General features: G+C 39.2%; 2 protein-coding genes and 1 long non-coding RNA gene across 7 annotated transcripts; 1 reads left to right on the forward strand and 2 right to left on the reverse strand.

Moving 5' to 3' along the window:
• Positions 1-27545: 27545 nt before the first annotated feature.
• LOC134225428 (uncharacterized) lies at positions 27546-28419 on the reverse strand. The gene is made up of 3 exons (XR_009983240.1): positions 28277-28419; positions 28123-28204; positions 27546-28048 (listed from the first exon to the last, which is right to left on the reverse strand). It is a non-coding gene; the product is annotated as an uncharacterized LOC134225428 (long non-coding RNA).
• A 56195-nt stretch (positions 28420-84614) lies between these two features.
• Positions 84615-206892, forward strand: LOC134227309 (aryl hydrocarbon receptor). 4 transcript variants are annotated; one of them, XR_009983650.1, is made up of 11 exons: positions 84615-85057; positions 149088-149278; positions 161964-162088; positions 169882-169971; positions 171082-171291; positions 171350-171537; positions 184816-184922; positions 184997-185187; positions 185879-186085; positions 186701-187765; positions 206731-206876. XR_009983650.1 is itself a non-coding variant. In XM_062708691.1 (11 exons), exons 1-11 carry the CDS (start codon positions 85002-85004, stop codon positions 206875-206877), a joined length of 2364 nt encoding a protein of 787 aa, XP_062564675.1. In that variant the 5' UTR covers positions 84615-85001; the 3' UTR covers positions 206878-206892. The 4 variants fall into 4 exon arrangements, 3 of the variants coding, with proteins under 3 accessions (XP_062564675.1, XP_062564676.1, XP_062564677.1); XM_062708691.1 differs by having other exon boundaries at positions 186701-187552; positions 206731-206892; XM_062708692.1 differs by having other exon boundaries at positions 186701-187352.
• Positions 206893-214377: 7485 nt separating this feature from the next.
• LOC134227310 (armadillo-like helical domain-containing protein 3) lies at positions 214378-233946 on the reverse strand. Of its 2 annotated transcripts, none has more exons than XM_062708694.1 (9): positions 233232-233946; positions 223803-223882; positions 222837-222995; positions 222560-222775; positions 222213-222433; positions 221919-222151; positions 219434-219547; positions 219258-219371; positions 214378-214639 (listed from the first exon to the last, which is right to left on the reverse strand). In XM_062708694.1, the coding sequence occupies exons 1-9, from the start codon at positions 233862-233864 to the stop codon at positions 214382-214384; spliced, it is 2028 nt and encodes a 675-aa protein (XP_062564678.1). In that variant the 5' UTR covers positions 233865-233946; the 3' UTR covers positions 214378-214381. The 2 variants fall into 2 exon arrangements, with proteins under 2 accessions (XP_062564678.1, XP_062564679.1); XM_062708695.1 differs by lacking the exon at positions 214378-214639 and adding an exon at positions 218983-219160.
• Between the last annotated feature and the right edge of the window lie 54412 nt (positions 233947-288358).

The following is a 288358-nucleotide window of genomic DNA, read 5'->3' on the forward strand; positions in this document are numbered from 1 at the left end:
CCATTGAATCAGGAGATCAGGAGTTCGAATCTAGGTAGCAACAAAATTGATATTTGAGTTTTCACAAAAAAAAACATTGAATAAACTCCGAAATTTACTCTCCTCTCAAATAATATTTAATCAAATTGAATTCAGTGGCTGTATAAAACTTATTGAACAGATTCAAACAACCTGAATAAGCCATATTGTAGTAAATTCTATTACTAAATGGTTGAGTAAATATTGATAAAAATTGTGTAACATGCTGTAAAGTAGTTGTGCAGACACGTAAAAAACAGCTGAATAGATTCGCCAGATTTGCTGGTAAAAGCATTGAATAGAAGTTCTTGATCATTTGTAAAGCACACATATTCAGCTTGAAGCCGTATAGACGAGTTGAAATAACATTTATATTGACATTAAATGTTAGTTGGGATATGTTCCGATTTTGTCACGTTCTGATTTCGTCAACAAAGTTATTCCTTTTTTATCAACAAGAAAATTCAATCATTTTTTTTAGCTTAACTTGGGTTAGTTTTTGGCCAAATGTTGTATTTATAATATTCCAAGGACTGGCGGTAGTAAGGCCGTAACTAAAAAGAGAGGATTCTCTTCATCAAGATGCAGGTTTGTTTGCACTTTATTACTTCAGGACGAAGGTTTACATTGTTATTTGGCGTTCTGATATAACTGAAAAATCGTTAAAATACTTTTTCCGATGTTCTAGGCCATCCAAACTGTTCTGGAATACATATTCTGGAATGTACCAGGAAATATGTCTACAAACAAAATGTCCTAAGCTAAGATATATGTCCAAAAATATCTAAGCTATCATAAGATATAAATTGATCGTGTTTTGAATAAACGTTAACTATTTCAAGCTCTCCAAAACGCCCTAGAGTTCAGAACATTTAATATACCCGATCAACCAAGCCCTGAACGACGTATTCCTGCATCGTTTAACATCTTAGCAGGTGTATTAAACCGATAGGATTTCACTCGTTACTTTTACAGGCATGAATAGGCCTTTTAGTTTCTCCAAAACGCCCTTAAGTTCAAAACAGTTCAGTACATGTGATCTACCCGATTAACCAAGTCCTGAACGATGTATCCGTGCATCGTTGAACCTCCTAGCAGCTGAGTATTTCACTCATTATTTTTACAAGCTACTACAGACCTTTTCTATTCTTAAAAACGTCGTGGAGTTCAGAAAATGTGATCAAGTTCATCAACCAAGTCCTGCACGATGTACCTGTGTATCGCTAAGCATCCCAGCAGGTCCGTCGATCCGATAGAATGGTACTCATTCCATTAACAAGCTACTACAAGCCTGTTTGGTTCTCCAAAACGTCCTGGAGTTCCAAACATGCGATCTACCCGATCAACCAAGTCCTAAATGATATATCCGTGCATCACTAAACATTCCAGCATTTCCTTTCCATTCCAGCATTCCTGGATCTCAGACCATTTCAATACCAAAATTTTCAAAACGACTTTGATCTATCCAATGATCCAACTTATGAATTATGTTAGATATGATATCCCAGTGAGATCATTTAGCTTAAATGACTTCAATCATCACTTGTGTGGGGAATAAAGTGAGTCGGAAAAAAGAATTCGAATTTTTGGTTTCATTGGATTCACGATAAAAATAATAAAATAAACTAAACTAATTTAGAATGACAATAATAAAAAAATGATAACGTATATGAAATTCAATCGTAGTAGGCATTTGAAATGCCAGCATACTAAGAAGCTAATGAGAAGAAATTTGAAATTCAATCTCAGTAGGCTGACAAGGAATTCTAGATTGTTCGAATGAAAATAAACGATGATCATTCAGAGTTCATTTCTTGGAGCGTAAGCACACTTTCCAATTTTCGTAGTTGAAGACAAATTGTCCGCTGATTTCAGAGCGAAGATTTGTAAGGCTACGACAACTTGTACTAGCCATTGCAGACCTCTACGGTTGGCTAAAATGGGTGTCCTACGAAAGGCTGAAACACATAAGGCTGAATGCTCATAAGGCTGAACTCAAAAGGCTGAAATCCCGAAAGGCTGAAAGTCTCAAAAGGCTGAAAGTATCAGAAGGCTGAAATGTATCGAAAGACTGAAATTGATGGGATGAAATGAATCTCAATCATACGATATGTTATACCAACTAGGTTGAGTGATTGGAAAGTGAATAATTGATAAAGAATAGAGAATAATGAATAAAGAATAAAGAATAAAAAAAATTAAAAAAATAAAGAACAAAGAATAAAGAATAAAGAATAAAACATAAAGATTAAAGAATAATGAATAAAGAATAAAGAATAAAGAATAAAGAATAAAGAATAATGAATAAAGAATAAAAATTAAAGAATAAATGATAAAGAATAAAGAATAAAGAATAAAAAATAAAGAATAAAGTATAACAATAAAAAATAAAATTTGCACAGAAAGGAAGAAAGGAGGAAAGAAGGAGACGGAAGAAGAGAGAAAGAAGACGGAAGAAGAGAGAAAGAAGGCGGAAGAAGGTAGAAGGAAAAAGATGAAAGATTGAAGAAAGAACATAGAAGAAGGAAGAAGGAAAAAGTAAGATAAAGATGAAAGAAGGAATAATGATGAAGCAAGAAGAAACAAGGAAGGTGGAAAGATAAAGATAATGAGGTATCCAAAGTTAGTGTGTTATCCAAAGGTATCCAAAGTGTTATGCTGAATCAGAATCCGGTAAACGGTTGCGAAGCATATACGATTGTCTAAACAGACGATCTGAGAGACGAAGGTCTCGTCGATAATGAAATAAATGATTATGGTCATTCGTATCTGACACCTTAAAGAAGACAAAAGTCTATTTGGTCGGGGTTCAGTCAAACCACACCAAGCGCCAACGAAAAATTACCGATTTTTCTGCTCAAACTTTCGTTTAGCAGATTTAATTGATCGCAAATCGCATCGAATATCCCTCAACCCCATAACAGAGGATAACCATTTCATTCTCGCTCCACAAATCACGGTTTATAAGTTCTCTGCCGGTAATCTTCATACCTACATTTCGGGTCGATAAGTTGGACATTTCAGATAAAAGAATGAAGAAGGAAGAAAGAAGAAGGAACAAGAATGAAGAAAACAGAAAAAAAGATAAAAGAAAGACGAAGGCAAAAGGGAAAAAGGAAGGAAAATGAAGGAAGAAGAAAACAGGACAAAAGAAGAAAGTTAAAGAAACAAGGTACAAGAAAGAAGGAAGAAAAAAGAAAATGAAAGGATTGAAAAAAGGTAAAAAGGTCGAAAAAAGGAAGAAAGAAGAAGAAAGGAAGTAGAATGAAGAAATAATAGAGAAAAAGGAATAAGGAAAAAGGAAGAAGGTAGAGGAAAGAAGACATAAAGGATGAAAAATCAAAGATGAAAGAAGGAAGAAAGAAGAAGAAAAATTAAGGAAAAGGAAGAAGGAAGAAATAAGAAAGCAAAAGAAAAAAATGAAGAAGGGAGAAGAAGAGCAAAGAAAAATGAAGGATGAAGAAACCAGAAAAAAGAAGTAGGAAGAAAAAAGAAGCAACAAGGAAAGCAGAAGAAGGAAGAAGAGAATAGGAATAAGGAAGGAGACATTAAGAAGGAAGAATCATAAGGGATGAACTAAGAAGAAAGAAGATAGAGCGAGGAAGGAAGTAAAAACAGGAAGATGGAACTAGGAAGGATTGAAGAAGAAAGAAGAATAAAGGAAGAAAAAAATTGAATAAAAAAGAAAGAAAAAAGAGAGAGAAGGAAGTAGGGGAAAAGAAGAAAGAATAAAAAAGTAAAAAGAAGAAGAAGAAGAAGGGAGAAGAAAAAAGAATAAAAAAATAGAAAGCAATCTAGCAAGAATCAAAAACCAAATAAAAGAATCAAGAACAATTAAGTCTTGTTCCCTTCTATTTTAACTCAAAATTTTATGAGCTGTATAGACAAAAAAATAAGAAGTCCGTATAAAAATTGGAAGGCAATAAAAAGTCACAAGAAGATTGCGGATCATTTTAGTTTGGGCCCCTTTTAACGTCAAATGTGAATTCTTCCACTAATATTGGTTTTTCACGATTTTTCAGCCTTTCGAGTTTCAGCCTTTTGTTATTTCAGCCTTATGTGAGTTTCAGCCTTTCGTGTTCAGCCTTATGAGTTTTCAGCCTTATGTGATTCAGCCTTTCGTGGAAGACCCGCTAAAATATCCTGGAGGTCGTATTCAATGATGTTATCGATCATTTAGTAATCTGCCTTCGATCATTTAGAAGATTGTCAATAACTCATTCCAGAGGCTAAATTTCAAAATGTGTTGTATGGTGGACTTCTAGTGCAAAGGTTTATCTACAACTCTGCCTAACAGTTTGTTGTTTGAATTTCACTAATAACGGAGCTATATCACTAGTAGCAGTACCTTAGACTAAATGATTGCATATTTTGTTATCATTTAATCTAAGTTACTGCTAATACCACTGTAACTTCTTTAATAGTGGAATTCGAACATCGACATGTTAAGAAGAGTTGTAGAAAAACCGTCGCACTAAAAGTTCACCATACAATAGATTTTGAAATTAGGCCTCTGAAAAGAGTTATTGACAAACTACTAAATGATCGAATGCAGATTACTAAATGATCGATAACATCCTTGGTCGTATTGTTTTACGGAATCATTCAAGTCCGTTATACTCATCAACAAAGAATTCCGCAGCCAAATTGCTCGACACAAACACCTCCTTGGTTATAGTGCATCTAGTAGATATCTTGATCTTAACTCAAGATCATTTTGGAGGACCTTGGACATCTTCTTCTTCATTTTCTATGGCTCTACATTCCAACTGATACTTGGCCGGCTTTTCAACTTAGTATTATATTAGCATTTCCTCAGTTATTAATTGCAAGCTTTTTCTATGTCTGTCATAGCATGAGTATGTATCTTGTGAGGCAAGTACAAAGGAAACACTATGCCCAGGGAATCTAGAATGTTTCCCATACGAAAACATCCTAGACCAGACTGGATCTAACTCACCATATCCGAATTAGAAATTCTACGCCTATGCTCACAAGGCTAACTGGCGGCCCCTTGGGCATCCTATGCTCATGGAAATTTGATCCTATACATTTTAAACTGGATTTGGTACATACTGACGATGAGGACATTGCAAAAATCATGATTGATCTAGCAGATACTTTGAACTGAACTTCAAAATGTTTAGGAGTACAATGAACACCTCGTATTCCAGAAAATTGGGTTTACATTATTCCTATTGGATATATTGAGTATATGCCAAAGATGAGAACATTTCGTAAACCTTGATTGATTGACCTGGTAGATACCTTGAGCTGAACTCTAGAATGTTTTGGAGTACCTTGAACATATCTAATTCAAGAAAATTGAGTTTGCACGGTGCACACATGCTTTTTGAACCATGTTGAGTACCGATGTTGAACACATTGCAAAACGCTTTGGTTGTCCGGTAGATACTTTGGGTTGAACTTGGAAACGTTTTGGTTTTTGGGATGATCTGGTAGATACCGTGGGCTGAAATCAGGAACGTTTTGGAGAATCTTGAGCATATCGTATTCCAGAAAAATGGTCACTGTCTAAACGTTCAAGATGACTAAACTTGATTGAGTGTTAAGATCTATTAAACAATGTGGTATGTGATCCACCCAGTCAACCACAGATCGTATATGAAAGTATATATTTGATCGCATATATTGCAGTTTTCTATCACACTCGTATATGATTACTTAAAAAGATAGCCCAAATATGATTACTATCGTATGTAATATCTGCATACGGAATATTTACGATTGTGTTCAAAAAAGTCCTAAAACAATATAATCAATATCCAGTTAATCTGATTGAGTCGCAAAAATCGTATATCCACATAAGTATTGCCATGAAAATCGTATACGTTGTACGTAAATAGATTTTACTTTTTCCCACTGTATCTCAACGATAAAATAAATTTCATTTCCACTTACTTCACTCCATCCGATGGGATTCAATTTCATTCCATAAATGCTGTTGTTTTATTTAACTTCATGAATACTACCGATTTGTACTGCCAAACATTGACCAAAATAAGTAAACTTCAACCAAATGAAAATAACCAAGTGGTAAACATGACGAAACAAAATATCACTGATGTTGACATTTCATCATCGTTTATATGTGGGCAGAATCGTTTTGAATGCTGCGTAATCGTTTTATGTATGAACATTATCGGAACAATTACAAACAGTTTCCATATAAGACTCAAGCTACATTTGTACGTACAACAACATGATACTCGAATCGTATAAAAGTAATAGACATCGTATACTGTAATATCGTATACTAGAGCTTCATCTAGATTATGATTGTCAAAAAGTTGCAGCTGTTCAAGAGTCGCTGTATAGCACACCGGTAGAGCAGCCTTTAGATCCACAGGTGAGATGTTCGAGACGTGGTTGTCTACTTTTTTTCAATGTTTTCTAGATCGTAATAATGCTTACAAAAACTCTAGAAAGTCGTTGCTTAGTACGTATATGGCGTCCACATTAGTAGATATATAGCGTTTCAGTGCATTATATACATGTTATCTTTCGTGTATATGACAACTTATATCAAAAGCTATACGTATCAAAATGTTGACTGGGCAAATATTTCAAATTCATCTGCATGCTGTCAGAAGCAAAATCTTCCCAAGGTTTTGGATATCTAGGTCTCCAGTTTGACTAAACAAAATTGACCTTCCATATTTTTCCAGGGTAGCCGACATCTTTATGAACATTTTTGCTGAAGAAACTGGGAACCAAGCTCTCTTCTGTGATTTTTCACAGCTAATTTAAAACGCTGGGCATATCTGACCCATCCGTCTCGAAGATAAAGGGGATCGAATATTTTCGAATTTATTGTTTTGTTATCGACGGATGCCACCTTATCTTAGGGAACATCCATAAATTACGTCATGCTTTTAGTGGAAGAGAGAGGCTTTCTAAAAGTGTGACTACTCATATAATTTTTTTTTGGAAATTTCATACAAAAAGTGAGACAATGAAGGGAGGAGGAATTGAAAATGGTTATTTTTGCGTAACATAATTTATGGACGTTGATGCACTACTTCTTCTTCTTATTGGCATTACATCCCCTAGCTGGGACAGAGCCGCCTCGCAGCTTAGTGTTCATTGAGCACTTATTAAGTTATTAACTGCGAGGTATCTAAGCCAAGTTACCATTTTTGCATTCGTATATCATGAGGTTAACACGATGATACTTTTATGCCCAGGGAAGTTGAGACAATTTCCAATCCGAAAATTGCCTAGACCGGGACTGGGAATTAAACCCAGTCACCCTCAGCATGGTCTTGCTTTGTAGCCACGCGTCTTACCGCACGGCTAAGGAGGGCCCTCCTTACTTCTCAGAAACCTCAACCAGTCAACATTGATGGTAAATATACATTTCCTTTGTCTTTTCACTAACTTTTGCCATCCACTAGCATGATCACGTGGTTTATGGACAGTCCCTTAGCAGTTAAAAATGTTAGACCCTTAAAATCTAACATTTTCCCAGCAATATATCATTTTTACTAAAATTTTCGCTAAAAAAATCGTCAAAGAAAATTATTCCGATTTTGTCACTGTTCCAATTTTATCAACTGAAACTCACGGACCGTGTTGATAAAAACGGATCATATCTGTATACTGTCAATCAATGGATATTCTTGAAGTCTTTTGATATGCGGAAAATGAAACTAAGCATCTTAGAAGCTTTGGAGCACACGAATGCGACATGATCGTTGAAAGATAGTTTTGAATCTAATAGTACGCCTAAATCCTTAACGACGCATTCTTTTTTAAGATTCGTTGTTCCAATTTTGTAGCAGTAGTCAATGGAGGAGCGTTTGACTGAGCGCGAGAATGAGATAACTAGAAAAAGGAAAAAAAAAGTTAAGCATTCAATAATGTAGATTATGACGAGTTGATAATTGTTCGTGCTTCCCGTATCAAAGTTAAATATTTTGAAAAAAAACCTGACCTAAAAAAGGGACCTGAAATGACACATCCAATATGAACGATCTATCTTCAACCGTGTTTCCCATATGTTTCATCTATCTGCTTCTAAGCTACATCTAATTTATCAAATTAGGCTCAAACTAAACTTAAAGTGAAAGTGGGTTTAATTGAAAAACAAACTAATCTGGGGAATCATAATGCTTTTCAATATGACATAAAAGACAGCTATTCAATGAAACGGTATCTTTTAATTTTAATTCAAGTTATTTCGTAGAATGAGACAAGTCTTAATAATTATGTGTTCATAAAATTGAAATATATTAAGAATGATTAGACAGATAATACACATTTGTAATTAGCATGTCATACATATCAGAAAAATGGGGTCTCTACAATGAAGCTTATACAGATATTTTACGTTTTTATCAACACGGTCCGAGAGTTTCAGTTGATAAAATCAGAACAGTGACAAAATCGGAATAAGCCTTTCGCCATACTGATTTGAGAAAGTCAACTCCCAGTGTGCCGCTGTAAACACGCTCAAAGCAGGCGATTTATTTGTCTTATGATCACATAAATATTTTTGGGCTTATATCTCAGCTTAGGACATTTTTTTTGTAGACATATTTCTTGATGCATTCGAGGATATGTACTCCAAAATAGTTTGGACGGCCTAGAACATCCGAAAAAGTATTTCAACGATTTTTCAGTTATTTCGGAACGCTACATAACAATGTAGTCCTTCGTCCTGAAGTAATAAAGGGCACACAAACCCGCATCTTCATTCCGTGCCGATAGTTCGAACGAGCCAGACGTGTGTGCTGTGTCTCATCGCGGATTGTGTTCGGTAGTGAAAAGGCTATTGTGTGGTGCGCTCCTACCTACGGATCCAAGGCGATCGCTGTCGGCGAGTGAAGTAGCTGCTTCTGGCGACGCCAGTGAAGCAGGCTATTGTTACTGCTGCTACCTACAGCAGCAGGGGCAGATAAGTGGCAAAACTTTTTATTGTTCTCCCTTCTGTTTGATACAGAGTGGGACTGCTTAGAATTAATCGAATTAGCTTTTTTTAAGTTTTTTTTTCTAATTTGCTATTAGTTTTAAGTTAGTATAAGCAAAATTATCCTTCCACCTTGCGGGGTGAGAATGGAGGCGGAGACTGGAGAAGGCAATGTGCCTGCTAAAGATGGAGGGCGCACTCGATTGTACCATGCGGCTTCGCATGGGCCTTGGGTTGTTTACTTTCGGCAGAAAGTAAAAAGCCTAGATTTTCTCGGCATAAAACGAGATTTGACGCGTCGTTTTCCGAAGCTTGATTTTAGCCAGATCAACAGGAACAAACTACGCATCACCGCACCTACATACCAGGTGGCGAATGAAATTGCTGGCAACAGGGCGTACAATGTTGAATATATGGTTTATGTCCCCTCGCGGGAGGTCGAAATTGAAGGTGTGATCAACGCAGCGAGCCTGACTTGCAAGGATGTACTTGCGGGAAAAGGCCGCCTAAAGAATGCAATGGAGTCTACCGTGGATATTCTGGACTGCAAGGAATTGCATTCAGCAGCCACGGTAGATGGAAAGAAGGTATATTCCAAGTCAGGTTCGCTTCGGGTGACGTTCGCCGGTTCGATGCTTCCAAAATATGTTGATATTGAAAACATGCTATTTCCGGTGCGTCTTTTTGTGCCAAGGGTATTTAATTGTACCAATTGCAAACAACTTGGTCACACTGCCGAGTTTTGTGACAACAAACCACGTTGTGGCAAATGTTCTGAAAGGCATCGGGAGGAGTCCTGCCAGCAACAGGCAACAAAATGTGCTTATTGTGGTTTGAATCCTCCCCATGGTTTGCAGGAATGCCCGGTGTACAAAAAGCGCACCCAAAAAGTGAAGCGCTCGTTGGTACAGCGCTCCAAGCAGTCGTATGCGGAAATGGTTAAGTCGCAAGACACATCCGCCACAGCCACTGCATCGACTGCTATTCAGCCACAGTTCGTGTAAGTGATTATTATGATTCCATATCCATTGATGAATTGGACTCTGACGCAGCCGATATGGATGATCCTGCGGAGGTACACGTGCCCGAAAAGAGGAAGCAACCGTCTTCCCCGGGATCGCGCCGCAAGAGAACAAAAATCATCCATAAAAGCTTGGCAAAATCTGAAGGTAATGGGGTTTATTTAAAATCCCGAAGCAACCTGTCCCTACTGCTTCTTTTGATCCTAGTTGCAGTAAGGCATTCCCGCCATTGTTAAAAATCCGATGTTTCGAAGAAACATCCGGCTAGGAGAATCAACGAAAGAAAAAAAGTAATTCGCACTTCTAGTAAAAGTATTCCGTCCAAGCGAGGATTGATCTCCTCTAAGGACCTTGTGGACCGTTTTTTGAATTTATTCAATATTCCGAATTCATTGAGGCCTATCATTGACCTTTTTATACCAACAGTGGAAAGTTATCTGAAGCAATTGACTGTTTCATGGCCCCTTCTTGCAGGAATTGTATCTTTCGATGGATAATACGGCCAATACCCAAGATACAATAACTGTGCTGCAGTGGGACTGTCATAGTCTGAAAAATAAATTAGACGTGTTCAAGTTTTTGATTCGCAATTCCGATTGCGATATATTTGCACTCTGTGAAACATGGCTTTCTTCTGAAGATGAAATCAACTTCCACGATTTTAACATTATTCGCCAAGATCATCATTATGGTGGCGTTCTTTTGGGGATCAAAAAATGCTACTCCTTCTACAAAATTCCCATTCCGACTGTTCCCGGCTTAGAAATCATCGCATGCCAAGTAAATGTGAAGAATAAAGATCTTTGCATAGCTTCAGTGTACATTCCTCCAAATGCCTCTATTAATCGTCGACATTTTTGGAGCGCAGTCTCCCTCCTATCATCTCCAGTATTGATATTGGGTGATATGAACGCACATGGTATTGGATGGGGCGAAAGATATGACGATTATAGAGCGCCTATTTTCTATGATTTGTGTGACGATTTCAATTTGAATATTTTGAACACTGGTGAAGTAACTCGAATAGGACCAAATGGTCAACAAAGCCGTATTGATCTGTCTTTATGTTCAAATTCACTATCATTAGATTGCACGTGGAAGGTAATTCAAGATCCCCATGGTAGTGACCATATGCCGATAGTCACCACAATTAAGAGTGGCTATCAACAATCTGAGCCAGTTAATGTTCCTTTCGATCTCACGAAGAACATTGACTGGCAAAAATTTGCATCGGCGGTAAAAATTGGTATTGACTCAACTGATACTCTTCCACCTTTGGATGAATATCGATTTTCCTTATTGAGTTGATTCAAAAAAGCGCACTAGAAGCTCAGAAACGACACGTCCCAAGTACATCTGTCATCAGAAGACCACCCGACTAGAAGGTCATATCAAAATTATATCATACTATGTTATTATGTTATACTAAATTTGTATAACAAAATTTGTTAGAAACATGGTGCAGGATGGGCAATTCGGTGTTAAGCATTTTTCAAATCATATTATGATATAATCCTGTTACAACGTTTGAAAGATACTGGCTACTGAGAACAAAATTGTATCAAAATAAGTTATAAATATCACAATATGTTAAAATTGTGTTCAATTTTTGTTATGCTCTTCTAGTCGGGCAGCCACTCCTGGATGGGATGATGAATGTACTAAGTTGTATTCTGAGAAATCTGATGCCTTCAAGGCCTTCCGTAAACACGGAAGGTCCGAGCTTTTTGAAGAGTATTTGAGGCTCGAAAGAAAACTCAAAAATCTCTCTGGCGACGTTTTATCGAGGGATTATCACGAGAAACCTCAACGACAACACTTTGGAAAACGGCTCGCAACATGCGGAACCGCATTTCCACCAATGAGAGTGAATAATACTCCAATCGATGGATATTCAACTTCGCAAAAAGGGTCTGCCCAGATTCCGTATCAGCAGAACCGCTATTTCGAGAATCAGTCACTGATCCCGGTTCTTTGAGTGGACCATTCACAATGCTGGAACTTTCTATGCCTCTTCTTTCATCGAATAACTCTGCTCCGGGATGCGATAACATCAAATTCAATCTTCTTAAAAACCTCCCAGATATCGCAAAAAGACGATTACTTGACCTGTACAACTGTTTCATGGAGTACAACATTGTGCCACCTGAATGGCGACAGGTCAAAGTAATAGCTATTCAAAAGCCTGGAAAACCAGCGTCTAATCACAATTTATACCGACCGATTGCCATGCTATCATGCATGAGAAAGTTATAAGAGAAAATGATCCTTTCAAGAGTCGACCATTGGGTCGAACAAAATGCATTACTCTCAAATACTCAGTTTGGTTTTCGAAAAGGGAAAGGAACAAACGATTGTCTAGCGTTGCTCTCTTCAGATATTCAGCTGGCCTTTGCGCACAAGGAGCAATTGGCTTCAGTATTCTTGGATATTAAGGGCGCTTTTGATTCAGTTTCCATAGAAGTACTGTCAGACAATCTGCACAGTAGTGGATTACCCGTTAATTTAAACAATTTCTTGTATAATTTATTGCCAGAAAAACAGATGAACTTCACACTCGGCACTCTGACAACTTCCAGAAATAGCTACATGGGCCCAAGGATCCTGTTTAAGTCCCTTGCTTTATAATTTCTATGTTAAAGATATTGACAATTGTTTGGAAGGACAATGCACGCTCAGACAACTTGCAGATGATGCCGTGGTCTCTCTAAGAGGTCCATGTGCAGCTGTCTTGCAAGGACCATTACAAAGTACCCTAGATAATCTGACTGTTTGGGCCAGACATCTAGGGATCGAGTTTTCACCGCAAAAACTCAGTTGGTTGTGTTTAGTAGGAAGCGGTACCCAGCTCAACTGAAACTAAAACTGTTGAATGATGACATCAACCAATCTTTAGCTTCTAAATACCTTGGGGTCGTGTTTGATTCTAAATGTACTTGGAAACTCCATTTTAAGTATTTGATACAAAATGCCGGAAAAGGATCCATTTTCTACGTTCTATCTCCGGAACCCGGTGGGGTGCTCACCCGGAAGACCTCATCAAACTCTATAGAACGACTATTCTCTCAGTTTTAGAGTATGGCTCTTTCTGCTTCCTCTCAGCAGCTGATTGCCACCTGATCAAATTGGAACGAATTCAGTATCGTTGTTTGCGTATTGCCCTTGGCTGCATGCATTCGACGCATAACATGAGCCTGGAGGTGCTTGTTGGAGTCACTCCTTTAAAGCACCGTTACTGGGAGCTCTCACTTAGAATACTCGTCAAATGTGGAACAAGTAACACACTTGTCTTAGATAACTTCGATAAAATGCTTGAACTGACTTGTCGTTCAAGATTCCTTAGAGTCTATCTCAACTACATTTCTTCAGATCTTTGTCTTCCGTGTTATAATCCACCTCGAGTTCACTTCACCAACGACAGTTCTTCAATTGAATACGATCTGTCCATGAAATACGCTATTCAAGGAATACCAGATCATCTTCGACAAATATCTATTCCCTCCCTTTTTTCAGAAAAATATGAACATGTCAATTGCAACAACAGATATTTCACTGATGATTCTCGCATTAACGGATCCACTGGCTTCGGTGTTTTCAATGTAACTTCAACCACCTTCCGAAAACTTCAGGAACCGTGCTCGGTTTATGTTGCTGAGCTGGCAGCAATTAACTTCGCTTTGGGGATAATTTCCAATCAGCCCGTAGACCATTATTTCATCTTCTCGGATAGTCTTAGTTCTATCGAGGCACTCCGGTCGATGAAACCTGTTAAGCACGCATCTTACTTTCTTACAAACAGAAGAGCACGAGATGAATTAAGCATAACGCGTATGGGGCTGAAATAATGATAGATCGTTTGCTTAGTTATGCTGAACAATCATAATTTGAGTTTCGGCAATGTACGAAAACTATGACGCCAGATTTGGGCTTTTGGAAATGTATGTAGATTAACGTGTGGTGAATTTAAAATTCACCACGGGCTTCATTCTATAATCACCTTAAGGTGATTATACAACAAAGCCAAGAATTGGCCATCTTGGAAACCATGTGCTTCTCATAGTATTTTTATCAAGAGCACGAATTGAAAGAACCGTAACGTGCATATAGCTGTAACAATTGTAGATCATTTGCTTAATTCTACTGAACATTCAAATTCAATTTCAGCACTGATTGAAAATTATTTCGCCAGATTTGAGAATTAGGAAATGTTAGTAGGAAAACTACTCTTTTGGAAATGTGAGTAGAAAAACATGTGGTGAATTAAAAATTCACCACATGTTTTCCTACTCACGTGTCCAAATTCCCAAATCTGCCGAAATAATTTTCAATAAATATACAAATATAAATCAGCAATAATTTGGCTGTCCATTCTTGAAAGTTGCGCGGTCGTACAAATGCCAACCTTGTGATGATCAAAATTTAAATTTAAATCAAAATTCCATGTAAATTTGCGAAAAACCATTTCATTGAATAGATTGGGTTTTTATTTTAAAAGAATTCGGTTTCATCATAATATTTTTCTTCGTAAATAGAAGAAGAAAACGAATAGTAGAAATTAGCAATAATTGGACAATCTATTCTTGAGTGATGCATGGTCGTACAAATGCTAACTTTGTTTTATAGGGTAAAGTGCCCAATAGTGGACCCCCAACCAATAGTGGAACCTCCAGCCATTTTTGCATTGTTACAGCATAATGTAAACATTTTGCTATGAAATTCCATCGGGAGAACCTACCTTACAGTTCTATGATTTGATTACATGCATTGGAAATGCTATGGAAAGTAAAATTAGATGATTCTTTCACAATTCTATAAAAAATAAACACGAGAGTCTCGGGAAGAAGAACGTCCCGAAACGGAACATAAAAATTAAATGAAGTGTCGGCAATTTCCTATTATGGACACCCAGGTCTACTATAGGGCGGATTCAGTCAGACTTTAAAACGTTAATTTCAACGAATAACGTCGAGTATTGCATGCATATTTTTTTAATGAATGAATTAATGAACTTTTAATGCATGAATGAATAAAAAACACTTGCCACGGGCGCTACTGCGTCCACAAATAACCTAGCTATGTATATTTAATATAAACGCATACTCGCCGATGTGCCCAAGTACCGTAGATTCGGCATCGTAACAGGAGGTTTGTTGCAAGGGATGAATGGTGCGAACGTTTAGAGGTAATCATACCATCTACCAGAGCTGCGACAACACACACGAGCTGGGAACAGCTTTCATAGGGATGGGCGATATGCAAAGGCGCGTGATCGGGTGGTGGCCGATCAATGAAAGAATGTGCAGGTTGAGGATCAAAGGCCGGTTCTTCAACTTCAGCATAATCAACGTCCATAGCCCACACTCCGTAAGCACTGATGATGATAAGGACGCATTTTACGCAGCAGCGCAGTAATGAAAACAACAGATGTCGTTAGTGTGTGTACGACGATGAATTTGATGAGCGAATGTTTAATGTGTTATGTCTGTTTGTCTGTGCCGAAAGTCAGCTAGCCGAAATCAATTTGGTCAAAACAATTATTAGGTCGAAAATGGTTTGATCGAAAATGTCATTTGGCTGTGAGCGTCATACGGCCAAAAGCGACATATGGCCGAACAAGTTATTTACCATGATCATTTGGTCGAAACAATCGTTCGCCCGAAAATTCCGTTTGGTCGAAATGGTCGTTTGGCAGAAAGGGTAATTTGGTCGAAAATGTCTTTTGGCCGAACGGGGGATATAGTCAAAAATGTCAACCCTTTCGCTCAAATGAGATTTTCGATCAAATAGCCCATTCTTGTAAACGATCATTTCGGCCAAATGACTTTTTCGGAAAAAGGACCGGTTCGCCCAAACGACATTTTCGGCAGTATGCCATTCGGGAAATTCTACCAAAATTCCATTGATTCTTAAGAATTCCCACGGAAAACTCTGCGGATTTTAACAAGTTAGAATTGTCGTGGAAAATTATGGATCAACGGCGTGACAAATTTAAAACGTAGGCGTGCCGAGGCAAAAACTGTTCTGAATGTCTAATGTTTCAAAGGCATTAAATATCGTATTTCCTATACCATACCATACTACTTACATATATTATTATTTGTTTGTTTTTATGATGCATCAACAGGCTGTCTTGGCCCCAATGATGCTTATTATAAATAATTACAAAATGCGAAATTACATTATATGGTCAAGAACTGAACCTTCGGCGAATTAGTTGACGGGACAAGTTAAAATCAAAAAGAGATGCAACTCTGTTTAATAGACTTTGAAGACCACCGATAGTACCGAACATACCGTAGTTCGTTCGGTGCATAGGAACCCTGAACATCGAATTATTCCTAAGGAAGTCCAGTCATCCTTGTAGTAGATCTGCTATCAGTAATGCCCTCGTTGTGCTTCGGCGGACGGAAAGAGGTTCCAGATCAATCAAACGGAAACGGCTTTCATAGCTTGGAAGACAGAAGGGGGTTTGCCACGGTAATCTGCGCAATGCGAATCTCAGAAAACGACGCTGGACGGATTCAATTCTTTCGGCGCCTTTATTATAGTGTGGATACCAGACGACCGAGCAGTACTTCAGAACGGAACGAGTCAGGCAACAGTATAACGACTTTAGACAGTAGATGGATTCTTTGGCAATCCTGAAGATGAAACCCAAAACCTTTGATGCTTTGCTGACAACGTAAAAAACATGCTGCTTAAAGGTGAGTTTTGGATCTAGAATAACTCCCAGGTCCTTAACTTGATTGACTCGTTCAAGTTCTGTGTGATACAAGCTATACTTGTGAATTATTGTTTGAAACCATTGATTCCGATGCGATCCAGTTTAGCAATAGCTATGCGGGGATTCAATTTGTCAAAGGGTGCTGTTAGGTCGGTATAAATTAAAGTATTAAAGTACTAGCATACTCGACGAACTTCGTTTCATCTAAAATTGATTTATTCACGGATTCCCAAGGTGGGAGGGGTCTCGAATCATCTTAAGAACCTTCCCCGGTCCCCAAAAACCCCTGCATACAAATTTTCACTCCGATTGGTTCTGTAGTTTCCGAGTCCATAAGAGCACCTCCACGGGAGTCTTCATCGCTATTCTTATTATAGCGTTCCCTTCCGAGTGCTATTTTAGGATAGCGCCCCGTCTTCCCACCGGTGGTTTCTGTTTTAGGTATAGCGACTTTGTAAACATATTGAGTTCTCACCGCGCGTTGCTAAAAGTAGTCTTTTTTCTTCAATGGCTCTACATTCCAACTGGAACATGGCTAGCTGCTCAACTTAGTATTCTAATAGCATTTTCTCAGCTATTAATTGAAAACTTTTCTGTTGCCGCCATTTCATGAGTATGTATTTTGTGTCACAACTATGCCCAAGGAGCCCACTCGAAAACATCCTTGACCGAATCGGGAATAGAACTCGCCATCTCTGGAAGGCAATTCTACGCTTTTGCTCGCAGGGGTGGTTGGAGATCCGCCGTAGTAATTTTTTTCACCGTTATTCCTCCTGGACTTCCTTCCTCCTGGAATTCAAAAAATAAACTCCTGAAATTCCCACCAGTTTTCCTACAGGAAACTCTTGACAAAATCCTGCAGGAATGCTTCCACAGTTTTTTTTTCTCCGAAGGATGTCGCAGAGAAAAAAAATGTAAAAACATCCGTAAGAATCTAAACTAAAATGAAGAATCGATATTCGATTTTCTTTCAGGGAACGATGAAGGTAATCATTCTAAACGTGTCAGTTTTTCTTTAGACTCAAAAATCGAAAAGAACATTGTTTAATTTGAAATTGAAAAATGCTTCCTCGACATTTTCGGTCTTGTTTGACGTACGGATTCAAACGCACTAGCAAAACACCGCAGGGCACTTGACTCAACCTTTGACAGGTAATATATGGGGCTGACGTTTTGGGCTGATGGTTCATTCGTTCTGAAATGTTGCACAGCCCAAAATTTGCCTTAAAATGTCTTGAACACAAAAATATTATTTTTACTGATTTAGAATTTTACCAGAATTTTTATAACAACGGTACAAGTATTCTTGACCGATGCACTATCGTTTGCAACCATAAACGAGGTAGGGCTTTAGGACCCAATTCTCTTGAAAAAGTTAGGTTTCCAATTGAAACCACCAAAGATATTATTGGGCAATTCCAATAAAAAAATCCCGAAAGATTCTGGAATAAATCCAAAAACTATTCTGGAAGAACTGATTCTTAAAAGAACACAAAGATTTCTGGGGAACTCCCGGAGAAATCTGCAAGAATTTAACAAGAAATGTTTGAATGAACGACAGATAAGAGAAACTTGTGGGAGATTTCCTGGAGGAACATACTGAATAATTACTCATAGAACATTCTGAGAGATTCCTGGAAGACCTCCTCCTTGGAATAACCTGCAAAACAAAAACAGTAAATCCATGTATATTTCGGTCTCTAGCGGGCACCAGTGCGCATCGCTCCTCATTATAGCTGATCAATTAGAACTACAATTACTGCTTCGCGAAGTTGAACTGGGACACTAGATAAAAACAAATTTTCCTTGCTTTTTAATTTCATCGAAATTGTTCAGAAAAAGTTAAACAGATTTTCTGCAATTTTTTATCAATAACAAAGTGACGTTTCGCAAAATAGCAACCCCGTATGGAAATTTAGCAACCCAATATGGGGCGCTAAATTTGGAAACCCACAGCTAATTTTGAGTTGCGTTCTTATTTTACACTAGCAGACCCGACGAACTTCGTTTCGCCTAAAGTTCATTTATTCTCTGCTTAGTTCTCGAGATATACAGAAATTTCTGTTTCATTTGTATGGGAGCCCCCCTTTCCAAAGGAGGGAGGGGTCTCGAACCATCTTAAGAACCTTCCCCGGCCCCAAAAACCTCTGCATACAAATTTTCACGCCGATCGGTTCAGTAGTTTCGGAGTCTATAAGGTTCAGACAGACGGAAATTTTTATGTAGGGGAACTGTTCCGATTTCCATCTCACTGTACATATATTTATCTCATCGCTAAACAAAGAAATACGGTACCAATTACGTCGCTTCTTTTTGTCAACATACGTGCTTTCAGCTAAAAGATCATAAAAATTATAATCACACCAAATTTCTTTCCATTGCTTTGTTTTGATGGGATGAATATCGGAGCCATGAGATGAAGTCCAGGAGCAGTTCCCCTACATAGAAGAAGAAGATTTGGCAAACAATGTTGATCAATGGCAAATGTTATCATCAAGAAGGGCTCTCATGAAAAGGGGTCTCAAAATAGTCTTGTAAGCAAAGCCGATTCCTGATTGGGTTCTGGATTCTAGGTTGGAAAAGATTTTTCCTTCCTAGGTACAGTGCTTGTGCATTGTTACTTCAGATAGAAATTCAAACAATTTTAGGCGCAGAAGCCTTCAAATAACAACTGTGGAAGGCATAGTCAATTCTAGTGAGAACGTAGAGATTCAAAAAGGAGGCTCACATAAAGCTGGCTAATGAAATACATATCAAAACCGGAAAAAACTGTTTTAATAAGCGTGCGTGCCCAACATCAGGGAGAAACTGCATTTGAAATGCACAATCGCAAAACTGCACCAAATATTGAGAATTATATTTGTGTACCTATAGTTCTCATTTACATTATTTATGCCATCGCATTTCTTTCGCCTTCAAATACTTAAGCATGAAACCTGAGTAGGACTTTCAAGTCTTCGAAGCTGCTCAATTTATGCATCACACACAATATCTGGAAATAACTTTAGCTGATTCATTATGCAAGCAATTAAGCCCGAAAGAGAAAGAGGAGCGTAGTAGAAAGCCTCTATCAATTTCAACTGCTTTCTGTTCAAAATTGAGGCTTAGTCGAGTCGAGATCCGAGCATTACGTGGGCCGAGACAAGGTGCAAGAACGAGTGCATTTTGCACATAAATTTATTTAGTGTCCAATCCGAAAAAGAGAACGACTACATGCAATTATGATTCACTTGCTGATAAAAATTTAATAGGCAAAAGCCCAAATTACGTGCATCTGTTTGCAATATATAATGATAAACAATTACTCGAAATAAAACGAAAATGCAAACACGATCACGATCATCCATTATCTACAGCAGGTGCCTCTGAGTCACCTTTTCGTATATTTGCACATATGCATATAGGCAACATTTTCGCTTTACTCTTTATGGTTGCGCTTTCAGCATACCAGCCAGCATGGCCTCGTTAACTTTTGATAATGCAGCTCACCGTTTGAATGCATTTGAAAATTTGTGTCGCAGGTCCATCTCATTAGGTTGCTGCTCGGCTGTCGTTGAACCGCTCTGCGTCCCTGCTGTAGAGCGAAAGGTGTTGGGAATTAAAATGCAGTTAAAGGAGGAATCTTGTGTAGGCGCGATGAAGCCACCGGGAATTTGTCACACCGTGGGCGTTAAGTTTAATTTTCGAGCAGCTCCTGAATATAAAAATCTCAATTAGTTCTGACCTCTCTTTTTCAGGGGCATATACTGGGGTCGCTTTTTACGCGGTTGTTTTTTGTTGTTTCTGTGCTTCGGAATTAATAAAATACTTAGTTGACCCCACGAAAAAATCGAAGAAAATGCAGGTGGTATTTAAAAAGAAGTGAACCACGGTCACGGGTATCGATATCGTTTCTTAAAGCCCATGGGCTTTAATACGTATATGCAGTAGGGTGTCCCAAAATTGCCAAAAGTCTAGGAAGTTAGGGGCTCAACCTTCAAATGAAAGCTTACACGGTAACATAGTAATACTCATTTTAGGCGTAAAGTTTCTAATCACTATACGTCAAAAATAGCATACTCTTGAATTAATATCGGGAGGTAGTTTTTACGCTTTCTGGAGTATACAAACTAATTGAAAAATTGCGTTAAAAGTAGTCTTATGAGAAAAGAAAATTTCCAATTTTCTGTCATTACTGAAATAAATTTTTATGGTTTTGGCAAAGTCAAGTTTTTATCAATTTAACTGCTTGTTTGGATTTTTTACTGAATTTTGGTCCTAAACGGTGCATGAAAAGTTTTGCAAAACTGGTAAGTAAACTGGTGGTCATTTTTTTTGCAAGGTTTCATGTTGGAGAAAGGGATACTGAAATTCCAAGACTTCATTGTCTCATGGCCGGAGGCTATATCAGAAAATCATTTGGATCGTCATAATGTTTTAGGTACTCATGTTCATGTTTTAGGTACTCAAAATCTACACCTTGGTCTACTGCGGAAGCCATGACGAAAATCCATCGAGCCGTTTTCAATTTACGTGGGTACGAACACCATCCAATTAATTTTTATGTATATTGAATACTATCTGTATGTAGCCGCCCTTGTTGGAAGGTTTTTCACAATCGGAAAATGAATAAACCAATTTGTCAACAGGATAATTGTGTTTTGTTATTGATACTTCATCATTTGATTAAAAGAAGGCAGATTTCACTTTTGGAAACATTGACTGATTTTTAGGAAGGGGTCAAACCCACAATCGCCTTATTCAGGCCAAACGTCTATTTCTAAAGAAGGAAAAATGCATATTTTTGGTAAGGTGCACGGCTACAAAGCAACACCATGCTGAAGGTTGCTGGGTTCGATACCCGGTCCGGACCTGAACATTTTTGGGTCGGAAATTTTCTCGACTTCTATTCTGGATTTTCGGCTCTCAGTCACATTTTTTCCTCGTTTGTCGGGTGAAGATCACTGCGTCCAGATTTTAGGACTATTGTGATATACCCTTTTGCTGTGAAATACGCAAGTTATCTCAGTAACATGTTTGTCACTGAGATACCTTGGTATCGACTGAACTCAAGACCATCTATTATTGATGAGTAGAGATCCTGAGTTACAGTATGTGACTCCCCATTCTGGCGAGACTAGCTTTATGAAGCCAACCACGTCCTTGGGGGATAAGATCCATATGTCAGCAGGCCCTAAAAAGGGCTTGCTGAGAACTTTGAACCTACGTTGGGTGAGTGCACTGCAATAGCAGAGGATGTGTTCTGATGTTTCTCTCTCCTCGTCACAGAAGCGGCAATTTGAGGTTTGGATTGCTCCGATCTTTTGTAGATGGTATCTGCAGGGCAGTGTCCAGTTATTAGACCGGTGTAGATGTTGAGATCCCTTTTGTTGAGACCTAATAGTTGTTGGGTTTTCTTGGGGTTAATCGTTACGAGCCTTTTGGATTGGCTCGTATGGGGAAGTGCATTCCAGTTTGATGTGATTTGACTGACCATATATTTGTTCAGTTCCATTTTAACAGAGCAGTCTGAGATCCCGCAGAAGGGCTCAGGGCCAATGAACCTTTCATTAGATCCATTCCTGGCTAGCTCATCAGCAATCTCGTTTCCCTCTAGACCCGTATGTCCTGGGATCCAATATAGGTAGACTCGATTGCGTATGGATAAGTTTTTCAAAGCCAGAATGCATTCCCACACTAGCTTTGAGTTACAAGTGTAGTTATTAAGCGACTTAAGTGCCGCTTGGCTGTCAGAGAAAATACATATTTTTGCAAATCTATACTTTCTCCTCAGGCATAATAACACGCATTCTAATATTGCATATATTTCCGCCTGAAATACTGTGGGCCACTGTCCTTAGTGGACAGAAATTTTTGTTGTAGGGCCATAGATTCCGGATCCTGTCAGATTATTCATTTTCGAACCATCTGTGAAGAAATTTATAGAGCCTGTTGGAACGCTGGGTCCACCTCCTTCCCACTCCTGGCGGGAAGGAATGAACACATCGTAAGGTAAGTCATAATTGACTACCGTTTCCATCCAGTCACTACAAATTCCTATTGCGGGATTTATGGCAAATTCATTTAATATGCTGAGGTGACCCGTAAGGTCTCCCGACAGCAGTGTTTTTGTTCTCTTTAACCTTAGAGCACTTTTTTCCGCTTCCAGCTTTATGAATTGATCTAACCGGGGCAGGTGAAGCATTGCGTCTAGGGCCAAAGTGGGTGTACTACGAACTGCACCAGTGATGGCTATGCAAGCGGTGCGTTGGATTTTGTTGAGCTTAGCCCTTGCAGCAGCCTCATTAGTTTTAGGCCACGTTTAGGAAGCGTAAGTTGTCCTGGGACGGACAATGGTTTTATATATCCTCATGATCATACTTGGTTTTAGGCCCCATCTTTTACCAAGGGTTTTTGAACAAACCCAAAGTGTATTGAGACCTTTCTGCACAACTGATTGGAGATGAGAGTTCCAATTAAGCTTTGCGTCGAGTATGACACCTAGATATTTTACTTCACTTGAATAAACTAATTGCGTTTAATTCAAGAAAAGGGGTTTCAGTTGTACCTTTCTCCGTTTGGTGAAAGGGATAATGGAAGTTTTTGTAGGATTTATGCCTAGTTGATCCTTTTGACACCAGGAAAAAGTGTGATTTAGGGCAGATTGCATTCTTTCCACGATAACACTTTCGAATTTGCCTCGTACAATAATGACAACGTCATCAGTGTTGGCGCGCAGCAAGTTCTAGTTACCCTAGAAACAGTCAAATGACGTTAGAGAAGAAAGAAAGGAGAAGGATTGAAGTGAAAGCCTTTGAGCAAGTAGTCAAATAGTTTGATTGTAAAATTGTATTATATTGTATCAGAAATAAGAAGGTTAGAAACCAGGCAAATAAGCGAATAGAATCACTGATAATTGTAAGTCGTTACTTCAGAGTTAGTTCTATATATTGACTGTATAAACTTTGTTTCAGTTCAAGCCGATCAATAAATAAAGATTCAGATCTGCTGTGAGAACCAGTGAACATCTATGCATCTATGGTTGAACCATCACAACAATCAGCATATCCAACCACTTCGAAGCCTCTTCTCTCTAAGCTGTCTAGAAGCTCATCCACCACCAGTGACCACAACAAAGGAGAAAGCACTCCGCCTTGCGGACACCCCCTTGTTGCTTTAACAGTGATGTATGAACCGCTAAGCTCAGAGGAGATTTTCCGATTAGCTAGCATAGCATGTACCCAGGTAACAATGCATGGGTCGAATTTTCTCCTCAACATTGCTGACCCTATAGACGAATAAGAAGCGTTATCGAATGCGCCCTCAATATCAAGAAATGCTACAAGAGCAATTTCTTTTGCATTAAGTGTTTTTTCGATTTTTTGAACTACCGTATGTAGTGCCGAGATCGTAGATTTTCCACTTTGATAAGCGAATTGGTTTTTTGACAAAGGCATTGCTTTCATAAAATTGTGATTTATGTACTCGGATAGTACCTTTTCCATAATTTTGAGCATTACAGAGGATAAACTTATCGGCCTGAATGCTTTGGGGTTGGTTTTATCTCTCTTGCCTGCCTTCGGAATGAAGACAGCCCGGATTTGACGCCAATCGTTAGGTATGTGCCCCAAAATCAGACTCGCCTTAAAAATCTCAACCAAGGGTGGAACCAGTGTTTTCTCTTCTTTTGGATCAACGCTGGGAATATTCCATCCATGCCAGGAGACTTAAATGGCTCGAAAGATCTCACAGCCCTCTCAACCCTGGCCCGAGTGAAAGCTTCCTTTGCAACCTGTATTGCGTGTTTTTAGATCCAGAAACCCATGATTGGATCTCTTGTGGATCTGAGACAGCAATTCCAGTGCCTTGGTCGCCGATGCTCGACTCAGGGATTGAATCAGGGAAGTGGATCTTTAACAATTCGCTCAGTGTATCGCTAGGCTCTACAGTGAGCGAACCATCCGTCTTTCGGAGGCTACCCATACCATTGGAGTGGTCTTTTGAAAGAGTTTTTTGGAGTCTGGCCACTACGGGTGTATTCTCTATGCTTTCACACATTAGAATCCACGATTTCCGTTTGGCTGACCTTATTTCTTTGTTGTAGTTCGTCAGGGCCTTTCTGTATAGGCTCCAATCGCCGGTTCGCTTAGCACGGTTGAACTCCCTACGCGCAGTTTTCCTAAGCTTCTCAAGAGTTTTATTCCACCATGGAACGTCTCTACTCGAACTAGTTGATTTAGTTGGACAGCTCTCTTGGTAGGCGTTAAGGATTTTGTTTTTAATGGATTTGGACGCATCTTCCAATTGTGTTATGGACTTGATGTGACTTTCTATGATGTACTCTTCGGATCGTAGGATTCCCAATCAGTTTTCTTAGGATCTTTAAACGTTTTTTCCATCGTTAGACCCCCTTCCCATTCGAAGATGATGTGTTTATGGTCTGACATTGATATTTCTTCAGAAACATGCCAGTTTTTTATTTTATCAGAGATAGACCGACTACATAGAGTCAAGTCCAAAACTTCCTGACGAATGGAGTTTTCAAACGTGGGCTTGTCACCAACATTACAAATGTCAATGTTCTTGGAAGAGAGAAACTGTAACAGGTACTCACCTCTGGTGTTTATATTGGTACTTCCCCATACGGTGTGATGTGCATTTGCGTCGCACCCTATGACGAAGGGGATGTTGTGTCGGTGGCTGTAGGCTACGAGCGCAGCTATTTCTGGAGGAGGGATTTCGTCCACGTCACCTGGGAAGTATGCCGAGACCACCAATATCTCTCTACTCCCTCTGGCGGAAGGTACCTCCATCCTGACCGCTACGATGTCCCTTTTTATGAATTCTGAAATTGGAAAGTATTTACAGTTGTTATGTAATAAAATAGCCGCTCTAGGAGAAAGCTGGCTGTCATCATATACCAACTTACATGAGTGTTGTGGAATACCTTGTATTCTGGATTTATTGACCCATGGCTCTTGACCCATGGCTCTCAGTCACATGAAAATGTTGATAATTTCAAATCATTGCCAACGTTTCGATCCAGGGGATTGGCCTGTCATTTATTGGCGATACGTTAATAAATTGCAATGGTACATAAATGAACTACTGTGTGATTAATCAACCTGTCGATTGAAATGTTGGTCACACGATGGACTGTCGAAACGTTGGCAATGATTTGAAATCAACAACATTTTCATGTGATATTTTTTTCCTTTTTTTAATTACTTTATTTTCGTGATTTTTCATATTAATTTATAAGTTCATCACGTAATTTTCATGTGACTGAAAGCCGAAAATCCTAAATATTAGCAACTAATTCAGTTGAAATCCCCAAAAAAAATTTTTTCTTGGTTCAAAATTCAGTTTATTGTCAGGTTGATATTAGTATTTTTCAAAATTTCGTTTTGGAAGCAATTCAAAAATCAAATTCTAAGTGAAAAACAGCTAAAACAGCTATTAACAAAGCAAATGTAGTTAATAAAATATTTTAGTATTTTGACACGTGTAGTTTTCCGTATGCCTGGAAGAACAGGTTTCACGAGATCTTCAAATGACAGCCGTCTCCATCCGTCCATGACTTCCGTGAGCTTCTGCTGAAAAACCGTCCAAGCCGGTTCGACACGAGCACAGGAAGAGAATTTGTGTTGGAGAGTTTCCGTTGCTTGTATGTCGCAGTGTTGGCAGTTTTCGTCCTCTACTCGTTGCATTACGTGCAGCAATCTTCGGTGTTCGATTTTACCATTTACCAGCAAAACAAGTTGCGATCGCTGCGCAGACGACAGCTCCTTCATTGCAATATTACGCCACGCGCGTGGCCAGTCAACTTCTGGACTGTTTCGTTCCACCTTTGGTAACTCCGTTGGACAAAGTGTTGGTGGATTTGATCGGCGGAGGAGAAATGTTTGCAAGGATTGATTTTATGTCGGGATTATCTATGGTAATTACATGGCGGGGATTTGCGTGGAGTAGGAAGGATTTATAATAGGGAATGGAATCGATTTCCTTGATGTGCCTATTGGTGGCTAAACTGCGACTTTTCAGCGCCAGTGTTTGCAAATTCAAGCCGCCGTGCTCCTTCTTTCGAACCATCTGCATAATATGAACGCGAGCTGGTATTCCTCTCCATAGGAACGTCCCCACCGTTGCAGTGATCTTCGCCGTGTGGATACCAAACGGAGGCAGCACAGACGAAAGGTACCACAGTTTTGATGTGCCGAAAGTATTCAGCAATCAGCATGATCACCTTTTGGTGCAGAGTCAGCATGCGCTAGGACTGTAGCCACTTTTGCTGTGCAAACTTTCCAACCAATGCGATCCAATTAATCGTTGTCATTAGCCGTATAGAGTTCGTGAAGCTAACACCCAGTATTTTGACTACATTTGCTGTTTGCAGCCACTGGGTGTTAATTTGGTTTCCTGCGAAAACACCCACATCCGCCGCAATCAAGGGGTAAGACGCTGAGCACAATGTTCCAAGCACACATTTTCAGGCTTTGATTCAGAAGTGTGGCACTCGGTGTGGCACACTGGGGCACAATTTTGACATTTGAAGGATCCTAATAAAAATACTGGCAGCCTTGCCGAATTTTGTTTTGATTTGTTTTCAATTACGTAGGGCAATTTACCCAATAATTGACGGTAAATAAAATCTCTATAGGAGCTATATTTTATTACGGCAGTTTTATCATAAAGTTCTTTAGATAATAGTTATTAATAATTATACCGTCAACTGGGGGGAAGATGATCATTGAGGTGAAGATGATCATTTGATGTGTCAGTCAAAAGTGCCAAATTTTTTTACGAAACGGTACCCGCATAATTATAAACCATAAGTGGATTATTTATCAGAACGTTCATGACTATAAATAACATTACCCCTACTATTATGATTGCTTTTAATACGAAAGATACACTAACCTCACCATAAATGATATCCACAGTATGGTATGTTGTTATCGGAAAATCGACCATACGGGTAATGGGCGGTTAAGTATAATTACCATTTAAAAAAGGGCATTTTTCAGTACATTTTTTTCATAACACACAATGTGGTATGGTCCAGTTATAATCCGTGTTTTAGGTGAGAACAATATGGAATGTGGTATAAGAACAGTAGAATTATATGAGAAAAAACGGCACACCGTACCCCTTATCTTTTACTAGAAAGAAATAAGCTAGCGATTTCCCCCACAAATAAATGAAACAAATGTTTGTTACATTTTGATTTATTTGTACAATTTTTTTTTTTCGTTTTTCCGTTAAAACAAATATGGGAAATGGAAAGTTGAATCAGCTTATGTCCATATGTTTTTTCCTTGGGCATCCAGGAAGCCGCATCCTCGGCCGCATCTAGGAGAATCCGATATTGACCTGCAAAACACGCAGGAGGGAAACTGTTAGATTATAAACATGCAGATCATATATCTAATTAAAGCAATACTTACCAATATCACGTTCAAATTAAATTATGTTTGAGCTAATGGTGTTCTGCACTCACTTTTTCTGAGACTTTTTCCGCCTCCAAAGCTGTTGGAAACAGTAGAAAAATTCTGTTATTTAACAGTATTTGAATGGATTACACAAATTGCATTTACTTACCCATGATCTTCAGCACAAAAATAAATTAAACTTGTAGAAAACACACCAGAACCAGAACATTCTGGTTCCACCAAACCACCCATTTTTCTGCAACAAAATAAACAACAGTCACACGGAAAAATAATTCTGTGGTCTATTAAACATTATGGTAGAACTAATACTTTTATCGCGTTTTTATCATTGGAAGATATAATTCTACACTGCGAGGAAACTAAACTAGATTTAGAAGATACATAAATATTCCATGGCCATATCTCATATTGTAGACATACCATTTGTAAGTCGTTTACAGTATATTATCGATTCCTTTGAATAGAACGGAAGATTAGGCATCATACAGAAACAATGAACTATGACATCATTGCATATAGTACTGTGAAACATGTGAAACATGCTGTATAGTATTGACTCTTTATCAACATACAGTTGCATTGTACATCTATGATTACACAATTAGTAACAGTATTCCTTAATGCAGGTGATTAGTAACAAGAATACTGCAAATGGTTTTCAATTATGCGGGTAGTCAACAATATTCTCCGTTCAAGTAATGTTACCGCTAGGTAGAAATCCGAGTTTTTCGATTATAATCATGAAAATGTATTTTGTGGAAAAAAGAGAGAGATAGTCATAAATGATGCTATTTTCGTTTCAAATATTGACTTCGTAGACTTCTTTACGTAGTAAATTCAACATTCATTCAAATAACCTAGTGTATTTTGACTACTACGTCATAATAATTTTAGTAGAGCTGTCTTGATTGGAGATGGGCAAAACAGCTCATTGCAGTGAGCGGGTCTGATCCGTTCAACTCATTGAAAAGAGTCAGCTCCTTAGATCAGCTCTTCAGTTCTTTAATGCTACATATACTAAAACATAATTGTTAATAGTATTATTTTAATTTTAATTATTGTTCAAAAATTTTAATTTAAAAATTTATGTCATTCATTTATTTATTCATTCATTCATCATTCATCTATTTACCTCACTTTGATTTTTTTTAATGTTAATTATTATGTGAGGTAATAATTTCTATTGAAAAACCGACAATTTTAAGCTAATAACATTTATTACGCTTTTTCTGACCGTCTAGTTTTGAAGTCTAGGAGTTCATTTAGAATCATCACATTTATTTCTATACAAAAACTAACTCAACAATATTTTCTATTCATAATTCTATGTTACATTTTGTTGATAACGTTTCTCAAATCGTTTATTTTGAAGAATTCAGTCCCTAGTCTCTGATATGTATATGAAGCATATCACGTGTCATAAGTTTTCTCTTCATACTGGGTGCAGTAAACCAATGCCTTGTTTGCGCGCGCTTCTAGCCATGCGTAGTTGACATTTTCATACAAGCGAGCCCTTTCATCTATATTGGATCCGAAATGCGAGAGAACTAAAAACAAGAGAATAAAAAATACAGAGCACGGTGCTACAATCAAACAGGGTGCACATGTAGCAGTATGCTGGCGGGAAAACCCGTCGCAAGCAAAAGATCCGCTCCGTGCAAGACACAGCTCCCAGTTCGGTTCGTTTGAACCACATGGTTCACTCGCGACTGATCCGAATCGAGATCCGTGTCGCACGGATCTGAGCTGGTAGCGCAGCTCTCGCTTCCATGTCACAGCAATTTTGAGCTGGACGACGACATGAGCGGAACTGAGAGTTGTTCGGATCTTCGGATCTTTTGCTTGGTACGGTTCGTTCGCTACCGCAGTACTAGGTATATTTTGTGTGCCCGTTCGTAGCGCCGAGTATGTGGGTATGCAGGGCCGGATTTAGCCGGACGGGGGCCCCGGGGCCGACGGTATGTGGGGGCCCCAAAATGTTCAAAAAAGGTTGGTTTTGGTACATAAAATTTGTGGGGGCCCGGGGCCACGCCCAGGCCCCCCCGCCCCCCCATAAATACGGCCCTCGGTATGGGTTAAGAAATAGACGGCATGCTAGATTATTTTTGCTTGTGTGTTTCTTATTCCTCTCTGCAGCAGAAATGATTTCTATCGCTTGGCTTGATGGTGCTTGAGGTGCAAATAATAAATGTTCAGCACGTGCGCGGCACTGGACTGGAATGCTCATACAAGCTCGCCTGTGTTGTGTACCGCAAGCGTGGTATTTTCGTTTGTGTTGTACAAAATACAACAGCATGCGTACTCGAGTGCGTACGCTCAAGGGAGTTTCTCTAGGCGCGTGTTTGACAATGATTTCATCTATTTAAAGTGAGCTGCTGAGCTGGGCTTCTTTAAAAAAGATCCATGGTTCATCAGCTCAATGTAAGGAAGCGAATACTTCGAACAGCTCCTGAGCGGAGCGCCCATCTCTAGTCTTGATCAACTTCACCCCAAACCAGATTACTCAAAAAATTTATTTTAATAAATGCGAACGCATTTCAGAAAACTAAAGTTGTTGATTATCGCATCGTATAGCAGTACATGTTTTGAAAATATTTGTTTCGATTTAAAATGTAAACACACATTGTTATTGCATGTCTTGTCTTAAAAATGATCATCTTCCCCCCAGTTGACGGTATGTGATTATATTGAACTTTATTGAGCACGAAAAGCTCAATTCATCGGCAACATCGGCAAGAGGAAGAATATGAAAGCAAAAAGATATAGGAATCATACAGTTTTGATGAGAAATGAACGGTAAGATTCATACAAATAATATAATCCTGTATTATTTTTGTTTATAAAAAAGGGAAGAGTACCAAAAATTGTAATTTATTGTTAATTATGGAAAACCCCTATCATTAGCCTAACTTGGCACTTTTCAATTCTCGAATAATTCATGAAAGTATAGAAGTACGGAAAACAAAATTTTACGATTATAAAAACATAAAAAAAGATATTTCACGAGAGTAATCCTGCTTTTGACTTAATCTAATCTAATCTAATCTCATACTTGCGCAGCCAATACTTGAAAGCATCCTGGAAAATGACGGTTTCTAAATTCCGTCATTTTTCTTTTCATACGGCCAGGCCAACTACGCAGTATGTACCGCAGAGATGATTTCTAGATACTGAGCGACCTCAGAATTTATAAACCCTTAAAGTCGATCCATACCATGAAACCGAGGGGATAGGAAGAAAGCGTGGACCTCCCGTACCAAACGCTTCCAGTTAGTATAAATAGTAATCAAATATTATATTAATAATTTTTCCGTTGGGAGCGAAGCTATTTAAAAGTCATGAAATGCTCCATTCGGCAAGTGATGGTTGACGTCGTGTTCAAAATAACTACATTCACTATAAATAAGAAAAGAAGAAAATCATCATTAGTAGGCGGTAACGTCAGCTTCTTTCCTCGGTAACAGTGTGATGACAATTCTGAAAATAAAAGAAGCGCTACCACAACATTAGAAGATTGGACACTTTAATTATACTCATGTTATTTTTTAAATGCTTTTCCAGACTGCTATCAGAAATCAAGGGGGGTTAAATCCTTGATTCCAATCTAAGAAAAACATTACAGGGACATAAGTATGACTATTTGCGGTCGGGAAGCATCTAGGAAGTTGGAAGGAAGGATTAGTGTAGTATTTACTTAATGACTTACCGACAATTTCATAAGCACTACAGAATTGGAAATTGGGGAAGGTTTTCGTTGGGTCAGGATTTGCCTGTAGCTGGCAATGTGACCGTGGTAGATCTTACCCCGTAACACACCACGTAAAGGTGTCTACCCAGCATTACGGGAAGAGTAATCCTGCTTTTGACTTATGAACAAAAAGAAACAAGTAGTGAGTTGTAATTCACTTTACCATAACGAAACTTAAAACTAATTCATTTCAATTTCAATTAGATGTCTACTTTATCTCCATTTACCCTATGTCTAATCACCGCACCGAAACATCCAGAAGCTGAGATTTTTACGGCGGTAATAAATAAATGCTATTATTTTCTATAGGGTTTGTAGAGTGAAAGGATTAGTTCCGAATGGGAAGAGCTCCGAAAACTATCATTGATTAGATTTAGCTTCAGAATCAGAAATGAATTTGATACCTAATTTTCCAAGTAATTCTCTAAGTCGTCATGCCAATGTGTATGACAGATGTTGGTGATTGTCGGAATTGTTTTTTGGATTCCGATTAGGCAACTTATAGGTACACAAGGACATGTGAAACATTGAAATCCACTTCATGGAGCTATGCACAAAAATCCTCTTGCTGCAAAACTAATACTAATGTCTTCCCCCTGCGATACGACTATACGAGGCGAGAAGAACCGTTCCAAACTCAAAGCCTGTTGTGCGGGATTTCTTCCATGTTTTTCCGCGCGCATATTCATACAAAATACGCTCTAATTTAGAATCCATCCTGGGGAGAGGAACATCTCAATGCGACCGCGGCTGGCTGATGTTATCATCCGAAAATATGAAGAAAATCAGTCGGGAATTGAATTCACATCGAGAATCCTGATGTTTTTATCCTATCACGCACACGGAGAACCGAAACTATCCAAAATTAAGTCATTTTCACTCATCTTGACAGCTAAGTGCAACCACTCAAAATTGAGTTTTTCAGCAAGTACTCAATTTTGAGTTATTTGAAAACACGTTGATTTGGGTGATTTTTACTTATCCTCAAACAGTCGACTTTTGGTAAAAAGTACTAAATATCTGGTTTTCAGCATTGGTGAATTTCAGTCAAAATGTTTTAAGGAATTCGTTGTTCTTTTAATCAGATTCCAGATGCATCCTCACATTAATTTATTAAATAATTGGTATCGTACTTAATGCTATAATCTACACATAATGATAAATTTATGATGAATTACGTATTTTGGATTGTTTCTGCATACTAGAGCTGAGCTACCGTCTCGTCGTCTCGTCACCAATTTGGAATCTATAAAAGAAGAATGTGCAAATTAAACATAGAAAGAGATCATTATAATGAAAAATGTGATAATACTATTCAGCATGATGCCACTGCTTATGTACTTACTTGAAACAATTATATCAAATTTTCCTCTGGCACGTAACAAGCGGCACTATGCGAGGCACTACAGCAGTTCAAGTTGATGCTCGCGTATTCGGAAAATACTCCGGCTCCGTCTCACATTCACTATTTCGAAGCTTTGTTTTCGTTGAATAAATGCTCGCATTCCTCATTCTAATTCCAATTCGTCTTCTGCACTGTCTTTCAGAGTTTGGAAGGAACGAAAACATCAGAAGGTCGATTTCCTGACGATGACGTTATTTATTTCTAAAATTGCACAGAATATTTAAAGTTTATTTTCCGCAATCGATTGATTTAAACTTACCTGTGTTAATGCACTTAATTTTAGACCAAAATTAACAATTTTAAATTTATATTTAACAATATTTTGATATACAAAATATATCTGTTTGAAGCTGACCGTGGTTAAATATGGCGGCAAGTAAATTTTCAGCCAAAACCAAGTTAAGTTTCAACACTTCATTTTGGATACTTTCATATAAACAATATAACTCAGAGGTGAGTTTTTGAGGAAAACTTCAAAATAAAGTAAAAATAATCCATCTACCAAAACAAAAATATCCCGATCAACCTTTCGTCAAACTACTTCAAAGTAATTTATACAAAATTAAATAATTTTGTCGGTATTTCTTTACCCTTAAATATTTCCAAAAACGATATAAATCTTAATGAATCGTTATCTCAATTCATGTAAAGAATGTTATCAACGGAATGACATACTTTGACAAAGCATTTCAAAGATGAACACCGCTACATCTTTATCATTAAGTTAATCGCAATAACGATATGAATATTCATGAAACGTTAACTAATATCTGTTAAAGAACGATCTCAAAGCAATGATATATTTTGACAAAGAATTTCATAGATATACACCGTTGTGTGTGTATCTTCAATCTAACTCCCACTGTCTGGCAGTGGTATTATGGAAGAAAGCTGACTGTAATAAAGTCAGCTTTAGCCCGGGAGTTAGAAGGTGTTAGCTCTATCGCAGCTCCAGTGACCCATTTCAGACTGCCTGGTAACTCACGTCCAGTCCGAGGCCACTTTCACTTACAATAAGCCCCGCCTGTTTATGCTACCATTATCAATTGGATAATGGATCCATAAACAAACTTCCGGATTTTTTAATCCAGCGCGTATTTAGTTTTGGAATCATATAAAAACATATTGAAACAATCTCACCAAATTAATCCAATTCCGGTTCAATGAACTGAGGAAACGATGATCATTTCTAGTGTCCAAAAACAATTCACTTCACTCTTCCAGATCTATTCTGAGCAATGTTATGTTCATGTATTTCTTATATTATCACTCAGCCACACATATTGCACCAAGGACGTCCCCGTATACAAACTCCTCAAACGAATTCGTGCACTCAATTAAGAAACACACTTCATTAAAGATAACCAAACGCGTAAATTTTAAACTTCAGATCACATAAACTTTTTTCTTCTAGAGCATATATGCAAAATATAGACATCAGCCAAATCTATTTGTTGCGGGAACGAACAAAAACGTGACAGCAAATTCAAAAGCAACCATCCGCGCGCATCATTTCATAGATATACACCGTTGACCCTTTATCACTTTTTAGTTTATCGATTCATATCACTGAATATCGAAAAATCGATTGTCTTTTTGGCGTTTGTTTATTTCCCCGGAAATAAAGATTTTCGAAAACAAATGGATTATGGAATGAAACGACTTTCAAAGAAAAACTATGCCGTAATGGAAAACCATTTTACTTCGAAATTACCGAAATTGATGTATGATAATATTAGCATGGAGCTAAGTGAACGATGATTATAAGAAAGTGCTGTAGGGTTAAAAATAATTCCCCTACATAGTAAGTAATATTTCAAATAAATAATATGCTGTAGAATGTTAATGCAATTTAGCTACTCACAATCAGAATATAACGTGGTCTAGTGGTTAAGATCTCTGTGTGAAAATACAACATCTTCAACAATTCTTCAGGTTCGATTCTCGAATAAGCGAATAAATGAAAAAAATGAACATGTTCTCGAAGTACCTCTGAAGTTTTTTGTTTTTGTCGAAAATTTTGACAGGTCGATAAAGAAGAACGGTGAAAAATCATATCGTTTCACCGGCATCAATGAACGTGCTTACAGCGGCACACTAGGAGTTAACTTTCGGAAATCAGTATGGCGAAAAGCATCTAATGTTTAATATCACGAAAATAAGCACCTGAATCGAAAAAATATTTGGTAGACGTTGTAGCGGACACCTTCCTACATGACTGGTATCAAATAGTTTTTTGTGAAATGTTTCTTCTGTTGAGAAAACCCGCGTTAGATGTCTGTATCTGATTCATTGGTATCGATACTTTGGAAAAGATCGTTATAAATTTTCCGTGTTGTAACTTTTGAACAATTTAAAATTCTTCATGAAATGGCATCGATCGCTATCGATGGTTGATCAGAAAATCTTTAAAGATCTATATGAAGATTTTTGAAGAAACTTGAAGAAATGGTTGACCGGGATATCCAAAATGGGAGTGTTGGCAAAGTACTCAAATTTGGGCACTTTCACACTTGATTTTGGATAGTTTTGAATCTCAGTGCAGAAAATCTGTTGAGTGCTTGACAGCCGATCAGCTTGATGTTTCGTTTACAGTGTTGCCAAATTTTGCGAATTGTCAAAATGACAATCTGTCACATTTCAGGTAAGGCACAATTTATGGCACAATGTGACACAGATAATCACATAGTAAAAAACGAACACAAATTAAATTGTGCTGAGCGTCCCACCCTTTGGCCGTAATGGTTTTGCGCAAATTTAATTTCGCACCGGCGGCAAGCCCAAAGCGACGAAACACTTCCCATATTGCCTCGATTTGCCACGGTGACGTCACGATCACGCTGATGTCGTCGGTGTACACGGAGAAAAGTGAAAAAGCTTATTAGCTTAAATTTTAATATTTTTATAGCTTTTATCAATTTTAATCCTTACAACATATATGGAATAACTATTGCTTGCTTTTATGTTAAGCATTACTATGCTTATCTGAACTTTATTCCTTTCAATGTTTATTGCGTTAGAGCCGTTAAACTTGGGACATTACTTGTCACAAGCATATCAAATATTTTCTCGTTCCAAGTGGGTTAAACAGCCATCAGCGATTATTCACCATTCGATTTTACCCGAAAAACGACGAAAAAATTGGTACTTCTCAGGTAATTTATTAACGTGTAGCCATAATTGCGGTTTTTTCATACTATTTTTCGAAGCAGGTCACTTACGTATGCTTCACCGACAGTTTACCAATGAAAGCGACGGCTTGCAAGCGAAAAAGATGGCATACCGGATTCCCACGTCGGAATTATAATCAGAGGCAGGCAAGATTATTCTACATTAAAGAGTCGCCTAAAAACCATTGGAATCCATTCAAAACCAAAAAATCGGAAAACAATATCGATCTGTGCTGAAAAAAATGTCCAACCAACATGTTTTGCAATTTCCGGCAGCTTTAAATACATCACAGTCTTTTTTCACCACGTATGCCCTGTATGCAGACATAGTAATTAATGTTGTTATGAATTATGAATTATTCAGCTTGCCGTTCGCACTGTAACATATTTTGAATAATAAAATATTAGCTGAAGTCTGCTTCTAACACTTCTACTCCTTTATTTCAAAAATGTCAAATCCGTTCCGTTTTCTAAAAAACAAAAAAAAATCATTATTATTGAATAAATGATCATTAATATTCCATTAATTAAAAGTGATATAATCATTGTCAATGATTAAATTTAGATTAAGCACTCGTTGATTATTTCCATTTTAAGCCTGCAAATGAGTGGATAGACCGAATATGGTTTTAGATTAACTTTTAAGCCATTCAGCTTTTTTATTTTTATCCGTGTAGGCAACGAGAAGATCATCCCCACATACTTGCTCGAGCCTGCATACCAGAGGATGGAGATAGATGACGAAAAGGTGCATGGACAATGGGTCCCCTTGCCGCACCGAACGAGTAATTTCAAACGAACGAGAGAGGCGTCCATTCACAAGTAGCCGGGAAGTGGACCGTCTTGCGGTTGCGATGCGCGCGAGAAGAGCGATGAGTTCCTCGTTGAACCCGAGTGACCACATGGTTTCGAAGAGAAACGAGTGACGCACCCGATCGAAAGCATTCTCCAGATCGAAGCTGATTAGTTTACCGGCGCAATTCGGTCTTTCAGCGCGAGAGTGGCCTGGAAAATATTGCGCTCTGAGTTAGAACATTTTTGTCCGTCACTCAAAACACAGTGGGCCCGCATGACGCATTCCATCCTGTTCTTCAGGATGCGAGAGAGTAATTTGTAATCGCTGTTGAGCAGCGTTATGGGCCGGTACGCTCGTGCCGTGTTGTCTCCACCTTTCTTTTTAGCCAGCACGATGATGCCCTCCACGAAGGCATTGGACAGATTGCCGGTGAGTGCTTCATTGAGAAGCAGGTTCAACTCACGGTGGATTTTCGAAGGTAAAACTCTCGTGGAATCCCATCGCTACCGGGGTATCGACAAATCGACAAAATCTCTGCTGTCGTGATCTCCTCTGTGCATGCTTCATTCAGTGGATCGTCCGGTGGGATAACCCTCTCACAAACAAACCCGTCCTCGTTGTTGTTTGTTGCTTCTTCCGAATATAGATTCGAGAAAAAAGCAAACAAATTGGTTTCGATTGCTTCTGGATGATCTGCAATTTCGTTTTCAGCCGTTTGCAGCTGCGCGTCGTCTTTCCCCCAGCTGGAATATCGACATGGGTTCTCCCGCAAGGTGCGTCTCGTTGATACGCATGAACGCATGGGAAAAAAATCTCTGCAGAGCCAGCATTTCACCTTTTAGACGGTTTATGGTGGCCAACATTTCGGGATGTTGATAGTATCCGTCGTACGCTAGCCTCAGTTGCGCATAAAGACGCTGGTGTGCATCGTGAAATTCGTCGTAAACGGTTCGAGATTTCCACTTGGAAAACGATTTTATTTTTGGCTTAGCGTACGACAGCCACCATTCCATCCACGACCCGTAATTTCTGCGCTGCCGAGTCCAATATTGCCACTTATAATGGAACTCCCAACGTTTTCTTCTGTTAGAAGATGGGGCCGCAGGGCCCAAAAGCCGCTCCCAGGCTCATGTCCCAGTGGGAAGAGACAGAGTCTTACCGTCAACGCCTTGTGATCGGTAAAGCAACAGACGTGCGTGTATGCAGACTGTAGGTTATTTCGTAGGCTAGTGCTAACGTACATGCGCTCAAGTTGGGATTGTGCGTTCCGATTGACGTACATGAATCCGGGGTCACGCGGGCACAGCTTTTCCCACGCATCATGCAACTGCAGTTGTTGGATGGCTGTTTTGAGGGACGGGCTTGTGTTTGGGCTGGATGAGTCGCATGACCGCAGTACACAATTGAAGTCACCAGCTAGGATGACGTTTGCGGTGGAGTGGCGGAGGTAGTAGGCCAGCGTGCCGTTGAAAAAAGCTTCTCTTGCTGCTCACTGCGCAGTGCCGGAGGGAGCGTAGACATTGCAGATGGCTGTGTCTTGCACTCTCAGTGCGATCAGCCGGCTGTCCAAACTTTTCTCGACGTGGGTAACCTGGATGTGTTTCTTCACTGCAACAGCTGTGCCTCTTCTCGTGTGGTCTACATTCGCGAAAACGACATAGCCTGGCAAGGAAAGCTGTTCGTTCTCTACTTCCTGCAGACACACGATATCGAGACTTTGCGTTCAGTTTCGTTTGGTTCGTGATAGTTCCGATGTTTATCGAGGCGAGGTTGTAGGACGTGAGAGCCATTTATGGATTTTCGTTCTCGTCCCGTCGTCGTCGCATCGTTGTTTCTTACCCGGCGGGCGGCCTCGGCTTCGGCTACTTCTAGTCGATGTAGACGATTCGTCCGTATCGTTTCCGGCGGTTCGGCTTTGCGATCGCATCGCATTTGCAGGTGTTTTAAAAATGTTAACCAAGACGCTCTGTGGTTGTGTGCGTGACGATGAACTGCGTGCACTTTGTTTTTGCAACTGTTGACACCGTTCGTGTGATGCTCACGGTCGGTTGGCTTGTTGCTTGATTTAGTGAGCCACGCGGTTCGGTCTGATTCGTCGGCTGTGACAGCTCGGGGAAAGCATCTAGTGATGTTGGTGGTGGAGCTACAGAGCGCTGACCGACCGGTTTGACATTCGGTGGTTTCACACCGTTCGCCTTATTCGGTGATTGTCGTGGCGTAGTTTGCTTCGCTACGTTTGCGTAGCTCTTTTGGACCATCCTGACCCACGAATCGATGTTGCGTTTGATCAGCATCCGAGCCGACCAGATCCCGAGCGGAATTCCACCAAACTCGAATCCACCACACGTCAATTCGCGCAGCGAGATCACTTCCCCGAACGCACTGAGGAACTCGACGATCTTCGGAAACGTTTTCCGGCAAATCGTGCACCTTCACTTCAATACTTCCATCTTCCATGGTTATTGCAACTTGTGCTTCTTCCCCGCAATATCCACTTCATGTTTTTCGTGTTCGTCCACGATTTTTTGTGCGAGCGTCAGATATTGACCTTGACGAATGCACATTGTTCACTGCGGTGGCACTGGAGTCTCACAACATCTTCTTTCTTCAACCCAAGAACTGTGCGACAAAAGCCATGCACCTTTTCGAAAGACGGCTTCACCGGGAAGCGCGAGTAGTCTATACGAAAAGTTTTTTCGCGCCTCATCGCAGTACACTAAAAGCGCGCGATGCGGCACGAGCGGATGAAAAATAAAACACCGGATTCAATTCGCTTGACTTTCGGAGAGCGCAATCGAAAACACGTCTGCTCGTCTCATAAGCTGAGCGGTCAAAAATCATCAATTTCTCGACATCCTTGGGCTTAAAAGTATTATCTTGTTAGTCTCATGATATACGAATGAGAAAATGGTAAATTCGCTCTTAGTTAATAAATGTGGAAGTGCTTAATGAAGCTGCGAGGCGGCAATGCCCAGTGGGGGACGTAATGCCAATAATAAGAAGAAGCATGTTTTTAAAGAAGGGATCACAACCACCATTGCCTTATTCCGGGCGAACGCCTACTTTTAAAGAAGCAATCACATCCACCATCCAGAAGGAAACACATTAAGCATTGGTTTTTACTGGGCAAACCATGATTCCGATGAAGAGTAACAATTATCATTGCAATTAATTGCATATTATTCGGCAACTCGGCCGTACGAAAACCATTTTTTTGTTAAATATCTTGGCTGTGCATATGCACAGCATATGTTTCGAAATAGACAAATTGATATGAAATTTGCGAAAAAGAATCCACGTGTCTTGGAGGGACTCGAACCCTCAACCTCCTACTCTCTAGATAGGCGTGATAACCCCTACACAACAAGACCACTTAAAGGTCACGTTTGCGGAAAAGCCATCAGAATCCGAGTACTAACCTCCACCGCGGTTAGCTCTCTTTTTTGCAAATTGAATATCTTTCGGATGCTTGATTTGTCCAATCTCCACATGTGCTTTACTATTGTATATCCACAGCCAAGTGCCGGTCTTTCACCGTCATTAGTCGTCTGAGTACACGCGACCGCTTACGTAAAAGGCAATCAAACTCATCAAATGCTTTAGCCAAGCAAGCCTTTGGCACAGCAGAGTGCGATTGAATTCGCATTCTATACCGTCCCGCCCAGACAGTTACTGGGGGCATGGAGTGCGATCCTCTCGTTTAATAAACAATGTGCACTCGCTTGGCTGTGGATATACAATAGTAAAGCACATGTGGAGATTGGACAAATCAAGCATCCGAAAGATATTCAATTTGCAAAAAAGAGCTAACCGCGGTGGACGTTGGTACTCGGATTCTGATGGCTTTTCCGCAAACGTGACCTTTAAGTGGTCTTGTTGTGTAGGGGTTATCACGCCTAACTAGAGAGTAGGAGGTTGAGGTTTCGATTCCACCTAAGACACGTGGATTCTTTTTCGCAAATTTCATATCAATTTGTCTATTTCGAAACATATGCTGTGCATATGCACAGCCAAGATATTTAACAAAAAAATTATCATTGATTTATACCCAGCTAATGCATGCTTTCTATGAAAGGATTTTGTGTTTTAATTGTATTACCAACCGTAGTTATTTTTACCATTGCTGCTTTATTCCAGCATGACTCAGGCACATAACTATTACAGTTAACACAAAAATGTCTAACGTCTGTTAAGTCTGATGACCATCACTTTTGATGCTCTCCATAATTATCCCAAATGTCCTTCATGCGGAATGACCTTAGGTCAAATAGTGATATGCCAATGGCCCGCTTTCTTCAGGGATATGTCATTTTCACGGAAATGTCGCTTTCAGGGAAATGTCATTTTCTGGGAAATGTGGTTCGGGGGAGAATCATTTTCAGGAAATATCATTTTCGTTTAAGCCATTTTTAGGGAATCGTTATTCCCGGGAAAATGTTATTCTCGTGAATTTGCTATTTTTAAGGAATTTGGGAAAGAAAGTTACAACGGATTCAAGTCAGCTGTGTGGCCAATTGGTAACTCATGCGTACTTTGACTCTGATCACCTTCCTGTGACATTTGAAATCTCACAAGAAGCCATTTATAATCCAATCAGCTCTACTTTTAATTATCATAGGATTATATAAAACATATAGGGTTACCGGCGGTAATGTTGGCCCTGGATGTAACATTGGCTCATCACGCAAATTAATCAATATTTCAGCGATAATACGTCGATTTGTAGGGAGATATTAACCACTGCTTCTATAGAAAAGTGTATCAAACATATATCTGCTTCATAACTCTAGATTTATACTCTTCTTAAACTATTACAAGCAATTATCTTGCGTGAAAAATCACTTTGACTCGGTTTTTTAGCAGCCATGTTTCGTTGACTTATGCAGGGTGGCTGAGCTAGAGTTTTTTATTTGCCCAATAAAAGAGTTTTCTGAATGAACATACCTGCTTTCACACATCAGATGAATGGATAACAACCACGCTATGTCAGCTATCATTTTTATTTCACAATTTCCATTAGTATAGCGACATAATTAACCAAAACTTTTTGGACAACACTGGGGCACCCGTAGCCAAATGGTGGCATGCGCTTTCGATTTGTAGCACTACGTTAGTATAGGTGAATTTTAAAATCAAAACATTCTCACCAATAACCCGTACTGGAGAAAATAATCGAAAGCTGCAGATAAAATATCCGATGCTTGCGATTAGGTTGCTAAGAATTTTTGTTAAAACAGGTTAATCCACTCAGCGGTTAAGTTTCATTCGCAAATTGCATGACGCTAAACTCAACCCACACCAAGCCTCTAGTAATGCTTCATGTATGGTAGGATTCTGAAATTTATAAAGTCCTTAACGCTCAGACAAGTACCCTCCCACAACCTGAAACGTCATGTAGTTTGTAAATGGGCCCTCATGATGCTTTTCTCGAATCACGATATAATCGCTTTCATTCGCAGAACATACTAAAAATAATTGCCTACCTTACGGCTTCCAAACACGATTCAAGCAAAAGCGATTCAAGCATCAACCTTTCGTGGTTCGATACACCATTTTCTTCATAATTTCGCAAATAAATGATTCAATTAGTGCATGAATATTTAGTTTTATCATCTTTCGCACGAATCCTACAAACATTTTCTCATTTATAATGGAAAGATACAATGGATCGTATGCTTCTCATTAGATAAACTTTCAACGTCATTTCATGTGAATAAATTTAGGTCAAATTACTTGACAAATACCTTCATCATAATTTAGATCTATTATTGCTTGAAAAAGTATTTTGACCTGTAAAATGATTCTGAAAAAGTATTCTTTCAACTCAGGAAGTTGAAACACGTGAGAGTTTTGAGAGGATTCACAACAGCTGATCGATATAGAGAGGAGTGGAATCAAACGCACGTACCAATCATGAAACTTCAATGCAGGCAGAGTTAAAAACAAGCATCCAATAATTGTATTTATGAATAATTGTGTAATAATATCAAGTAGTTGGCACAGTTGACACTGTTTATGCACTGTACAAAGAAAGGAATTGCATAAGAATAAGTTTTACAATTGGCTTTCTTCAGTAGTGCGTTATGCATCATCCCCACCTAAAGCATTGTTTACGTTTTGGAAAAAAGTTTCTTTGAGAGTATCGCGAGAGCGAGAGCAACATAACTGCCATGGTTTCAACTGGCAGTAAATCTCAAAATTATGCGGCAGCCAATAATTAACGTATGCAATTTGTTTGAAGGCACAACATGAGGGCTAGAACATGTAGCCTTTTTGCAAGTGCAGTTTTTAATACAGTTTTCATTTTTTTAAACTGCTACACTTGCAAATATGGTAAATATTTGGGAAATAAATGAGTCATATAATAGTATTTTCGTTAGCATGTCCTTAGTAAGCGTGCTATTGGGGAACCTGAAACGCACTCTCACAGTCGGTGTGGTAGTATTTTACATGCAACCAATTGGAATTCACGCTCAATAAGATGATTTGATTTTCTCTATTTGTTTGCATGCTGCCTTTATTTAACGCAAGCAAAATGACTGGTACTATAAACAGCAACCCATCTTTATCTCTCGTATGTTCGAAATCAACAATCACTCGTCCCAAGTGGGCTGAAAAATTATCCACCTGATAGGGACAAGGATGCCGACCTTTTGTCCATTTCGCTCGAGACTTTCGCTGGTTTAAATGAGATATTGCGGACATTCATCGTCATTTTTTGCTATTTGGCGTCAAAACCAAATGTAAGTAAGCCGGCTGGTAGAATAATTCTGGTTGGAAATGCAATGTATGAAGATTTATAACGATAAATGTGCTTATCCGTCGCATAATGGGCCAAGGTTTGAGCCGTTACCCCTATCGATAGGAATTTTGATGTTGATATTCCTTTCGGTACCAAAAGTGATATTGATAATGCTCTCGTATCTTTGACAAATTTAATTGTCGAAGCCAGAGGCATTGCAATTCCTAAATGTGAAATTAAATTCAACTCCATTATTATTGACGACGATCTTCAGCTACTGATCCGTCTTAAAAATGTGAGGCGAAGGCAATACCAAAGAACTCGCGATCCCACTTTAAAAGTTATTTGGCGAGATTTGCAAAATGAAATTAAAAAACGTTTCGCTATTCTGAGAAATACCAACTTTGAGAATAATGTCTCGAAGTTGGATCCCAGTTCGAAACCCTTTTGGAAATTAACAAAAATTCTTAAAAAACCTCAAAAGCCAATTCCAGCGCTTAAAGGGGAAATAAAATTTTATTAACAAATGGCGAAAAGGCTCAAAATCTTGCTCAGCAGTTCGAGAGTGCCCATAATTTTAGTCTAGGTCTCACTAGTCCCATTGAGGATCAGGTTACACGGAGCTTCGAAGACATTCTTAATCAAGAGAATGTTTTTGACCCTTCGTTGGGAACTAATTTGGATGAAGTGAGATCTATTACTAGAAAATTCAAAAATATGAAAGCCCCGGGTGATGATGGTATTTTATCCTTTTTGGTTAATTTATTTAACAAATGTTTTCAATTGGCATACTTTCCAGATAAATGGAAAAACGCCAAAGTTGTTCCAATTTTAAGCCGGACAAAAATCCAGCTGAGGCTTCTAGTTATCACCCAATCAGTTTGCTTTCTTCAATAAGCAAACTGTTTGAAAAGATTATTTTAAATAGAATGATTGGGCCCTCCTTAGCTGTGCGGTAAGACGCGCGGCTACAAAGCAAGACCATGCCGAGGGTGGCTGGGTTCGATTCCCGGTACCGGCCTAGACAATTTTCGGATTGGAAATTGTCTCGACTTCCCTGGGCATAAAAGTATCATCGTGTTAGCCTCATGATATACGAATGCAAAAATGGTAACCTGGCTAAGAAACCTCGCAGCTAATAACTGTGGAAGTGCTTAATGAACACTAAGCTGCGAGGCGGCTCTGTCCCAGTGTGGGGATGTAATGCCAATAAGAAGAAGAAGAAATAGAATGATGGTTCATATTAATGACAATTCTATTTTTGCTGATGAGCAATTTGGTTTTCGCCATAGGCATTCAACCACTCATCAGTTATTAAGAGTTACGAATTCAATTCGGCTCAACAAATCTGAAGGATATTCGACTGGAGTTGCTCTTCTTGATATAGAGAAAGCAGTGTTTGGCATGAAGGTTTGATTGTAAAATTGATGAATTTTAATTTTCCTCTGTACATTATTAAACTGATCCAAAATTATTTATCAGATCGCTCACTGCTGGTAAACTATCAAAGTTCTAAATCTCATAGATTGCCTGTATACGCTGGTGTTACCCAAGGCAGCATACTGGGGCCCATATTGTATAACATTTTAACTTCTGACTTACCTCCAAGGTGTCAAAAATCTTTGTTTGCAGATGACACGGGCCTTTCAGCCAAAGGGCGAAGCCTTCGTGTCATTTGTAGTAGATTGCAAAAAAGCTTGGATATTTTCTCCACTTACTTGCGAAAATGGAAATTTTCCCCGAATGCTTCCAAAATTCAGCTTATAATTTTCCCACATAAGCCGAGAGCTTCTTATTTGAAACCTTCTAGCAGACATATTGTCACTATGAATGGGGTTCCAATTAATTAGTCTAGGGAAGCTAAGTATTTAGGACTTTTGCTAGATCAAAAATAACTTTTAAAAATCACATTGAAGACCTTCAATCAAAACTTTGTCTTAAGAACAAACTTTTGATTTATGAACAAATTTTTAGACCTGCCGTGTTGTATGCTGTGCCAATATGGACTAGTTGCTGCAATACCAGAAAGAAGGCACTTCAGAGGATTCAAGATACAATTTTGAAAATGATTCTGAAGTTGCCTCCGTGGTATAGTACTAATGAACTTCATAGAATTTCTAATGTTGAGACATTGCAACAAATGTCTAACAAAATAATTTCCAATTTTAGACAAAAATCGTTGCAATCTTCTATTGCAACGATTAACTCCTTGTACCCTTACCCTTAGTATAAAATAGGTTAAGTTTAGTTTAAGTTAAAGTGACCAGAGCTTTCTTTGGCCAATCCGGGACACCTTAACCTTACGCACTATAAATTTTGAAAGCGTAACCAATCGTTTCAGAACGGATTATTTTCTTTTCTCAACCAAAACATGCAAAAAACTGGAATATAAATGTATGTGTACTCTAGACAAACTGGTCATGTGAGCATAATAAGAATTTCTTTAGGAATCTCGACATAAGAAAATGTGTTGATTTTTATAAGTCTATTTTTTAAAATGCATTCAATAAGACAAACTTATAAAATGCTTAGAGTATTATATTTAAAACAAAATGTAATCTGGTCGCGAACCATGGGCATCAAGATAAAGAGGCACGTTTTTCAACACACATCCATCGACATTTCAAAATATCATCTTGTTGGATATCCGGGAAGAGTTGTTCTTTTCGAAAGTTTCACGGTTGAAACCATTTGGCAGAAGGTTATTATATCAGAAGTCGTTTTGCCGGAAAGATTAATTGGCCAAAAATGCCGTTTGAGAAAAGGGCCATTTCATCGCAATTTAAAGTTCGCCAAACATGACATTTGGCCGAAAAAGATATTTGACAGAAAGGCCCATTTGGTCAGAATTGTTGTTTCCCTTTTGGTCGTATATTCCTTTTGGCCATATTACATTTTCAGCCAAATCGTTTTGGCCTAATCTTCGTTTCGGCCAAATGGAATTCGGCTAGATGATGCTTAAGTTTCCTAATATTTCTGCGTATGAGAAATCAACTTAACATCTGTTCTGTGGGTATCTGTCAGGCTCTTAACCACAAATAAAACACGTTGCTATCTAATACATGCATTCATCTCTTAGGCTAGGTGTTCTGTGTTTTCTTAACACTATCATCCTTATTTGCTATGTTACGTTTTTAGTTATTATTAATACATTTCAGTTGCCTCTGGCAGTTAGGATTTTTCTTCTGGTTAAATTGAACCATGTAGGAATTACAATGTTTTGAACGTAAACTAAACGTAACCTAATTTATACAAAGGGTACAAGGAACTAATCGTTGCAATAGAGGATTGCAACGTTTTTTCTCTAAAATTGGAAATGATTTTGTTGGACATTTGTTGCAATGTCTCAATATTAGAAATTCTATGAAGTTCATTAGTACTATACCACGGATGCAACTTCATAATCATTTTCAAAATTTTATTTTGAATCATCTGAAGGGCCTGTTTTCTGGTATTGCAGCAACTAGTCCATATTGGCACCAGTGTTGGTAAAATCATTCATAAAATTCAATCATTGAGCGCTCCCGCGCGAACTAACTCGTTTGCGATTTTAAAGGAATGCATCACGTCTGAGTTTTTCATGCTAAAACGGATCATTTCACTCATTTCCCTAAAAATCATTTCGCTCCAAAAAGTGTTTAAAAACAATTTGGGTGCAATTTATTGTTTACACACGCAAGAGTTTCCATTGTTCTATGTAGTGAACGTTAATTTACTGTTAATTTACGAAAGAGAACAAAAGAAAACCTACAATGATTCAAATGGATGATTCAACTCAGCCATGATTTTTTAGGTGCTGAGTTGGGTGCGTTTCAACTCACGTGCGATTTGAATCGTTCGTGAGTTTTGAGATTTTGGGTTTTTCCCAACACTGATTGGCACAGCATACAACATGGCAGGTCTAAAAATTGGTTTTCATAAATCAAAAGTTTATTCTTGAGACAAAGTTTTGATTTTCGGTTTATAAGTGTCACACTTAATATATTTATTACATTTGGCTTGAAAGCCTTCAATGTAACTTTTAAAAGTAAATTTTTGATATAGCAGAAGTTCTAAAAGCTTCGCTTGACCAATTAATTGAAACCCCATTCATAGTGACAATATGCCTGCTAGAAGGTTTCAAATAAGAAGCTCATTCGGGGAAATTTTCCATATTAGCGAGTAAGTGGAGAAAATATCCAAACTTTTTTGCAATGTACTACAAATGACACGAAGACTTCGCCCTTTGGCTGAGAGGCCCGTGTCATCTGCAAACAAAGATTTGTGACACCCTGGTGGTAAAGCAGGTAAGTCAGAAGTAAAAATGTTATACAAAATGGGCCCCAGTATGCTGCCTTGGGGAACACCAGCTCATACAGGTAATCTATCAGATTTAGAATTCTAATAGTTTACCTGCAGTGAGCGATCTGATAAATAATTTTGGATCAGTTTAATAATGTACAGAGGAAAATTAAAATTCATCAATTTTACAATCAAACCTTCATGCCAAACAGTGCTTTCTCTATATCAAGAAGAGCAACTCCAGTCGAATGTCCTTCAGATTTGTTGAGCCGAATTAAATTCGTAACTTTTAATAACTGATGAGTGGTTGAATGCCCATGGCGAAAACCAAATTGCTTATCAGCAAAAATAGAATTGTCATTAATATGAACCATCATTCTGTTTAAAATAATCTTTTTAAGCAGCATTGAAGAAAGCAAACTGATTGGGCGATAACTTGTAGCCTCAGCTGGATTTTTGTCGGGCCAAAAATTGGAACAACTTTGGCGTTTTTCCATTTATCTGGGAAGTATGCCAATTGAAAACATTTGTTAAATAAATTAACCAAAAAGGACAAAGAGCTCTCAGGAAGTTTTTTGATAAGTATGTAGAAAATGCCATCATCACCCGGGCACTTGGGCACTATGGGCACTCTCGAACCGCTGAGCAAGTTTTTGAGCCTTTTCGCCATTTGTTAACAAAATTTTATTTCCCTCTATAAGCGCTGGAATAAGCTTTTGAGTTTTATTAAAAGAATTTTTGTTAATTTCCAAAAGGGTTTCGAACTGGGATCCAACTTCGAGACATTATTCTCAAAGTTGGTATTTCTCAGAATAGCGAAACGTATTTTAATTTAATTTTGCAAATCTCGCCAAATAACTTTCAACGAGGGATTGTGAGTTCGTTGGTATTGCCTTCGCCTCTCATTTTTAGGCGGATCAGTAGCTGAAGATCGTCGTCAATAATAATGGAGTTGAATTTAATTTCACATTTAGGAATTGCAATGCCTTTGGCTTCGACAATAAATTTATCAAAGATACTAGAGTATTAGCAATATCACTTTTGGTATCAAGAGGTGTTAGAAATAGTCATAGCTGTAAATAGTAGTTTTAAGTTCAATTGAATTTCATTGCCCATCTAACGCAACCCTACACTACCCATTTCAATGACTCGTCTAATACTTCGCCAACAGAAATAGAGACTAAGAAGAGAGTCAACATCAACATCAAAATTCTTATAGATAAGGTACCCCGGAGCAAGTGGGACCTAAAAAAACGCTAGTTCAGCAAATTTTTTAACACATACTTAGAAAACAGGCTATTTCAGAACATTAACCACTGATGCATCATTATATGCTTCCATTGTTGAAGTGTAGAGGTGTTGGAAGCCATTTGTTCAATTACAAAAAAAATGGTAGTGCGAGACTGTCGAACGAAACTAATTTGAGGAATGTAGATATACTGTTCATATTATTTCTGAGTATTAATATTTTCAGATCATGGATAGAGATTGATTGCATGTCGGACTTTAGTTTTGCAACAAGAAAAGGATTATAATGTTAGCAGATATGCAAACAAGACAACAGCCGATTTACTGTTTATTTCGCTGTTGTCTTGTTTTCATTAGCTTACTTTTGTACTAAATGTTTTAGGTGGCAAGGATAAGTAAATCTTTATTCACTTTTCGTATGAATAAATATTTCTCTTTTTAGAACACAAATTATTACATAAATCAATACTTCAGAAGAAAAGTTTTCATTCAGGCGATGCGCAGTTTTTTTTAAATTTGTAACAGAACCAAGTCGAGTCAAGTACGAGACACTGAAGGGGGCCTTACTGTTGAGGTCGAAATACGTATCTGTCAAGATACAATTAAGTGGTGGAATTCAATGGAATTGTACAAACTCGTCTTATGACAAGAGAACAAAATAGCCAATTTAGGTGTTAAGCACTTTATTTATCTAAAAATCTGATGCGAAGTTTGATTATAACAAAACACAAGGCAAATCCTGTTGACCTATTGTAAAATAAATAGATTATTGGCACTGTAAACGGAAGAATATTGCATAGTTAAAGCCATTGCTCTTCTTCATGCGGGAGATGATTTTCAGAATGTAAAATATACATTTGGTAAATAACTGTACAATACTTTTTAACAACGAAATCAAACTGCATCTGATTCAGACCCATATGATATATGAATGACGAAGTTATTTTTCACTAAACAACCATCTAACAACAGTTAAAATAGCTTTATCGAAAATATTGTTCAAATATGTCCCACTTGCCCCACGTATGATAAAACTAATGGGCAAATGAAAATGGCAGACTTCGGCTTCAATTAAATTTTTTAAATCGTTTTCGATGTCACACAATTATTTAATTGCTCACAATAATCACTTTCCACATCAATGATAAATTTAGAAACGACTATTTAGTTGGAAATCCATTGAATAAGAATACCGGAGAAAGGTTCTGGGCCAATAAACTGTGTGTTTGAACTTCGCAAGCTCGTCTGCCTATTCATTACCTCCAATGCCACAGTGTCCTGGAACCCAGTACAGACTTCCCAAGTAACAATTTTCATGCCTGTTAGATTTATTTAATTCTTATAGCGGATTTATGAAAGCAGTCACCATGGCTAGTTGCTCAGATTTATTGGCGATCTTATTGCTATCAATAAACCTCTAATAAATCTGTTCGAAAAGCTTCAAACGTCAAATGCCGACTGGTCTTGTTAGCAGCTCTACGGTTGTAACGAAGAGCATAATAAGTCCAATTTTCAAAGCTTGATCAAAGCCATAATTTTGGGTCGTAATGTGGTCAAATGAATAACCCCAATAAGAATATTTACATTGCAAATGTTTTATAACGGTGCTTAATAAGAGCAACATTTTTCTGATCGAAATCTATGATGGCCATATTGGAAATGGAGAGCCATCTTCAAGCCAGTGAAATTTATCATTGGAATTTATGATTAGACGGTATTTTCGCCGCAAAAGACACGTTTTTGGTAAAGGATATAAAAAAAAATATCTGGGTGTAATATTAATTAATTTAGTGAAAATTTACGTTATTGATGTTATAATAATTTTAAATTCATTGCCCAAAACTATATTATTCTGCGGGCGCGTAGTGCTTAATCTCATTTTTGCACTAGCTTTCACAATGAAATCGAGCGCGCACCTCATTTCCATGAAAGTACATTGGAAAAAAACTTTGAAAAAGTATTATTATTATTATTTATTTATTTATTATCAACAGGTGAAATAGACACCCCAATGACCGCTATCTTAAAATAAATACATTAACTACGTACACGTTAGCTTATAGTCAAGAGCGAAAAATATACTGAAAATTACACTTATTTGTTTCTCGCGACACATTAAAATCAAACACAGAATAACACGTATGCTGGGACGCGGGACATGCTTCGGACCGGCTCATGTAGTCCATAGTTAGTTCTGGCTGCAGGGAGATTGATGAACGAGTGCGAACGGAGATTACGGCGGCGAGTGTTGATGTCCAGCAAGCTGAGCAACGTAGGGCAGTCAATGTTTCCTTGTAGAAGATCACCGATGAAGCAGGCCTTAGCCACGTTACGCCTTGCATCAAGAGAGTCGAGGTTAATAAGCTGACAACGGCTACTGTAGCTTGGTAGGTTGAGCGGATCTCTCCACCTTAGATGTCGCAGAGCGAAGCGCACGAATTTTCTCTGGATAGCTTCGATGCGCTGAGCTTCGTTTTGGTAATACGGAGCCCAGACAACTGACGAGTACTCCAAGATTGGGCGAACGGTTGCACAAAACAGTGATTTCAGACAGTACACATCCCGGAATTTCTTGGCAAAGCGAAACAGGAAGCCTAGTTGTGAAGATGCCTTCGAAACGATATATGCTACATGATCCTTGAATGTCATTTTCGAGTCGATCAAAACTCCGAGATCCTTGACTGTCGATTCGCGTTGAAGCTGAATATCTCCCAAAGCGTAGTCGAATAGGAAGAGCGAATGTTTGCGGCCGAAGGATATGACAGAACATTTTGCGACATTTAGGCTTTGGTCCGATTCGTGAATCAAAATCGAATTAAACTTAAAAGTGACAGTTAAAAAATTTCCAAATAATCCTGTTCGCAGAGCAAGATTACTTTTGACAGATATTGAATCATTTTTGATAGAAGTTTTGTTGGTCTTGCTGGGTAGCACCAGCCATTCTTATGAGCGGGGGATTTCATAATTTCCGAACTGTCACTTTTAAGTTTAATTCGATTTTAATTCACGAATCGGACCAAAGCCTTAATGTCGTTCGGTTCATGCGGCACCATTCAGCAAACACTTCGAATTGTTGTTGCAGAAACATTGCATCTTGAGGATGCTTTATAGAGTAATATAGCTTCATGTCGTCGGCATACGATAGTTTAAGGCATTTGAGCACAAAATTAACGTCGTTCATATACAACAGGAATAAAAACGGACCCAAATGGCTGCCCTGTGGAACGCCAGAACAAACCGGAAAGGGCAGTGAAATGTCATCTCCGATTTTAACCGCCATACTCCGTCCAGTTAAATAGGATTGAAGCCAACCGAGCAAGGAGTTATTAATGCCTAATTTGTCAAATTTCGCAATGGCGATCTGATGATTCATCTTGTCGAATGCTGCGGAAAGGTCTGTATAAATGGCATCCACCTGATGGCCACTCTCCAGTTGTCGAATTACAAAGGAAGTGAAACACGTTAGGTTAGTAGTCGTCGATCTTTTAGGCATAAACCCGTGTTGGTCGTTCGATATGTAATGTGCATACTTTTGAACCAATTCTTTGAGAATAATCAGCTCAAACAGCTTAGAAATGGCGCTTAGCGCAGCTATTCCCCGGTAATTTGAAACAGTCCTCTTGCATCCTTTTGACGTAGGACTTACGTCTCTCTTTACTATACCGAGTGTCATTTCAAAATATTCAAATCGACCGCGTTACGCTGTGTTGAAAGATTTTAAACGTTAATAGCGTTCGTCTCAGTGGACGAATTTCTGCGGTAAGCCCCTCAATCGACAGATTTCAAGTATGCCTTCCATGTCCATGCTTGATAAGACCCGAAAAACTTGTTTCAATAGGCAAGAAACTGTTTTCAATGAAAAACATTGAGATCAAGGGAACCTATAAATATGGGTACTGCATAATTCTTGCATCATTCCATTACCACGTTCTGATTGGTGCAGACACCAGCGAATGAGCAGCCGCTGGGTCTGCCGAGAAGCCATAAAATAGCGCAAAGCGATTTTTTCCTTTCATTCTGACCGGGACAAGCGAAGCAACCGCATCATCGATTGAACAGCACTCACACCTTTTAGCAGGGAATGAAGTCATCGAAGCCACCATCATCAGCCGAAACCTAGCCAGTACAGCAGCAGTCCACCCTACAGACCCGACAAAGCAATGCTGAGCAGATACCGGCAGCAGCAGCAGAGTCGAGCCGAGACCGGCCGGCATCGGTGCTGAGCCGAGCCAGGCTGAAGAAAAGCCACATGATGCAGCAAGTATGTCCAAAAAACAAACGGTTCTTCAGAGAGCCAATAATAGAGATCAATATCAATGCTTTCAATACCCTTCGGGATATAAATTGTACTTGAATGCCAAATCCAATATTCTAGAGATAAAATTTTATGCGTGATTTTCATAACTAGCGTCAAAACTAACAGTGGATAATTTTTCTGATTTAATCGCGAAGTGGACGAAGGACTTCGCTTGACCATGCCTTTAAAGATTCATAAGATGTCCAAATCTCTCACATAATCTTATTTGGATAAAAAAAACACCGATAACAGCTCAAACATTAATAAACTATCAATCGATTTTTCATCAAATGTTGGATTTTTTGGCATTGATAAAAAAAAATGTAGATAAACATTGTTTGATACAGACCGCACACAAAGCGAACGTGACTGAATGATCGTCCCATGTTACCAATTCTAAATCTTATCACCCGAAATCCCATGTCCGGGTGTTTCCTTCCTTCTACTACTAACAATGTTGTCTCAGAAAAGAACACGTACTTCCCACCTGAACTGCAGCTCGCTTGCCCGGCTTATTGGCCTGTATCTAGCGAAAAGTCCCGTTAGGAAATAGACGCCAGCAGCGAGCAACAAGCGTAAAAAAGAAGAAGCCCTTCTTGAACGCGTTGATGATGACGCTTTGGCTGACAAAGAAGCGGGATACAAGACACTAGCTGATTGGCCCACCAATTGGGAAGCAGAGAAGATTCAAAATAAGGTATAAAAGGAAAGTGCATTCGCTCGCAGAGCATTCAGTCTTTTTTATACCATCACTAGAAATTCGCGGTTATTTGAAAAGATCGTTTTCTTACTTAGCAAACAGCCTTTTTCAAGGCTCTAAGAGTTAAAAATAATGTTCTCCTTCAGTCGCTATCGCACGGATTAGAAGGCTCTTCAGTGGAAGGGCTGAGATACAGTCTACATCCCCTGCTGAGCCAACTTGTGGTTTATTTCAAGCAGTCCTTCAGTGGGAAGGTTGCCACTGTCGAGGCTAATATTTCGTGACCGGACATATACTTCCTGAATTTTTTTTTTGATGATTCTTGTTCGAGGTAGATTTGATTTCTGTGTCGGTTTGATGAGAAGATTTTGTCAAGGAATGGTATGCAATGCCGATTATTTATCCAAAATAGTTGATGTGAGAAATTTGGACATATTATGTATCTTATGCAACGTACACACCAGTCAAGCAGTTCGACGAACATTGACTCCACCCCCAAGAAAACGCTTCGGTTGCTGCTTTGTTGGAACGTGTGTGAAGTTGTTCGAACAACCATTTGACAGTTGGCGGCTCGGTTGGAAAAAATTAAAACGGTTTGATTTTGGTTTGAGTTGTCGGGGTGGAGTCAAGGTTCGCCGAACATGTTTGAGTATTTGTAGTGAAGTTGCACAAACCCCATAAATTTTTGATGGTTGATGCTCAAGTTAGCGCTCCGGTCGTTCGTGTGTGATATTGTTGGTCGAATAAATTGATTGTTCTTGCCGCTGTTGGCAAAACTTGATGGATGTTGGAACAAACGAGAGGTGGAGTCAATGTTGGTCAAACTGCTTGACCGTGTGTACGTTCCATTAAAGGCATGGTCAAGTCAAGTCCTACGTCCACTTAGCGGTCATGTCACAGACATTACCCACTGTTCGTTTTTGAAAACTGGGATTAAATATGATTGTTTCCAGCAGTTCGGAAATAATCCGGTAGTCAATGAGAGGTTGAATACTGCAGCTAACGGTTTTGCAAGCGTATCAGCGCAGCGTTTCACAATAAGAGACGGAATACCATCCGGGCCGCATCCAATTGAAGTTTTCAATTCCTTACTAGCTGTTATTACATTATCGTCGGTAACGAAGAACGGCTGCTCAGCGGCTTCAAAACGGGGAATATTCCTGGTAGCGTTGGCTACAGCCTGAGGGTCGAGGTGCTCATTTGTAAAGACACTACTGAATTGGGAACGAAACAAATTGACCATGTCGTGGGTAGTTTCGGCTTCGCATAAACCATCTGTCGTCGAAGAGGGCAGTCCTGATTCCTTTCGTTGTTCGTTGACGTGCCGCCAAAAACATTTAGGGTTAGTCTTGAGTCGACTTTGTAGACGATTTTGAAAGACGTTATAAAGGTGGTCGTTGAGTTGCTGATAGTCAGAGTTTGCCTTCAAATAACTGGCTCTTGTAGAATCAGAACGATACTTGCTATGTTGTCTGAGAGCCGCGCGCTTCACTCTTTTGAGGTTTTTGAGGTGAGCATTAGACCAGGCTGGCTTAACCGGTTTGGATACGGATTTCAGCGGAACGAACTGATCAATAGCGTACAGTAATATACTTGACACAGTCGATGCAGCGAGATCGGCGTCGGAGTCTTGAAGAATAGCGTCCCATTCAACGTGTGCAAGAAAATCATTCATGCCGTTGAAATTGGCCTTATTAAAGTCGTACGAAACGCTTTCAGACGGCTCGTAGAAGCGACAGTACGGATTTATCTTAAGATGTGTCAGTATGGGAGGATGATGTCGACCGATTTTAACGAGCGGAGATGGAGCCTGTATAATCGAACAGCTCTCGCGCAGTTCGTCGCTAACGAAGCAAAGGTCAAGTATTCGATCGTTTTCATTTTCGACTGCATTCATTTGCTTCAATCCTGCTGTGCTGTACGCGTCGAGTAGCCCACGAGACGTCTGGCCAATCAAAGATCTTGAAGGGACCGGAAACAGAAACCCCAACGTGTGGCGCTGCCAAGTGATCGAGCTCAGGTTAAAATCACCCAGGATAATAAGGTTGTCTCTTGGTCCCAATTGTGAAACCACCCAGTTAAGTGAATCAAGGTGCCTTTCGACCAGGACTGCGTCGTTAATTCGGTCGGGGGGGATGTAAACAACACAGACATAGAGAGTGCCATCAACAGTAGATACGGCGATCCATAATTGCTCTACAAATGTATTGTTAGGAGGACTGATTAGTCGGGATTTGAAACTAGAGCGAACAGCTATCAAAACCCCTCCTCCAGTGCGTTTGTAGCTATTGAAAAGTGACCTGTCTTGTCGATAAACGGAGTATGAGTCGTCGAACAGTTGATTTGTAGAGGTCTTATCGTTGAGCCAGGTTTCGGTAAACGCGTACACGTCATAGCAGCCATCGCACAAGGCCAGATGGTAATCGGCAATAGAGCTATTGATTCCGCCGACGTTTTGGTAGTATACCAAAACATTCGAAGATACTGAGGCAGCAGTCCTTACATCGGAAACAAGCGGTTGAGGAGAACTCAACTCTCGTGAGGCGGAAGTGGAAGCACTGGAAATTGAGACACTCTCAGGTACGGAAAATACCGGTAACTGGTTGTACTTGCCGGATGTAGGATTTCGGAAGACCCCATCTTCCACCTCAGACAAAGGACCGGGACGGCTGCTGGTCGCTGGCAGCGAGGGCTCGACTAAGCTGAGATGAGTAGGGGCTTCCTTGGGGCGTGCGGCAAATATGCGTCCCGGTGTCCCGTTGGAAGAAATTGAAAAAGGCAGGCCTGAAGCAAATTGATTGTCTGTGAAGCAAGCTTCGGTGATTTCATCGGAAACGCTTATTCGTGTCGGTGTCCAGTTGTTGTTAGTTGCGGGTAGACTGGAATTAGCATTGGATTCAGAGTACGAAAAGCTCAGAATGACATGATACTTGCCTGCGGTAGGAGTTCGGAAGACCCCATCTTCCAGCTCAGACGCAGGACCGGGACGACTATTGGATGCTGGCAGCGGAGGCTCGACTGCGCTGAGCGGAATAGGGGCTTCCTTTGGGCTAGCCGCAGATGTGCGTCCTGGTTTCAGCTCGATTGGGAAACGAATACGTTGGCTTGAAGAATTTTGATGGCTAGTCGACGTTGAATGGAGATATTCAGTGGTGCTTGAGACGATAGGAGCTTTCTTGGGACTGCATACTGTACAAGTGCACGTCGTGGAAGCGGAAAGCAGCTGGTTTGATGATCGTAGATGACTAGAAGCGACAAATACATCAGGGACAGAAATGCACGGACGAACATTGTACTTGCCTGAATAAGGAATTCGGAAGACCCCGTCTCCCAACTCACACGCAGGACCGGAACGGCTGAAGATCGCAGGCAGGATAGGCTCGACTGCGGTAAGAGGAATAGGGGCTTCCTTAAAGCTTGCGGCAAGTTTGCGTCCCGGTGCAGGGCTGATGAGAGGTAGATGACTGCTTATTCCATAGCTATAATTTCTTCCGAGGAAACATCCAGCGGATCGACGGCTGTGGCTTCGGGTCTCGGGCGCCAAAAATTTACGCCCGATCTGTTGTCACTAAACTCCCTGTAGGTAATACCTTTCGGCCAAGTGGAGGTTGACAGTGCCTTAGATTTTAATTCCATACTCATCCCAACTTTGAATGACACGAATGATAAGGTGCTTATGTCTCGTCCCTTGGCGACAAGACGGGCAACTTGTATGTCCTCGCTTCCCAGGCGTTTTTTTTGCCAGGGCGCACACCTGTTCGGCGGTAACGTCTCTGGCGATTCGTGATAGATACAACCAGAACATAGGCTGGGCTGCTGGAACAGTGGCTATTGCGAACGATGGAGAGGGCGTACTACCAGTTCCGAGTAGCATTGTTGGTTGTTTGTTCGTAACTTTGTCTCCGGCCGTACTAAACAGTCTTCGGCCTTTGCTCAACATTGGATAGCCACCAGTACGTGTAGAAGGTTTCGGAGTGCACGAGCTAGAGTTGATGAGTTTGGCAAAATTGGTTCTTATTTCTATTTTTAACTCTTCCATGATTTCAGATTTCAGGTTTTGCATTATGTCGCTGTGAGAGTTTAGTGCATCTCCTTGTCCAACTTCATAAGCGCAGCGGACGGCGTTGCGGAGGCGCATCTCCTTCATCAAGGTTGAGCAGGAGGGACACAACCAAAACACTTGCTGATTTTTCATCACTTCCTCGAATGCATCCGCCTTAACTCCACAGCATCGGGGATGAAAAATAGCCTTGCAAAAACCTTGGCACTCAATTTGAATATCACCGATTTCACCGGCACATGAACAGCAGACGTAAGACATAATGCTTTCAAGACAACAGCGTATACAGAAACTGAGTTATTCGGCAATAAACAAATGCACACAAACACGGCAATTTATCACATGTACGGTTGCGAACAAAGTGCAGCTAGAGTACAAACAGCGATCAGTAAGTGGACCAATCCCACAGAATCGATTATTTATTCCGCAGGCAGATTTCTCAGCTTTTTCACTAGCTACACGAAATCCTCCGGCTTACTGGGATGCACAACACGGATTACTATCGAACGCTATCAAACAGAACGCGAATTGACGAAATTTGCACGGTTAAAAATCGATCAAAATAACAGATATCGAAAAGATAAACACAGACCGATACTGACCGAGACGGTTGTTTTTATATAAATTATTATTTATATTATTTTGTAATCATCCTCATCATGATTTTCATCAACACTTTACTATTTGTTTGCAAGATTTTGTTTCTCTTTTTTCAAAGCAAATTTTTGACAGCTGCCGCAGCCAAATTCCCTTTTTTGCGGGCGGCTTGAAACGGATTTTTATATACTGTTATAAGAGGTTTATAGTGGTAATGTAGAGAGGGCCACTTGGACATATCTTACTCTTATAGTGGTCATCAGAAGGTAATAATGTAGTAATGGGTTTTATTGTCAGTTCTTGTAATTCGATCTTGAAAACCATTTCTAGAGCGGAATAAAACTTGAAATGTTACTTGGGTTACGGAGTTCTCTTGGCACACCTTTCGCAATGAAAGAATGCAGTCCCAGACAAGTTTTGACCTACATTCAAACAAAGATGACTATAAGCAACAAGATACCCGACTCTTTTGATATTGCGGAGACACGATAAGTGCTTACTAGCGAGCAAAAATCGAACTAGTACACTGTAAAATTTTAAATTTTTGAACTGTCAAGCTTGATGCACTGTGAAATAGTCATTACAGCACACTATAATCTGTTTCTATTCAATTTTGAATAAAAAAAAACACCCAGTCCAGGGAAAAGATTTGTATAAACATGTTTGTAATTGAATTTGAGTAAACAAGTCTGTGACACTGGTACGGAAGACAAGATTTGGTAATGGTTTCCCAAACCCGTATGTTCTTCGATTCGATCTTAGATTAATAATACATAGATACACCACTCAAGGTGATCATCGGGCAACAAAATAGCAGCGCTGTTCACACAACTACCGGTCATTGGGTGAACTAGTTGCTCCCTGCTCATTTCACGCTAACAAGAAACAATTCGAGAGTACTTTTTCAATTGAGACTATTTGTTGAAAGGATGTATTATATTTTTCTAATGTCGAATTATTTTGAATTTAGTTTAGCACTAGTCTAAACCCCAAAACACGTAGTTTTACACTGTGTTATTTTACAGTTTTGCACTTGATTCACCAATACAACTATGTTGGAGTTGCCAAAACCATATGGGTGAAATAAACAAGTAGAAGGGAAAACAATCCACAAAAAAACAATCGTTCTATAGCTAGTACAAAATACCTAAGACATTTGTTTGGCAAATTTCAGAAATTTTAAAAGGAATTCTTTCTGGAATGGTTTCAAAGTTCTTCTGGAATTCGTTCGAAAATTCTTCCATTGATTGTTTTGAGAGTTCCTTAAGGAATTATGCAAAAACAGGAGAAAATTCGTTCGCAACGCTCATATTCCGCTCCAAGCCCGATTGTTGCGGTCTTGTTTTCAGAGCAGTTCGGTGTCGGAAGTCGGAGAAAATTACCGAGGAACCGGGAGGTAAGTCACATTTATTATTCAAGAATATAAACAGGAATAAGTATACATTCGAGTCATCAAGAGCAGAGCCCGAGGATTCAATGGTGAGAACGAAGTTAGGCGCGGCTTTTGCTGGTCGAAGATTGAGCGTAATTTTTACTTATGTAAGTTTTCTTACAGATAAATAGCACACATATTTCAACATTAGTAACCGGAGGAAACGGCCGTATCAGCGTATCAGCATGCTAAGATACGCGGTCCGACAAGTGGCCCTGAAGAGGCCACCTTTACAATATTGTTTCGAGAGTTACCTCAAGCTTCAAACAATGAAATAAAACTAAAAAAATAAGCCGATTAGTATTCTATTAACTTTAAAAAGAAAATATGGAAAACGGTAATAGTTTGGGAGGTTCTTTTTGGGGCAAAACAAAATATCATTTTCTGAATGAAAAAATCCCACTCTTTTTACCCCAGTGTGACCATTTGGATTTGACAGTTGTAAAATTTTATTTTGAAAGTTCACACTTTTAATTTTGGAGTGGCATGTCACTTTTGAAACATCGTTGACGCAAAAGTTGGTGCACTTTTATTTTAAACATACGCAACTCTCTACGAAAAAGAACCAACGCAACTTTTTATTTTAACCAATGGTTTTTTTAATTTCATTAATGATTTTTCTTTCTGTGTAGGTACATTTTGCTGATTGGAAGCCAAAATACATGTGATAGGTCGTTTGGCCCGAACTCACAATTGTAACCAACCAGGATGAATGAAGACTGCATTCCTTCTCGAATACAACCTGTTGTGAAGAAATCGGATAATGATAAGTACCCAAAAGTGTGTCTCAATATGTTTCCATATATGGAAATTTTGAACTATTGTACTTTTTACTACATGCGAGTTGTCATGTTGTGAAATCTGATGTGAGTCCTGGAGGTTTAAGTAAATTTTATTATATTTTGAGTTGCTTTAACTTCAATTAGGGTAAATGGGTTTGACCGTGCAAGTGTTAAATGTCAATTTGAATTGTCAAATCAAAATGCTCCCGACTGTTCTGTTTCTGAATGCGCACCCCACTGTGTTTAGTTCACCCAACGACCGATAGAGTGTTGTTTCCTGTGGATTACAAGCAGGGATGCCCCAGTGAGCAATCTATGTATTAATTATCTAAGATTCGATTCTTGCGATTTATTCAGCCTATTTTTGACGTTTAATTAGATTAATGTGTTTTGCATAAGTAATGCCTCTACTCACTATTATGGCAAAATCTCATTGCAATCTGTCAGACATGGCCGTTAATCATCCCTTCTTGTTCCTCCACAGTAAAATCTTATTAGGAGCTGTCAGACTGTGCGTGAAGCATTTAGTGCTGGACAGGGAGAAACTGTCCCATGAGCAGCTCGAAGTAGCTCGAAGTTGTTCCCGTCCTGCTCGTTCTTTTTTGTCAACAAATGGGCATGAGCAGGACAGGGAGAAACTTCGAGCTACTTCAAGCTCTCATTGGACAGCACTTTTACCTTCGTAGTCGTGAATTTCGGCTGGGCGACGCGACGTGTCGGAGGGTAAATTGCTGTGCTTTTGGAAGTGAAAATTATTGCCAGGCAGTAAGATCTATATGCAGTGCAGCGGAACGCCAACGGAAATGGCACGATTTGACAGATAGCCCATACATTTTCTGTGAAATCCTGCCGTTACCGTGGCCGTTCTGTTCTATTGCACTGGATGCTTCAGAATTGTTTGGAATGCATATTTCGATTAAATCAAAAATAAAAATAAGGACTCAATTTATATCATCATTGTAATTACTCAATTTACATTTATTGGTCTGTTAAATTCACCTCAATAAGCTAGTGAAATAATATTAATCTTCGTATATGTTCAATGAGCAAGGGAAATGTGGGTACCATGCGCAATGCAACTCATTAACCCAGAAATGATTTCAGGATAACTCTTGCTTCAGAATACGTTGTTTTGCCGTATCGTGTACAACACGGCAAACAATTTTCTCCAAACATAGTCAAAGGTGTGGTTTTTGTACAACAGATGGCGGTAATATCACCGCTTTCAGTGTCTCCCGGTGGATATATGGAAAGTATTAAACTCGGGCATCTTGTTCCTTTCAGTTATCTTTGATTCAAAGCTACTTAATGCTTTGAGTGCCGCTTGACTGTCTGTGAAAATACAAATATTTGCATATATTTCTTCTTATCTTTACACAGATCTAACACATTTCATTATAGCAAAAAAATCCGCACCGTTGGATAGTTTCCCATTGCCACTGAAATCGCTATCCCAGTGCCGAAGATTCCTGCCCCCGTTCTTGTTCCTATTTTGGAGCCATCTGTATAGAATGTTATGGAACCGCCCCGAATAGTGGGATCTCCGACACTGAACGAGCTCGAGATTCCCAAATTGGACGCATAGTTAAATCACTCGCAATCCATTTATCAAGCCAATACTTCCCCATGTGTATAGTACACGTTATCAAGGGTCATGGGTTCGAGTCCCATCGAAGGGAAAGTGGTTACCTCCAATACATTTTCCAAATCAATATCTTTCACATAACGTACATATTCACATATGAGTTTTCATAACATTGTAAATTAACGTCCAAGTCGGGTGGTTTAATCTCCGGAAATAGGCTATTAACTTTGATTGAGCTTAGCTTTATGAAGTATTTTGTAGAAAATATTGGAGGACGAGGAATTGACTGCTAGCTGGTTGGACGGCCTCATATGCCCTGCAGGGCACAAACTGCAGTGCGCCAATTACCGAGGGATAACCCTCCTTTAATTCGGCATACAAAATTATGTCACGTATTCGGTTCAACAGATTGAGACCGCTTGAAATGTCCTTCGTAGGCGAAAACCAAGCAGGTTTTCGTGAGGGCCGATCAACGACGGACTAAATTTTTACCCTGAGACAAATCCTTGATATATTCCGGGAATACAACTTGCATACACATCATCTGCTTATTGATTTCAAGGCGGCGTACGATTCAGTGAAACGGAATGAATTATGGCAAATTATGCTTGAACATGTTTTTCAGGCGAAACTGATATGGCTGATTCGTATAACGTTGGACGGATCGAAATCAAGTGTAAGGGTTGCGGATGAAGTATCGACGTCATTTGTTTCCTAGACGGATGAAATCAGGATGATGCACTCTCGAATCTACTGTTCAATATAGCGCTCTAGGGAGCAATGCGTTTTAAGAGGGAAACAGCGAAGATTGGACTCACGATCAATACCAGCAAAACGAAGTACATGGTCGCTGGTAATCAACGTGGGTTCATTAGTGGTGGTTGTAGCGAAATGGTGCTGGATGGTGAAAAATTTGAAGTGGTGGAAGAATTTGTGTATCTTGGAACATTAGTGACAAGCGATAATGATGTTACTCGCGAGGTGAATAGGCGTATTCCAGCTGCAAATAGGGCTTATTACGCACTTCGTAACCAGCTTAAGTCCAATAGTCTGCAAACGAAAACAAAATTCGCGCCGTATACTATTCTGATTATTCCGGTGGTTCTATACGGCCATGAAACATGGACGTTAAAGGAGGCTGATCGAAGAGCTTTCGGAGTGTTTGAGCGTAAGGTGATATGGACAATACTCGGCGGTAAACAGGATAACGGTATTTGGCGGCGTCGCATGAATCACGAGTTGTACCAGGTGTATAAAGGGCTGGATATTGTTAGGCTTATACAACACGGCAGACTAGGGTGGGCTGGACACGTGGTTCGTATGCCGGAAGAACGTCAAGTGAAGATAATATTTAGCAAAGAATCCGGAAGAGGCCGCAGGCTTCGTGGCAGGCCGCGTGCACGATGGCTTTTTGCAGTTGAAGAGGACCTGAGGGCGCTCAATGTTCAGGACGACTGGAAGCGATTGGCCCAGGATCGAGTCCAGTGGAGAAGGATACTCCATTCGGCGTAGGTTCATCGAAGAGCTGTAGCCCATCAAGTAAGTAATAATAATCACATTCATTTGAATACATCATTTTTACTTCAACAATATTATACATTGATACAACAATCATATGTGTGTCATTGAAATAATAACGGAGTGACGATTATTTCAACAATAATATTATTGAATTTACAATAATATTGCTAAACTCATGAAAAGTTTCCGATTGTAGAAACAACAATATTCTTGCGGTTGTTTCAAACGATAAATATTATTAGCCCTCAGTTAAGTTCTTCAAAACAGCCTAGAACTCAGATCATTTGACCTATCTAATGAACCAACTTATAAATAATGTATGATAGTTGGTCCTTTTCGTTTACATGACTTCAATCATTGCTTGCACAAGCTACTGCAGATTTCTTTCGTTGTCTAAAACATCATGGAGTTCGTAATCCAAGCACGAAAACGCAGTGGTTCTATGCCCAAAAAGTATGTGGCTACATTCGAATGGACATTGCTCGACACAAAAACATCCTTAGTAATTGTGCTACTGGTATATATCTTGATCTTAACTCAAGATCATGTTGAGGACCTTGGACATTTCATGTTCATAGAAATTAGGATCGTATGCTTTTTGAACTGGATTGGGTGCATACTGTTGATGAGGACATTGCAAAAGTCCTAATTGATGTGGTAGAACACGAGAACGTTTTGGAGTACCTTGAGCATCTAGTATTTGTATTCAAGAAAATTGGATTTACATGATATGTGTATGCATATTGAACTGGTTTGGGTATATGCCGATGATGAGGATATTGCATAAGCCTTGGTTATTCTGGTAGTTACCGTGGGCTAAACTCGAGAGCGTTGTGGAGAACCTTGAGTAACTCGCATTCCTGAAAATTGATCACTAGCTAAACGTTCAGCAAGACCAAACTCGATTGAATTTTAAGAATTTTCAAACAATGTGACATAGGATTTCAAAATTTTAGATTTATTCAAATGCTCTCAGTAGCGAAATCTTCGGATAGTTTCACATATCTGGGTATCTAGAGTATAGTCAAACCTGACCTCGGACATTTTTTCAGTGAAGCCGACATCCTGATGAACAATTTTGCTGAAGGAAATTCTATTCTGTGACTCATCCATCCCGAATGTGCTAATAGAAAAGTATTAAGGTAACCGTACCCTTAGTGGAGGTAGCACCAATAGTGGAGGTAGTGGGGTTTAAATCAGATTTATCATAATTATACACTTTACAATGGTTTCAGTTGATGCGTCGTGCTTAAATTATCCTGTTGAATGCAACTTGTCCTAAGATTTAGCTTGGAAAACTATTGAAAACAATAATTTTCCTTGATTTATTTATTTATTTATTTATGTTGTTTAACATCAACAGTCAACATGTGTCCCAATGATGTATAGTAAACTAAAACTAAAGTACAGTTTAGATGACAAAATACACACATACAATTAGAAATTGTCAAAATATAAAATATAAAAAAAACATGTGATCCAAACTTATTCAAGAGTTCCCTCGTCGATTACCGCGGCCAGCAAAAACTCTATAGAAGTTCCGTCGAAGTTTGTCACGGGTCAAATGGAAATCAAAAATTGATGCCACTCTGTTGAATACACGTTGTAAACCATGAATGGCACTCCATGATCCATAATTAGTACGGCGATGAGAGAGTCTTAGCATTGAATTATTACGCAACGGCCGGGGTTGCACGTTTATATTTATTTCCTGCAAGATTGTTTCACTATCCGTCCTTCCTTGCAGCATGTCGGCTACGGTCAATGCTCGGCAAACATCTCTGCGGATATGCAGGGGTTGTAGATCAATCAGCTGGCAACGGCTTTCGTAGTTCGGTAAACGATGGGGGTCCCTCCAAGGTACCCCTCTGAGAGCAAAACGAAGAAAGCGACGCTGGACTGATTCGATTCGCTCGGTACCGTTATTGTAGTTAGGACACCAAACAGCTGAACAGTACTCCAGTGTAGATCGTACGAGAGAACAATATAGCGATTTTAGGCAGTAGATATCCGTAAACTTCTTTGTTACTCTAAATACAAATCCGAGAGCTCTTGATGCTTTGTCAATTACATAAGTTAGATGGTATAGGTTAATTGCGAATCCAGTAGAACACCCAAATCTTTCACGCAGTGTACTCGCTCGATAATCGTATTATGGAGATTGTAGTCAAAAATAATCGGCTGTTTCTTTCGAGAGAAGGTAATTATCGAGCATTTGGCCGGATTGACCACCATTCGGTTGAGGGAACACCAGTTGGAAAAGGCATGAATCTGCTCCTGGAGAAGGGAGCAATCGTCAATGGAGCAAACACGTAAAAATATTTTAAGGTCATCCGCGAACGATAATCGTGGGGTTTTGATGATGTAGTGAACGTCATTAAAATACAGGAGAAATATCAACGGTCCCAAGTGACTGCCTTGAGGCAAGACCGGCAAAAGCCGGTCGATCGGAAGTCGCCTAGGTTAACCACCAGTTGACGATCCGAGAGGTATGAACGGAACCAATTGAGAAGGCTGCCATTAACTCCTAACTTATCGAGCTTTGCGATCGCAATGTCGTGGTTGAGTTTATCAAAGGCTGCCGAAAGATCCGTATATGTTACGTCCGTCTGAGCCCTTGTATTCATACTTTCAGTTACGTAAGATGTGAAACAATGCAGGTTAGTGGCCGTTGAGCGTCCTGCTGTGAAACCATGCTGATCGACACTTACAATTTGCTTACAATGTGCGTTAAGCGACTCCATGACAACCATCTCGAATAGCTTGGAAATAGCACATAGCGAAGTTATACCCCGGTAGTTATTGATGTCTCGTTTGCTTCCTTTCTTGTGTTCTTGTGCACGGGAAACATGTCAGCCAATTTCCAACAAGATGGAAAAATTCCACTACAAAGGCTCTAGAAGCAAAGCGATGTTTTTTTTTTATAAACGCAATTGGAACACCATCGAGTCCAGTTTTATACGATGTCTTGATCTTCGATGCGGCAGATGTTATTGACTCCACGCAAACGTCGATGATGCCGAGCGTCTGGTTGGCCAATAGAACATTACTGGTCGCGGCGGTGATAGACTCGGCTGAAAGTCTCTCGTCTTCGAACACGCTGGCAAATTTAGTACCAAATAGATTGCAAATCTCCTGAGGTGAGTTAGCACATTGCCCATTAAGTGTCATCGATGATGGCAAGCCTACTTCATTACGTTGCTCATTCACATAGTCATCCAAGCCGCTAAAAAGCTGAAAAATTCCTTTTCGCCTGGGCCGGATGGTATTCCTGCTGCTATACTTCGTCGCTGTGCTACTGCTGTTGCAGAACCGCTTGCCATTGTTTTTAACAAATCATTCGAAAGTGGGGTTTTCCCATGTGTTGGAAACATTCTTATATGTTTCCGGTACACAAAAGTGGAGATCGTCGTGATGTCAAAAAGTACCGTGGAATCACTAGTCTGTGTGCCGCTTCAAAGCTATTTGAAGTCATGGTTAGTGACTACGTTTTGCGCGCAACGAAGGCTTATATCTCTAACGAGCAACATGGATTCATGCCCGGCAGATCCGTTAGTACAAACTTGCTTGATTTCACGACTACTTGTATGACAGCAATGGAAGAAAAAGCGCAGGTGGACGTTATATATACGGATTTGAAAGCGGCTTTTGATAAAATTGACCACAAGATACTCCTTCGGAAATTGTCGCGATTGGGCGTTTCGGATAGACTCGTTGCATGGTTTACATCATACATGTCTGGCAGAATACTGCGAGTTAAGTACGGAGCTGGTATTTCTTCACCGTTCACCTGTTCTTCAGGTGTCCCACAAGGAAGCAATCTGGGACCGTTACTGTTTGTCATATTTTTCAACGACGTAGCAACTTCTCTTGGATTTAGATGCAAGCTGATTTATGCCGATGATCTGAAAATATACATGGTAGTGCGCTGTATTGAAGACTGCTCTCATCTACTAAGACTACAAACGCTGATTAATAGGTTTGCTCTCTGGTGTCAAGAAAATAAGCTTGTGATCAGCGTTCCAAAATGTGCTGTGATGACTTTCCATCGCTCTAAGGATCCGATAATATTTGATTACTACATCGATAACTGCTGCCTCAAGAGGTTGGACCACATAACAGATCTTGGCGTTGTATTGGATTTCAAAGCTCAGTTTCCACGCCCATTATGCGTCGATCATTTCCAAAGCCAATCGTCAACTTGGCTTTGTGACTAAAATTGCAAAGGAAGTCACTGATCCACATTGTCTAAAGGCACTGTATTGTAAGGGCACCTTGTAAGGCCAATTCTCGAAAGCTCATCCATTGTATGGGCGCCAAACGACGTAACATGGAATCTGAGAATCGAGCGTATCCAAAAACGATTCATCAGGCTCGCATTGAGACATCTTCCGTGGCGGGACCCCGCGAATCTTCCTGCCTATCCCGAACGATGCCAATTGCTTGGTCTTGATACCTTGGATCGGCGACGGAAATTTCAGCAGGCTACTTTTATTGTAAAGTTGCTGAATGGAGAAATCGATTGCTCCCATCTCCTCTCGTTGATTGGATTCCGCGTACCTGGAAGAATGCTGAGACAGCGGACATTGCTGCACACTGGATTTCATCGCACTCTATTTGGTTATAACCAGCCCATATGTACCATGATTCGTTTGTTTTCATCGATTGAAGCTGCATTCGATTTCGGAATTTCCACATCCCAGTTTGTGAATAGATTAAAAAGACAGAACCTAATTTAAGCTAATATACATGTTATTCATTAAGACTGTTGAATGTCAGATGAATTATAAATAAATAAATAAACAAATAAACATAGCTCCAGAACGATTTCGGATTGGTTTTTAGTCGTCGCTGTATGTCTTTTTAATAGCGTTGAAAAAGAAAACGGCTCAGCCGTTTGTACTCATAGTTGAGTCGAACATAGTGGCGTTTTAGTGGTAGAGTACGGAATTTTGTCAATCGTTTTAAAAAATAGATAAAATTTACTCCCTTGCACCTATAGTGGTGCAACTGTACCAATAGTGGCGAGTCTCAAAAGAAATCAATGGATAGCACCACTATGGGAACCAAAATTAATTTATACCGCCACTAAAGGAACAGTGTACCCATTAGTGGTGCAAGCAATATTTGGTCGTTGTTGATGTTAAATGACATCAATCTCAGCAAATTCATTAGTTTATCTATTGGCTAAGATATTAAAGCTGTAAATTTCCCATAATTATAAATTAAACAAAAAAAAATATTTTTTTGATTTACTAATACCTCCACTACCTCCACGGAATTGCAAACAAAAAAGATTGAAGTTAGACTGTAAAATACCTCTTAAACAGATTTTTCTACATGTCACAGTATTAGATTAATTTTCTGATTTCTGTTGTTGAATCGAATATTCTGCATAAATCGTCGTTTATTTTTATGGTAGTATTTTTAACAGTAGTAGTACAGTTGTGTAAAAGTGCAACACGAGTGGTTTGGCAATAAAATACATTAAATTTGGATCACTACAACCAATCAACAAAAATCATGTCAAGTATGAATTAATTTACCGTTTAAATGAACTTTATAGCTTTATAGCTTTAGTAGTACAAAGTCCGACACTATGTTGTACTGCATGAGCAAGTTGTTAAATTACTGTAAATTCTACAAATGATCCAATTCTTTTATTCGGTCCGAATCCGTCTTTTTGGCGCCTTCCAGTTAGATATCGTTCGGCAAGACTGCAGCCAGCGTCCGCTTAGACAATTATGTATAATTTCTCCTATTGTCAGCTGCGGAGCCAGAGAGGATCAGATGAAACAAAATTGCTGCGTTGATTGACAGTTAAATAAGCTGGCGGGTTGATCTTCTAAAGCTACATATTAAAGGAATTAAAATGATCAAAAGGGAAACATATCCGGCTCTCCCATACAAATTATCTGACTGAAATTTTCTTATCAAAATATATTCGCTTGCTCGAAAGATTGACTACCAATTTTGTTTTATTTCGTATAGGTCAATTAGAGAACAAGATGGATTTGATAGTTTTAATCTTGTTATTGGCAGTGAGTTTTGTGTCAATTAAATTCCCCCAAACTGTATCACAACATGATGCGATGATAATGAATAACTTAGAAGGCTCACTTGCCAATAATAAAATTAATCCTTTTGTCAATATTAACCGTAAAAAATTATCGACTGTTATCAGCTGTTAAAAGTTATGTAAAATTGCCGAACAGTATTGAATTTATTGTGAACTTATGTATCACAATCTAACATAATTTTCGTGTCCAAATAACATCCTGGCCATAAAATAACGATACCGCCATCGGGGGTGACAATGGGTCTGAGGGGTGAGAATGGGTCATCGCTTTCACCAGCAGTCTGGAGGTCGTAGAGCAAAATCGTTCAAAAAGGTCTCTTATATTTTTGTCTTCTTGCCCTCAGATGCATTTAATGCAATCTACAAGCATTTTGAGTGGTTGAAACAGTGACCCATTTTCACCCCCATTTGACCCATTGTCACCCCGGAAGTTTCAGCCGGGTGTAATAGCAGGGGTACGATTTTAAACAGATCAAGTCAAACTTAAATTTATTTGTTTCGCGGATGATATTCACGGTTAGAAAAAAGTACTTAATATTAGGTACTTTTCACTCAAATCGGGGATTCAGTGTGGGAACCCAAAATTAAGTAATTTTTTTTTGAAATAAAATAAAATTCACTTAATATTAAGTAAAATATACTTAATTTTAAATAGAAACTAACCAAAAGTTAGGTAAATTTCACTCAACTTTTGTAAACATGAGATTACTCAACGTTGGGTTCCCACACTTTAATGCCCTTGTTGAGTGGTTTTGCTCTTCATTTTATGACAACAAAGGGAAGAGGGAGGGAGATGCAATAGAAAAAAAGTACCTAAAATTAGGTATTTTTTTCTAACCGTGTTGACATTGTCGGTTGAACATTTGCAAAGGTGGCAGAACTGTACACCCGCCTGAAACGCCAAGCAACAAAAGTTGGACTGGTGGTGGATGCATCGAAGACAAAGTACATGCTTGTGGGTGGAACCGAGCGCGACAGGGCCCGCCTGGGAAGCAGTGTTACGATAGACGGGGATACCTTCGAGGTGGTCGAGGAATTCGTCTACGTTGGATCCATGCTAACGGTTGATAATAATGTTAGTCTTGAAATACGAAGGCGCATGATCTGTGTAAGTTGGGCCTTCTACGGGCTCCAGAAGAATACGCTCATAAGACCGGTTGTCCTCTTCCTCTACGAACATACAACATGAACCATGCTCGAGAAGGACTTGCAAGCACTCGGAGTATTCGAGTGTGCAAGACTAAGAAGACTGTGCTTGGCGGCGAAGGATGAACATCGAGCTCGCCCGGATACGACGAACCCGGTACAAGAATGCGTGGAGTGCAGCTAACGAGGCGAGCTGACCAGATACAGAACGACCTGGTAAGCACGGGGTGCAATAGAGGATGGAGAGATGCGGCCTCGAACCGTGTATTGTAGCGTCAAATAGTTGATTTAGTGTTATCTGTTTAGATGTAGGTTATATAAATGAGATCCAAAAACTAAATCCCAAATAGGAACCTTGGGGAACTCCAGCAGAAGCTTGGATAAAATCTGATGTTTTTCCTGCCACTTCGATCAGTCGGAGCTACGCGGGCGCGCACAGCAAATATACCTGTGTGGAGTGGAGCAGCTCCGGGCATGGGTATATCAACGCGATGAAATGCTTTGCTGAAATATGTGTAAAAAGCTTCTATAGTTAACGAATTCTGTTAGATTTGTGGCTGTTGAGCATATTTTGAACAAATATTGTTTCATTAACAATCACTTCGAACAATTTTGGTATACAAGATAAAAGGGTAAAACCGCGGTAGTTACGGACGTTGGATTTTGTATCCGATTTTAATATTGGGACTCGAAATGAGTTTCTCCATGTTTTAGGAAAACATCTAGATTCCAGCAACATGTTGAAAATCCAGAACAATGGGGCTGTGAGCAGAGCCGTAGCGTGGATGCCCAGCGCCCTTGACGACCCTTTCTTACTAAGGAAACCAAAACGTGTAATACACCCAGGTTTTTTTTACGCGGTTGGATTTAATTAATTTCTCGGTTAATCCGAACTTTCACAGCTTCTTAAATACCACCTGAATTTTCTTTGACTTTTTGTCTGTTTGTCTGGTTGAATCATTGTTTCATTGACGCTGAAGGTCTTAAACGACTAAAACCAAACCGTGTAAACAAACTGGGTGTATTGTACAATCAAAGAGTAAGATTTAAGTAAAGTAAGCAAGATTAAAAGGTTTAGTGGATTTATGATGCTTCAAATAACAGTCAATATTCGATGGTATGTAGACTACAGCCCCCACAAATATTTGAGATTTTGACTATATGCAAAATACGTAAGAGGTTCCTTATAGAGTGGTTGTCATTTTTATATTTTCGTATGGAATCTTTAAAAAAATGATCTAGGACGGGCTGAAGGATTATTCAAATTGAAGTGCTTTATTCATGAATCTTATCCGCTCACACTCATTGAAGAAAAAAGGCACAAAATTACCAACGGAACATGAAATTTCGATTTTAAATTATTTAAGCATAGAATTGTTATTTGTCATTGTTACATCAATTGCGTCGCAACAGGTGTTATATCAAGGCATCATTTTGTTCAAAGACCCATAATTGACATAGTTTTTCCTGTGATAATTGAGGTAAAATAAATTTCTATTTCAAAGAGAACGAGTTGGTGTGCTGAAATATTCGCTTCGTTTTTCAAGTTCATCTATTAACATACATCTTGACTCATAAGAGGGTAGGGGTAGATGTGTCCAGCCAAACTTTCTTGAGGCAAACATTTATCTGTCAAACTAGATGATGCGTTGTTTAGCGCATCTTTATGCGAATCCAGTGCACTCTTTCCGAAGTTGGGTAACTTGCCTGTAGGTGTGTCGAGAAAAATCTATCTTCGATAGTACAAGTCTACTAGCTTTCTACCGGATAGGGACCGTTCAAAAATGAAGTTTACAGTTTAAGGGGGCAGGGGGTTCAAGATTTTGTGACAGTGCATACACTCGGTTTGCAATAAACAGCGTGGCAGAGGGGTGAGGGTCATATTTGAATAATCTATCACAATATGAATCAAGAAATCACTTAGCTATGTTTTTGAAGATATTCAACCCCCCCCCCAATCATGTGATGTATCTTGGTCATTTGGTGGACCTCCTCTCCCCACCTATGACCACGAGGTTTTTCCTAGTGCAAATTAAAAAAAATCTAATGCTGAAAACATATGATTAACACGCTGATCTTCAAAATTAAGGCTAAAAACAGGAATACAAAATCAAACTAAACACACCATGGGAATCATAAATTTTCCTGAATTCGAAAATGTTGTAGTGTGTATTGGGTTTTAGGACATCTAAATCTTGTACACCCCTTCGATGCATCAGTATGCAAAAAAAAAACTCGCGGATATGTTTAAGAATTTCGAGAAAAAAATGTTTTTGATTTAGGAATTTTCCGAAATATCTCTAGATTCCTAAGAGTATTTGAGACCTTCTGTAGCTCTGGAGTAGACCTGTGCGCCGGTCATATCATCGGTGGCGGCGGCGAAACTTTTATATGCGGCGGCGACGGCGGCGACGTGAACTGTCTGTTGTCTGTTGATGTAATAAATAATAAATAAATAAATATGCTCAAATTAACACTATTTTCACAGACAAATAGACATAACACTTGTAAAATTTCCAACGATTCCAACGAGGATTTACTGGTCAATTCAAATAATAATTAGTTGGCCAATCAATCACTCGTGGCGCACGCATAGAATTTGCTCTAGTTTGACGTTTGCTCACTACCGTTATCTGATTCATGATTTGCCCAACTAGCTGAAATCAAACGGATGTCGTTAGTGTTTGAACGACGATGAAATTTATGAGTGAATGTTCAATGTACAACGTCTGTTTATCTGTGCTATTTTGTTATTCGTTGATTTTGATTAATCAAATTTTAACAATAAATCTTGCTTCACTTGTCGTGACCCCTGAACAGTGTTGTGGATGAGATTTCGGTGTCATAGAACTAGTTTGTTAATCACTTTTTTCAAAAGTTATTTTCAATTCAGGATTTTAATATATCTAAATTTCAGAAAAATTCTAACCACTTCTTTGAATTACATACTTATACAATTGGGCAATGTTTGAGTAACTGTATATTTATTAATTATTTCAGAGAATTCGCAGTGCTATTTCGTTTACCTATCTACTAATGACAGCCACAATGGAGAGTTTATACCGTACTTCGCGTTCTTGTATGCTGAAATCTCAATAGATGATCAACATTTTGACCTCTTCATGTTTTTGAAAAATATCAAAAATTCAACCGGTCAGCCCAAAATCAATATTCTTATGCTAAAATAAGTCTTCTGTCAAATTTTCAGCAAATTCGGATAAAATTTTGAGGTGGCTCAAGTCAATTTAGTGTTTTTGAGCTATTTTTAATTTAAAATTAAAAATCTAACGAGAGACATAAACGCCGAAAACTATCGCAACAACCTCTATACAGAACTTTTTTGAAGAAATCCTAACGTGCAAGTCTATGACAAATGTTAAGCTTCTGATTTTTAAGAATTTAACGGAAAATCGCACATTGAAAATTATATTACTCAAATGTCCAGGGAAAAATAGAAATAATAATATAATGAATTAGCAATGATTTGTCATAAATTTAAGAATTTTGTAGTATATCGACTTTTAGAGGAAACAGTGTTTTTATGGTGAAGACATTTCCTAAGTAGAAATTTCCGAAGGAATTTTCAAAGAAATTTCCGAAGTCATTGCTTAAGGAATCTCGGAAGGAATTCCTAAAGAAATTTTCGTAGGAATTTCTGAAACAATTTTTTCATATCCATTCCATAAAGATTTTTCGAGAGAAATTCGTGAAGGATTTGCTGAAAAAAAGGTAATGGGAATTACCATTTGGCAGAATAGTTGAAAAACGTTTCCTTATTAAGTGTGTGAAGTGAGTAGTGAGATGTAAAATGGGTTTGTAGTTGGTACCAAGAAGTGAGAAGTAATAAGTGAGATATCGGGTAGCAAGCAATACGAAGCAAGGAAGAAGGAGGAGAAATAATCAAGAAAGAAGAAGGAAAAGGAAGAAGGAAATAGGAAGATGAAGAAGGAAGAAAGAAGAAGGAAGAAGGAAGAAGGAAGAAGAAAGAAGGAAGAAGGGCGAAGGAAGAAGGAAGAAGGAAGAATGAAGAAGGAAGAAGGAAAAAGAAAAAAAGGAAGCAGGGAGGAGGGAAAAGGAAGAAGGGAAGAGGGAGAAATAAGAAGAGATGGGGGAGAAGGGAGAAAGAAGAATGAAGAAAGAAGAAGGAATAAGGAAGAAAGGCGAAGGAAGAATACAGAAGGACACTAGGTTAAGAAAGAAGAAGGAATAAGGAAGAAAGACGAAGGAAGAAAGCAGAAGAAAAATGGAGTAGTTCTCTGTTCTCAGTTCACTTTTCACTTTCCACTTCCTACTTCTCATTATTCACTATTCATAATTCATAATCTGAGGTTAATTTTTTTATAACTTTTCGGCCATATGGCATTCGGCTAAATGGCGATTTTTTGAATACCATAAGGAAACTTTTCTGAATTTTCAAAGGAATTTTTTTGTGATTTTCCAAGAGAAATTCTTTTAAAAAAAAACCACAGAGTTTCTTTTAGATTTCCAAATGAATTTTGAAACAAGTCCATCTGAAATTCCAAAAAAGGATTTCCACTTGAGAGAATTTGTCGAAGAAATTTCAAAGAAGCTTCCGGTAAAATCAGAAAAAAATATGAACTATTTTTTTCAATCGGAAATTATTTGTACATATTTCTAACGGAATTGCTTTGAGCTCTCAAATTGAATTCCCATGGATTTTTTTTCGGAGATGTAAGAACAATTTTTCGGATTTTATACTCGAGATTGTTTTGTTCGTAATAGGCATTTTTTTAGAGATTCAACGAGAGGTTCTTTCTTATTCAGGATTGTATAAAGCATGTAATTATAAAGTTCTTACAGGTAATTTCGTAACGGGATTTTTCCTGAAAATCCACAAGACATTCTTTTGAAGTTTTGCCTGATTGTTTTGTAAAATCTAAATTTTTACGAAATTGTACCAGCAGTACGCTGATGCAAAAGTGTCGGCGGCGTGATGCCAAAAACCATCGGCGGCGGTGGCGTGGCTTGGCGGAAATTTGTTTTTTATATCGTGTGTTACGTATTACATTCTAAAATTCTTTGTGGAAATTATGAATAAGGTCGTAATCGTTTAACTTTTTTGTTTGATAGAAATATTATTTATGTGTACTTTTTACACCGCTTTTTTTGCGTTTATTTGACAGGCTCAGACGTGTATAACACTTACGGAGCCGAGACTTCATGATATTTACAATCGATATCATCTTATTATTAACAGTTAGTAAGGGGAAAAGGGCATAGACCAAGATACTCGTGGCGACTCAAGGTTAGATTGCGTAATTTCAGGACGGACGAGTTTGGGATTTAGGTTTGAGGGATTACAGCTGCTCATCCGGGTATTTGACGTCATTAACGGTATGGCGTAGCGTCGTGCTCGACGCTGAGTGCCAACAAAAAATTACCCATTTTTCTTTTCAAATTTTCGTTTAGCAGATTCAATTGATCACAAATCGTATCGAATATCCCTCAATCTCATAAATGGGGATATCCTACAACAAATGTACGTATAAATTAATATGGGATGATGTCCGTTTTATTTTTGCGAACAAAATAACACATGTCAATCAAAAAGCCGCTTGGTGCGATTTGGCGATTTGGCTGAACCCCGACCATATCGTTAACCAATTTACCCACACAGATGATAATATTTTGTGATTTTTATGAATAGAGCATGCAAATAAATTTAAGCTTGTTTGTAAAATTCAATCAACTTTGAATATCGACTGTTAATTCGTTTGTTGTGATTAGCTGCAATTTTACACGTTGTTAAGTTTTAAAAACGTTGTGCTGTGCATTTCAGGAGCAAAGGGTTATTTGTTGCATTCGTCTAAAACCGTTTATGATGTAATTATTGTTAATACGATTTCTGAATTTCCTCTCAGCCTACTATCATACATTGTTATTTTTCCCAATGGACTTATTATCAATTTGCCCAAAACGGCCATGAGACGCAAAATTCTTTATAAATGATTACTGCATCTATTACATACATCTTTGAACGATGCGACGAGGCGTGTCCCGAATTTGTTTTTATTCTTCTTCATGCATAGCGAGAGCATTACAACAATCTGGACCCACTAAGTTCACCACCAATCACAGAAATAGAAGTAAGATGATACCAACACCAGCGAAGCCGACATCATTGCGGCAATGTTTACGTAGTGCGTGCATACATTTCTCAGATTTTCATTCATAAAATTTTGCCAGGGCAACGCCCACTTTTCCGTTCACTCTCAGAGCTCTCTCTCTTCTGGAGCGGGCAACTTTGTTCTCTTTCTATTTCCGTTTTGGTTCTCTCTTTCTAACTAGCATGTGTTTTCCCAATTATGTTAGAATGACCACTGAAATAGTAGCAATTATTAGAGCAAAAGAAAACACAAATAGTTTGTATAAGTTTGGACAATTTTATTATTATTATTATTACATTATTAGTTAGAATCTTTGCTCTAACAAATTTCATTTCCGGGAAGTAAGGGCGTAATGGGCATACTACTATATTCTACAAAAAATTGCTTTAGAGTTGTGATAAAGAGTATATGCTATGTAGGTAAAAATATTTATGAATATACTGGAAGAAAATTTACTGTCATCTATGAAAAAAGTAGAATCATGAAAAAATTCACTGTGAAATACAATTTACCAAATAATTTAACATAACTCACAATGATATTTTATTGATGATCATGAAAATAAAGTTACTTTTTTCCTTGAAATAACCTCTGAGAAAATACTAGTTTTGATGTTTATTTATTGTTATATTCTAACACCACGAAAAAATCATTTTCAAAAAACCTTTGTTCGTTATTTATAAAATCATTTTATCATATCTTCAACTGGAGCAATGTCACCTCGTAGTTTAGTGTTCTCCCTAGTTGAGGTGAATGTCCCGTTTTGGGCCGTAGAGCCCTAAGTCCGAAATAAGATGTTTATGACAGACATTCGAAATGGACAATAGTTGTCGATTTATCCCCCACAATTGAAACTTCCTGTAAAGCAAATTTATATCGTTTTGGACACTGCAACATATGATGACCCCAATTATATACAATATACATGTTGGACACCATCAACAAAAATTAATCAAAGTACAAAACAACATCTTTTTGTCAAGAAAATTATTTTGAGCTTTTCAGTGGAATGTCTTCACTTGTCATAAGACGAGTTTGTACAATCCCATTGAAATTCCACCACTTAATTGTATCTTGACAGATACGTATTTCGACCTCAACAGTAAGGCCGTCTTCAGTGTCTTGTACTTGACTCGACTTGACACTCGTCTTATGACAAGTGATCTTTTTGTCTTTCTGTCAACATCTTTTAATTGAAAAATTCCGATTTGAAATTTTTGTGTGCTTCTAGAGTTTTTCTGCGATATATACAGACCCCATTCGATTTTGGCAACACGTTCGGAACATTTATGTTGCCAGAATCGAATGGTTTTTGTTTTCTCATGATATTTCAACATTTCTCCACTTTTTGTGACGCTAGACACACTGTGACCCCTTTTTTACGCGAATTTTCTAAATCAAAATGTTTACACAAAAAAAAATTTACGTTTTTTTTTCGTCGGTTTCGGGGTCTAACCAATTTTATTTACGAAAATTTCGATATTTAAGCGATTATCTTGAAAAAACGCGATTTTTTTGCAATTTTTTTTACGTCGGTCTTACGAGGATTATGATATTTATGTACGTGGTTTATAAGTAATATCAAAAATAAAAAAATAAAAAATAAAAAAAATTGTTGCCAAAATCGAATGTTGCCAAAATTGAATGGGGTCTGTACTTAGATCGGTAACACATATTAAACACTTTAATCATTTCGCTGACCACAGCAATTTTTCATCGAGAATCAAACAGCAAAATATTCCGTTTCAAGAAATGCGGTAAATATTTTACCAAGATACCGTTTTTACTTCATCGAGAAAAAAAATCAGAAATCATCCTTGACCAGACCGAGAATTTAACTCGCCATCTCCGGATTGGCAATCCTACGCCTTTGCCAGCGAGGTTAACTGGTAATAAAACGATTTTTTTAAACTTTAAGTGATTTTTAGTAATTAGAGAAAAAACTATTATTTAGGCTAGATGTACCAGTTGTGGCTATAGCACCAGTTGTCGCACCAGTGCTTTATATGCCAAATGGCCAATCAAATCACCGCAAACCAAGTTCATATCGATAAAGCATATTCATATGATACGATAAAACCTTTGATCTCCTCCAAAACAAGCAAAGCATAATTGTAAAAAATGATTTTGCTTAATTTTTGACGTCCTTTGCACCAGTTGTCGCACTAGTGGTCCCTCATTTGGCCAGTCCCATAAGAAAACAATGGGATTTGCCAAATAAGGAACCAAAATTAAGAATAGTGCCACATCTGGTGCATGCGTTCCTATTATGGATTAATCAATTTAGATGATTATAACAAATTTTATTGTGGTTTTCACAGCTGTTCTAAGGAGCAGGAAGTAAAACCTTTCGCTTGATATATAAAGTCCACCCACACGCCTTTTACTTATTTAAAAAAAAAAAGTTGTTCTTATGTATGGCGACATTTGGTACACCCACCCTAACTATTATACGGGTTGAATGGGTGATTTATTTATAGCTTAGCTTCGACTGACTGTACATGTCAATGATTGCTACTCCGTGATTGATCACAACTGGTGTAAATTACAATACGATCCAAGTGAATAGAGGTTGGGATTCACAGTTTTGTTTATTAGGTAGAGTAGATAAATTGATGGGAGCCCTCCTTAGCCGTGTGGTAAGACGCGCGGCTACAAAGCAAGACCATGCTGAGGGTGGCTGGGTTCGATTCCCTGTGACGGTCTAGGCAATTTCCGGATTGGAAATTGTCTAGACTTCCCGGGGCATAAAAGTATCATCGTGTTAGCCTCATGATATACGAATGCAAAAATGGTAACCTGGCTTAGAAACCTCGCAGTTAATAACTGTGGAAGTGCTTAATGAACACTAAGCTGTGAGGCGGCTCTGTCCCAGTGTGGGGATGTCATGCCAATAAGAAGAAGAAGATAAATTGAGGCATAGATCGAGGATTCATCAAGGAAAGTGATGTAGTGATTGAACCCAAGATTGAACGTTAGATGGGTTAAAACAGAGCGATACGCTCTCTAATCTGCTATTCAACATAGCTCGAAGATCTGGTGTAAAAACAAAACGCAACAATCATCAAAAAGTTTTACATGCTCCTTGGTTTTGCGGATGACATCGACATCATTGGTGTAGAGCGCAAAGCAGTAGAAGAGGATTTCGTGTCTTTTAAACGGGAGACTGAAAGAATAGTGCTGATCATAAACTCTGGCAAAACTAAGTACCTGGTGTGTCCCGTAAAGCTGGTAGATCACTTTTACGTAGTGTTTTACGGTGTAAGATCTACCGAACCGAGCCCTAGCTTAATCCATTTTTCAAGCTAGGACAATAAGTTGTGGTACTTACTTGATACTTGATGGGCTACAGCTCTTCGATGAACCTACGCCGAATGGAGTATCCTTCTCCGCTGGACTCGATCCTGGACCAATCGCTTCCAGTCACCCTGAACATTGAGCACCTTCAGGTCCTCTTCAACTGTAAAAAGCCGTCGTGTACGCGACCTTCCACGAAGTCTGTGGCCTCTTCCGGGATCTCTACTAAATATTATCTTCGCTTGACGTTCTTCCGGCATACGAACAACGTAACCAGCCCACCGTAGTCTGCCGTGTTGAATAAGCTTAATAATATCCAGCCCTTTGTACACCTGGTACAACTCGTGATTCATGCGACGCCGCCAGATACCATTCTTCTGTTTACCGCCGAATATTGTCCGCAGCACCTTACGCTCAAACACTCCGAAAGCTCTCCGATCAGCCTTCTTTAACGTCCATATTTCATGGCCGTATAAAGCCACCGGACGAATCAGAATAGTATACAGCGCGAGTTTTGTTTTCGTTTGCAGACTACGGGACTTAAGCTGGTTACGAAGTCCGTAATAAGCGTATTTGCAGCTGCAATACGCTTTTTCGCCTCGCGGGTAACATCATTATAGCACGTTACAAATGTTCCAAGATACACAAATTCCTCTACCACTTCAAATTTTTCACCATCCAGCACCATTTCGCTACCACCACCACTAATGAACCCACGTTGGTTGCCAGCGACCATGTACTTCGTTTTGCTGGTATTGATCGTGAGTCCAATCCTCGCTGTCTTCCTCTTAAAAGGCACAAAAGCCTCTTCCACGCCACGGCGATCAATCCCGATAATATCGATATCGTCCGCAAATCCAAGGAGCATATGCGATCTTGTGATAATGGTACCGCTTCTTTGCACACCAGCTCTCCTAATCGCTCTCTCGAGAGCTATAGTGAACAGTAGATTCGAGAGTGCATCACCCTGCTTTAATCCATCTAAGGTAACAAATGACGTCGATATTTCATCCGCAACCCTTACACTAGATTTCGTACGCCGCCTTGAAATCAATAAACAGATGATGTGTCTGCAAGTTGTACGGAATTTATCAAGAATGTGTCTCAGGGTAAACATTTGATCCGTCGTTGATCGGCCCTCACGAAAACCTGCTTGGTATTCGCCGACGAAGGACTCTTCAAGCGGTCTCAATCTGTTGAACAGAATACGGGACATAATTTTGTACGCCGAATTGAGGAGGGTTATTCCTCGGTAATTGGCGCACTATAGTCTGTGCCCTTTCTTAAAAAGAGGGCAAATGAAGCCGTCCAACCAGCTAGCAGGCATTTCCTCGTCTTCCCATATTTTTGACATAATATGGTGCATAACTTCATAAAGCTGCTCACTGCCATGTTTGAGAAGTTCAGCCGGGAGCTGGTCCTTCCCCGCAGCCTTATTGTTTTTCAGCTCTTTAACAGCTTTTTTAACCTCATCTAGTGTAGGCGACTCCATAGCTTGTCCATCGTCGCTAATATTTATTCTGTTCACCGATGCACTGTCACTTCCACTATTCAACAAAGTCTCGAAGCCACTTCGGTTTTATCAGTCAGCAAATTCCCTTGTTGGTCGTTGCACATGACGGGAGACGGCGCTGTCTTTCTCCGCACGCCATTGACAGACTCATAGAACCTCCGCATATCGTTCTGCTCCATTTTTTCCTGCGCCTCGCTAATCACATGTTGATCACAAATATAGATGATCGTTAATTACTAAAAATAGATTATTCAAAAACTTCATATTCTTTCTTCTTTCTACTACCCACCGTTTTTTTTCAATTCCCGGGTAGAAGAAAATGGCTCATTAACAGTAAAACGTGATATTGATAACAAAACATGATTTTAACTTGTTTGAAATAAGAGTAAAAATAACAAGCGAAAATAACAAAAAAATGCACCGAAATATCATAAAAATATCAGGTTTTGCCATTAACAAGAACTTATCAATATCTTGAGCTATTGGTTTGTTCTTCTTAATAGCAAAACCCGATATTTTTATGATATTTCGGTGCCATTTTTTGTTATTTTCGCTCGGTTATTTTCCTCTTATTGCAAACAGGGTAGTGTCATATTTTGTTATCAATATCACGGTTTCTACCCGGGTTTACTCACTTTTGGTTTCTTCCATGCAAGGGCAGATGTGAGTGAATAGTAGTATCCGTGCATCTTTTTCTTCTTCTTATTGGCTATTACATTCATTAAGCACTTCCACAGTTATTAACTGCAAGGTTTCTTAGCCAAGCTACCATTTTTGCATATCATGAGGCTAACACGATGATACTTTTATGCCCAGGGAAGTCGAGACAATTTCCAATCCGAAAATTGTCTAGACCGGCACCGGGAATCGAACCCAGCCACCCTCAGCATGATCTTGCTTTGTAGCTGCGCGTCTTACCGCAGTATCACGAAATTTTGTGATTGATTATGACAAATAAAAGTATTTTTTCCCTAATCATGGTTATTCTTGGCACGGATTTCACTCCAGGCAAAGACTCAATGGTAGCGATATTATTTTGCCTAAACTTCACTGCTTACATCTAGCTTGTTGAATCCCATATTACTTCAATATTATCGTTTTAAAGGAGTGAACCACGTTGCAACTGCCAGACGGGAATACCTGCCGTTTCTATAATATTATCTACAAAAAAATCATGTTAGAAATCAAAATTAAGGCTTATTTCAATTTATAACAAGCTTATTGGTTGGAATAGATTGGCAGCATAAGACACCCTATTCGCAGAACGGAATCCAAGGATTGACCGCATAAGTATTGTGACCAAATACATGACCGGAACAAGGATTGGCTGTGTAAGCTGAAGGTTACGCTGGTATTCATAGGCAGCTTGCAGCTATAGATATGTCTGTTGTTGATCAGAAGAAGTCCTAGATGAGTACAAAATTTCGGATACTATCACAATATTAAAGAACCAACAGCGAAGAAGCATAAGGGATATACCTTCTGTTGGAACTAATAAAACCCTCGAAAATTGCTTTATTTTCGGAGTTATGCGAGAAACTGGCCAAATTAGGAAAATGGTACAAAACTGGTAAAGTTACTCTATTGGAGTAATAAGATAAAGAACAAGAATTGGAATTATTTCATCAAATAACGGTAGACTATAAATAAAACTTTTTGTTTCATTGGGCTGGCGGCTGGTAATTACACTTCAAAAACTATATTACGGGGGTTAAAAAGATACATCTAATTTGCTGTTCCCGATCTCCTAAAAAAACAAAACTGCTGTGGCAAAGTATTAAAAGTTGTCTAACATTAATAGCAAGTGCTCATCAGTCCCTTGCTCCCCCAAGCACTATATGGTTGTCCTCTTTTCGCCCACCGCTCTCTTTCGCTTCACTTTCTAGGGGTACACCCTTAGTGGTCAACGCTTTGCACTTCAACGGTGTTGTTTTATCTACCTTTATTTTAGTTCGCGTTAGGTGTTCGTCAGGTTCGTTACGGTACGATATTCCGCGCGCGACTCTCGCTAGTTCCTTCACCTGTTTATCGATTCAACTAAGATATGTAAGTGGATGCCGCACATCAAGGAATGAATGTTCACATGTATGTGGTGTAGTGTACTTTTCAACGAATCGATTTTTCTCATGTGCATTGTGTGATTTAAAATTTTAAATACATATCAGTTGGCGAATACACATATATAAATATATATGGTTAATTGGCAACATCAAAAGCTATGAAGATAATGATGAATCAGTGAATGGAGAATTTGTTTGGCTGGGTCAAAAGTGCATAAAATTGTGAAGCAAGGTTTGAGTGGATTATAGTTCTAGGCGGAAAATAGGAAAAGTCTATCAGATAAGCATGAGTCAACTTGGAACGGTCTATGCCACAAAGCGGAGGCGCCGCAATGGAAAAAGGTGAAAAATTGTTTTTAATTTACAAACTATTTGTTTTAGGTGTTAATAATTTCAGAATAAATATATATATACCTATATCTAATAGAAAAGGATCAAAGTAAAGTGAATATGAAATAGAGCTATAGACGATTGTTACATACTTACTGCAGTTCGTGCTCCGTCGCTCGTAAATGTAATGTTGTTTTTGTTTTATGTTACTATATTTTATGTATGCTTAATCAGGCTGTTCATAATTTATCAACAACCATCCTGATTATACCCTGGTCTGGTATTTTATAAATAACAGTCCGAAGATTACTGGTACATCACAAGCAATTTAATATTTTTTCTCAGCCTAGTGTGACTTAATGAAAGTTTAAGCTGATAATAATGGATAATATGTGGAACCTCGTTGCACTCAAATGAAGTTGCTACAATCAATACTGCGAAAAAATGCGACATAAAACTGCAGAACTAGATAGCAGAAATTGAACGTTATAAATTGTTATCGACAATCCTCTATTACACTGCGTTCAACATTCAAAGGTATATGTACTCTATTTTTGAGGATTACTTTTTTCTGTGTATTAGAACATTTATTTCAAGAGTTTTACTAACGTTTGTGAATCCTTATCTTATTCGTTCGTTATAGCAAACACTTCAATAGAATACGTGTTCTGTTTTGATTTTAAAAACCCAGATTAATCCACCTAGCGGTGATGGTGCCTTTCTCGTTCGTTCAAAAGGTTTGGAAAAATCTCAAATAACACCAATATGTGGATTGGTCTTATTTTTCATATTTGTTTATATGCATAAAAAAATTCTCGCCAAACGCAATTTGTTGCAAACAAATCGGTTGAGCATAAGAGCAAAAAATGGCATTTTATTTAGTAGTTTTAAAATTAGTATTTTCGCCATAACTTTTGACCCAATTGTACGATCCGGCCTAGTTTCTATAGGAAACAATGGGACAAGGTTCTGCGTCGAATGCAATCTGTTGCGAGTGACCTGAAAAGCACACATATTGCACATCAATCACAGTAACTTATATATGACCGGATTCAGTCACAATATGTTTACTGCAACCAGATTTGTTGAAATTGTGTTGCTTGGGGAATAGATGAAGTATAAGTGCTAAGAAAGTGAGCTAGACTTTTTGAACTCTTTTTCACAATAAATAGTAATTTGACCATAACATCTAAGCCCATAGTCCGATCTGGCTAATTTTCAATAAGAAAATATGAGACATTCTGCGTCGAATGCAAATGCGAGCAAATCGGTTGAGGAAAAGAGCCTGAAAAATGAGTGACATTTTTTAGCGATTTTTTCATAAAAAATGGTATAATTTTCGATCCCATAGTCTGATATGGCCAATTTTCAATAGGAAACAACGGGACAGGATTCTACGTCGAATGCAACTTGTTGTGAGCAAATCGATTGAGGATAAGTGCCCGGAAAATGAGTGACATTTTTTACGCGATTTTTTCGTATGAATTTGTATTTTGGCCATAACTTCTGATCCCATAGTCCGATCTGGCCAATTTCAAATAGGAAACAATGGGACAGGATTCTGCGTCGAATGCAACTTGTTGTGAGCAAATCGGTTGAGGATAAGTGCCCGAAAAATGAGTGACATTTTTTGAGTAGTTTTGCGCACACATACACACACACATACACACACACACACACACACACACAGACATCACCTCGATTCGTCAAACTGAGTCGATTGGTATATAACACTATGGGTCTCCGGGCCTTCTATAAAAAGTTTGTTTTTGGAGCGATCATATAGCCTTTACCGTATACTTAGTATACGAGAAAGGCAAAAATGGTATAATTTTCGATCCCATAGTCCGATATGGCCAATTTTCAATAGGAAACAACGGGACAGGATTCTACGTCGAATGCAACTTGTTGTGAGCAAATCGATTGAGGATAAGTGCCCGGAAAATGAGTGACATTTTTACGCGATTTTTTCGTATGAATTTGTATTTTGGCCATAACTTCTGATCCCATAGTCCGATCTGACCAATTTCAAATAGGACAGGATTCTGCGTCGAATGCAACTTGTTGCGAGCAAATCGGTTGAGGATAAGTGCTCGAAAAATGAGTGACATTTTTTACGCGATTTTTTCGTATGAATTTGTATTCCCAAGTAGCACACGCAACATCTTCCTAAAAGCATCTTGTTTCTATTCAGTTTCATTAAAGGCATTGGAAAAACATCAAAGCACGAAAAAGTTGCATCAAGATGTAAAAAAGGTTCGAATTGTAATCAATGTTTCATTAAAATTGCAATGCAGTACGTGTTTGACATTTGGAAACAAACAAATAAAGAATACTGCACTTCATGTTGCAAACACGAAACAAAATCATTAGGTTGCATATTTTTTACCATGTAACTTCAATGTGTCTTTCAAAATTTGATTGTTTGTTTAAATTAAGTTGCAGATATGTTGAATGTGTCTTCATGTTTAATTTAGCATCGTTCAACGTTCTGACAACTCTAATTTTTTTCCTTGATGGTGCAATCAAGTAACAGGAAACCCGAATACAAAACTTCATAATCGTATGGTTTTTATGGTGAGTCAACATGCAGTCCCTTCGAAGTGTTGAATGGTGCAGTGGTAGAGTGAAGGACTATCAATCACAAGATCCATAAATCGAATCCAGTTTTATATTTTTATTTCATTTTTTTCCGCTGTAGTATTTTGCAACATTATTGCAATTTTTCTGCAATCGAAGGATGTTTCAGTAGGCTCCACCTCTTGCGCTTTTTAGATTGCAAGAGAGTTATATTTGATGACACATACGCAAAGATTGTTTCTTTCCGAATAGTTGCAACACAGTGAAATGTTCAGTAGTGAAACAATTTGTGCTGCTTGGGTATTGGCCATAACTTCTGATCCCATAGTCCGATCTGACCAATTTCAAATAGGACAGGATTCTGCGTCGAATGCAACTTGTTGCGAGCAAATCGGTTGAGGATAAGTGCCCGAAAAATGAGTGACATTTTTTACGCGATTTTTTCGTATGAATTTGTATTTTGGCCATAACTTCTGATCCCATAGTCCGATCTGGCCAATTTTGGACTGGTTGTAAATGCATCGAAGACAATGTACATGCTTGTGGGTGGAACCGAGTGCAACAGGGCCCATCTGTTACAATAGACGGGGATACCTTTGAGGTGGTCGAGGAATTCATCTAACTTGGATCCTTGCTAACGGCTGATAACAATGCCTGCCGTGAAATACGAAGGCGCATCATCTGTGGAAGTCGGGCCTACTACGGGCTCCAGAAGAAACTGCGGTCAAAAAAGTTTCACCATCTCACCAAATGTGTCACGTACAAGACGCTGGTAAGACCGGTCGTTCTCTACGGACATGAAACATGGACAATGCTCGAGGAGGACTTGCAAGAACTCGTAGTATTCGAAAGAAGGGTGCTTAGGACGGTTGAGGATAAGTGCCCGAAAAATGAGTGACATTTTTTACGCGATTTTTTCGTATGAATTTGTATTTTGGCCATAACTTCTGATCCCATAGTCCGATCTGGCCAATTTCGAATAGGAAACAATGGGACAGGATTCTGCGTCGAATGCAACTTGTTGTGAGCAAATCGGTTGAGGATAAGTGCCCGAAAAATGATTGACATTTTTTGAGTAGTTTTGCGCACACACACACACACACACACACACACACACACACACACACACACACACACACACACACACACACACACACACACATACACACACACACACACACACACACACACACACACACACACACACACACACACACACACACACACACACACACACACATACACACAGACATCACCTTGATTCGTCGAACTGAGTCGATTGGTATATAACACTATGGGTCTCCGGGCCTTCTATAAAAAGTTTGTTTTTGGAGCGATCATATAGCCTTTACCGTATACTTAGTATACGAGAAAGGCAAAAAGTACTCGTTGATATAAAACAATAAAATCATTTAAATATTAATAAACATCGTTTTCCAGTCATATAACATGTTCAAATGTTCGAACAACTTCAGTATGAGAAGTGTTGAAAATCTTAATAATCCGATGGTGACATGAATCAAAACGGAAATTAGTAATGATCTATTAATTAATTACCAATAATATGTTAAACTCAAAGCACTTCAATAAATTAAAACAAAAAAACTATCTTTTTATCATGTTTATTTGGGATACAAAATCTTTTTAAATACGGAGCAGGCTCGCCAAATATCAATGTATATCGGTGTAAACCTTTTTTTCCTATCACCCAAACTACACATGAATGGTGAAGATCGGTGCAATACTAAAAGATCACAACTAAAAAATGGAGTGTACCTATTAATTTAGAACACAGCCCGGGTAGAAACCGTGATATTGATAACAAAACATGAAATTAACTTGTTTGAAATAAGAGTAAAAATAACTAGTGAAAATAACAAAAAAATGCACCGCAATATCATAAAAATATCGGGTTTTGCTATTAACAAGAACAAACTAATAACTCAAGATATTGATAAGTTCTGGTTAATGGCAAAAACTGATATTTTTTTGATATTTCGGTGCAATTTTTTGTTATTTTCGCTAGTTATTTTTACTCTTATTTCAAACAAGTTAATATCATGTTTTGTTATCAATATCAAGTTTTACTGTTAAGGAGCCATTATCGTCTACCCGGGAGTGTACTACACCAATGAAAATTTGCATTAAGTGCACCATACCAGCAAAACTATCGATTACTTCATTTGAGAGTTTAAGAATACAAAAAACAAGCAAAAAACTATATCGATGCAATAACAAAATGTGAAAGCATGATAAAAGTATTTTATGGAATAATACCATCTACTCTATTCTGGTGAGGCAAAAAAAATCGTGCTGAAATGCAAATAACCCAGATAAATACACGACAATTGTTGTAATTTTTAATGTTTTTGCCTCCTGACGTAAATGGTTTAAATGATCAGAACAGGTTCACAACAAAACAATAATTGATCAAAAACTAAGTATTCTAGCGTAAATTGTTTTAATGTTTCTCATTATCGTCGTCGGGGGTGAGAATGGCTCTGGGGGGTGAGAATGGGTCAGCGCCCTCACCGACAGTCTGGAGGTCGGATAACAAAATCGTTCAAAAAAGTCTCTTATAATTCAGTTTTCTTGTCCTCAGATAGAGGAAGTTGCTCGGTTGTGGTCACCCCTGTTCAACTTACAATAGTAATCATTTATAGTGAATTTGATGATTGGTTGCTCATGCACTTTTTCTAAAATTCCGGCCCCTAGCTTAGGCTAGTTCGTCAACTGGCTTGCTGAGATCCACTGCTACGTTGTCTCGATCCCTCGGCGGTTGAGCCATCCATAACTCGACTCCCCCGGCGTCGAGGGTGGTCCACCAGTTCCGCTGAATAAAACTTCCGCACTGATGGTGCCCCGACTACCGGCGGCTATCGCAGAGATTACGCCAACTTCGTCTTCGGGTTGCAGAGGTGGTCCGACAGTTCCGGTGGTGGATGACGTCCGCACTGGCGGTGCCCTACATACCCGAAGCACTTCCTTCTTATTTCTTCTTTCTTCAACAGGTTGGTACGAGTACTGAGGTCGGTCCGACGATTCCGGTTGGCAGAAGACTTCCGGTTCGCTGGCGCCCCAACGATTCGAGGCCAAACGCTGCTTTTTTCTCTGGATTTTCCTAAAGGTCGACGCATATTTGCTGGAGTCTTGTCTACGTTGAACGCCGGACAGAATGGCGATGACGCATGGCCACACCGCTGCAGATATTGGCGGAAACAACCGTGTCCGGATAGAAACCGAGTGAGGTGGAAGTTCACCTCTCCATGCTCCCTGTTCATCCACGTCGACACATTGGTGATGAGCCGGTGGGTCCACCTTCCATTATCTGCATTGTCCCACTCCTGCTGCCACTTCACCATAGAGTCCAGTCTCACCGTCTCCCTCACATTTCTGGTACCTCTCCGTTGGTAGCGCTCGATATCCTCTGCTAGGGTTATGCAGATTGAAATCATCTCATCGATAACACAAACTGCCTCTGACGAAATGGTTCGGTACGCACTCACTCCTAGATGTCTCAAAGCCCACACAGACGGTATGTAGTGTTCTTCGACGATAATCTGCATTCGCTGGATGATTCGGTAGTTACTGATCAGCATCACTTCTGTTTTGTGGTGAGCAAGCTGCAACCAAACGATCTATAAACTCCAGAAAATTTGGAGAACCTAGAACATCTGTAGCAATACTTACTGTAGCATGCCTGTTCACATTTCTGAAGTTGTTTAAAGCTTATTTCTCCAAAAAAACAGAATTAAAATCAATCGAAAAACTACGAAAATACTGAAGAAACATGAATGCAGTGGTGGTTGATAATCCTCGTAAGATAGGCTATTATTGGTTAACCAGCAATGTTTGAGATTCCTGTTGGCTTGAACATTTTTAGTTTTCAATACAAACTTGCGTCTTGGATTCTGAAGCCGCGTTCCATGTTTTTTTTTTCAAAAATTCTTTCACTAGGGGTCACTAGAGACCCCAAACTCCAGTTAATTTTTGGTTTCATCCTGAACCGTGAATTTTTTTCATAATTTGTTGCACAGTGCAATTCAACTGAATGTTATTTCGAAATCATTGATTTTATAGGGCTGGGCTGCTAAATGGAGTTATTTGAAATCATTTCTCAACGTTAGAATCAGGTAAATACAAAATTATAACAAGGGGAGTTATTTATTCCAGAAAAATAATGTAACAAAACGTGTTATAAATTTTGCTGATTAGTTGTTAAAATAACAAAAAATATATCAAAAATCCATTATTTACCTGATTTTAACGTTGAGAAATGATTACAAAGAATGTCATACAAAATTGTTTTGGGTGTGTGTACGTTGTTGGGGGCCTTCCTTAGCGGTGAGGTAAGATGCGCGTCTACAAAGCAAGACCATGCTGAGGGTGGCTATGTTCGATTCCCTGTGTCGGTTTAGACAATTTTCGGATTACAAATTGTCTCGACTTCCCTGGGCATAAAAGTATCATCGTGTTAGCCTCATGATATAGGAATACAGAAAAGGTCGAAGGTCAAAAGGTCGAAGGTCAGAAGGTCAAAAGGACAAAAGGTCGAAGGACAAAAGGTCGAAAGGACGAAAGGTCTTTCTTATCCTTTCTTCCTTATTTCTTCTTCCTTTTTCCTTCTATTCTCTTCTTCCTTTTTCCTACTTACTTCATATGTTTCCTTCCTTCTTTTTTACTTCTTTCTTCCTTCTTCCTTCCATATTTCATCTTCTTTATTTTTAACTTCTTTCTTTTTCCTTTTTTCTTCCTTCCTTCCTTCATCTTTCTTCCTTTTTTCTTCCTTATTTCTTCCTTCTTTTTCACTTCTTTCTTCCTACTTGCTTTCTTTCTTCTTTTTTCCTCCTTTCTTCCTTATTTCTTCTCTCTTTCTTCTTTCTCTCCTCCCCCTTTTTTTCTTCCTTTTTGTTTTCTGTTTTTTTTCCTTCTTTTCTTCTTTCCTTCTTCCTTTCTTCTTCTTTTCTTCCGTTTTTCTTCTTTCTTTCTTCTCTTTTCTTCGTTCTTCCTTCTTCTTTTCTTCCTTTTTTCTTCTTTCTTTCTTCCGTCTTTATTCCTTCTCTCCACCTTCTTTCTTCTTCCTTTTTTTCTTCTTTCTTCCTACTTTCTTTTTTCATTTTTCTCCTTTCTTCCTCCTTTCTTCTCTATTTATTCCTTCTTTCTTTCTTCTTCCTTCTTGTTTCCTGTTTTTCCTCCAACATTCTTTTTTTTCCTTCTTTTCTTCTTTCTTCCTTCTAACATCCTACTTGCTTCCTTCTTTCTTCCTTCTTTCACCCTTTTTTCTTTCTCTTCCTCATTTATCTCTTCCTTATTCCTTATTTCTTCCATCTTTCTTCTTTTTTTTCTTACTTGTTTTTTTTCTTTCTTCCTCATTGCTTCCATCTTCCTTCTCTTTTCCTGTTACTTCTTCCTCTTTCTTTCTTTTGTTTTGTTTCATTGTGTCTTCTCTCCCTCTTCTTCCTTCCTTCTTTCTTCCTTCTTCTATTTTCCTTTTTTCTTCCTTCTTTCTTCTTTTTTCCTTCTTTCATCTTCCTTCTTCTTCCTTTCTTTGTTCTTTGTTCCTCTTCTGTTCTTTTTCTTTCTTCCTTTCTCTTTCTTCTTTTTTCCTTTTCACTTCTTATTAACCTCTCACTTCTTACATCTCCGTTCCTCACTTCTTACATCTCCGTTCCTCACATCACATTTTTCACTTGCCACTTTGTACTTCTTATTTCTTCCTTTCCACTTCTCACTTCTCACTTTTCACTTTTACACTTCTCATGCTCTATCTATGCTCACTACTTTCATCTTGCATCTCACTCACAACTCCCATATCATTTCTTGTCTTTTTGTTCTTTCGACCTTTTGTCCTTCGATCTTTTGACCTTCGACGTTATAATACATATTCGACCATTTGACCCTTCGACCTTTTGTCCTTTCGACCGTTTGATCCTTCGACCTTTTGTCCTTTCGACCGTTTGACCCTTCGACCTTTTGTCCTTTCGTCCTTCGACCTTTTGACCTTCGACCTTTTTACCTTCGACCTTTTGACACAGATTCATGAACACTAAGCTGCGAGGTAGCAATGTCCCAGCGGGGAATGTATTGGCAATGAAGAAGAAAAAGAAATGGGCACGCATTTCTGCAATACCAGCATTTCTGCAATACCTGGCGTATGGCGAATCCCTAGTCCGTGGTAGAGCGTCCGTCCATTGCATCCCGCCTGATACTGTCCCACCAACTCTCTTGCAATTGGTGCCAATCGACGACATAAAATTTGGGAGAGTACCTTATAGAGGTGTTCAGCAATGTGATTGCGCGGTAGTTGCTACCTTACATTTTAATGCCCTTTTTGTAGGTGGGACACATGACACCTTCCATCTACTCCTGCGGCAGAGCTTCATCCAACCAAACCTTGGTAATTACCAAGTGCAATGCCAATAGAGGTAATAAACTATAGAGGACGATTGTCGCTGCGGTTCCCTTTGTTCTCGTCCCCAAACATGTTGGGTACACAACTGTCAAAACATACTGATTTTTCCTTCGTTGACATTTAGCGCCCTATTATCGCCAGCAAAAGATGTTTCGTCAGTGACGACAGCGACAACCTTCCTCTATTGCAATACCTCACCACCGTGTTTAAACAGCTCTCCTGTTAGTTGGTCAACATATCTCCTGCACACGTGCTCCCAGTCTCTTTACTATACCGCCATGGTTTTCTGCCACATCGCCGTTCAGGTGCTCTATATAGTGCTGCCGGCTGCCGCCGCGTTTTGAAAACAGTTGTCTTTTAGAGTAAAATGACAGCCTTTCGATACAACTTTGTTGTTTGAGAAAGACGAAACGTAGTTTTCGGAATGATTCTTTAGCTTTTACGTGTAAAATTAATGTAAAAACTTACATTTTTTGTTAGGATGAGGAAATGTTATCTGAAGACGCTTTTTTTCTTTTCAAATGTGATTTTTTTACCTTCCATAATGCACAAGAAAGGCGTCACCGTCGCTAAATAGATAAGAAAGTTATTAAGAGTTTTTTGTGGAATGTCTTCACTTGTGATTAGAGGAGTTAGTACCATACCTTTTTTTTAGTTCTTTATTAAGGTGTTTTTTTAATTCTAGATTAAGTTCAACACCAGTACTATACAATTCAATTACCCCATCTCAGATTGTAACTTCACATATATGCATTTCAACCTCAACAGTAAGATTCAAGTACGAGACAGTGAAGACGGCTTTACTGTTTAGGTCGAAATACGTATCTGTGGAGTTACAATCAAATGGTGGAATTAAATGGGATAGTACTAACACGTGTTATGACAAGTGATCGCGAAATAGATTAACTTGGATTTTTTCATTTATATTAAGAACTGGTTAGAAAAGTTAAATAAAATTGCCCATAAACTAAAATGTGGGATCATTAATGGATTGCATATTACGTCATATTTTATATGGTGCATACTCAGGTGCTTCATTCGATACATTTGTGGGAAAATGTTCTTATGCTGTGTCACATTGAAAATAGAAGGCATAAAAGCATCCCTGTCCTCGGGGACCATCCTTAGCTGTGTGGTAAAATGTGCGGCCACAAAGCAAGATCATGCTGAGGGTGGTACATATATTAGGGGTCCTATTCCTAGCAAAGCTTTAAAAAACCAACGGTAGCAATATTATTTTTTTCAAAAGTCAAACGTATTTTTTTTTTTGCGCTTAGAGAATTGCCGTCTGACGATAGAATTAACGACTTAGAGGGTTTTTGTATATATTAATTTATTTTGAATTTCGGAGGTTATATCTTTGCCAGATCACTAAGCTATGAAGAGGAAAACTCCAATTTTGGAAGATACCAATAAAAAAAGGTGGTGGGTATATGATACATAGCAAATAAAAACTTGGCGCGTGCTATGCTTTTTTTCTAAAGCTCTTTGGATGATTGACCTCATTACCGCACTATCACTACATACAACAGACGACTTGAATGACCTGCAATAAAACCGTCTCTACCACGTAATAGGAAAAAAAAGTTGTAAACCGTGTTGGCTACCCTCTCATGAGCTCGCACTAGACCCTCTATTAAGATCTTCTACATTTGTTAAGGGGTGCCGGCAAGAATAAATTAGAATATACTTTATGTGTGTGCTATGACCTATTACTTATTCATACATACCATATAGTTCCCCGTCAGTTGCAATTGCTCCCTCTGCCCTTCTGATCTTACACCATGCAGAGTTTTTGGTTCCGTCCGACTAGTGAAATTTAATTTGTTCATGCGCATTTAGCATTGGAGAAAAAGCATTACTACTGCGAGATGGAGATAGAAACTGCTCTGATCCACAGATAAACTGACCAAGTGACCACAAACTTCCTACTGGAAGTTGATCACAATATATTGCCTAGAAACTCTTGACATTTTTTTTATAATTACCATCCATCACGAGTAGGAATGTCATTCACCATAGGCGCAATCTCATTTTCCCCCAAGTTTCGGACAAACAGGGTGCATAATATTAGGTTTCGCGTGATGGGAGATATAATGGAAATGATACGTCTTGCTGCTACCGCTCTTGGGAGCTCCGGGTATTGATTTTTGAAAGAAGAAGTTTCAACGCATGAGCAATGCCTTCCAAATTTGTTTTCTTTTGTTTGTGAATATACTCGAGGAAGGGCGACAGCAGAAGAAGGCGTGTCTGGTCGCCAACCTGTGTGGTTTTCTTTATGAGCGAATGTAGGGTATTATCGTCGAATCAGTCGAACAGCTTATTATTCGCAGATGATGTCATTTTAAATGCTCCACTACTGGGTCGCGCGAGAATGGTTTTACTTTTCATGAGACAAAATGTTAAAATTTTATCAAACAATGTTGTGGCACAGACAATTGTGTCACGGTTTCCAATAAAGAAATTCACAGATAAAGAGAAAACTCAAACAGTGTTCAAAGTCCTTCAAAATTCAATGTATTATTGGCCAAATTGATGCATACCATACAAATATTTACACGATTTTTCTTTAAATGTACATATCGCTTAAACTAGACAAAACTTAATATTGTATTGCTATGAAACATTTCGCGCCCTTCCAAATGAACCGGTGCCAACGAAAATGGTACATGGCACATTGAGTAAGTTTTAGGGAAGACGCATTTTCACAAAAACTTTAAATAATAAATTCAAATTAACAATTTTCTGCCACCTAACTGTGCCAATATGTTATAAGTGATGTGCCTAAGGATATTAGTAAAAAATATGCGAAGTTTCTTCACAAATTTCAAGTTTATTGTAAGAAATGCACATGTACCACTCTTATATGCTTGAAACAAAATGTAACAGAAAAGAAAAATCGTTGCCAGTAAAAATGGTACATTCATCATTCTAAACAGTAGTGAATATTAATTGAATATTCATATACAAAATAAAAATAGTGTAAAAATTTGTTTCATAAATTCCCATATTGCCGAGTTTTTTTTTAAATTAGCTTATTTTAGTGGGTAGAACTGTCTTCTTCAATGGGTCTACATTCTGGTGGAGGAGTATTGATCGCTGCTAGCACGGATTATGAAGCCGAAGAAATTTAATCAGCTAAATGTAAAGAATTTGATCATATTTGGATCAAGTCTGTTATTGGGAACCAAGTACACATTTGTGCGACCGTGTACTTTCCTCGCGAACATGCAAAAAAGGAGTCATATGAATTTTTTTTCACTATTGGTGAAGAAATTATATCTAAATTTAATCCCGAAACAAACGTCCACATACAAACAAACATATATGATGATTTCAATCAGCGATTTTATTGTTGATGACGAAAATGAAATTTTTTTTATACCAATTGTAGGAGATAATGAAACACTTCAAACTCTCTTTGACAAAAGTTCAAACATTGGATTGCATCAAGTGAATCATGTCAGAAATCATAACAATTGTTACCTAGACTTACTTTTTACTAATATGACTGATGATTTCTGCGTGATTGAGTCATCTTCCCCTCTGTGGAAAAACGAAGTGTTTCATATTGCAATTGAATACCTAATTTTCATCCACGAGACATCTAGAACATTCGATGACAATTTATCCGAACCCTATCTCGATTTTGGAAATGCAAACTAGGTGCTTATAAAAAATAACTTGAACTCTATCGATTGGTAAAACCTTATTGGGAACCTGAATCCTGACCAATCCGTAAATGTATTCTATCAAACATTGAGCGATGTACTAATGATGGCAGTACCTATAAAGCAAAACAAAAAATATAAAAATAAGATTCCAGCATGGTATAATAGGAATATAATCAATCTCAAAAATAGGAAACAAAAAGCGCATAAAGCGTATAAGAATAATAGGAGCGATTCAAATTTAGCATATTATTTGTCATTATGTGATGAGTTGAATTTAGAAATAAAAAAGGCACATAATGACTACACTAATAAGATTGAACGCAATATTAAATCAGACCCAAAATCCTTTTTCAGCCATATCCGAGATAAACAAAAATCCAGTAGTTTTCCAACAAAAATGCAACATGCGTCCATTACCAGGGAGCTCCGAAAATGAGCTTCTTGGTGTGGGGGATAGTGGTGGGCCATTGAAAAAAAAAGCTTGACAATAAAATTGGGAATAATTCATTTGAAGTCAGTAGCTTATTTGCTGATTTTTTTTAGACATTGACACAACACAAGCAAGACCATGCTGAGGGTGGCGCTGGCGGGGTTCGATTCCCGGTGCCGGTCTAGAAATTGTCTCGACTACCCTGGGCATAAAAGTATCATCGTGTTAGCCTCATGATATACGAATGCAGAAATGGTATCCTGGCATAGAAACCTCGCACTTAATAACTGTGGAAGTGCTTAATGAACACTAAGCTGCGAGGCGGCAATGTCCCAGTGTGGGGATGTAATGCCAATGAATGAAGAAGAAGAAGATTGACACAACACATGATGACTGTGACCGTGATTACCCTTATTTCTCTTACCTTCCTGAGTTAGTAAATGATGTCGCAGTCGATAACATATCTCCAAACGAAATCCCACATGCCTTCAAATATTTAAACTCTTCGAAGGGTGCTGGCTCTGACCGCTTACCACCCATACTGTTTAAATCGCTTCCAAAAGAGTTTGTCAAACCTTTAGTCTGGTTATTTAATTCATCTCTGAAACACAATACGCTTCCTGCTATTTGAAACAAAATTTGAAACAATCGTTTCTGATACCAATTTTTAAAAGTGGCAAAAAATCAGACATTAAAAATTACCGTGGCATCGCTATATTGTCTTGCATTCCTAAGTTAATTGAATCCATTATTAATAATAAAATCTTCACACGAGTTAAATGTTTGATTACCGGTAACCAGCATGGTTTTGTTAAAGGAAGGTCAGCAATGACTAACCTGCTGCAATTTGTATCATTTTCGATAAACGCTTTAGATAGAGGAAATTATGTTGAAACTATATATACAGATTTCAGTAAGGCGTTTGGCAGAGTTGATATCCCTTTCCTACTTTTTAAATTATCCAAGCTAGGCCTTAATCCCAGGTTAATAAAATGGATTGAATCATATTTGACTGGCAGAACTCAAAGAGTAAGATGTGATGGATGTTTGTCAAAACAAGTTAAGGTTACATCTGGAGTACCACAAGGATCCCACCTTGGTCCATTGTTATTCATCTTATTCGTCAACGATGTAGATCATGTTTTGAATTACCTGAATGTTTCAATTTACGCAGATGACATGAAACTCTTTTTGGAAATACGTAAGCAATCTGATCTAGTAGTGTTTCAAAATGAAATCAACGATTTTTATAAATGGTGTAAGAAAAATCTGTTACAACTGAATGTAAAAAAGTGCCATTCAATCTCGTTTACAAGAAAGATCAATACGGCAAAAGAGCAAATATACATAGGCCAGAAAACAGTTGAAAGATGCAAACTAATTAGAGATTTAGGTATCATTCTGCACTCCAAATTATCGTTCATAGATCACTACAATCAACATGGGGGCCGTACACATATTACGTAAGCACTTTTGGGGGGAGCGGGGATCTGCTGTTTTCTTACGCGCCATATAAATAAAAAATCATTTGTATGGGAAAAATCTTACATGGGAGGAGGGAGGGTCGAAAAACCCAGAAAAATTGCTTCCGTAATAAGTGTACGACCCCATGCTTAGTTTTATCAAAAGATTCAGTTATAATTTTAATGATCCTTACACAATCAAAACTTTGTACGTTGCACATGTTAGGTCTCATTTAGAATACTGCAGTGTAGTCTGGGCTCCGTATCAAGAAACACATGTGAACCTCATAGAATCATTTCAAAAACAGTGTTTACTCTTTGCGCTTCGAAAACTAGGGTGGACGTCACTACCATTGCTTCTTTATGAATCACGATTAACCTTAATTAACCTAGAAGAACTCAAAACACGCGGGGAAATCTCAATGATAGCTTTCATATTATCGCACAAAGAGTGGATAGTAGTGAAATTTTCGCAATTATTAATTTTTACGCTCCTACCCGATCAGGAATACATAACAAAATTATAACTCAATTCTATCAATGGTTGTTATTTAAAACAACGTGTGTTATAATTAGATAATTCGATAAAAATGTGTCTTCGGCCAGTTTTATTTCATATCAAAACTATAACAACAATAGTTATGTATATTTACACAAAATAATTGCCTACGTTTTTTAATATTGGAAAAAAGCGGAGGTTATCACCTCCAGTATAACTTGAATCAATGTTCGATGTAAATAGCTAGTACAAAGTTAATTGCCTACATTATGAATGGAAATCCGGCGTTGTAGCGTACCACATTTTTATACGTGATGTAGGCAATTACCATGAAAGTAGATTTTTGTACCTCATAATCATATCAACGGTTGTTATAATGTTGAAATGAAGGTAACAACTTCTGATATAATTATGTTACGGCTAGAGGGAATTTTGATATAATTTTTGTTATTTTAACAACTAACCAGCCAATTTTATAACACATTTTGTTACATTATTTTTCTGAAATAAATAACTCCCCTTGTTATAATTTCGTTATGCATTCTTGATCGGGTATCCGTCCACTTAGAAATAGAAGTCTATTTTATATCAATAATCAAAGAACAAACTATGGCAGAAATGGCCCAATAAATAGAATGATGTCATGTTGTAATGCACATTGTGAAACAATTGATGTAACGATGAGTAAAACTGATCTAAAAAAAGTGTTCTTCTCTAGACAAGTTAGGTAATGACTGAAGTACACATAGACTAGATAATAAGTATTTATTGTACTAAGTATAATTGGTCTACATTTGATTGACGGCAAATAAATAAATAAATATTCCAACTGGAACTTGGCCTGCTGTTCAACTCAGTATTCTGTATTATAAAATGTAACGAGAAAAGCACATAAGAGAGGTCAAATTGCTATTTTGGTTAATAGGTTGAATTATTTCTATCAATTTACATTTACTTGCGTTTTTTTGAATGCATTGCAGTAGTTTTTAATATTTTTTAAATGCTTTTAATGAAGCAACATGATCTTAGTGATGATTTGCATGTTCGGTTCCAGGCCATCCAAAGATTTCAAGAAATGGAGTGCAGGCATTAAAGTCAATGCGCATAACGAAAAATCTCTGCTATTTTTAGAAAACATGCTTTTAGAGATCATTTGAATCAAATAGAATGCGATTTTAGGTTTAATGGTTATGCAATTTAGTTCTATGGATCACAACGAGCATGAACCACCTTTGGAAAGATCTAATAACCACTAAAGCGTATAGCCTCAGAAGTTGCTAGATATTCAATTTGGTTCTCTGGATTGCAAATAACACGGACGATGCTTTTTGAATACACGACTAAGACTAACAGCTCTCAAGGAGTTAGAGACCTATACATAAGGGAATGCTTGGATGATCTGGATTGAAACAACAATTTTTTTATTTTCGAAAAGAGATAACAGACCTTTAGTTCTCCAGGAGATTCTTTAATGACCTGTGAAGGAATAAGTATTAAAGGCGCGTCCAATTTAATTAATAGATCAAATAGGGCAAATATCATAATTTATAAAAAAGGGATATTAGCCCTTTGGTTTCGCACATATAGACCTTAAGGCCTATAATTCGGGAAATTATTGGGTTTGACACTTGAATATGGTCGGGGTTCAACCAAACCGCACCAAGCGGCTTTTTGACTGACTAGTGATATTTTGTTCGTAAAAGTGAATCGGAAATTAATTCATATCTATTCATGCGCACATTTGTTGTAGGATATCCTCAGTTATAGCTATAGGGCTAAGATATATCCGATACAATTTATAATTAATTGAATCTGCTACATGGAACTTGTACAATAAAAAGGTAAATTTTTAAACGGCGCTTGGTGCGATTTGGCAGAACCCCGGCCATATATAGAACAGTTATTGAAGGCGTATCCAATTTGATTCTACGGATTAAAATGGACATGTGTCATTTCTAAAAGAGAAAACAGACCTTTAGCTACGCATGTTGATCTTTAGGCCAATACTACAGGGAATTCTTGGATGACCTAGAAAGAAACAGCCATTGAAGACGTAAAAATCAGGGCGTAATCTGAAGTGATGTATAAAGAGGTGCCGAGAAAAGAGATTAGAGTGTATATACAGATAAATCCACGGATTCTCGAATTACGCGGTGTCCAGTCTTGGAAAAAGGCTTTTTATAATAGTTTTATGGACGTGGGATCGATCGTTTTGCGGAGTGCCATACTTAATTGATACTTGATAGGCTACAGCTCTTCGATGAACCTACGCCGAATGGAGTATCCTTCTCCATTGGACTCGACCCTGGGCCAATCGCTTCCAGTCGTCCTGAACATTGAGCGCCCTCAGGTCCTCTTCAACTGCAAAGAGCCATCGTGTACGCGGCCTTCCACGAAGCCTGCGACCTCTTCCGGGTTCTCTACTAAATATTATCTTCGCTTGACGTTCTTCTGGCATACGAACAACGTAACCAGCCCACCGTAGTCTGTCGTGTTGTATAAGCTTAATAATATCCAGCCCTTTATATACCTGGTACGATTCGTGATTCATGCGACGCCGCCAGATACCGTTCTCCTGTTTACCACTGAGTATTGTCCCCAGCACCTTACGCTCAAACACTCCGAAAGCTCTCCGATCAGCCTCCTTTAACGTCCATGTCTCATGGCCGTATAAAGCCACCGGAAGAATCAGAGTAGTATACAGCGCGAGTTTTGTTTTCGTTTGCAGATTACGGGACTTAAGCTGGTAACGAAGTCCGTATTAAGCCCTATTTGCAGCTGCAATACGACTTTTCACCTCGCGGGTAACATCATTATCGCACGTCACCAATGTTCCAAGATACACAAAATTATTCTACCACTTCAAACTTTTCACCATCCAGCACCATTTCGCTACCACCACCGCTAATGAACCCACGTTGATTGCCAGCGACCATATACTTCGTTTTGCTGGTATTGATCGTGAGTCCAATCCTCGCTGTCTCCCTCTTAAAAGGCACAAAAGCCTCTTCCACGGCACGGCGATCAATCCCGATAATATCGATATCGTCCGCAAATCCCAGGAGCATATGCGATTTTGTGATAATGGTACCGCTTCTTTGCACACCAGCTCTCCTAATCGCTCCCTCGAGCGCTATATTGAACAGTAGATTCGAGAGTGCATCACCCTGCTTTAATCCATCTAAGGTAACAAATGACGTCGATATTTCATCCGCAACCCTTACACTTGATTTCGATCCGTCCAACGTTATACGAATCAGCCGTATCAGTTTCGCCGGAAAACCATGTTCAAGCATAATTTGCCATAATTCATTCCGTTTCACTGAATCGTACGCCGCCTTGAAATCAATAAACAGATGATGTGTCTGCAAGTTGTACTCCCGGAATTTATCAAGGATTTGTCTCAGGGTAAACATTTGATCCGTCGTTGATCGGCCCTCACGAAAACCTGCTTGGTATTCGCCGACGAAGGACTCTTCAAGCGGTCTCAATCTGTTGAACAGAATACGGGACATAATTTTGTACGCCGAATTGAGGAGGGTTTTTCCTCGGTAATTGGCGCACTCCAGTCTATGCCCTTTGTTAAAGAGAGGGCAAATGATGCCGTCCAACCAGCTACCAGGCATTTCCTCGTCTTTCCATATTTTCGACCTAATATGGTGCAGAACTTCATAAAGCTGCTCACTGCCATGTTTGAGAAGTTCAGCCGGGAGCTGGTCCTTCCCCGCAGCCTTATTGTTTTTCAGCTCTTTAACAGCTTTTTTAACCTCATCTAGTGTAGGCGACTCCGCGGCTTGTCCATCGTCGCTAATATTTATTCTGCTCACCGATGCACCGTCACTTCCACTATTCAACAAAGTCTCGGAGTGTTGCTTCCACCTGGCAGCCACTTCGGTTTTATTTGTCAGCAAATTCCCTTGTTGGTCGTTGCACATGACGGGAGATGGCATTGTCTTTCTCCGCACGCCATTGACAGACTCATAGAACCTCCGCATATCGTTCTGCTCCATCATTTTTTCCTTCTTCTTCTTATTGGCATTACATCCCCACACTGGGACAGAGCCGCCTCGCAGCTTAGTGTTCATTAAGCACTTCCACAGTTATTAACTGCGAGGTTTCTAAGCCAGGTTACCATTTTTGCATTCGTATATCATGAGGCTAGCACGATGATACTTTTATGCCCAGGGAAGTCGAGACAATTTCCAATCCGAAAATTGCCTAGACCGGCACCGGGAATCGAACCCAGCCACCCTGAGCATGGTCTTGCTTTGTAGCCGCGCGTCTTACCGCACGGCTAAGGAGGGCCCCCATTTTTTCTTCATTTTTTCCTGCACCTCGCTAATCACTTGTTCTTCATATTCTTTCTTCTTCCTGCGGTGGGTTCGTTTTTCGGCTGCTCTTGCTTCCTTGTACCGATCTCTATTCGATTGGGTACCCGACACCAACATCCGGCTTCTGGCAACGTTCTTCTCGTCTGTCACTCTCTGACACTCCATATCGAACCAACCCGTCCTGGGTCGCCTCTGTGCAGTGCCTACCACTTCTCGTGCTGTTGTGCACCGCTCCATGGATCGACTCCAATATATCGTTGATGTTGTCGCTAACGTTGATTGCACTTATCCGTTCGTCGAGCTTCTGGCGGTACTCAGCCGATACTTTTTCCACCGACAATCGCTGGATATTGTAACGCATCGTTCGCTGTGATCTTTCGTTCGATACGGTTGATAACCGTGATCGAATTTTACTGACAACGAGGTAGTGATCAGAGTCAATGTTCGGACCTCTGAATGTCCGCACATCGATAACATCCGAGAAATGGCGCCCATCAACCAGAACATGGTCTATCTGATTGCAAGTTTCACCATTTGGGTGTCTCCAGGTGTGCTTTCGGATATTCTTTCGTGCGAAGTAGGTGCTACTGATGGCCATCCCTCTGGCAGCAGCGAAATTTACTAGCCGTAGGCCGTTGTCATTGGTAGCGGAATGAAGGCTCTTCCTACCAATTATGGGACGGAAAAAGTCCTCTCTACCGACCTGAGCGTTAGCGTCTCCGATAACAATTTTCACGTCATGCTTTGGGCACTCTCCATAGGCTTTATCAAGACATTCATAAAACGTGTCCTTCACGTCGTCGGATTTATCGTTTGTCGATGTAACGGTAGTCAATATTTGTTTTTGAAGTTCTTTGTAAATTAAGTTTCTAAATTTGTAAATATAAATATCTAAAACTGTAAATATATACTTCTTTGTTAAATGTTAATAATTATTCTAGACTTAATTCAAATTCGTAAATTTCGATACAACACAACATGGAATACCAAATAAAACGAACCGTGTAGCTGGTGCAGACTTGCATGCAATTTAAATAGAAAGTTGCGTGAAGAGGTTAGTTGCTACGCCTGAAACGCATAAGCGCCTTTGAAGCGGATCACCATTCGTGACACCGTTACATAAAATCCGAGCAATGAGAAAGGGTTCGACTTGCAATCGGGAATATGAGTAGCAGACCAAACCGCTTCGAATGGGAGGGAGATGTTTACAATCTATCTCTTACAATCAGGGTCAACGTAATCCGTCGCGCTTCAATTTCCGGTTACATTGCCAAAGAACGTTAATCTGAGGATTATTTGCAATCGACTCGTTCACTTTGATCCTGACCGTGGTGAAAGAAGGGCGCGATCCTTTAGTTTGTTCCGTGGTGTAATTGGTTCGTGAATTTAAACGTGAAGTGTTCGACAGGCTAATTAATCTTTTCTGTGTTCCCCGTATAGGCTAGCCTAGTTGTAAATTGTGCGGTAGAGTTTTTGTGAGCTGTGCGACTGTCTTGTGTGTTGAAGGTAACCAGACCCAGAATTGAGTGTCATTAGTGTAGTCTAATTGTGTCAATGGCCTATCTGTGCGGTCAACGACCTTCGCTGTCTTTATTTTTGAACAGCCTAGACGACAAAGCCACCGCCTGCACGCCATCACCATTGCTCGTCGCCATCGCCAACCCTTGCCACGCTCTGGACTCAAGGTTTCCCGCCTGACGAAGGCGGAAAAGAGTAGCAACCGTCTAACTGCACTCCAACCGGCGACCCCCAGTCAAACCCCGGCCGATTGAGTCGGCCCGTACCGTAAGTGTTTCCAAACCTTTGTTTCCGGACCCGTTCGCGGTTCCGAGTGTGCTGTAGTCAGCGAAAATAGGCGAACCGTCGTAAACTCCAGTCGGAGTCCATCGCAGTGGCTGGAATGGCCAATTTGAATTAGTCGTTGCAAGCAAGACGGAATTCACGTTCTCCGGATCTAGGCTATCGGACTTCTTGAATAGCTTCGTTCACTCCAACCTTCTGCAGTTCACGAGCCAGAAGGCTCACTCGTCTAGGTTCATTTAGGGTCCTGACATTCCAGGTACCAAGTTTCCAATCATAGTCCTTATTTCGTTGCCGGGTCGGTTGCCAAAAATAACGTTCTATTTTTCTTCTATCTCCATTTTTCGTGGTATTTGAGAGGCTTCAGTAAGCTACCTTACCGGGGTCGCGTTAACTACATCGCGCTGGTGGGGCTGCCACCTTAGGTATAGCTGACGCGATACAGAATTTCGTTGATCAGCCGCTGGTTACCATGCAGACGCTGTTTGAGCCGCACCTCCTGGTGAACAGACGCTTGAGGCGTACCTTCTCACTCTAGCTGATGTCAGAAGGACAACAGTGTCCAAGCTGCACTACCAGCTGAGTACACAACCCTTAGCTGGCGGTCTTTTGTCATCGGACGACCCGTGGAAGCGTGAGATAGGAACTTGTGGGGACCAGAGCTGTGTTGGGCGCTCCTGCCTTGATGTCAACCCACCATTTACCTAACGGTAGTGCAATTTACACCAGTTCTCATCAATCGCTAAGTAACAACAATTGACATGTATTACAGTCAGTTTAAATTCATATAAGCTACGGTACAAAAATTGGTTGGTATTGTTATCGTAACTGATTATTAAATTGACATGCAGATCCCTTTAAATAAGAACATTAATAGGAGGACGACGGATAGGGTAGATAACCATTTGGGCAGCACCCCTTATTCCCGCCAGCAACGTTCATTACTCGAGCGCATTACAACCACGGGTCTGATGTTTTGGTTGTGTTTTCGTAGTTTACATTTCGTCTCTTTTCTTCTGCTTGTCGTTTATGAAACTGTCACCGTGGAACGCACCCATCTCTTTCCATCCCACGATTATTCTTATGGCTGTCAGTGCGGAATTTTCAATGTTGACTACGAAATTCACTGTGGTGGTGGGATACAAGTGTCAGTCCCATGATTTCAACCGAATCACTTGTTTTTTAGTACATGATTAGTATCTGTTGATATCTAGTGATGTACAAACAATCAAGCCATTTGGTTGGAACGTGGTCGAGTTATTAACGTTGCGGACGGGAATGGGGGGTGCTGCTCAAATGGTCCCGCTCCCTATATTATTTTGCTACAACTTCACCTTTAACTTCCGCACTTATTCGAGTATTTACAATGCAGCGTGAAACTGAAATTAAGCTCCCGGGTGTGTCTCAGCTCAATAGCCTCCCGGAATAACTATTATTTGAAAATCAAAAAGAATGTTCACACAAGCCAATTTACCATATTGTATCTCAAGCATGTTTCACATTTTCCACTGCTCAAATTAATCAAAAAAGCTGAATGATGTAAGTAACATCTATTTTCCACACTACTGAACAGGTTTCAACCGATGAAACCGAACCTGGCTGATAAGAGAAGCTGAACCGAACTGGTTCATTGAATTATTTACACTTCTTTTGTTATGACCTCTTCTCAGGGTCTGTTCACAAACTACGTAACGCTTTTAGGGGGAGGGAGAGTTCCAACTTGCGTTATACTTTGTTACACTAAAAGGCGGGGGAGGGGATGGGTACTACCAAATGTTACGCATAACGCGAATAAAAATTTATTTGAATGTTTTTTTCAATCACTGCTTGAAGTAATTGCTGTTTATCGTTATTGTATGTTAGTCATTATCGAAATCAAGCATTCTGACATAGCGGGACTGATATGCGTAAAATACCAAGCGAATATTGTATTTCTCGACACCACAGCTCCACAAAACTATGTAAATGGTTATGATCGCAAATTCTATTTTCGTTTCTACTAGCTGCATTCTTGATATCCTTGATTTTTGATCGTGTGTCGTCCCTATTCTAACAGTGTTCAAAAAATACCAAAACCCAAATGCTTCAGAGCAGGAAAAAAAATCTGCCTTTAAAATTTTCCCAGTTACGCGTTACAAGGGGGAGGGAGGGGGTACCGAAAATGTTTCTTTTTGTTACGAGGGGGAGGGAGGGGGTCAAAAACTCGGATTTTAGCGTTACGTAATTTGTGAACAGACCCTCATGGAAACATATCTGATGGAGTACGATCGGCGAAGTGAAAATGCGCAAATTTATTGCCTATTGTTTACTTATTTTAATTTCATAATCTGGAGACGAATTAATGGATTGTAGTTATTTGGGTGCATCGCGGCAACCCCGGTCCCGTTACACCGTACGATAGGGAGTCGACGAGCTGGCTGGCATGTTCTCGATGGACAGCAATTTCTCAAATGCTTATCAGAGTAGGCATTGAGCGTATTGCACTGATTCCGATTAATGATATTTTCATTGGTTTTGCCGTTGGAGTTGTAAGGTACTGCGCAGTTTACTTCGAACGGAACGTTTGTGCAATTGCGTTGGTCGATCGAAGCTCAGTTTTACTCGTCCAGTGGATGGATAATGCACGGTGATCCAATATTGCGGGAATATTAAGCTTTGCAGAGTAAAATGCAGTATTGCGGTAACTCGTTATAAGACCTTATCTTGTATTGTAATGGGATGCGAGTAGATTCACATACAACAACAACAACAAAAAAATCAATCTATAATTCAGAACTAGTTACTTTCATGAAAACTCAATGGTTACTTCCGCACTCCTTCAATAAAAATTGGAATACAAACTCTTAAACATAAGGTGTCCCTATTGAGCCAGAGCATCTACACAAAGGGAGTATAACACTTGTAACACTATCAATTCAAGACAAACAAGGGCGTAACAGCAAACATATGTTTTGCTCAGAAACATACATACATGATACATACTAGGGATCCTACATTCAGAGATATGCGAAAGCGGCCATCTTGAGCCAATCGAGCATTGAGAACTGTCAAAATCTGAGCCAAATGAACATCGTTATTGTTGCGGATCGAAAGGTATTGCGATTTTGGTGAAATAGATTTTATGAAAAGTTTTATCGAATAAACAATTTGTTTTGCTTTCGTAAGTAAAAGTAGTCTAGTTGATGCCTTATATCGTGTTCATTCGTATTGCTCTTTAATTTTAGCAAAAATGCACTGCTAGAGGATAGACAAAATAATAGAAAAATGTCTTCGAATGTAAAGTCACACACTTAAATCGAGAACTTCAGCTCGGTAAAAAAATTTACCGGTTTCACCCGGTAAACATTAAATTTAACCGAGAGGTCGGTAAATATCGAAAAATAATACTGAGTTTTGTAATAAATTCTACCGACCACTCTGACATGCAATCAAATTTACAGGATGTCGGTATAATAGATTACCGGGTTGCTCTGTTCAACAAATTCTGACTGAAGTTGTCAGAAAAAATACCGAGACCTCAGTGAAAAAATATGCGTTACTGAGCTTACGGTAATACTTTTACCGAGTTAACAGTTCACCCTCGACTCTCATGACGCTTGATGTGGCGCCATATTGTGTATTCTTTTTTTTGTGGATTTCTAAACTACGCAGTAATTTTTGCTCGACTATTTGCGCGGGAGTGAAGGTTTTATCAAATAGTATTTTAAACAATAATGGTATTTATGTGAGTATAGAAGCGATCAAACTTACAAATAGAAAGTAAACTACTAGAATTTTCAGAAAGTTGCTGACTGCATCCGTCGGGGTTTCCGTTCGAGGATGGGGATACAGAAGAAGCCAGTGTTCGAGAGTATTCTTGTCCGACGCTGCACGTCGCCAATGTCTACAAATAATCTTCCTCCTGATAAATTCACCTTGATCGTCGGGCGCAGCACTACCCGTCGGATCTTAAATGTAGCCTTGTACCTCGGAAATCGAAAATGACGTCTAATCATAAATACATAGCGACCAAAATCCAACAGCAAAATCTCGTGAGGTGTGACGCTACCTTTGGGAACAATCTTCACCAGCCAGTCGGTTTTGTTCTGAAACGCTTCGGAAAAATAGTATTTTTCAAATAAATAAACATAATTCTACCAAACATTTTTTGCTTTCAATTTATTTCTTTAAATTCGTAGATACAATTCATTCGGTATTTTTATTACCGTAGTCTGTACTATATTTTACAGATCACTCGGTAATGTTTTACTGAGTGCTTAGTAAAAATTGACATTTCGTCAACGCACACTCAGAACCGAGACCTCGGTACTGAGTTGAACTATTTTACCGAGGCGAGTACCGAGAGCTCAGCTGTTGAGAAATCGGTAATCTGGTAACCGAGCCCGGTAAATAAAATTAAGTGTGCATGTGGACGCCTAAACTTTTTTCACTGCGGCAAGTGCTGGCAGCGTTTGTTTACGAAAGTAACAGCGTTGCTAAATCGTCTGGAAAAGTATTCGCATATCTCTTAATATAGGATCCCTAATACATACCAGTCGACACAGCTCGACGAATTGAGATGAGACGTGTGTATGTATTAGAGTGGGGCGCAGTTGTATGGAAAAACGCAAACTTCGTCCGATCAAGTGAGATCAAGGCTTTTCTGAATCGTTTTGGGACCCCAATCAACTGTGCAAAATATGAGCTCGATTGGTTGCAACCTCGCGTGCCGCATCGCGTTTCAAATTTACATGGAGATTAGTATGGGAAAACGTACTTTTTTACATTTTTGCTCTTAGCGGCTTCAATTTATCATCAATCACGTGACTCAATACGTTAACATCTAGTCTGGAAGATGCCGAAAGACTTTGCCGAAGAGAGTACGTAGCTGGAAGGTCTACAAAAAATGATATTACGTTTCGAAAATGTATCGTGTAAACCATTTGCAAGAAATCAATGTTTCTGCCAGCACTACCGGGCAACCTATGGTTCTCGAAGGGCAAAACCCATCTTCCTTCTCGTCTGATTTTTTTATTTGTGAAATGATTCCGGATAGCTCCCATTAGCTCTAAGGCCCTATAAGATCAATTATTTTGAAATAACACTCAGTTAAATGATTGGTCTACGTAGTACGGCAGTGCTGGCAGAATAAACGAATTTTTGCATATGATTTGAACACTCAATATTCTAAGCATTATAACTTTTTTCGTGGACGTTCCAGCAACGTGCTTTCTTCAGCAAAGTTTTTCGGCATCCTTTGGGTTATACTTTAACGCAATGTGCCACTTGGTTTACGATGAACTGATGCCTCTAGTAGTAGAAATGCAAAAATATTCGTTCTCCCATACTAATTTCCATACAAACTTCAAACGCGATGCGGAAAGCGAGGAAGCAACCAATCGGTCCCAAATTCTGCACAGTTGTTCACGACCCAGAATGGCTTCGAAAAACCATTGATTTGAAAAAATGACCATGACGCCCCACTCTAGTATGTATGTATGTTCAATATAAGAGACATACATAATTTTCGTAATGAGCACTATTTGATTTGTTTGTATTCGGAATGCGGTCTAATTTTGTTGTTGTTGAGAATTGGCGCGATCGGCAATTGCATATTTTCTTGGAAAACAAATTAAAATCAATTTTTGCCTTTTTCGTAAAAAAAAGTAGCATCGAAAGGCTATCATTTCACTCCAAAAATGAACTTTTTATAGAAGTCTCAGAGACCCATACGGATTTTTTTTTACAGATTTTTAACGTTTTTTACAGGTTTTTAACGTTTTTTACGTCGGTTTTGGCGTCTAGCCTGTTTTTTATGCGGTTTATGAGCAATTAAAAAAATATGTTGCCAAAATCAAATGGCTTTCTTGCAAAAATTGAATGGGATTTGTATTAGTTTTTGTTCCTTCAACATGTACAGTGAACTAATTTTATGAATTATTTGAACCACTTCCAACGTTAATTTATTGCCTCTAGCACTCTCTCTGAAGCGGAAAAATCTCGGAATTCGAAAGTCACTAATTTCACCCAATTATTTTGTCTTCAAAATCTATACAAATTAAGGCTGGCTGTCCGACGTGTGTGGAGTGGCGAATAACCGAAAGCGGCAATAGAAAAGGAGACTATTCCTTTGCGATCACGAGTTCGTTGAGGCAAAGCTAAACGCCGCGCCGGACGAATAAGGAGTAATAACAAAAAAATACAGAGGACTGTCGGTTGGTGTGCCTTGCACTTGCCTTCACATGGCAATGTTGAATGAAACGAAGCGTTGACCCTGCGTGTTCCGATTTTTTCGAGCTTCAGTCCAGCACAGGTACCGCAACAGCTATAATGATTTACCAACCTGCTTCTTATTAACATTATGTTCTTAGTTAATGCTACACAACCCACATCAACAGGACAGCTACCGAACTCTACAATTGTGGTTCTCGTATTTTAGAAGATTCGTCGTATGCATAGTATTACACCTATTCGAAATGAAAAGTAGAACTGAAAACATTTGACAGATTTGAACGACTAATTATAGGAAAGTGGTTGCAACAAAAGAAACAAGGGTAGATCCGAGGTTTCATTTATTACAATGTTTTGTTTTCACTTATCATGCTGGCGCTGTGTCTTATACCTACCATTACCAATCGAAATAGCAACTATTATTTTACAGGGTTACTATTCTGTTTTTGTTTATATCACATAAGGCATAACTTAAAAAAACTGAAAATACATTTTGCATAACGGCCACAATTTAATAATAAAGGGTTTTCTGGAATGAATATTTTTTTTATGAATTATCTCTATATATATATAAAAATTAGTTTACATCTCCATGAAAAACAGGGCTCAATTTAGGGAAATAATGTGATTATTGAGTTTATAATATTTTGTTCACAGTTGATTTGACAGATCTTATGGCCATTTCTGCTGGCGACGATTTTGACGTCAATTTGCTTTGCGATGATTTCAAATAGTTGCGGTTGATAAAGTAGGAAAATGATAACACCATTACTACATTTTCATGAATTCTGAAAGAAACCAAAGCTCGAAAATTCAATATCAAGATATCGATCTACAGTGCGACGCTGCAAAGATTGACAGGTCGAGAACAATCCGAGCATGATCGGACAGGCGGGTCTAGTTTATCATAAAAGACAATTTCCGGAAAGAGAGATTCTATTTACCAATAAATCACCTCCATATCTGCTTAACTGTACACCCAACCGGCGGTTGTTAGAGTTTCCAACAATTCTGTATAAGAATCTACCAAAACCTGTATAAGAACTGGGCATATGCGGAATTGCTAGATTCTTATACAAATATTGTATAAGAATCTAACAATGTTGTAAGCTTTTCTTACATTTTTTGTATAAGAAGCTAACAATTTCGCATGTGCCCAGTTCTTATACAGGTTTTGGTAGATTCTTATACAGAATTGTAGGAAAATCTAACAACCGCCGGTTGGGTGTACTAAGAAAACTGCTTGCGAATAGATATCATATGTTTTAGCCTTATTCCGGACGATGACTTCTCCCTGAAGAAGGAATTATATCTATTATTATCTTGGACAAGGAGGAATTACATTATGGGGTGTATTAGACTAGTTCGCGTACTGTCTGGATGAGATCCACTGTTAAGTTGTCTCGGTCATCGGCGGTCATGTAACAAACTGCCTGACTCGTATCATCCCGGCGTCGAGGGACGCTTTCCCTTGCATTGCGCCGACTTCGTCTTTGGGTCGCAGAGGTGGTCCACTAGTTCCGATGAAGGAAACTTTTGCACTGATAGTGCCACGGCTACCGGCGGCAATCATAGGGGACACTGTCACGCATTGCGCATGACTTAGTCTTCGGTATGCAGAGGTGGTCCGGTTCACCGGTTGGTACTATACTTCCGGTTCACAGAATTTTATTCATGGTCCTCAAAGCTTAAGAGTTTAATAGTGTAGTGCATGGTGTTTCACTGCGGGGTACCAAAATGTTTTGTTCGCTCAATATTGCGTAAAATATGCTTTTACAAAACTACTTAAAAACTAAATTCTAGATTGAGCTATTATTATATTATCAAGCCTATTGCATAGATCTGCTTAAGCGCTATGTAACGATATATAATTATGTTACTTTTAAGACAAAAACATGGCAAAGCTGCCCGTTTTCCTAAAAAACGTAAAAATGTCATTCCAGGAGGGGTCAGTTGGAACGCCTCCCACCCCTTGCTTCTTCTTCATCTTCTGATAAATAATTTTGGATCAGTTTAATAATGTACAGAGAAAAATTAAATTTCGTCAAGTTTACAATCAAACCTTTATGCCAAACACTGCCAAATCCTTTATCTATATCAAGAAGAGTATCTCCAGTCGAATATCCTTCAGATTTGTTGAGTCGAACAACTCTTAATAACTGAATGCCCATGGCGACAAACCAAATTGCTCATTAGCAAAACTATTGCAAAACTAATTGTCATTAATATGAACCATCATTCTATTTAAAATAATCTAAGCCTAAGCTGGATTTTTGTCCGGGTTCAAAATTGGAGTAACTTTGGCGTTTTTTCATTTATCTGTGAAGTATGCCAATTGAAAACATTTGTTAAATAAATTAACCAAAAAGAATAAAAACCCCTCAGAGTGTTTTTTAAAGAGTATGTAGAAAATACCATCATCACCCGGGGCTTTCATATTTTTAAATATTCATCCATATTAGTTCCCAACGAAGGGTCAAAAACATTCTCTTGATTCAGAATGTCTTTGAATGCCGCAATTCCATCTGCAAGTTCAATTTCAACTAGCTGCATCGTAAATTCTGAACGCACAGGATTACGGAGAAGTTCTGACAAAATAATGTATCCATTCTTGGTTTTCTAGCCTGTGCGTGCCTGAAATTGGACCCTGTCTGGAATACCATCCTTAACCCTATTTCATTGGAACTGATTTGCGGTTACAGCGATACCTTGCTTACTTTCCTCTTTCGACCTTTCGTTAGCAGTTGTTCATCACCGATCATGCCATAAGCAAATACATTATCATATCCAACTGTGGCCAAAAATCATCAAGATATCCAATGCAATGACTGCATTTAAACCGTGTTTTAATTGCCCTCTGTAGGCCTCTCAGGTCTAGGTCTTTCATAGAATTTATCGTTCACGTCATCTTTTATATTGTTTGTTGGCGTATGGATGCATTCTGTTTATAGTTGCAGAATTTGCTCATCATTTTCAACACGCAGATTCCTGATCACCATGAAGCCGTATCTATAGAGTAGATGTGGTACTTGAATTAAGTGTTTATGCTCTGAGTTCATATTCTCAGGTTTGGAGCCTGCGTAATGCCTGGATCGCAGCCTTACATATGTCGACATTTTACAGCTTTACGATCCCAACACGTCAGGATTCGTTCTAAGGCTTGAATTGACAGTTTGCAAATTATAAAACCACCCGGTTATAATAATGGCTGGCGCTACCCAGCAATACCAACAAAACATCTATCAAAAATTATTCGATATCTGTCTAAAGTAATCTTGCTCTGCGAGCAGGGTTATTTGAAAATTATTGAAGTGTCATTTTTAAGATTACTTTGATTTTAATCCGCGAATCGGACCAAAGCCTAAATTCTGACGTCCCATGATCATCCAATCGTCCAATCGGAAAATGGAAAATTTCCCCGAATGCTTCCAAAACTCAGCTTATTATTTTCCCACATAAGCCGAGAGCTTCTTATTTGAAACTTTCAAGCAGACACAGGGATTGAATCCTAAAGAGAAAGAGCAAGTCTCTCACTTATCATCTCTGTATACATTAGAGTGGGGCGTCATGGTCATTTTTTCAAATCAATGGTTTTTCGAAGCCATTCTGGGTCCTGAACAACTGTGCAGAATTTGGGACCGATTGGTTGCTTCCTCGCTTTCCACATCGCGTTTGAAGTTTGTATGGAAATTAGTATGGGAGAACGTATATTTTTGCATTTCTACTACTACAGGTTTCAGTTCATCGTAAACCAAGTGGCACATTGCGTTAAAGTATAACCCAAAGGATGCCGAAAAACTTTGCTGAAGAAGGCACGTTGCTGGAACGTCTACGAACAAAAGTTATAACGCTTCGAAGATTGAATGTTCAAACCATATGCAGAAAATCGTTTATTCTGCCAGCACTGCCGAACTACGTAGACCAATAATTTAACTGAGTGTTATTTCAAAATAATTGATCTTACAGCGCTTTAGAGCTAATGGGAGCTATCCGGAATCATCTCACAAAGAAAAAAATCCGACAAGAAGGAAGATGGGTTTTGCCCTTCGATAACCATAGGGCGTCCGGTAGTGCTGGCAGAAACATTGATTTCTTGCATATGGTTTGAACAATCAATTTTCGAAACGTAATAACATTTTTTGTAGACCTTCCAGCTATGTACCTTCTTCGGCAAAGTCTTTCGGCATCTTCCAGACTATATGCTAACGTATTGAGTCACGTGATTGATGATAAATTGAAGCCGCCAATAGCAAAAATGTAAAAAAGTACGTTTTCCCATATTAATCTCCATGTAAATTTAAAACGCGATGCGGCATGCGAGGTCGCAACCAATCGAGCCCATATTTTGCACAGTTGATTGGGGTCCCAAAACGATTCAGAAAAACCTTGATCTCACTTGATCGGACGAAGTTTGCGTTTTACCATACAACTGCGCCCCACTCTAGTATACATATACGATATGTAGCATACCGCGAGAAACTTTGTTCGCAAGCTATCATGATGGAGGACTGATTCGGGATGTTATACCTCATGATAAATTTCTTTTAGAAAGCTCCAAATGTGGGGAGCACTGGCTCTGATGATGCATTTCAACTTGTTCTACACAGCTGTGCAGTAACCAACACGAAAGGAGCGAAAACAAAGCGAAAATCACCATTTTACTGTGGGGGCTGCCTATCCGATTCTGTTTTTTCGCACCTGTATACAAGTTTGATAAATTTGTTATCATGGCTTGTTATGATTCGGAACAGTTTTTGCCTCTCTTTTATCGTTGTTCGTTATCTATTGAGAGCGATTTCTGCAAACCCTGAGCAGACATATTGTCACTATGAATGGGGTTCCAATTAATTGGTCTAGCGAAGCCAAATATTTAGGACTTTTGCTGGATCAAAAATTAACTTTTAAAATCACATTGAAGGCCTTCAAGCCAAATGTAACAAATATATTAAGTGTCTATATCCACTTATAAACAGAAAATCAAAACTTTGTCTTAAGAACAAACTTTTGATTTACAAACCATTTTTTAGACCTGCCATGTTGTATGCTGTGCCAATATGGACTAGTTGCTGCAATACCAGAAAGAAGGCACTTCAGAGGATTCAAAATAAAATTTTGAAAATGATTCTGAAGTTGCCTTCGTGGTATAGTACCAATGAACTTCATAGAATGTCTAATATTGATACATTGCAACAAATGTCCAACAAAATAATTTCCAATTTTAGACAAAAATCGTTGCAGTCTTCTTTTGTAACGATTAGCTCCTTGCACCTTTGGTATAAATTAGGTTATGTTTAGTTTAAGTTGAAAAGATTGTAATTTCTACATAGTTCAATTCAACCAGAGGAAATATCCTAACTGCCAGAGGCAATTGAAATGTATTAATAATATTTAAAAATGTAACATAGCAAATAAAGATGATAGTGTTAAGAGAACACGGAACACCTAGTCTAAGAGATGAATGCATGTAGTAGATAATTAACAAATAAAATTAGTTAAAAAAGAAATAGTCCAATCGGATTCGCTCTCGCTGCATACCGTTTTGACTCAAACACCAAACATGAATCATATTCCGAACACTCGGTTTGAAATGGTAGTTTTAGCTTTATTCGTGTAATTTTCTCCACAGGAGCTTAGAAGTTTGTAATCTTGATCCAGTATGGAAAACCGATGAAAGTTTTAGTTGAAGGGTGCTAAATTGCCAGTGTTCGGAATTTGGTAGAACGGTAAGTTGCGTTTATTCGCGTTTCTTGGTGACAGAGCCATCTTTGGTCTGCTTCTTCTTCTTATTGGTATTAAATCGCCACACTTGGGACAGAGCCGCCTCGCAGCTCAGTGTTCATTGAGCACTTCCACAGTTATTAACTGCGAGGTTCCTAAGCCAGGTTACCATTTTTGCATTCGTATATCATGAGGCTAACACGATTATAATGTTATGCCCAGAGAAGTCGAGACAATTTCTAATCCGAAAATTGCCTAGACCGGCACCGGGAATTGAGCCCAGCCATTGTCTTGCTTTGTAGCCGCGCGTCTTACCGCACGGCTAAGGAGGGCCCACTGGTCTGCTACCTTGCCCTTTTCGTTGCTGATCGGATGCATCATTGCTCGCATGTTAATCTGGTCACGATCATAACCATCAAAACTATTCTCTTTTGTTAAGAAACATATTTTGAGCTTTTTAGTGGAATGTCTTCACTTGTCATAGAACGATTTTGTACAATCGCATTAAACAAATGTTTGAGCTGGACGAGTTATCTTTAAGATTATTAAATAAGATCAATGTAATCGGTGTAAATCAACGATCCGATAATGTCCATTATAAATTTCCATAATGTACGTGCAAGAGATAGATATGATTAAACATCAGCAAGCCTTATGGTGACATTGCGATGTTGTTAGTGCAAATATAATATTGCCTCAATTTTCTGCCACTCATTCCATTGAGTATGCTGCAATCCGCGTAGAAATAGAACATGCTGCGAGGAAATGGGACAATGCTAAATAAGTACAAGTGGCACGGCAAATGCTGGGTAAAGCGTACCATTGGTACTTCGCGTACCTGAAGGAATAAAATAGACCCCATTTTGCGGTCCTTAGCCTCTTACCCAGCAACTCCTATCCCTACCTCCTCATGGCACTGGCCGGGATACGAGCAACTTTAGGGAAGATCGGGTAACCAACCCCGGTGGGAACTATGGTCGTATGCTGACAGGGAAGGGGGGATTTGCTCCTCTCCGGAGGTGCAAATCTGATCGAACGTCTGTCCTCCATGTTAGGAGCGGCTCATAACAGCGTCTGTTCCTCATGTTAGGGTCGGCTGATCATCGTCGATTGCCAGCGAGGGACTCTAAACTAAACTGTGCTCATCATGCTGCATCGTGTTAGTATCGAGAAGGCAGCCCCTTCAACGGGATGTAGGTAGCGCAATCTGGTAATGTAGCCTACCGAAGATTCTACAATTACCAAGAAAGGTAATAGTAGAGCAAACGGATTGATTCAACGGCAACAGACTCGGCAACGAATAAAGGACAACGATTGGAATGTCGGATCTTGGAACGTGAAAACTTTGAAGGAACCCGCACGTGTTGGGCTCCTGGCTAGAGAGCTCCAGAAGGTTGGCGTGAGTGTGGCAGCAATCCAGGAAATACGGTGGCCCAGAACTGGAGAACGTGAATTCCGCACTGTGGATCCCATAGCGAACACTTCATTCAAGTACCACATCTACTATAGCGGCGGTGACAGAGCAGAACGAGGAGTTGGCTTCATGGTGATCGGGAAGCAGATGAAGCGTGTTATCCGGTGGATGCCGATAAGCTACCGCATTTGCGTGTTGATAATGAAGGTGAAACTCTTCAACTATAGCCTGATCAGCATCTATGCCCCAACGAACGATAAGCCTGATGACGTAAAGGATAAGTTCTATGAGAGCCTTGATAAGGCCTACGGAGAGTGCCCAACACACGATGTGAAGATTGTCATCGGGGATGCAAATGCGCAGATCGGAAGAGAAAGTTTCTTTCGCCCTGTCATTGGTACGGAAAGCCTTCATTCCGCTACCAACGATAATGGTCTGCGACTTGTAACCTTTACTGCTGCTAGAGGGATGGCAATAAGCAGTACCTACTTCGCACGTAAGAATATCAACAAATACACCTGACCTGCAATGACCGAGAGAGGAATTTACTGACAGAAAAGACCATGGTGGCAGCCAGGTGGAAGGAGTACTTCAAAGATTTGTTGAACGGTGAAAATGAAGATGTATTAAGGAGCAGGATGGAGATAGTCGGCGACGGTCAAGCTGTGGAACCACCAACGCTGAACGAGGTTAAGAAGGCTCTAAACGAGCTGAAAAACAGTAAAGCTGCTGGGAAGGACGAGATCCTCATCCACGAGGCCTCATACGCCCAATCTATAAGAAAGGGCGCAGACTAGAGTGTGCCAATTACAGAGGGATCACTCTTCTGAACTCGGCGTACAGGCTGAACTGAACTCCTAGGCTTTGCTGACGACATTGACCTTATTGAAATAGATCGTAGAGCAGTAGTGGAGGCTTTTGTCCCACTGAAGAGGGAGACGGCGAGGATAGGCTTAACCATTAACTCTACCAGTAAAGGTGGTGGCAGGTAAAGATAGGGGAAGACCTAGTGGTGTTGGTGCAGAGGTAGTGCTTGATGGGGATGTGTTTGAAGAATTTGTTGACCTTGGAACGCTTGTGACATGTGACAATTACGTTTCCCGTGAAGTGAAAAAACGTGTTGCTGCTGCGAATAGGGCCTTTTACGGATTACGTAACCAGCTTAGGTCCCGCAACATGCAGACGGAAAAGAAATTTGCTCTATACAAAACTCTGATTCTACCAGTGACCCTTTGTGGACATGAAGCATGGACGTTAAAAGCGGCAGGACCGAAGAGCTTTCGGGGTTTTCGAGCGAAAAGTGCTGCGTACAATACTCGGATGGAAACTAGAAAATGGTGTGTGGCGCAGATGCATGAAGAAAATATTGTGAATCGTATAAAATACGGCAGACTTCAGTGGGCTGGTCACTTAGTGCGAATGTCGGAAGAAAGAATAGCGAAAACAATATTCAATAGAGAACCAGATAAGGGCCGGCGACTTTGTAGAAGGCAAGGAACACGCTGGCTGCACTCGGTGGAATCGGACCTGGGAACCCTGAACGTTCGGGGAAACTGGAAGAACATTGCCCAAGACCAACGATTATAGAACTATACAATATGCCAGTCATAGGTGTATCGACGCTGTAGCCAAGCTAAGGCTAAGTACAAGAAAAATGGAAAACATGAATGTTTTAATTTTTCGCATACATCATTTTGCAGATTACGAAATAAATGCACTAAATAACATAAATTGTCGAGATTTACTGTTATCTGAAAACCATTTTTTGTAAGAGCACAGTGCAGGGAGCTTGACTAAGGTCTGTCTCGTTTCCCGAATTAAACTTAAAGGTTGCAGTTAGGAAATTGAAAAATCACCCGGTAATAAGATTGGCTGGTACTACCCAGCAATATCAATATTACATCAATAATAAATAACTCGATATCCTTCAAAAGTAATCTTGCTTTGCAAGCATGTTTATTCGATATTTATTGAGCTGCCACTTTTAAGGTTAATTTGAGTTTAAGTCGGGAAATGAGACAGACCTTAAGTACTAAAGATCTTGGAGTTTTGTTGGATTATGAACTAACGTTCCGCCCTCATTACAAAGATGTGATAGCTTGTGCAAATAGACAGCTTGGTTTTATCCTGTGGCAAGATGGGTTTCGTGACCCGCTGTGTGTTGAAATCCCTCTATTGTGCTTTTGTACGCTCTATACTGGAGTCAGCAGTGCTTGTATGGTGTCGTTACAACAGAATTTGGATTAACCGTTTTGAAGCAATTCAACAGAAATTTGTCCGCAACGCTCCACTATGGGGAATTCTCATACAAATGGGCGGCCAAAAATATTTTTTTAATGAAAACTTTTTCTATGCAACATTTATTATGTGAAGGAATATTTAAGACCTTTTTTTAACCCTTTAAGGGCCATCGTTAACCCTTCAAAAAATGTCAACCACAATTTTTTTTTTGCATTTTTGTTTTGTTTGTTTCCAATGCAGCATGCATACAATAGCAAACAACCATATTTCTAGTAATGGTAAATTTCTAGTAATGTTGTTCATTTTCTAATCATTACGAGGTATAGAGAATAAAAACCACAATTTTCAAGAAAACTTTGATTGCAGTGTTCTCGTAAAAGCGCAAATATGCGCAAGCAAATCACTCACTAAAAGGTAGTACTAGGTTTATATTTCAATCCCCCATGTACAGATGCGGGGACATTTGGGGACATTAGGTTTGCGGGACCATTTTATCGCGAAGTATTATGATAATTAAAGTTTCTTTCTACAACTTGTTTTCTACAACTTTTTAATATTAATCTTCGCGTGCAAAACAAACCAAACTATCAAAAAGCTAAGGTTTTAAGCTTTGAAATGGTATATAAAACTTTATATTTGGATTTCATAACATACATTTCAAGGAACGGTTTTTTTTATTTTTATCAGCTTTTTTCACTTTGCCAGCCCATATCTTTTGACAGAATGAACATAGCGCTTCAATATTTCCCGATTCTCTTATCTTGGGTATATACTTTCATATGATATATAAATTAGACAAATTGGAGATAGTAAATTTTTCGATTAATGGCCACCCCTTTCCCCATAGTGCGCTCTTCGAGGCCTACCCTGGAGAGACGCTACGAACCTCCCACCGTACGAACACCGATGCACACTTTTGGGTATCGAAACAAGAAGATTGAATATGCAACGAATTGAATGTATATCTGCCATAGCGATCACTTAGACGTAGTTAGTTCCTTCTATTGAGTGCAAGAAACAGCCGCTATGGACAATTCGAGCCGATAGGATTCATGATGTCGACTTTTAATCAATTTTTTGATCGCTACGACTTCGATGTCAATGCAGCTGATTTTGGACGCTGATTAAGCAGCCAAATCCGTGAATAATATTTGTAAACAATGTTTAGTTTTAAGCGATTGGAGTGTTTTGTGTGTGTTTTATTTATTAACTAGCCTAATTTTTGCTATTTTAATGTGTTGTATCTGTAAAATACTGTATTTTTTTAAGATGCAGGATCTTTATGTCAATTTATGACTTTTCCCTAGCAGAGTACTTCATAGAAATAGATATAGTCAAATGAAAACATACACGTAAATACATAAATAAATAAATAAATGAATAAATTTAGAGAATTAAACTTAAAAGTGACATTTCGAAAATGAAAAAAAGCTTGGCCTTAAAAATGGCTGGAGCTATCCAGCAATTCCAATGAGACATCGATGAAAAATGATTCAATATCTGTTACAAGTAATCTTACTCTGCGAGCAGGGTTATTCGATAATTATTGAAATGTCACTTTTAATATTAAATTTCAGTTTAATTCTCCAAATGAGACAGACCCTAAGTATCAACTTGTCTTGTGAAATTATTGAGATTTTTGTAGGTGTAGGTGTAAGTGAAACTTAAATACTATATAGCAACACTTTCCCCTAACCTGCTTGTTTGCTCATTTCATTATAATCAAATTACAAAAAAGAGCTAAGTTGATTTTGAAAATTGCAATTCAATTGACTTACCCTGCATGAACGACTGTGCTCATTAGATCAGAATGAAGCTATTATTTATCTCTTAAAACTGAACGGAACAGAAAAGACATCCGGGGTTCATTCACTGGCACAAGAGTTTCACTTTCGTGAGCTATTGTTGTACGGTGTATCATGATTATAGTTCTAATGGAAAAAGGAAACGTATGAGTCACAGGCCAGTGATACCGCCGCTCGGATCAATGCATTAATCGTTGGCATATAATGGCATAAGCAAGCAGAAAAATAGAGGCTTTACCTGTGCACACGTGAGCACCCTTCTTTTGCAGTCATCAGCACACGTTTCACCTTTTCCGGATAATGCCTGCCCTGGTCCTATTAAAGGTTGGCTGGCACGCTATGCCCAATAAATAAATAAATTGGATTTATCTACACCACATCACTAATGCGTAGTAAAACGTAAAACAATGCTCGGTATCCCACCGCAGCACCAGCAACAAAATCACCCCTTCGAATGTAGGGTAGGAGTAACGTCTGATACGAATGGAAACATATCACAAAAACAGGACGCCAATAACAGCTGGGTGCAATTAGTTATAAAGTTCAGTTTCCCTAAATTTTCTGTGCTTTTTGCATCTCTCCAAAATTTTGTTGTGAAGGTGGGAAGGCGGACAGTGCGCCCACCGCTCAGATCCAAAGTTCCCTATTGGGAAGGACCCATCATAAATGTTATGATGGAGTACTGCATTGAGCATTGAGTGATTTATCGGTAAGATATTCACGTTTAAGTTTTCAAATTGATTTCCGTCTGTCATGCATTGTCCGATTGTACATTGGATCGAAAAAGGTAGTAATAAATAGGACTAGTTCAAAGGTAGAGAATACAAATCTGATGTTAATATTCTTAACTAAATATTCAATTACTTAGGTTGATATGCCAACCAAAATAGTGAATTGTCCTGTCCCGTCGAAAAAATATATTTGCTTAATAATTTTGCAGAGAACCCATATTTTGTAAGCCCATAACTATTTTAAACATTGAAAACAAAACAAAGTGCATCAATTTTTTCCTCCAAATTCACCCAATTGTGGACGAACATCCAGCCGGATCACGATACAGCACTTTGTTTTTGATTGTTTAAATAGTTAGAGGTGCAAATGAGGTTAGAGGTTCAAAATTACAAAAATGAGGGTTGGCCTTAAATAAGAGAAAGGATCGATTGAGCAACTACTTATTAATTCTTGTTGCTTTTACGCGGCTAGATTTCACCAATATATCGATCTTCCGCATCTTCCACAGCTTTCTAAATACCTCCTGGCTTTTCTTCGGTTTATTGTAGATTTTAAAAAAATTGATAAATCCATAGGCCAGAATTAACCAAAAACAAATTGCATAAGAAGCGACCCCAGTGTTCTTGATAAAGGAGACGAAGAATGAACCGAAATAACAGCAAACATGAAAAACCAAACAATGAAAATAAAAATATATGTTATTTCCAAGAATACTACATTGCCTCTATCAACACGGCTAGCAAATGAATGTTAATTCTTGTGGTGCATACAACTTTTATTTTTCAGTAAGGTGCTTGGAATATCATGCGTCTCCATATTGATAAAATTTATTAAAATCTTGTGGATATGAAGGACAGATTTGGTCTTTAGGAAAAACAGAGGAAAGAACGCTGTCTCAAAATTCGGAAAGTTGTGAAAACTTCTTATGTAATGTATATTATGAGATCGAAACGTTTTGCCAGAAAACATTTCACCCATCACATATCTGTATTTATTTGTCGCAAAGCATTTCGTACACCGTTACAACCATTTTTCCATCATCTTCTACCTTCTATATATATAAAAATGAGTTTGCATTTTCTTTGTGGCAATATAACTCACGAACGGAATTACTGATTTGCATCGCCTCTCACCAATCGATTCGTCTTGGGCTCTTCTGTGTTTATATATACAAAAAGTTAGTAAGTTTTAAGAGGAAAGTTGAAAAGCTGTGAAAATACGCAAAAAATGATCTAGAGTACGGCATCGCAATCAACGCAGAAAATTACAGTTCGCATGTAGAACGTAAAAAACCCGAGCAACACAGGGTACGTTTTGCTAGTAAAAATAAATATTAAAATAGAAAACAAAAATCATGAATTCCCGGATTTGTAAAAGAAAAATTTGGAATTTCATTTTTGTCTCTTCAAATTACTATTTTTAGCAAAAAAGGGAAGGGAGGGAAGGGGCATATATTTTTTTAAATATTTGTCGGGTCATTTAGCTGGGCGCCAGTGTAACAAAAGCCCCACGTTACAATTATTTTATACAAACATAAAGATTCAAACAATCAATATGTAACAAATAACAAATTAAAACAATGCACGTTCTATCTTGGTGCCCTGTGAGGGACGGCTAGGTGATGCCCATTACGGGATATGACAAGGTTTCATATGGGATTTCAGTCCATCAGTCAATTCCCGCAAATATATTTTCATTGCGTATTGCGCATCTTGTCTATAGCAAATACTTATCCTATTTGGTCTCAAATCATTATGAAAAAAATCTCAGAGGTGCCCAATCGAGTTGTACACAAAAATGACGTAGGACTACGTTGCTGTTTTTATTGAATGTTGTTTAAATTATAGCTCGTGCATATTTACTAAGTACCGTCAACTGGGGGGAAGATGATCATTTTTAAGACAAAACATGCAATAACAATGTGTGTTTACATTTCAAATCGAAACAAATATTTTCAAAACATGTACTGCTATACGTTGCAACAATCAACAGCTTTAGTTTTCTGAAATGCATTCGCATTTATTAAAATAAATTAAATTATCACACATTTTTTGAGTAATCTGGTTTAGGGTGAAGTTGATCAAGACAGCTCTACTAAAATAATTATGACCTAGTAGTCAAAATACACTAGGTTATTTGTATGGATGTGGAATTTACTACGTAAAGAAGTCTACGAAGTCAATATTTGAAACGAAAATAGCGTCATTTATGACTATCTCTCTCTTTCTTCCACAAAATACATTTTCATGATTATAATCGAAAAACTCGGATTTCTACCTAGCGGTAACATTACTTGAACGGAGAACTATCGTTTTCTACCGTTGACTACCGTTTCATTAAAAAATTTGGCACTTTTGACAGACACATCAAATGATCATTTTCACCTCAATGATCATCTTCCCCCCAGTTGACGGTACATTGATGTTTCAATATTTTTAAAAATTTCAGTTTGACCTGCAGGGTGACCACAGAAATTTGATTTTTAAATTCCTGGTTTTATCTCGCTTTTCCCGATAAGTTTTGTCAATTTTTCCTGGTTTTTATTTAACTTAAAAAACCAGGGTAATAGTTTTTGAACTTGATTTAGGTGTTTTATTTTCTGACCAAACCGGTGTTCGGTTTTATATTGAACAGTGGCGTTTCCCTAACCTCAATCTACCTGTGCCCTGGACTTAAATTTAAGGAATTTTCGTGCGAAAATGTATTGAATAACTTGATTTTGATTAGTTTAAACGACTTTGATAATTTTATTTTCTATTTGGGCTGTGGAAATATCAAAATTTTCATTTTTTGTGTCAGTGCACAGGTAAAAAGTGAGGTTATGCGACGCCACTGATATTGAAGCAACTGATAATTTATAACGAACCTTTGAAGTAGATGCATTAAATTGCCAACAACGTGATATGTGTAATACTTTAATCAACAGGCACCCTTAAATTGTGCGCTTCTTGACCATGTAGTGATAGTGTCAATCACCATTCAATCCACACTAATAATTAATACCATAAAAGTAATACCACATTAGCACCTAATTACAAAGGTTCTATTCTTTTCTTGGTTGCTAAATTCTCGTACATTTTTTTTCTTGGTTGCAAAAGCTTCTGGCAGAGCCAATGGCAATTGCATGCCAGTCTATTTTGGTTCTTGCCTCTTAAAGCATAATGATCACAGAGAGCAGTAAAAACGTATAGTATCTTATAGTACAGCCGAAATATTTCTAATGATCAGCTTTCTGTTTGGTCTTATTCAGACTAATTCAAAGAAAACATTCCTGAGTAACTGTTGAAGTTTTTCAAATAATCGTAAAATTATATGAGGAAAGGGTTGTTAATGTTTATCGTTATCTTTATTTTTTTCTTGGTTCAACGTCAACGGCGTTACGCTGAACTACTTGAGTTGTAACGTTAACGTTAACGGAATACGCTGGATCAACGTCAACGGTCATCGATAATCTGCTCGTTAGTTTTTTTTTTCTAATTAGGTCCTATTAAATAAACAATCAGAACGTTTCTAAGCCAATACGGTTTCCATTGGTCATATATTATTCCATTATCAATCATAGTTCACCACCAAAAAATCCAATGACAGTCTTATTATTATTATTTTCATTCAAGCCAGATCAAGTGTTGTCATGGAAGAACAATTTGCGATTGGAGCTAGTACGATAGGTGTAGGCTGCTGGTGTTAGATGCAAATGGATACCTAAATTTACAACTTAGAGAAATAAAAATAGAATACAGTTTTGCGAAATACATGAATACGAAATCAGTTTATTATATTCATAAAAATACTAAGCAAAAATGATCTTTCACTGGGCATATCATTATGTCAATTTGGTGGTTACATCTTTCATTAAATACAAAATTCAGCTTTCTTCTTCTTCTTATTTGCATTACATCCCTACACTGGGATGGGACAGAGCCGCCTATTCATTAAGTATTCATTAAGTACTTCCACAGTTATTAACTGCGAGGTTTCTAAGCCAGGTCACCATTTTTGCATTCGTATATCATGAGGCTAACACGATGATACTTTTATGCACAGGGAAGTCGAGACAAGTTCCAATCCGAATATTGCCTTGACCGACACCGGGAATCGAACCCAGCTACCCTCAGCATGGTCTTGCTTTGTCGCCGCGCGTCTTACCGCACGGCTAAGGTGGCCCAGCTTTATAATATTATTAACCCATAATATTATGTTATTTGAGGTTATGGCTTTCAGTCTTCTTATGCTTAAAAACGGGTTTAACGTTTTTATCCGACGTTTCGGTTACATATATTGTACCTTTATCAAGGAGTTAACTAAGTCCCGTTTTGTTGTTACATTGTCTTAGCATAGAACGTTTTGTCACAACTTTATGTTAAATCGCCCCCTCTATTTTTCGGTAGGGGCCGAAACCGAAACGTCGGATAAAAACGTAAAACCCGTTTTTGAGCATAAGAAGACTGAAAGCCATAACCTCAAATATCACCATCATAGTCAATCTCTCCTAGACATAATATTAAGTGTTAAATCTAATCTGATATGCCCATTTCTAAAATACATGATTATCGAAAAAGTCACAGTTTTCCTTAAGAGAATTGATTTCGACAACTCATTAACGTGATGAAAATCGCATCCTTTAACATTTAATTAGCGGAGAGCGTTAACTTTACCGTTGATTAACGTTGTATAAAGATTAACGGAAAAATCGTTAATCGTTGAAATAAACGTTAACGGATTAACGAAACGGCGTTATTCGTTACTTAACGTTAACAACCCTCGGAAAGATAAAATAATTGTATTATTCTCTCCTATAAATCAAGTCAAATCGATGTTTTTAACTTAGATAACTTAGCAATGAAGTAAGTAAAGCAGTGTATAACCTCATAAAAGTTATTGGTACCGTCATGCGGTATGCGTCATTTTGACTCTGGGGGCTACTTAGGATTTTTGATTTTTTTTAAATAAACGAAAAAAATACCAAATTTGAAACAGAAAGTTGCCATCCAACCATCAACAGGACACCCAATTTGCGATAATGACAATTTTATATTAATTTTCAATATAATTCTTGTTTTATAATGTCCAAAGTAGCCCCTGATCTGTCGAAAGAAGCCCCGCACGACGGTATTATTTTTCTAAAAAAACACAAAATTATAAAACAACTAATTGGAACCATGGGCGTAGCCAGGATTTCGAGCAAGGGGGGCCCTCCTTAGCCGTGCGGTAGGACGCGCGGCTACAAAGCAAGACCATGCTGAGGGCGGCTGGGTTCGATTCCCGGTGCCAGTCTAGGCAATTTTCGGATTGGAAATTGTCTCGACTTCCCTGGGCATAAAAATATCATCGTGTTAGCCTCATGATATACGAATGCAAAAATGGTAACCTGGCTTAGAAACCTCGCAGTTAATAACTGTGGAAGTGCTTAATGAAAACTAATCTGCGAGGCGGCTCTGTCCCAGTGTGGGGATGTAATGCCAATAAGAAGAAGAAGAAGAAGAAGGGGGCAACTTTTTGGGTCTTCTAATTCGTAGTTTTATAGTGGTTTTATGAAAACACATGAATATTAGTGCTTGGCACTATTTCCTTCTAAGTTTCAAAAACTTTGAAACGAAATCCACAGCCAACAGTAGAGACTGGATCACAATAGCACGTCGCGCTGGGCGTTGAAGTCAGCGTTTTGTACTAGAACGCAACGCTAATAAACGTGACGCATTCATGCCCACAATGCAACGTTCGCGTTGTACGTTTATTAAACAACAATAATGATATTTGAATTTCTAAACAAATCCGCTCTGAAATAATATTTATTATCAAATAGTCAGAAAAAAAATATACAAGCTTCCTCCAGGAATTCATTCGACAATTTCTCTAGTCATTCTATCCGAAGTTCTATCAGGAATTGTTTAGGAATGCCTCCAGCAACTTCTTCGGCAATGTCTTCTGGAATTTCACCATTAATTTCGCCGAGAATTAATCCAAAAATTTCACCATTATTTACTCCAAGAAATCTTCCACGAGCTCCTTTATAAGTTCTGCAGAGAATTCTTCCGATAATTCTTCGTGCTGTTCTTCAAAAAAAAAATCCTGAAAAATTGCACCGTCATGTTCCTAAGAATATTCCGTGGAAATTCCGCAGAACTGCCAGTAAACATTCCTGAGAATTTCGCAAAAAATCTTCGAATTTGTTGTGTAAATTCCATAAAATTTTCCCTGAAAGTTTCAAATAATTTCTTGTGAAAATTTCAAAGAATTTCTCCTGAAATTCCACCGAACATTTATACAGAAATTATACCGAAAATGAAATTTTCGGAGGAATTCCTAGATTAATTCTCAAAGTAATCCTAAAAGAATTCCGGTGAAAACATCAAGATTTCCACTGGGAGATCCTCCAGGAGTTTCTCCAAAAACTGCTCAGGGAATTCTTCCAGGAGTTCCACCGGCAGTTCCTCCAAGAGTTCCTCCAGGATTTCCTCCGAGAATCATTCTAGTAGTTCTATCGGCAGTTCCTACGAGGGTTCCTCTGAAAATTCTTCCGGGAAATTCTCCAGAATATCCTATGGGAATTCATTCAGGCTTTCTTTCTGGAATTCATCTAGTTTTCTTCAGGAATTTATATAGAAATTCACCCAGAAGCTCCTCCGAGAATTTCTCTGGGAGCTCCTCAGGGAATTCTCCGGGATGTCCTCTGACGATGACGATGGTCCAGCTATATACCCCTACAAAAGTTTCAGCTAGACGAGATTTGTCTGTAAGATGAATTTTCCACGATTTTTTTCGAGGATTCTTCTGATAGTTTCACTGGAATTTCCTCCGGGGGTTCCTTTGAAAATTCTCCGAGAGCTCCTTCGGGAATTCCACCAGTAGCTCTGCCAGGAACTCATTCAGGCTTTTTTCAGGAAATCATTTAGGCTTTCTTCAGAAATTTAAATGGAACTTCCTCCTGAAGTGCTTCCGATAGTCTCTGTGGGAGTTCCTCCGGGAGATCCTCTAGGAATTCTTCTGGGAGTTCCTGCTGAAATTCTTTCGAGAGTTCTTACGGGAGCTCCTCCGGCAGTTCCTTCGGGAACTCCTCCGGGAGATACACCTCAGAAGAGGAATTCCCAGAGTTATTTCCGGAGGAACATCCGGAGGAATTCCCGTAGAAATTATCAGAGGAATTCTAAGTCGCTAAGTTAACTAAGTCCCGTTTTATTAGGAAATGCTAATAGCCTATTCAGATTGGGCTATTTATGACTTTGTTAAGTGAGAGGGTATCCAATTATTACGAGGTGTTCAGACTGCAGCAAGATAATGTATCTTGACGTTTCCATGTTTCCTCATTTGCACGCTAATACAGGGTTGAATTCAAGGAGAGTTTTAAAATTTAATTTGCGAAATCAAGCATTTGTGTAGCGACAATTGAACATTTTTTTCTGAACAAAGTTTCTACGAAAAAAAAATAGAAAAAAAGGAAAAGGGATTTTCGAAGAATATTTGAAGCTCTCATTAAGGATAATGAGCGAAGCTACATTCATTAGTTGGGTGCGCCGTTATTCGGGGAATCAGACTATTCCTCAATTTATTTTTAAGTTTAAAAAGTATTTTGATTCTGTACTATGATCGAACGGAGATTTGATAGAAAAATTTAGATACTTTTGGGAATTCTCACAAATAAAAAAAAGGACGATTGGACCAATTTTCAAGAAATATTATCGAACTAAAATGTATTTCCACCAGTATCTCCATGTATGAAGGGCAACTCAGCAATTTATTTTTGAAAAATGGAAACTGAACCATTGCGTTCTACTCAACAATCAATGATACAGCTTCTAACAAAATCGAATCGTGTGAATGTGATATAATTTAAACTGGATTTTGGATGAATTAATGCATTACCAATCCATGTTTTATTTAAGGTTATTCTACTTTATATATACATCCCATTCAAATCGTACAGTTGTCCCACGTGAAAAATGTTGAAATCCAAAGTATATTAAGCCATTCAAGGAGCAGAATTGAAACAATTTATAAAATCATGTTTATTCATCAAATATATTCGTTTTACAACCATTCCTACGTTTTAAATTGTCTTCCGCATTGGCCCTTGAACTTTGAAAATTTATTCGATTTGTTCTATTAAATCTAGGTTTAAGTTAAATACTTCATGTTAATTCTAGAGAGCATCTGATTTTTAAACAATTCATGTTGAATAAGTGGAGAATAAATAATTATCATCATTATTTTTCATCATATAAAATGCTTTCCACAAAACCATCACAATCCGAGTTATTCTTCAGCGCTCAGAAGATTTCCATCTAACATGCATTCGACCCTGCTGCGACAGAAAGAGCATGACTGTCAACTACTAAATGAAAACAGAGAGAATTTTCTCTCTGGCAAAGAGTGCGTGACGCTTGTCAGTTTTGTTTTGTTGAATTTCTCCCTGCATTCCAGTTAGAACGAAAGCTCTCTCGTAATAATTGTTCGTAATAAATTCTTTTTAGTAGGTATCTTTTGACAGCGCAAAATGTATGGAATATTACGTAAATAATGACATCATAAAGCGTATTTACCCTGAAACGCCAATTATTATGTCATTAATGGCGTAATCTGAATAGGCTATAAGACAATGTAACAATAAAACCGGACTTAGTTAACTCCTTTATAAAGGTACAATATATGTAACCGAAACGTCGGATAAAAACGTAAAACCCGTTTTTGAGCATAAGAATACTGAAAGCCGTAACCTTACAATTATCTTTATTTGGGAAGTTTTCAGTCCAAGGGTGGCTCACCTCGATTCCAGGAATTCCCTGTGAAGTTCCTGGAGGGATTCCCGGAGGAACTCTTGGTAAAACTCCTGGAGGAGCTCCCGGAGGTACTCCCACAAGTACTTCCGGAGGAATTCCCACAAGAAAGTCCTGAAATAATTCTTGGAGATGTTCCAGAAGGAATTTCCGGAGAAATGTCAGAAGTAATTCCCGGATAAAATACCAGGAGGAATTAATGCTGAAATTCCCAGATGAAATCCTTAAAGTATTCCCAGATGAATTGCTGATGAAATTACTGGATGCATTCTCGGGCGTTTGTTCTGAAGAAATTCTTGGAAGAACTCAATGGAAGATATCCTGGAGGCACTCTCAAATTAATTTCCGAATGAAATTCCGGAGTATATTCCGAGTGAAGTCCGGAAAGAATTCTAGGACAATTCTACGAATAAATTCCCGGAGTAATTCCTGAGGGAATTCCAGGAGAAGTACCTGAATGAATTCCCGGCAAAATACCTGGAAGAATTTCCGGGTAAATACTTGGACGAGCTCCTGGAGAAATTCTCAAAGAAATTTGTAGAGGAATTCTTGAAGGATATTCTGAAGTATTTGCGAAAAGAATTGTAGAATGAAATCCTAGAGGATTTCGCTATTAAGTTTTTGGCGGTTTTATCCCGGAGGAATTAAAGGAAGAGCTCCTGGAGAAATGCCTGAAGAAGTTCCTTGAAGAATTTCCGAAGGAATTTCTTATAGATTTACAAGTGAAATTATGGAGCGAAATCGGAGAATTTCTGTCATAAATTTTTGAAGAAACTTCTGGTGGAATTTCGGGAGGAAATTCCGTATGTATTCTTGAAGGAACTCTCGAATACATTCCAGAAGAAATGCCGGAGATTTTGCTGGAAGAATAGCCGAAGAAATGTCTAGAAGTAAAACTTAGAAAGAAGTAAAAAATCTTCAAGGAATTTCTTCATGAATTCCCTAAAAAAATTTAGTGTGGGGTTTCTAGATAAAAAGGAATTACAATTACATGAGAAGGATTTTCGAACGATTTTCAAAAGGAATTTGTGGATAACTTCCCGGAGGAATTAAGAAGTTCCCAGGGGAGCTTCTAGAAGGATTTTAAGGAGAATTTATGACCCCGAAATGTTTCGAGTTGTTTTGAACTTTCATATGTATTATGGATCCTGGATACCCTAATAAGTTTTTGGGAATCTTTTGAATTTCAACCACCTATTTCTGAATATGATTGGATTGTAAAGTGCACATGTTGAGGGAATTCATTCCAGTCCCCGTTCGATCACGCCCCCCCTCCTGCCCCCTCTGGCTACGCCCTTGATTGGAACACAGCTTAACTAGAAAACCCAAATCTTTGTTTCCGATCAATATCATTGTTTTGTATAGATTTAAGCACATTTTGGTTTGATCAATGGACAATTTAATCCATACATTTTAAATTTCTAGAATTTTGTTTTCTTTTTTAGTTTTTTATCCAATAAAATAAAATCTTTAATTTACTATTAAAAAGTTTGAACGATTCCATTCAATATTAGAATATTTATGATGTCAGGTTAGTTGTGAGAAAAAACTAAAGATATTTTATACAATATTACAGACAAAAGTATCAAAAAATCCCATGTCATATAAGACGAGTTCGTACTATCTCATTTAATTCCACCACTTAATTGTAACTTTAACAGCTACGTATTTCGACCTCAACAATAAGGCCGTATTTCAGTGTCTTGTACTTGACTCGTCTTACGAAACACTGAAGACGGCCTACTGTTAAGGTCGAAATACGTATCTGTTAAAGTTACAATCAAGTGGTGGAACTCAATGGGATAGTACGAACTCGTCTAATGACAAGTGAAGACATTCCATTAAAAGCACAGAAAAAAAATCTTAATTAAAAATTACCATTTTTCATTGAATTGTAGTATTTTTCAATATACATAATTCTTAACAACTCTTAAACATGTGTTGAAATTCACAATATTCATTTTTTGAATGCTGTGCAATTGAAAACTATTTAAATAAAACATCAAACTAGCCTAGATATTAGCAAAAGAGAGCGTAATGAAAGAGAGTCTCTCATTTTGACTTACGACGTTTTCAAAAATCACGCGAGAATTTATTTTGGATAAAGCGCCTTTCAAATTACTAACAGTAACCAAACAATGCGACTCATCAGACTCATCACTTGAGTTACAGCAACCAAATGAAGTCTGAATCTCAAACAACGGCCACTCGATGAAATACCGTTAATGGCTAAACGCAACCGCGACGAACACATTTCTGCAGCAACCACAGCCGATGGCCGTCACTGTTGCTGACTATTTTCGGCTGCGATTGAATTTTCCGCTGCAATCACCACAATTGCCACTGATTCCGACTCCATTACTAATGAATGTTCTAAGTCACCATAGCAGTTATGTTCTGTAGCTTTGAACAAACCAATTGTTATGGCCAAAATACAATACATTCGAAGAACCCTTTCCTAATGGAAATTGGGCAGATCGGACTATGGGCTCAAAAGTTATTATCAAAATACTATTTTTATAATGCACACGAAAGCCACCTATATGAAATTTCTATATAGAAGAAGTATGAAGACAAAAATAACAAAAGCAAAAGGAATACTACTACTAGCCACGTTCTTCTTCATCGTAACTAGGGAGTGCGAGAAACTGCTAATGTAGTATCCATAAAAATAAAATAATCAAACCTGATTGTTTCATACAATGTTACTATACATCTATAAAATAGCTCAGGAGCACCCATAAAACAAAATTTTAAGATCAACATTTGCAAATTTATTGTATTTTTTAAAGTAATTGATATTTCTTCTTCTTCTTCTTCTTCAATGGCTCTACATTCCAACTGGAACTTGGCCGGCTTTTCAACTTAGTATTCTATTAGCATTTCCTCAGTTATTAATTGAAAGCTTTTCTATGCCCGCCATTGCATGAGTATGTATCTTGTGTGGCAAGTACAATGGATACACTATGGCCAGGAAGTCGAGAAAGTTTTCAACCCGAAAACATCCTAGACCAGACCGAGAATCGAACTCGCCATCTCCGGATTGGCAATCCTACGCCTTTGCTCTCAAGGCTACTGGAGACCCCTGGAGACTTGAGATTTATTCCAATGAAATCTGAGAGGATGCTGCCAACATTTGTTCGAGTTGGCGCGAAACGCTTTTTATTCTTTATTTGACCGATGTCTTAATGGAGGCGTCACATTAACCATGCATATTTGATAGGTCATAAATTTAATCATTATGAACTATAATGTTGAGGAAAGTGAAATTAACTACAAACTTCATAAAGAAATCTAGTGTTTTGAGCTCACTAGTTGATTAAACAGCATTGTTATTTTTTAAAACTGTTTGAAACTATTTGCCTATCAGTAATGCTCAAAAACTTGACAGTTGCCTAAAAACCTGTTTATGCGAAAATAATCGCACTGTTATGAGTTTTGAGAATCATAAAAATTTTAATCATAAAATCATTTTTGGAGTAAAAGAATCACCAATCGATGAAACTTCATTGTGCAAGAAAGGCAAAAAACATAATTTGCGTAGTTCCACGATGTATCCTTCGTCAGCCCGATAAATATCAGTAATATAAAATTGATTCACATCGACGCGTACCACTTTAAGCTCGTCATGTAGGTATGTACGATGGAGTATTGGGAAAAATGTTCATTCGCAAGGGATCGCTAGGTGATTTGATCAACCATCGGACAGAACAGAACGTACTGAGAATTTCTGATTGCGGCGCTAAATGTGTTGATTATCCAACGATTTGTGTACGGATGGCTAAACTGAAAATATATATTTGAGCCATAAATCAGAAATCAATTCGCTTTTTATAAAGATGTTTGCAGCGACGCTAACAATGTGCAGGTTTAAGATTTATGCTGAATATCGGAATTTATTGCATCGCAACGCCCAGTCCAAAAATATGAATGCTGGAAAACAGAGCCCGGGGCGAATTGCACTCGGATTATGCATCTATCGCATAGCGGGAGGCGCCACAAATTATCTTCTGAAAGGGCTTCTGGTGCTACGGTGCGGGCATCCGAAGAATACACATGTGTACACAAAGGGGGAAGAAATCCACACATTCGCCTTAAGTGATTCAGCCCATGAATAATCAAGCAGGTAATCATCACTATGTTGAGTATAATCGCGCATTAACGCTGAAAGCCTCACTCTGTGAACGATTTGTATTTTGAAAGTGGCTGAAAAAAGATACCTTATAGATCAACTGTATTTAAAATGACTTGTTCACTTTCGGTTCATTTTCATTAATAATGATTATACAGAAATGCACGTTCAGCAAAAAGGAAAAAAACAAGTATGAAAAGATGTACAATCTAGATTGTCGCCAATCAATTGATCAGTCTTTGACAGTGTAGGATAAAGATAGGAAACAATGCATAACAACATCAGCTAGACCTAACAGTCATTCCGAATGATATGTTAAGACAATGGCATTTGCATGAATATTGGCTGTAAGAATCAATTTATAATCCAATTAATAAATCATATCTGTCTTCTTTTAATATACAAAAACGATCGCATAGATAATCACATGCGATATCTTAATCTGAAGATTTGTTATAAGACGGCCAGCGTGGTGCTAAATATGCTAACTACGATTTTGTCAATGGTTCACTCTCGTACCACGTGGCAAGTGGTTCGTCTGCTTCCAATGATTCTCCGTAAGTGTTGCATCCTTAGGAGCAAACGAGCCCAATCCCTACAAGATACAATCATGTTCCATTAAAATACAGAAGCGATTGTAGCAGGAGGTTGCACTCTTCGCGCTCAGTTCGCTAATTCTCTGAATGCAATTCTGAACCTTTGATGAAAAGTGTCAACATGATAAAGGTCGAGGAATGTCGAGCAATTAATTAATTCGGAAAAATAAAACAGTCGTTCGACACTGTTCCGGACAACCGATATGTACAAACTTTTACCAATTACGATGTGCAGCAGCAGGATACGGCCAAAAGAGAACGAATTAAAATTAAGTGTGGAAAATAAATCTAAAACCAAACACCAGCAACAACAAGCTACCATGAGCTACCTGAACTGAAGTAAACGTTTGTTTGACTTTTCTATCAGTCGATCTTTTCACAGCTGCCGGAACGCTGCTACCGTGCGAAACCGAGCACAGCCTTACGTTTTGTGCAAATGCAAAAAGCATTTTTATTCGTGGATTTAACATAATTGTATTCAGCACCTACGAGATTTTATACCGTTCGATTTTTCAAACGTTTGTATGTGTAGTTTTGCCTTATGGATAGTGAACCTCATACCAAGTTGTACTATTTTGCTCCTAAGTTATTGAATATTTGTCATTATTTGTCAAATTATTCTGAAAACTAGTGAATTTTAATTTTGTGTTAGTTCTTCACTTATTTATTAGAATCAACGATAGCGGCAGTAATGAACATTTCAAATTTCCTCATACCAAGTATAGAGCAGTATACTAGGGTAGTTGATATTCCAGCGGCGAAACTAACCGGTTTAAAACCGTTAGTTGTAGCAGGTGACTTCAAGGCGTGTGCAGTGGACTGGGGATTCCGGTCCACCAACGCTAGAGGTCATATCCTGCTAGTGATACTGAACGTAGCCCTGCTGAACGAAGGCAGTACTGAACGTAGTACTGCTGAACGAATATTGTATCGATATGACCTTCTGCAGCGCGTTGGCGGAGGGGGTAGGCATACGCTGATGGTCAGACGCTATCGCAGATCTACATAGAACCTGTCTTAGAGCAAAAAGAAGGTTGCGGCGTGAAAGGGCCAATAGACGCCGGGTGTTCCAGACAGTGAGCAGAGCAAAAATGTTGTAAGAGAGCCTGCTTCAAACAGCTGTGCAGTGCAGGATGGGGAATGACACTCCATGAAGGGATGCATACAGGATAGTGATGACTCAGACAACAGCACGCCTCCTGAGAGATCCTTAGAGATGTTAGCCAGAATTGTCGAAGGGTTGTGTCCAAAACATGAATCATCGAACAGGTCCACTACACCGTACGAGTCAGTCGACGTATTTTTTTTTGTTCTTATTAACGAGACTTTCAGCCCAAGGTTGGCTCGCCTCGTACCGACGTAGTACTGCTAGTGACTGACGAAGCGCTTATCGTACCTGAAAGAAAATTTAAACTTATTTGGAAAATATTTGGCTTTGCAGTCTTGGAGGGAATTGAAAACTATGTTTTTAATCTTCTCCCGACGTTTCGGTCCATTTAGGGCCTTTTACAAAGAGGCGTGTTGTTAAAGTTTCTTCGTCAAATATGAAAAACGAAGAAATTTGAACAAATCGACCCCTTGAAAAAGCCCCTAAATGGACCGAAACGTCGGGAAAAGATTGGAAACATAGTTTTCAATTCCCTCCAAGACTGCGAAGCCAAATATTTCCCAAATAAGCTTAATAGTCCAGCGAAAAAGAAAAAAAATAGGCTCAATAAAGCACTAGGCCCGCCATTCTTGCTGATTCAGATATGTTCAGGAGCTGCCTCCAACGATGCCTGGACGATCCTTCCTACCGCTATCAAAAATAATGTAGACCGGATCGCAAAACGTGTGTTTACGTGTTCTTCTTCTTCTTCTTATTGGCATTACATCCCCACACTGGGACAGAGCCGCTTCGCAGCTTAGTATTCATTAAGCACTTCCACAGTTATTAACTGCGAGGTTTCTAAGCCAGGTGTCACCATTTTTGTATTCGTGTATCATGAGGCTAGCACGATGATACTTTTATGCCCAGGGAAGTCGAGACAATTTCCAATCCGAAAATTGCCTAGACCGGCACCGGGAATCGAACCCAGCCACCCTCAGCATGGTCATGCTTGGTAGCCGCGCGTCTTACCGCACGTGTTAATGAGCACAATTCAATAGTAATCTCAAATGGGCAATAAAAGCTTATTGAATTCCGCTAAACGTCTTCTTTCGCTAAAATGGTACATTCCACGAAATGTCCACGAAAGAAATGGACGAAAAAGTAATTTGTTATTTTATTCATTCAGTTTTACGTGATCCTGTAGGTACAGACCTTATTTTCAGGGCAAGGAAATTTATATAAAACTAGCGAAAGAAACCCAGCTTTGCCCAGGTGTTGCAAATGTCACAATGAACTATTTGCAGCACCGCACTCTAGATCGATTTCCGTGCGTTTGTTTTGTTTTGCTCAACAGCTGACACAAATTGTATCTTAATGATTTTTTTACATTTCCCCGTTAAATTCACCAACTTTTTGTATATACAAACCTTGCGGATCCCAAAACGAATCAATTAGGGAAAAAATCTTGCAAATCGGTCAACCCGTTCGCGAGTTAAATAGTCACGAAGGAAATCTCAACTCATTTTTATTATATAGATTGTTTATACAAAATGGAAAACTAAATAATTGGAATTACATAGATTTGTTCTATTTTTATCGAAAGCTTGTCCTAAGTGAGCTTTTGAATGCGTTGGTGGAGTTTCGTTGTTTTACCGACAACAGGAGTCGGTTCCAGGATATAGTTCCTACGATGAGGACACTTTTCCTCATAGATGACGTGTGTCGGGGAATCACAAAAGCACGCGTACGTTCCAGTTGTCCGCGTAGAAGGTGTGACTGGAGATAGTCAGGCAGATTACCAACAAAGCCTTGCCGTATAAAGCAGCAGATCCTTTCGTGGTAGTTCGTTCGTATATCATGACCAATTATTGTGCTGATTACTCTGGACGTTGATTATCTGCGATTGATGTTATGTATGAAGCGTACAGATGCTTTAAGGCAGCGGTCAAGTTGATCTTTCAGTATTGCAGGCAATCCAGGGTAATAAATCACGTCACAGTAGGTAAAATGTGACAGGATCACCGATTGAACGAGCTTCATTTGTGTTGGGAGTGATAGTACAGGTGCAAATCTCCGGAAGGTACGAAGCGTTCCAAAGACTGGCCGTTACGTCGTACACTAGTAGAACCCATTTGAGGTGTTTATCCATTCGTAGTCCAAGATTGATGACACTGTCCAAAGTAGCTCTCACAGATCCACAATGTTGAGTTGTTTTAAGGCCTTTTCGAACATAGAGACCAATTCCGCCACACGATCTACTACCGTGACCTCTCCTAGACACCAAGGAGGAGTTTTAATTCGTCGATGTGATGTTTCAATCCTCGGACATTGAGATGTCCTAGTCTGAGATTGGAGTGATAATTTGACATAATTGAGTATGGTATATAATCGTTAGCGTGCGATTAGAGTTGGAATGAAGACTGCAAAGAACTTTCCGCCGACACCGCATCGAGAAATATTGAAGATTCGTCATTACATCCATCGGGCTCAACGAGTGTGAGTAGCTCGTTAGAATCTTCGATTGCAACATACCTTTTTTTGACCGGGGATACTTACAGATAGCCTATCGGTCCGGATGAAGACCGACTGAATGGCCCCTCTCAGCTTCAGTCGCATTGCTAGACTACGAATACGGAAGGTTTTAATCGACAACATCTCGTTAACTGTAAAGCGATACTCAAGGGGCGCGGCTGAATTGAGATTACATAGCTTCGCTTCCTTATGTTTCTCGAAATATCGCCGCATCACCATCGACTTAAGCTCCTTATTGGCAAAAGTGACTAGGATAGTGGGTGTCAAGTGACGGTCAGACCATTTGGATGTTTTCACTGGAAGACGGAAGTATGATGTGACTTGCGACATCTTGTCAGAGATGCCTAGGAAATTCAAGAAATCCTCCACTATTATTTTCACATTTTCGCCCTGACGATAAGGAACCTTGTTAATGGCAATGCGACAACTATTCGCCGATTTGGAACAGGCATCGGCCAGCTTAGCACCACACTCAATAATCTCGAGCTTTTTCTCCACATTTTCAAAAAGTTTCCTGTTGTACTCTTCGTATCCTTGACACCAGTCCGAGGCTGAATTATATGTTGCAACCTATCGATCTGTTTCTTGGTCCTGTTTTGAAGAGACGCTATTTCTGCTTCCAGTCTGCTATTCTTTGATATTAGGTCGGCTACTTTTTCATTTGCTTTATGGCTCGTATCACCTACGACCGATTTTTCTTTTTTTTTTTTGGGAAAAAAGCTACCAATGATTGAACATTTTCCACATAGGTAGGAGTGGGTCTCCATTTCTAACAGCAGCGCATCGCTAATTCGTGCACACTGCACAAACGGTATGGGACCATTTGCAGCAGATATCACAACATATCCAACCGACATTACAGGAAATCTTCGTCGTTCTTCTCTTCTTTTTAATCTCAGCGGGTTCTTCTGGTTCTTCTCGTTGGCATCACCGCCTGGCAAAAAAGCACTTTTACATAAATGAGTCAATTTCACTAGTGAATGTCACTTATTACGCTCGTCGCAGACTTAGATAGGGCCAGTTCAGGAGCAATGGTTATTATTATTATTTATTCAGACTAAGGCCGAAGTGGCCTGTTCGGTATATCTCCAGTCTTCTCCATTCGGCTCGGTCCATGGCTACACGTCACCAACCACGCAGTCTACGGAGGGTCCGCAAGTCATCTTCCACCTGATCGATCCACCTTGCCCGCTGCGCACCTCGCCTTCTTGTACCCTTCGGATCGTTGTCGAGAACCATTTTCACCGGGTTATTGTCCGACATTCTGGCTACGTGCCCGGCCCACCGCAGTCTTCCGATTTTCGCGGTGTGAACGATGGATGGTTCTCCCAGCAGCTGATGCAACTCGTGGTTCATTCGCCTCCTCCACGTACCGTCCGGCATCTGCACCCCACCATAGATGGTACGCAGCACTTTCCTTTCGAAAACTCCGAGTGCACGTTGGTCCTCCATGAGCATCGTCCAGGTCTCGTGTCCGTAGAGGACTACCGGTCTAATGAGCGTTTTGTAGATTGTCAGTTTGGTACGGCGGCGAACTCTATTTGATCGGAGCGTTTTGCGGAGTCCAAAGTATGTACGATTTCCAGCCACTATACGTCTCCGAATTTCTGTGCTGGTATCATTTTCGGCAGTCACCAAAGAGCCCAAGTACACAAATTCTTCTACCACCTCGATTTCGTCACCACCGATGCCAACTCGCGGTGGGTGGCTCACATTGTCTTCTCTTGAACCTCTTCCTATCATGTACTTCGTCTTCGACGTGTTGATGACTAGTTCGATCCGCTTGGCTTCCCTCTTCAGTCTGATGTAGGCTTCCTCCATCTTCTCAAAGTTACGTGCCATAATATCTATGTCGTCGGCGAAGCCAAATAGCTGAACGGACTTATTGAAAATTGTACCACTCGTGTTAATCCTTGCTCTCCGTATTACCCCTTCCAAAGCGATGTTGAATAGCAGACACGAAAGACCATCACCTTGCCTTAACCCTCTACGGGTTTCGAAGGGACTCGAGAATGTCCCTGAAACTCGAACTACGCACATCACCCGACCCATCGTCGCTTTGATCAACCGTGTCAGTTTATCCGGAAATCCATTTTCGTGCATTAGCTGCCATAGCTGGTCCCGATCGATTGTATCATATGCGGCTTTGAAGTCGATGAATAGATGATGTGTGGGCACGTTGTATTCGCGGCACTTCTGCAGTACTTGGCGAATGGCGAACACCTGGTCCGGGGTGGAGCGTTCATAAAACCCGCCTGGTACTGCCCCAAGAACTCCCTTGCAATTGGTGCTAGTCGACGGCATAAAATTTGGGAGAGTACTTTGTAGGCGGCGTTCAGCAATGTGATTGCGCGGTAGTTGCTACAATCCAGCTTATCGCCCTTTTTGTAGATGGGACACACGGCACCTTCCATCCACTCCTGCGGCAAAACTTCCTCCTCCCAAATCTTGGTAGGAGTAATGGAGTGATGGTTATATAGAGGCATATTTTATGCAATCAAAGTTTTATTCGAAAAAATGTAGCCGATATGAAAAAAAAAATAATGAATTGCATGAATTGCATCTGCGGGATTTGGCTGATGGACCAAAATCTCATATGAAACCTCGTCATTTCCCGTAGTGGGCACCACCTAGCCGTCTCTCGGGGCACCAGGAGAGAACGTGCATTATTTTAATTTTTGTTAATTGTTACATGTTGCTTGAGTATCTTTATGTTTATATAAACAATAGCAACGTGGGGAGGAACAGTTGTTACACTGGCGCCCAACGTGGGGCATTGCGTCGCAGATATATTTTTATTGCGCATCGCGCTTTTTGTCTACAGCAATTAGTTTGCTGTATTCATAGCTGAGCCTTTGTGCAGGATTCTTATCCTATTTGGGCACCCCAAATCAATTAAGGTGACTCGGGGAGGCACTACACACCGTGTTATTTTTCCTATCTTTCGTCTCTTTCTAGCATTATCACCTCGCAACTTTGGAGCGGCGTATTTCGGTTTTCAGTTGTTTGATGTAACTGTAAATGTATCAGCATGTAGATTGCGAGTAAGCACGCGCCGGTGATACTTTTTCAAAATCAAGTTGTTGTAGAAATAAAGTTAAGCATTCAATGATGAAAATGATGACGATTTGATGATTGTTAGTGCTTCCCGTGTCACCTTAAAGCCATTTGGCATCAACGATTCGATGTCTGTGTCTGGAACAAACTTGGGACAAATCACAACTAAACATTTTATTGCCTCTTTTCAGGCTTCTCTTTGGAGTCCAGACACAGAACGAACAAAATAAAAAGACACAATATAGCACAAACGATATAGACTCGATCGTATAGTTTCGACTATTCGAACTTAATAAACCCAACCGTAACAATTGATCTGAACGAAACTCAATAGCGTTTAATAATAACATATATTTCGCCTTATGGATGCATAATTTTGTTAAACTAATCTTGTTTAATGCCTTAAAAATGAGTGAGATTTATATGGTAGTAAATTTCTAAATTTGCACATATACGCACACATACATGCATATAAGTAGTCTATTGGTGTCGCAAAACATGCTCACATTGCTTTAATATTTTACGTTTTTGCTTTTCTGAGAAGATTGGTTGGTACATGCTTCTATATGTTCCTCAATTAAAATCAATTGTTTCTTGAAACAAATCAGAAAAATATGCATATTTCCATATCATATCATTTGTCATACTTATATTTTCAATATTAAAGTGAAATTGTTCCAAATACCATACATTCTATTTAATAATTCAAGAGATTTATTGATAGATTAATACGTAACACGCCTGCGTAATGCATACAAAGCGAAATTATATAGGGGAACTGGGGGTAGGACGCCCACGTTAAGGAAAATGCCATTTTTATCAATGAAAACCACCATTTCAGCCAGTTTTCATCAGCGCATACTGAAGAACAGCATATCTGCGACTGACTACCGATAACAGATATCTAATTGTCCATTTTATTGCACAGAAATTTGATTTTTAAAAAGCACCCGAAAAAAATGATTTTGAAACCATGCGGGGTGAGATGCGCCAGTGGATGGGTTAAAACGCGCATGTGCTTATCGTACTGATTTTCATTTTAATTGCCTACATTAAGGCAATTAACCGAATGTTTCAGCTGTTTCGGTCATACAGAAATGAGCATGGGCGTAATGCCCCACACCGACCTCAGAAGTTTGAAGGCCCATAAAATCGTTTTAAAACCATTTTGACGACGATTTCGTGTGGAACATAAAGAACACGAGTAAGCAGCATGGCTCATGGCTCAATTATTAATTTATCAATGTATAACAGCGACAGAAAGACTAAATTCCACCGAGCTAGAATTGCATCAAAACACGCAAAAATCGTTTTTTCGAGTTTTCATGTATAACTAGAGAAAAATCATGAAATATATGTATCCAATGGCATTGCTTTATCGTATAGACTATTGAAAATAATCAAAATGGGGATATTTAACCTTATTCAGGGGTGGCGCGTTTTAACCCCTATGGGCGTGCTACCCCCACTTCCCCTACACTTCCGAAGAAAAGGTCAAAACGCGGAGACGAAATAAATTCGCGTGCCGCACCCAGTGCTTAGTAGTAGTGACTGTATCTTCCATCTTTTTAATATGGCATTCTTTTCTTTTTGTCCTTTCATCAAGTCCAAACAAAATTAAAAAAAAAAACTTTGATCTTGCCTAGATGTTATCATTTCCGTAGAACCGCAAAGGGAGAAAATCGCGAACAAGGACGGGTACACGCAGCTAATGTTGAGTAAGTTCGATTTCGGAGATCATTTTTAAATGGAAATTCAATGTGCATCGTGAAAGCTATAAGGACAAACTAATAGCTAAAAAAGTTTCTCTTATAATTTAAAGCCACAAAGATAAAGTAATGTCCTTATATTTTAACAAAGTTTTGTGAAAAAGGTACGATCAATGTGTACAGAAAAGGTGAGTCCTTGATAATCCCAAAGCGTTTAATCTCTCTCGGCAGGATTGCAATGCAAATAAATAACGTCAAAATTAATTAACGAGATCAATCTTCAGCACAGCATAACTGCGCCCGTTTTTCTGGGTCAATATTTGGCTTGCATTAATGCAACACGGTTTGTTGCTTCCGACCGAGGCCTCATTAATCGATTTCCGCTCGTTCCATTAGCGCGCTGCTCCTGCACCCAAATGATAACATTTCAGGTGTGTTTATGACGAAATTTACATTTTCCAAGGTCCCAATGCCGTTGCAGTTGCACAAATGTCCGTTATCCTGCGGAACCGTAACTAGTCGGCTGAGGACACGGAACTGAATAAGGTGAAAGGAAGGAAGATATGCTTTCGTAACACGTCGTACTGCACACCAAAGAAAGCTACGAAAAAGAACAGTTAACATTTTGCGTTTTAAAACAGTCCGTTTATGCCTACGATGCGATGCTCATTCTCAGGGGTTGGAGAACAGATGGAAGAGACGAAAATAATATAATTACTACATATACCAGCCATGGATGGGAGAGCTATCCTTCCGCGTGTCCGTCAGGCACAATATGCACGATGATGCCACAACATATGGTGTGGCGTATGTTATCATACTTAAAAGAATTTTTATTAAAGACAACCATGCATGAAAAACATAATGTAGCCGTTATATTTTGTGGTTCTTAATAAGGTATATTCAGCTCATGAACGGGCATATATACAAACAACTAGCGTATACTTTGACACTCGTTTGTGGTGTATCATCAGCCGACAGCCGCCAGGCCGAGTGGAACGGAACATTTCGATCCTTGTGCGCGAAAATGATCCACGCTCTTTATGCATCACATTGTTCAATCAAAAGCCAATAAATTAATTCAAATATAAAGGTCCTTCTGTGACTTACCAAGGGGGCGTGCTGAAAAAAAGCTTTATTGGAACTTGCTATGTCCAAATCAAAAATGTTGATCTCGTTCTACTCCGATTTCACGCGCGTGCCCAGAAACAAGGTGTAATTTAAAGTAGAAGCTAACTAACATCATAACGGACGGAATCAGCAGAAATCATTTAATTACATTTTTGTTGGTATTTGTTCGTACTGGAACTTTAATTACCTTATAAATTAATATTATTTTTAGTATTTGTTATGTGTCCGCTATTACATTAATATTGTTTATTACTATTTATTCATACTAAAGCCGCTGTGACCTAGTACAGAAAATATTTTTCATTCCGCTCGGTCTTTGGTATCACGTCGGCAGCCACGTTGTCTACAAAGGGTTTGCAAATCTTTCCCCTTCTGAACGACCCACCTTTCCTGTTGCGTACCTTGCTTTATTGTGTCCGTCACATCGTTATCAAGAACTATTAACATCGGGTTATTGGCCGACATTCTGGCTACATGCCCAGCCCACCGTGGTAGTGGTGTGAACGATTGATGATTCCATCAACAGCTGCTGCAATTCATGGTCCATTCGCTCAGCATCCATGACTGAATCAGACTCATTTACCAATACACGTTGTATAACAATAGACTACAGAAGAAAATGACACTAGATTTTCATTAAACAATTGTTAAAAGTTTTATGGGTTTCGATTATTCTAAATATTACTCGACGAATACAAGGAATATTATGCATTAGAGGAACTTATGGGCGCTTTCAGCGAAATAGATGCAAATTCTATCAGTAAGAATATTGATACAGCGTTGTTCTTTTCAAATAAAAAAAGAACAATGAAATAAAGCTTTTGAATAAAATAAAATTACTGTACTGTATAAGGGAAAATTTATAAAAATTAACAAATCCATTTGTATACTCTCGAGCTTGATTTCTCTGTAAATATCATATTCAAATATGTTCAATTATTCTTGTTAAAACGCGAGCTTCTCTTCTAACTTATTAGTTGTTTTTCAAATAATGATTCAGATGCGCTCGCTGTCTTGAAATAGTCGAAATATGAGATCCACTTGAAAGGTTATTCGTAAAATACCTAAACACATCTTTTTTAAATGAATTATGATACAGTGTTGACCCGATTTTGTCACTCCCCGATTTTGTCTACCCCCGATTTTATCACGTCCCGATTTTGTCACGTTTTTGACCCGATTTTGTCACCCCAAAAAATTTTGTCATTCTTTTTATTTTTGTAAATAATACCAAAAACAACATTGATTTTCATGAAATAACTTTCACCGCCTGTAGTTTATTACAAACGACTTCTGAGTACCTGTGAAATATTCTGTAAGCAATTTCGACAAGATACCGTTCAAGCATTTGGCCTTTCCAAGGCATAACATGATTCATATTTGTGGAATGAATTGAAAAAAATGATTTTTTTTTTCCAATTTTGTCACATACCCTGTTTTATCACCCCAAAATTCACCAGGAGGTTGATAAAATCGGGATATTACTGTATAACATTTGAATTATTAGAACATTTAAAAAATCTGAGTTCGTATTTTTGTCTGCCTGTGTGCCCTAAAGTGGAATACAGCAGTTCCATGGCGGAAGGACTTGTCAAAATTTCCCTGATTCCTAGATACTTAGAATCATACAATAGGCCCAGTGTCAAAAATCGTCAATGTACGAAAATATTTCCAAAAAGAAAAAATTAAGTATTTTTTTTAAATTTTCTTTCCAGTCTCAAAGCACCACCAAAGGAGGGCATGACAAAGAGTAACCCTTCCAAACGGCATCGGGAACGCCTCAACGCAGAGCTAGACCTGCTGGCATCGCTGCTTCCATTCGAGCAAAATATTCTAAGTAAACTCGACCGACTGAGTATTTTACGGCTGTCCGTTAGTTATTTAAGAACTAAAAGTTATTTTCAAGGTAAGTCACAGCAAAATTGTTTACTTCTATGTAATCCAATTATATGATATTATGTTTTCTTTGAATGTAAGCAATTCAGTGGTTTTAATATCCTTATCATCGATTTATTTTTGCCAGGTGCCCAAATGATTGGAAATTTTTTGTTTAAAGTTTCTGATCTCATGAATACGCATGTACATAATTGTATTATAAATAAAATAAATAAATCAATAAACACTACCTAGATAAACAACAAATAAATGAATAAATGATGTTTTCGACGAAATTGCACGCATCAATTACACTGACCCATAGAGGTATAGAGATTTTTTTCTAGGATTATAAATAATAATATTTAAGGTCTGAAAAACCTTTGACGAATTTCGCGCCAACTAGACCAGCGGTTGGCAGCACCATCTCAGAATCCACATTAATGTTAGATTATGCTAAATTGCTTCTTAAACAAATTTTTATACGCCCAAAATGCATCGTTGGTTGATGATAGGCTGCTGAACCTATAATTGGCACTGTAGGCATAAAACACGCTAATAAATTTTCACTCAGTATGGACATGGAAAAAGTTTTTGTTAGAAAAACTTTTTTTCCTTAAATATGTCACAGGAACATTATTCCCAGAAAAGTTATATAATTAAAATACCTGTCTGCAGAAAAAATTTCATCGATTTCTGAGATGAGGTTTTTTTGTAATATCGATTTTAATTTTTAAAACTTTTTTTTTCAGTGTAGAAATCGTTTTTTTTAATATTTTTCCAAAAAACTTCTGGTAATTTCACGACAGTCCGCCATACAACACTTTTTTGTAGGTCTTAGAGTCACATCGATTTAAAAAAATCTATGAAAAAATTAGGCCCTCATCAAATGTTACTCTTGACAATTTTTGAAAAACTAAGTATGCAGAGTGGCTTAGAAATACCATATCTTTATGTCCTCCAAGTTTCATTCGATTCTGAGATGGTGCTGCCAGCCCGATAAAAGGGTTGGCGCGAAATTCGTCCTTTACTGCTTAGCAAAGAGGTGCACCACACTTATATGAGAAAATTCAAAATCATTTTTTCGATGCTGATATGAGGGACACTGTGATCCTGGAAATGTTTCCGTTATCTTCCTCTCGCAAAGCCCGTTTTCACGAGAATTACCATATCTCTGAGTATTATATTGGAGAGAGCATAAAACATAATGCAAATTCAAGAATCAGAATTTCTGCTTCCGATTATATCAAAACTGGATTATTTTAAGCAAAGTTATGCTTTTTTAGAATTTCTTTATAATTTTGCCTATCTCAACCTTTTGTCTAACCCCCGTAAGGATATTTTTCCAACCCCTATCTATTTTTGTTTTAAAATTAGGAAAGTTAAAAATCGTTTATTATATTTATGGCTGCCATTCGCATGTTAAGCAAACTTTCGACACTCCACCCTTCTACCCTACTTTGCATATTGTAAAGATGGGCTCTGCCATACACCTATTTCTAACACATTCATTGTCGACTTGAACATTACAAATGATGTTCATTGACACTCAGCCCCGACAAAAAAAGCATACAATTTCAGAAGCTTTGCACCGCAGAAGAAGTCTGTGTAATTTTATACCCAGAAACAATCCTATCTGATGTTTGGAGGTTCTTTCTCATTTAAATTTTAGCATGTTTATTGAAAATTCATAAAAGTCGGGTAATACTTTAACAGATAAATCTGTAGAAAGAATTGCCTTTGAAATGGCAAACAAATCGACACAGAGGCATGCAATTATTGGCTTCCACATATTCGGTTTTCTGGGATACTCGTTTCACGAGAAAACTTGAAATCATTCGCACGGTATAGTAAAAATTACTTCCAGAACTCAGAACTTAGGTAGGGGACCAGACGGCTTTGGCAGGTTTTGTTCTATTATTGGCAGGGGGGTTTTTGTCGACCGAATTTTATGAAATTTGGCCACAATATTCTTTGATATGCAAAGAATGTTTGGGCCAAATTTGAGCATAATCAGTCATAAAAAACCCCCCTGCCAATAATAGAACAAAACCTGCCAAAGTCGTCATTACCCCTACTTGAAAATATGATTAATCATCTACTGGGAAAATCCATTGAAACATCTAAATCCTTTGTTTTTTCAGTTCAGTTCGCGTTACAATAAATTTTCAAAATCATCAGTTATGTACTTCAATTGAACACTTCGCACAAAACCGAATTATATACGCCACTGTCCGCAAAAGTTTCTCCCACTTCGAGAAACGGGTGTAGTCCAAGAACTCTTCGTAAATTCCATCGTACAGCGACGGGATTTTTTAAAAGTATTTTCTGTCGAACCCTGAGTATGGAATTGATACTTTGACTCACATACGTGTTGTGTCTCGATATGAGATACGTTCTGAAATAGACTGATGAATTACATACAGTGTGCTGAATTATCACTTTTGCTTCTTCATTACTATTTAGTGTGTAATGTATATGTCATTTGACAAGCTATTAATGTAGCGTCAGTATATAAATATACAAATGTATATGTATGCAAATTGGAGTTGAAATATAAACCAGCAGTAATGAACTGGTGTCATTCCTGTTCTGGACGTCAACCAACTTAGTTATTATTTCAAGGTGTTATCCCGAAAGTTCCCTCTGCAGTACTTATCAATACGGACCATTGACCCAAGATCCGTAACATCTGTAAAAATGGTCAACTTGAATATTCCATCGTACAGGGTGTCTGCAAATTAACAGTACCGTGCAAACTCAAACTTCGGACGCTTAAGCACTTCCTGATATAAAAACCATTTTGTCCACTGGGTGGTCCCCTGGAAGATCCGTTAAAATGGTCAATTCGTAAATTCCAAGCGACAGGATTTTTTTAAAACCATTTTCTGCCGAACCCTGAGTATGGAATTGATGCTTTGACTCACATACGGACCATTGACCCAAGATCCGGAACATCTGTAAAAATGGTCAATTTGAATATTCCATCGTACAGGGTGTCTGCAAATTATCAGTACCGTGCAAACTCAAACTTCGGACGCTCAAGCACTTCCTGATATAAAATCATCCTGTTTACTGACATTTTAAGTCACACCGTTTAAATCACCATTGTTATCACTAAGGGTCTGTCTCAATTGGATAATTAAACTGAAATTAAACTTAAAAGTGACATTTCAATAATTATCAAATAACCCTGCTCTCAGAGCAAAATTACTTTTGACAGCTATCGAATCATTTTGCATCGATGTCTTATTGGAATTGCTGGGTAGCACCAGCCATTCTTATGACTGGGTTATTTAAAAATTTTCGAACTGTCACTTTTAAGTTTAATTCTCCAAATGAGACAGAGCCTAAGTATAGTATTCATCTTTGAACTGCGCATTTAATATGTGTAAGATATTACGAAGAATGTTTGCAATTATGAAAATGTCCGGCTTCTGTTTGATTCAAACCTCGGACACCGGCGGGGTTGGATTCATATTTCGGACACAATCTAATCTAATCTAATCTAATCTCATACATGCGTAGCCAATACTTGAAAGCATCCTGGAAAATGACGGTTTCTGATTTCCGTCATTTTTCTTTTCATATGGCCAGGCCAACTACGCAGTATGTACCGCAGAGATGACTCCTAGATATTGAGCGACTTCAGGAATACCTAAAGTCACTCAATAGCTTGGAATCGAGGGGAAAGGAAGAAAGCGTGGACCTCCCGTACCAAACGCTTCCAATAATATAGATACCTAATATATGATAAAAATCTTGTACGTGTTTTTTGTATGATGTATATGAGCGTTTATGTGTGTATATGAGTGTGTATGTGTGTTTATATGTCTACACTGATAGACAAAAGTATTCGTCATGTTTTAATAGAACTACTATGAAAACATGACGAACACTCATGTCCATCAGTATATGTATGTATTTGTGTATTTGTATGTGTGTATAATGTGAATGTGTGTGTGCGTTTGTGTGAGTGCGTGCGTGTTAAATTTACGGATCATCAAAACCTTACCTCTCCTCAATAAATCTGACGCTGAACATGTTTGAGCATTTACATAGCCTTGATCGCAATATTAGCAAGGGCATTGCCCTTGATAACAATCGATCAGCCCTTGCAAGCACAAACATGCGCACGTCTTCCGGATCTGCAGCACTTTTTTATACACTACACATTTGTTTCGACCGCGGTCACTGCACTGGTTCTATTGTTCTACTTTTAGGCGAATCACCGCACAAAAGTAGAGCGCAAAAACCAACCGCACTGGAAGACGGTCGAAACGAGACCAATTGGATTCATATTTCGGACACAAAGATTCAAATTTCGGACACCTGATTACACAGTACCGGGAAGAATAATTGAAAATAATTCGCACTGCACAGCTCATACTGTCTTTTAATCATTTCGTCGCATTGTTCTAACATGTCTTATTAGAATGTAACTATACTAAAACAAGCTAAAACTATTAGTCCTATTAGTGAGTGTGTCCGAAATTTGATTTTCCACGGTACAACAAGACAGGTTTTGACGTAGAACTACGTCTGTCTTTTCTATATTGGGGTACACTTTACGATTGCAAAAATTGAAAATCGTCACGAAAATATGATAGACTTTGATCGTTAATATCTCAGCCGTTTCTCGATGGATTTTCAATTTTCTTGGACCATTCGATCAAGGAAGAGTCAACGCTTCATACCCGATGTACACTGAAGTCGTTTGTTACGCGGTTATTTTTACAGGAATGGTTTTTTATGCGATTTTTTTTCACGCGAATTTCTGGATTTCCTCGGTTCCTTCAGACATACTTACTTACAGACATACTGGGATTTACGCGGTTTTTTATGTTGTTTCAATTTACGCGGCCCATATCTTCCGCGAAAAAAACCGACTCTAGTGTGTTATAATATCTATGTAAGATAATATTTACTATTAAAAACTTGCTAACAGTTTAACATTTGGTTTCGGTGAATCAGTCAATCTCGTAAGTGCATCGCAAGCTTGTTCTTCCATAGCACTACGCTCCAACTAGAACTTGGCCTGTTTTTCAACTTAGTAATTTATTAGCATTTCTTTAGTTATTCATTGAATGATTTTTTATGTCCGCCATTGCAGGGCTTTTAGCTGGTGCAGTTAGTTTATGCTAACTTAAACGTGCGTTTTCCTTGGAAAGCTTGGGGGCGTTTGACGGTAGCTTCTTGCTTACGTCTGTTGATGCCAGTAGAGGGGCTCGGAATCTTCTTCGCTGCTGCAGTGAATGCGTTCTGGTAAACTTTATTTGGCTCGTTTCTGCCCCATCTTTCGCAATGGGTTTTTCTGTAATGAGCCACCAGGGGTTTAGACTGACTTGGCGACGGGTGGTAAGTCTCTATAGCGTCGGTGATGGTTGCAGCTGTACATTATCAGCCAGGCTTGTGCTTTTCAAATTGTGTAATCGATTATCATTTAAATCTAGACCAACATTTGAAAAGGGCGTGACAGCCAAAATTCATTCCTTCTGATTCTTTGTCCACATATATAGCTATATATGCAGACGAAGAAAAAGGAGGAATAAATTTTGGCTGTTACGCCCTTTGCAAATATTGGTTTAGAAATGTAAACCTAATTAATATCAATTCAATACGCGAGGAGAAGTGGATGAACGCTGTCATCAGAGGAAAAGTAGAATCATTGAAATTTAACACGGCAAGGTATAGCCAATGGAATTGAAAATAATTTTAAAAATTACAAACAGAGACTTTTTTGAAAATGATTTATTAGGCGGGATTAGAAATTTAATAAACATTAAAAGTAGTACCATCTCCGGAATCATTTCAAGAAAAAACTTCATTATCATTAACAATCAAATTAATATATGTACACCCAAAAAACAAATCTGACATTGTATAAAATCTGGGCATATACAATTCTGTAAGCTTTTTATACAAATATTGTATTAAAATAATACAAATCTTTGTATATGCCCAATTATTATACAGTTTCTGCAAGGTTCTTATGCAGAACTGCACTGTTCGAACGAATCATGTACATTTACATCAAATATCATGCACATAATTGGAGCATGATAAACAATAGAAATTTACATTTCATTTTATTTTTACATCTCTCAACATCCCAAATTTTTGAGTTGTTTTAAATTTACATGTTCTATTTTATCCTATATAAATAAAAAATGGTTAACATGAGAATCGAACTCAGGTCCCCAGAGTGATAGCCCGTTCTGATACCACTCTACCATCTTCACTTCTTGAATCCAATGTTGCCCTAAGAGTAACAGGTTCTGAGTTATGGCGATTCGAATATACCAGTATCGAACCCGTCGGGATCGGGTGCTGTCTAGGTAATGTAAATTTACATGTTCTGAGTAAACGCATACGCATCGTCAGGGGGAAAAATCTGACTGGATGAAGTGCAAGAATTCGAAGTTTTTCCAACAATTTTGGTAAACGCCTGATGAAGTACACCGATGAAATGCAGCATAATGGATGTTGCTTTGTAGTCGTGATGGAAAATCTTCACTTTAGTATATGACTGTCGTCGAAAACGAAGCTGCATTTGCAGCTGCCGCGATGGAATTGTTTGTTTTGTTTACATTCTTCCGAGATCGTTGCAAGCGTGGCCATCTTTTGTTTCAGTTGACATAATATCATGTAAACTTAATGGTTTATAAATGAATTTTCAGGGTGAATAAAGTATTGTTTTCAAAACAGTGCAGTAATAATGGTAAGGTGATGTATTTATACGGTTTAAATCATGCTCTATTTATGTGCATGATTTTCAACGCATAATTACATTAAGAAAACGATTACATGATCTGCATTTACATTAGTTTCATTGATTACATTACCAGTAGAAGTCAAATTTTTTTGCAGTGTGTATTAAAATCTGCCATCCGCTGGTTGGGTGTATGATGTAGAAAATCAAAATTCTAATCTCATGCTATAAATTATTTGTAAATAAATATTATTTTTAAATTTTGAAAATTATTTTGAGAGCTGCATCCAATACCTCGCTGTGAAATTATTTTCATGATTCTACTTTTTCTTTTGATGACAGAATTCATTCTTCTCCTAGCGTATGTCAACAATGAAGTTTAATCGGATGTTTGACATTGTTACCAATGCTTTTAATCGAGATACAATTATCGAACGATTCTTACTCTCTAGCGAGTTTTTATCAATTGGTAATTTGGATATGTGAACGCTTGAGAGTGTTGTTCATGCTCGATTATTTGAAATTTTTATTTTTATCTTCATTATCAAATTTTAGTCCAAAAATTATATACATCACCAGTTATGCTCACTCAATCTCAGGAGCATAGGATAAACAACGATTCAGGATAAACAAGATTCAGGCTGGGCTTAAAAAACGCTTGCTTTGGTCTCATTGCACAGAATAGCCGAAAACCTGTACATTACATACAGCTACGTAGTTCAACGTCACCTTTACGTACAACCCGATTGGGCTGAACCTTTGAGTTTTTAAATATTTTTTGGAATAAATTAAAGAACCAGCATACATTGCATGTTATAGTAGGACTACATAAACCAAGCTGAATTTGTTCACATTAAAATGACCCGTGTATCCTGAGTTGTACGCCTTCAATCGTGTTGGAAAAAAATCACGATGGCCGCACGTTTCTATACAGATACTTCTCACACATTTTTGACGATTGTGACATGATTTCAAATGTCTCGATAATATGTTCGGTGTTTTGATGGCTGTTGATGTCAAGATAGACCATACCGAATGATAAATTCAATCCAAATCGGGTGAGTAGGAAGGCAATTCCTTTTGTTCAGAAAACCGGAAAAAAGCATTCTCAAAGATTTTTTTTATATATGAAATGACGCTCAGTGTTCTCAGAATATACATCTGTTACAGCCTGCTGAGTTGTTATGCCCATATAGCTACCGATTCAGTCCATTATTGTCTGTTTTTGATTTGTAGAAGCAAACTATCAAAATCTGTACGGATAATTTGCAGACACCCTTTAAAGCGACGGGATTTTCTTAGAACCATTTTCTGCCGAACCCTGAGTATGGAATTGATGATTTGACTAACATACAGACCATTGTGTCCATTGGGAGGCCCCTGGAAGATCCGGAGCATCCGTAAAAATGCTCAATTCGTAAATTCCATCGTAAAGCGACGGGATTTTCTTAGAACCATTTTCTGCCGAACCCTGAGTATGGAATTGATGTTTTGACCCACATACGGACCATTGTGTCCACTGGGTGGTCCTCTGGAAGATCCGGAACATCCGTAAAAATAGTCAATTCGTAAATTCCATTGTACAGCGACGGGATTTTTTAAAACCATTTTCTGACGAACCCTGAGTATGGAATTGATGCTTTGAGCCACATATGAACCATTGTGTCCACTGGGTGGTCCCCTGGAAGATCCGGAACATCCGTAAAGATGGTCAATTCGAATATTCCATCGCAAAGCGACGGGATTTTATTAGAACCATTTTCAACCGATACCTTGAGTATGGAATTGATGATTTGACTCACATATGGACCATTGTGTTCACAGGGTGGTCCCTTGGAAGATCCGGAACATCCGTAAAAATGGTCAATTTGTAAATTCCATCGTACAGCGACGGGATTTTTTTAAACCATTTTCTGCCGAACCCTGAGTATGGAATTGATGATTTGACTAACATACAGACCATTGTGTCCATTGGGAGGTCCCCTGGAAGATCCGGAGCAGCTGTAAAATTGCTCAATTCGTAAATTCCATCGTAAAGCGACGGGATTTTTTAGAACCATTTTCTGCCGAACCCTGAGTATGGAATTGATGTTTTGACCCACATACGGACCATTGTGTCTACTGGGTGTCCCCCTGGAAGATCCGGAATATCCGTAAAAATGGTCAATTCGTAAATTCCATCGTTAAGCGACGGGATTTTTTTAGAACCATTTTCTGCCGAACCCTGAGTATGGAATTGATGGTTTGACCCACATACGGACCATTGTGTCCACTGAGTGGTCTCGTGGAAGATCCGGAACATCCATGAAAATGGTCAATTTGTAAATTCCATCGTACAGCGACGGAATTTGTTTAGAACCATTTTCTGCCGAAACCTGAGTATGGAATTGGTGCTTTGACCCACATACAACAAATGGTTTAAAAAACCTCCACGATTGAATTTACGAATAGACCATTTTTATGTATATTCTTGATCTTCTAGGGGACCACCCAGTGGACAAAATGGTCCGTATGTGGTTCAAAGCATCAATTCCATACTCAGGATTAGAACTGTGCGCCACCGCGCCAAGCCGCCGCCGTCGTCAGTTTAACCACGCCGCTGAATGTTTTTTTACCACGCCGATGGCCTTTTCCCTGTAAGTCAAGATTTATCAAGGTGCTGTCGGAAATAAATATTTTCAGCCACGTTCTCATCACAAATATATTCTTTACAATTATGCAGCATTTATTTTCATGTCCAATAAAGTCTAGACCCAACAACATTGAAAGCTGATGAAGGGCTTAGTTAATTTAAAACAGGCTTTTTCAGCTACAAAATAAACTTATGCAGCCTGAATTGTTTGTTGGAGAACCACTTATTGTACAACGTATGCTCGGTCAAACCAAACAATATTTGTTCAAAAAAATGCACCTGTCATATAGTAAATACAAATAATGGAATTGTTCTTCGGGAATTCAAGGAATTGCTCCTAGAACTTCTTCGGCAGTGCGTACTAAAATTTTCATATGAATTTCCGAAGAAACTCAGAGGATGTATCTGAAGAGTCCTCGTGATAATTTCTATAATAACTTATGAAGTGTTCTTGGAGGAGCTCCAGAGAGAATTTTGGGAGGAACTCTAAGAGTAATTATTTAAGTAGTTACAGGACCTCTCGGGGATTTCCTGAGTAAACATCCTGACGCACTCATATACGAACTTCCGGTGGAATTCCTGAAGAATTTTTGAAGGAATTACCAGAAAAATTCCTGGAGTCACTTCCTAAGAAATTCCTGGAAGAACTCCTGGAGGAGCTACCTAGAGGAATTCTTGGAGACACTGCCGGAGGAATTCTTGGAGGAACTTCCGGAGGAATTCCTGGAGGAGCTTCCGTAGGAATTGCTTGAGGAAATTCCGGAGGGATTCCTAGAGGAACTTCCGGATGAATTCCTGGAGAAACTGATTCCGAAGGAATTCCTAGACGAACTACCGGAGGAATTCCTGGAGAAACTTCCGGGGGAATTTCTGGGAGGAACTTCCGGAGGAATTACTGAAGGAACTTCTGGAGGAATTCTTGGAGGAACTTTTGGTGGAATTCCTGGAGGACTTCCGGTGGAATTCCAGAAGGAATTCCTGGATGAACTTCAGGAGGAATTATTGGATGAACTTCCGAAAAAATTCTTCGGGGAAGTTTCGGAGCAATTCCTGAAGCAGCTTTTAGAGGACTTCCTGGTTGAATTCACGGAAGGATTTGAGGACGAATTTTGGAAAAATTGGGCACGTGGCCTGAATGTTGGACTTATATTCGGTGAAAAACTGGAAATAGTTCCGACGGGAACAAGAAGGCAAGGTACGCATCGAACAAGGTAGATCGATTAGATGTAAAACGATTTGCAGACACTCCGTAGACAGCTCGAGCTGAATTAAAACGACTTTTTTTAATCTTTCGTTTATTTGGAAGGCTCATTTACCGTGAAACGTTACGGAGCCGAAATCAAGTTTAACAATACATTTCTTGATTCTTATGCATAGTGTTAGTTCTGGGGAACCGAGAGACTCGCGGTTTGGTCGAGGTTTTTTTTTTTTTTTTCCTGTTCGGGTGTGCCACTGCGACCAATTATTAGATCTATTGTAGCGTTACCCGTATCCTTAGTGTTTAAGTGCATGTCGAATTACTCCAGTGCTATTGAGAAGCAATGCAGTATCGGTTTCGATACAGTTGTTGTTTCGTTTTCTCAAGACCACCATGACAAGGTCCCGCGATTTAGACCCTTCATAGGGAGCAATCTCATTGAAGGCGCGCCCCTTATCAATAGGAAATCAATCCTTGCTTGAGAAAACAGAACAGTAATACTGTTTTTGGCCATGCATCGGAGCCCTAGCCACATCCTTGTCTTGCTTCTAGAATATCACCAGTGAAACTCTTAAAACCTGGGATTTAGCTCTGTCTACAAGACCATTTCAAGCAAGAGAATTTGTTCAGTAATAAGAACTTCCGTGTGTTCCTCTCACTACCATTTTTCACCAGTTCATGAAGAGTTAGTACGTATTTAAACCCCTAACTCGATTTTTCCAGCAATCAGTTCAGCCTAGGACCAGGAACCGAGGTTTTTAACTAATTGCTTGAAAAGTTGTTTCCGCTGCATACAGTTTAGCCTCAAACAAGAGGAATTCGAGTCTTTCAACTGTCTGCAAGGTAACATTAATTATGTTTTATTTCTGAGACTGCTGTTGGTAGCGGGGACTAAATACGATGAATCCTTAATTACCACAACTTATTGCTCTAGCTAGATAAATGGATTAGGCTAGGGCTCTGTTTGGTAGATCTTACACCGCAACACACTACGTCAAAGTGATCTACCGTGTTACGGGAATTGGTCGAGGTTAGGGAATACAATAATGCAGTAGGAAAGGAGAGGATTTTAGGGTACTTAAGTAATTGCGATGCTGATGCTCACAAAGTTGACATTCCTCGCGTTGTTTCACATCTGTAACGGGACACACAAACTTTTTTTAGGAGAGAACGATGAGAGGAAGACGTACTTAAGGGATTAACGACAGACATTGAAATGTACAACAAGGGAAGACATTCGTAATGGGGTACGACAGACAAGGGAACGGGCAGACCATGATTACAGTCTTACATCTGCATCTTTCAAAAATTGGTGAACCAGGGACATGTACTCGAGATCAAGGCCCGACAACACTTCCCTAATAGGCCGGACCCGGAGATGTTCAGTTAGCGCAGATCTGGGGCCTCGATGCTCCTCGCACACCCACACGTCATGATCGATGTCCTGATAATCCTCGCCGCAAACACAAAGATTTCCTGCCGAGAGCCCCACTCTGAAAAGATGTGCATTTAAAGTGTAGTGATTGGACATTAGACGACACAAGGTTCAAATGAAGTCTCGTTCCATATTCAATTTTTTGAACCATGAACGCTTCGACACCTGCGGGCGAATTGAATACAGCCATCTATCCAACTCCTCATTTGTCCATTTCTGTTGCCAGCCGTTCAAGGTTTCCTGACGAACTAATGTGAAAAATTCATCGAAGGTGATTTTCCGATCGTAAATATCACTTTAACCATGTAGTAATTTATTTTTATTTTGAGTTCTTAGATGCTACCTATCTTCAATTTTAAATTATAAGGACATATTTTTTTTCAGTTTCTAAAGCAAAGCAAATTTATTTTTGCTAGGGTAACCGTACCCTTAGTCGAGGTCAGTGTTGTCCTACAGTTTGTGCAAGAAATTCTATTTTGCAAAAAATAGGCTTAGGCTAATATATCAAAGGTGTAAATTTACCATTATTATCGATTTCTAACACATATTTTCTTTTGTGGATCTACTAATACCTTCACTATTGGAACCGTTACCCTAAACAAAATGGAACCCAAGAACAAGAGCTTAAACATGGAATTGTAGCGGTGTCAAAGATTGTCTATAACTTCTATATTTAAATTATCCTATGTTACTGTAACGAAATAACGATTAATAAAAAATCTTTTCTTTCTTTTTCCAGTCGTGATGCATAAATCTAAGGAAGAAAATGGCATAGGAAATTCAGTACACCCTCACGATTCATATCGAACGAGGGAAATAGGAAGCTTTGAAACTGGTCCGCTGGATGGAGAGATGTTTCTACAGGTAAATATTGTTTAGTAGATTTTATTAGTTGCCGGATTACTAAAGAAATGAAAAATCACAGTTGGAAATTTCGGGGATTGACAAATTGGTGCGGTAGTTTGGGCTTTCAATTAAAAAAAAAAACCAGGCGGGTATGATTGGAATTCCTGGATTTATACGTATTACAATATTCAGATTATTAATGGTATATTCGTAAAATTAGATGAGGATGGAAACCATGATATTGAGATGGAAATAGTGACTGATAGTTCCGAAGAAGAACGTGTTGTACATTTATTTGGATAAAAATACCCTTTTTGCCATTGCTTTTGGAAAATGAGCTCTTTAAACGGTAAATCGGATCCAAAATGGTCCAGTTTGATTTACTCCACATAATCGTAATTGACAAAAAAATCAATAAACCATTATCCAACAGGTTGCAATTGACGCGGAATGCGGTCAAGTTGTTTCCTATTGAAAGTTGGGCCGAACGGTCATTGATTTCCGGAGTCATTTATAAAAAAAGAACAAATTAAACCAGCTAGTAGTGGGCCTTTCTCGCATTTAGTCCAGACACCCAGCGTTTCACTTTGGTTCACCATTTGAAACATTTCAACTTAATGACCGATCGTTATCAAATTCAATAGCGATCAACCTTTCGAGTGCAGCTTGTTGTGAGAAAATCGCTGAAAGATTATTTTTTGTTGACAAACGCACACACGCACGGACGGGCAGGCATTTGCTCAGTTCATCGAGCACTATGGGTCTACGAGCCTTCTATAAAAAGCTTGATTTCGGAGTGAAATGTTCGGTACAACTTGCTTATAAGAGAAAGGCAAAAACATTGTTTTTTCCCATGGATCCTAAGGGAAAAAAATTCAAATCGAAAAAAAATCTCGCGCTTAGGATCACGCCCCACTGCATTGATCGATTTCTCTTCATCGTTGTTTTCTTTTTAATAATGTGGTGAATTGCAGTAGTTTGCAGAAGAAATTGGTGTGATAAATGTTGATTGCATCTTGCACCAGAATCAACAAACACGATTGCAGCTTTTGAAACAATTGAGTTATCAACAAAATTCAAAATCGATTATGAGAAATCAATCGATGCAGTTTACGTACCAATGATTTTAAGCGCGCTTATTTAATTTCTCCTGTTTAGGGTCATAGGGGCGTAACTGTATTGATCGATTTCTCTACATCGATTTTTTATTTCGTTAATAATTGAATTAAACGTTACAATCCTGACCCAACCTGCAACTATCCTTCATCGCCCGAACCATAAAATCGAACGGAACCGTCGATGAAGAGAAATCAATCAATGCAGTTACACCCCTATGACCCTAAGCGGGAGAATTTCAGAAATTACTACAATGCATTCAAATTAACGAGAATAATGTGAAATTATGAAAAAATGGATTTTTTGAGTGAAATTATTACTTCATTTAGTACAACGATAGAAGAAGATTCTGAAAATTTAAATAATTGGATTGGTAAGAATTTTATCAGTATTACATCATTGAAAGGATCCAAATTCATTTATTTCACAGTAATAGGCTCAAAACTAGATTCCGATAATGCTTAAGAATTTAACAAAAAAATCAGAAAATTCATCTAAAAAATGTCGCAGAACATTATGCGAAAATCAAGTTTTGTTGTTTTGTTGAAAATGCCAACAAAAAACTCGCAGGTTGAGAACCGCAGGTCCAGTGCATTGAAACCCCAAAAACGTGGTGTTATCGCTTCCGGTTAGCAAAATACCCGTATGATTAACTTTGCTGCCACCAATCATGTGTTAATTTTGATTTAATTCCTTCGGTAAATTCCGCCTTCAAATTAACAGTTTTGTGGGTTCAACTTCTATTGCAAATTACATTTGCCTTGTCACGATATTCTTTCACGTTTTCGCTATAGAGTCAATAGAGAAATCGAAACTTAAATACCTATCTTCACATCCCAAATAGCCTCACTCGGCCTTCGTATTATGAGATCACACAAAATTTAATGTTTTTTTAATGGATGAGACGCGTAACCGCATTCTGGGCTCTACATCCGCAGTAACAGAAGCATTTGAAACTCGTTTTCGTGTATGGCGAGAAGTTAAGATTTCATGTTAACAAATTTTCTACCAGCCGCACTCTCACGTCCTCCTCCACGGCGACGCGGCGCTGCTGTGGTTTCAGCAGTCATTTAGGTTTATTTTGCGCTGTCACTGGCTGACTCTGGGGCGCTGGGGCTGTCTGGCCGGTGGTGGTTTCGAGTTCATATTCAGTTCCTCTTTCCCCTTGAAAGCCGAACAGCCCATTTTTCAAATTAATATATCGTTACATGATGCACATAAATATATCGCTTCTTTATTTTCATTGAATTTATTTTGATTCCCGATACATTTGTAAACATATACGAAATTTTGAGAAGGAATTTCTGTTTTGCTCTCTTCGCTGATTAGCGGGCGTTCATCAGCGAACAAATATCTGCATTTGGGTGTAATTGCAGTACAACTCCTTAAATGCCTTTGAACAACATTATGCTGTAATGTTGTAGGCACATATAGCTATTGATCCATCATAAAAAATGTAAGGCGAAAACAATGTCAAAGTACTTGCGAGCCCGCTTTGAAAGTTATAGGGCGATATTTGAAGAAATAAATTTGAAAACGTCATACTGCCTGTAATCACACATCTTCTTCTTCTTCAATGGCTCTACATTTCAACTGGAACCTGACCTGCTTCCAACTGTATCCTATTAGCATTTCCCATTGGCGTAACTACAGGGGGCTAGGGGGGGCTTTAGCCCCACCTAGGATCTAGTTAGCCCCCCTAGAAAATTTGAAGCTTTGCATAAGTATTGCACATATCTAGCTCTCTTGTTGCATCTATTTGATGAAGTTTTTGCACTCCGAGCAATTGTTATATTTTGCCGTAGGAATGCTAAACACGATGAATATTGCATCAATGCCAGAGTTATAATTTTTTATTTCCTGAATTTTTATTGAATGAAATAAATTCAAGTTAAATACTGAAAAACCTGTATTGTCTTAATATTGAGTAAACTTGGAATTTTGGACAAATTGTTGTAGTTTCAAACGGCATAGGATGCTTACTATTGCCCAGATTACCGTACAATATTTACCAATTCCGGATTTTGCAATGGAGTTAATCAGCAATTGATCAATCCTCTAAGGTTTTAAAGTTGTTTAACGTTTTGTGAGTAATTGTTAACTAAATCGAGCGTATGATCTTTAGCTTTCTAACTAAAACTAATCCAAAAAGATGCATTGAATTTCCGATTATCACGCTAGGCTTCTTAAGATTGGATAAAGGCTCTATAAAACATTCAGATTTAGATAAATGGTAACTAAAATTTAAATAAGATAGAACTTGTTTTGCTTTTCTAAGCTTTTATTATCGCCGCAGCAATATAAACAGTGAAAAGGTCTTAGTAGGCCCTCGAAGTTAGGGGGGAAATTGTGCAAATTTTCTCAGAGTGTAAATTTGACAATATGTGTTAAATTTGTTCCTATATGTTAATTTATTTATTTGTTAACTAAATTGAAAAATAATAGACGGGAAAGTTGTATTAGGAGGTAGATTTTTTTTAAATCATCTACGACTTTATTCTAACATGAAGTGAGTTTTTTGTGGTCAGATCACCGCTCGTAGGATTTGTCGGGCCACTAAATTGTAAGCCGGCGAAAATAGTTTAACTAACTAATTTACTATTAGGTATAATGCAAATCAATAAAGCCTTCAATATGTACCATGTATGTGTTAAAGCACCAGTCTAGCGTACTGTAGGGTCATGGGTTCGAGTCCCATCGAAGGGAAAGTGGTTACCTCCAATACATTTTCCAAATCAATATCTTCAACATAACGTACATATTCACGGTAATTTACTGTTAAAGCGCAATTTCAACATTCGCTGGCAAAATTGAATTTTTCAATAGTTAAATGCATAGATCAATTGTTTACAATAGTTGTAAAGAATCTTAGAGAGTTTATTGATCGACTCATACCAAAATCTCCAGAATCCGATGTGAAACGCCTGAGTTATTGGCTCGTACTTCCTGACCTCTTTTCGTGACGGTCCCAAATCTTAAACTTTGGAATGACCCCCCTATCTCACCGAATGACGCAATTCTACGTCAAAAACAAGTCACAATAAAAAGATTTAGAAAAATCCCTTTATTTTCGATTTGCGATTCTTACAATACCAAATTTTTAACAATATATCGACACTGTTGTTTCATAAGGGCCAATGTCGCAAACGTAAACAATGCCTTTTGCTGCAAATTCCTCAACAACTAAGACCGCTCCCAGCTAACAACCACTTGGAACTGGTGGCGCTCCGCGCCTTCTATCGAACGGAAATGGAAAATACCGACAGAAGTCTCTAATATTCTTGAAATCAGCAGAAGAAGTCAATGTTTACGTTTGCGACTTTCGCCCTTTTGAAACAACAATGTCGATATCTGCTTTCACAAAGAATTAAACGTCGAATTGACAAAACTGACAGCACTTCTACGCAAACCAATAGAGATCAATAACAGCACTGCCCAAATCGTTAAAAGAAAAAGAGGGAAATGTTAGTGTGTAGTCATTGTTGCTACTAGAGACCGAGAATGCCTCTGCATACCCACAATACCACGAAAAGGAAGTTTTGTTTATACACTGATGAAAATATGATTTTAAATATATTTTCATGCAGATATAAACATGCAAAAGCATGCAAATGAACATCCAATCGATCTTACTGTTTTGCCTTTATCGTACAACTAAGTTGTACCAAAAGGCTATCATTTCACTCCAAAAACGATTTTTTTATAGAACCCTCGGAGACCCATAGTGTTAAATACCAATCGACTCAGCTCAACGGAATGACCACATGTCTGTCTGTCCGTGTGTATGTATGTGTGTATGTGTGTGCACAAAAGCTAGGTAAAACATACACAGTTCGAACGAATTATGTACATGTACATCAAATAGCATGCACATAATTGGAGCATGATAAACGATAAAAATTTACATTTCATTTTATTTTTACATAACTTATCATTCCAAATTTATGTGTTGTTTTAAATTTACCGTCGTTCGGGGTGACATTGGGCCTATGGGGTAAGACATAATTGTGCTCGTACCATAATGCTTGGAATTTGAATGTAAATCTATTGATCGAATGAACCCGTATTAAAATAGTGTCAGTAATGCCCCACGAATCTATTACATAACTAGTTTTTAGATCGATGGATACCTGGTTATCATGTTACGATAATCTGTTTTTGTTTTATCGAATTTTATGTATATTTATATAGCGGTTCTGGTTTTTCGTAGCAACGAGCAATGCACGCTGAAAAGGGGTGAGATTGGGCCAAGCCTTTGGTTGATTTGCCATACATAGTTGGTAAAAGCCGTAATGTAGGCAATTATTTTTAATGAACGATTGAATCGTTGCATCGTCACCGCTGAACTTTATTGTACTTGGCCCAATGTCACCCCCTGTGAAGGGTGAGAATGGGCCAATTTTAAACAACATATAACTTTGAAGAATTTCCCTCATTTATGATTTTATCCCCACACAGTGATAAATTTATTGTTCAAGCTTGTACCAAACTAATTAAAACTTGATTCCAATGTTAACTGGTAGAGCTTTGTAACATTTATTTGGAGCATACCACATTTTGGCCCAATGACACCCCCGTTGGCGGTACATAATCTATTTTATGCTATATGAATAAAAAAGCGTTCAACATGAGATGCGAGCTCAGGTCCGCAGATTGATAGCCCGTTCTGATACCACTCTACCGTTTTCACTTCTTGAAACCAATGTTGCCCAAAGAATAACAGGTTCTGAGTTATGGCGATTTAAACATACAGTATAGAACCCGTCGTGATCGGGTTATGGCTAGGTAATGTAAATTTATATGTTCTGAGTAAGAGCATCGTCAAAGGAAAATATCTGACTGCATGAAGTGCAAGAAGTTGAAGTTTTCCATCGATTTGAGAAAACGCCTGATAAAGTACACCAATGAAATGCAGCATCATGGATGCTGCTTTGTAGTCGTAATGGAAAATCTTCACTTTAGTATGACGGTGGTCGAAAACGAAGGCTTTCCGCTGCATTTGCAGCTGTCTTGATGGAACTGTTGGTTTGTTTACATTCTACCGAGACCGTCGCAAGCGTGGCCATCTTTTGTTTCGATTCACATAATTTCATGTAAACTTAACATTAACTTTCAGGGTGAATAAAGTATTGTTTTCAATAGAGTGTAGTTATTTTAGTAAGGTGATGTATTAATAAAGTTTAATTCATGCTCCGTTTATGTGCATGGTTTTCCACGCATAATTACATAAAAAAACGATTACATGATCTGTATTTACATTTTTTTTTTGATTACATTACCAGTAAAAGTCAAATTTATTTGCTGTGTAGACAACTTTTTATATAGTAATCCTTAACCGATTTTCTCGCAACGAAAGGTGGTAAAGCCTTGTAGATCACTATTGAATTTTGTGACGATCGGCCGTTGTGTTCGAAAGTTATTAAGAAAATGGTTCATCGAACCATATAAGGTTGGTGTCTTGGCTAAATGCGAGAAAGGCAGTATCACCTTTCGGTGAATTAAGTTGGGTATTTAATATCGAAATGCTTGTAGAATTCAGTCAAATTTAAATGAATATAGCATGCTAATTCGATTGTTGGAATTGGCTGAAATTTCACACTAGTTGAATTTCCAAAACTATTTGCTGTGTAGGGTAGATAAGCTTAAGCATAGATCGAGGATTCACCAAGGAAAGTGATGTTGTCCATGCTACATTTTTGAAAAAATAGGAACGAGTCTGGGATTGTACCCACGACCTCCTGCTTGTAAAGCAGAAGTGGTAGTCACTAGACTACTGATTTTCGTTCACCCGCTAAGATAAACAAACAACCAAGCGTTCACCCTTTATTTCTTATGGAATTGAGTAACTTGGCACCACCTTTCGGACGTTTTGTCCAGGCCCATATTTTAAAGGCGTTAGAAAGTCACAAAAACCTTGTTGTTTTGGGTAGGAGATCATTGTGATATGTAGCTAGTTTTGAAAATTTGGTACCTATCTGCACTTTGAAGTAGTTCGGTAATCTGGATTATATTGGAGAAAACATTGAAAAGGCTTAAGGGCCGTTCTATCTCCTACCACCTTTTTCGGTGGGAATTGAACTCACAGATCCAATATGCTACGTAACTGGTTTGCTGTATAAACTACGAAATTCTTCCATTGGCCTTCGCAGCCTTACGTGATGTGAAATTCTTTTAAATAAAGTAAAACAAACTTCGCCGCCCGACGGTCACTGAACCCGAAAATCGTTTCATAAAAAAGACTGGGTAAGGCTTGAGGCTTCACATTGCAATGCATTGTTGATATCATTTTTGAATTCCTTCGCGTTCGATTGCATTGAAATGTTTTAATAAACTTGAGTTACAGATAGTGTTGTTCGCATTTCATTTAAATTTACACTCAAGGACTCCAGTAAGCCTCCAGTGAGCAAAAGCGTAGAATTGTCAATCCGGAGATGGCAAGCTAGATTCTCGATCCTGTCTAGGATGTTTTCGGGTGGGAAACGTTTTCGACTTCCTTTCAATTAATAACTGTGGAAATGCTAGTTGAAAAGCAGACCATGTTCCGGTTAGAATGTAAAGCCATCAAAGAAAAATACCTTGCAAAAATCGAAACTGTTAAAAAAATCAGGCAGTTTTGCAACAATTGCTGTAGCTTATTCAGTTTACTGCATTGGTAGTGTTACTAAAAAATCTTAAATGTTCGATATTATTTCCAGGCTTTAAACGGTTTCATAATTATCCTGACCTGCGAAGGAGAGGTGTTCTTCGCCACCCACACTATTGAAAGCTATTTAGGTTTTCATCAGGTAAGTTCTTATGTAGTTATGATGATATTTGGTAACCGCCCTTCCGCAAATATTAACAATGAGATATCTTATAATTTAGTTCGAAGAATATTGTATAATTCAGTTTTCCAGTTATAAAGGCATTCATTTTTCTTATGTTTTTTAGGTTTTTGCTTTTATGTTAAACTCAGTTTGATATAAGAACGCCCTGTAATTGACGTATTATCATCATAAAACAAATTAAATATTAGGAAGAGTTATAAGACATTACAATTCTTCCTTTTACCACGTAGTAGGAAGTAAATGGAAGAATTATAAATTCTTATAACTGTGTAAAATTTCCCCTAAGACGCTCTAAAATAATTAATCATGGTCATGAAGTTTATTTGAAGGATTTAAGTACATTGCTTGTCTTGAACATAATTTGAGATCGATGCATAAATAATTATATGTAGCACGAAAAATTAATTGATAGGAAAGCAATCAAACGTTGCCTTTTATTTCCATGTAACAATATTTTCTACTACGAGTAACAATTCGTTTTTCACGTTTCGGTAAATCTAATATTCATGCTGATAAACTGCGCTATCAACACATATTTTTGTTCTGAAATCTGCATGATCCAGAAGGACTAACAAGCTCACGTGCTCGCATAAATAATATTTCCTCCTTGTACCACATACATACACGATAAAAGCTCGGCAGGGAGTGCTCGTCGTGGTCGAAAAACGCGATCCATAACATGGATTTGTGGCCATCCTCAGAGCAGAAACATTCAATTTGAACAGTCAATTTGTTCCGTACAATAACGATGCAGCGCGCGGTGGCGCGATGCGGGAGCTGATGCTGGTTTTGTCTTTATCGGCGATAACCGATGATCCCTCCTGCATTTTACTGAATTAGTGTTCTACTCGGATGCAGAGTCTATTGACTCCAAATTCTTTGAAAAGATGATTTATTTAAACAATTTAGAAATTATTTGAGGGCGCTGCGCTTAGCAATATATAAACGATAATGAAATTTGGAGACCAAACTTACATACAAATATGCAACAACTAAAGTGCTTGTAGTAGCTTGATGTGCTCTTTTTGCTATTTTATCTTCTTAAGTACTCTGTTTTATTCGTTACAGTCCGACATCGTGCATCAGTCAGTTTACGAACTAGTGCACTCCGAAGATCGGGAGGAGCTCCAGCGACAGTTACTATGGAACACGTTTCTGCCGGCCGACCTCTCCGGATTGCAGCTGACGGACGCACTAGTGCCTGAGAAATCCACACTACTGGAAAGAAGTTTCACTGTGAGGTTCAGGTGTTTACTAGACAATACGTCAGGGTTTTTGGTAAGATCCAGGTAAAATAAAATCGACAACACATCTGTGATTTTCTTCCATGTTGCAGAGGCTAGACATTCGAGGACGAGTGAAAATATTGCATGGCCAAAACCGCAAAGTTGAAGAGCCGCCTCTGGCGCTGTTCGCTTTTTGCACACCATTTGGACCACCTAGTCTATTAGAAATTCCACAGAAGGAAAATATGTTCAAATCGAAACATAAGCTAGATTTTACGTTAGTTTCAATGGATCAGAAGTAAGTAATACCACGTAGAAATCATACTTCTTAGCTTTACCAGGTCCTAAACATGTGGATAAGGAGTACTTGTCCCATCATTAAAAAGTGCTCCTATAGGTGCTAAAAGTGCTCCTATATATATTAATTTGTGTCGTTTTTTTAATTTTGCGTGATCATTGCTGAAAAAAAAACCAAAAAACGAAAACGATTTGCGCTCTATAGAGCTATATAGAACTATAGTTCTTTGTTTTTGATTGTTATTGATATGAATACATGTTGGAAATGTGGCCCTCCTTAGCCGTGCGGTAAGACGCGCGGCTACAAAGCAAGACCATGCTGAGGGTGGCAGGGTTCGATTCCCGGTGACGGTCTAGGCAATTTTCGAATTGGCAATTGTCTCGACTTCCCTGGGCATAAAAGTATCATCGTGTTAGCCTCGTGATATACGAATGCAAAAATGGTAACTTGGCTTAGAAACCTCGTAGTTAATAACTGTGGAAGTACTTAATGAACACTAAGCTGCGATGCGGCTCTGTCCCAGTGTGGGGATGTAATGCTAATAAGAAGAAGAAGACATGTTGGAAATTCAAGGAACAGTAACTCAATTAGGATATTAGGATAGAAAACTCGATTGTTTTTTAATGAAGGTAGTAAAACATTCATAGCGTTGAAACGTTGAAGACTATCTATGGTACTCTAAATTTCATTCAATAAATGACAGGCAGTTAGACATCTACTGAATAGAACTTAGAGTACCACGACAAGCCTTCAATTCACTATTAACGTTTTCCACTGAAATATCCACGTCGATTTTTTTCGAATGAAATGCAATAGAGTTACTGTTCCTTGAATTTCCAACATATATCTTAATAAGAATGAAAATAATCTCGGCGCATCGTTGGCTACAGCGTCGTTGTACCAATACAAGGAGCACAGTTCCATCTTAGTCAGTCTTTGTCGCTGCTTCTCAAATGACAAGAGCAATTGTTTATAACATAAAAAACGTTATAATTAGTGAGATGAGTTTGTTACTTCTTGATGTGAAAAGGCTAATAGGGACACGGCAGGTATTTTCGTCTGTTCGTCATAGTCTCGAAAACCAATAAAAGAGACGCTTTTTTGTAAAACTCGGTAAACGTAAAATTTGGTAAACGTACCAAATCGTAAGCTCAGGAGAAACGTTCTGCTATAGTGGAGTTCTAGCAAATGTACGTTGCTTTCGTTGGTTTTAGCCCCTATGACGATGGACGGAAATACCTGCCGTGTCCCTATCATCGTTCAAACTTAGACGTTCATGTTTATGATAGAACTAGATGGCGAAAGTACAGATTCGATAGTTCCGTTAGGATACGGTAGGCAAGAAGATTTTGTAATGGCAAAAAAAAGCAAACCAAAATTTTGTTCAATGTCTGTCCGATTCGATATCAGGACATTCTGATTATCAACCGAACGCACAACTGCACCAGAAAAGCGTGCCTTAGCCGCATGATGTTACGATTGAATAATATTTTACCAAGGCAATAATGATTACTTTATCTCAACATCTCAGGTCCCTAGCTCTCAGGTTTGAGCTAAATCGTTACAAACTTGGCACTCTATCAAGTGGATCTTATTGCTTGTTGCAAATTTTGAGTGCAGCATGTTTTACTACATTCAAATAATAAAAAATATTCTGTTTATTAAAGATTTCTTGTAAGCTATGGCTGAAATGCCATGGCGATGTAATTTTTAAAGTGCAGTATTTAAGCTTTTAAAACAGAAATCGGCAAAAATAATCCGCATGATCCTCAAGGATCTCAAACTTATTCTATTCAAAGATTGTGTATAGGTTGAATTGATGATTTATCTAAAAAATCGATTGAGAATTTTTGGTAAAACGAACACGTTCTGGTGTGGGTAATATGCACCATATGAAGTATATACATTTTTTCACCGAAATTTTATTTTGAAAAGTTTGTAATATTTACCTCCGACAACGAAATTTTCATTGTCAAAAAAATCACAAAATCCGATTGTTTTCCACAAAATTGACTTCAAGCCATCGTACTGCTTCTATTTAAGATTCACGTAAGTGGTTTAGGTCCCCAATATTACGACGTTTTCCTTGTGAAAATGAAGCGATTCCAGCCCCCCTAGATTTTATAGGCCTTCTATCAACGAAAAATGTTGATTTTTGGGTATTTCGGAAAAAACTTTTTGATATTTGAACACATCTAATTTATATGTACACAGAAAAAATAAGGTATATAAAAAATTTAAAGAACTCAACTTTGAGTACCAAGTTCAATAGTAAATATTTTTCACTCTCTCATTTTCATTCATTTATTTAGTTTACATCTAAACAGATAACACAGAATCAACAATTTGACGCTACAATACACGGTTCGAGGCCGCATCTCTCCATCCTCGAATGCGCCCCACGCTCGCCAAGTCGTTTTGCACCTGGTCTGCTCACCTCGCTCGCTGCGCTCTACGCCGTCTCGTACCTGCTGGATCAGAAGCGAACACCATCTTTGCAGGGTGGATGGGCAACATGCCCTGCCCATCATACCCTTCCGGCTTTAGCCACTTTCTGGATACTGGGTTCGCCGTAGAGCTGGGCGAGCTCGTGGATCATTCTTCGCCGCCACACACCGTCTTCTTGAACACCGCCAAAGATGGTCCTAAGCACCTGTCTCGAATACTCCGAGTGCTTGCAAGTCCTCCTCGAACAATGTCCATGTTTCGTGTTCGCAGAGGACTACCGGTCTTATCAGCGTCTTGTACATAGCACATTTGGTGCGGTGGCGAACCTTTTTTTACCGTAGTTTCTCCTGGAGCCTGTAGTAGGCCCGACTTCCACAGATGATGCGCCTTCGTATTTCACGACTAACATTGTTATCAGCCGTTAGCAAGGATCCAAGGTAGACGAATTTCTCGACCACCTCGAAGGTATCCCCGTCGTGAGACTGCTTCCCAGGCGAGCCTTGTCGCGCTTGGTTCCGCCCACAAGCATGTACTTTGTCTTCGATGCGATGATCTGGGATATCACTTTGTAGGCGGCGTTAATGATGCTCTTTTTCTACAATCTCAGCTAGAGCGGTTCACTGAATGCACAATAGGACAGCCCCATATAAAGGTGTGGCCAAAACTACCAAAAGGCCAATTTTCGATTTGGGCGAGTAAAATGTGATGAATAAACAGCTAATAACATATATTTCTATAATCAGGACGGTTCTCATTTTTAAGATTTTTTTAGGGAGGGGTGGGGGGCGTTCAACCTAGCCCCTCCTAGAAATTATATTTTTACGTTTTTTGGGAAAACAGACAGCTTTGCCATGTTTTCGTGTCAAAAGTAAGATTAAAGTAAGATTTCGAATGGTGTTGTACTAGTTCAATCGAGTATGTTCTGTCAAACGGAATGTAAACAGAGAGAATAAGAGATAGCTGTCTCCGTGTTTAGTATGCCGCCTGCAGGAGAGACAACCTTCAGCGCATGGCGAATGTGAGTAAACAGAGAGAATAAGAGTAATTTCATCTGCGTGTAGTATGTTGCCTGTTGGATAGGCATCCTTCATGGCATGAATTGACAGTTAATTTATAAACAAACACAATTTGCTCGATGACTTTAAAAAGCAATATTATTCATTGATCAGTTGCAACCGATTAAAACATTATGCCGATACGACATGTTTTGTAAATTGAGATATTGTCACGACACAAATTATAAGTTTTATGTTTATTCGAATTTATGCCACAGATCCAATTTTGAGCTAAATAATTTAAAGCTAAAGAAGGATTAGATAATAAATTACTTTGATGTTTCTATGTGTTTTAGTTAAATGCACTTGAGTCATCTCATGCGCGTTTTTTTTTATTTAACTAATTTATTTTTACATAGATTGTGGAATAAACACGTTTTTACGCACACACTTAATTTTATTTGACGAGCTCAGTTAACGAATTACCGATTTCTCAACAGCTGAGCTCTCGGTAGTCTCCTCAGTAAAAAGTTGAACAATTTACCGAGCTCTCGGATTGCAGTCTCGATGATGAATTATCAAAACATGCCAAGCACTCGGTAAAAAAAATACGGAATAATTAGTAAATAAAATACGGATCCCGGTTTTCAATATTACCGAATAAAATGTAATTTTTCTTTCCTTTTATTTATTATAAATGAAGTAAAAGAAAAATGAGAAACATTCTTAGCCATAATATATTCGTTTATTTATTACAAATGATAATTAATGACACAGCCTATATATGAACAAAACCCGGTGATAATTATTCTTTCAACGTGGTGCACAGCAATGAATTCGATCGGTATGAAAATTATGTTCGGATGCTCGGTAGTTTGGGTGGAGACTCGACAGGAACAACCCGGTGCGAAGCGGGTGGATCGATTAAGATGAAATGCGGAGCATCGATAGAATATGCGTCGTTGGTGATGTGTCGCCTTAGATCGAATAGAGTAATTTCTTCCTCAGACCTTGATACGTTTACGGGCCAAACCGGCCAAACTTCATAGATGTAGCCAACTTCCTAAAAATTAAAGAAGGATTTCTTAATTGTTCCGTTGCCTGCTATTGAGTTAGTTTGCTTTTACTTACCGAAATATCAACCAGGAACAATAATTTAACTTGCGCACAATCTACAAGTACGAAACTCAGCAAGAATGCATACTCCAATATGGCGCCACTTCGAGCGTCTTGCTAGTCTGCTGAAAGCTGAACTCGGTAAAAAAAATACCGTGAGCTCAGCAATAAACAATTTTGTTTACTGAATGATCGGTATTTTTGTTGACCATTGCCAACAGAGTTTGTTGAACAAAGAAGTTCAGTTATATTTTTTACCGATGCCCTGTAAATTGTTTGACATTGCTGAGAAGTCGGTAAAATTTAATACAGAAATCAGTAAATTCTTATAAATTAACTGACTTCTCGGTTCAAATTGTACTTTACCGGGTTAAATCGGTATAAAAAATTACCGAGTCAAAATACTCGATTTAAGTGTGCAGATTTTCCTCATGGATTTTTCACGCGGTTTATCGAAATCGTCAAGAAATACGTGAAAACTTCGGAAAACCGATTTTAGTTGAAGTCGTTTTTACGCGGATTTCGGGATAATTCGAGGGATAATTCAAGACAAAATTTTCAAAACGACTTATCTGCTTTTGTAAACAAAGATTCAAACGACGATTTGACGAATCTGAAAGCTTTCCCACGCAAACCAACACCATTAACAGCTAGCGGAAGCCTTCACCTACCTATTGATGGTGTTAGTTTGCGTGGGAGAGCTATCAGATTCGTCAAATCGTCGTTTGAATCTTTGTTTACAAAAGCATATAAGTCGTTTTGAAAATTTTGTCTTGAATTAGAAATTGCATATTGTCAGGGAACTGTAAAAATAGGTATACTTATGACATTGTTTTCCTCAAGAAACAATAATAAAACATTTATTCTCTTCTCGTAGAGAAATAATAACAAATTATAATTAAAAACTTTCAGCAAGAAATGACTCTCGAACAACATTCGAAAGCTAAAAAGGTGACGAGTGTTTTTCATTCGACTTGAGTCGTTTTTCAGTGTGCTATCGAGTATCCATAATGCCAAAACATCTCGTTATTCTTGTACCTCCTCGAGCATACTCGAACGATGAGTCGTTTTCGAGATCGAATCGAAACCCGTAATGCCAAACATGTTCGACTCGATAAAATTACGTTCGAATCGAGATGCACAATGCCACCCCTGGTCCGTTGACGATCGGCCTTCAACGAAACCGGCTTGATAACTTTCCACGAACCCATTCACTAATGGTGACAGACGACGGAAGATGATCTGGGATATCACTTTGTAGGCGGCGTTAATGATGCTCTTTTTCTACAATCTCATCTAGAGCGGTTCACTGAATGCACAATAGGACAGCCCCATATAAAGGTGTGGCCAAAACTACCAAAAGGCCAATTTTCGATTTGGGCGAGTAAAGTGTGATGAATAAACAGCTAATAACATATATTTCTATAATCAGGACGGTTCTCATTTTCTCAAAACGGACAGCTTTGCCATGTTTTCGTGTCAAAAGTAACATATTTATATATCGTTACAAAGCTCTTGAACAGATATATGCAATAGACTTAATAATGTAATAATAGCTCCGTCCAGAATTTAGTTTTTAGTAGTTTTGTAAAAGCATATTTTACGCAATATTTAACTAACAAAACAGTTTGGTACCCCGCAATACCCCGCAGTAAAACATCATGCACTACACTATTGAACTCTTAAGTTTTGAGGACCATGAATAAAATTCTGCCCAAATTCACCATTTTGTAAGATACATGAATTTTAAAAATTGCCCATTTTTTCCTTTATTGCCATGTGTAGGATATTCCATCGTTGTTCTTTTGAATTCGATTTCCATCTTTCACGCTCGACGTTGAAAAAGAGATTCACGCACCAAGTCGCTACTACATCAACCTCTACTCGTTCTACACAAATTACGAACATCTTCTTCTTCTTATTGGCATTACATCCCCACACTGGGACATATCCGCCTCGCAGCTTAGTGTTCATTAACCCTTTTGTTACCGACAAAAAAACACCCTTACGTTACCGACAGGGTACCCGGGTATCCACGGACTTAAAATGATCATAACATTGTCAGTTTTTCAGCGATTTCGACGATTTTGGTTGCTACGGATGCGAGAACTTACACGCTATTCGATACATGTTACAGAGAACCGATTCGGATTACCTGGTATCCGGAATTCCGGATTAACTGGGCCAAGTCCCAAAGTATGTGTGAATTGAAGATATATATTCAGCCAAATGAAGATTTCTTGCGTGATGACTAATAAACTTCGTTGGAAATTTAAAGAATATAACTTAACTACGTTACAGGACCATTTTATGAATTAATCCCGGAACGGTTATTCCGGAAACAGGTTCCCGTCGGGCCTAAAGTGGCCACAAACTTATTCTGAAGAAACCCTGGCAATATGGGTATCAAAATTCATGAAATTGTTTCGGAAGCATGATCTGATAAGTAATTGGACCATTAGATGGTTTGACAACGGACCGGTCATCCTGGAACAGGTTCCCATGGGGCCTAAAGTGGCCACAAACTCGTTTTGAAGAAAGCCTGGCAATATGGGTATCAAAATTCATGAAATTGTTTCGAAAGTATGATCCGATAAGTAATTAGACCATAGGATGGTTTGACAACGGACCGGTCATCCTGGAACAGGTTACCGTGGGGCCTAAAGTGGCCACAAACTCATTCTGAAGAAACCCTGGCAATATGGGTATCAAAATTCATGAAATTGTTTCGGAAGCATGATCTGATTAGTAATTGGACCATAGGATGGTTTTAAAACGGGCCGGTCATCCTGGAACAGGTTCTTGGGCCTAAAGTGGCCACAAACTCATTCTGAAGAAACCCTGGCAATATGGGTATCAAAATTCATGAAATTGTTTCGGAAGCATCATCTGATAAGTAATTGGACCATTGGATGGTTTGACAACGGACCGGTCATCCTGGAACAGGTTCCCGTGGTGCCTAAAGTGGCCACAAACTCATTTTGAAGAAGCCCAGGCAATGTGGGTATCAAAATTCATGAAATTGTCTCGGAAGCATGGTCTTTTGGGTTATTAGGCCATAAGATGGTTTGACAATGGACCGGTCATTCTCACACAGGTTTCCGAGGGGACCCTCATTTAGAAGAAACACTTGCTATCTTCTTTTCCCGTTATTTATTGTCAAAAAGACTTAAAAATTCTTGACAGGTACTCAGAAATGATTTAAAATGAACCACAGACGCTGTAAGTATCATTGGTGTTTGCTGAATAATTGACAAAATAAAAGAACGACTGAAATTGTCAAAAAAAATTTATGGATGCAAAATGGGTCAAAAACGTGACAAAAGCGGAATGTGATGAAATCGGGTCGAAAATGTGATAAAGTCGGAGGTAGATAAAATCGGGGAGTGACAAAATCGGGTCAACACTGTGTAACTTTTCACTTCTCTCTTCTCATTTCTCTCATTTCACTTTTCACTTTTTACTTTCAATTTCTCACTGCTCACTTCTCACTGTTCACTCCTCACTTCTCATTCGACCCAATAACCATTCGGCCTAACAGCCATTCAACCTGATGACCCAACATCAGTCCCATCTTCTTGGAAAAACATGTTTCCGAAAATGTTTCAAGAACTTTGATGCCAGGGTGCCTTCTAAATGAGTTTGTTGCCACTAAAGGCCTTTCGGGAACTTCTTCTAGCCTAGGGCTGAAAGTCTCCTTAATAAAGACAAAAAAAAAAACTTCTTCTAGCATGACTGTTCTGGTTGATATCCATCCTATGGTTTCAACTTTATGAATAACATGTTTCAGGAAAAATTGCAAGAGTTTTGATACCCATATTGCCAGGGTTTATTCTAAATGAGTTTTTGGCCCCTACTGGCCTTCCGGGAACTTGTTCCAGAATGACCGTTCCGGTTAATATCCATCCTATGGTCTCAACTACATGGAAACGTGTTTCCAGAACAATTCCAAGAATTTTGATACCCATATTGCCAGGGATTCTCCCAAATGAATTTATGGTCACTGAAGGCCCTCCGGGAACCTGTTCCAAAATGACCATTCCGGTTGATATCCATCCTATGGTCTCAACTACATGGAAAACATGTTTCCGGAACAATTCCAAGAATATTGATACCCATATTGCCAGGGATTCTACCAAATGAATTAATGATCACTTTAAGCCCTCCCCTCCGGGAACCTGTTCCAGAATGACCGATCCGGGTCATATCCAATCTATGGTTTCAAGTACATGGAAAACATGTTTCCGGAACAATTCCAAAATTTTAATACCCATGTTGCCAGGGCTAATTCTAAATGAGTGTTTGGCCCCTACGGACGCTCGGGGAACCTATTCCAGAATGATCGTTCCGGTTGATATCCATCCTATGGTCTTAACTACATGGAAAATATGTTTCCAGAACAATTCCAAGAATTTTGATACCCATATTGCCAGGGTTTATTCTAAATGAGTTTTTGGCCACTATGGACCCTCCGGGAACCTGTTCCAGAATGATCGTTCCGGTTCATATCCATCCTATGGTCTCAACTACATGGAAATTATGTTTCCGGAACAATTCCAAGAATTTTGATACCCACATTGCTAGAGTTTATTCTAAATGAGTTTTTGGCCACTACGGGCCTTTCGGGCCCTCCGGGAACCTGTTCCAGAATGACCATTCCGGTTCATATCCATCCTATGATCTCAACTACATGGAAAACATGTTTTCGGAACAATTCCAAGAATTTTGATACCCATATTGCTAGGGTTTATTCAAAATGAGTTTTTGGCCACTACGGGCCCTCCGGGAACCTGTTCCAGAATGACCGTTCCGGTTCATATCCATCCTATGGTTTCAACTAGAGTAGAGTGGGGCAAGAGTGCGCGTGGGGTAAGAGTACGTTTTCGATTTTTTTAAGTAATAAAAAAGATAAACTAGCAGCACTGCATCAGTTTGACAGGTATTCTGGCCAACTTTTATCATGTGTAATTATTAACGATTTGAATAAATAACAAGGGAGATATGGAGATAGATAACTTTTGGTCATTTTGCTAAAATAGTTGGATTTCCGCAACTAGTATTTCATTACCATATATACGTTCAACCAGGTGGACATTATACCATTTCGATAACCTATTGTATAGAGTACTTTATGGTACAGAACACCAATCCGATTGGTTTTCAAAGAAGTCAAAACCATTACTTGAATAATTTTTGGGACTGTGGGGTAAAAGTACGCAGGAACCGGTGGGCAAGAGTACGCATATGAATCTTCAAGTTATGATGTCAAACCCGTATCTCCGGCCGAAATAAGACTTCTTCCAAAGCGTAAAGATCCACAACTAAGAAAAAAGGGACAGAATTTGAAATTATCACAAGTTTTAGGATAAGTTGAAGTAATTTGGTGTTAGAAAGGACTTAGCGAACAAAGCACTGAAGCGAAATAATGAAATTGTATTAGGACTTGTTGTACACCTAAACATAGCACGAAAACACAATTTCATCTAAATGATAATTTCATTTAATCAAAAGAAACATTCATAAATTACGCAACGTTTAGCTGGGAGGGGTTGTGAGATGTGTGACTATCCATATAATTTTTAGAGGATTTATACAAATAGTGTAAGATAGGGGGAGGGGTGATGAAATAGCCAAATTTTACGTTACGTGATTGGTGGACTTTCTTTAAGGAAAATGCCTTTATATACGCAACGCGAAACCTGATATATATTTTTACCTCTGTAGTTTTTTGTATATATAAAAAACAATGGTTTTTCGTATGAAAGTGTACATTTTAGGACCCCTCGCCCTTTAAGAGTTACGTAATCTTTGAACATTCCCTAATATATGCTCATTAAACATCAATTGAATGTTATTAACTCTTATTTGTGTTAATATATACTTAAAGCACATGATTGGATAAATGCGTACTCTTACCCCACCGATGCGCACTTTTACCCCACCGGTGGGGTGCGTTTTTCACTTATCTTGCAATAAGGGTTCTACTAAAACGAATCTCAATAATTTCAATATTTTTTCCACTGGGTAACATAAAGGAAGAGTATATGAATCATCGACACTGATTTGATATGCAGAAGCTTGCTTTATAAGGGCCACATGATCGATTGAAAACTAAGTGCGTACTCTTGCCCCACTCTACTCTATATGAATAACATTTTCCCGAAACAATTTCAAGAATTTTGATACCCATATTGCCAGGAATGAATTTGCGGCCACTATAGGGCCCACGGGAACCTATTCCGGGATGTCCGTTCCGAGTCCATATGATCACGTGGTCCTAATACGTTGGGAAGTCATAATCCTCGAATTTTCTGCGAAACTGGTAGCTCAGGGTACAAGAAATCATCATTTGGATTCTATAAGATCAACTTCTACATTTTTGAGACATGGTCTAGCAAATCCGGAACTCCGGTAACCAGGTAATCCGGATCGGTCCTATGTGACATGGAACGGATAGAGGATGAATTTCTTAATCCATAGCAAACGGAATCGTCCAAATCGGTTGAAAACTGACGAAGTCATGGTTATATCAAAACGTGGGTACCCGGGTACCCTGTCGGTATGTTACGGGGTAAAAATATTCAGAAGCCCTTCCCCAAGCCCCCCCTTACTGGATTTTCATTTTCGTACCACCCAAACCTTAATTTTGCCGAGTTTGAAGATGTCACAGAGTTTCAATTTCCTGCGATGTTCAGAACCCCAAAAAAAATTTCACTTGAAAACGAAAAAGGTACCCGGGTACCCTGTCGGTAACAAAAGGGTTAATCACTTCCACAGTTATTAACTTCGAGGTTTCTAAGCCAAGTTACCATTTCTGCATTCGTATACCATGAGGCTAACACGATGATACTTGTATGCCCAGGGAAGTCGAGACAATTTCCAATCCGAAAATTACCTAGATCGGCAGCGGAAATCGAACCCAGCCACCCTCAGCATGGTCTTGCTTTGTAGCCGCGCGTCTTAACGCACGGCTAAAGAGGGCTCCATAAGGAATTCGTTATGTAATTACGGACATAACGAACTCCTTATTGCCATGTGTAGGATATTCAATCGTTATTCTTCTGTATTCGATTTCCATCTTCCACGTTCGACGTTGAAAAAGAGATTCACGCACCTAGTCGCTACTACATCAACCTCTACTCGTTAGACTTTTTTTTTGTATTGTAACAGTAATCGTTCTACCGAATTGTACCTGTGTTATCTATACGTAGATAGTAATGCTAGATATAAGTCAATATTGTATCATTTGGAGTATATGTAAATTCTGTTGATACACCCAAAAAACAAATCTGACAATTATTGTATAAAATCTGGGCATATACAATTCTGTAAGCTTTTTATACAAATATTGTATTAAAATAATACAAATCTGTATTATTTCAATACAATAATTGTATTAAAATCTTCCAAAATTGTATATGCCCAATTATTATACAGTTTCTGTAAGGTTCTTATGCAGAACTGTATTAAAATCTGCCATCTGCTGGTTGGGTGTACAAAAGATGAGGAAGTTTTACGTCCATTCGAAAAAGTACTTATTGATGCACTACTCGAACGGGCTTTTCCCTGCTCCCAATAAAGAAAGATAAAGAAAAGCCGATTATAGGACGGAAAAAAGCCTATCGACCTGAGAGTTATGCTTTAGGCACTATCCATAGGCTTTATCAAAACATTCATAAAACATGTCCTTCAAGTCATTTGATTAATCGTAAGTCGGTGCATAGATGTAGAACTCGCTTGCCATAGCCGCTGTTATAGATGTTGTATTTCAATGCAGTATTGGTCATGGGAGTGCTTAGGACCATCTTTGGCGGTGTGCAAGAAGACGGTGTGTGGCGGCGAAGAATGAACCACCAGCTCGCCCAGCTCAATGGCGAACCCGGTATCCAGGGTACGATGGGCAGGACATGTTGCAAGAATGCCGGACAACAACCCTGCAAATATAGTGTTCGCTTCCGATCCGCCAGGTTCTAGACGGCATGGAGGGCAGCGAGCGAGCTGGGCAGACCAGATGCAAAAGGACTTGGCGAGCGTGGGGCGTATTCGAGGATGGAGAGATGCGGCCTCGAACCGTGTATTGTGGCGTCAAATTGTTGATTCAGTGTTATATGTTTAGATGTAGACTAAATAAATGAAATGAATTGGTCATGGGGGCTCTGAATTCACGTTCTCTGGATTTGGACTCCAACCTTCAACAGAATAGAATTTAGGAAACAATTGTGTGTCTGCGAAGAAATTTCGTCGACAGCTGATCGCTTTTTTTCTATCAAAAGATTTGGGATGATAATACATCGTCCTCATGGCCATTCCTGGTTTATCATTTGTAGTATTTGTTCCATATTGTTAATAATATGTTTCTATCTTCTTCTTAAAAAACACTCCCGTTGGAACATTGCCGCCTTGTAGCGTATGTTTATTCAGTACTTCCACAGTTATTAACTGTGAGGTTTCTAAGCCAAGTTACCTTTAGAAACAAAGCAATTTGCACTTCAAATCTTCGTTTTTGATTGTTATTGATGTGGGTACATATGACTTCAAGGAGCAGTAATCTTATGTTTTTTAGATCACGTCATATTTTGTGGCTGACGTTTTTGGACCCTGTACTAATTCCCCTTAAGAATTCAGTGGTTTAAAAATTCAACCGAAGTATTAATCTTTCCATCTGTTAATCATGAGCTTTTCCATGTTTGGATTTTTACAATTTTCTTATTTATTTCAGAGGTAAAATGACATTAGGATACTCAGATTCCGAGCTCGCAAATATGGGCGGTTATGATTTAGTACATTTTGATGACCTAGCCTACGTGGCAAGTGCACATCAAGAACGTAAGTAATGAAACGTACATCTCATATTCTACCGAGTGAGATAACATTCCGTTTGTCTTCAATTTTCCACACAGTGCTTAAGACTGGTGCATCAGGCATGATAGCATATCGATACCAAAAAAAGAACGGAGAATGGCAGTGGCTGCAAACAAGTTCCAGATTAGTTTATAAGAATTCAAAGCCGGACTTTATCATATGCACTCATAGGCAGCTTATGGAAGAAGAAGGCAGAGACCTCCTCGGCAAACGGACAATGGATTTTAAAGTAAGTTTTCTGATGTGAAATGTGGTAATGTTAGCAAAATTGAAAACAAAAATAATTAACTTTACGCACAGACAATTTTGAAATAGAAGGAGATGCGTTTGAATGCACACACAATTTCGAGATAGCAAATTTTGAATTAGTGGATCTTGGATTGTCATCGCCTTATTTGCAAATATTGAGTCAGAACTTCATAAGTGTTCAAAATACAAGTTTGATGATAATTTTAGTAATAATATAGCACTCGAATGAAACAGAAACTGTTGCACTCTATTCTTAGAATATTGTTTAACAATTGTGCAAAAACCTGATAATTTAGACGAAAATTGACTGTGAAAAAAGTTAATAAATCGATTTATTTGAAATACGTTTTCATACTGTTTGTTTATCTCCTCCGAAACACCATTTCAAGTTTAATTTTAACTATCAATCATTTTTAGTAAATTTCAACCTTCTAATGAGCAAACTTTCTGCTTTTTCTAAATGAGACACCAAAGATCTTATGATGTGTGATGATGATGTGATTAACAGCATTTCTGTTCATTTGTATTACATTTCTAAAATATTTTTATAGTATTAAAAACATCGTATGAATTATGTTAGTAGCAGTATGAAAACGAGTTTCAAAAAATCACAAGTACGACAGATATTACTAATGCTTTACGAATTTTGAATGACATTTATTTTCTAATAGGTTAGCTATTTAGATACCGGACTAACATCAACGTACTTTACTGACGCAGATCAACTTATCGTAACACCCAGTGGATCCCCGAATGCTTCTACTACATCACCGGTTTCGTCTACGCAACGTTACAATCGTCGCTACAAAACTCAACTTCGAGACTTTTTGTCCACGTGCCGATCTAAACGAAAGCTGCAACAATCTCCGGGAGGGCAGGTAATGGTTTCAATAATTGCATAATTCCAGTTGGCATTAGCCACGATATCAAAAGCATCCACTCATTCAACGTATTGTATAGAATAGTAAGTAGGTAGATGACCTTAAACTCAATGATTTTGTCTCTTTCTGCAACGACTTCATCGTCTTCCTCGTGACAGACGCAAGTGCTCTATCTACTAACTTCTGGTTTTGCACATGCTTTGAGATAAATGTGGCATCTATTATTCTGGTGGGAATGTTAGTATTGCTCTTATTAACTTTGTTTACCTTTAAATTTCTAAATTGGCTAATACGGTTTCCTTATCTTTATGGATGAAGAGATGAAAGTGTATGACACGAATTCATAACTTTTTACGTACCTCGAATTACTCCAAAACTACTAAATCCTTCACTAGTCATATAGTAAAGTATAATCACCCATCGAAACTTTTTTCTTCTTGAAATATCAGACATTTCTTCCTGCAGAACTTTCGTTCCAAATTCTCATATTGCATATTACAATTTCATAAATCATTTACTTTGGCACAAGGCTGACTCCTTTGGTTGGCAGTATGTTCAATTTATTTCTTTCGTAGGATACTGAATTAAATTACGATAATTTTGTCCTTCCAGGTAACCTCTCCGGTGCAGATGGTTGAGTATGTGAACGATCCTGCTGTAGCTGTTGCAGCAGCTTATTCAAATCTGAATCCTATGTACACAACATCACCATATGTTTCGACCGAGAGTATGTACATGACTCCGCCGGCTCATTCGTCAAACTTCTATTCCGTATCAGACAACATATTCCACCAATACCGGCTCCAAGGCGTCAGTGGATACTTCCCTGAGTATGCATCAACACCAGCTCCTTATATTACAAACAATGGATTTGTTCCTTATGAAGGTTATGGCATAGCAAAAGACGAGCGATGGCACGACGCTGAAAAATGCATGCCAGAAAACGATAATATCAATCGTGATATGGACAATGATTACGAAAGTCATAACATCCACAAGAAACACAAGCAATCTCCTTCCCTCGAAGATGTATCATCTTCAGCGAAAGCAGTTCCATCGTCGGTTAACCTAACTAACACGTTGATCCCAAACTCTGGTCAAGATAGGCAGAATTCCTCAAACAATGTGATCAACAGTAATGTAATCAAGAATCCTAACACAACCAAAAGTCGCGATACGAACGACATGCCACACTCCGACATGAAAGAAGAGGCATTGTCGCCGCAGCATTTTGAACCACGACGGCAAACCGTTCTTATGTGGGGTACGTCACAAGCATCCAAAAACAAATACAATTGTCCAACCTACAACAACGATCACAATTGTTCCAATATTACTACTCCAACTACCCCTAGTTGTACCACGAATTGTTCGTCTTCACAATCTCCTGCTTCCAATGATCGAATTGTTGTTAATTCAAATGACGAAACCAATTTAAATCTCGAAAGGAATGAAACAGGAAAGGTAATCGTTGAGGGTGGATATTATTTAATTACAATGCACGATTGAAAACAGCATCAGCGCCACCTAAATTACAGCGGAGTGTTTAAGTAGCAATATGTACGTGCACAACCTAAGTAGCATTCCCTAAGCCAATTAAACAATTCAAAAGTGAATTATATTAGCTGCAACTCTACCATGCATAGACAGCACCTTTTTTGCGATTAGTAGAGTAAGGTGAGGCATAGCAAAATGTATACAGGTCTAAAACTTTGAAAGAGATTAATTATTTATTTAATGAAATTATGTCATTAGCAAACATATTTGCTACATTAACAAAATAATCCACCCTCTAATTCCGTGGTTTTCGGCTTTCCCAATGCAAACAAAATAAACATCGCTTGCCAACAAGAATATAATAAAGCAAGGTTTGCCTCATCTTGAAAGTGAATTTATCAGTGAGAAAACCAGTACTCGAATTTGCTAAAGGGTGTCCACAGTTAAATTGTATCACTGTCAAAGGTCGATAACATTTCGCATTATGGGGTAGTTTGATCGAAATGTTGGGTAAGATGGTTTCAGCGTTTGTTATTTACACTGCGTAAGTTCTATATTGAAAATGATTTAGGGGCAAGCCAGAGTTAACGCGACGTGCGATGCGACGCGACGGTGCAGTTCGACAGCTTGTTGATAATTCTTTTACGTGAGTCGCGTCGCGTCGCATCGCTCGTCGCGCTTACTCTGGCTTGTACATTACAGTCAAAGGATACACCACATGGGCAAAACATGTTTTGCACAATCACCTCAAGAATCCACATCTTATGGAAAAATGTATATTCTTCAGGCATCCAACGGTTCACACTGCATCACTTTTTGCTTTTTGAAACAGTTCTCGCTTAACTTTTCAAAAGGACATAAGTAACATAACAAAGTCTATGCTGTACATGAAATGACTACCAGTATTCCCAGAATGTACATCTATTATAGCCTTTTTTTTTTTTTTTTTTTTTCTTCCTAAACAATGGAGGGGGAATCTGCTCAACAGACATTCTGGGTTGACCAGGAAGTGCTGGGTTAGGGGCCACCTCCAATGAGGGAGGCAGGGCTGCATCCCCGACCAGCTAAACCGTTTCCATTGCCGCCAAGCCCATCGTCCCTTCGGTACAACCAGAAAGTAATGCTTCAAAGGGGGGCCAGTGCATGACGCACCCTCGAGGTTAGCTGCGTGTCCTTGCAGCATCGAACATCGTGACTCGCTTTTTTAGAAGAACACCATGGTATCGTGCCAGCGCATTGCCGGCTTTCCAGGTGGCCTTACCACGCCCTATGTCCTCGGAAGGTGGGCAGGGGCGACTTCGCGCCTGCTTCCCTCTGCACGACTGGTATCAAGAATGATGATGCCGCGTGCACCCCAAATTGACCTTTCTGCGATAGGGCCTATTCGCCAGCACACAGAGGGACTTGCCGACGCGAGGCCTACGCCTGCCCCAGCCTTGACGAGGACCCCTTTCCGTCCTCGGGCTCGGAACCCGCCCGGTTGACCGACGCCGCGAAAGCGACGATACCATGTTGTTCTTCGCGCGGCCACTTGTTCGATAAAAGGATCGAGTTCGACCACAGAGCATGACCACCGGTATGACCCATGAAGCCGACTCCGATCCCTTGGACCACCTCTTATTTGCGCCTGAACTAGCCATCCTTGAGTCCACGCGCCACCTTCTGTATAGCTCCGAGACGATTTGGGCGATAGCCGATAAAACGGCGTTCCAGCCAACTTCGTCTTTACACATCCTCCGAACTAGGTTGTCCGGGGTAGTGTCCAGACCACATGTGGCAAGCATGTGGTCACGCATTGCGCGAAAACGTGAGCACACGAACAACACGTGTTCCGCCGTTTCCTCTAAACCTGCGCACACCAAGCACTCGGGCGAAGCCGAGCAAGCCAGCTGCTTTACTTGCACTTTGATTTTGCAGCACGCTTAAACGCCGGGCACATCGAACCCCCATGGGGTGCTTGCTGTTCACAGCTTTGCTGGAACAAATCAAACAATTGGGAGGGTTCGTGCAGCATTGTGCCTTATGTACATCTATTATAGCCTGCTGAGTTGTTATGCCCATAGAGCTATTGATTCAGTCAAATATTGTCTGTTTCTGCTGTGTAGAAACATAGTATTAAAATCTGTATGGATTATTTGCACACGTCAAAGCCAAAACAGAATGTTCAGTGGCACCAAAAAAGCATTCTAGGAGGACATTAACCGCTAAAAGCTCGATCTTAATCGATTATCCAAATGACTAATTTCTGGGCAGAGATTAAGGTAGCTCCAGTACAATACCGCACTGGACAGCCATAGCTAAATATAGAGATGTAATGACATCGAGGCAAGCCGAATGCAAGCCATTGATGTGAAAGAGGAATTTAGTTACTTAGGCGATCTGTGCCTTCATCCTAGGCGATGGCTAGCTATCACTAGGTTGCCACGTTAGATTTTGGTCTACTTCTTTCCTGGCCATCATGATGGCATATTTGTAACAATTGTATTTTTTTTTGCGATTTTGAGTTGGGCTCATGAACCAGGGAATCAATATTCGAGCAATGCCTAACAATATACTCTTTGTCATCAACAGAGTTTGTTACTGACAAACGCACCTAGCGACAAACCTTTATCAGAAACCGAACACAATATGACAAGAATCATTTGCCTTGCATGCTCTGATATTTCCAAAAATACGATGCTAATTTTGTTATCATTGTTCGATTCTCGAATATTTCCATAAAAGCAGAAACTATGATAGCATAAAACCAAAATTTGGTCTAGAAATAATGCAAAATAACGGGATGAAAAGTTAGCAACAAGATTGTCTTCTTTTTTGTTGCTGACAAAAAATTTCGGATCTTTGTCATTATTATCTCCGACAAAAACAAAGCTTTGTCGTTGGTTCTCTTTTGTCGCTTGTTTCGCATGCGCATTCCAAAAAAAATGTTTCCCTGCTCATGAATCATCTCAAAATGATGAGTTTTTTCATCAGACTTAATGATATCAAAATTTTAGCGGTCTTGGTAGTCATATGGCTACTGCTTCTGCCTCATACGCAGGAGGTCGTGGGTTCAATCCCAGGTCCGTTCCATTCTCCTACTTTGTATCTTTCTATATATTTCTCATGTTCTAGCAATCGCTAGAACTGGAAATGGACTTCCAAATCGTTTCCATTACTATTCCTATACCTTCAACTTAAGTATTCTAACAGTAATCTGCTAGAATTGGAAATGAACTATAGAGCTCGTTTCTTACATCCAATTAGAAATTCCATCAGTTGCTTTCTCCTATCTATCACATTGGCAGCTCGTTAACCAAGACGGACCTCTGCCTCTCGAACCTAACCCAAAAATTCCAACAAATTCCGCATGAACTCGTGGCAAGTGCAGAGGTATATTCGGCTTGTAGTGGGCGATTGCATCATCATTTCCCCCCCTTCCCTACATTGACTTGCATTCTGACGTGGCAGGCGCCAGTATGACCTAACAAATGAGATCACCAGTACTTGTACATTGAAGATGTGTGCTAGTCCCAAGCAAACATCTGTTGGTTCCCTGTGCAAGAACAGCTGATCTGATCATAATGGAGTAGCAACTACGAGCAGTCAATCAAGCTCAAGCTCAAGCTCAAGCTCAGACTTAATGATATCAAAATTTTGTTTTGTAACATTGAGCATAGTTAAAAAGGGCAAATATGCGGTTACAGACAGTGTAGGCACTTGCCGTTGAGTGTTATTCACTGATACACACCATGGTTCCACTGCCATTCAACCAGTTTCAAATATGCTACAAGCTCTTTGCGCTTCTTACAATTGAAGGTGCTCACAGTATATGCTTCGGGTAATGCAAAAATCCCAGAAATGAGGTCTTAGTCATCCGAGAAATCTCTGGAGTAAAGCCTAAAGATCTTCTCGCGTAACCAAAGGCCTGTTATGCAAATTCAAATACGGTACATGCACTTTATGGTACTTAGCATAGAATGCGTTCACAGTATATGTTTCGAGTCATCCCAAAAATCTCTGGAGTAAGGCCTTAAGGTCTACACTCGTAACCATGGGTCTATGGACTTGTCTCAAAAGTGGTACTTGTTCTTTGGGCATCTTGAAATCAAATGTGATCACTACATATGTTCTGCGCTATCGAAGAAATCTCTCGGATAAGTCCTCTGGCGCCTTCATTGCATATGTTCATGGTCATCCAAGAAAACCCTGGAAAAGGCCTTCAGGTCTACACGCGTAACCAGAGATCTAGATAGATTGATGGATAGATTGTTTCAAAACTGGTACATGCCCTTTGTGGTACATAGAATAGAACGCCTTTATTGCATATGTTCTGGGTCATCCAAGAAAACCCTGGAAAAGGTCTTAAGATCTACACGCGTAACCAAAGATCTTTCGGATTTTTTCAAAAATGTTAACTGCCCTTTGTGGTACATAGAATAGATTGCGTCCATTGCAAAGGTTCATGGTCATCCAAGAAAACCCTGGAATAGGCCTTTAAATCTGCATGGGTACCCAGAGATCTTTTGGCTTGTTTCAAAAGTGATACATGCCCTTTGTGGTACATAGAATAGAATACGTCCATTGCATATGTTTATGGTCTTGCAGAAAATGCTAGAATAGGCCCCAGGACCTTCACACGTAACCAGATACCTTTCGGATTGTTTCAAAAGTGGCATATGCCCTTTGTGGTACATAGAATATACCGCTTCTATTGCATATGTTCATGGGTATCCAAGAGAACACTTGAACAATCCTCAAGAACTTCACGCGTAACCAGAGTTCTTTCGGCCTATTTGAATAGTTATACATGTCTTTTATGGTACGTAGAATAGAATGCACCCATTTCGAATGTTCATGGTCATCCAAGAAAACCCTGAAGTAAGGCATTAGGATCTACACCAGAGATATATCAGCCTGTTCTAAATTTGGTATATGCCTTTGGGGTCCATGAATAAAATGCGTTCATGGCATATGCTAATGGTCATCCTAGAAATTTATGGAATAAGACTTCTAGGCTTACACAAATATCTAGAGGGTCTTTAAGGTCACTCCTTACGGAATCCAAGTTTCAAAGTGCTCGCGTTTCCGGGGGGACACCACTCGTTACGGAAGCAACGCACAACTGTAATTTTTATTATTTCACGCATGCTGCGACGCATCAAAGCTAAATCAACAAAAATGACAGTTGGCGGCGTATCGATTGGTGTGCCCCCGAAAACGCGAGCTCCGTGAGGAGTGTCCTTAATCTAATTTTAATATGGTACATGATCTTTGTGATATTAGCCCGTTTTTTTCCTCACGTTCTCGGCGTGAAGTTGTATCCTTCCAATTTATTTACTTTTTGCATTTCCAAATAATAGAAAACTTCATATTAGAGATATGAATGAAGTTTGTATACTACCTGGAACCAACAACAACAAGACAACAATAACTACTTGGAATGCTAATATATGAAGATGAGGTTTCACATCTTGTTTATTCTTCAATAACTGTCCAGAGCTAATGACAACAACTTGAACTTCTTGAAATACAAACATATACCAATAGCCTTCCGTTCGTGGGTTGATCTGCAGATCATTCCTATATGGAGTTCATAGACTACCTAGTACCATGGCAAAAACAAAAACTACAGCAGACTTTCGATAACTGCAAGTCATTTAACTGCAATGCTTTTTAACTGCAATTCGATAGTTGCAACAGTTTTACAGTTATCGGACCGCTAAACTTCAAACCGATGTCAGACTGACAGCTGCATTGCGCTGCACATTTAGATGCACTTTTATTGCATGTGACGTCGATTGACAACCATTTGACGTCTAGAGTGCGTTGCAGTTATCGAACGGCATTCGGTAACTGAAAACTAAACATTTTGCAGTTATCGACCGGCTACTGTACTAGGAATGCGTACATTCACTCAGATGAGGTTGACCAGATTTTGTCTACCCCTGATTTTGCCTAACCCGATTTTATCACGTTTTCGACCGAATTTGCCGCAAACAATAAAGATTTTCATGAAATAACTTTCACTGTTTGTAGTTTATTATGAATCATTTATGAGTACCTGTTAATAAGTTTGTAAGTCTCTTCGACAAAAAAAATACGGATTCCATTCACGTATTTTGCCTTGCCTTCATTACGGAACCCACAAGAATGAAAATAACTACTTAAAATACAAACATATACCAAAAAGGTTGTTTATTATTTTACCAACTTGTTTATTTTTTTAAATTACTGCCTCCATTAAGGAGGTTGATCCATCGACCTTGTCTCCATTTCATAGACTACCTGGAGCTCAAGACAACAACAAGAACTACTTGGAATACAAACATATACCAAGATGGGGTAACAAAACTTGTTAATTCTTCGATAACTGCCTCCATTACGGAGATTGATCTACAGAACTTCGGTGGGGTTTGATCCCACGAAACCAGTACGCTAGACAGGTGTTTTCCCTACTAAGCTACGAAGGACCTCCGTCGTCCTCCGCAGCTTAGAGGGTACTGATGAAACAAAATTCACAGCACCGGGCATGTAGCCGAACTCTCGCAATACATTCTCAGAACTAACTCTCTCATATATGATATGAAAATGCTAATATCATCTTCCAAACTTGGACGTACATGTTCATGACAGAATTGGAGGCGAAAGTATAGTACGTCCAAGTTTGGAAGATGATATTAGCATTTCCATATCATTGTAAATCGTTTAACTTCACGTAGAAGTAACACACACGAAATCATTAATTTAGTCTCTCATATATGTTTTTGTACATTGCCAACCAAGTAGGATGAGTAATTAGTATTATCTGGCTCCTACACACTTGCTTCATCACCAACGGCACTCGATGAAGTAGGGTTGTGTGAGATTGTTCCAGTTGGTCGTCAGATCCAAACCCGACCACATAAGCGAAGAGAGATCGCCTTTCGAGTTCAGTACATTTAAAGTTAATTGCCTATGTTCCGGGTATTGAGCCACCCAGAGTGGAAATTAATTACTATGTCTGAAACTCGATTATGCATATGCGCAACATGTGATAGATTAAGTTCGGAAAAGGTATTGGAGGAAAACCGCTACCTTCCGTCCCTCCCAGTTGTTTTTCAAAAACTGCATCCGTTACGGAAGTTGATCCACCGACCTTGACTCTATGGAGTTCGAAGACTACCAGGAGCCCACGACAACAACAAGAACTACTTGGAATACAAACATATACCAAGAAGGGGTCACACAACTTGTTTATTCTTCAAACGCTGCCTCCGTTACCGAGGTCGATCCCCAGACCTTGACTCTATGGAGTTCGTAGACTACCTGGAGTCCACGACAACAACAAGAACTACTTGAAATACAAACGTATACCAAGAAGGGGTCACACAACTTGTTTATTCTTTGATAACTACCTCCATTACGGAGATTGATCCGAAGATCTTGACTGTATGGAGTTTGTAGACTACCTGGAACTCACGAGAACAACAAGAACTACATGAAATACAAACATATACCAAGAGGGGTCACGCAACTTGTTTATTCTTCGATAAATGCCTTCATTACGGAGATTGTTCCGAAGACCGTGACTGTATGGAGTTCGTAGACTACCTGGAACTCACGACAACAACAAGAACTACATGAAAAACAAACATATGCCAAGAAGGGGTCACAAAACATGTTTATTCTTCAATAACTGCCTCCATTACGGAGGTTGATCCATCGACCTTGAATCTATGAAGTTCGTAGACTACCTAGAGCCCACGACAACACCCAGAACTACTTGGAATACAAACATATGCCAAAAAGGGGTCACACAACTTGTTTATTCTTCGATAACTACCTCCATTACGGAGATTGATCCGAAGATCTTGACTGTATGGAGTTTGTAGACTACCTGGAACTCACGAGAACAACAAGAACTACATGAAATACAAACATATACCAAGAGGGGTCACGCAACTTGTTTATTCTTCGATAAATGCCTTCATTACGGAGATTGTTCCGAAGACCGTGACTGTATGGAGTTCGTAGACTACCTGGAACTCACGACAACAACAAGAACTACATGAAAAACAAACATATGCCAAGAAGGGGTCACAAAACATGTTTATTCTTCAATAACTGCCTCCATTACGGAGGTTGATCCACCGACCTTGAATCTATGAAGTTCGTAGACTACCTAGAGCCCACGACAACACCCAGAACTACTTGGAATACAAACATATGCCAAGAAGGGGTCACACAACTTGTTTATTCTTCGATAACTGCCTCCATTACGGAGATTGATTCGAAGACCTTGACTGTGTGGAGTTCGTATATTACCTGGAACTCACGACAACAACAGGAACTACTTGGAATACAAACATATACCAAGAAGGGGTCATGCAACTAATTTTTGTCTCTGATAACTGCCTCCATCACGGAGATTGATCCGAAGACCTTGACTGTATGGAGTTCGTAGACTACCTGGAACTCACGACAACAACAAAAACTACATGAAAATTAGATATATATCAAGAAGGGGTCACACAACTTGTTTATTCTTCATTAACTGCCTCCATTACGGAGGTTGATCCACCGACCTTGAATCTATGGAGTTCGTAGACTACCTGGAGCCAACGACAACAACAAGAACTACTTGGAATACAAACATATATCAAGAAGGGGTCACACAACTTGTTTATTCTTCAAAAACTGCCTTCGTTACCGAGGTCGATCCCCAGACCTTGACTCTATGGAGTCCGTAGACTACCTGGAGTCCACGACAACAACTAGAACTACTTGAAATACACACATATACCAAGAAGGGGTCACGCAACTTGTTTATTCTTCGATAACTGCCTCCATTACGGAAATTGATCCGAAGACCTTGATTGTATGGAGTTCGTAGACTACCTGGAATCAATGACAGCAACAAGAACTACTTGGAATGCAAACATGTTTTAAGAATCGGTCATTGGATGACCCGGAACATATACTGTGAAAGCATTATATGCTAAGCACCATAAAGAGCATGTACCGTTTTTGATTTTACACGATAGACCTTTGGTTACGTTAGCAGACCATAAGATCTTATTCCAGGGATTGTTTGGATGACTTAGACCTTACTCCAGGGGTTTTTGGAGACCCAGAATATATACTGTGAACACCGACTATTCTAAGAAGCGCAATGAGCATGTAATATATTTGAAACTCGTTGATAGTCCTTCGGTTACGTGTGTAGACTCTTAAGCCTTACTTCAAAGATTTGTTGTATAACCATGGACAAAAGCTGTAAACCTTGTCAATGGGCAAAAAGTATATGAGTTTCTGTTAAAACTGTCAAAATTATCTAAATCGGTTGAAAATTGTTAAAGTTATGAAAATATCAATTTATGGGAACACGGGTACCCTGTCGGCCATCCACGTGGTAAAAAAAAAAATCAAATGCCCCTCCCCACGTCCCTCCTCACGGTATCAACGTGATTTTCTCACAGATGCTACATTTTATGGAGTTCTCAGATGTCACTGAGTTTCAGCTTTCAGCTATAAAAATTCAATGAAATATCACCACTTGAATTTGAAAAAGGAACACGGGTACCCCGTCGGCCGCATAAGGGTTAAACAATCGAAGGAACATCTGAAACAGCTGAGCGATGCGGAGCGCGTCCAAGCCCTCATAGAGCTGAATATTAGCAAGAGGAATTCTTTTGTCTTGGACGCGTTCGCACACGCACTCGCGTGAAAATGTCATCGGCATAAGAGTGTTATCAGCAATAATTGATTAGCTATCCACTTAATTAAACAGTTATTATGTTTGTGAATTATTTTATCTATCAAGCAAATTAGTTCTAGTTCTAGAACCCTTCCCCATGCATTAGTTCACCTGATAGACCAGAAAATATTTCCCCGAGGAGTAAATTAATTCCATCATGGGAATGGTGATTCATAAAATTGAATTTTCGGCAAGATACTTTACTGTTTAATTAAGTTTACATTAAGTTTAGTTCCATTCTATCCACTTGTCGGTAACATTATTTTTTTCTTGAGAAACAAATTAGCACTAAAATGAGGAAAATGTTTGGTCGAAAATTTCCTCTGAGACGTCTTACTGGGATTTCCGAAGAAGTTTATCCTGGAACAGCAGTTCTCCCAAGGGTTCTTCCTGGGATACCTTGGTAGTTCGGTCCAAAATTCCATACATGATTTAACTTGATATTCTATCTAGACCTGTGTTATGAACGTAAATCCCTCTGATTCAGTTGCAACAGCGTCTTCTTGGACGACATGCTCCGTGTACGGCTGGCAAACTGCTTCGAATGGAATTATGCTACGGTATCATCAAAGGCCTGGTGCAGAGGTTTCTACTATATTCAGAGTCCCGCCAGTAAACCTTCCCAAAAAAAAAGAATTCTTTGGAAAATCTTCGAGAATACCTTTAGAAACTCCTTTGAAAAATCTATTCGGGATTCCTTTGGCTGTTCTTTCAAGAAGTTCTTCAGCAAAAACTCTTCACAAATCACTATTTATTGAAGAAACCATACGAAAAATCGTCCGGAAATTCGTTTTGAAATTCTTCCGGGAATTCTTTTTGGTTTTTATTCTAGAAATTCCTCCAGAAATCATTTAGAAAATTGCTAATCATTCTTATAGACACTCTCTTAGTGATTTCTTTGAAAAATTCCTTGAAAAACTGATCTCGAAATTCCTTCGGAAGTTCCTCCAGGAATCGCTTTGAAATTTTTTTTAACATATTCATAAAGAATTTCAGAGGGAATACTCAAAAGAATTTACAAAGTAACCCTTAATTGATTTCCCGAATAAATTCCTAGATATCCCCTTGTCATAAGACGAGTTTATACAATCCCATTGAATTCCACCATTTAAATGTATCTTGACAGATACGTATTTCGACCTCAACAGTAAGGCCGTCTTCAGTGTCTCGTACTTGACTCGACTCCTAGATATAACCAAGAATAGGTTCGGAAATTCTCCAGGAATTCTTTTGGAGAAGGCAAAAAGTTTTTTGCGGAATAACGATCCATTAACGTTCACTACATTTTCAATAGATTTGATTGGTATATTTATTCAAATATTTTTATGGATCTTTTCATCTTTTGAAAGAATTTCACTCATGATCACCGGGTATTGAAATTTGCTTGATTATGTCAGGAATTCCCTGATAATTCCAGGTTTTCCAGGTTTTTCCAGGTAGTAAGACACCCTGCCTTGATACTCACGCCCCAGACATTCCTCCAAGAACTCTCCCAGAAAATTGTTTTTTTTCTTCGGGAATTCTCTTGGAAATTCCTTGCAAAATTCGTCTGCAAATTCATCTGGGAACAAAAATTAAATTTCATTAAAACCAGTGCTGGAAATACTCGCTTCACGAGTAAGAAAAGAGTGTAATTCGCGTGAACCTACTGCACTGCCTGAATTTTTTCAAACGCTTGCTTTGTTCGCGAGTACGGGCAGAGCAAAGACAAAAAGCAGGACAGTATTTTTTCGCGAGGAAAAAATCAAGATCACGAGTATTTGTGGTTACTTCGAATAAAATGGATAAATTTTACTTAACATAAACGCAAAAACAAATGTGTTCTTGCTCGAACATCCGTGAGAATCATGTTTCGAGGTTGGTTTATGACATTTGGCAAATTAACCCAAATGACTCGCGAAGCTCTACGAACATTTTTCGGGGTTCGCTTTTCTGTTTTCTCTGCGAGTAATAGGTAGGCAAGAAAAGGCAAAACAAGTTTTCCCGAGTATTTTGCATGGCCTAATTCTTGTTTTCTGAACAAGGTTCACAGATTTCCACCACTGGTCAAAACTCTTTCGGAATTACCTACAAAAATTCCCCTTGAAATTCCTCTGAAAATTATTTAAGAGATTCTCCCGGATGATCCTGCAGCCATTCTCAAAATTTCTACGGTACTTCGCTTAAAATTTCTATAAAAAATCATCCGAGTATTTTCCGAGATTTTTTTCCATGAATTCGCAGCAATATCTTAAAACAACAACCCCGAAAATTCTTCGAGAATTCTCACACTTTTTATTCCAGAAATTCCTCCATGTATTCTCCCAAAAAATCCGTTAATAATTTCCCCGGAAATTACTTCAAGAACTTCTTCAGAAATCTCTTTTAAAGTTCCCCCGAAAAGTTATTCAAGAATTATCCGGGATTTCGTATCGGATTTCCCACAGAATTTTCTCAAATTATTCTGCAGAAAATTCCTTCAAGAACTGCTCTGGGAAGTTCCTTTTTCAGGAAGAATAGGAGTATCCGAAAAGATTTTCTGAAGAATTTCCTAAAGTAATTTTTGAAAAAATCGCGATGGATTTCTTGGTTTGAGTTTAAGTTTATAAAAATCTTGATGGATTTACCTATGGATTTCCTGGAGATACTCTTGAAAAAAAAATCCTAGAAGAATATCTGGAATAAATCTTATATATAAAAATTAAATGGTCTGTGTTCGTATCCGCATAACTCGAAAACGGCTGGATGTTTTTTTTTCATTTCTTCAGCAGAAATATTTGTTATAGTTTCCGACTGGTTTATATGATATTTTCTAATGCGAAAATTACGAGTGAAGTTGAGCAAATCGTGAAAAACTAAAATAGAAATTCGTATGGGAATTTTGCATGGGTATTTACGCCTACTATGCAGGACAACGTCTGCTGGGTCGACTAGTCTAGGATAAATATGAAAATAAGAAGTTTTTTTAATGAATTTCCTAAGGAATTTTCAGAGGAAAATATTTTTGAATGTCAAAATAAATTTCAAATAAAGTTTAAAAATAATTTCAAACTAAAATACGGAAAAACTCTAGTAGGATTCAGGGGGTGTTCTTGGAGTAATTCCTTAGTTTCCTGAAGAACAAACCCACATTTTCAGAAAAAAAGTATCTTTATGTTTGGCCGAGAATGTGTTGAAAAGTGGCTATGTTGCCAAAAATTATCCCACGTCGCACTTTTTGGCCAGAGATCCACGCTAGTTCAACTAGTTCAGTAGATCAACATCCAATGATTTAGATTTAAATACTTTATCGACAGACACCACCTCAATTCATCAAGCTGATGTGTTCGCCGTCACATCAAGCTGATGTGACGCTCAGTGTTCTCAGAATATACATCTGTTACAGCCTTTCAGTCCATTATTGTCTGTTTTTGCTTTGTAGAAGCAAACTATCAAAATCTGTACGGATAATTTGCAGACACCCTGTATGTACGAGAAAATTAAAATAAATTAGAAAATTAGAAATCAGTTTATTTCTTATCTTTATACTCATCTTAGTGTAATGTATTTATGTATAAAATTACGAATCATAATGAAGATTCCTCCTAATCAACGCGATGCGTTTGTTGCTATAGCTAACAGTTTGTCGCTTTGGTGAGGAAGCGTCAATGGAGCCAATAGAATCACAACGACAGTGACAGTTAGGGACAAGCTTAAAGCTTTTCATTTACATAAAATCTATAGATGGAATCCATAAAATACGTCACGTAAAAATGTTGTGATCCACCTCCAATCGTCACTTTTTGTAGTTACATGCATAATTATGCATGATGTGTAACATATTTTTATAACGTTACGAATATCACGTAATTTATTGATGTTCCGAAGCATTAACATACAATATTTCTTAAAAACAATAGCCTCACATTTGCAAGGACGATTATTTTGCGCAATGCTACATGTAGGCACCATTTCAAGAAAAATCTTAGTCATGCTGGTCCGTTGTGTACTATATCAAATTTAAATTTGCTTAGAATACAGAGCCTTCTATCGAAATTTTGGCTTCCGAGCGGTTTTATAAACATTACACCACTCCCAAATAAAAAGAAAGGCAAAACAATTTTTTTTTGTTCGGTATTTTTTTGCTTCGATAGTACGTACGCTTCGATAGTACGTACACTAAAATTACGGAGGTGTACGTACTATCGAGGTATGCCTGTACTTTACATTCCGATGTCGATCATGGAGATACAGAAGTCTCAGTCTCTTGTATAAATGTGTGTCTAATTCATTTTCCACTCCTCCTCATTAATTAACACTCAAACATGCGTGATGTTGTATTTTGTACAATAATAACGAAAAAATCTCTTACATGGTACACAGCATGACCGATCCTGCATGAGTGTTCCAGGATATAATCATGATGGTCATATGCAAGCACTCGGAGTATTCGAGAGACGGGTGCTTAGGACCACCTTTGGCGGTGTACAAAAAGACGGTGTGTGGTGGCGAAGAATGAACCACGAGCTAGCCCAGCTCTACGGCGAACCTAGTATCCAGAAGGGAGCTAAAGCCGGAAGGGTACGATGGGCAGGGCATGTTGCATGAATTCCGGACAACAACCCTGCAAAGATGGTGTTCGCTTCCGATCCGGCAGGCACGAGACGGCGTGGAGCACAGCGAACGAGGTGGGCAAACCAAGTGCAAAACGGCTTGGCGAGTGTGGGGCGCATTCGAGGATGGAGAGATGCGGCTTCGAACTGTGTATTTTGGCGTCAAATTGTTGATTCAGTGGTTTCTGTTTAGATGTAAACTAAATAAATGAATGAATGTGCTTATGCATATTGCATATTGGTGGTAGAATTTTGCGTAGAAATTAACGGTTGTGGGTTCAAACCAAGATTGGGCCATCGTTCTCACGATCAGTCTGTAGGTCGGCTATCTGAATTGCTCAAAAAGGTGTCTTATATTACATTTTCCTTGTGCCCAGATACATAAATTCCATTATTAAGACATTTTAAGTTTTTGAAAACATGGGCCAACCTGAACCTTATTTGGCCAAGTGTCACCCCCGATGACGGTACTTACATCATAATTTTCCTTTGTATTGTTCTCAATACTATGGCTTTTCAATTTTAACCAATTTTGTAATTTCCACCTTTTGTCCTTTCGACATTTTGTCCCGTCGACCTTTTGTCCATTCGACCATTTGTCCCTTCGACCTTTTGTCCTTCGGCCTTTTGTCATAGATTCGTAAATCCGACTTGAAATGTATACCAGATTATTTTTAAATTATTCCTAGAGAAAATTTCTGGAGGGGCTGGCGTATTTTGTGGAAAAATTCCTGTAGGAAATTCTAAAAGAGTTTTTCCGAGTCAATTCTTGAAAAAAAAACCTGTTTGAATTCATGAAGGATTTAAAAAAACTGAAGAAATTTTTTCGAAACGAATTCGTAAAGTAATTTCTGGAGGAATATTTTAAAGAATTTCCAATGGAATTTTTGAAGGAGTTTCCTGAATGCATTTTTAAGCAATTCCTAAAAGGAATATAGGAAGGAACTCAAAATAGAATCTGCGAAGAAATTCCTAGATTTCTACAGGATTTTCTTCGGAAATTGTTTTAGGAACTCCTTCTAAAATTCCTTTTGGAATTTCTCCTGGATTTCCTTCGAAAATAGCCCCAGGTAGTTGTTCTTTCAGAAAATGCACCAGTAATTTATTCTAAAATTCATCCAAAAAACCCTTTGAAGATTACTCCAGGAATTTCTTTGTCGATTCCCGGATTCTTCACTGAATCGTAGCCTGAAGGAAACTCACCGCCGAAAGATCGTGGTGTCTTCCATACGACATGCGTTGAACCGTTCCCCAATTCCTTGAGGATATGATTATCAGACGCTATATCGATACTATGTTTATCCCGTTTTCATTTTCGGCTGATGCAGATATGGTCGATTTTATTTTCGGAAAACCGATCACGGAAGACTGACGATCATTATCATGCTATTGACTATTGTTACTACCGAACTCTTTGAGCAACTTCTCAACTCTGCATATATCGATCGATTTTCTTTTCGCATTGAAGTCGCCCATACAGATCTTGATACAATTTTTCGGAATTTAATCTCCGATGGCATGGCAGTGTATGTTCCTTTTATCTTGTAGATTAGCAACATCGTTTCGCACAAAATAGTGGATTTGGATATGGTTTCGTATCAGTTTAATTAATTTGGCGATTATTTTCCTCTTTCGAATCTGACAACGATTGCGCAGTATGCCATCAAAAAACCATTCGGTGATTCTCAGGGGTGGTTTTCTAAACCCATGTTTGATCTGCAATTTGTATTCTAGATTCCAGATTTACGAAACAAATCTCTTCACTTTGCCCATCTGGCAGGCCTTAGAATGCTCGCATGGGACAACGTATTAGGGCCCGAGCAGCACATGTTAAGCAAAATGGGTAACAGTAACTTGATTGTGACTGAATCTGGTCACATATTAGTTGCAGCAACCTTGGTGGAATATACGTGCTGCTGAGGGGATAGAAGTGGGTCCCAAATCAAAATTTTGAAATCTGGTCTCCATTGCTTGCGCGTTACCACCTCGAAGAGCTGAGCGTTTGAGAAAAGCGCGCTATAAATGGAATATGATATTGTCGCGCTCTTCTCAAACGCTCAGACCTTCACTGTGGTATCGCGCAAGCAAAGATTGCGAAGCAATGCGCGCTCATAAGTTTTTGCACAGGGTGCGAGTCTGCGCTGGTAAATTTAATAAGCCGCCGAATAGATGAATAGCCGCCGTGTGTAAAGTGAATGGGCGCACGTCGACGCAATTCAACTGATGAGATGATCACGATCTGAGTGTTTATCTTGGGGTGCATAATACGAGTGTATTTCTAAAAAAAATTCAAGCATTTCCATGGTTACGCTAAAGTTTTTGAATTTAGCCTAATTTTTTTTGAAACTTTAAATGTGAAATAAATTCCATGCTATTTCGTTATAATCAATATATAAGTAATCATGCATTTCCAAAATGTATGGAAATCCAGGGAATGACATTCGAAAAAAAAAATAAGATACTTAAGCACCGATAAACAAAACTTTGGAATCGTAAAGTGTATTCATGAGTCATGGAAAAATATTAAATTCAAGAATAACATGGGTTTTCTGTTGTTGCTCACGTTAAGAAGCGGCTAAAAAGCCACTTCAAGATGTTATAAAACAAAATTGCCTAGATTTTGAAATTTATGGTTTTCTGAATAGGTGAGAGATATCTCAAAGAGACTCGAGAAGCAACCGATCTGAATTGTGCTGTAAGAGAAATGTTTTCTGATACGAAGTGGTTTCTGAATCTAAAACAGTTTTTGTTATCCAAAACATATAACATTCTGATTAAACACCAGACAAGCACAAAAGAGTTCTCTAATGATCCTTATGAGGATATATCATATTAACTCTTAAGTTATCTGCTCGGTACGTATTTCGGAAAATCACCAAATTGTCTCCAAATTATATCTTAAGCCGTAAGGTAGGCAATTATTCCATCGATCAATCAACATTGGCGTCAAAAGTAACAGCTTTTGGATTGGCAACTTGGTTGGATAACTTTAGGGTATTAGCCTCCATCCTACACTGCACATTGTCTTACATACGGTTGTGTCTTGTACACAAATATTTTGATTGTTTGATGATGAGATTGATTGTCTGGGCTACGTAACCAATGTGTTTATTCTTCCGAGAAAGTATCAGATTGGCAACGCACGTTTGCCATATGATCAGTTAAAATCAAGCTACTACTTTTTGGAATCGTTCAGAGTACGAGCATTATCACTTGATATTATGATAAAAGAAAATAAGATCTGTGAAGTTCGGCATCTAGATACTCGTTATCAAGTGATACAGCTTGGAGTCGAAATAGCCAATAAGGGTTTCTTCGTAGCATGTGGAAATGTGCATGCTGCTACGTTCATTGAGTATATAGACATAAATTACTTGGATGTTCGTAGAAATCTGAAGCCTCAAAAAGTGAAATGTCACTCCTTGTCGATGTTGTGATCCGTCCAAATACTGGCAGTAATTTACAAGTCTTTATTTTCAATTTTCTGTTTGATACATTCAACTACTTTGAATACTGTCATCGGAAATGTTGGTTATGAGTTTGCGATTTGGTATGTTGTACATTGGAGCCGGAAAGTTTAGAAGATTGATGAAACCTACGTCTTCCATTATCTAAAAAAAAGGTTGATAATCTGTAACGATCATGAAGGCAATTGCTTCATTTATCTCGCAAGTCTCGCAAGCACAGTAATTACATTAATCTTTTTTTTTAGAATATTACACTTGCCTAACTTTCGACTTGGATTTATTTCAACCTGCTGGTGCTGGGAGAAGAGTCTAGAATCTGTACTTGAGGCATCGAGACACTTTATCCTTTCGCGGGTGTTTATGAAAGTGGGCCTTCAAATTTGTGGTATTATCACGCCAACTTTATGGATGTGATATCTCATGAAATAATTGAACACTCCCGACATTTCATAACTCGAACAAGCACAAACTATCATTGAATTTTAAATGGTCGTCGCGAATTAAATTGATGCCGAAATAATAATTTTTATTAACGATCGTTGAACGATTAGGTGAATAGCAATAGTTTGTCAAATTTTATTATAGTTCCAGTTGAAAATCAAATTTTGAATTCCCGGTTTTATCCGGTTTTATTCGCGTTTCACTTGTGCACATTTTTCGCAACCAGATGCGCTATACAGCGCACCAGATGCGCAGTAATGAAACTTGCGACTAATATAGGAGCAAAATTGATTTTCGCGAGTATGAAAATTCGGTTTGAGCTGCACATATAATACTAAATCCATATGTCACTACCCCCCATGTTTACCGTCAACATCCCGATTTGTTTTTTCGTTGCACGGAACCACTCCCAGTTTGTCTGCGATGTCTGAGACTAAGAGTTTGGTGTCCGGTTGATACAGTTGTCCACTCTTTGTGTCGATGCTGCGATCAACGGCATTCGAATTCTCCTCGACCCATGGAGTGGCATTACGCATATCGTCTCGAAACAAACTAATAATGTAATCTTTCGTACGAAAAGCCTGTCGAGTCGAGATGTTTCCTGGATTTCGATAGACATAAGTTCCCCGAACAATTTTATTATGTTGGTGATAGTTTATTTGGACAAGCTAAAAAAAGTCTTAAGACATAAGTATCGAAATTAATTAAACAGTATACGTAACGTATAAAAAATCTAAAATAAAAAGTCTTACATATAAAACACTCTAGGGATCGTTTTCCGTTACAGATGATATGTGAAATAAGTTTCTAACAGAGATTGTAATGCCGTGCAATAAATTTCAAAGGAACCTAACAATAGCCCAATCCAAATGACAAAAGAGAAATAAAAATAGCCTTTTGTACAATCATCGTATGTGGTATTTAAACAGCTTTTTCTCCAATTCACAGGATCTTGGCAAAAACGACGACGTACTAGTCCTAACATCGAGCATCTCGAGTAACGAGCACATTGATGTTTCTCCACATGACGAGAAGTTGGCCAACAGTCCTCTGTTATCATTATCCGATGTAACGAATACATTATTGGAACAGTAGTAGCGTTGTTTATGAGTTTTAGTATTCCGATGATGACAAACCTTTTACATATTTGAAATTGGAAAATGTCTGTCAGTTTTATTTCACTGGTATTGAGCCTACGCTAAATGGAGTATCCTTCGGCACAGGACTCGATTGTGGGGGCTGGGCCAATTGCCGGTCCGCTTCTACTACAAAAAGCTATCGTGTACACGGCCTTCCACGAAGTTCTGTACGGAACATTATCTTTGCTTGACGCTCTTCCAACATACAAACAACGTGTTGAACCATCGTAGTCTGCCGTGTTGAATAAGCTTAACAATATCCAGTTTTCGTTCGCAGACCACGGAAATTAAGCTGGTTACGAAGCCCGTAATAAGCCCTATTCGCAACTGCACGTAACTAGAGATTCAATGAACACAAATTCTGCTATAACATCAAATGTTTTATTATCCAGCATTACTTCACCATCACTGATGGACTTATGTTGATTGTCAGTGTCCATATACTTCGTTTTGCTAGTATTGATCATGATTCCAAGCTATCTAATTTACCAAAATTCATTTCGTTTCACTGAATCGTACGATGCTTTGAAATCAATAAACAGATTACGTGTCTGCAAGTTGTACTCCCGGATTGTATCAAGGGTTTGTTACAGGGTAAACATTCAATCCGTCGTTGATCGGCCATCACGTAAGCCTGCCTGGTATTCGCTGACGAAGCTACAAGCGGTCTCAATCTGTTAAACAGAATACGGGACATAATGTAGTACGCCGGAATTTTTTCTTATATTTTCGAAACAACATGGTGCAGACCTTCATATAGCTGCTTACTGTTATGTTTGATAAGTTGAGCTGCTCCTTCCCCGCAGTCATATTGTTTTTCAGCTCTTCAATGCGTTTTCTAACCTCACATAGTGTAGCCGACTCCACTGATCGTCCATCATCGCTTATGTTCTGTTCACTGATGCACCGTCATACCCACCGTCATCTCGAATTATTCCTAGCAGCCACTTCGGTGCTATCTGTCAACAGTTTTATAAAACCTTCGCATATCTAACCCGCCCTGTCACCGTCTTGTACATGACACATTTGGTGCGGTGGTAAATCTTTTTTGACCACAGTTTCTTCTGGAGCCCTTAGTAGGCCCGACTTTCACAAATGATGCGCCTTCGTATTTCACGACTAACATAACTAACATTATCAGCCGTTAGCAAGGGTCCAAGGTAAACGAATTCCTCGACCACCTCGAAGGTATCCCCGCCTATCGTAACACTGCTTCCCAGGCGGACCCTGTCACGCTCGGTTCCACCCACAAGCATGTACTTTGTCTTTGACGCTTTCACCACTAGTCCAACTTTTGTTGCTTCACGTTTCAGGCGGGTGTACAGTTTTGCCCCCTTTGCAAATATTCGGCCGACAATGTCCATGTCATCCGCGGAACAAATAAACTGACTGGATCTATTGAAAATCGTAACCCGGCTCTCCGGATGACACCTTCTAGCGCAATGTTGAACAACAGGGACGAAAGTCCATCACCTTGTCTTAGTTCCCGGCGCGATTCGAACGAACTGGAGTGTTCGCCCGAAATCTTCACACAGTTTTGCACACCATCCACCGTTGCTTTGATCAGTCTGGTAAGCTTCCCAGGGAAGTTGTTCTAGTCCATAATTTTCCATAATTTCTATACTGTCGTATGCCGGCTTGAAATCAATGAACAGACGATGCGTTGGGACCTGGTATTCACGGCATTTTTTAAGGATTTGCCATCCAGTAAAGATCTGGTTGCGGGCCCTCCTTAGCCGTGCGGTAAAACGCGCGGCTACAACGCAAGACCATGCTGAGGGTGGCTGGGTTCGATTCCCGGTGCCGGTCTAGGCAATTTTCGGATTGGAAATTGTCTCGACTTCCCTGGGTATAAAAGTATCATCGTGTTAGCCTCATGATATACGAATGCAAAAATGGTAACTTGGCTTAGAAACCTCGCAGTTAATAACTGTGGAAGTGCTAAATGAACACTAAGCTGCGAGGCGTCTCTGTCCCAGTGTGGGGATGTAATGCCAATAAGAAGAAGAAGAAAGATCTGGTCCGTTGTCGAGCGGCCGTCAGCGAAGCCGGCTTGATAACCTCCCACGAACTCACTCACTAATTGTGACAGACGACGGACGATGATCTGGGATATCACTTTGTAGGCGGCATTAAGGATTAATTGGTCTTTGGCTGTTTGATCGCATCCTTAGCATCCCTCAAGGTGGAGGCCCTAGCAGCACACATATTCCACATCCCAAGTAACATTTCAAGTTTTATTCCGCTCTAGAAATGGTTTTCAAGATCGAATTACAAGAACTGACAATAAAACCCATTACTACATGATTACCTTCTGATGACCACTATAAGAGTAAGATATGTCCAAATGGCCCTCTCTAGATTACCACTATAAACCTCTTATAAGAGTATATAAAAAGGGAATTTGGCTGCGGCAGCTGTCAAAAATTTGCTTTGAAAAAAGAGAAACAAAATCTTGCAAACAAATAATAACAAACTAAAGTGTTGATGAAAATCATGATGAGGATGACTAAAAAATAATACTTCTCAAGTTTTTTTTCCAATGTACTTTGATGGAAATGAGGTGCGCACTCGATTTCATGGTGAAAGCTAGTGCAAAAATGAGATTAAGCACTACGCGCCCGCAAAATAATGTAGTTTTGGGCAATGAATTTAAAATTATTATAACATCAATAACGTAAATCTTTACTAAATTAATTAATATTACACCCAAATATGTTTGTTTTTTATATCCTTTACCAAAAATGTGTCTTTTGCGGCGAAAATACCGTCTAATCATAAATTCCAGTGATAAATTTCACTGACTTGAAGATGGCTCTCCATTTCCAATATGGCCAACATAGATTTAGATCAGAAAATGTTGCTCTTATTGAACACCGTTATAAACCCCTTGCAATGTAAATATTCTTATTGGGGTTATTCATTTGACCACATTACTACCCAAAATTATGGCTTCGATCAAGCTTTGAAAATTGGACTTATTATGCTCTTCGTTACAACCGTAGAGCTGCTAACAAGACCAGTCGGCATTTGGCGTTTGAAGCTTTTCGAACAGATTTATTAGAGGTTTATTGATAGCAATAAGATCGCCAATAAATCTGAGCAACTAGCCATGGTGACTGCTTTCATAAAACCGCTATAAGAATTAAATAAATCTAACAGGCATGAAAATTGTTACTTGGGATAGGTTACTGCAACGCATATGTGATTTAGTCAGAATCAAGTTGATGCAACCAGTTTGGTCAGACTTGTGCTGCTTGGGCTGGTTGGATTCCATCGTCCGCTAAACTGGAACATTAAGCTTTATTGGTATTTAGCTGTTTGATCGCATCCTTAACTTCCCTTAAGGTGGAAGCTGGTTGGCTTCCATCGTTCGCTGAACTGACGTAGTCATCTCCTTCGCTTCCTTGACTTCCACTGCCTGTACTCTCAGCGCCATTTTAATGTGCCTCGTAGTGCTGCTTCCACCTTTCGATCACCACACGTTCGTCCGTCAAGATGCTCCCATTCTTATCCCTACATTTCGGCTCGCGGCACGAAGCCTTTGCAGGATGTGTTGAACTTTTAATAGAACTTGCGTGTTTTTTTTAGAACGGCACAGCTGTTCCATCTCCTCACACTCTTCTTCTTTCAGGCGGCGTTCTTCTCCTGGAAAAGGCGGTCTGCTGTCTCCGCTTCCGTCAATAATGTTCCACGATCTGCCGGGTACCTTGCTGCAGGGCGACCGCTCGCGCTGCGTCCTTCTCCTCCAGAATCTGTCTGCACTCTTCATCGAAGCAATCGTTCAGTCGACTTCGTCCCACATACCTGAAGTTGTTCTCCGCTGCGTCATTAATGGCTGCTTTGACTGTATTCCAGCAGTCCTCAAGAGGTGCTCCATCGAGCTCCCTCTCTTCCGGCAACGCTTCCTCGAGATGCTGCGCGTATGCAGGTTGCTTCAGTCGCTCTAGGTTGTACCACGGCGGTCGTCGGTACCGTACATTATGTATATATGTCCTGATATGTCCTGACGTCGATAATGTCGGAAAAGTGCCGTCCATCAATCAGAACGTTTGTGTGAACGATTTGTGATTCTGTCTGCAGTCGTGATCTCCAGGTGTACCGATACGGGAGGCTGTGTTGGAAGTAGGTGCTGCGAATTGCCATATTCTTGGAGGCGGCGAAATCATTTAGTCGTAGGCCGTTTTCGTTCGTCAGCCGGTGAGCGCTGAGCTTCCCAATAGTCGGTCTAAACTCCTCCTCTTGGCCAACCTGAGCGTTCAAATCTCCTATGATGATTTTGACGTCATGGCTTGGGCAGCTGTCGTACTTACGTTCCAGCTGCGCGTAGAATGCGTCCTAATCATCACCAGTGCTTCCGGAGTGTGGGCTATGGACGTTGATTATGCTGAAGTTGAAGAACCGGCCTTTGAACCTTTGACCTGCACATTCTCTCATTGATCGGCCACCACCCGATCACGTTCCTTTAGATATCGCCCATCACTATGAAAGCTGTTCCCTCGTGTGTGTTGCCGCAGCTCGGATATAGGCTACGGGATTTTTCGGATAGCGATCGCATACACTCCAACTTTTTGCAATTCCCGAAAGTAAATAACAAGTGAATTCACGTGTTAGTCGATGACGGTGAAGCGTGATCTTAGGCAACATTGAAATATTATACCAGGGGGCCGCACACTAATTCCGTAAGCTATTTATCTGGGTTTTCCAATCCCCCTCCTCCCATGTAAGATTTCTCCCATATAAATATATTTTTTATTTATATGGAGCGTAAGAAAATGGCGCATTTTTACGTATGATCAAAATCCAGAAAATGTCTTAGTGTCATTTTTGGTGTTTCATTTTAAACCAAAATAATACTTACGGAAAGCAGTATATTCCTACTTCCGAATTATATAAAAAGATTTAAAATTTCTTGGCGCAAGTAAGACTCACACTTAGGGGGTCCCGTAGCGTAGTTGGTCACACGTTCGCATTATAAGCGAATGATCATGGGTTCGATTCTCAGCCCCTCCAACAAAACCCCTGTCAGTTGCCGGAAGCGGAAGCGCACGGTGGCGTTTTGGGAGACGCGCCTCACCGACACGGCTGCCTGATGACGACTGACAAAACTGTTCTTCTCGGAGGCATTCCTCCAACGTACCTCGATAAATGGCAACCGGACAAAGCAACGATCATTGGATACACCATACGGACAAATGGACACAATGGACTCATGATGAGATGAACTGGCAAACGACAACTATAACGAATTAGGGATTTCTAAAAATAGATTCGGTTTGGATTCTGTGCAGCAGAATACCACAGTAGATCACGGCACAGTAGCGGTTAAGAACACAGAGTGCCTACCAAATAAATATACAAAAAAAAAGATTCAGACTTGTGCATTTCGTTTATATGGATCTGTTTGAGAGCAGAAGTGCGCGAATAAGTTTACGTTCAGTTTTTGACAGTTCAATTCTTAATTGGGTGAATTTAATTTCACATGAAGGTAAAATTAGTGAGTGAGGTTTAAACTATAAATTGTGTTAAAAGTTCTGTGTGTTTTTCCTAGTACAGTAGACCGAGGTTTCGTCCGTCAACCGTTGACGGGCACACGGGTCGCCCACCGAAAGCCCGCCTCAAGCAGTTAGCCAAACGAAGGTGGGTAAAGTCGCATGGTTTATCGTAGCGAATATTGCACGTCGGCCGTTAATTGCCGACGGAAAGGTCTATTCCGTTACTTTTTCAGACCAGTGTTTTGGAGAATGTGAATCGTTGTTTCCGCGTGTCGTTAATTGCACACCACGAATTTTGAACCTAACCAGAGGATACATGACACATCACTCCCCGCTCGGTGAACCGGATAGGTACGCGAAGCCGGGTCGCTTGGGTTCATGTGTCCCTATTTGACGGAGCCGATCGTCCCGGGGAAATTCTCTCCGATCAAAATCGGAAGCTTCCATTCCAGCCGCCGTTCTCCCCGAGCAACACACATGTTGTACGTAGATCACAGTAGCTTATGTGTGACCCGATTTAGTCACAATTAGGTTGCTGTTACCAGTTTCATTAGACTTGTGCTGCTTGGGTCTCCGCACCATAAGATCAGCCACATCATATCGCAAACGGGTCATCTTCATCTTCATCACTGTACACCACGCCGGACACGCCGGAGACCACCATCATCTAAACAGCGATCGTCGCCATCGTCGAGACATCGAAGCCTCACTGGTCCCGCCGGTAACAAGTCATCAAACAATCCTGCGCAGGTACGTTAAGAGCTTTTTATTACATGGCCTGGCCATGTACGTTTTAGTCGCGTCCAGAACGAATAAATGCTCTGAAATGTTTTGATTTCAATCAAAGTTAATTGCCTATATTCGGGGATTAAGCCACCCGACTTGGACATTAATTTACTATGTTCTGAAAACTCATAGGTATGTGAATATGTACATTTTGTGGAAGTTATTGATTTGAAAAATGTATTGGAGGTAACCACTTTCCCTTAGATGGGACTTGAACCCACGACCCTCAGTACGCTAGACTGGTGCTTCAATCAACTAAGCTACGGAGGACCTCCGTCAGCCTTCGCAACCTAGCGGTTACTGAATGAGCTCGAGTTTGATTTGATTGATTTTTTTTAATTGTGTTACGTTTAACGCCAGTTGGAAAATAAAACATATTCACGTAATAAAACAACATTCCTTCTGCGTTCCCTATGTTTAGTTCGAATAGAGAGAGAGTCAGAAGCAATGCATGCGTTACGAAATTTACACTAATCTTTATGCATTTATAAGACTGCTTATATAATCAATTTTGTGTAAAAATAATAAAACTATTGAAAACAATCAAGTAACTATTGATTTACAATAAAAACCTTTTTTTGGGTTCCACTAATTTCAGCTATGGCAAAAAACTTTTTTCTAGTATTTTTTTAAGTTGATTCCTTCCTATTGAAACCGTTGAAAAAAGTCGTGGGAAAGACAGGGTTAAGCCACCGTTTTAGTAAAACCTCGAGCACATTCTCTGAACTGGGACGATAAGGGAGCTTAGAGGAAACGATCTCATAAAGAGATTCGGATGAAGCGTTGATTGACAAATATGCTGCAATATCTGCATCGAACCGCGGCAAATTGTAAATGCTGACGAGGATCTGTATATCGTTACTAAAGGTAATGTTACTTGTAAACCATTGCATCCGAATCGGGTGTAACGTAAATACAGTAGACATAAACTGTCTTCATCGGTTATTTGATGCGAACAATTATCTCCTTCACTGCCGTTATACGCATAATTGTCCCATGTATAAGGGAATCCCAGCAAACATGGGACAAATAAAAGAAATCCGAACTTGTCTTGTAATAGTCGCATTATCTTAATATATAACTGCCTAATATCTATAACTATGATAATATAAAATGACACTTATAAAGTCTAATCCATGACATTTTCGGATCTAAACAAAGAAAAACAACAGGTATTCATTATTCGTAAATTTCTTTCGATTTGTTGGCGTTATAGTTTTTTATCACGTTGTACACCGATTTTCGGGTATCGATGACCACATCTTTGACCAAATTTCGGAAAAACTGATCATGGGGTTTTTCGGTGTACCTCTCGAAGAACTCCAGAGAGTCCTGCAGCTTCAGAGTTAGATCGTAATTTTTCTGTATTTGAGCCAATATTTGCTCCTCCGTTGGAGTGGATAAAGACTCCGCCGATAGCCATTCTTTGATTTTTATCTGCGAATTATAGCAATCACGTTTGATGGAATTATGTTTCTGTTCGTATTGTGTTCAACTCTTCTTAGTTATCGATGCAATGTCGTAGCAGCAACAATGGTTGATGAAGTCCCTTGTCGGATTAGTAGACCGGATCATTTAACGCTTTTCTTTACAATGTCTTGAGAGTGAATGATTGAGCTTAAGCATGATGATGCGATTGTTCACAATTGAAATATTACGGAGAAACCATAATTCGAGGCTTAAAATTTCCATAGCATATGTAGAAGAGAAGGAATGTTAGAGTAACATCCTTTGTTTTTAAAGACCAAGATCAACTCTCTCCATAGCTGTTTCAAAAGAAATTCTGGTTAATGGAGTCCTATAAGGAGTACAGCCATGTGCGCGTTTGGCATGTCTCCTGCTCATTTGGAACGTGCATTTGTATTTTCTGACACTTGACGACACTGTTATTATAGCCACTGTAGTTAATGGGACTGGGAAAGTAGGTGCACTGGTCTGAATTCTCCTGGTCTTCCATACCGATGCAACGACACGATGGCGAAACATCACAGAGCTTTTCTCAAAGCTAAAAGAAGGCAGCAACGTGCTAGGACTGAGGAATCCAGAATCGATCGAATGCAGATCTTTAAGGTCAAAAACCTGAGCTATGAGAACAAACACGCCTACTTTGAGGAACCATGAGAGATGACAAATTGTAAAGAAAATGAATAAGATATGTAAAAGGTAGAACGAAGAAGGAAAAACTGAAAAAAGGAAGAAAAATGAAAGAAGAAGAAAACAGGACGAAAGAAGAAGGAACAAGGTACAAGAACAAGGAAGAACGGACGAAAGAGAGAAGAAGGAAAAATGACGAAAGAAGGAAGAACGAAGAACGAATAACGAATAAGGTTGAAGGAAGAAATTATAGAGAAAAAGGAACAAGAAGAAGATAAAAGGAAGGCAGAAAAAGGAAATAGGCACAAGGAGGAAAAAAGAAGGAAGAATTAAGAAGAAAGGAGGTAGAACGAAGAGGAAAGAAAGAAAAAGGAAGGTTTGAAGAAGAAAGAAGGAAAAATTAAGAAAAAAAAGAAGAAGAAAAAGAAAGAAGGAAGTGGGAAGAAAGAATAAATAATGAAAAATAAAAAATAAGGAAGTAATCTTGGCAAGCATTAAAAACCAAATGCGAAAATCCAATAAAGTCTTGTTTCTTCCTGTGCTAGCACCAAATTTATTATGCTGTACAGACTAAATAATAGAATTCCGTATCAAAATTAAAAGACAACAAGGAGTCGCAAGAAGGTTTCAGTTCATTTTAGTTTGTGCCCTTATTAACGTCAAAAGTGAATTCTTCTATTAAAATCGGTTTCTCACAATTTTTCAGTCTTTCGAGTTTCAGCCTTATGTAAGATGTTTACTTTTTCAGCCTTATGAGTTTTTAGCCTCATGTGATTCAGCCTTATGTGGTTTCCCAGTTTTCCCGAATAGCCTAAAGGTTTACACCGATTGTGCTGGTGGCTCATCAAGTAATCAGTTTGGTTTCCTAAAGGACCGATCCACCAGCAATGCAATTCTAGCTGTCATGGATATAGCTAAAGTCGCGCGTGAGCTGAATAGACACACCGTGTTATTTTCCTATCTTTTGTCTTGAGTAGGAACTGTTATGATAGTATAACAATTGAAGTTTATATATATAATAATCGATTATACTCTCCCTCTGGGAGTTTGTGAATGTAGAGATTTTGAATATAAATAACTAGAGCTCAGTCGAGTGTAGTGCATGAAGCAGACAAAACGTATTTGAAAGTTATTCCGAAATGCTTAAACTATTATTCTACTCAATCCTCAGTACAGTTAAAATACTTTAGTTTAAAGTAGTTTTTAAGTACAAAACAGTAGCGACGAGAATAAATTTCGTTAAACCGCGTATTATTTATTACTAAGAAGTGAATAACGATACGGTGATTTTCTACAAGTCTGCCACCACGTGATGTCAATTTTTCTACAAATTAGCACCACTTCGAAAAGAAATTTTTTTTTTCAATTTTATAAAAAAGGCATATGGTCTTATAGTTATAGTCTTATAGTTATAGTAACAAGAAGTCGAATGATATTTGATTCAAATGATCACAACAACATGTTCAATTCTAGAAGAAACAAATACCATTAAAAAAAGGATAATAAATCTTTCATTAACCATATAGACCCTAAGGTCTATACTCCACGGAATTCGTGGATATCTTGCAATAGATCACATGTTGATGGTATGTCCAATTTGGATCATGAATCGCTAGGAATATTGATATACAGGCTGGAAGATATTAGATTACGCGTGGAACTCTGAAAGCTCAAACTCTAGGAAATTCTTGGAAGACCTGAAACATGTGGCGTTACCATGTTTAATTAATTAATTTAATTTGGGTCCTTGGATTGCTATAATTATGTATCATACTTAAAAGAATTCAAAGATCAATGAAGTGAAAAACAAGTAATTTGAACAAAACATCTGTTCGCATCCTCTTTAAGGACACTCCTAACGGAATCCAAGTCTCAAAGTGCTCGCGTTTTCGGGGGCACACTACTCGATACGGAAGCGGCGCACAACTGTCATTTTTGTTGCTTCGCAACATGCGTGAAATAATAAAAATGACAGTTGTGCGTTGCTTCCGTATCGAGTGGTGTGCCCCCGAAAACACGAGCACTTTGAAACTTGGATTCCGTGAGGAGTGACCTTAATAAGTGACATTGGAAGAGGTTTGAGTGTACATGTTCTTATTAGCGGTACAACCGAAATTTTTCGAATGTATAAGGGTTTGAACGGATGTTTTCTAACCAATTAGGGGAGGAGGGTGAACTCCTAAAACCACCCCCAGGCTACGGCACTGGAATTATTTCAACACCGCGCTAAAAATCCACCGCCGCATCACACAATGGCGGAAACCCGGACAAAACCTAAAAAAAAATATTCGTTTCGTGAAACTCGTATTTTTTTATTTTCACGCATGTATCAAATGAACTGATTCCAAAATTTGATGATTGTAGTTTGTAAATTTAGTGGCCCTCTTTAGCCGTGTGGTAAGACGCGTAGCTACAAAGCAAGACCATGCTGAGGGTGGCTGGGTTCGATTCCCGGTGCCGGTCTAGGCAATTTTCGGATTAGAAATTGTCTCGACTTCCCTGGGCATAAAAGTATCATCGTGTTAGCCTCATGATATACGAATGCAAAAATGGCAACCTGGCTTAGAAACCTCGCAGTTAATAACTGTGGAAGTGCTTAATGAATACTAAGCTGCGAGGCGGCTCTGTCCCAGTGTGGGGATGTAATGCCAATAAGAAGAAGAAGAAGAAGCTTGTAAATTTAATCTTTGGTGGCTTGTTGAAGTTAATGCTGTAAAGCATCTCCCAAACAAATTTGTAGGGAAAAAGAAAATTTGACCAACGTTTTTTCGGGAACGATTCGGAACGACCTGGTATCATGTATTGAAACCTATTTTTGGTCTACTTTCCGGTGGTTAGTGTGGTAATTTGCTCCTAGCTGCTCCAAAGCTAGAAATTGACTGCTTCAATGTAGAGTGAGGAAGCCGTTAATGCTTCAAACCTTAAGGCTTGCGCCTCCAGAAGTACTTAAGTAGCATACTATATGTTGGATAACAATTCTAACCTCAAAATGAAATTTAGCTTCCCAAAATTACTCTTTGGTGGATGATTCGAGAACATATAAGGTTTTGCCCGGCATTTGTATGGGGGCCCGCCACTGTGCGTCGGCACAGTCGAAAAATTGCAGCGGCGCGCCAGTAAAAATAGTGGCGGCGGTGGCGCATAAAAATCGTCGGTGGCCGCACAGCTCTAGGATTGACACGAGTGGTACGATTTTCACGAAGTGTGATCCGCTGTTTGGTTCCACCGACTACATTAATATTATGACACGTGGCTTTGAGAAAATGGAAGAAACCTACAGAATGAAATAAGATGCTAAGCAGATTAGATTAGTCATCTACACGTCGAAGACGAAGTAGATGATAGGAAGAGGCTCAAGAGAACGTGAGCCACCCACCACGAGTTTGTATCTGTGGTGACAAAATCGAGGTGGTTGAAGAATTTATATAATTGGGCTCACTGATGACATTCGATAACGATACCAGCAGGGAAATTCGGATACGCATCATGGCAGGAAATCGTACGTACTTTAAACTCTGCAAGACACTTCGATTGAAGAGCCCGTACCAAACCGACTATCTTCAAAACGCGTATAAAGCCGGTAGTCCTCTACGGACACGGAACCTGGACGATGCTCGTAGAGGATCAACGCGCACTTGGAATTTTCGAAAGGAAAATGCTGCGTACCATGTATGGTGGGGTGCAGATGGCGGACGGTACGTGGTTGAGGCGGTGAATAAACCACAACTTGCAGTAGCTGTTGAGAGAAACATCCATCGTTCACACCGCGAAAAACGATTCGACAGGAACAAGAAGTTGAGGTGGAAGATGACTTGCGGACCCTCCGTAGACTGCGTTAATGGCGACATGCAGCCATGGACCGAGCTGAATGGAGACAACTTTAATGTACTGCAAAGGCCACACCGGCCTATGTCTAAATGGATAAAATTAGGCCTGGAAGATACTTAATAAAAAAACGTACCTGAAAATGCTTTATAATCGCCAATATGTTCACCATTGAGTTCAATAGCTTGAATACATCTTCTTTGTATTCGCATTCTTCAATCGTTGTGTAGCGCAGGACCATGGCATGGATCTGTAGTAAAAAAAACATAAATGAATGAATATCGTCGATGTGAATTTGGATTCTTTAATTACCTCACTGAATACCTTTTCCTCGCGGTTTAGTTCATAATACAGTTCATCGTAGCTGCTAGTAGTTGCTAGGAAAGTGTCTCCGTAGGTAATAAAAAGATTAAAAATATTGACAACCTAGAAATTGAAACCAAGATTAATCCACCTAGCAAGGATAGAGTCTTTCTCGTGCGATAGAAAAGGTTAAAAAGCATGTAATTGAAGTCTAAAATTTCAATAATGATATAAAAATCCTTATTTTGGCCATAACTTTCAAACTCATAGTCCGATCTGATATCCTTTTTCATAGGGAACCAATGAAACAGGATTCCTCACCGAATGCATTTTGCTGCGGGCAAATCGGTATCGTATTAAGTACCATTAAAAGATAATAGTCTACCCATGATAATAATTCGATGAGATTCAAAAGCAATACAAACGATAGAAAAAAACTTGAAGAAATAAATTATTGGCAGTGGCTGATTTTTTACCCACCGCTGCCACACCCAGGCGCTATACTGCACTGCTCATGTTTGCTTGATTTCCTATCTAAATCGGACTGTTATGCATTTATAGGCAGTATTATAGTATATGCGTAAAATTGCCAGAAATTTGTATGCCGAAAGACATCTAATGCGGGTTTTCTCAAAATTAGGAACTTTTCATTAAAAAACTCAAACAGCCTAATCGGGTTGTACGCAAAAGTGACGTAGGACTACGTAGCTATACGAAATGGATGGTATTTGTCATCATAGCTTGTGTCTCTCTATTAACATTGATATTTCACCCTTCCTAAAATCTCAGTATAAGCTCTTTTTTCTTCATCAAAGATTGGTGCCCCTGATAAGAGCCGTTTGTTCAAGTGGCTGCCACCGAAACAGTCCATTTTCGCAACTCTTTCTTTCCATAAAATGATGGTCCTGAGAAGAACCAATTTTCTTTTCCCAATGCGCCTTTCCAAAAACTAACTGCATCCAAACGCTTGTCGGCACCTTGCGTTGAAACTGTCCGACCGCCACTTGATGATTTTTCGCTAAGCCTCCACAATTTGGAATAAATTTTCAGCATTGTCACTGCTACGCACGCCTTCGTGCGGCTGTGTCCGCTCCCCTGCATCAAATTTTATCGAACCTTGCGAACATAGCTTGCGCGCGCCTGAAAGCATAGCTTTCTTATATCTAATGAAGTGGAAAGCACGTTCGGAGAATAACAAATTCTAAGAATTTTATTAAATTTTCTCGCAAGAATCTGAATTTGGTTATGAGCTGTTGGTTATCTAAAATGCGTATTGCTGTGAAGAATAACAACAGTAATTTGACTCAAGACAAAGTTTCTTCTTATTTCAAAACATTATCTCTTGGCATCTGTCTGTCCGAGCGGCGTTCGCCGATTGGTGGTTGCTGTAGATAGTTTGAGATGGCGTCTTCATCGATTTTATACAAAAACCACCATTTTATACAGACGTAGGACTACGTCTGTCTTTTCTATATTGGGGTACACTTTACGATTGCGAAAATCGGGGACCGTCACGAAAATATGATACACTTTAAACTTTAATATCTCCGCCGTTTCTCGATGGATTTTATTTTTTTTTTTTGACCGTTCGATCAAGGATGAGTCAACGCTTCTTTTTATTTATTTGAAAATACTGATTTTTAACTATTTATTATCGATAATTGATAAAAAAATCAAATAAAATTGATGATTGGCTGGTTTACCTATTTCAAAACTTTTTATCGAATTTTTATGCGAAAATCGGGGACCGCCACGAAAATATGATACACTTTAAACTTTAATATCTCCGTCGTTTCTCGATCGATTTTCATTTTTTTTTTTGACCATTCGATCATATTTATTTGAAAATACTGATCGATAATTGATAAAAAATCAAATAAAATTAATGATTGGTTGGTTTACCTATTTCTAAACGTTTTTATCAATTATCGATAATAAATAGTTGAAAATCAGTATTTTATAAATAAACAAAAAGAAGCGTTGACTTATCCTTGATCGAATGGTCCAAAAAAATTGAAAATCCATCGAGAAACGGCTGAGATACTAAAGTTTAAAGTGTATCATATTTTCGTGACGGTCCCCGATTTTCGCAATCGTAAAGTGTACCCCAATATAGAAAAGACAAACGTAGTCCTACGTCAAAATATTTGATACCGCTTACCAAATATTTTTTCGCTTACCAAATAATTTTGAGAAATCGAACCTTAGATGCCTTTCGCCATACTGAGTTCAGAAAGTCAACTCATAGTGTGCCGCTGTAAGCACGCCCAAAGTCGGCGATTCATTGTCGGCTCGGGATGGTACTGCCAAGCCAACTGTGGTAAAGACAAGATTGCTTTTAAAATTGAGTAAAATTCAAATATTTAATACATCTTCAAGTGTTCATAAAACGCGGAGGATTTAGTAGATTTAGTAGAAGAACTTGAGCTTAGGGTGGCAATCTTGCCCCACTTTCCCGAAAATGACATGTGAAAGATATAATGTACAAACCAACCTGAATAGCTAGATGAAATATGTTGCACTTCTTAACTAACGTTTGTTCCTGATAAACAATAAACTTCAGCAGGCTTATTAGTGCCGTCCACAGTTCTTTCCAAGGGTATATTAGCCGTACTCGGCAACGCTTTTGATACACTATGGTACGATGTATGATTCCAGTGCAGAGCAAGTACAGCTCCATTGGGAACTTTTTCATAAAATGTGAAACAATAAACTCTACAAGCAAATCTGAAATGGAATAACAAGCTTTTAGATGTCTCAAGTTCTAATTTAGATGATTTACTCCAACCCAATAAAGTAGCAGCTAGTGGTTGGGGTCGAGAAGACCGGTCCGTAGTCGCTTTCCTATGGCGCATATGCGCTCTGTGGAGGAATATTTTGAATGTCAGATTCGAGTCATGCATCATCGAATTGGCATACTGATCCTCGGATATGCAGGTTAGGATAATGAAACACAGTTTCAGATTTACGGCACTCGATTCGTTTTTGTGATCCATCATAACAACAGAGCTAGAAATAAAGATGGTGTAATGATAACGGTACTCAGGATATTAAGTTAAATGCAGACATATAACCATTTTCTTGTTGTTTGGACGGATCTTCCATCTCTATGTGCATTGTGCAATGAATGCTTACCAGTACTGAAACACGGCGACCAGCAAATTCGTTGGATATTGCGACACCTCAATGATAGGAGCCGACGACATGTCGCTGATTGAATGATGGCTATTCAGAGTATTAGATGGCGAAGGAGGCGAACTTGATTCAGCCTGAGTGGTAGCCAATGTAGTGATAAAGTTCCTGTTTAGGTGCACTGCTTCGTACAGTGCCAACAGCAAGGCATTGTTTTGTCTGAAAAAAAAGTTAACTCATTATGAATTCGAGTTTGCGTTCGGAAAAAATGTATTATTACCTAATTTGGTACATTTTTTCGTCAATTTCGTCGGAAAGAAACATGTTGCCGACCATCGATGATAGTGAACTGATCCACGAGTTGTTTTGCACTGATAGCACATTTGTAGTCTGTTGTTTGATAAATTCGAACAGAGTTGCAGATATCACGTGGCCGAAGCTGACAGAAGGAATAAAACATATTGCATTTGAGTTTTTGGAATTTTAGCTAGGGAGTACACCTGATTCTGTTTTTACACGGATTTTTTTTACACGGCCGTGTAGGTAGCAGTTCGCACAAATTCGTAGGTGGTACAAGCCAAGACTATTGTATGAGAGTAGTATCACTTTAATCCGTTACCACAGATATTGATTTGGGACTATTCACTAACTCTTAGGGCCGATTTCTTCACTTCCGCTTAACTCTTAAGCGGTGCTTACCCATACGCTTAAACCTGGTTTAAGCCCTAAGCGGAGGTGAAGAAATCGACCCTTAGATGGAAGTAATGCAGTCTCCAATAGTCGAGATCTGTCCTGGCCACGTCCTTGCCAATGCTGAGGAAGGGGAAGGATGGTTTGTTGAAGACCTACTTAAGAAAGATGCAGAGAACTCTACGACCTCTCATAGGTGCCACGGGAGGTTTTGGGACTGTGTGGAAGGTTATAACAGTAGGAATCGTTTTGGTATAACGTGAAACACAGAAAGAACTTAGATAGAAATACAAAGTAGGGACAAAAGGGATGAGCCTGGAATTGAATCCACGACCTCCTGCTTATAAGGCAGAAGCGATAGCCACTAGACAGACCACCGAGCTCGTCCTGCTCCGTTTTGCATGATTTGTCGAGAAATCATAAAACTTATTTACACGGATTTTCAAATTTTGAAGTGAAAACTTTTTTTACACGGAACGCATCCCCCGTGTAAAAAAGAATCGGGTGTATATAAAACTTGCAATTGGAAGCTTGAACACTTGCAATATGAACTTACCCATGAAGCGCGAGTTCGTCGTCAAGCAAAGACAGCTTTACCACGTAAGGGTTTGTAGCATCATGTTTTCGATAGTTTACCTGAAAATAAATAACACTAAATTATGACGAGAAAGATGTTTTATTGCTATTTAATTAAATAGTTTTCTTTTTATTTTGCAATGCACAAATCTGATATGGGCATATTTACAAATTACAAACCGGTTTTGAGGGTAGGATCGGATCTGGCATAGCGTTACGAGGGGATGGGTGTGGGTTAAAAATCAATTTTGGCGTCATGTAATTTGCAAATGAACTCTATGAGTTTTGCTGATTTCATTTTCATTTATTTAGCTTACATCAACAGATAACACATAATCAAGAATTTAACGCCACAATACACGGTTTGAAGCCGCATCTCTCCATCCTCGAACGCGCCCCACGCTAGCCAAGTCGTACTGTGCCTGGTCAGCCCACCTCGCTAGCAGCGCTTCACACCTTCTTGTACCTTCCGGATCAGAAACGAACACCATCTTTGCAGGATTGCTGTCCAGCATTATTGCAATTCGATTCTCGGTGCGGTCTAGATACACAACACGCAACATACATTCTTATTCAACTGCTGGCAACGAAAAGCTTTCAATTAATAACTGAAGAAATGTTTATAGAATACTGAGTTGAAAACCAGGCCAAGTTTCAATTGGAATGTAGAGAAGAAGTGAACCATTTTGGACCGCAGATTCTTCTGCAGCCCGTAGTAGACACTGCTACCCAGGCGGGCTCTGTCGCGGTCGCTTCCGCCCACTATCATATACTTTGTCTTTGATGCATTCACCAGTCCAACTTTTGTTGCTTCACGTTTCAGGCTGGTATAGAGTTCTACCACCTTTGCGAATGTTCGACCATCAATGTCCATTAGAGTGGGGCGTCATGGTCATTTTTTCAAATCAATGGTTTTTCGAAGCCATTCTAGGTCCTGAACAACTGTGCAGAATTTGGGATCGATTGGTTGCTTCCTCGCTTTCCGCATCGCGTTTGGAGTTTGTATGGAAATTAGTATGGGAGAACGTATATTTTTGCATTTCTACTAAGGTACAGTGGGGTAAGTGGGTAAATGGGGTAAGTGAAAAAAACGCAAGTATTTCACTGATGAAGCACAGAATTATTCAATTTCATGTCACAATCATACAAGGCCGTTCAAATCAATGCGTTGAATAAGAGAAACATGAAATCATGAACCATTTCAACATGCGGGAGGGAAGGTTTATTAACCTTTCAGGTTTGTCTTTTGTACAAGTTGTTTTGCGTGTCAATAAATACAAATATTTTTTTATGTTGGTTTCCATAACACATTCAATTAGTGCATTGATAAGTTGGTTTTCTTTGTAGTTTTGAATTCCAGCCACAAAAACATTGATATGAAAATCAATAATTTTGAAAAAAAATATTTTATTGCTTTGCCTGTTTTTTACCATGGGTGGGGCAAGTGAAAATTTTCCAACACTGAATGCATTTCTCTATTTTTCCAAACACAAATAATTTCTATTAAGCGTATATAAACGAATGATACCAGTTCGAACTCATTCGATGGCTTTTGGTTATTACAGTGATATGTGATAATACTAAATCAGGAACCCAAAGTGCCAAGCGTGTCAGTGTTTTAAATAATCCATGTTTGATAAATAATTCGTGAAAAAAATGTTATTTATATAGCTTAAATACAATAATCACTACTATTGCAAATATATCAACAATTATGATTTATTTAGTTGAAATTTATAAAATTTATTTATTTGTTAATGTAGACTCTTCTACTGAAATCATAAGTGGATTGCTAATGAAACACAATATGATTCCAGGTTTGATGAATAATTCAAAGATAATTTCTCTGCATTATCGCCAAGGTTCATTATCTTAATATAAAACTGAAATAGAAAGTAGTGTTAGACACAAATGGGAATGAGATATTAGATCTCAGAAAATTCAAGTAAAGAAAACGTAAAAACATAAAAATCATTTAATGGAGGCACTCTAGTCTAGTGCCCTTTGACTTTCATGAAGTGTAAAAAAGCATCACAACAGATCACAGTTATGTTCTGTTCAGTATAATTATCATTTGCATGAAATATAAGAACAAAAAATGTTTTCTTATATTGAAAAATCCTCTTTTAAAATCATTTTTCACTTACCCCACATGTGGGGCAAGTGAAAAATTGAAACCGATTTTTTGTTTTCCAAATATTTTGTATCCTAAAAGTATTTTTCAAAGATCTTGTTCGCAGGCATATAAAGATTGGATAGATGATTCGTTATGTCATAAATATGATCAATTTTAATATTATATTCAACTTTTATGACTTGATGAATTTGAAATATACGATTTCCTTTACCCACTTGCCCCACTGTACCTTACTAGAGGTTTCAGTTCATCGTAAACCAAGTGGCACATTACGTTAAAGTATATCCCAAAGGATGCCGAAAAACTTTGCTGAAGAAGACACGTTGTTGGAACGTTCACGAAAAAAGTTATAACGCTTCGAAAATTGAGTGTTCAAACCATATGCAAAAAATCATTTATTCTGACAGCACTGCCGAACTACGTGGAGCAATGGGAGCAATCACGGGACTGACACTTGTATACCTCCACCACAGTTTGTTTCGTAGTCAACATTGAAAATTTCGCACTGACAGCCATAAGGATAATCACGGGAAGAAAAGAGATAGGTGCGATCCACACTGACAGTTCCATAAACGAAAAGCAGAAGAAAAGAGACTGCATATATACTACGAAAACACAACCAAAACATCAGACCCAGGGATGCCAGGGGATATTTTCAAATGTATTCACAGTCGAGTAAAAATGTCTTCAAATGTCTTCAATATCAAAATTACGATCAATGAGAAATTTCAAAATCCAACAGGTTTGTAATTTCAAGCATCTCCTTGGTTTTTGTAGCATTGACACTCAAATTGTTAGAATTCAAGAGAATATTCCTCACTTGTCATTATTCCACTAAAAAGCTCAAAATAATTTTCTTAACAGAATATTCGTGAAGATGAATAAGGGCAGTGAATTTCCCTTGGATTTTCTAATGAATCTAACGGATTTTTCTAACTGAATTTTCATGTGGAATTCCTCTGAGTTTCTTTTTTAAGAATTCCCTGAAGGTATTCGGAAGAATTTCCACAAGATTTTCTGAAGAAATTTCTGCCTGATGGATTTTTCGGAAGAATTCTTAAAGAAACTCCTAAAAGGTATGGAGGAATTGCTGTTAGAACATTTAAAGGATTTTCTGAAGGTACTTCCAGATAAATTTCTAAAGGAACTTCCGGGTGATATGCTAGTTCCATTGGCATGGAACTTGCGGAGGAATTGCAGAAGAATTTTCAGGAGGAATTCAGGAGAGATTTTCTGGAGGAATTACTGAAGGATTTTCTGGAGGAATTACTGAAGGATTTTCTTGAAGAATTCCTGAAGGATTTTCCTGAGCAATTACTGAAAGGATAACCAGTGGAGCTCCTGAAGAAATTTCTGAAGAAACTTCCGGAGGCACTGAGGTATTGCTGCATGAATTTCCGAAAGAATTGCTGAAGGAAATAACAGAGAAATTTCGGAGTATATTTCAGAGTTTCAGAGGTACTATTGGAGAATCTTTCGGCAACATACTTGGAGAATCATCAAGAGGAATTCCTGGAGAAATTTCCAAAGGGATTTTTGGAAGAATTTCCGAACGAATGCCGGCAGGAGTTTCGAGAGGCATTCCAGGAAGATTCGGTGGAGGAAGTCGTGAAAGAAACAATTTGTGGAGGAACGACTGGAGAAACGACTAGAGGTATTTCCGACGGAATTCTTCGAGGATCCTACGGAGAAATTACTGGACGAACTTATGGAGAAGCTCCTAGAAATACTTCTAAACGAATTTCTGGAGAAATTTTCTGAAAAATATCTGAAGGAATTTGCGGACGAATTCCTGGAGGAGTTTCAGAAATAATTCCAGATAGGGATTCACTGGAGAAATTCTTAAAAGGATTCCCAGATAAAAATCTGGAACAGTGTCCAATGATATTTCTAGAAAATATACCAAAGGAATTCAAGGAAGAATTCAACGAGAGAGTGTAACGAGTGTTCCCTAAACTTTCTATTGAGTCTTTAAAAACACTGTGGCGGATTTGTTTATGAAATTTCTCTGATTTTATTCTCAAACTATTCACCGTGGCAATTGTGAAAAATAGCCATCCAACACCAGAACAATTTCAATTTCTTGTCGACGTTCGTAAGAATTTTCGATCATGGATACTAAAGATAATTTACTGAGAAAATTTAAAACAATTTCCTGTTGAAATTTAGAACTTTCTATGAAAATGTGGTATATGGAAAATCCGAAGAGACATCCCTTAAATTTCAAATATTCGTTGTGGTAGTTCAGATGATTTCCCCGCAAGAACTTAAACACAATCTTGTGGAAATTGACATGAATCTCCCGTTTAAATTTTGGAGGAATTCCTTTATTTGCCCATACGAAAAGATCAGATGAATTATGAAGAAATAAAAAAATGGTTCTAGTCCAACAGTTAAATATAGATTTAATCAAGTCATTGTAGAATTCTGTCTTTTTTGCCGTTTAGATTAAATAAGATCGGTTGGTTCAGAACGCAATGGTTCAGATGCAATGATCGAAGTCCTTTTTAACAGACACGTCGAAAACGCCACCGCTTCCAGGGAAAATTTAAGCGAATGTTGCAATCGTAAATTTTTGAACCAGCACACAAAAAGTACTCATAAAAAAGTACGTTTGACGTCTAAAATGTGTTGTAGTTATCAACCTTATCAACCGGCCAGTGTAAATGTGTTTTGGCGTTAAAGATTTTATGCCCGGGACATTAGCTTATTACGTATAACTTTTGTAATATTTACATACTCTGCATATAGAAGTCGCAGAATTTTTAAGTTAGTATTCAAATTATATTTTCTATTCACTGGCTTATTTTTTTTCTCCATTATTTAAGTGATTTTATAATTTTAAAATTAAGTGCATCACTAGCTTATTGATTGTCTTCAAGTACCTTTAAATAAGAAGATAAGTCTTCAAATATTATAAAAAGTCTTCAAAATGTCTTCATGAAATAAATGTCTTCACAGAGATTCAAATGTCTTCAAATTGAAGACATGTCTTCAAATCTGGCATCCCTGATCAGACCCCCGGGAGCAATAATTTAACTGAGTGTTATTTCAAAATTATTGGTTTTTTAGGACTTTGGGGCTAATGGGAGATATTCATAAATTCATAAAGTAAATTCACAAAGTAAAATTTTCGACTGTCCTGTCCACATTTTTTTGACGAATTAATTTGAATATTGCAATCAACAGACCAATATGAAAGCTTTTGATTGCAGTACTCAAATTAATTCGTGAAAAAAATGTTACTTAGGTCTTTTTGAAAAGTTAAGCGAGAAATCAATGAGCTGATGGTGCTTTGGGTCCTGGTATTCACGGCAATTTTGAAGGATTTACCGTACAGTAAAGATCTGGTCCGTTGTCGAGGCTTGACAACTTCCCACGAACTCATTCACTATGGGTGACAGACGACGGAAGATGATCTGGGTTATAACTAGGGTTTCTTACCCCATTCCCGGCCTAACATGCGTACGACTGCATTATTTAATTGATATTTATGACAGGAAGCAACTTTTTCTGAAATTTGTAGGCTGTATAATACTGCATTGGAGTTCACTTCTGCTTAAAAAATAGCTATTCGTGCTAAATATCGTTCAAAGAAGCTTTTATTTGATTTAAATGAACGAGGTGCAGCACTCATTTCAGTCATAGCGATTCCCAATCCGGCATACAAAAAAACCAGTTCCCGGCCTAAGCAAAATTTCACTCAATCTCTCAACATTTTACTCTCATTCTCTCTCGGGACGGTAGAAAATGCGATGTAAACAAAAATATGCACGTTCCACGACAACAAGATGCCAGATGGTATTATTCATAATCATTTTTATTTGGTTGAGAAGATAAATTTCTTCCAAATACTTTAAAACAATATTTATTTCACCTTTTAAAATCGAGAGAACTATAAATAACATGATAACGTCAACATAGGGAGCGGGACCATTTGGGCAGCACCCCCTATTCCCGTCCGCAACGTTAATAACTCGACCGTGTTTCAACCAAATGGCTTGATTTTTTGTACATCACTAGATATCGACAGAAACTAACCATGTACTAAAAAAACAATAATTCGTTTGTAATGCGCTCGAGTAATGACCGTTGTAGACGGGAATAGGGGGTACTGCCCAAATGGTTCTCTACCCTATTAGACAATTTTGCTATTAACGATGAAGGATAATTTTTATAATCCTGGCCTTTTGGCAGCACGGAGCGGCTAGAAGTTCTTGGGCCGAGGTGAATTTTTGTTCGGTTTGTGAATACATTTTAAAATGTATTCTAGTATGTTTAAATAAGTTCTGGTGAAACGAACAAATAAGAATAATTGAAGTGCGGGTGTTTAGAATTATGGTGTGGTGATTAACAGCTTCATGCAATGTTTGTATCGAGCACTGTGACGATTTTCAGGTAGGTGTTTATTCGATAATACCGTTTTGTAAAAGTGGAAAGAATCACTTCGGCTTAGTGGTGTGGCATCGGAGAGTGAAATTTTGAATTCTTCATTTTCATTTTCTACAATTGAATCAATTAGGAGTAGAACAAGTGATAGAAAAATATTGAGTATTGTGAAAAATAAATGGGAGACTTTTTAAAAATTATTAACCTACGACTTCCAAAACAGTTTAAATCATTAGTTTTCTGTGCAGTGAGCCGGGAACCGGGTCCATAGGCCCAAGTAGTGATTTACCCTATGTAGGCGACATTAAGGATGGTGATCGCTCGAATATTCTCACACTCCATCTAGTAGATGGGGCATATGACCGCTTCCTTGCGCTCCTCCGGTAGCTATTCAGTTTCCCAGATTCTTACCAGCTGCTTTATTGCTTTATCTTCAGCTGTTGGTTGGCATCTTTAACTTCCCTCAAGGTGAGGCTGGGTAGCTTCCATCGTCCGCTGAACTGATGTAGTCATCTCCTCCGTTGCCTTGACTTTCATTGCCTGTACTCTCAGCGCCATTTAAATGTTGCTTGTAGTGCTGCTTCCTCCTTTCGATCACCACACGTTCGTCCGCCACGATGGTCCCATCCTCAGCCCTGCAGGACTCGGCTCGCTGCACGAAGCCTTTGCGGGATGCGTTGAGCTTCTAATAAAACTTACGTATTTCTTGAGAACGGCACAGCTGCTTCATCTCTTTGCACTCCGCTTTTTCCAGGAGGCGTTTCTTTTGCTGAAAAAAAGCGGGTATGCTTTCTCAGCTTCCGGTTATAGCACTCCACGTTCTGCAGGCTTCCTTGCTGCAGCGCAACCGCCTACGCTGCGTTCTTCTCCTCCAGCATATCTGCACTCTTCGTCGAACCAATTGTTCCGTCGACTTCATTCTGTCCTACATACTCGACGTTGTTCTCCGCTGTGTCTTTAATGGCTGCCCTAACTGTATTTCAGCAGTCCTCAAGAGGGGCATCATCGAGCTCACCCTCTTCCAGCAACTCTGCCTCGAGATGCTGCGTGTATGCAGTATCAGGTTGCTTTAGTCGCTCTAGGTCATACCACGGCAGCCGTCGGCACCGAACATTGTTGATGACGGAATTCGATACGGAAGGCTGTGTTGGAAGGTCAATTGACCTTACCGAAAAATTGTATCTCGTTTTATTGTCTCAGTCGATTCTTTGGCATATTTAAGGCCAACTTTCCCAAAGAACCCATATTTTTTCACGCCTCTATTTTGAAAATCGAAAACAAAACTCGTGAAAAAGTGCTGCACGTGTAAACCAGCCTGAGAAATTTACCCGATGTTCGTTCAAAATCGGACCAATCTTTAAAAAACAACACTTTTTCGATTTTTGTTTTTAATTTTAAAAATACTTAGAGGCGTCAAAAAACATGGGTTCCTTGGAAAGTTGACCTTAAATAAGCCAAAAATCGATTGAGCGAAGAGAATTTTTTGACGGGAAAGGTCAATAGCACGCATACAAAAGCTTTCAATTAATAACTAAGTAGAGTAGAGTGGGACAAGAGTACGCACTTAGTTTTCAATCGATCATGTGGCCCTTATGAAGCAAGCTTCTGCATAACAAATCAATGTCGATGATTCATATACTCTTCATATATGTTCCCCATCGGAAAAAATATTGAAATTATTGAGATTCGTTTTAGTAGAACCCTTATTGCAAGACAAGTAAAAAACGCACTCTTACCCCACCAGTGGGGACCTTAAATCTAGCCTTTAATCCGACCAAATTTTTCCTCGATTTGAAACTGCCTTAACCTCGATTTGGTTCAGTCAATTAATAATTTTTTTTTCATGTCGTCGTTTTTCTACAGTGGATGATTTCGAAATATTCGGAATAATTCAGAAAGACTTTAAATGATTCGGAAAAAATCAGAAAATTAAATGAACTTAATCTGAAAATTAGAATGTCTGTCCCTGCGCTTCATTTTTTGACTTTGAGGCGTGACCTGATTTTCAGGAAATACTTGCCTACCTGATGAAAGGCCAAATTTTGATGCCTCCGGAATAAGCAAAAACATTAATTGACTGTATAAAAAATCTCCAGAGAAGAGCACCTGTCATCATTAACTGTTAAAAACCTTTAAAAAAATTTTTTTAAAGCAACACTAATAACATAACATCTCAAACTTTTTTTTTAGATTTAGTCCACTTTCTTTGTTGAGAGATGAGCCAGTCGAGGGCTGTAAATCTCTCTAAAACGCAAAAAAAACACTTTCTATGTATGCTTAATGAAAAAACGGGACAAATTGAGGATTTCTTAGATTACGACGGGACAGCACAAAAAGGTCTAAAAACGGGACTGTCCCGTTAAATACGGTACGTATGGTCAGCCTATTCCAACTTTAATCGCATTTTTCTCAGTTGCATATTTTTCGACATGGGACAGATATGCTTGACACGGCAGGTATGTATATGAACATATAAATATAATGCTTACACTTTGCAGTTGAGAAACGGCTTAGTAAAGCGCTAGGTATTTATGATAAGTTATCATTATAAATACTAACATATTTAAATTCCTAGTTCCCATAAAACATCTGATGTCTGAAAATCTTAGGAGCTCTGTGGATATTATGAATATTATTCCGAGATTTTGACCTCGTAGACAAATATACTTATATGGTATCGGATTATTTAGGCAGAACCAGGTACTAGGAACCAGATAATTCGATTGTAAGGAGCCCGAGTAATAAACGTTGCGGAAGAGAATAGGGGGTGCTGCCCGAATGTCTTTCTTCCTACCTTTAATTTTTTTTTTTAAAACGCATGATTCCCGGTGGGCGGAATAAAAGCTTGTCATTCCAATGCAAGATACATCAACATAAACTTACCAGGAGTGCCAAAAGGATCACTATATCATGTCCATGTTCTAGGCGTGCTGTAGAATCGCTCAGGACTTTCTTTAGCGAATCGAATAAATTATTCGACATGATGTATTCCAGCAGCAGATTGTCATCTAAATTATCCGTTCCGGAGCCGACGATAAACAGCAATTTGAAACAGTAGAACCTCAATGTGTCCGAACTATCGCAGATGATCAGTTCCTTGATTTTCTCCACCAACTTTTTGATATTCTCTTCCACGTCGCCAAGTCGAAACTCGGCGAACATGTTTTCGGCGGAGCCATCCTCCGAGTTGCAAAACTTTTTAAACATCGTATAAGTCAGGATACTCAGCGTAATCAGAGCATTGTGGGTTCTTTTCATGTCGTGGGCGTCCATTATGTCCACACATTTCTCCAATAGAAGCAGCAGGTTGGATTTGGCCGCACAAAGCTTCGCCAAATCCAACTTTTGCAGTTCGGCTTCGAATGCCTCCGTGTTGGGCTGCAGGAGGAAAAACTCGTCCCAGAAGTTTTGCTTATTTTGGTCCGCGTTTGCTCCGTGCAGCAGAAGTTCGTAAATGTAAACCACTTTTTCTTTCGGTCGCTTGGAACCAGAACCGGACCGTTTTCGGGTAGCCATCGTCGACTAATTTCGGATTATAAACAGATTCCAGCTGTTCGCTGCGGAAAATTCACACGACGACCCGACGACACAAAACAAACTGTCAAATATTGTTGTTTTCGATGACGGGCAGATGACGGACAATGACTGTCTGTGCACTCTTGTGAAAAATTAACCAATAACGTTTGAAATTTATACGCAAAAAAATGCTTTTTTTATTTCCGCTATTTTGAGTTTAGAGGTTTTACGGTCTCAGCAAGTATATAAAGAAAATCTATGTTTTTGCGTGAATGTATTTTTGTTGTCGCAACTGTGATCACGGCACACAAAAAAAGAAATAAAAATACTTTTTAAAGAATATTATTTTAAGTACAAACTATAGTTAGTGGAATCTACATACGAATTTTGTAAATATATGAATATTTTTTTGGGGCCCTCCTTAGCCGTGCGGTAAGACGCGCAGCTACAAAGCAAAACCATGCTGAGGGTGGCTGGGTTCGATTCCCGGTGCCGGTCTTCGCAATTTTCGGATTGGAAATTGTCTCGACTTCCCTGGGCATAAAAGTATCATCGTGCTAGCCTCATGATATACGAATGCAAAAATGGTAACCTGGCTTAGAAACCTCGCAGTTAACAACTGTGGAAGTGCTTAATGAACAAGCTGCGAGGCGGCTCTGTCCCAGTGTGGGGATGTAATGCCAATAAGAAGAAGAAGAAGAAGAAGAATATTTTTATTGTATACTCATATTGACTTCTCCAAAGCCAGAATCACCAACACTAATGTCACTGTGTAGGATGTATAAAATAAAAGTGGGTGGTAATCCAGTTGCAGCAAAACTATCACAAACACTTTGAGAGGAATACTGCGGAATAACGCACACTTTTATTCATTTGGAGATCCTCATACTTTGAAGTCTTAATTGAATCATTTATACTCAAAAGTGTTTTGTTTGTAAATTATTTTTGCAGTGCAAGCTATTTCCTGCTATTTTATGAAACCGTGTAGGTACGTGGTGGCGCCACCTTGAAAGGAATAGCTGAACCTATCGAATAGAACGAACTAAACGAACATAATAAACTTTCAAGTTTAGTTTTCTTTGGAATCATGTTACGAAAAGCTCCTGCGAAGCTATAGCAGTGTTGAAGAGTGGTTTTGGGCGACTCAGACCGATGTGCCTCAGTAAAGGTGTGGGCCAAAGTCCTCTATGTCTGTAGTAGTCGAAGAAATAACGTAAACATTGCCACCCACAGTGGGTGGGCCGAATGAAACGTCACGTCTGTTATAAAAATTGTACTGAGTATGCCAGACGTGACGTCACATTCGGCCACCTTCGGCCATCTTCGGTAACCCAGCTGAGAGTTTCTCTCTCAAAAGAGCGAATTTTCGTTAAACAAATACTACTTTGGGGTTTGGCCCACACCTGTAGTAAAGCACATCGGACTCAGACAGAACAGAATAAATCAATACCAAATTTTCAAAACGACTTATTTGCTTTCGTAAACAAAAATTCAAACGTCGATTTGACGGTTCTGAGTTACGGGATTTTTCGTTTGAGTTCACTTTTTAAAAAGCAAATTTAATTAACTACACATTTATTACCACACTCGCTGTTGTTACAAGAAAGAGGTAGAGCCTCGTGTGCTCTACCGTTTTATAGAATTATACTGCTGATGCAGTGAAATATTATTCCTATCTCCTATCGGTGCCTTACGTGGCGTGATGCGCCACGGTTCGCGCCAAGCTACCTGTTCACTACTATTAATAACCCTACTGTTTTCCTAACGCTGATATTACTCCCACGCAAATCAACATGTAGGTGAAGGCTTCTGCTACTAGTTTTGGTTTGTATGGGAATGGGAGTGCTATCAGATTTGTCAAATCTACGTTGCTTTTGAGACTTCTCAAGCTCGGACCTCAAATCGACGTTTGAATCTTTGTTTACAAAAACAGATAAGTCGTTTTGAAAATTTGGTATTGAAATAGTACAAAACTGAGTTCAACCTGACGGAGATGCATTAACTACGTAATGAAAAAAATGCCCTTCACACTTTTTATATTAATAATTGTATGGATCGTCACGTTTCAGGTCACAAAATGTGCTAGCGGCCGTCCAGAAACTACGTGATCATTTTTGCAGATTTTAGACCCCACTATCTCTATGCGGTTTCTCGTGGTCTTTTGCTGGACTCCCTTCCCCTACTGCCATGATTTCATAGTTGACGTATCAACCATTCGAAATTTCATCGAATTTAGCTTATTACGCCTTCACAAGGTTATTTCAACCGCTGTAACATCCATACTAGGTTGGTTAAAAAAAACGATTTTGCTCCACAGCGCTCATCTGATTCGTCATCATGTTCTGAGTGTCCTCTGAAAATTTGAGCTCATTTGGATTGAAACTGATTTAGCACAAGCCGTTTCAAGTTTACATGCAAATTAGTATGGGGAAATTATTTTTTTCATTATACCGATAATGACGCTTCCACATTAGGCGCAGGTTAAAAGAAAACCTATATAGCTAAAAGGAATACTCAAGAGCTTTCACCCAACGAAAACCGCATGTTGATTAATCGCTCCAATAATATCATCATCATAATCAGGTGAGCGCTGTGGAGCAAAATCGATTTTTTAAACCACCCCAATCCATACGTTGCTTGTTCCAAGCCTCATTTATGTGCTTACGGGTTGACATGTTTTAAATTTGCGATATTTGTCCCTACATTTTTCGAAACACATGCAGAAGTGCAATGGTTGTTACGTCAACTATGAAATCATGGACAGCCTATGACCACGTTGTTTTCTCCGCTGTGAAAATCAAAACTTTTAAAAATCAATCGAACGTATTTGAAAATATGGCATAAAAACATAGGCGTAACAAGAGTCTCGGTCTAGGGGGGGCCATTGCACCAGCTGGTGGGATGTAATTTTCAAAGGCGATTTAAAGCACTGTGCGCATGGATTGCAATAGAAATTGTTTGCCTAAGTTTATCGCTCATTCGTCCTAGAACTAACATAAAAAATCGCGAATAATACAATTGATTTCCAATGATGCTGTGATTGCTTCAAAACGCTATGTTTGTGTCAACTTGTCTTCTCCATGTTACTAAATGTGGATAAGTGTGTAATCTAAGATTCAAGATTGTTCAATGGTTGTTGTTGTTACGTCTAAAGAGGCTGCACTCATAACAAAGAGACGAAGTGTCAAAATTGGAACAGCGCATTTGCTGTCAAATCAGTTGTTCCAATCGAGCACAAGGTTGTTAAAGGTAGGAGTATTGCGTCTCTTTGTTTTTCCAGGCTCGTTAGTTACGTCAACTATGAAATCATGGACAGCCTACACTCAGCGAACTGGACTAGCGAAATTCATAACTGGCGCCTTATGAAGCTTCGACTGAATATTCCACCAACAGTGCTTTTTATACGCAGTTATCTTCCCAAGTCTTCGAGCGTCGATGGGCGTGTGGTCTACATACCGGCCTCCCGATCCCGACGTCCATGGTTCGAACCCAGTCTGCTGCACTTTGCATTTTTTTGCCTTTCTCGTATACTAAGTATACGTAAAGGCTATATGATCGCTCCAAAAACAAACTTTTTATAGAAGGCCCGGAGACCCATAGTGCTATATACCGATCGACTCAGCTCGACGAATTGAGGTGATGTCTGTGTGTGTATGTGTGTGTGTCTGTGCGCACCCACCCAAAAAAAAAATGTCACTCATTTTTCAGGTACTTATCCTTAACCGATTTACTTGCAACAAGTTGCATTCGACGCAGGATACTCTACCATTCATTTTTCATTTATTTAGTTAACATCTAAACAGATAACACTGAATCAACAATTTGACGCCACAATACACGGTTCGAGGCCGCATCTCTCCATCCTCGGATAAGCCCCACGCTCGCCAAGTCGTTCTGCACCTGGTCTGCCCATCTCGCTCGCTGCGCTCCACGCCGTTTCGTACCTGCCGGATCGGAAGCGAACACCATCTTTGCAGGGTTGCTGTCCGGCATTCTTGCAACATGTCCTGCCCATCGTACCCTTCCGGCTTTAGCTACCTTCTGGATACTGGGTTCGCCGTAGAGTTGGGCGAGCTCATGGTTCATTCTTCGCCGCCATTCACCGTCTTCTTGCACACCGCCAAAGATGGTCCTAAGCACCCGTCTCTCGAATACTCCGAGTGCTTGCAAGTCCTCCTCGAGCATTGTCCATGTTTCATGTCCGTAGAGGACAACCGGTCTTATAAGCGTCTTGTACATGACACATTTGGTGCGGTGGCGAATCTTTTTCGACCGCAGTTTCTTCTGGAGCCCGTAGTAGGCCCGACTTCCATAGATGATGCGCCTTCGTATTTCACGACTAACGTTGTTGTCAGCCGTTAGCAAGGATCCGAGGTAGACGAATTCCTCGACCACCTCGAAGGTATCCTCGTCTATCGTAACACTGCTTCCCAGGCGGGCCCTGTCGCGCTCGGTTCCGCCCACAAGCATGTACTTTGTCTTTGACGCATTCACCACCAGTCTAACTTTTGTTGCTTCACGTTTCAAGCTGGTGTACAGTGCTGCCACCTTTGCAAATGTTCGGCCGACAATGTCCATGTCATCCGCGAACCAAATAAATTGACTGGATCTGTTGAAAATCGTACCCCGGCTGTTACACCCGGCTCTCCGCATGACACCTTCTAGCGCAATGTTGAACAACAGGCACGAAAGTCCGTCACCTTGTCTTAGTCCCCGGCGCGATTCGAACGAACTGGAGTGTTCGCCCGAAATCTTCACACAGTTTTGCACACCATCCACCGTTGCTTTCATCAGTCTGGTAAGCTTCCCAAGGAAGCTGTTCTCGTCCATAATTTTCCATAGCTCTACGCGGTCTATACTGTCGTATGCCGCCTTGAAATCAACGAACAGATGGTGCGTTGGGACCTGGTATTCACGGCATTTTTGAAGGATTTGCCGTACAGTAAAGATCTGGTCCGTTGTCGAGCGGCCGTCAACGAAGCCGGCTTGATAACTTCCCACGAACTCGTTCACTAATGGTGACAGACGACGGAAGATGATCTGGGATATCACTTTGTAGGCGGCATTAAGGATGGTGATCGCTCGAAAGTTCTCACACTCCAGTTTGCGGCCTTTCTTGTAGATGGGCCATATAACCCCTTCCTTCCACTCCTCCGGTAGCTGTTCGGTTTCCCAGATTCTGACTATCAGTTTGTGCAGGCAGGTGGCCAGCTTTTCCGGGCCCATCTTGATGAGCTTAGCTCCGATACCATCCTTACCAGCTGCTTTATTGGTCTTTAGCTGTTGAATGGCATCCTTAACTTCCCTCAAGGTGGGTGCTGGTTGGCTTCCATCGTCCGCTGAACTGACGTAGTCATCTCCTCCGCTGCCTTGACTTTCACTGCCTGTACTCTCAGCGCCATTCAGATGTTCCTCGTAGTGCTGCTTCCACTTTTCGATCACCACACGTTCGTCCGTCAAGATGCTCCCATCCTTATCCCGGCACATTTCGGCTCGCGGCACGAAGCCTTCGCGGGATGCGTTGAGCTGCTGATAGAACTTGCGTGTATCTTGAGAACGGCACAGCTGTTCCATCTCCTCGCACTCCGCTTCTTCCAGGCGGCGTTTCTTCTCCTGAAAAAGGCGGGTCTGCTGTCTCCGCTTCCGTCTATAACGTTCCACGTTCTGCCGGGTACCTTGCTGCAGCGCGACCGCCCGCGCTGCGTCCTTCTCCTCCAGAATCTGTCTGCACTCTTCGTCGAACCAATCGTTCCGTCGACTTCGACCCATATACCCGACGTTGTTCTCCGCTGCGTCGTTAATGGCTGCTTTGACTGTATTCTAGCAGTCCTCAAGAGGGGCCCTATCGAGCTCACCCTCTTCCGGCAACGCTGCCTCGAGATGCTGCGCGTATGCAGTGGCGACATCAGGTTGCTTCAGTCGCTCTAGGTCGTACCGCGGCGGTCGTCGGTACCGAACATTGTTGATGACGGATAGTTTTGGGCGCAGTTTAACCATCACCAGATAGTGGCCAGAGTCGATGTTAGCGCCACGATATGTCCTGACGTCGATAATGTCGGAGAAGTGCCGTCCATCAATCAGAACGTGGTCGATTTGTGATTCTGTCTGCAGTGGTGATCTCCAGGTGTACCGATACGGGAGGCTGTGTTGGAAGTAGGTGCTACGAATGGCCATATTCTTGGAGGCGGCGAAATCAATTAGTCGTAGGCCGTTTTCGTTCGTCAGCCGGTGAGCGCTGAACTTTCCAATAGTCGGTCTAAACTCCTCCTCTTGGCCAACCTGAGCGTTCAAATCTCCTATGATGATTTTGACGTCGTGGCTTGGGCAGCTGTCGTACTCACGTTCCAGCTGCGCGTAGAATGCGTCCTTATCATAATCAGTGCTTCCGGAGTGTGGGCTATGGACGTTGATTATGCTGAAGTTGAAGAACCGGCCTTTGATCCTCAACTTGCACATTCTTTCATTGATCGGCCACCACCCGACCACGCGCCTTTGCATATCGCCCATCACTATGAAAGCTGTTCTCAGCTCGTGTGTATTATAAACTTGTAATTCCTCTACCAAATGTACTGAGACTTGGGGTGTTCGCGGGAGAGATAAATAAAACACTTGTGTACTGTTCGAGTGTCGAGTTGAGAAGACCTCAATTCGGTTTTATTTAGTTAAACGAAGCAGACAGCAGTGTTGCCTGCAGCGCTGACTGTCTGCTGAGTTACACATTTAATTCCGATAACTCGGAATGTATATAGAATATACATTAGTTCTTCCCCTTTCGGAAAGCTCAAACTTTGTATGAACAAACGTTCAACATATCTAATAATTATTCATGTAACTTAACTCGAAAGGCTTGGTAGAGCCAGAAAGCACCACCAGAACTACACTATAACAAAAAATATTATAATTTTTTCCCGAACGCCTTGGTAGGCCAGAAAGCGCTACCAGATCAGATATTAATCTTCCGTTGTCGTTCCGATCCGGTAACAGCCCGACATTTAAATCGTCCATGGTTGGTATCTCGTTCTTAGCGACAATCTCGGATCCAGCGATAGCTCGTAGCGTCCATCCAGTTTTGGGGTCTTCATCAGCCAGCACCAGCCGACTACTCTTGGCTTCATTGACAGTCAGTAGCAGCCGACAAGTCCTGGCCCGAACCACAGTCATCGATGGTCTTAGCAGATCCGATAATCTTTGTACATCCTCAACGATCTCATATTGATTCGGACAGGCAGTAGATGTCGCATTATTTTCAACCATGTTCTGTGAATAATGTCGAGAAATTCGTTTTATAAATGATGATTTAACATGTCGTTTGGTTGCTTGAAGTATACAATGCTTAAGCCGCTTAAAGTTAATCAAACAGACTAACACAAACTTCACGTTAATATATGCTTTTTCTGAAGGAAAATTGTCCTCCAATGTCAAGTTCTCAGGAAACAAATGCATCAGGTCTTCAAAGCTAATCTTGCATCTTTTGCATAGAAGACCATTGTCAAACGCTGTAACGCCTGGCAATCCAAAACATGCAATAAATTTGATAAACTTTATCAAAATCACTAACCAGTTGTAAATTTTCAACCACCACTTTACCTCCACCCTTTTGGAGAAATTATTCACTGCCAAAACATTTGAAGCAGGTTTACGAATCAAAATTTTTATAATAATTTGATGTTTTGAATTGATTGCCACACTTGCATAGACGTCATAAACAGCAATAAAATTTGTGTTCATTTCAACAAAGTGCACCGTGGTTTTAACTGTTCGTTTTATTCCAAAGACACCAACTTGGTTGCCATATAAAAGTTTTAAAAAATCTTGAATTGTCTGAAATATGCTCACTTTGTCATGGAACAAAAAACACACGTCAAAAAATCTTAAAATTTGTCCATTTACCAAAATTCTTGCATTATCAGTTCTACCAAGCCCAACAGAATAAATCATTTCTTGCATAATATTATTATTTTTGTTTCCCTTGGCATTGACCAAAGATTTGTTAAATAAGTTATTTATTTCACTATTCAAACACTCATCATATCCTGTGGGAACTGATATATTGAAAGCTATCTGCGAATAAAAACCATTTGCAAAATCCATTTCCAACGAAAGTCTGCACAGAATTTTGGAATCAAACAAAGACAAATTAAAAATGTTCTCCCTCGAACTGTAGGGAATGTCACAATCTTTATAAGTAATTGGAAAATTATTTCCTTCTTCACTATCAGCATTACACACAGCTTTACTCAAATAATTGACAAATACATCACCAGGTTCAATCTTATCTGCAATTAGTGCTTTAATTTGTTTTCCAAAAATATTGCTTAATGGTAAAAAATCACCAAAACAAATTCTACAGTTGGTGAGAAAATTATCCAACCACGTTCTACTCAGCAAATAAATAAACTGGTAGTCACAATCAAACACTAACAGTTGATTAGAACTTTTACACAAAGGTAGTTTGAACTGCAAGATATACACATTTTTGCTCATCACTGTTACCGAAGATCTACAGTCAACCTCCATCTGCACCAAATTATTTTCAATAGAAACATCTGGCAAACAGGAATTACTAGAATTATTGATGGAAGAAATATGCATACATTCCAATTCGAAATAATGTGCGTCATTGTTATATGGGTCACAATCCATTTCCCTCAAACTTTCCCGTTGCTCGGACAAGCTATCCGGAATCGGACTAGGTTTTTGGATGTAAACATGGTTAACTTCATCGTTCCTATCTTGCTTGAGTTTGTAGCATCTTCTCCGTACGTGTCCTCGTTGTCCACAGTAATTACAGATACGCTGATCCACAGTCCGTTGGTTTCCATCTAATTTGCTTCGTCGATGAGATGTACTTGCAGATGAACAGCGGTTCCTAAACTTCTGAGAATGGAATCCAAGTTGCGAGTTATGCTTATTATCCTCATTATTCGAATCACAAAATGGATACTTGGTACTTATTGAAGCCACAAAGTCATCATTATTGTTAGTCAAACATTTTGTATGAAAAGTCGCCATTTCCCACGAAGCGATAATCCTTTCAGCCTGTTTCAATGTTAAGTTATTTTCAGTAAAAAGGCGATGTTGAAGTAAGCCATCTTGCAAACCAACAAGGATGCGATCCAATATAAGGCTATTCTTTTGATCCCCAAACTCACATTGTTCTGAAAGATGTTTTAGTGAAAGTATAAAATCACTGGCAGATTCGCCAGGTTTCTGCGTCATTCTACTGAAATTGTATCTGTGGAGTAAAACTGAATCATCATTGTCAAGTCTCTCCTTAAGCTTTTGAATTAACACTTCATAGGTCACTTCTTCCAACAATTCATCTGTGGGAAACAGCTTACCTGCCATATCGAGCAAAAAATCACCTCCCAAAAATAACATCTGGTATTTTTTCTCATTTTCTTCAACTTTATTCACTCGGAAATGGCACGATAAACGTTTAATCCAAGAAGCGAATGATTGACCCTTACGGTAGGGCTCGATATTGGGAGCTACCACGTAGGACATATTCATCAAAATTTTAGAAAAAAGACAAAAACACAATATAATGTCACTCAAAGCCGTTTTCAACAAAAAAAGCAAACAATGAAATGGTTCAACACATTCAATACATTCTCTGACAAACATTCAAAGTAAGTTAGATATTGTTTTCTTATTGTGTTCTATATCTTTTGTTCAAACAATCAAAACTCGCCATGAATAAAAAGGTTAAACGCACCAAAACACTATGATTTAGTTTTATTTTCTGTTCAATTGTGCAACTTGTCTTTAGCAAGCGAAAAATGAAATCACCAAAAATATTTACCAAATTTCCACTATCAACATGCCACTTCACTTGCACAAACTAATTACTTTTTTCTTAAACTGTGAACATGCGCTTACTCTTTGGCAATAGCGAAAAGTAAAATCACCAATAATCTAAATTGCGAATAATAAAAATTCGATCATCAAAACTTCGCGGAATTACTTTTCTCAATTAATTTCAATTACTATACTCTTGGCACAAACCAAAAAAAAATTTCACTCACCCTTTTGATCCGCTACTCTTACCTGATGCCACGAACAAACATCGAACCTTCCGGGCGGAGCGAAACAAAAACTGCAGCAACAATGGTTTGGCTGCTGTTCACCTTCTGTCGCTGTCCGTAGTGCGTCCGATGAAGGGAGCGCACCCGTAATAGAATTAAAATTTGCCGCACAATTCTTCCACCGTGCAGAATGATGAAAAAACCTCTTTCCTCCGGAACGCGAGACTGCCCAACCGATGTTGGTAGCGAATGGTGTCTCAGACGGTAAATCGAGTAAAATCACTTTGTCTAACGCTACCGCACCGTAACCAATATTTTCCTCGTCGCCACTATTATAAACTTGTAATTCCTCTACCAAATGTACTGAGACTTGGGGTGTTCGCGGGAGAGATAAATAAAACACTTGTGTACTGTTCGAGTGTCGAGTTGAGAAGACCTCAATTCGGTTTTATTTAGTTAAACGAAGCAGACAGCAGTGTTGCCTGCAGCGCTGACTGTCTGCTGAGTTACACATTTAATTCCGATAACTCGGAATGTATATAGAATATACATTAGTGTGTGTTGCCGCAGCTCTGATAGATGGTATGATTACCTCGAAACGTTCGCACCATTGATCCCTTCCAACAAACCTCCTGCAGCGCTACGATGCCGAATCCACGGTCCTTGAGTACATCGGCGAGTATGCGTGTGCTCCCGATGAAGTTGAGAGATTTGCAGTTCCACGAACCGAGTACTCTACCATTGTTTCCTATTGAAAATTGGTCAGACCGGACTATGGGCTCGGAAGTTATGGCCAAAATACCACATATTTTATAGAAAAAATGAGTATTTGAAAATAAGGCATAAAAAGAGCATAGTCCCATCCCGATTTCATCAACACCTGTTGTTGGCACCTTCCCTATTTTGGCAACAATCTCAAAATTTTTTTTATAGATTTTTAGAGATAAAATCTAAGGATAAATTAAACCACAAGCGAACAATATTATGCCTAACGTACATTATGCCTATCGTCCGTTATGCCTAACCTCCATTATGCCTAACGTACTTATGCCCAACGTCCTTATGCCTAACGTCCTTATGCCTAACGTCGCGGACCCGTGTCACACATAATGGCTTTTTGTCAGTGAATGTCATTGAGGTTCATATGGGTATTATCTGGGACCTCTGGGTCTCAGATCATAATCTCGAGAAATCGAGTGTTCGCATTAACTATTGTGCCCTAATACCGGTTCTAAGCTTCGAAGCAGAGTACACGAGCTTTGTTCACCAGTGACAGGCGTACGGGGTCCTTATAATACACAAGAATATAACCCAAGTATCACAAAAAGAAGATGTTTTTAGGTGATAGTAAAATAAGTTTTTAGGGGAACAATAATTAGATACTTCTCATGCGGAACTGCGGAATAGCAAATCTGCAATTGTGGGGCGCAAAATGTTGGCTCTGGGGGAGTAGAGAAAAAAAGAATTGCATTTGAAAAGAGCTTCTTGGTTGTAGACTAAGCTAAGGGGGTTATAAGTGTGACATCATGGTCAATTTTTCAAATAAATGGTTTTTCGAAACCTTAGAATCTTAGCCGGATATGGAAGTCTTACGGATTTTTACTCCTGGAGGTTCTTGAAAACACATTAATAAAGATTCAAAAAAATCCTGGAGGTTCCATTTCATCGTGAACCAAGTGATACACTGCGTTAAAGGCCTCAACGGATCCGGGCAGCAAGGACTATATCCAAGGGCATTACTACCCCTCCATACACGCTGTTAGGGGGCCTGCAGGACGTGGTGAGGTTTGGCAGTGGGCTCTGTTAAATCTCTACAAAAAGCAACATGTGTCCGCAAGCAGGCCCTATCAAAGCGATCGTGTGCCGCTCAAAGCGCACAGGAGCCCAGGGAGTGCCAACTGGTATGGGGAGTGTCCTTATTTCGGTTGGGTAGTGCGTGTGCTGCTTGAGCAGAGAGCGAGTGGTCTGCTTGTGTTGAGACAAGAGTGTCATAGTAAAAAAAATACCGCTATTGACACATCTAAGCATGCCAGTGGAATGTTAGGGTGAGCACCCAAATAAGACTAACATGGGTGACATTTCGAGAAGCTGCTTCGGCGGCAGGGTGGTAATGGGTTGAATCCACACACCCACAGTGATGTACAAGTGGTGCACGGGGAGTGCCCCTACTTCGTAAGGGTAGCACGTGGTCTGCTACGGCAGAAGAGTGAGTGATCGGCCTGTGCTAAGGAAAGTGTGTCGTAGCGGGTGACCGCTATGGTCATCTCGAAGGATGACGGAAGCTTGTATATAGACTACACATGCTGATGTAGGAGTGCCTTAGCGTAGTATCTGTTGGCCCAGGCAGTTACCGCTAGACTACTCGATGCATGGCACTGGTGTTTGGTGGAGTGTAAGAGTGAGCATCCAAGCAAGTCTCAAATGGTGTGAGTGCCTGTGTGAATGTTTAAATTAAGTACAGCTCTTCCAGGAATAATGCTGCAAAGCTGTCCCGGGGAGAAATTTAGAAATTAGTGAGTGGGAGTTCCTCACTTCAGTACACTACCACGTGGTAGCTTGGCAACTACTAACAAGGAACAAGAAGGCGAGGTGCACAGCGAGGAAGGTGGATCGATCAGGTGGAGAACGATTTGCAGACCCTCCACAGTCTGCGTGGTTGGCGACGTGCAGCCATGGACGGAGCTGAATAGAGAAGACTTGTATGCACTGCACAGCCCACTTCGGCCTTATTCTGATAATAAATAAATAAAATTCTGTAAGTAAAGATTCGGACAAAAAGGAAAAAAAGGTATTGCCCGCTATTAATTAAACTATAATAGGTAGCCTAGTAGTGCTGGCAGATACATTGATTTCTTTGGCTTGAACAATTAACTTTCGAAGCGTTATAACTTTTTTTAGACGTTCCCGCAACGTACCTTCTTTGGCATAGCTTTTCGGCATCTTTGAGGCTTTACATATTTACGAATTGAGTCTCGTGATTGGCGATAAATTGAAACTGCTAGGAGCACAAACGCAAAAATAAACGTATTCCATACAAATTTCCAAATAAATTGATCTTGAAAACTATCTCTAGAGTGGAATAAAAATGAAACAAAAAAAATTGAAATGTTACTTGGTCTGGCTCCTCTCTGGCACCACGTAGCTCGAAACACTCCTCGTCTTCCCGGATGACCATCCCGACCGGCATCATGCTCGCTATCACACATGCTGCATCGTGTGATATTGTATCACTCTGAGGCAATTCAAGCGGTACGTGCTCTCCAGCTTCCGCAGGTAACTGGTTACCTCCAAAGCTCTCGAACTAATACGTCTACTTCATGAATTTCCACAGAAACTCTTTTAGGAATTCCATCGAAAATTTCTCTACACGGAAATCCACACGAAATTCATTCACGAATTTATATAAATTTTTTTTCTAAGTTTCAAATCAGGAATTTCTTTGCGAATTTCTTCAAGTAATACTGTCATCAACATTTTTAATTAACTCCTTTGGATATTCCCACAAAAACTCCGTCGTGAATTTTTCATGAAAGAGGAACTCCCGGAGCAGTTCCTTGAATAATTCTCTAGATAAATTTCCAGGAGAGAATGTAGAGACATTTCTGGAAGAGTTCTTGTAGGAACTTTCGCGGATATTCTTGTATGTAATTTTGAGTGAATTCTTAAGAAAAAGTTGAAGAATTTTCGGAATATTTTCTTTATGATATTTTGGAGGAGTTTTTAAGAGATTTTCCTAGAAAAATCCTGATATGTTTTCGGGGCGAATTATTGGAGAAATTCTAGTGAAGTTTTCGTAGGAAATAACTGGAAGATTCTTGAAGGTTGTGAAGGAGTTCTCAGGAAAATTCTCGGAAGAATTCCTAAACAAATTTTCGAAGAATTATTAAATAAGAACAATTTATTAATTTGTGTACGGCTCTCTGGGAGAATTCCTGGAAGAATTTAGGGGTAGGAATATCTAGAAGAATTACCACAGGAATTTATTTATTTATTTGACTTACTTCAGTAAACGTTCGACAGCACATGCTCCATTGTATCCATAGTTTGTACGGTGAGTAGACTCGGCAAGAAGTGTGTAATGCTGTTGTTGTCTTCGAGGCACGTTGATGTGTACTTTAGCTAGGAGAAAGCTACAGTCTACATCTCCAGCGAGAATTCTGAACACGAAGAGTCTTTGAAGAATTTTTCTTCTGGCAGCTAGCGATTCCAGATTTATAAGCATACACCGTTCTTCGTAGGAGGGCAAACCAGCCGTGTCGTTCCAAGGTAGTACCCGGAGAGCATACCTGATGAAGTTTCGTTGAATCGCTTCTATTCTGTTAGTCAGTGTTGCATGAAAGGGTGCCCAACCAACGACTGCATATTCTAGAAGACTGCGGACGAGAGCACAATACAACGCTTTTAGCGCATATATGCCCTGGAATGCATTCGTGTTTCTTTTCAAAAATCCCAGCATGGCAAACGATTTGCCTGTGATCATGTTGATGTGGTCGTTAAATCTGACTTTAGAGTCAATAATGACTCCCAAGTCTTTAATCGATGAAACTCGTAGTAAACGGCTGTTTCGAAATGCGCTTAGATAATTTTGTGAATTTCAGAAGGAATTCAGAAGAAATATCTGAAGAGCCCTCGTGGTTAATTATGTAGAGTTTGCAAAGTAATTTATAAAGTGTTCTTGGAGGAGTTTTTTGAGGAACTCAAGAAAAATTACAGAAGAAATTTTATGAGTAGTTATTCAAGAAGTTACAGCAATTTTCGGGGATGTTATGAGCAAACATCCCAAAGCATTCATATTGCAATTTCTGGAGGAGTTCCTGGAGGACCTTCCGGAGGAATTCCTGGAGGAACTTCTGGAGAAATTCCTGGAGGAACTTCCGGAGGAATTTTGGAGGAATTCTTGGAGGAACTTCCGGAGGAATTTGTGAAGGAATTCTTGGAGGAATTACTGGAGGAACTCCTGGAGGAACTTCCGGAGGAACTCCTGGAAGAACTTCCGAAGGAACTCCTGGAGGAACTTCCGGAGGAATTCCTGGAGGAATTTCCGGAGGAATTCCTGGAGGAATTTCCGGAGGAATTCCTGGGGGAATTTCTGGAGGAATTCCAGGAGGAACTTCAGGAGGAATTCCTGGAGGAACTTCAGGGGTAATTCTTGGAGGAACTTCCGGAGGAATTCCTGGAGGAACTTCCGTAGGAATTGCTGGAGGAACTTCCGTAGGAATTGCTGGAGGAACTTCCTGAGGCATTCCTGGAGGAACTTCCGGAGGCATTCCTGGAGGAACTTCCGGAGGCATTCCTGGAGGAACTTCCGGAGGCATTCCTGGAGGAATCTCCGGAGGCATTCCTGGAGGAACTTCCGGAGGAATTCCTGGTGAAACTTCAGGAGGAATTCCAGGAGGTACTTCCGGAGGAATTCCTGGAGGAAATTCCGGAGGAATTCTTGGAGGAGCTTCCGGAGGTATTCCTGGGGGAACTTCCGGAGGAATTCTTGCGGGAACTTCCGGAGAAATTCCTGGAGGAACTTCTGGAGGAATTCCTGGAGGAACTTTCGCAGGAACTCCTGGAGCAACTTCCACAGGAATTCCTGGAGCAACTTCCAGAGGAATTCTTAGAGGAAGTTCTGGAGGAACTTTCGGAGGAATTTTTGGGGAAACTTCCGGATGAATTCCTAGAGGAAGTTTTGAAGGAATTCCTGGGTGAATATCCGGAGGAATTCCAGGTGGCACTTTCGGAGCAATTTTTTGAGCAGTTTTAAGAGCGCTTCCTGGTGGAATTAACGAAGTAATTTGTGGAAGAATTTCGGAAAATTTCTATTGCTTGATATAAGCTCACGCCGACCCACGCCGCCGCCGCCGACAATTTTTCAATCGGCACACAGGTCTAACCAAGACTGACAAACGTTACGTTAATCGATGACTCGAATCTGTTTCTTCTGAACGTGCTAGCGGAACCATCATTGGCTAGCACTGCGTCGGGCCTCGCTAGCACCTCTAATAACGCTTGACCTCTTCGATTGGTGCAGCGGTCGCTCCATTACCTTTTTGGCCTCCGCAACCGGGACCGCCTCTTGGGCGTACAGAGGTCTGTCTTGTACGAAGCGTACTAGAAAATGACGTACCAGTTTGGGCACCGTTTCATGAAGTGCAGTCAGCCCGCATTGAACGTGTTCAACGCAGTTTTGTTCGGTTCGCCCTCAGGATATTGCCCTGGAACAATCCTTTGCAATTACCACAGTACGATCATCGTTGCCAGCTAATACGTTTGGAATCTCCGCCAGAGACGTGGATATTTGCAGAGGATGTTCGTCTTTGATCTGCTAAATCACCGGTTCGACTGCGATGAGCTGCTGCAGTGTGTCGCCTTATATGTTCCGATAATTAATAAATAAACTATCAATAACTCGGCCCAAACGATTGATTTGACAACATCATGCTGGAAGGTCAAAATCTATATACATAAAAATGAATTTCTGTCTGTCTGACCCTTATAGACTCGGAAACTACTGAACCGAACGGCGTGAAAATTTGTATTCAGAGTTTTTTGGGGCCGGGGAAGGTTCTTAAGATGGTTCGAGACCCCTCCCTTTTTTGGAAAGGGGGGCTCCCATACAAATGAATAAGAAATTTCATCATAACTCGAGAACTACTCCGACAATAAATCAATTTTAAGCGAAACGAAGTTCGTCGGGTCTGCTAGTAATAGATAAAACAATAATTTCTCTTGGAAATCAGTTTTCCAGATTCTTCTTGATCTGCTCGGATCTTAACATGAACATGCCAGTTACTTAGATTACATCACTTATAAGGGTGTACTCTTCCCCTACTAACAATACTCCTTCCCATAACAATCGTAGAGATGCAGTCGATTTGTTGGTTTATAGAGACCGGTTGTCACGTTAACATTAGATCCCTTTCCACAATGACCGTAAGGATATGGCCGAGGACGTTATTCCCCCAGTAAAAGTTGAGCTTTCGAAACACGTACATTGAAAATGGAGTGCTAATCCCAAGTCCCATCTGTTGGTGCCCCATCAAACTTCGCTAGTTCTGGTCAATCACGGAGTAGCAAATACGAACATTAATCGAAGCATTTTATGGCAGAATTTAAGGAAGATTAATTTATGGAACAATAAAACTTCAAAGGGCGCCTCGTGCTATACCTATGTATAGCTGAAATAAGACGTATATTCAGCGAAACTTTCTTTTTAGTTTGATAATGGGATCAACATTGACATTCGGGTGATAATTTCAAACTACTTGATTTACCACATAAAATTGACGTTTGAAATTACTTTATAGTTGTTTATTAATCGGTTCTTAATAAAGGTGGAACATCAATATACATAATATACACAGCGTTGTTTAAATTCGTAATGTCACAGTTATCGGAGTATACATAATTTATCTAACAATGTTCACTCTTCTTTTCAGTTGCATTTTTCGAGCGGCTGGTGCTGGCGTCGGTGGCCTCTGGGCAGCCAAGCTGGAGACAGCCTCTATCCGACTGATTAACTGCTCGATGGTTACCACGTGCTTCATGGCGATGACGCGAAGTTTTAAACTTTTTGGCTTTCTCTTCCTTCGCTGGTGTACGGCAGTAAGGGCAGAGCGGATCAATAGCGGCAGCTGATCGACGGTACGCACCACTAGTTGATGGTCGTCCTGGTTGATGAGTTCGTCACCCTCGGTGTCGCCAATGCGGTCGTCGGCATTCGCCACGTCACACGCGCAATTGTTATTCATATCCACGTCACGACAATGGTGCTGTTGCTGCTGCTGGCGCTGGTCGATGCCAGTGCCGGAAAAGTTTGAACCATTATCATTTGATAGATTCATTTTGGTTTTTGGCAACGTTGATGGATATTATAAAATCTTCCCTTTGGCGACTTGCTGCAACTTGGCCAAAATGGAAAATGGCGGAGGGTTTGGACCAGCGAATGTGCAACGAATCAAAGGACCTTTCCGTTGCAAGTCTTCGATCGGTACTGCTGTTTCGCTTATTTGTTGTGTATTAACGCCCATATTCCTGGATGGGGTTCGGGATATGCTGTTGTTGTTATTTTCAAGCGAGAGATGCAGCAAAGAGATTATATACAATTTGTTTATTTATTATATACACTTGCTGCTTAAATAACAATATTTACATTTGTACATTTAAAAACACTCCCAAAGGCGGAGAAGAAAATTGAGCTCTTCGGATTCGTGCAGAAGCGAATCCCGGACATTGCTGCATCGTACGGGCGTCGCCGCATTTTCTAATTGGTGCAAAGATGGAGAAAAGCTCCCGCTAGAGAAGTTGCAAAAGATAAACAGAAACTATTAAAAAAATGAAAATAAATACAGTAAATAATAATCAACAAAAGGAAAAACAAAATACACTCGCATCTTGCAGCTTGGGTCGGAAAGAGATGCTTTTGCTGCGGCTATGTACTGTGTCCTGCATACGTCAAGAAGAGAGGTGTACTTGCATCTGGCAGTCTGGGTCTTTGCGAAAGGCGAAGGAGAAAAGCTTAACCATGTGCCCAAACAGAAATGGAACCATGATACAGTCAGTGCTTTGTTGGTGCAATAAGGGAACGCCTTTTTTACCCCATCTCACACAGAGTGCACCACGATTGATGAACCGCCAGCCTGCCTGTATGGTCATAAAAGCTTGATGCTCAACGGCGTTACTCTCGCTCTCGCCATTCCGAGATGCATCTGTTGTGTGTTGGTTAAAATGCGACTATCGTTGGTTGCATATATTTTTCGTTCCACGACGGTACAAACAGCAGCAGCAAAATGCGCGCGACACAACAAAGCACACCATGCTCCACGCTTCATGCTCACTAATACACAATACAACACGCCAGCGCATCTCCGTGGGGGATGCAAATAGCGCGGACCATCATGAACCGACAAAGTGGGTGGACAAGGTGGAAAGTTTCGGTTCGTTCACTTCGTGTCTCGTTCGAGCATCGTAGTCAGCGTCGTATCTTCTTTTCGTTCTACAGCTTGGCTTGCTTTGTGGGAAAAAGCTTTCTTGTGGCGCAGAGATGCGACGGCGTCTAGGCAGCCATGCTCTTCCTCAACTGTTATGTTGTTTACGTAGGTCCGGGCTTTGTTTTTGCTTATGTTTTATGCTGCCGGCGCGTGATGCTGCAACATTTTTTGCTCCCCTTAGTTATACATGGAATGAAGCACACCTTAGTACATAAACGGGGGTTGCTTTGGAGTATTCGATTGGCAGTGTGCATGAGTAGGTGAGAAAGAAGAATCCGAGCATTTGATATCACGAACATGTTAAGCAGTTCAGTTATCCGGCAGACTCCATGCGAGGAGGTTACCATTTTTCGGAGTTTTACAGATGGACGGTCACTGCTGTTCAAAATGATGACGAAATAAGATTAGAATATGATCCCATATTTTACGTTTATCAATGTTCCAATCATAAACCAACGTTGGCAGAGATTATGTGTGTGGAATAAAAATTCGTTACCAGTTGAAACCTGAGGTCTTGTGTAATTCTTACATTGAGAGTGAAAGTGATTTGCAGGTTATCATATTCTGCACTGATTCAATAGACGCAATTTTCAATAATAACTTTGCTCAATGTGAGTTACATTTTAAATTGATTTTTATTGCTTTGGAAGACAAGTGTGAAAAAATTTGATTATTTTTCAAAGGATAGTATAATTATTTGCAATTCTGAACAAGTGATGAACTTTGTACTTACTCTAATAAAGCTACAAAAAAAAGGCAATTCTGAACGGCATAACCAAAATACATAATTTTGGAAACTCAGCAGTTGAAACATTGTTTTTAACTTGTTCCAACAAAAATGATCTATTTTTTCGACACAATAATAAGCTTGTGTCATATTTCTAAAAGTAAATAACCGTTCGTTCTTCAGATTGAACAAGGTACAGTGGATTTTTTTTAACACCGAACTGTTATCAATTGACTGCACGGTAAAAAATATACACCCATGGGTCAACTATCTCAGTGTTTACTCGGTTGACGCCACCATGACCCTATTTTATGATAGGTAAACGGTTTGAAGAACTGGATAAACATGTGCCTCGTCGCCGGTATTCTTGTAGCGGAAAGCTGTGCTGGACAGCTTAACTACGCAGTTCACGAAACTGACTGAATAAAACTCGCAACCGTTACTTTCTAGATAAATCCATCGAAAACTCTGACTATGAATTCTTCCAACTTGAAAAGATTGGATCCTGATTTAAAAACCCAGATCAATCCACCTAGCGGTGATGATGCCTTTCTTCTTCATGATAAACTGTATCGAGAAAAGTTTATTAGGGAGTACAATTAATGGCTTAGCGCTGAAAAATGTTTATACGGTACATTTTGCTGGGCGTCCAAGTTTGTGATTATAATACATATACTTCCAGAAAATTTGGAATAATTCTGGCTTAATTTTTCAAAAAGACCAAAGTAATTTTTTTTTTCCATGAATTAATTTGAGCACTTCAATCAAAAGCTTTCATATTGGTCTACATGTTCAAAATCGGGTCATCACTATGTCTTGCACATATTTATTTATGGAATGATCCGATGACAATTCTCGCGCTTAGTTTCATAGGGGCGTAACTGTATTGATCGATTTCTCTTAATCAATTTTATATTTTGTTAATAACTCAATTGTTTCAAAAGATACAACCTTGATTATTGATTCTGGTGCAAGATACAATCATCCTTTATCACACCAAACCATTAAATCATTGACAAACTAGCGCAATCCGGTACAATAATAAAAAGAAAATATCGACGAAAATAAATCGATCTGTACAGGAACGCCCCTATGAAACTAAGGGCAAGAATTATATTATAAAATATTGAAAATAAAATTTTATAAAAGTTAAATTGTAAAATAGATTCAGTTAGAAACCTAAATGCGTTTAATTTTGATAGATTAGAAGCCAAAAATAGTGAAAATGTTAAATAACATCTTCTCTTCTTATTCTTCTGCTTCTTTTACTTTTTGTTCCTTTTCTTTTTCTATGGCTCTATATTCCAACTGGAATTCGACCTGCAAATTCTCAAATCTCATCGGCGATTCAAATCATGAGTGAGTCAAATTCCATCAGAATCATGGTCCAGAGAATCGCTCAGGATTCGAAGGAAACAAAAAGTTGTCGAATTCTACGGGGCACCCCCCAGGATCATCGTACAACGTTCTGGGAAATTGTTCTCTAGCATACCAATTGCCGTTTTTGCAATTCTGAGCTCAATCGAGCAATCAGAAGCAATTTCCAGATCAAATGAGTGACGGAGGTGTATTTTCCTGAAATCCCCATACAAACTTCAAATCAAATGCGCCAGCTTATGCAACAAGCGATCGAGCTGAAATTTTGAGAGATTGATTTTCTCACCCAAAGACACAATCCTGGGGGTGCCCCGTGGAATTCGTTTGCTTTAATGTTTTTCTTATTGGAAAAGGGGAAATAAAAATGAGAGTATTTAGGGTAAATCACTACTTGGGCCTATGGACCCGGTTCCCGGCTCACTGCACAGAAAACTAATGATTTAAACTGTTTGGAAGTCGTAGGTTTATGGTTGATAATTTTTAAAAAGTCTCCCATTTATTTTTCACAATACTCAATATTTTTCTATCACTTGTTTTACTCCTAATTGATTCTATTGTAGAAAATAAAAATGTAGAATTCAAAATTTCACTCTCCGATGCCACACCACTGAGCCGGAGTGATTCTTTCCACTTTTACAAAACGGTATTATAGAATAAACACCTACCTGAAAATCGTCACAGTGCTCGATACAACCATCGCATGAAGCTGTTAATCACCACACCATAATTCTAAACACCCGCACTTCAATTATTCTTATTTGTTCGTTTCACTAGAACTTATTTAAACATACTAGAATACATTTTAAAATGTATTCACAAACCGAACAAAAATTCACCTCGGCCCAAGAACTTCTAGCCGCACCGTGCTGCCAAAATGCCAGGATTATAAAAATGATCCTTCATCGTTAATAGGAAAATTGTCTAATATGTTGACGTTATCATGTTATTTATAGTTCTCTCGATTTTAAAAGGTGAAATAAATATTGTTTTAAAGTATTTGGAAGAAATTTGGATGAGTTTATATATCTTCTCAACCAAATAAAAATGATTATGAATAATACCATCTGGCATCTTGTTGTCGTGGAACGTGCATATTTTTGTTTACATCGCATTTTCTACCGTCCCGAGAGAGAATGAGAGTAAAATGTTGAGAGATTGAGTGAAATTTTGCTTAGGCCGGGAACTGGTTTTTTGTATGCCGGATTGGGAATCGCTATGACTGAAATGAGTGCTGCACCTCGTTAATTTAAATCAAATAAAAGCTTCTTTTAACGATATTTAGCACGAATAGCTATTTTTTAAGCAGAAGTGAACCCCAATGCAGTATTATACAGCCTACAAATTTCAGAAAAAGTTGCTTCATGTCATAAATATCAATTGAATAATGCAGTCGTACGCATGTTAGGCCGGGAATGGGGTAAGAAACCCTATGTTAAGTTTTTAGTTTTATTAAAATCATGGGATTAGATACATTAATGAGATGTGATTGCTCGGGAGCTCTGGAGCTACGAAGCTGCAACCTGTCATTTAATCGATGGGAGATCATGCATCAATCGCTCTGTGCTAAGCTGTCTTTTAACAGGTCGCAGGGCTTAACAGAAGTAATGCAAACGGTTATAGACTAGTAATTTAGCAATGGGTGAACTTGTCTCGGTAACGGTAATGCAGGTAACCTCGATTGTATTCCGGTGGTACGAAGTTGCACTGCTACCGGGACCGGGATATGAAAAATTTTTCTATTCACGACAGTATGCCGGCCGTTTCCATGAACAGAAGTGACTGTCCAGAAAAGCTATCATATTGGCTGATTTGAATACAATGGATCGAGCTTTGCGGTGTTCGTCCATTTCACAAGGCATGATAACTCGATGAACAGCTTCCTGGTGCTAGCCGGAAGGTTAGATTACAATTTTGCGTGGCAATCTGAAAGTATTTTAAAAAAAATTAGTTTATGTTTGCATTGCATAAACGAATACGATTTCAACAAAATGTTTTTACTAATCAATAAGCTAATTTTGTATGTTATGTACTTACCATTCCACCGGCACCGTTAGCTCACAATACGTCATATGAATGATGGAACCGATTAGCTTTCCAAGCGTAATCAAATTTTGCCGCTGTTCAATGTCTTGGCCTGTTGGGATGAAGCCGGAAATGGCAGCTACTTCTTATTTCTGTGGCATCTTCTAATTCAGAGCGCTTATCTCCCAAAGCAAGCCAGTTTTCCGTCACCGCAAACCTAGTTGTACATACTTTGCCTTTCTGGAAAAACATTCTCGGCAACATTTCAACGAAATTATGGATATCAACGCCGACTCAACTGGTGTAACCAAGTAAAATAAAAAAAATCACAGAACACAAAATGCTAACAAACATATTTTTGCGTTATTCCGGATTAGTATAAATGATAATGTTGAATAGTATACCTCTTATACTAAGCAATGTATAACAGTCAAAAATAACTTAAAAGGTTAATTTCGAAGCCTTTGCGGAATTATTTTATTTCTGAGTGTGGTACATGTACTGTCATAAAATCTTGGACCCCCTTCCCCCTAAAACCTGTGACATCATTTTTGAACGACCCCTTACCACAGAGGTGCAGAGAACTCTTCGACTTCTACGACGGTGCCACGGAAGGTTAGTATGGAAGGTAGGGGAAGGTGGGTAGGCTTGATCCCGGGGAAACTTGATCACCCCCTGTTTTATCGAGAACTAAAGTAGTTTTGTTCTAGCGTATTTTTTAGTATACATAGATCCTCTAGACAAATGACCTTTATGTGGTGAGTTATTTTTTGGATTGACAACCTTATTTATTCTGCAGGGCGGTTTGTTTGTTTTGACCTTCCTAAAGATTTTTTTATTGACCACGCAAAATTTGAACAACTTTTCATAACAATGACCAAAGTCTTTCGTTTTTTCACAGCAACAAGCCATAAATCAAGACAAAATTTTCAAAACGACTTATCTGCTTTTGTAAACAAAGATTCAAACGACGATTTGACGAATCTGACAGCTCTCCCACGCAAACTAACACCATCAATAGGTAGGTGAAGGTTTCCGCTACCTGTTGATGGTGTTAGTTTGCGTGGGAGAGCTATCAGATTCGTCAAATCGTCGTTTGATTCTTTGTTTTCAAAAGCAGATAAGTCGTTTTGAAAATGTTGTCTTGAAATATGCTTTTTGATTTGAACTGATTAGTTTCGGTAAAACGTGAAACACAGAAAAAAGCTAAGACATACAGCATAGGAAAGAGACGAGCATGCTATCGAACACACACCCTCCTGCTTATAGGCAGAAGCGGAAGCCACTAGATCACCGAGCTTGTTTCCGAAATCGATGAATATTCTACATATACTGTCTACACTTCGGCCGAAAGCGTAACCGTTACTGCCCTTGTTGATATGAAATCCATATCAATATGAGATAGTTATGCTTGCAACATAATTAATTCTAGAAATAATCTGGAATTGGAAAGATCTTTGCGGACACAATACTCAGATTATTTGAGAAATTTTCTACGATTCTCTGGAAAAATATTGTTTTCCTGGGTTCGATCATTTAGTAGATTGTCAATAAATCATTCTAGATGCTGAGTCCAAAATGTTTAGGCTGTGAACCATTCAACCGATTCGTTTAACTTTTAGTTAAAATTTGACAGTTCGATGGTTATTTTGCCGTGGTTAAAAATAACCCTGCTCCGGAGCATGGTTAGATTTGACATTTCGGTAGTTAAACTTTGTTCGCGAGAAAATTGGCGCCAAATCCATTTCGTTCCGAATAACTATCAAATTGTCAAAACTCAAATGGGTCGGCTTCGGAGTAAAATTTTAACCACGATGGGAAAATAACCATCGAAGTGTCAAATTTTAACTAAAAGTTAAACGAATCGGAATGGTTCACAGCCTTAGTATCCAGCATTTTGCGCTTGGTAATGGCGGCCAAGTGAGTGCCTTTTTGACGTTCAAGAGGTAGAAAATATTTACATATTTTGATCGTAGTAGGTCCTGAACTCTTGAAAAATATTGGCACTCATGAGCTCTGCCACATAAAGCAACAATTTTGTTTATCGAAAGTCAAAATATGTTTCCTGTAGATTTCTTTATTTTTTATTCGCTACGATAATGTTATGCTAACAAATTCTTATCTTTGTATTTCAGCTGAAGAATTTGAGAACCAGAAGCACAATTGAAAATCCTGCTACACACAATATCTAATTATCATGAAAGCTGGAATTAAACATAAATTGGCTGATTCGCTCTTAGGACGATGGTTGGTTAGTTAGCGGACGAAATTTAAGAAATGATATGCTTCATTACGACTAAGGAAATCCGCACTTCAGAATTATTCGCCAAGCTCCGTAGTAGGAACGTTTGTCGGAGTCCATCATAAGTCCGCTAGTATTTGCTTTGTTCAACTCCGTTAAAAGCGAACCAAATCTGTCGAATTCATTCCGGCAAGTTTGCTTAGGAATTCTGGTGGCTGGGCCATTTGTTGGTCTACCCAGTCCGTCTGAGTATTCGTCAAGTTAAATGATCGCGCTATAGAGGACAGCGGTTTATACTCAATCCAGTTGAAACCCGGAATTGGGGGCTAGCGAAGTTGGATTTTTCTCACAATCCGTACGTCAAACCTAACTTCGGAAGTGGTGCGCTGTTTTCATATCGCGAAGTGCTATTCAGCGCACCACTTCCGAAGTTAGGTTTGACGTACGGATTGTGAGAAAAATCCAACTTCGCTGGCCTCCAATTCCGGTTTTCAACTGGATTAAGAATATTATAAAGCTATCTCAGCCGTAGCCTAATGACAAAAGGATTTCAATTTTGCGAACTGGGCTTTGACTAATTACCATTTATACATGCGTAATTCAATTTTGTTAGTATAATAAACATATGAAAACTGTAATATAACATATATCTTGGAGAGAGGGCAAGAATATTCAGAAAGCAAAACATTATGCGTATGGGCAAAACATTATGCGACGCAAAGCTAAAGTTCGACCAACCAAACAGACAAAATTCAGGATTTCTCAGGTGTTTATAGGGAGTATGAAAAGAGGAAAATTTAATAAATTCTTCCCTGTACTAATATCAGAGATACGGATAATAACCAAAATTCTGAATAACTCCTTTTTGATAACACGCATTCCAGAGATTCGCACAAAGTAAATTATGTGTATATATAGCAGGATTGACTTTCTAATGTTCTCGTTCTCATGATGTTCATATTCTTCAGCTAAAAATTGAAAATGTTTATTTAAAATTATATGGAAAATGAAGCGAATGTTGGGAACATTTTAATCAACAAAAGACTCTTTCGACTTTTCAGGAACAAAATTGTTGATTAAAGACAGAGCAGATGAGTGCCAATATTTTTCATATAATCGAAGCCTACTTTGATTAAAATATGTAAATATTTTCTACCTCTTGAATGTCAAATGGCACTCACTTGGCAGCCATTATCGAACGCAAAATACTGGATAGTAAGCTTTATAGTGCGAAGGTTTTTCTACGAATCTGCCTAATAGTTCGTTGATTGAATTCTACTTATGAAGGACATAAAGCACCAGTTGCAGTAGCTAAAATCGAATGATTGATATTTTGTTATCATCTAGAATAAGTTACTGCAATTAGCACATTACCTCTGTTTTTAGTAAAATTTAAACAACGATTTGTTAGTCAGAGTTGTAGAAAAATCTCCAGATAAAAGTACTACACACCCATATTGTTGCCAGCTAATGTTCAGTTCTACCAATAATCATGGGTAGGACAATGATTTGACTGTCCTACCCAGCGAAATTCGTGCGTAGGACATGTCCTACTTGTCCCACCCACTCCCGGCGTCACTAAACCTCTTATCAGAGTATTTGGAAAACCTTTTTTGAACCACCCGCAGAAAGGGAATTTGGCTGCGGCAGCTGTCAAAAAATTTGCTTTAATAAGAGAAAAAAATATTGAATGATAAGGATAAGGACATGACGCGGTTGTCAACGAAATAATATTTATTCAGGTTTGATTTCGTTGAAATAAACTGCGCGTTCAATTTTATGATGAAAGCTAGGTAACAAATAAGACTGTATACCACGGGCCGGCAAAATAATGTAGTTTAGCGCTTTAAATTGAAAATAATTAAAACGTTAACTATTAGCATTTCCTCAGTTATTAATTGAAAGATTTTCTATGCCCGCCATTGCATGAGTATGTATCTTGAGTGGCAAGTACAAGGATACACTATGCCCAGGGTGTCGAGAAAGTTTCCAACCCGAGAACATCCTAGACCGGACCGAGAATCGAACTCGCCCTCTCTGAATTGTCAATCCTACGTCTTTGCTTGCAAGGCTACTGGAGACCCCAGTAGAAACAGTAGTGGTTTGGACACATATAGAGCGAAAATTATATCCATGGCCTCTAAGGACCTGTATGGATACCATGGGTTGCTATTGACTTTGAATCGAGTCCAGTTGTCTTGGTACACCAATTTATCTAAACTCCAAAATGATTTGGAGAACTTAGAACATCCGGTTTGGACATATCCAAATCGTAAATCATACACATGGCCTGTGTGGACACTTTGGTTGTTATTGGCTTTGTATCGAGCACAGTTGACCTGGTAGACCAATTTGTCCGAACACCGGAATGATTTTTAGAACTTGAACATCTGGTTTGGACATATCTAGATCGTAAATTATGCACATGGCCTCTAAGGGCATGTATGAACCCCATGGGTTACTATTGTATCGAGCACAGTTGTCTTGGCAGACCAATTACTCTGAACTCCAGAATGATTTGGAGAACTTAAAACGTACCGTTTGAATATATCTAAATCTAAAATCATACACATAACCTCTAAGGGACTGTATTGACACTATGGTTTGCTATTGGCTTTGTATCGAGCCCAGTTGACTTGGTAAACCAATTTGTCTGAACTCCAGAATGATTTAAAGAACGTAGAACATCCGGTTTGAACATATCTAGATCATAAATTATGCACATGACCTCTAAAGGTCTATTGAAACGAACTTTCGTTTGTTCGACGTATTGTTCTCGCACAAATGAAGTATGAAGCGTTCTAAGCGTAACGGAGTGGAAATGTCCCGAGCGGAATATTAAGACGCTTCTACCACGATATATGAAGTGTTCTAAGCCGACGGCGCGGCACTGGTTTTTCGGGGTTTTTTGTTCAAACACTCAATTACGATTGGAATAAGACCTTTTTATTTATGTAACACTATTTCTTACAATTATACTTTTCTTCTACTATGTAACACTTGTTTCTTATAATTACACTTTTTCCCTAGGAATTAAACTCAAATATTATCCATTTCAACGGATTTCGCACTATTTTCCGTATGAAGTTTTCACAAGTTTCTAACACTTTTTTTCGATACTTATCAAGAGACTCTAACACTGATTTTCAATTTTACCGCGACGGACTATTTAACTGTTCACTTTTATCTTTTTCAAGAAGTTAATTAATTTAAACTTAGATCTCGATTCGTGCACTAGTCACGAGTGTCGAGGTGTCTAAGGGACAACCCTGATTCAATTGGAGTGTTCGGTAGGCCGGCTAGGGAAACCTAGAAAGCGCCGAATTCCAATAAAGGTGCTGCTGAATATTTGGGACTGACCCTGACTCAATTGGAGTATTCGGTAGGCCGGCTAGGGAAACCTAGAAAGCGCCGAATTCCAATAAAGGTGCTGCTGAATATTTGGGACTGACCCCGAGCTTGGAAAAGCGCACGGTATATATAGTCAATCCGAGTTCTGAATTTCATAATGATTTCATGAATTGCATCAGACTGGACTTTGGACCCCACGAAAGATCCGAGAATCCTTAAATAACGTAATCATTTTCTTCATCCCACATTTATCTGTTCAGACTATGTGGTTTTAATTTCAACTTCGTAAATATCCTCAATTTTTTTTTAGCATCCATTGATTACTCAACTTTGCATTCTTTATGGATGCTCCCTAAAGTTCTTTTTCACGAAATGCTTAATCAACTTATTTGAAAAATCCATAAATTCCGAAACATCTTCCTTTTTATTTCAAATTTTTTCAACAGTTATTTAATTTCTTGTCATAGATTACCCAATTCAGCCTTAATATTGGACTTCCATACTTTACGAAACTTTGCCCCCTTTTTTGGATGTTCCCTTTGAAATTCTCTTGGAAAAATTCTGTTCTCTTTCCACTCTCTAAAACTCTCTTATTTCGAGCACACATTCAAGTGGCTACTTCAATTTACTAATATATCTTTTGTATAAAATGAGTATCTCTAAGTCCTGCCCCTTTCTTTACACCTAAACTTGACCATTGCTATCTCACAGAGTAATGTTCAACAAGTCCCAAATGTTTCATAATGCATGATACTACTAAACCAACGGAGTTGTGAAAACCTTCACTTAAACATCTGTATTCGAACCCAGCATGGGTTCTTTGTAAACAGCGCACCATACCGCCGAGCTATTAACAGCTACCGCTTGTATTACTCTTTGATTTTAAGTATACTCTTAAAAATCAATCAATCAATATTTTCTCTTTCTTTCAACTGGGCTTTAAATTAAATTCCCTTTCCCAAAGAATCATTACCCCTTCGGGTCGGCTCTTCCTTTTCCGAAGCACTCAGACCCTAATATCAATATTTCCTTTCAAGTTTATATTGGTAAGATCAAAATCATGTTCTCTCTGTTTTTCATACGGGGCAACAAACCCCTTTATATCAATATACGTGTATGTAGATTCAATGAAGACTCTTATTGTCTCTATCATTTTGGCTAAGTTATTATTCCGCGCTCCTCACCCAAACAAATTCTTTCCTTAGTGTCCTATACATTGCGCCAATGCATCATCATCAATGACGATCGCGGCTATGTACCGCTATATCGTACACTGTCCAATATGTGAGCACGTTTGAACATGTCAATCCACCGCGCTCCAGTTAAGTAAATCTGACTAAGCTGTTTTCGACGGTTTCGCCAAACCGTGATAAGGGTATGCGATATTTCACATAACTTTTAAATTGATGAAAAGTAAATTAACCCAAAAATTCCTACATGCAACATTTTAAATTTATGTTGATTGCCTAAATTATTTTGCGTTGAGTAATTGAATATATTCCGCCTTATTTTTACAATATCTCACTGCCATCAGTATTTAAAATTGTTTTAGGAAGGTGTCGGCACATAAGGCTGTGCACTATATTGGTTGTTATTGGTTTGATATCGAGCCCAGTTGTCTTGGTAGACCAATTCTTTTGAACTCTAGAATGATTTGGAGAACTTAGAACATCCTGTTTGGACATATCCAATTCTTAAATCATGCACATGACATTGACTTTGTATTAGGCCCAGTTGACTTGGTAGACCAATTGGTTCGAGCTACAGTATGATTTGGAGAACTTAGAACATCTGATGTGGAAATATCTAGATCGTAAATTATGCGCATGGCCTCTAAGGGCCTGTAAGGGCGCCATGGGTTGCTATAAGATTCGTATCAAGTGTAATTACCCTGGTAGACCAAGGCTCTGAAATCCAGAATTGTTTGGAGAGCCTTGAACATCTGTAGTAATATTGTCTGCGTTAATCATTCGTCATCTCTGAAATAGAATTCGGTACATTTCTGAGGGGCCCTCCTTAGTCGTGTGGTAAGACGCGCGGCTACAAAGCAAGACCATGCCGAGGGTGGCTGGGTTCGATTCCCGGTGCCGGTCTAGGCAATTTTCGGATTGGAAATTGTCTCGACCTCCCTGGGCATAAAAGTATCTTCGTGCTAGCGGCTAGCATTCAATGCATTCAATGCAAAAATGGTAACCTGGCTTAGAAACCTCGCAGTTAATAACTGTGGAAGTGCTTAATAAACACTAAGCTGCGAGGCGGCTCTGTCCCAGTGTGGGGACGTAATGCCAATAAGAAGAAGAAGAAGAAGACATTTCTGAGAAAAAACAGCTATAAAGTCGTTCATGCGCGATATTCGTGTGCAATTTTCGTCTATATAAAACTGACGATCCTTCCTTCGGCGATTACAGGATGTAGGTGTGGCCGATTAACAATCTGGATCAGTTTCGAAGCAGTCGATTATTTTGGGTACATAAACGTGTGAATTTGGCTGAGAAATGCCTGAAATTGCTAAGTCAAATCCGGGTCAATATGACCCGAACACCGTAAGTGGGAGTTTCGTTTAGCCCTTCTGGAACGTCGTACAAAGTAGGTTAACGTTCATGAACATAGTTTTCCCCGAAATAGGAGAAGCCAAGAAGCTTCAGACCTTCACATTGTTGCGTTAAAACGTTATTACAATTTGAAAGTGCGGTTCGGGTCATATTCAAGGAATGTAAAATAACAACATTGCCAATGACAACGACAATGTCCTCTCTTGTAAATGTTGGGACGAACTCAACTCGCAATAAGCGTTTGTCCCAAACTGCAACAGAATAGGACAATGATCGCCTGCCGCGCATTTTGAGAACTAGTCGGTTTTCGATGCTGTTTTTGGTTAAATAAGTATCAGTTATCAATGTTTAGACATAAATTCAACCATCTGTTCACAAGATTTTCGTTTTACTTCTGAAATATACAGGTTATCGCATTTTGAAAAGTTCACAACAATTTCCTCTCCATGTTTGTTGCAAATAAAACGGAACGCAACATTGTCTTTATCCTCTGCAGATGAGGACAAAGAGTTATCGCTATTCTCTTTTGTCGCTTGTTTTTTGCATTTTTCAGCGACAATTACATTCCTTGGTCAGCAACAGCGGTTTAACAAGTTCGCTTTTATCTGTACCATCCTAATATTTCTCGCAAAACTCACGAACATTACTACGGGCCTCAGTTTGACCATCTAAAAACTATCTCGATAGAAAACGGAGCATCTGAACATAGCCGCCATACCAACAACAGAGCAATCAATTCATTAGCTTCGCCGGAGTGATACACACTCTGTCGTCCGCCTAAACATCAAATGAAAACATCTTACCACCGTGTTCATCATGCCTTCTCTAGTAATAAGAAAAATCACTTTAACCTTCCGGGACTCGCATCGTTGTAAAAAGTCCCCAGGCCATCTGCGAGTTGTGGCGCCTGCCTAGGATGTGGAGGGGTTTGACAGTGGCCCCTGTTAAATCTCTATAAAAAGCTGCATGTATCCGCAAGTAGGCTCCGCCAAAGCGACCGTGTGGCGCTCAAAGCGCACATGCCCAAGTCCTGGTGTTAGGTGGGAAGCTAAGCAGCCCTGACGCGACGGCCCTCCGACGAGACAGGAGGTTTGCACAGGCCCAATAAGCCGCCTTTTAAAACAACCATTACGAACGACATAGAAGCTATACGACTCGATACAATCGGCAACGACCTAGGCGACGAAGAAAGGATCACGATTGGAAGCTTGGAACATGGAATTGCAAGTCGCTAGACTTTGCAGGTTGTGACAGGATAATCTACGATGAAATACATCCCCGCAACTTCGACGTTGTAGCGCTGCAGGAAATCTGCTGGACAGGACAGTAAGTGTGGAAAAGAGGGCGGCTACCTTCTACCAAAGCTGTGGCACCACCAATGAGCTGAAAACCGGCTTCATAGTGCTGGGAAAGATGCGCCAACGCGTGGTAGGGTGGCAGCCAATCAACGCAAGGATGTGCAAGCTGAGGATAAAAGGCCGATTCTACAACTTTAGCATCATCAACGTGCACAGCCCACACGAAGGGAGACCCGACGACGAGAAAGAAGCGTTCTATTTTCAGCTGGAGCAGACATACGATGGATGCCCACTGCAGGATGTCAAAATCGTCATCGGTGACATGAACGCTCAGGTAGGAAGGGAGGAAATGTATAGACCGGTCATCGGACCGGATAGTCTGCATACCGTATCGAACGACAACGGCCAACGATGCATAAACCTTGCAGCCTCCCGCGGAATGGTAGTCCGAAGCACTTTTTACCCCCGCAAGTATGAATCCGACCACTACCTCGTTGCAGTATGTCTGGGCTCAAAACTCTCGACGGTGTACAACACGCGTCGGAGTCGTCCGTCGCGGCTAAACATTGGTCGGCTACAAGATGGTAGACTAGCCCAAGACTACGCGCAGCAGCTGGAAGTGGCACTCTTAACGAAAGAGCAGCTAGGCGCAGCATCTCTTGAAGATGGCTGGAGAGATATTCGATACGTCATTGGAAGCACTCCAACCGCTGCACTGTGCACGGTGGCTCCGGATCAGAGAAACGACTGGTATGACGGCGAATGTGAGCAGTTAGTTGAGAAGAAGAATGCAGCATGGGCGAGATTGCTGCAACACCGCACGAAAGCGAACGAGGCACGATACAAACGGGAGCGGAACAGACAAAACTCGATTTTTCAGAGGAAAAAGCGCCAGCAGGAAGATCGAGACCGTGAAGAGGCGGAGGAACTGTACCGCGCTAATAACGCACGAAAGTTCTATGAGAAGTTCAACCTTCACGTAAGGGCCACGTGTCACAGCCCGATATGTGTAAGGACATAAACGGGAACCTTCTTACAAACGAGCGTGAGGTGATCCAAAGGTGGCAGCAGCACTACCAACGGTGGCGGTATGGTAATGAACCTAGGAGCACGCGCGCAGGACATGCGACTTCCGGCTCCAAATCTCCAGGAAATCCAGGAGGGGATCGGTCGGCTGAAAAACAACAAAGCCCCTGGAGTTGACCAACTACCAGGAAAGCTGTTTAAACACGGTGGTGTGGCACTGGCTAGAGCGCTGCACTGGGTGATTACCAAGGTTTTGGAGGATGAGGTTCTGCCACAGGAGTGGATAGAACGTGTCGTTTGTCTCATCTACAAAAAGGGAGATAAGCTGGATTGTAGCAACTACCGCACAATCACATTGCTGAACGCCGCCTACAAGGTACTCTCCTAAATTTTATGCCGCCGACTAACACCAATTGCAAGAGAGTTCGTAGGGCAGTACCAGGCGGGATTTATGGGTGAACGCCTACCACAGACCAGGTGTTCGCCGTACGTCAGGAACTGCAGAAATACCGCGAATACAACGTGCCCACACATCATCTATTTGTCGACTTCAAAGCCGCATATGATACAATTGATCGGGACCAGCTATGGCAGCTGATGCACGGAAACGGATTTCCGGATAATATGATACGGTTGATCAAGGCGACGATGGATCGGGTGATTTACGTAGTTCGAGTTTCAAGGGCAATCTCGAGTCTCTTCGAAACGCGCCGAGGGTTACGGTAAGGTGATGGTCTTTCGTGTCTGCTATTCAACATCGCTTAGGAGGGAGTAATACGAAGGGCAGGGATTGACACGAGTGGTTCGATTTTTACGAAGCCCTTCCAGATATTTGGTTTCACCGACGACATTGATATCATGGCACGTAACTTTGAGAGGATGGAGGAAGCCTACATCAGACTGAAAAGCGAAGCTAAACGGATTGGACTAGTCATCAACACGTCGAAGACGAAGTACATGATAGGAAAAGGCTCAAGAGAGGTCAATGTGAGCCACCCACCACGAGTTTCTATCGGTGGTGACGAAATTAAGGTGGTTGACGAATTCGTGTACTTGGGCTCACTGGTGACCGCCGATAACGATACCAGCAGAGTAATTCGTAGACGCATCATGGCAGGAAATCTTACGTACTTTGGACTCCGCAAAACGCTCCGATTGAATAGAGTTCGCCGCCCTACCAAACTGACTATCTACAAAACGCTCATTAGACCGGTACACAGTGTTGCTTTTTGCCGATTTCGTACGCTTTTTTAATAGCATCGTTTCTGTTGATTTTTTCGCTATAGTTTGTTTGGAGAAGACGTTAGATATGACAAGGGCCTTTTTTCGAGAAAATCTGTAAAATGATTAATCCTCCTAAAAGTGAGATGAAAATTTTGCTTAACCATCGAAACCAGATATTAGCCTAGTGTCTTCAGAAAAGTTTTAGCGGATGGTATTTCAAGCAACTTTGCCAAAGACACCCCATACCTATGACTTCTATAGTACGAGATATGTGATATTTTCTGTGGAAGGTCCCTGAAATCAGTTTTTTGAACATTACTTTTTTTCTAAGTTTCAGGCATTTTTACCACTTTCTACAAAGTTGTTTGGCTAACAAAAATACACGTTTTTGTGGAACATTGCGAAGCTCTATCTCTGAAAATTGAGAAGTTATTTGACAAAATGTGTTTTTTCTAGGGGTGTTTTCTAATTGTGTAACTTGTTCCGGCACAAAATGGCGCACACAACTTTTCAGTACACTGAAACTGCTGTATGTCTACTCTTATCTCGCGGTTGAAGCTTGTGTTTACACGCAAAGTGGCTTGAAATACCATCCGCTACAACTTTCCTGAAGACACTAGGCTCATATCTGGTTTCGATGGTTAAGCAAAATTTTTATCTCACTTTTAGAAGGATTAACCATTTTACAGATTTTCTCGAAAAAAGGCCCTTGTCATATCTAACGTCTTCTCCAAACAAACTATAGCGAAAAAATCAACAGAAACGATGCTATTAAAAAAGCGCACAAAATCGGCAAAAAGCAACACTGTGCGGTAGTTCCCTACGGACGCGAGACCTGGACGATGCTCGTGGAGGACCAACGCACATTGGGAGTTTTCGAAAGAAAAGTGCTGCGTACCATCTATGGTGGGATGCAGATGGCGGACGGTACGTTGAGGAGGCGAATGAACCACGAGTTGCATCAACTGTTGGGAGTAGGTACCATCCATCGTTCACACCGCGAAAATCGGAAGACTGCGGTGGGCCGGGCACGTAGCCAGAATGTCGGACAGTAATGCGGTGAAAATGGTTATCGACAACGATCCGACGGGAACAAGAAGGCGAGGTGAACAGCGGACAAGGTGGATCGATCAGGTGGAGGACGATTTGCGGACACTCCGCAGACTGCGTGGTTGGCGAAGTGCAGCCATGGACCGAGCTGAATGGAGAAGACTTTTATGTATTGCACATGCTACTCTGGTCTTAGTCTGGTAATAAAATAAACCTTCGAAAAAATACGCTCATTGTTCTCTACATCAGCGGGACTGCGTGAGCGATTCAGGATGAAGCGAGTTCCGGAAGGTTAATGGCTAATTGGTTAATGTTAATGGTTAATGGGTTAACCGGTTCGATTCCCAGCTCCTCCACCAAACTCTAGTCAGTCGCCGGATCCGCAGCCCATACGGTGGCGTTTGGGGTACGCGCCTTACCGTCACGGCTGCCTGATGACGACTGACAACTTGTTCTTCTCGGAGGCATTCCTCCAAAGTTACCCGAATAAATGGCAACCGGACATTGCAACGATCATTGGATGCACAGCATGAACAAACGGACACAATGGACTCACGATGAGATGGACTGGGAATGACAACAATAAATGAGTAATGGAAATCTAAAAATAGATTATGTGTGGATTTTGTACAGTAGAATACTACAGTAAATTTTGGCATAGTAGCGGTGAAGTTACACAGAGCGCCTATCAAATAAAGATTTACTTAGATTTACTAAATTCACTGGCCTATTAAACAGAGCTTAACCTCATGATACTCGAATGGTCTTAGATCACTCTTGCAGTCCCACCCTGTTGTGACAGTAAAGCTGTTGTACTTTTTACAACGGTGCGAATCCCTGAAGGTTAATATTAATTGCAAAAGTGTCTATTTATTAAATCATAATTCAATTTGAACTACAATCCCACAGTTCCCTTCCGAATGAAATACTACTGGGCTTAACCTTGTCCGATGCACAATATCATGTATCATCATTCAGATTATATTTGTTTCCGTAACGTTTAGGAAATAAAATAAGGCACTAGATGAAATTATATCCATCCGGGTTCTTCTGTAAACGATTACCCGACCCATCACAGGACCGGGACACGAACAAGGGAAACCTCACTTCACTCGCACTCGCTGGTTTTGAAGTTCTGCAGTTTAAACATCCCCAAAAACACACTACGGTTGCTTTCGGCAAAAAATAAATAAACCATAGAATAAATTATGAATGATAAACGCACGCGGATGGAAAAATAATAATTATGTTTATTGTTGTGCTGCGGCGGTTGATCCTTGATTTCTTGGAGGGGTGAAAATCTGCCTCTTCATTCTTACGCGCTAAATCAAACCCGCAAAGAAACTCTCCCCAAAATGGCTCAAACTCGGTGGAAAGCTGTGGAGAGCTGTGAAAACTATCTACGATAAAGTAAGAATGCGATATTTGAAATTTAACAATAAAGAAATGCTGCAGCTTATTGTCTATTTTCTGTCTTTGTAGAAAGTGCATATTGGTTTTTGTAGAAAAAAATTATCTAATTTAAAAATAAGTAACTGATAATAATATATATTTTCTAGTATTTTCTGCAAATATAATCTCATGTTTCACTCATTATATTATATTTGCCGTTATGGTGTTAGATTGGATAATTGAAATTTCTGTATTTTTTTTAGACGGTTCAAATATTACAAATTATGATTCACCTCATCCAGCCTTTAGTATAGCATTTCAATAGAGGTTCAATTGTTATATTTTACACTTATAGATTGAATTATCGAAGGTAGATAGATTGAAGTATCGAAGATAGTTTATTTCCTATCTACTATGGTAGATATACAATGAAAAAGGTAGAATTTGAGCTGACTACACATATCTATGGTTGCTACTCCGTCCAACGAAAACAGGTAGAATTTTCAATGAAAATTGTCTTATTTTTTCGGGAGTATACTTTTAGTCCAAATTCGTCCTTTCAGGGCATCTTTCCGGTGCGTCGCCATTTGTGTTGTGCCCCCTTCCCTTCCTTGTCGGCTTCGCTGGCCGTGATGATGATGCTGATGCTACGGCACCCTGCCCCAGTGTGTGCAAATAAAACAAAAAAAGAACGCAATCAAATTTTCGCCCGTTGCGTTGGTACACCTCGGCATGATTTTCCGGAAGATGCGTATTCAAATCCGGGGGTGAACGATGAAAACTTTAGGGACGAAGATCTTAATGAAAGTTTTGGTTTGTTTTGGCAATTGCAACATCACTGCGCAATATCAGCGAACAGAACAGATGGCGCACAATAAGAACGACTATGAAAGTTTTCGATTAACAAACATGTTGCTGTTTGAGTATTTAAAACTTTCCAAAAAATTCGATAAATGCGTATAAATTATATTTGAAAGCCAAAACAATTTTGTGTGACATTCTTTGTATTAAGCTTTTTGTATCAAATCTCGCATGCAAACTGATCAGAGAATGTCATACTTGTTATGCCAGCTCATTGCATTAAGACGATTTATTTGGTTTCGATCAATACATCTAAACGAATTGCGTTAGCTCCTCCTAGATCAAGTATATGAATCGAGTACAGCAATATAACTTTGAGTCACACAACCTTCCCGATACCATTTAGCTTGACGACGGAAAAGGACACAAGTTTGCATGGTGCTAATTCCACTTGTATCGCACTCATTACTATCCCTGTTATCCTTCCACTTGACAATATATGATGATTCTCACATCTTCATAGCATGAAACGTGGATTATGATAGCCTTTGGTCGCTTCTTTCCTCGTCTTGTATATAGTCCAGATGGCTAGCGCGTCAGTCGAGATGCGCTAAGTGTGTAAGGTTCAACACTCGTCTTTGGTTGATTTGTTTTCTGAGGTTTTCGAAGTATACAGCATTTCATTCCTTGAATGGAGTGTAAAATTAGGTTCAATTTAGACACAAACACATAACCAGTTCTTAATTTTCTCGTGACCGGAAACCTAATGCAAGGGCCGTTTACTTAATGCAATCTGTGCATATGTCGCAAATTATTGGAAACTGTACGCGAAACTAATGCAAGATTGCAACAAAATGTTGTATTCTCTGGTTCGGTGTACTGTCCTACCCTACTGTCCGTAAAACTGGCACTGGAACACTCAGCTGGGCAACAAAATAACATTCTTCAGTGGTTAATATGCGCCCGAATCCCAAGGTGTCAGGCGACCCGTGCAGAGGGGATGAATGGCCTGGGGGTTGAAACAATTAGCCAGGCAGTTAACGGAGCCTGTAATGCTGGGTACACACATTTTCGTGGTGCATTACGGAGTAAGATCTACCACACTATGCTCTAGTTCTCACTATTCTTGTTAATACTTACGAGTGATGGTCGGAAGAGTATGGAACGACTATAATTTGCTTTTAGATGACCCATCTTTTGCACCTTTTGGATGTACTGCCGCTAATTGCAAGTCGAGCACATCTGTATATGGAGGCCCATATACAGATGTGCTCGACTTGTGGTTAGCGGCAGTGTAGTCAATGGAGTAAATTATAAAAACGTAACTCAATCTTAGGCTGTTTTCGAAGCCGACGACATGAATCCCTATGCTCCAGAGCGCTTATCAATTAGAAAAGAAGCGGATACGAATTTGGTGGATTTGCTGAACCCTCTGACTGATTTAGAGCTCTGAGTAAAGGTGAGATTCAGAAATGACAAACAAAATGAAATCAGATTGGGCTACGAAATGGTGAGTTGACATCCGGGAAGGAGCGCTTAACATAGCTCTGGTCCTCACAAGTTCCAATACTCATGCTTCCACGGGTCTTCCGATGACAATTGACCGCTAGCTAAGGGCTGCGTACTTAGCAGGCAGTGTAGCCAGGGCACTGTTGTCCTTCTGACATAAGTTAGAGTGAGAGGGTGCGTCCTGTGGGGTCTGCCTAGGATGTGGACTCTGTTAAACTTCTATAAAAAGCTGCATGTATCCCCAAGCAGGCCCTATCAAAGCGACCGTGTGCCGCTCGAAGCGCACTAGCCTAGTCCTGGTGTTGGGTGGGACTTTAAACAAATTTGACCCGACTAATAGAGCGTCTGTTCACCAACAGCGTCTGTTCTGGCATCCAGCGGCTGAGTATGAAATGCTATTTACCCGAAGCTATACATAAGATGGCAGCCCCATCACGGTGGATGGGGAACCTTGGGCCAACAACCTGCTGTTCCCGAAACATCAATTTGTTGGAGAATCCGATAATGAAATAATACGGACTGATTCTACGGCGACGACTCTTAGCGCGAAACAACGGACACGAATAGGAACTTGGAACGTTTTAACCCTAGCCCAGCAGGGTAAATTGGCACAACTTGCCAATGAGGTACGTTGCATGAAGCTTGAGATCCTGGGACTGAGTGAAGTCCGTTGGCCAAACTTTGGAGAACACTGAACGCCGTCGGGACAAGTTCTGCTATACTCTGGTTTACGAGGTGAACACGCTTCAATGCGAAGACCGGATCCGACAACTCGAACCATGAGCGCATTATTGGACGCCATGGTCTCGGAGAAATGAGCGAAAACGGAGAGCTGTTCGCAGATTTTTTTGTAATTACGACATGGTGATCGGAGGATCGCTATTTTGTCATCGACTGGTTCACAAGGTCTCGTGGGTATCCCGTGACGGTTTTACGGAAAATCAAATCGACCACATCTGCATCAGCCGAAAATGGAAAGTCCGCATTACGCGGACTCGTCGGCAGGAGGAGAGAATTGGACGACGGTTCAACACACGCCGACTGGAAGATTAATTATTAGCAAAATTATCCTAGCCCGGATTCAGGAGAAGATCGATGTGACTCTCCGGCGTCAGCAGGCCGGATTCCGTGCCGGAAGATCCTGTGTGGACCATATTGTCACGCTTCGTATCATTCTGGATCAGGTCAACGAATTCCAAGAGTCCCTTTACTTGGTATTTATTGACTACGAAAAAGCTTTCGACCATCACGACTCAATCACGAGAATATGTGGGGCACCCTGAGACGCAAAGGGACTCCCGAGAAAATCATCGGCCTCATCGAGGCCTTCTCGTGTAGAGTGCTGCACAATGGGGTCTTGTCCGACCCTATCCGGGTCGTAGCTGGTGTGCGCCAAGGATGTATTCTATCACCGTTTCTGTTCCTTATCGTAATCGACGAGATTCTGGTAGGTGCGATTGACCGTGAACCAAACCGCGGGCTGCTATGGCAGCCTATAACCATGGAGCACCTAAACGACTTTGAATTGGCCGATGACGTTGCACTCCTCGCTCGACGGCGCTCTGACATGCAGAGTAAGCTCAACGACCTTGCCGAGCGCTCCTCTTCGGCAGGCTTAGTCATCAACGTCAACAAAACCAAATCGTTGGATGTAAACACGGTGACCCCTTCCAGTTTCACAGTAGCGGGGAAACCAGAGGAGAATGTTGAAAGCTTCCAATAGAGGTTGCTAAGCCCGGTGTGAAAATTACGGAAAACCAGGTAACCATTTTATTATCAATGGGGTTCTTCTGCAGAACTCGATGAAAACAACAACAAACAAACTTCAATTCAGTCATCCCACCTGGTGAAATTCGTCAAATTTGAAGCCCTGTGACTGGAAATGCAGGTTCGTGAACAATTGCACCATCTGGGTTAACTGTTCTGACAGCTATTTGTTATTATTTTCATCGAGTTTGGAATCAGCTGGGCCAGCCGATGTGAGCTGTCAGCAATCTCAATATCTTGGTAACCAAATGGCGTCAGACGGGGTACCAAGATCAACATAGGCGCACTGATCAAGAAAGCTAGGGCTGCCTTTGCGAGTTTAAGAAATATCCCGAGCAGCAAACATGTTGTACATAGATCACAGTATCTTATGTGTGACCAGATTTAGTCACAATTAGCTTGCTGTAACCAACCGTCTAAGACGAGTCAAGTAACCTTCATTTAATTCCACCAATTATTTCGATATCTTTGCAGATACGTATTTCGACCACAACTGTGTGGTCGTCTTCAGTGTCTCGTATTTGACTCGACGTCAGTGTATTTAGTGTAGGTTAAGCTCTGTGTATATTATACACAGAGCTTAACCTCATGGTACTCAAATGGTTCTAGATCACTTATGCAGTCCCGCCCTGTTGTGACAGTAAGCTGTTGTACTTTTTACAACGGTGTGAATCCCCGAAGGTTGATATTAAATGCAGAAGTGTCTATTTATTAAATAATAATTCTATTTGAACTACAATCTCATAGTTCCTTTCCGAATGAAATATTACTCGGCTTAACCTTGTCCGATGCACAATATCATGTATCATCATTCAGATTATAATTGTTTCCTTAACGTTTAGGAAATAAAATAAGTCATAAGACACATGAAATTATATCCATCCGGGTTCTTCCGTAAACGATTACCCGACCCACCGCAGAACCGGGACGCGAACAAGGGAAACCTCACTTCACTTGCACTGTAAATCATCAATTCAACCCTCACACAATCTTTGAATAGACTAAGTTTGCGAACCTCGATAATCAGACGGATTAGTTTTGCCGATTTCTGTTTAAAAAATCTTTAATATTGCACATCAAAAATTACATCAACGTGGCATTACAGCCACAATTTATATTAAGTCATTAATAACTAAAATAGTTTTCATTATTTAAATGTTGTAAAACATGTCGTACTCATAATTTGAAACACGCAATAAGATTTTATAGAGTACCAACGTTGTAACGATTCAGCTCAAATGTCCGTATAACCCACCCTGTCAATTTTACTTCCACCTCCCCTAATTGTGGAAGGAAACGTAATACGTAAAAGAACCTGTAACATATTTAGCATCTACAGAGTCGAAAGCATGGCAGTTATTGACGCTCTAAAGTAGATATCAACCCAAGATAGAGTAGGTGCATTTATCATATGCTCCCACTCTCTGAGTGTGATAACAACTATCAAAAAAGAAAGATAAGATCTTCCCTGAAAGATGAAATAATCACACTGCACTGTGCAATAACATAACCCATGAAGGAACATACATCACCTTTTGTTGGATCCAGAGCCACATCGGTATTCCTGGGAATGAATGTGACGACGGGGTCTCTAATTTCAGCAACAACGCTGCGCATCATAGCGCCGCGCCAATCTGCGAGTCAAACGTGATCGATGACAGTGAACGAAATGTCATTGGAAGGAGACATAATCATCAACGACGTTCTGTGTAAGTCATTGTCGTATTCCCGTAACGCTGGTAGATCACTTTTACGTAGTGTGTTACGGAGTAAGATCTACCAAACCAAGCCGTAGAGCAATATGTTGGGGTAATAAGGATTCATCGTTTTTAGTCCTCGTTACCAATTGCAGTCTCTGAATTATAACTAAATTATCTTTTCCCTGCAGATGGTTGAAAGACTCCCTTCGTTAGAGGTTACACTGTATGCAGCGGAAGTAACTTACGCTTAAGGGGTGCATTTTGGACCGTTCTCCCCTAATCGGATAATATGCACAGATTTTATTATAGGCGGCATGTGAGGTGAAGCAACCAAAATGCTGCGATGGGGGCGCGTTATATTTTACTCTACGATACCGAAAAAACCCATCGCCACCACATGTTGCTCAACACGTGCACTTCCAGCCGAGAACGCTTTGTCATGCATTATACACGCATTATTTTGTATGTGTAGGTCATCCACTCTAACCGCAATCGGCAATAGGTAGTCAAAGTGTTCACTCCAACTTTCACCTACACAGTGATTGAGTAAAATTGTATTGCCGTCTTTTGTCTTCCTACGGAAATTTTACTCAATTTCCGTTAAAAGCAGGAATACTTATAGTTTTGAGTTGTCCTGCTTTTGACGGAAATTGAGTAAAATTTCCGCAGAATAGAAAGAGAGAGCAATGCAATTTTACTCAGTTACTGAGTAGGTGAAAGTAAGCGTGTTCTTCATTGGTAGTTCTACAGAGCTTAAAATATTCATCTTTATGAAGCAACTAATTTTGACAAATATCGCATGAATATTCAAAACATAGAATGACATAGTCAGACGACTGCTCCACTAACTTATTCATTCGACTGTCACTGAGTGTGCTAATTATGTGCAGAAAGTGCCTCGCGCATGAAAATCAGATTCAGTTCTATGTGATAAATTACTACTATTCTCATTTGAAACGTGTTCAGATTTCAGATAATTTATTAATTTGTAAAATGTGCATAAATATTCAATGACTAATATTCAACTGAATATTGACAGGCCCTGTCGCGCTTGGCTCTGCCCATAAGTATGTACTTTGTCTCTGTGCATTAACAACAAGTCCAACTTTTGTTGCTTCACGTTTCAGGCGGGTGTACAGTTCTGCCATCTTTGCAAATGTTCGGCCGACAATGTCCATGTCATCCGCGAAGCAAATAAATTGACTGGATCTGTTGAAAATCGAACCCCGGCTGTTTCTCCGCATGACACCTTCCAGCGCAATGTTGAACAACAGGCACGAAAGTCCATCACCTTGTCTTAGTCCCCGGCGCGATTCGAACAAACTGGAGTGTTCCCCCGAAATGTTCACATAGTTTTGCACACCATCCACCGTTGCTTTGATCAGTCTGGTAAGCTTCCCAGGGAAGCTGTTCTCGTTCATAATTTTCCATAGCTCTACGCGGTCTATACTGTCGTATGCCGCCTTGAAATTAATGAACAGATGCGTTGGGACCTGGTATTCACGGCATTTTTGAAGGATTTGCCGTACAGTAAAGATCTGGTCCGTTGTCGAGCGGCCAAAACCGGCTTGATAACTTCCCAGTCAATATTTATATACGTATAGCCAATGATATAGGTAATAACTATTCGTATATGTCGTATAGTGGAGGCCATATACATACTGAATAACGACTTTCCCGAGTTTTCTAAGGCATTCAAACGATTCGGCGAATATAATTAAAAAATAAATGTAAAAAACACTGTCTCGAACAATCGACCACTGGATCTGAAGGTAGATGCTTTACCGATGTACTACTCAACAATTCTTGAAAAGCAGTAGAGTTTGGACAATCATAATCATAAAGTATACGATACATACTATATTGATACGATTTAAGTACCTTGTTGCTCTATGTATAAATGTAGCTTGAATCGTATATGAAAACAGATTTTGATTATTCCGATAATTATCATACATAATAACGATAATGCAGCATTGCAAGCGACTCTGCATGCATGTAAACAATAATGAAATGTCAACACCAGTAGTGATTTATATCCCTTTGATTACTCTCAAGCTGTTTCATACGGATGTTTTTAGTTGTTTTAGTCATTGTCGGGGAGTGATAATAGCGTAGTAGTGAAAGTTAGAATACAAAAATATTGGATAGAGTGGAGTAGGTAAGTGAAAATGCAATTAACTTCATCGAAATGTGTAGTGCAGTGGTCTTTGATAAACGCTCTGAAGTAACAAAATATATAGGTACATCGCGTATGAATATACGATTAACATGACAACACGCGTATGTATAAGCGATTTTTGTGATTCAATTTACACTGATATTTTTTATACTGATTTATGACTTTTTTGAAAACAGTCGCATATATTCCATTCCTAAGTATTATTTACGACAGTAATCATATGTTGACTATCATATACGAGTGTGATATAAAATAGCAGTATATGCGATAAAATTTCTCCTTTTATATACGATCTGTGGTTGACTGGGTTCCCACGAACTCATTCACTAATGGTGACAGACGACGGAAGATGATCGGGGATATCACTTTGTAGGCGGCATTAAGGATGGTGATCGCTCGAAAGTTTTCACATTCCAGCTTGTCGCCTTTCTTGTAGATGGGGCATATAACCCCTTCCTTCCACTCCTCCGGTAGCTGTTCGGTTACGGGGCCATCTTGATGAGCTCAGCTCCGATACCATCCTTACCAGCTGCTTTATTGGTCTTTAGCTGTTGGATCGCATCCTTAACTTCCCTCAAGGGGGCTAGTTGGCTTCCATCGTCCGCTGAACTAACGTAGTCATTTCCTCCGTTGCCTTGACTTCCACGGCCTGTACTCTCAGCGCCATTTAAATGTTCTTCGTAGTGCTGCTTCCACCTTTCGATCACCAGACGTTCGTCCGTCAAGATGCTCCCATACTTATCCCTGCACATTTCGGCTCGCGGCACGAAGCCTTTGCAGGATACGTTGAGCATCTGATAGACCTTGCGTGTTTCTTGAGAACGGCACAGCTGTTCCATTTCCTCGCACTCCACTTCTTCCAGGCAGCGTTTCTTCTCCTGAAAAAGGCGGGTCTGCTGTCTCCGCTTCCGTCCATAACGTTCCACGTTCTACCGGGTACCTTGCTGCAGCGACGGTCCATGGTTCACACAAAATAATGAAAATTGATAGAGCAAAGTGTCTATGGTGATAAAAGGGAAACATTTCTCCGACATTTATTCTTTCCTGAATATTGATCAAAGGAATAAATTGAAAATAGAACAATTATTAATAGAAAAATATTAAGGCTAAGATTGATCATAAAAAATCTACTTTTCGACTTATTTTTAGTCGCAATTGAAAATAAGCGCCAGATAGACGCCTTAGAAAAACTCTGATATTTTTAAAAAATTGGCTGCCACGTAATGGATTCTGCCAGCGATTTTTGCCTTTCTCGTATACTAAGTATACGGTAAAGGCTATATGATCGCTCCAAAAACAAACTTTTTATAGAAGGCCCGGAGACCCATAGTGTTATATACCAATCGACTCAGTTCGACGAATTGAGGTGATGTCTGTGTGTGTGTGTGTGTGTGTGTGTGTGTGTGTGTGTGTGTGTGTGTGTGTGTGTGTGTGTGTGTGTGTGTGTGTGTGTGTGTGTGTGTGTGTGTGTGTGTGTGTGTGTGTATGTGTGTGTGTATGTGTGTGTGTATGTGCGCAAAACTACTCAAAAAATGTCACTCATTTTTCGGGCACTTATCCTCAACCGATTTGCTCGCAACAAGTTGCATTCGACGCAGAATCCTGTCCCATTGTTTCATATTTGAAATTGGCTAGATCGGACTATGGGATCAGAAGTTATGGCCAAAATACAAATTCATACAAAAAAATCGCGTAAAAAATGTCACTCATTTTTCGGGCACTTATCCTTAACCGATTTGCTCGCAACAAGTTGCATTCGACGCAGAATCCTGTCCCATTGTTTCCTGTTTGAAATTGGCCAGATCGGACTATGGGATCAGGAGTTATGGCCAAAATACAAATTCATACAAAAAAATCGCGTAAAAAATGTCACTCATTTTTCGGGCACTTATCCTCAACCGATTTGCTCGCAACAAGTTGCATTCGACGCAGAATCCTGTCCAATTGTTTTCCTATTTGAAATTGGCTAGATCGGACTATGGGATCAGGAGTTATGACCAAAACACAAATTCATACAAAAAAATCGCGTAAAAAATGTCACTCATTTTTCGGGCACTTATCCTCAACCGATTTGCTCGCAACAAGTTGCATTCGACGCAGAATCCTGTCCCATTGTTTCCTATTTGAAATTGGCTAGATCGGACTATGGGATCAGAAGTTATGGCCAAAATACAAATTCATACAAAAAAATCGCGTAAAAAATGTCACTCATTTTTCGGGCACTTATCCTTAACCGATTTGCTCGCAACAAGTTGCATTCGACGCAGAATCCTGTCCCATTGTTTCCTATTTGAAATTGGCCAGATCGGACTATGGGATCGAAAGTTATGGCCAAAATACAAATTCATACAAACAAATCGCGTAAAAAATGTCACTCATTTTTCGGGCACTTATCCTCAACCGATTTACTCGCAACAAGTTGCATTCGACGCAGAATCCTGTCCCATTGTTTCCTGTTTGAAATTGGCCAGATCGGACTATGGGATCAGGAGTTATGGCCAAAATACAAATTCATACAAAAAAATCGCGTAAAAAATGTCACTCATTTTTCGGGCACTTATCCTCAACCGATTTGCTCGCAACAAGTTGCATTCGACGCAGAATCCTGTCCAATTGTTTCCTATTTGAAATTGGCTAGATCGGACTATGGGATCAGGAGTTATGACCAAAACACAAATTCATACAAAAAAATCGCGTAAAAAATGTCACTCATTTTTCGGGCACTTATCCTCAACCGATTCGCTCGCAACAAGTTGCATTCGACGCAGAATCCTGTCCCGTTGTTTCCTATTGAAAATTGGCCATATCGGACTATGGGATCGAAAATTATACCATTTTTTATGGAAAAATCGCTAAAAAAAAACTCACTCATTTTTCAGGCATTTTTCCTCAACCGATTTACTCGCATTAAATTACAATCGACGCGGAGTGTCTCATATTTTCTTATTAAAAATTGGCCAGATCGGACTATGGGCTTAGATGTTATGATCAAATTACTATTTATTGCGAAAAAGAGTTCAAAAAAGTCTAGCTCACTTTTTTAGCACTTAGACTTCATATATTCCCCAAGCAACACAAGTTTAACAAATCTGGTTGCAGTAACCATATTGTGATTGAATCCGGTCATATATAAGTTACTGTGATTGATGTGCAATATGTGTGCTTCTCAGGTCGCTCGCAACAGATTGCATTCGACGCAGAATCTTGTCCCATTGTTTCCTATAGAAACTTGGCCGGATCGTACAATTGGGTCAAAAGTTATGGCGAAAATACTAATTTTAAAACTACAAAATAAAATGCCATTTTTTTGCTCTTATGCTCATCGGATTTGTTTGCAACAAATTCTGTTTGGCGGAAATTTTTTTTATCCATATAAACAAAAATGAAAAAAAAAAAACACTCGGCATCGTTTAAAACGGAAGCATTTTTTCTCGCGTGTGACATTTTGTCTTGTTCAAATTTTGAAAATTGTTGGTGTACAAATATTAACTTCCGCGGGTAAGAATGGTCGACTTAACCCAACTTAACCTACACCCCCGAGGGAGACCATACGGCCCTGAAGGCGTCCGTTAGCCGATCGTGTTTTCTTCGGATCAATGAGATAGATCGTAATAGCTGACAATAGTGCTCAAGTGAAAATGGTAGCAGCTCACTGGTCGGTGGGAAACTGGTAACCAGTGCCGCCGGCATCGCTGGAGATCTTTCAGGATTACCACCTCTCGGAAGCGAAGAGCTGCCGAATCTTTAAATTGTGGGTAAAGTAGTCAGCCTGAGAAAATTATTTTGAGCTTTTTAGTGGAATATTTTCACTTGTCATAAGACGATTTTGTACGGTCCCATTTGGTTCCAACACTTGATTGTGCCTTGACAGATGCGTGTTTCGACCTCAGCGGTGAGGTCGTCTTCGGCGCCTCGAAGTCGAGTCAAGTACGATACACTGAAGACGGCTTTACTGTTAGGGTCGAGGTACGTATCTGTCGGGGTACAGTTGAGTGGTGGAATTGAGTGGGATTGTGCAGACTCGTCTTATGACAAGTGAAGTTTTTATTGTTAATTCATTACCTTATTATAATTAATATTTTCAGAATGTTTATTGATTTTATTATTCTTATCATATTCTTTACATTTGTTTCATTCCTATTTTTTTAACACATAATGTCCATCACCTCTAATATAGTCATTTCAATTTTATTAAATTTCTTTCAAGTGTATATGAATTAAACTCTTTGAGCTCAAATAGTAAATTATATGGAATATTTTCATCATATGGCAGTGTATTCAACAGTATTTTCATAAAATAAACTTATATTGTGTACAACAGCTAAAGGGTTATTTTTTACCAACAGAAATATCCAAACTCATTGTCTCCGTATTGGTTATCATATATTACATACATCGTAACGTTTTATTCAATTATTTTACTTTTTATAATCGTTTTACTCCTTCTAAACATGTTTATAATATTCGTAATACTTATTACGAGACTCCCTATGAATAAATATTCTGTTGTTATAGGAATACATTTAATTTGTGATTATTAAATTACATTTATGAAATCGAATTCTATACAAAATAACTTGTTTTCGGGTTTCCGTTTTGACTAATGGAGGTTCGACTACTTTGTCGGGCCGGTTGACACCAATATAGTAGTTTGTGCAACAAGTTGCAAAAAGATGATTTTTTCAGCACGAGTTGTACGTTTATCCAACGAGGCTTGCCGAGTTGGATAAATACTACGAGTGCTGAAAAAATCGAGTTTTGCAACGAGTTGCACACGCTATTTTTTGCAATGACGAAAAATGGACTTAAATTTGATAAATCTGTTCCAAAATTGTAGTCTAATTTTCTCCACATGATCATTCTTGCGAATAAATTATGTTGCTACGGAGAAGAATCAGATTCCATGTTACCGTGCCACATTGCAAAGTTCAATGAGCCGTGAAGCGATAGATGTACTTGCCTTTGGAAATTTTGGATGTCATGACCGCCAAACTATTTAATTTATTACGGGGCGCATAGAATACACTATTTGAGCACTTACCCAAGCTAATTTAGCAAAATGTAGTCACGTAACGACTGTTCTGGTGTTGGTTTTTCATTATAGCACCCAAATGAGTGTTATAATGAATATTATGCAACCCATTTGAGTTGCATAATGTTCATTAAAGCATCCATTTCGTTGGTATGGAAAAGTAGGCCGTTTTATCACTCAAAGACGAACTGTAAACCAGATATTATGATCAGGAATTGCAAAAAAAATATTCAATGATTACGATACCAGAGCCACCATTTTTCAGAACCTACTTTTTTTCTAGTGATCCCATAGTAGAATTACCTTTTTTCAGAACCAGGTGAACAAAATGTTCGATCAGATGACAGCAAGCTTCGGTATCAATCGGTTTTGCTTCATTCATTGGTTTCAATAATTTACTACGTTCATCAAATTTCTTGCAATTATACTCAATAAATGTTTATATTTCATCATATAATATTATATCATGTTATATTATATATCATGATGTTAATTTCATTAATCTAAACAACCTAGATCGAACCAAAATCAAATTCATCTTCTTCGGATTGGTATTTCTGAACCATTTCTCTCAAGGTCGACTAATGCTTAACAAAGCAAACCCTGCCGTACAAAACATGTAAAGTAAATAATATATGGTATGGGTTCTTTGACACTGTAGCAAAGGGTTTGTAGTATGTAGTAAACGTAGTATGATTCACCTGTGATTTTTAGCTCGTAATTTATTGATATTTTTTAATGTATTAATCTATTACAGATTAAATGTCTTCTGTTATAGCCTATTCAGAGCACGATTTTACTCACATGATGAAGAGTAGCTTGATATCAAGGATTGCTCGTCGTATTTTCATTTCATATGAAATTTATCACTCTAAATGCCTCGTAAATGCTTGTAATATGAATATGCCATTATTGAGTTGAAAAACATTTGTGATCAATAAGAATCACTACAAGAAAACTTTCGTTGCATTTCATCAGTGCTTAATAAAACTTAGCAAAACTCCGACCATATTACCTCGATTTAATTGATCATTTCTAACTTTCAAATACATTTCTGACATAAAAAAGACAGGAAGAAAACAAACAAATAAAAACAAATAATGTAATAATGTTTCATCATATACATATTTGTTTTGCTTCATCAAATGATTTGTAACATTCATATTTTTTTTCATGACATATATTTTATTGTTAAATCAAATATATGGCCAACAATCAAACTCATTCGAATGGCTATATGATATTTTGCTCGCAAATCTATTGAGAACATTATATTTCATTTTAGTTATAATACATATGCTATATTATTTTTATGCCATCAGGGATATTTTTTTCAGATCAGGCCCAAGGTCCAGGGATAACGGTATTCATCAGCCGAAACACCATTTTATTTCCTCTACAATATTACTGATTTGACTGTAAATATATGAAATGGGACTGGGAGGGTGCATCAGGGCATCAATGAAGTTACAATTGGACAATGAAGTGGTAGCCAATCGGAGTCAAGGAAGGAAAGTATCAGTCGTTCGCGTCTATTACTTTTATCTCCAACAGTTGTTAACCAGTTGACGCGCCCTTCTTCAAACAAACCATCCCGTGGAAAGCTTAACAAGAATTGCAAATTTCATTTTTTGTTGGATCATTTTGCTGGAAGGAGATTCTTATTTTCCCGTGGGTTTAGTGTAAGTGTCTCTGCTTACAGGTCCACCACCCCCATTTTTGGCCTTTCATACAGCAATATGTTGAATTCAAAATTATATTGAAATTTGACCTTACTGTTAAGTGGAACCGCATGCAGAGCAAGACTCCAGCCAGGATGGTGGCTAACTACATACATACATACATAAACAAATATGAAAAATAAGACCAATCCACATATTTCTTCCAAATTTTTCCAAACCTTTTGAACGAACGAGAAAGGCACCATCACCGCTAGGTGGATTAATCTGGGTTTTTTTTTATAATTTCAAGTTTATTTTTGTTTTGTACATTGAGTTTTCATGTCAAGTGCTTGGCCACAAGGCCCTTCGTCTTAGGTTATAAGTATAATATTTTCTATTTTATTGTTCATTATAATTTAACACTAATTTAACATTTTATCCTTGATAAGGCATTATTGAGTTTTGAGAACTGCTATGTACACTATTAGCCTTGGAAAATGATCACGAAAGTTGTCATTTTGTTGCGAGGCACAATAAATCATGATTAATGTGTGTATTTCAATTTTCTTTTCTTAGCTTCGTCTCGTTTTACGAAATTCAGAAAATGGGAAACAGCTGGCAAGCAGATAGACGAAACACGCAATATATGAAATAGTAAAAAAGGTACGTGTTATAGTAGTTTTTTTTTTCTGGAGATCACATGTAAAACCCCAGATTAATCCACCTAGCAGTGATGGAGCCTTTCTCGTGAGTTATAAAAATAGTATTTTGGCCATAACTTTTGAGCCCATAGTCCGATATAACCAATTTTCAATAGGAAACAATGGGACAGGATTCCGCGTTGAATGCAACTTGTTGCGAGCTAATCGGTTAAGGATAAATGCCTAAAAAATGAGTGAGAAATTTTCACGCGCTTGTTTTTGGTATAAAAAAAATGTATTTTGGCCATAACTTCTGAGCCCATAGTCCGATCTGGCCAATTTTCAATAGGAAACAATGGGACAGCACCATGCGTCGAATGCAACTTGTTGCGAGCAAATCGGTAAAGGATAAGTGCCTGAAAAATGAGTGACATTTTTGCATAGTTTTGCGCACACACACACATACATACATACACACATACACACACAGACATCACCTCAATTCGTCGAGCTGAGTCGATCGGTATATAACACTATGGGTCTCCGGGCCTCCTATAAAAAGTTCATTTTCGGAGCGAACATATAGCCTTTACGTATACTTTGTATACGAGAAAGGCAAAAACGTTTTTTTTTTGCAAAAATATGTCCGTTCTGAATTTGGAAAACAATTTTAATTAGTGGCTGATGCCAAAGCACGCTAGAGTAGCATATTATCTATGCTCAAACGGATCAAGGTGTTGAAGCTTTAATCCAAATTCAACTCCAGGGATAATTGCTTGGCGGTTCGTGAAATCATTCAAGATACGCCGATCTTGGGATTGGGAAATAAGTCGCTCAGTATGTTATGTCTACTTAAGTTTTGCTTTGCCTAGCTCAACAAGCAATGATTTTAACATTTGAAGATTGTCAATAAATATTATTTTTCATCCAAAAGTTTTAATCAAAAGTTTTTCTTTAAATACCTGAAATTATCATAAAAATCGGTATTTTACCGGTTTTACCGGTATTGGCTCCACCAAATACCGAATACCGGTATTAGTCAAAAATGGACAACACCGACCACCCTAAGCGGGACCTTGTAAGTATACGGGAAATGCTATTATAGATCTAATAACTGGTCGCAGTGGCACACTCGAACAGGAAAAAAAGTCAATGTCGTAGAGCTTGAAAACAAATACTGTGCTCCAAACTAAATTTCTAAAGTCACATTTTTTTAATACTTTCTTGTAATCTCGCCTCAATATTTTCTATATTTACTGCTGAAACTGAGAGTAGATTCAGAGTAAGTATGCATAATTGCCAGTGCAATTCAACCCAGATATCAACAGGTAGCCAACTCACGCGAATTGCACTAGGCCGACGCATCTCTCCTCTGTCAAGTCACGCACCATAAATTGTAAGCATAAACCTAATTAGTATTATTGAGATCCATAACTGATGATGATGATGATGACGCTTTTTCAATGGGAATTAACAAGAAATAATAAATTAAGAGAATGCTAAAATACCATTACACCATATAAAGAGGCATTTTCTAAAGTCACTAAAAATCGCAGAGAGGACGTTATACTCACCAGACTACGAATTAGCCATTCACAATTAACGTATGCCTATCTACTAGAAAAAACAGATCTACCTAATTGCGCAAAATGTAACTAAATTCACAATAAAGTCAACTGTAGGAAAAATTAGGGTTAACCTAAGTACTTGATCATTGGTGTCTGCTACTAGACTGTTTAAACCCAGCAAACCGAATACCTTGGTGCCAATAAGAGCAATGTTGTCTACCTTGATAAAGGAATCGTTTCTTAATGACGGAAAGCCAAGCGTTATAGTTATCCGTGATGAGTGATATTTTCATTCATCTGGATCCCTTAAAAGGAGAATATCTCCACTGGGATTCTGTTATGAAACTTTGATTAGTAATTTTCACT

The sequence above is a fragment of the Armigeres subalbatus genome, chromosome 3 (assembly GCF_024139115.2).
Source record: "Armigeres subalbatus isolate Guangzhou_Male chromosome 3, GZ_Asu_2, whole genome shotgun sequence".
NCBI lineage: Eukaryota > Metazoa > Arthropoda > Insecta > Diptera > Culicidae > Armigeres > Armigeres subalbatus.

Bases quoted from the DNA above. Each gene is read 5' to 3' on its own strand.
- LOC134227309 (XM_062708691.1), top strand. From the start codon at position 85,002: ATGAGTCAACTTGGAACGGTCTATGCCACAAAGCGGAGGCGCCGCAAT. The intron at 169,972-171,081 runs GTAAGTTCTTAT...TATTCGTTACAG, and splicing joins GCTATTTAGGTTTTCATCAG to TCCGACATCGTGCATCAGTC. The intron at 171,538-184,815 runs GTAAGTAATACC...TATTTATTTCAG, and splicing joins TTAGTTTCAATGGATCAGAA to AGGTAAAATGACATTAGGAT.
- LOC134227310 (XM_062708694.1), bottom strand. From the start codon at position 233,864: ATGGCTACCCGAAAACGGTCCGGTTCTGGTTCCAAGCGACCGAAAGAA. The intron at 222,996-223,802 runs GTAAGTTCATAT...TCCTTCTGTCAG, and splicing joins GACGAACTCGCGCTTCATGG to CTTCGGCCACGTGATATCTG. The intron at 222,434-222,559 runs GTAAGCATTCAT...CTTTATTTCTAG, and splicing joins GTCGCCGTGTTTCAGTACTG to CTCTGTTGTTATGATGGATC.